General features: G+C 43.2%; 10 protein-coding genes, 4 long non-coding RNA genes and 1 pseudogene across 30 annotated transcripts in view; 7 read left to right on the top strand and 8 right to left on the bottom strand.

Annotated features, from left to right (window-relative positions):
• The first annotated feature begins 897 nt into the window (after positions 1-897).
• metrnla (meteorin like, glial cell differentiation regulator a) lies at positions 898-7,299 on the top strand. Its single transcript, XM_056407989.1, has 4 exons — positions 898-1,234; positions 2,948-3,336; positions 6,200-6,259; positions 6,400-7,299. The coding sequence occupies exons 1-4, from the start codon at positions 1,134-1,136 to the stop codon at positions 6,711-6,713; spliced, it is 864 nt and encodes a 287-aa protein (XP_056263964.1). The 5' UTR covers positions 898-1,133; the 3' UTR covers positions 6,714-7,299.
• Positions 7,300-15,486: 8,187 nt separating this feature from the next.
• Positions 15,487-22,976, bottom strand: LOC130188780 (medium-chain acyl-CoA ligase ACSF2, mitochondrial-like). Its single transcript, XM_056407263.1, has 16 exons — positions 22,858-22,976; positions 19,717-19,912; positions 19,214-19,342; positions 18,963-19,016; positions 18,462-18,580; positions 18,190-18,352; positions 17,988-18,083; positions 17,755-17,906; positions 17,580-17,671; positions 17,395-17,471; positions 17,175-17,282; positions 16,936-17,087; positions 16,698-16,839; positions 16,361-16,471; positions 16,209-16,277; positions 15,487-16,103 (listed from the first exon to the last, which is right to left on the bottom strand). Exons 1-16 carry the CDS (start codon positions 22,959-22,961, stop codon positions 16,053-16,055), a joined length of 1,815 nt encoding a protein of 604 aa, XP_056263238.1. The 5' UTR covers positions 22,962-22,976; the 3' UTR covers positions 15,487-16,052.
• Positions 22,977-25,575: 2,599 nt separating this feature from the next.
• Positions 25,576-35,885, top strand: LOC130188641 (medium-chain acyl-CoA ligase ACSF2, mitochondrial-like; annotated as a pseudogene).
• ndel1b (nudE neurodevelopment protein 1-like 1b) lies at positions 35,883-43,730 on the bottom strand. 3 transcript variants are annotated; one of them, XM_056407052.1, is made up of 10 exons: positions 43,598-43,730; positions 41,126-41,222; positions 39,270-39,423; positions 38,512-38,660; positions 38,236-38,372; positions 37,974-38,141; positions 37,791-37,882; positions 37,514-37,659; positions 37,306-37,392; positions 35,883-36,704 (listed from the first exon to the last, which is right to left on the bottom strand). In XM_056407052.1, exons 2-10 carry the CDS (start codon positions 41,209-41,211, stop codon positions 36,482-36,484), a joined length of 1,242 nt encoding a protein of 413 aa, XP_056263027.1. In that variant the 5' UTR covers positions 41,212-41,222; positions 43,598-43,730; the 3' UTR covers positions 35,883-36,481. The 3 variants fall into 3 exon arrangements, with proteins under 3 accessions (XP_056263027.1, XP_056263026.1, XP_056263028.1); XM_056407051.1 differs by lacking the exon at positions 43,598-43,730 and having other exon boundaries at positions 41,126-42,512; XM_056407053.1 differs by lacking the exon at positions 43,598-43,730 and having other exon boundaries at positions 36,538-37,392; positions 41,126-42,512.
• On the top strand, positions 42,652-46,069 carry LOC130188644 (RING finger protein 222). Its single transcript, XM_056407054.1, has 2 exons — positions 42,652-42,922; positions 45,089-46,069. The coding sequence occupies exon 2, from the start codon at positions 45,106-45,108 to the stop codon at positions 45,736-45,738; it is 633 nt and encodes a 210-aa protein (XP_056263029.1). The 5' UTR covers positions 42,652-42,922; positions 45,089-45,105; the 3' UTR covers positions 45,739-46,069.
• Positions 46,070-49,182: 3,113 nt separating this feature from the next.
• Positions 49,183-76,564, bottom strand: arhgap44a (Rho GTPase activating protein 44a). Its single transcript, XM_056407680.1, has 23 exons — positions 76,383-76,564; positions 66,122-66,161; positions 65,140-65,259; positions 64,925-65,001; positions 64,650-64,761; positions 64,237-64,313; positions 63,994-64,108; positions 63,168-63,236; positions 62,922-63,003; positions 62,322-62,449; positions 61,758-61,869; positions 61,165-61,246; positions 60,905-60,985; positions 60,509-60,622; positions 60,332-60,423; positions 59,023-59,206; positions 58,136-58,153; positions 57,848-58,036; positions 56,215-56,727; positions 54,624-54,769; positions 54,136-54,537; positions 53,288-53,290; positions 49,183-52,384 (listed from the first exon to the last, which is right to left on the bottom strand). Exons 1-23 carry the CDS (start codon positions 76,433-76,435, stop codon positions 52,230-52,232), a joined length of 2,964 nt encoding a protein of 987 aa, XP_056263655.1. The 5' UTR covers positions 76,436-76,564; the 3' UTR covers positions 49,183-52,229.
• On the top strand, positions 75,910-86,632 carry LOC130189049 (uncharacterized). Its single transcript, XR_008830699.1, has 3 exons — positions 75,910-75,973; positions 83,264-83,368; positions 86,352-86,632. It is a non-coding gene; the product is annotated as an uncharacterized LOC130189049 (long non-coding RNA).
• Positions 86,633-90,440: 3,808 nt separating this feature from the next.
• hs3st3b1a (heparan sulfate (glucosamine) 3-O-sulfotransferase 3B1a) lies at positions 90,441-101,391 on the top strand. The gene is made up of 2 exons (XM_056407671.1): positions 90,441-91,220; positions 99,517-101,391. Exons 1-2 carry the CDS (start codon positions 90,736-90,738, stop codon positions 100,133-100,135), a joined length of 1,104 nt encoding a protein of 367 aa, XP_056263646.1. The 5' UTR covers positions 90,441-90,735; the 3' UTR covers positions 100,136-101,391.
• Positions 101,392-122,381: 20,990 nt separating this feature from the next.
• On the bottom strand, positions 122,382-125,168 carry LOC130189045 (peripheral myelin protein 22-like). Of its 6 annotated transcripts, none has more exons than XM_056407676.1 (5): positions 125,065-125,168; positions 124,232-124,318; positions 123,944-124,037; positions 123,692-123,832; positions 122,382-123,574 (listed from the first exon to the last, which is right to left on the bottom strand). In XM_056407676.1, exons 2-5 carry the CDS (start codon positions 124,307-124,309, stop codon positions 123,417-123,419), a joined length of 471 nt encoding a protein of 156 aa, XP_056263651.1. In that variant the 5' UTR covers positions 124,310-124,318; positions 125,065-125,168; the 3' UTR covers positions 122,382-123,416. The 6 variants fall into 6 exon arrangements, with proteins under 6 accessions (XP_056263651.1, XP_056263654.1, XP_056263648.1 ...); XM_056407679.1 differs by lacking the exon at positions 125,065-125,168 and having other exon boundaries at positions 122,382-122,869; positions 123,382-123,574; positions 124,232-125,046; XM_056407673.1 differs by lacking the exon at positions 125,065-125,168 and adding an exon at positions 124,939-125,046.
• A 15,944-nt stretch (positions 125,169-141,112) lies between these two features.
• Positions 141,113-153,476, bottom strand: cdc42ep4a (CDC42 effector protein (Rho GTPase binding) 4a). The gene is made up of 2 exons (XM_056407672.1): positions 153,259-153,476; positions 141,113-144,116 (listed from the first exon to the last, which is right to left on the bottom strand). Exon 2 carries the CDS (start codon positions 144,008-144,010, stop codon positions 142,979-142,981), a length of 1,032 nt encoding a protein of 343 aa, XP_056263647.1. The 5' UTR covers positions 144,011-144,116; positions 153,259-153,476; the 3' UTR covers positions 141,113-142,978.
• A 6,752-nt stretch (positions 153,477-160,228) lies between these two features.
• sdk2a (sidekick cell adhesion molecule 2a) lies at positions 160,229-266,101 on the bottom strand. Of its 9 annotated transcripts, none has more exons than XM_056407660.1 (46): positions 265,880-266,101; positions 197,331-197,493; positions 195,577-195,683; positions 195,165-195,312; positions 193,158-193,291; positions 189,472-189,583; positions 188,864-189,054; positions 188,533-188,616; positions 188,224-188,418; positions 187,672-187,788; positions 187,242-187,409; positions 186,699-186,801; positions 185,664-185,840; positions 185,246-185,382; positions 184,437-184,584; positions 183,150-183,290; positions 182,611-182,792; positions 179,622-179,737; positions 179,196-179,391; positions 178,997-179,095; positions 178,693-178,884; positions 177,782-177,903; positions 177,509-177,618; positions 176,978-177,128; positions 175,591-175,828; positions 175,388-175,503; positions 175,074-175,263; positions 174,801-174,899; positions 174,449-174,643; positions 174,149-174,350; positions 173,912-174,015; positions 173,584-173,654; positions 173,362-173,497; positions 173,147-173,203; positions 172,634-172,735; positions 172,393-172,508; positions 172,110-172,296; positions 170,566-170,703; positions 169,775-169,936; positions 169,528-169,653; positions 168,940-169,104; positions 168,714-168,854; positions 167,077-167,245; positions 162,266-162,395; positions 161,250-161,290; positions 160,229-161,010 (listed from the first exon to the last, which is right to left on the bottom strand). In XM_056407660.1, exons 1-46 carry the CDS (start codon positions 266,034-266,036, stop codon positions 160,584-160,586), a joined length of 6,762 nt encoding a protein of 2,253 aa, XP_056263635.1. In that variant the 5' UTR covers positions 266,037-266,101; the 3' UTR covers positions 160,229-160,583. The 9 variants fall into 9 exon arrangements, with proteins under 9 accessions (XP_056263635.1, XP_056263637.1, XP_056263636.1 ...); XM_056407662.1 differs by having other exon boundaries at positions 167,077-167,221; XM_056407661.1 differs by having other exon boundaries at positions 197,331-197,490.
• LOC130189048 (uncharacterized) lies at positions 249,350-250,833 on the bottom strand. Its single transcript, XR_008830698.1, has 3 exons — positions 250,696-250,833; positions 250,534-250,623; positions 249,350-250,448 (listed from the first exon to the last, which is right to left on the bottom strand). It is a non-coding gene; the product is annotated as an uncharacterized LOC130189048 (long non-coding RNA).
• Positions 250,971-251,558, bottom strand: LOC130189047 (uncharacterized). Of its 2 annotated transcripts, none has more exons than XR_008830696.1 (3): positions 251,333-251,558; positions 251,145-251,177; positions 250,971-251,079 (listed from the first exon to the last, which is right to left on the bottom strand). It is a non-coding gene; the product is annotated as an uncharacterized LOC130189047 (long non-coding RNA). The 2 variants fall into 2 exon arrangements; XR_008830697.1 differs by having other exon boundaries at positions 251,000-251,063; positions 251,145-251,234.
• Positions 266,102-278,930: 12,829 nt separating the features above from the next.
• The window catches only part of LOC130189344 (uncharacterized), a 10,898-nt gene continuing 1,470 nt past the window's right edge, over positions 278,931-288,358 (top strand). Inside the window, exons 1-4 of the long non-coding RNA XR_008830765.1 lie at positions 278,931-279,963; positions 280,061-280,139; positions 287,398-287,483; positions 287,664-288,358. The exon at positions 287,664-288,358 is cut by the window's right edge and continues 1,470 nt beyond it. This is a non-coding gene — a long non-coding RNA (uncharacterized LOC130189344). The remainder of the gene's footprint in view (positions 279,964-280,060; positions 280,140-287,397; positions 287,484-287,663) is intronic.
• On the top strand, positions 285,397-286,961 carry LOC130189343 (zinc finger BED domain-containing protein 4-like). The gene is made up of 2 exons (XM_056408130.1): positions 285,397-285,533; positions 285,694-286,961. The coding sequence occupies exons 1-2, from the start codon at positions 285,424-285,426 to the stop codon at positions 286,355-286,357; spliced, it is 774 nt and encodes a 257-aa protein (XP_056264105.1). The 5' UTR covers positions 285,397-285,423; the 3' UTR covers positions 286,358-286,961.

Below are 288,358 nucleotides of genomic sequence, written 5' to 3'. Positions count from 1 at the left end.
ATCCATGCACCAATAATAAACAGGTTGAGTCAAGTTGTATTAAGTCACCTCTCTGGTGAAGGAATCTGTTCACAGATGCTTTCACTTTTCTTCCTCATCATCTTCCACCATTTAGCCTGAACTTCATGGAGCCATTAACAATGTTTCAATAATACAGATTTTCCTACTTAAAACCAAAAACTGCATGATTTAGTTTAGTCTAAATATAAAAAGGCAAACATGCAGTGCTGTTGTTATCCCCATGAAACTAAATACTTGACTTTTATGCTGGCTTCAGGTGCTGTCGGAACTTTTACCAGTTGTTTTCAGATACCTTATCTAGACACATCTCAATACAGAAGTAGAGTTATAATGAGGACGTAGGCAAATGTAACTCAGCGAATGTAAAAATGCAAATTGGCCTTTTTTTCATTGATATATTTTTCTTCTTCACAAAATAATTATAGGCTACACGCTCTATGTTCACAACAACAGAGTTATTCTTCTGGAATTACAAAGGAGTTAGTAAACAGTTAACAGTCATAACAAATCACAATCAAATAGGCAACACCCTAAAACGTTAAACTCAGTTGAAAATTAAGTTAATAATCTGTTTGGCATATTTTGTATACTATTGTCAACAGTTATGTTTCATGAATTAATTCATGAACAAAATATATAATAACAAATATATAAATATATTTTTCCACCAATGTATAGTAATTCAGTGGTGTTCGTAAAATGAAACAAACAAAAACATTAACCTATTTATTTATTGTAAGACTCTCAAGTTTAAACCCACTTCAATGCTAAAGCATCGTTTTATACGGTGAAGCTCGAAGATCCGAGCCTCAGTCTGGCCCCTGAAGGCAGCATAAACTCCTGTGGATGGGGTGTGACGTAGCGAGCAATCAGGGCTCGAGTCGAAAGTTGAGCTCGCTCCACACTTTGACTGTCAGCACCGGACGCATTGGACCGGGTCTGAACCAGCGCCGTTACTCACCAGAACCCCCGAGCTTTAAAGCACCCCCACCTCCCGGGGACCAACGGCCGACGGACCGGGGACACATGGAAACAACATGTCGCTGGAAATACGGCGGTGGACTTCTGCATAGTTTCGCTCGAGAAGAGGCGAAGTGAGCTGCGAGAGAAACATGCTCACCCCGATGCTGGCCTCCCTGCTGGTGCCTCTTCTCCTCCTCTGTCGGATTTCTTTCTGCCAATATTCAAGCGACCAGTGCAGCTGGAAGGGCAGGTGAGGTTTCACCGGCCTGTTTTGCGGAATGTAATGTTTAATATTGTAACTAAAAAGTCTGGAAGTAAAGTGAGCGGCGAGCTGAAAGGACTGCGACCGAAACTCAGAGCGCGATGACGCGCGAGCAGGCAGCGGAGAGAGCCGAGCATGAAGCACACGTTAGCACTGAATACCAACACATGCTGAACACCTACATCAATGATAGCATATGAAATGGAATACAAAGTGTTATGCTTGTTTTTTAGACTCAGAGATGCTGCTTTTATGAATGACTGGCAACGACAAGATATGACTGCTAGAAAGTTTCTTTCTATTATAAACTCGGGACGATACAAAATGGTGCTGTATTATAACATTAAATATGACTCTGATGATGGAGTTCATACTTTTGTTTAAGGGTTAATATCCTCCACGACCTGTACTGAATGAGTCACTGGATTACAGGCACAGATCTCCCAAGAGCTTTTAAGTATTTCTATTTATTTTTTTTGATTAAAAAAAAAATTATATATATTCCCAAACCTCAGGCAGCCAATACTGGAAAATGTAACCTCATCAAACATCTGCTGAAATCTGTTTAGCACTTGCGTGGCTGCGCCTCAAATAGTGTGGTTTTGCTTTGCATCCTCCAAATCAGGAGGGCCGGGCGATATGCATCACTTTGAGCCCGTAACCACGTAATCTGTTGTCCATTAGTGAAACTCTTGACTAATCTTCTTTAATCGCATGCAGAAGTGATGACGTTCGAACATACTTAATGAGAGGCGTGCTGAGGAGAGCCTGCTTACGGGGCTCCGGCTGCAGATGCTCCGCATGTGCCGTGGGTTACTTTGGATCTCGGGCAAATTAGAATTTTCAGCATCTCATTTTCAGGAAACTGGGCGTTTCTCCCCCCCCAGAGTCAAACCACGGGCTTGGCATGCGCATGCCGGTGGACTGCTGATGGCTTCCTGCCTCTGGCTTTGCCACAGCACCGACTGACTGGCTGATTGAAGTTTTCAAACCCTGACCAGGCATTACGCTCTAGAGGGAGTCATTCGGTCTCGCTGGCGCCAGAGTCCAACGTGCTGCCCGGACAAGTCTCTTCCAGTCTCTTTGGTGACTTGAAAGCGAGGGGAGGGCTCGGTGCGTGACCTGCATTTGCACTGGCATGCAGCGGGCCCGGCTACTGTTGCTGCCGCTGTCTGCCCAGAAGCCCCTGTGTCCTCCATTCATCCGTTTCTGCTTCCAAGCTCTTCCCAAAGGCAGCCTGCCAGTGGTGCGTTTTGCCAAAGCTCTGGGAAGAACAATGTGGTATGGTGGGAGCCGGGAGGGGGTGAGAGAGAGAGGGAGAGAGAGTGTATATGTGTGTGTGTGTGTGTTGGAGCTGAGGTCACGGCGGCTGCTCCGGCTCGTGACTGGTCACGCAGCCAGTCTTGCGCGCAGACGACCGTAATGCTCCAGGAGGAATGTGGTCTAATGTCCTCCCAGTCTGCCAGCGGAGGCCTTAACCTCGGTCAGATAACTCTGGCCGAAAATCATTTTCTGGCTACTCCCTTTACGCTGAATTGAAGCCGTTGAGTTTGATAAACTCCGCAAAGAAAGCGTTCCCGTTCACGGGGTTTCCGTGACGGTGCTCTTCTTTCAGAAACTCTTCACAATGCGTGGTGCCTTTGAGATCCGAGTCGTCGACGCTGGCTGACATCTTTCCCTTTTTTCCCCCTTTTCTCCCAGTGGTCTGACTCACGAGGGCCACGCCAGGGACGTGGAGCAGGTGTACTTGCGTTGCTCCCAAGGCGCTCTGGAGTGGCTCTATCCCACGGGGGCCATCATCGTCAACCTCCGACCCAACACGGCCTCGCCCGCCGCCGCGCGCCTCTCCGTCTGCATCAAACCGTCGGCCGAGTCCAGCGGCACCAATGTCTACCTGGACCGCAACGGCAAGCTGCGGTTGCTGCTGCGGGACCAGGACCAGGCGCAGGGCAAGGTGCAGTGCTTCAGCATCCAGGAGGGGGCGCTCTTCATCGAGGCCGTGCCGCACACGGACATCAGCCGCCGGATCACGGCGTTCCAGTACGAGCTGGTCAGCGACCGGCTGTGGCCAGAGGCACGCTCGCCGGGAGGTGAGATCCGCCTCCACGACGAGGCTTTTACAGGACACGTCGATATCGGTGGTAAACGTGTCGACGTTTGCATCATCGGGCCGTTAGAAAGGGCTGCAGACTTGTTTTTAATGAGTTCCCTCAAGGTCTGACTTCCTTTGTGCCGTGTCTCTGGCGTGCACTCGGCACTAAATGCAGCCATCTACTGGTGGAAACTTTTATTCAGTTGGACCCTAATAGTAGGAAACTCCACATTTGCTCCAGCAGACTGAAGCCGGGCTCCATTTCTCTGCTGTTGTCGCTTCCTTTTTTGTTTTTCCCGTGTCAAAGTGTGTGATTATCGAGACGTCAAAGTCTTTGTGGATCTTTTTTGGGATTAGATGTTCATATTTCAGCTGGTTTCATAATCGTTCACGCGTGATTAGATTTAGCTGTCATTGTTTTTTTTGTGTGTGAGGAGAGGCACGGCCAAACGGGGGACCTCCGTTGGAAAAATAGCCGTCTGTTTTCACGCAGAGTACCTGCGAAACCTGCACAGTTTCAAGCTGCGCACCAGGGCGCGCAACTGTGTTTTTCTTCCACCTAAAGCCAAATATGAGCAATATCAGGCCACCATCTGTTTTTAGGGCTCTCTGGGTTCACATATCCACATCCTGCGTCATTATCTGGCACAGCAGAGAGAGAGAGAGGGTTAGACGTAGAGCGCAGTGACCACATTGGGGTGCTCCGCTCTGCAGTCTGGGTGTGTGATGTGGCCTGAGATAGCACGGGGATGACTCACAGAGACAGCGGTCTCGTGTCATCTGAAGCCTGGACTGGTGGAGTGATGGCTGCTTTGCCCCTTCTCATCTTCTCCTCTTCTTCTTCTGTCTCTTCCATCTCTCCTCTTCTCTGTGACCTGCTGTGCTGGGATTGAGTTGCTCACCGTCAAGCTGGAATGTGTCTCCAACCAGATGTTGGGAGGACCTTCTTGGAGCATATAGGACCCCCCCCCTCATTTCTCTTGCTGTCACTCCCTCGGCCTCCCTTTCAGCTCGCCTAAAGTATTCGTTTTCTTCCTCTCTGTTCCACTTTTTTTTCTCCCTCCTTCATTTATTTCTTGTCCATGTTTCCATCCTAGTGTTTTGCTTTTCATTCCCCCCTTCGTCTCTCGCCCCTCTCCTCTTCCTGGCTGTTTGAAGTGTTCCTCGTCCGTGCTGAGGTGTGTTCGCCAGTTGTGCTCGATTACAGTGCAATGCACCGTCGCCCAGATGCTGCAGGGACACTCGACGGTACCCCTCTTTACCACCCGTCCCTCATCCCGCTCTGCTCCTGTGAAGTGGTTCTGATCCGAGCGGCGCTGCATGTGCACTGACCAGAGAGATGCTGACTCTGCTCTCAGTCCATTCCTGTGGTTCTGTTTCATGTCTGAAACGCGAGCCCCGCTCGGCTCTGCTTTGGAGGGAAGAAAAAACACGCCCGGTTTAGACCTCGGCTCCGGGCCGCTCCGCCTAATGCTATAGCAGCACATCGGCTCACTTCAAAGGGCCTCTGCACTCGGCTCGGGGCGAGGTCGGCCGCTCTCAAGTCTCCCGGCTCTCCAGCTGTTCTTAAGCCGTCCGAGCTTGTGGCTGTTTGACCTCTGATCTCTCCGGTGATGCAGCAGCACCTCGTGTTGCTTCCCAAGCGGACCTGAGACATGCTCGCCCCTAAACTCTCAGCTCCAGACAAACCAGCTAAAAGTATGCTCCAGCTGCTAAATATGATTTCTAGTTTGTTAATTCAAGGTAATGGTTCTCCATATTTTTTCCACCAGAATGCATAATATATAAACTCCATACGTTTTTCTGGATTCATACGACTATGTAATCAGGGTGGTCTCCATTGCCCCAAATCCACCTGAGGCAACCGTTTGTGATCACTATTTCTCTGGTTGAATTGATGGACTGCTGCCCAACCCTCGGCTCATTGCTGACTCGACACCCTTCCCTCGGCCCCCGCTCCTCCTCCTCTTCCTCCCTACCTGCCCCTGTGTGCCAATCTGCTACGAAGGGAAACCACAGCAGATCTCGGGCTAATCGAGGCGTTCTCGTAAGGCCAGCCGCAGGACCAGCTGAGTCAACTAATCATTGACTTGGCTGCTCTCATTTAGGGCCCTTTCTCCTGCTGTAAACCCGTCTGGAGGCGGGCAGTCCGTGTTGCTCCTCTACAGCCTCCAGGAAAAGGTCCAATGCAGCCTGGGGCAGGCTTTTAAAATACGGCCTATTTCACTCTTTTTTTTGTAGACCCAATTATGTGCCCTTCAATTATGAGAGCATGTCCTCTCTTGACTTGTCTTTTATTGTTCAAAACAAGATGTGTTGATGTGGGAGGTTTTTTGTTGCCCTTCTTATCTTCACTTTTAGGGCTGTTAAATACTCTGCTTGGATGTTATTGTTGAGCCGCTGCTCACTGGAGTGGAACAATGCTCAGGTCAGAGATGAAGCGTCTGTGCTCTCCTCACCGATTTCATCTGGTCCTTGTTTGTCGCGGGCTGTTGTGGTGGGGAAGCTGACCCACCAGCCCCACTGAGTATTAAACAATCACCATTTTTGTTGATAACATTTTTTGTTTTACCACCAGCAGCATCCTAAAACAAGAAGCTCTTGACAGCTGAATCCTTTTCTGCCATCTTTGTATATAAATAATCATTTGTGGGGAGAGGAAATGACTGTTACTGCGCCACATACATTGCTGGCCCACAGTTGTGTGTTTGTCTAAGTGGTACTTAACTGGAACCCTATGGATCTGATCAAGATTTTTATCATGCAGCAAGACTGAGTGCCCAAGACGTAGTGGACGTGTTGCATTCCTGTTTCTGGGGCTCTGCCAAACTCATCCGCCTTCCCTCTGTGTTTTCATTCAGCGCCCTGCCAGCCCTGCAGCGACACTGAGATGCTTCTAGCCGTCTGCACCAATGACTTTGGTAAGTCCAAACGCAGTCTGGGAGAACTAGAGGCGTCCTGCTGCTCTATGCTGTGCATAAATGTCCAATTAAAAACCCCACTCTGTGTCGCATAAACATGTCCGTTGTCTAAAGCCATTCTCCCTGCTTGGTGTTTTCAGTGGCTCGGGGCAGCATTAAGATGGTGGAGTTGGAGGAGGAGCACTCGTCTGTCACCGTGGAGCTCCGCCGCCTCTACAGACAGAAAACCCAGGTCTTTTTATCCGGGGGTGTGAGGGCACGGAGGTGGACCGGCCACATCAAGATGCCCCGGCAGTGTGGGGTGAAGTCTGGGGAGGGGGAGTTCCTCTTCACCGGGACGGTGCGGTTTGGCGAGGCCTGGATGGGCTGCGCCCCGCGCTACAAAGACTTCCTGCGGTTGTATGGCGAGGCGCAGCAGCAGGGGACCAACCCCTGTCACGTGGACACAGACTGAGTGTGTTGCCTGTCCTCGCTTTGAAAAAGTCCTCGCCGGGTGGGGAGGAGAGCTGAACCTCGAGTTCAAGCTGAGGAGAGAACGAGGCTGACAAACTGGCCCGGTGGCAGATTCTCTCTCTCTCCTCTTCTGCCGTCTCACGACTCTTTGGAGACAAAGACCGGAGCTCCTGAATGTTGCCAAGCAGCATGTTGGATGGACTCGGCTCTCAAAGTCGAATGTGATGCAACGCGGAATGTGTCCGGACTGCTTTTCTCGCAGACGAGGATCTCCCAGTGTTTAAATGTAGCAAACTACCATTTGGTTTTTATTTGTATAAAATGTGAATGAACATTGTATATTTTGAAGATTTTGCGTGCTTTGTAAAAAAAGAAAACGCTTGATGTACAGTTTTGAAGTTATTACTTGTGAAATAAATGTATAAAGTTAAAGCCTGTTATTTTTATTTTGTTAAAAAAATTATTTGCAATTTTAATGCCTGAATTCATGTTCGTTTTTTTTTTTTCAGGCTGTAAATTGTAGAAAAACACCCCCAAAAAAAGCAACAACTTTTTTTGCCATTGAGAATAAAAGCTTTTATTCCCTGTATGTGTGTCTTGTCTGTGGTGTTTACATGACAAAATCCATACTGGGTTTATCAATAAAACATAAATGAGCAACTTTTTATTTTATTCAATTAATTTAATATTTGAAGCCCTTTTGTGTGTGTTTACAGCAGTTGCTTGACAGAGGAAGCTCTGACACCAGCATATATATATATACATGTCACACACCCATACCCTAATAACTACATTTAAAAGCCTTCTCGAGGCTGTGGTAAACTGATGGTGCGTGTTACTACTTTAAACCTGTCAAAAAATTACAAATATAATTCTCAGATTACCCACACTGACATAGTTGTAGCCCTAATATTTATTTTGAATGCTGTAAACCAACACTTAGTATTTTACATTTGACCAGATGGACATGGTGTGGAATTTGAGATGAGAAAATATTATAAGTGGTGCTAACTGTTATTTTTCTCCCCTAGACTCTCCGTTAGAATAAAGATCCAGTCATATGATGTGCATTAGCCTCCTCGCCGAGATCCACCTCCAGCCTTGAGCTGGGACTGTCTGCCAGGGGTACAGAGATTGATATCAGAGAGTTGGAGTGGATTCCTCTGCGTTGGTTCCTGTGGTGATGGGGGTGGCCGTGTGTCGAGGTCAATGTGAAAGGCCTCTTTGTTCCAGCGCAGCAGCCTGGTATGAGAGAGGACTGAAGGCAGACGTGAATACAGCCCAGCGACTGGGCACGCAGCAGAAAGCAGCACTCTCCAACCACACTCCAAACTTTGATTGGCATGTGCAGTCCTGCTCAGGCTCCCTGTTTAAATGAAGGCTTTCCACCTTCATCACCTCAAATCAAACACGAGGAAGCCGAGGAGGTTATTGGAGCGCTCAGCTGTGCTGCGAAACCAGATGCAACCTGCGAGCCAGGCGTGTTGAGGAGACTTCCCGACCATGGCCAAGGCCCTTTTTGTCCTCCTTTGCTCTTAAACGGAAATGCACCTAGAATGTCTTTCAATAAGTTGCCCCACACAGACAATTACTTTTCCAGACAGCACTATGAATTGAATTGAAGTCTGAATTCCAGCTGAAAGCCAGCGGCCCCTGAATTGCTCACTGGGAAATGCAAACAAAGTTTCTATGGTAACGATGACTTACCGTGAACCTTCTTGCTCTGGCTTTAAGACCAGGAGCCGAGGAGGAGGAGGAGGGAGAAGAGGGAGAGGAGGGAGAGGAGGGTCGGTTGGCATAACTTGGCTGCTGTGTTCTTTGCTGGTGCTGTGCTGGTGTCAGATCTTCCTCTCTTTCAAGCAGCTGATGGAAACACACAAAGTCTTCAGGTGTTTTCACTGCAACATAATTCATTAATAATTAATAATTAATCTACTTTCCTGTCCAAAGTTAATGTGCTCTGTTATGATGTGTTGGTAATCAATCAGTCTATCAATAATATTTTAATAATCAATTGGAAAAAGAAGATGAAATGTCCTGTTTATAAACTGTTTTCTTATTTGTAGCTACTATCTTAGGCACTGAGACTGGACTCTCTTTCTGGGTTTCACTTACTTGATAAGCAGGTCTTGGGAAACAAATATATAAGTAATAAATACGATTCAAATACAATTTTAGAGCACGTTCTAAAGATATTTAAAAAAAATTGTCACTGGGTGAAGTTTTTTTATTTAATCTGACTAATCTGCTATAAATGAAGTTAGTAGCAACTTCATGGGCGTGTTTTCTTTGTCATACTTAAGAAGGACCAGTTCAAACCAGGATATGAGGAACCGTAGTGCCGTAGCTGTGATTCAGAAAGTCCCTGCTGGTTTGAATAAAAAAAGTTATGTTGGAAACTACAGCCAATGGCAAAGTGCACAGTGACTTAGCAGCAAGAAGAGCAGTCAGATGGAACGGCAGGAAGGCGCCGCAGTGAAAAGAAGCCTGCGAGCTCACTGTAGTGGCCAATATTTTATGCCTCTTTGGGAAGTGCTGGAATGTGGAGAATGTGTTGAATTCACACACTCGTGCACAGCTTCCCTCAGTGCCTTGATTAGCTCTAATCAATAGAGTCTCTGTGTTTTGTGTGTGTGTGTGTGTGTTGGTGTGTATGCCTGCACTGTGCGCGTGGCCCTAACCCCAGCACACATAAACACACCGCCCCAGCAGCGAGATGGCCGCCACCCACACTGAGCCACAACGGACTCTGCAGCTGCAGTCCCAACACCTCCGATCCGGCACAGCGCTGCCCTGACACTTGTGTGAAGCAGCCCTCACACGCTCACATTTCAGTTTTAAATACAGACTTTTTCATCACAAAAATCATGTGTAATATTACTCCTTTTCTCATGGTGTTATTTGTTTTAAAACATCTCTTCGATTCAGGATGGCAGGGTTCCCTCGACTGTATAGTTCAACCTTGTGTTAGTTCATCAGATGTTAAGGAGGCCATAGGACATTAAAATTGTTCAAATTGATTTATTTATGTCCTTAAAATAGGTTCAGTTGTCTACACAGAGAGAAAGACAGGCACTTTTATTGGGGTCACCCTATGTTCCCAGAGTTCTATGTTCCCAGGGTCCTGTTCTTGATATAAACTAACATTCATCAGAGACGAGCAAGGATTGTCCACACAGTTCAAATCGCAAACAAAGGACGGGAGATGAATGTTTCAATTGCAGTTTGAATGGTAAACATCCATTCCACAGCAGACGTATCTGTCACGGGGTGAGGCTCAGGTGCAGAGAAACAGAACTGGACTCAATATGAATAACATCAAACTCTCTTTAATAAGGCAAAAGGTTCCAAAAAAAGCAAACAAGTCTAAAAGGGGGAAGGCAGAGAATCGGAGGTCAGAACAGGCAGGTCAGGAATACACCCGAGAAACACTAGAGAGCTAGGGACAAACACCACAAGGAGAACAGAACTACAGACAACAATCCAGCAGGTGACAAGGGAAAGACTGGCACAATATAGAGGGGGGGAAACAGGTGTACGGCATGAGCCACTAACGAGACAAGAGTGGCTGAGGGCAGGTGCAGGGAATTAACCAATCAAGGAGACAGAGGAGACACAGAGGAGACAGGAGAAACGGAACAGGGCGTTACAGTATCAATACTTAAAGAAAGGTTTCAAGGAATAAAACATCAGTAAGCTATAAGCCGTATAGGTTACTTCAAGATTTGACCTGGAAAAACATTCATTGTTGAGAACATAATACCCTTAGAAAGAAAGTGGATAATGTTTCATATTAATCTGGGGAACACAGGACTATGGGAACAAAGATACAATCTCATTTTAATAACACAACAAAAAAACAATACCACGAGTCTACAGCATATGATGTAGGTTTAACACACTGGACAATGCTATCATGCAGCTGATTTGCAGGTAATATTTGCCATGTTCACATATCATTTAGCCTGTTAGCTGGCAAATATGTGATAATCAGCATGAACCAGTATGAGTCCAGCAGGGAGGCCTATCTGATAAATCACGGGGCACCAGAGCCATTAACATTCATGTTGAATATCTACCCTAGGAAAACATATTTTAGTCTGGTCCAAAGTAGTGGACTGGTTTATTTGAAAAACTGGAATTATTTAAATATGATTGTTAACAAAAATGCAAAAGTACAATTCTATATATGTCATTTCCAATTCAAGCCAGATAGAAGAAAACATAGCAGAAAGCGAGGGTCAGCAAGCCAATAAGGCCCCTCACAGAATGCTCATTAATCCCCAGTGGGTCACGAGTTTCCCAGTCATGAAAAGCCTTTGTGGTCGCCTCCTTCGCCCCGCCTCTTCCACCCCAAGCGCTACGGCAGGATTACGGACTGTGGTGTTGGGTGTCTCTACCAAAAAGTGATTGCGGGGTCACAGCAGGGGCCTGCATGTCTAAATATCAGGTATCAAAGGGGATCTGGGAGTTGTGGGCTACGACTGAGTAAATGAGTAGTGTGCATGAAGTAGACCAGGCGTTGTCTTCACTGGGTCGCTTCATTTTGGCAGAGACTCACGGGATCCCCTCCATTCACAAACATACAGTAGCAATAGTCTGTTAAAGAAACTCATGCGTGTGATAGAAAGCTCCAGACTGCGAAGCTTTATCATGTAAATTCCTCTTTCTTGGCTGATGTCTGTATTATGACTAATTATTTATTTTTGTGAATGGTGATTTGCTGCCGCAGTCTGCTACAAGTCTCCTTCTTCCTTTTGTCCCTCATCGTCCTCTTTTCTAAATGAGTGAATGTGCGCCACCGCTGTCAGCTCACATGGCTCCCAGGGGCCGCGTCGGGGTGCCCTGTTCGCTCAGCAAACACGCCAATGCCTTCCAGGGTGGGGGGTCCTGATGCACATAGCCACTGGGAGCCCCCCGATGCACAGCAGCCTAATAACAGAGCAGAATTTGGCTCCGAGGACGTCAAGCAAACACACTGAAAATGGCACTTTTATTTACTTGCCTTCGCGTCCCCGCCCCCAACAGCGTTCATTTACTGGGATCTGCAGTGCCATTTCCAGGGGCCCATGGCAACAGTCGGCCTTGTCAACGGGGGACAACTTTCTCATGATGTCACCAAGTCATGGTTATAAGCGGAATGTTTCAAAGAGATGAGATGTCAGCGTCGCGATAGAATAGATTTTTACTTTTACAAACACAATTTGGACTTTGGTATTGAACCTTGACCTATGAAGTCACGTATTTATTGAAGGATCGAGTTTTGTATGTTACAATCCAACTGCTCGTCAGACTGTGGAATAGCTTCAGATACCCCCTCCCTGCTTTATTACTTCCTTAACCTGACAATCAGTGATCCGATGGCCAGCTCTTCAACCCACCAGCAGCTTCCGATATGAAGGCAACACGTTCTACAAAGTTATTTTCTGGCATTAACAGTTTTAAGTGATACAATAGATTGAGAAAGGACCATTACAGGAAATGTCCCCGATCACAATAACAAAAGCTTGTCCTGTCACTAGAGTTCTCTTGACTTAATCTTGGCTGTGAATGAGTGTGTTGTTGTGCGCTCTATACAACCTTTCACTCATTAACCCTTGCTTCTGGTCTGATTGTGATAATGCAATGTGCCCGGGCTCCTCCGCTCTCAGGCCTGTCAGACTTAGAAGATCTGCTGTTTGCGCAGTCCAATGAGCACCAGTGGCTTTGCCCTGCCAGTGGACTCCTCCATGGCAACCAGGCCAACCCCCTCTGACCTCTGACCTCTGGCCTGGGTTGTAGCCTCTGGGTGAGGAAATAATAAAATGGTTCCTGCCTAAATTTAGCCATTAGAATCTGGAGGAGACGGCATGACCTCTAACCTTTGAAGGAAATATACATCTTTGGGCATTGGTGGGGGGTGGGGTGAAGATCATCAGCCAATGGCTGGGACAAGTGCAGAGCGTGATGGATTGTGTAATGGAACATGTGACGCTTGATGGATGTCTAAATGAGGAGCATAATAGCTGAGTGATGGATAGCTAGGAAGCCAACACTTAGATTCGAACACAGAAGCGGATGTGAGCTGTTTGTATTGGAACAGATGATTGTTGAGGGAGGAGGACGGGGCAAACGACAGAATAAATGCTTCGTCCTGTGATGATGCTGCTCGAGACAGCACTATCATGGTCTGAATCAAGTATTTTGAATTTACAAATTTTGCTTTGTTACTTTCAATGAGGCAGGTACAAATTAGACACGCAAGGCATACAGGATGGGTTATGCACTTCCTTTATGTCCAAAACTGACCCCAAATCAGTCAAAGGTACATTTATTCAGACTCCAACCACAGTTCATGGCACCCCTGAAGGATTGTGATAGTAGTGGTAGATAGTTGAACGTTCTTATATTCAGTACATTTCATTTTCATTCCAGAAAAATCCGACATACTGCGTTGAGAGAGATTGGTGTAAATTCTTAAAATCTTGAAATGAACAGAACTTTGTTAATTTTAGGGCGATTGCCAATAAAAAAAAGTCAATAATAGCTGTTCAATATTTTGAGTGTGCTTCTTCAACATTAAGAGCACATGTTAAACTTAACCCAACAGAAGCGCTGCCTAATTCCAGATAGCATCAGAGGAATGTTGGGCCTGTCGGACACAAACTCACGGATAGATCAGCTCAGCTCACATCCCAAGATGTTAAACTGGGATTTACAGAATGTGTCATCTTGCTTGGTCAGATAAATCTGTACAATCCTTGAAGTAAGATGTGCAATGTTCTATTACTGGGTTATCTGTCCCAAAGGGGTTTGCATTAAAATCATTACTGCATAAAGCAGCATGCTGAGTTTTGAGTTACGGCGACAGTAATCACGGACAAGTGTTGGCAACAGCTGAACGGTCAGCTGGGAAAAGAATGGCTGAGCATAGGGAAAGTAGAGCTGTAGGGGGTCACACACACACACACACACACACAGACACACACACGTGTGTACACATGCATGTAACTGTTTCACATAGGAGCTTGGCCCAGGTGACAGCCAGTGACCCTGAATCAGAGTTCAGGACCCTATTATGCTGCTCGGGACCTGCCGGCCCTCCAAAAGGTGAAAGGTCAACCTGCTTGACTGGCATTGAGGATGTTATCCTCAACTGCAAAGTGCAAAGTGCAAACCCAGGATTTCAATTGCAATTTTTCTGTTGAGCTTGTGATAATGAACACTTGGCAACCAAAGGACAGAAAGAGGCATTTAAAAAAATAAATTAGACCACAAACATGGCAAATCACTTAAAAATAATGAATATATTTGTCATCCCCTTTGACTGTTTCGGTTCTTTTCTCCACTTGCAGAGATGTCTTGAGAAACTCTTGTGGAGCTGTGTGCTCGTGTTGCACCACAGCCGATTCACGTCTACCCAGTTGCAGTCTGAAGAGACAAGCGCTGACATAATGTGGAGATTTCAGGAGGATTATCACCGCTCTGCTGTGGAATGCATAACACGTCTCAGAGGGGAAATCAGAGAGATAGAGAGTAGCCATGATGACTCAGGAGCCTCACAACATGCTGACGGTTTAATTCTGGATCTACAAAATATGCGAGGCTGCTGTAAGAAGTCTTAAATAATATTATATACGCCTCCACTCCTGCTGCTTTCCAGCAAGTTTGACATGTTCTAGAGAGTTTTAATTATAGTTTGAACCATTACTTATTCTGTATAGATGTTTCAAGGAAGTCAGCCAAGTTTTTGGAAGTGCAATTGTTGAGTTTTTCTCCTTCAGTATTTAAGATTGCGATATTTGTTTTGCAAGTATGAAAAATAGATTATTATTATTATTATTATTATTATTATTATTATTATTATTATAAAGGAAAATGTTACTTGTTACTCATACATATGAGTTGGCGATCAGGATCATGAACTTTGCCTGACTGGAAAAAATTCAACACATACAAAATCCCCCTTTACTTCTAAAGTGTGGACTTTATTTTTAATTTTGTAAATGCAGCTCTCTCTTAATAAGACAGATGGTGCCCCCTGCAGGAAGAATCTCTTGCAACTGCTCTTCATGATGAATCCTGAGACAATAACAATGTTGAGTCCGGAGTACATCCCTCCACTTATCAACATTATGTCTGCACCAATAGCCGAGTTATGTACAATATTGACCCACAAACCAAACCCAGAATAAGAGTGGGAGCACAGAAAATAGTGGAAAGAATCCCAGAGAGAACGCTCATATTTCCAGCTGTGGTGAATTTCAGATTCATGCTAAAATCATAACAAAGCCTGAATAAGTCTGACACGGCATGATAAAAGGGCCGACACTTTGATCATTTGTGCTGCAGACATGGCGTCCGCACACCGATGGATGGCTGTAATCTGTCGAATGGATCGGGGGATGGGATCACCCTATGAGGCCGTGCCTACCTGCAGTCCAGCTGCCTGTTGATGCAGAAAACGAGTCGCTGTCCTAAAGACAACAGTGACCCCACAAGAGAAGGAAACTTTACTCGGCTTTCTGCTGAGAGTGATTTGGCCGAGTGTGTACTTAAAAACTCATCAGTGTGTTCACAAGGGTTCGATTTTCCAGTGTTGGGGGATATTTCATACCAAATTTAGAAAGAAAACATGGTCCAACAGATCAAGTTCAGTTTATGACGCCTTGAGAAGAAATTCAATCATAAAATAACAGTTGTTTGCCTGTGAGGGGTCTCCGAGCTTGTTTTCAAGGGGCCTGTGAACACTGACAACCTTTGACTCATTTTACTTATCACAAAATGCAAGAAAGTTGGACCATATTTTCAAGATTTATTTTCTCTCATACACAGTCATACAGTTCTTACATCAAAGAACTTTTTGTTAATTTGTCATTTTTTATGTATTACCCCATTATACATACCTGTGTATTGAGTTGAACACGCTTTTGGATTATCTTCCATTAAAAAATAGATGCAAATATTCAGAATGTATGATGACAACAAATGCATGAACCATAGTCTGTTATTGGAACAAGAGAGACTTTATATGTTTTGTAAATGTCTTTCTTTTCTATCAAGATTGTTAAATGAACAAATGGACTAACTATTCAATCAAATTATTGTAGCAGTTGTTTAAGTAGTTGTAGTAATCGTTGTTGTAGTAGCATCAATAGTAATTGTTGTTGGAGCTGTTGTTGTAGTAATGTAAAAAGTAGAAGTTATTGTAAGTGTAGTATTGATTAAAAATAGTGAAAACAGTGTATAAATATGTCATAGTATAGTGTACCATACTTCATTGTTTTCCATCTTAAACTCAACACTCCTCAGTTGGGATTTTCACAGCTGATGTACTCAAAGTCGATGTGAGTCCACAACTTCAAAGGCCTAATTCCTTCTCCATTTGCTCCTTTAATAAGTTCTTCTTGATCTATAAAAGCAGACAGTAGCGTGTGAGTGTCATTACACTGATCAACAGTAAACCATCGCAGCCAATCAGGATAGTTCAGTTGGTGTTGGAGCAGAAGTGTCGTACCTTTCCAGAGACTGTCAGAGGGTAGCTGTCTACAAAGTGCACATAGTGTGGGATCTTGAAGTGAGAGATCTAGTGGAATAAAACACAACATGTACAGCCGTGCTGATTCTGAGTATGTTGAGCAGCTTCATTGATCGCATCCCGATACTCACCTGGCCTTTGCAGAAAGCTCGTATCTCCTCTGCGCTGGATGTCTGGTCCTTCCTCAGCCGGATGCAGGCACACACCTGCTCGCCCAACCTCTCATCTTTCACTCCGACAACCTGGGAAACGGACGGAGAAACGGAACAACCAGAGAGTAGCTTTACCATTCAGATCATTATTATAACATGAAATAGATTCTCATGAAATGCACAATGAAAATAATATCCATAACTGTCGACACATTCAGAGAGAAAATGGGGATGTCTTCAAGTTGCATTTTTCATTTGCCTGTTTTAGAAACATGGAATCTGACATCTGCTGCCCTCTAGTGGTGATGAGTCTTACCTGCACCTCCTGTACTTTGGGATGTGTAAAGAGAAATTGCTCGACCTCAGCGGGATAGATGTTCTCTCCCCCTCGGATGATCAAGTCTTTCATGCGGCCTTCAATGCGGCAGTATCCCAAACTGTTCAGACTGGCCGTGTCACTGTGCAGAAGAAAGATCAACACAACATTTGAGCATCAACTCGTTCTCTGCATTTTCTCTTTTCGACAAACATTCAGGATCCACGCAGTAACTTACCCAGTCCTGTACCAGCGGTCTTGAGAGATAACTTCTCTGGTTTTCTCAGGATCGTTCCAGTATCCATGCATCACACAGCTGCCTCTGATCATCAGCTCTCCTGATGCCCCCAGAGGGACAATCTCCCCAGTATCTGGGTCCACCACTTTAGCCTATAGTAACGCCACACAAGCATAAGTCAGGGTTGTTATGGCGATATGTAAATAAAGATTTTTTGCAACAACAAAATGAAGGCTTACCTCAGTGTGGCTCATGATGCATCCAACAGTATTTGACTTCAGCTCATCGTTGTCTTGTGGGAATCCAAGAAATGTAATGGGGCTGTTCTCAGTGGTTCCATAACCTAACTATTACGTATGATAGATAGGAGTACAAATGTCTGTATATGTTGGAGAAGCTATGCTCCAGTGAGTCTAATACAGCATTCTTTGAAAAGGTTTAGGACATGTAACCGCTCACCGTTATCTCCTTCATGTTCATGACTGTTTTCAGTTTTGTCACAATCTCAGCTGGGCAAGGAGAACCGCTCATGATGCCTTCAACACAGCAACACATCAACAAAGGATGCCTCAAATGCTTGCTCAACATCCCACCAAGTTCAATAACACACATTCATATTGTTTCTATCCATCAAAGTCTATTACCAGCTTCAATTGACGACACATCATACTTGTGTAAATCCTGTTGGATGAGCATGTCGGTGAACATAGTGGGAGTTCCATAAACAAAATTGCACCTTGAGTGGAAACACAAGAATCAATTGAAGTGTATCTTGTTGTATATTTGAAGGTGATTTGGGTGATGAGCTGCGGGCCGTACTTTTCACTCTGAATGGCCTCCAGGTTGGCTTGGCTGTTGTAGCCAGGGGAAGGGAAGACCAGCGTGATACCGTGCACAGCCATACTTATCCCTCCCAACACAGATCCAAAGCAGTGGTACAAGGGTACGGGCACACACACTCGCACTTTAGGCTGAGAAGAATATGGAAAATAAGATGACTTCAAATTCACTGTCTGTGTCTTCTGCAAATCGAGGGAACAGTAAGGACTTACTCTTTGTCTAAAACCCATTCGTAGACCCATGAAGTAGGCATTGTTTACAATATTGTGGTGGGAAAGAATTGCTGCCTTTGGACTTCCTGTTGTCCCCTGAAACAAATAGCAATACATTGATCTGAATCAGAGTTACATCATAATGTCAGTCCAAGTTATATCATAAATGAGCCAGTGTGAAAGATGCAATATTGAAGGTTACTGATGTGAACTGGATGTTGATGGGCTCATCGAAGGACAGCTTTCTCTGCAGGTCCATCAGCTGTTTGTGGTGCCGACTCTCCCCTGCTTGCATCACATCCTCCACATGGAGCATCCCTGGCTGCCTGCTGTCCGTCACAATCACCATGCGCAAGTCTGGCAACCTAAACGAGATATTAATATCACATACGCAAAACTATTATTATAGTACGTGCAGCCTCTTTCGCCCATAATGACAATAGAGTGTGTCTGACATTTGACATTTGATCCAACCTGGAGCTTTTGATCATGCCTTCTGGCGTGGTGTCGATCTCTGGGCAGAGCTCCCTCAGCATGTCACAGAAGTGTTGGGTTTTAAAGCGGGTCGGGCAGACCACGGCTTTGCACTGGACCTGCACATGACAAACCAGTTCTGTTCAATGTTACAGTCGTGGGGAATGATTACTATTTCTTGGGAAATGGTCAATTGGCAGATTCATGCTTTTGTACAGTCCTGTAATCATTTGGTTTTCAAAGGTACATTTACTCAGATCTTGTAAATGCAGCAGTACCACAGTGTATACTTTGTTACAAGTAAAAGCTCTGTATTTGAAATAATACTAGAGTAACAACTTTAAAAAAATGTGCGAAACACTTAAGTGTGAGGATGGCAGAGATACCTCCATTTCTCTTTTTTTCTTGTATCCCCCTCATGCCCCTCACGCCCCTTATGCCCCAGGGTCTGACGCCCCCACTGGTGGTTATATAAGTAGGCTGTAACACAACTCGTCATACCTGCTTGAGAGTAAACTCCACTTCCTTCACCTGATAGGCCGGGTTCAATGACACCTGCACGTATAAAAACAGTAAAAAGTCAAGCGTATGTATACAGACCCCAACACACATTATCTAAAGGCCTTTCCAGTACATATATCATACACATGTTTTACCGTATGCTTGACAGAAGGGCAACACAGAGCAGCCGTCTGACCACAAAGCTAGCCAGCAAATGTCATTTTAAGATTATAAACTCCTCACAAACTGACCTGTATGATTCCAGCTTTGGATGAAGCAAACTGGAAGAGGATCCACTCGTATGTGTTGGGTCCCCAAACTCCCAGTCTGTCGCCTCGCTTCAGGCCCAAAGCCAGCAGACCTGCAGCCGTCCTGTCAACCTGCAGCCGTGAAGGTCACACAAATATTTAGGAGCATCACTTGTGGCACCTTACACTAGTGCTCGATGGAAAGTGTTTCTTGTGGTTGAGGGAAGCTTCGTGAGGACTCACAGAAGAGAAGCAATTCATCTCGTAAAACAAAATGTTATTATTTAGATTCATTGACAAAGTAGGATTAGTTTTAAGGAGGCCCATTGTGTGTTTTGTGTGATTTCAGTAGGTGTGAAAAGTTCAAACATCAATTCTATTAATCTAAAAAGTGAACACAGAAAGCAAAGGTACCAGCTATTTAGTAATGATTTGACATGTTTCATTATTGAAACAGGAAACTTCCTTGTATTAACATGCACGAGGTGACAAAGTAGGGGACGCACATCTTGCTGAAACTGTGCAAATGTTTTACGAATGCCGTCCTGCATGAAGACCACAGCTTCACGGTCCGGCCAGCGCTGGACTGTGGAGTCCAGGCTCTGGCCGACAGTCAGGGGGAGCAGAGAGATGGAGGAGGTGCCATGCACGTAGCTGCTGGTCAGAGAGGGGGTGTGAGGCTGGCTGTCCACATGGAGGGACCTGGCATACAAAGATTTAGGAAAAAGCACAGGGGTCAAATATAGAGATAGATCAAATACATGGTCGAAGATTTCTACGTCAAAATAGATTGCAGATAAGAAGTGCAACAGTTCTATCAAGTAATACAAGAGATACAATATTTCAAGATTTAACTAGGACAATTTAAATCAAGTACAAATACAAATAAAAAAACAAAGCAAATACTGGGAGATGATATTATGTCATCTCGGTCTTATCTCTATTTAGTTGGAGAAGTTTTTTTATCCACTTCTTTACCTAAAAAGGGGAAGTTTGATATAAAGATGCAAACGTGTGTGTTCTGCTACTATGAATTTGAGGGATATTGGAACTGGAGGGTTGGGACGTGAGTCGTTCCTCTTCTTATTAAGTAATTTCTCTTCATAGGATTCAAAGTGAGGATGATTTATGCCACTTGAGCTGAGCCTTTCGGCCCGAGCCTTTTCAGCACTATTAAAGCATAAACAAGTTTCTCCATTTGGCACAACGACATGGATTGTATTTAAAGAAAGGTGATTTAACATATTCAGTAGATCCACATCATCTTGATTTGAAGCTGGGACAGTTTCAGATTTGATGGCTTTCATATAGAGTCTCTTGGCTTTCTCTTTCATATCTAATCCATATATATATCCAAAAATCAGTTATTGAATATATATATATATATATATAATTTGAATTGGGTTTATTTAATAAGGGACAGTGCACATTAATCAAAATATTTCAGTAAATGTGCCAGAGTTAGCCAAGAGGCTATTTTTCATCTGTAGTCCCAATTTTATTCCAGACTCATTAGTCCATAAAGCAACAAACCCAAATACAACAACAATATCTAAAATACAATACAATACGAGGACACAGGTACAATCACTGCACATCAATAACCGATATTTGGCATTAGAGATATCAATGCCTTTTCTAAAAACGAATCCAGATTCTCGATACTGTATGGGTCAGCTTTCTCACATGCAGAATCAAATCAAATGAGTAAAGCATGGCTGAGAGGTCCATGCATTTAGTCACACATCCAAAGGCCTATATATGTAATATGTATGTAAAGTTACTTTTGTTTTATTTAAACAACACATATCCAAAGGACGAGACGTTTTCCAGTGGAACAAAGTCACAAACACTTGTTTATTCTGTCTTACGTCAAAATATCATTGAGGATAAGGATATCATTAATTAATGATCAGAGTTCCAACATGGCCTCAAAACAGGAAAATAAAGTAATTGATTAAAAATGATTTAATCAAAAATAACCTTGAATACGGCTATAGCTTTAGGTATAATGGAGCAGGGCGATACGTGGCGTATTGATTCATTTATGTAGTTGATAAGAGTGTTGTTCCCTCCCAGTGAAAGACAACTCGGGCAACGGGTTCGCGAGGGAGGTTTTTGCGCGAAATAAATGGTCAGAGCGCGCAAGGCCAGGGGGATGCCATCACGACAGAAGAACATCACGAATAGTAGTAGTAACAGAAACAAGAGTGTCGTGGCGGGAAGCTCATTGAACTGCGGACAGTCGTGGAAGGTAAAGGTAAATATTAGGGCTGTCAATCGATTAAACAAAATTAACGAATTAATCGCACATTTTGAAATTCATTAATCGCGATTAAAAGTTTTTTTTTCTTCAAAATCTTCTAAATGAACGACTAATCACTTCAGACAGCGTGTATTTTAGACACTTGTTTAATTGTATTCTTTTTTAAAGACAAAACTTCACACAGAGCTGTGTTTTCAAAGAGGCTTCTACCTATAAAGTGCCAGCGAGGTATTTAATATCGTGGATGATAAATTGTTTCTTCAGTGAAACATCCAGATTAGAAAACAAAGGTGTATTAGAGACCCCATTAGTCCTGTCATTTTTAACATTGAACAACAGCAGAACCAGTGGCCTTGGTAAACTGACACATATGTCATGTTAACCCTCTGGAGTCTGGGCTCATTTTCTGGATTTTACAAAAAAAATTAAATTCACCTTTTAAAGGCTTTTGCATGTGACACATCCCAGTGTTTCCCCCACCATTCTATCAGGGTGAGGCCCCGCCCCCCTGTCATTTTCTCTATCGCGCCAGATTACAGCAGAAGTAATGTAAGGTTCTTTCCTTCAAGACGTCTTTGTTCTTTTATTAAACTAAACGTCTGTTGTTGGTCGTCTCTACAGCAGCATGTCATTCTGTCTCGACGTGTCGGTCACTCTTCTCGGCTCTCTGTCTCGCGCGCCGCAGAGCTCCATGCCGGCGTGTCTGCGCGCGCATCGGGCGGAGCAACAACAACAAAAGTCACCTGCACCTTCCGCCCCGCGGCACCGACACGTCGCCCTCTGTTTCTCTGTGAATATCGAGGAGCAGACGGGAGGAAGGAGGCGGACTGCCGCGGTTTGACACTCAGAGGAGTGCAACAACTTCAACGACACCGGAAGTAAACCAAGTTGCGTTAAAATATTTTAGTGCTTAATCGCGGCCAAATTAATCGCATAGATTAACGCGTTAACGCTGACAGCACTAGTAAATATACGTTTCTGGGTGGGGGAGGGGACCAGAGGCTAAAAACCGGTCTTGGACCCTGCAATAGTCGAGGAGCATGGTGACGTCATCGTTCAAATCAGACCAAGAAAATTAGACGCAGTGGCTCTGGAAAAACAAAGTCCGCATATTGCTGACGTGGTCAGTCCTTGAATGCATGTGTGCAAAATGTAAAAAACAACAACAACAACAACAACTTTATATTGTTGGCTCAGGAATTCCTTATTTTCTTCTTTTTCTGAATCAGAAAAGTATGTATCCTGCTTTCTTCATCATATCTCTCAATATTCAGATTAATTCATAATTCAATGAAGCATTGATGGAGCACTAACATCAATACATTGTATATGTCGTGACGCCATGTTGCATGGATCACAGATCATGAGTATATAAACTTACCGACAACACTGGAGCAAACTTGTGCCGCATATCTTCCAAGCCCTGCTGTGTCTGAGTCCTTCCACAGACCTGAGACTGTGAACACAGCGGAGCAGTGCTGACATTGGTCGATATTATAATCACGCTAACAGGACTAGATGTGAATACTGTGCAGTTAGAAGAGACCAGAAACAAATGAGCTGCTTCTACCTGCCTGTCTGTCAACAGGTTGTGTGTCCTCGTTAACTTCCGCTCACCTCTGTTGGCTGAGAGCCAGTTGGCTCTAAGAAAATGTAAAAATAATAACCAATGTAAATAATTTACCGAGAAGGCATGAGGTGTGCAACCATTTATGCTTTATAAAGTATGACTTTTAATGTCTGCACTCAAAAAGCAAGAGAAGGAACTGCTATTATGCTATATAGAAGCATATTGATCAATGTATTCATTTATCAAACGTCTAAGAAGGGGACATACACATGTTTTAATGTATAGTTTATTAAACTACTGCTTAAAAGAGTTTGATATGAAATTTGCGTTTTACTAAAACTGCGTTTTAATGTTTTAAAATAAATACAATCATGATATGTTTTGCACATATTAACATACTCAACAAAATGTTTAACTGAACTATTACAGCGTCATATGACAATAATACTATGTGTTTTGTATAGCGCTTTAAAAAGGTACTCAAGGTCGTTCACATGGTAATAAAAAAAATAGAAGCATAACAATGTACAATGTAATTGGAGCTTGCAGTGCCACCTTCAGGTCATAGGTTTTTTTTTCTAGTACATTAACAGGGAAAAGAGCAGCCCTTAACATAATTAATTGATGATAATTCATCCGATAATTCATTTTCATGAAATGCTCAGTAAGATTCTACAATTATCAACGCAATCTGAGAGAAATCAGGTATGGCTTTAAGGTGCATCTTTAGACGCTTGCTTAGAGGAATCTGACCTGTGCTGCCCTCCAGTGGCGATAAGTCTTACCTGCACCCCTTGCACCTTTGTGTTACTTTGGGATTTTTGCACGTCCCAAAGTACAAGAGGTGCAAGTAAGTCTCCTCGCCACTGGAATGCAGCAGAGGTCAGATTCCTTGTCTCTAAGCAAGCGACTAAAGAAGCAACTTAAAGCCATACTTGTTTTCTCTCAGATTGTGTTTACAGTTGTAGATTTTTTTTACTGTGTATTTCATGATAATTAATTATCAATAATTCGTTATGATAAGAGATGCTATTTTCCCTGTTAATATACGGGAAAAAGTAGACTGGACTGCAAGAGGGATTGATTATTTTAACCACCTCGAAGGGGCCAACTGAGCAGGGAGCCAGATTTGAAGACTCGACCTGAAGGGGTAAGTCCCATGAAGAGAGCCCCACCTTCTGACCAGGGCGATAGGTGGGTGCAGGAATCCGATGCCGGTCAGCCCGGAGCTTTGTGCGAGCGACCGAATGGAGGAGCGCAGACCGAACCTAGCTCCGTCCAAATCTGCCGGCACCTAAAAAGGCTAGCTTGAACGGAGGGCACTGCCACTTCCTCATCCTGGACTGGAAACAGGGTAGGTTTGTATCCCAAGGAGGCCATGAAGGGGGACATGCCTGTTGCGGAGCTGGTCGGGTGGCGAGCAGTGATGCAACGTAATGCTGTCTCCAAATCCTGGTTCGCCCGCTCCGTCCGGCCGTTAGTCTGGGGGTTGTATCCCGAGGACAGACTAGCGGTAATACGTAGGGCTTTGCAGAAGGTTTTCCAGACCTGAGAAGAAAACAGAGACGGCGGGGAATAGGCAAAGGGCGCAACTGATCCACCGTGAGTTGGTTAGAAGCCTTGCTGCGTGCACAGACTGAGCAGGCCGACACAAAGTTACTGGGTGTCTTGGGACATGGATGGCCACCAGAACCGATCTTTTATGAAAGCGAGAGTGTGGTGGAACCCAGGGTGGCAGGCCAACATTGGTGAGACTGAAGGGCATGACGATGTACTCAAAATGGCCCAAAGTGGGCATCTTATTGCATATTGTCCTACTGCAAAGTGGTGTTGATTTCCATTACTCTCCCTCCCAGATCTGAATGAAGTGGTAGGCATTGCGGAGATCCAGTTTGGAGAACACCGTGGCCTTGAGGAGGGGCTCGAAGGCAGGGTCAATGAGAGGGAGGAGGTATTTGTTCTCAATGGTGATTTCATTAAGGCCACGGTAATCGATGCAGGGGCGTAACGTGCGGTGCGGAAGAACCCAGCACCAAGGGAGGAGGAGGGACGGAAGAAACAGTTTGCTAGGGAGTCGTGGATGTAGTTCTCTATTGCCTCTCTTTCTGGGAGAGACAGATTAAAGAGATGGCTAGAGGGTAATGCCGCGTTTACACCAAAAGCGTTGCGAAACTTTGTTATGTGGCTGAGCAGGTGTGCAGGCACGGGAATCCTGGGCACAGGGAACAGAGGTTAGTAGAAAGTTCAAAACAACCCTGCACACACACGTAACGGGGAACGAACATGGGACACAAGAGATACAACAACAACAACAAAAAAGGTAATGAGTCACGACTGATTTATAGAGACTATTTTCTTAGAGTTGAAATGGGGTTGAAAAGCCCAACTGGCTCTCAGCCAACAGAGGTGAGCGGAAGTTAACGATTACACACACAGTCATATAATCCAACCTGTTGACAGACAGGCAGGTAGAAGCAGCTCATTTGTTTCTGGTCTCTTCTAACTGCACAGTGTTCACATCTAGTCCTGTTAGCGTGATTATAATCTCGACCAATGTCAGCACTGCTCCGCTGTGTTCACAGTCTCAGGTCTGTGGAAGGACTCAGACACAGCAGGGCTTGGAAGATATGCGGCACAAGTTTGCTCCAGTGTTGTCGGTAAGTTTATATACTCATGATCAGTGATCCATGCAAAATGGCGTCACTTCATGTAAAATGTATTGATGTTAGTGCTCCATCAATGCTTCATTGTATTATGAATTAATCTGAATATTGGGAGTTTATAATGACCCGGCAGGATAAATCATTTTCGGATTCAGAAAAAAGAAAAAAAGGAACTCCTGATATTCCAGCCGACAATATAAAGAATACTATTTAAAAAATGTTGCACACATGCATTTAAGGACTGACCACACTGTGATAAAGGTATTTATAATGCAGGAAAAGAGACAATTTCATCTTTCCCCTGTTTCTCATAACTAAGAATCGAGCCAGAAATCTTGTTGGAAACTAGGAAATACAACTGATTTACACCAGTTCTGAAATACTTACGCTTGCTTCCAGATCATTTATATCAAGAATATTTTCCAATTCAATTGTGGATCAGGTGTAATAGCAGCTCATTCTCTTGCTTTTTGAGTGCAGACATTCAACGTCATACCTTATAAAACATAAATGGTTGCACACCTCATGATCTCTAGATAAATGATTTACATTGGTCATTATCTCTACTATTTTCTTAGAGCCCAACTGGCTCTCAGCCAACAGAGGTGAGCGGAAGTTAACGAGTACACAGTGATATTGTCATGTTGTTTGTGGAGCTCAGAACATAGACAGCAGAAATTGTTTTTATATCCTTTATTATGAAAGAACCAGGGGCTGGAATATGGTCAGCAGGCTGGAGGAATGGAGGAGATATAGCCTGGAGCTTGATCGGGGAATGAGTTCCAGCTGCACCGGTCAATTAGTTGAAAGAGCACCCCCCCCCCCCCCCCATCTCTTTAATCTGTCTCTCCCAGAAAGAGAGGCAATAGAGAACTACATCCACGACTCCCTAGCAAACTGTTTCATCCGTCCCTCCTCCTGCCTTGGTGCTGGGTTCTTCCGCACCGCATGTGACGCCCCTGCATCGATTACCGTGGCCTTAATGAAATCACCATTAACCCTTGTGTTGCCTTCGGGTCATTTTGACCCGATTCAATATTTAACCCTTGTGTCGCCTTCGGGTCAATTTGACCCGATTCAATGTTTAATGTCGGTGTTCTTTCGGGAGTCAAAAACAAACATAAAGTACCTCACACTTAAACTTGGAAAACAATATTAATTCTAATAATTTTCTGGAGATTTTAATAGCTGGGGTCATATTGACCTCAAGGGTAAAATATGTTAGTAAATATAAAGGTAACAGGAGGGTTAAACATTGAATCGGGTCATATTGACCCGAAGGCAACAGGAGGGTGTAATATTTAATCAGGTCAAATTGACCCGAAGGCAACACAAGGGTTAAGAACAAATACCTCCTCCCTCTCATTGACCCTGCCTTCGAGCCCCTCCTCAAGGCCACGGTGTTCTCCAAACTGGATCTCCGCAATGCCTACCACTTCATTCAGATCTGGGAGGGAGAGTAATGGAAATCAACACCACTTTGGGCCATTTTGAGTACATCGTCATGCCCTTCAGTCTGGCCTTTCGTCATCTTTTATAATATAATTGATGTATCTTAACATTCTAAATAAACATAACTTAAGTTTACTTTCAATACAAATCCTCATGACTTCAGCATTCATTTTTTATAACTTTTAAACTTTTTTATAACTCTAGTACTTTTTAATAATTTTTATAACTTTTAAACTTTTTTATAACTTTTTAGTACTTTTTAATAATTTTTAATAACTTTACATTTTTTTATGACTTTTTAGAACTTTTTACATTTTTTTAACTTTATAATTACTTTTTTGCTTTTTATTACATTTTCATTACTTTTTCATTACTTTTGTACTTTTTATTACTCTTTTACTTTTTCATTACTTTTGTACTTTTTATCACTTTTGTACTTTTTTTATTACTTTTGTACTTGTTATTACTTTTGTACTTTTCCATTACTTTTGTACTTTTTATTACTTTTGTACTTTTTTATTACTCTTGTACTCTTTATTACTTTTGTACTTTTTCATTACCTTTGTACTTTTTATTACTTTTGTACTTTTTAATTACTTTTGTACTTTTTTTTATTACTTTTGTACTTTTGATTACTTTATTACTTTTTATTACTTTTGTACTCTTTATTACTTTTGTACTTTTTCATTACTTTTATACTTTTTATTACTTTTGAACTTTTTAATTACTTTTGTACTTTTTATTACTTTTGTACTTTTTATTACTTTTGTACTTTTTAATTACTTTTGTACTTTTTAATTACTTTTGTACTCTTTATTACTTTTGTACTTTTTCATTACTTTTATACTTTTTTATTACTTTTGTACTTTTTATTACTTTATTACTTTTGCACTCTATTACTTTTGTAATTTTTCATTACTTTTATACTTTTTATTACTTTTGTACTTTTATATTACTTTTGTACTTTTAAATACGTTGTAATTTTTTTTCTTTCATTATTTTTATAACTTTATTAATTTGTATTACTTTACAGTGATATTGATCCAATAAGAGTTATATTTTTTCCAGTTACAGCACTCAAAAAACGATTCAAGCCCTGCTGAGAGGTGATTTAAATATGGTTTGATACATTTAATTAAATCAATTACACAAATGAACATATTTATATTTAATGTCTGAAACACAAAATGTAGGAATTCTTTCTATTATTTTTTTAATTTTTAGGTTAGATGTGTGGGGCTGCACGGTGGTGGAGTGGCGAGCACTGTCGCCTCACAGCAAGAGGGCTGTGGGTTCCTTCTGTGTGTGTGTAGTTTACATGTTCTCCCCTTGGCAGCATGGGTTCCCTCTCCAGCTTCCTCCCACAGTCCAAAGACATGCTCAGGTTAATTGATCTCTAAATTGGCCATAGGTGTGAATTAATACTTTATTATATTTGTATTTCTTTTTAACTTTGTAACTTTTTTTCTAACTTTACATTTTTGTAACTTTTTTAGAACTTTTCATTACTCTTTTACTACTTTTGATCTTTTTTATTACTATTTAACTTTTTTATATGGAGGTTAGTTTTTAAGGTTAGATGGGTGGGGCTGCACGGTGGTGTAGTGGCTAGTGCTGTCGCTTCACAGCAAGAGGGCTGACGGTTCAATTCCCGGTCAGGGCGGTCCCTCTGTGTGGAGTTTGCATGTTCTCCCCTTGGCAGCATGGTTTCCTTCTCCAGCTTCCTCCCAAAGACATGCTCATGTTAATTAGTTGGAATGCTTAAGCACAATGGAGAAAGTCTTCAAATTTAAAATCTTCTAAGATCTTCATACTTTAAGCTAATTCAATCTTTTTTTTAAATGTTCACATAGCCTTTACCTATTACTATATATTTTCAAATATTTTTTATCTTTTCAAATGATTAATTTTTTTATGGAATAAATAATGAATGGGATCCAATGGTGGAAATCTTCAAATCCGCTTAAACATGTTCAACTTTAAAAGCTTACAATATCGGCATACATTCAGCGAAAGAAACAATTCCACATTTAAAATGTTGACAGAAGTGTTAGCTATAACTTTATCATCCCGCTTCTTTTGCTAGCTCTTATAGTTATTTAACTGTCCCTGTTTTAGTTACCTTCGCATTGAAAATGCCGGAAGGTTATGTTTTGATCGCCGTGTATTTATTTATTTATTTATTTGTATGCGTGTTATTCGCAAAACTCAAAAAGTATTGAACCGAATCGCATGAAATTTGGTGGGATGATTGGTTATTATCCGGGGACCAGTTGATTAGATTTTGGGATCGATCGGGTCAAAGGTCAAGGTCAAGGTCATAAAAAAGGTCAAAATCTTCTTGAATCACATGAAATTTGGTGGGATGATTGGTTATTATCCGGGGACCATTTGATTAGATTTTGGGAATGATCGGGTCAAAGCTCATGGTCAAGGTCATGAAAAGGTCAACATCTTCTTTTTACCATCAATTTATATCCAATTGGCATGCAACTAATGCCAAAATGTTCATAATTCAATGCCCAATCTTGTGATATGCGAAGGTATGCACTCTACCGAGTGCCCATTCTAGTTTTATGTGTTTTTCCGCTCCTCCTGGAGTTTTCATGGGTATGTCTGGGGAAGTCTAGAGCTGTGACGTCATCGCTAGAGGGGACAGCTGCGTCAGGATCAAGCGGAAATTATTTTTGTATATCGTCACTACGGCCACAATTCTTACTCTTTAGGCATTATTTTATGATAAAGTAGTAGAGAATCGTGTGCTTTTCGAAGACATGTGACTATGGAATCCAACAGTTTCCCAGATTTTTCTAGAGATTCCTTAACGAGCGGAGAAGTCCACCTTTCTGCTCAGTCATCTCCATTGAAAACCTGACGACATTGTAACTTTTTTACAGCAAGCAGGAACACTTTCTAAACTGCGATTAAAACTCTCATTTCTAAACCTAAAAACATTTAAGGACATGTAAACGTTCACAAAATCCTTGAGCATCTCCTAATGTAGACACCTTTAGGATCAGAGTTATGGTTCCCTGTCAAATCCAAAGGTTTTGACACATTGCTTTCATCAGATTGAGAGCTGTTTGTCTCTCACTCACACAGGTGTTTCACGTTAGGCTAATCATATTGAACTGATTGAATTGTTAGTAATGACATTGGTGATGAGGTACAAACTATAGTCAGGATTTTCGGGTTTCTGACAACTTTTGGACGAATCAACATTAAACGGGCTGTATGTGAGAAATGAACATAACAGGAGGGTTAAATACAATCAATGCTGTTGCGCCTCATGGAGAAACTTTGTTATTCTTTAACAGTGCTGAAAAAGCTTGGGCCGGAAGGCTCAGCTCAAGTGGCATAAATCATCTTCACTTTGAATCCTATAAAGAGAAATTACTTAATAAGAAGAGTAACGACTCACGTCCCAACCCTCTAGTTCCAATATCCCTCAAATTCATAGGAGCAGAACACACACGTTTGCATCTTTATATCAAACTTCCCCTTTTTAGGTCAAGAAGTGGATACAAAAACTTTTCCAACTAAATAGAGATGAGACTGAGATGACAGAATATCATCTCTCAGTATTTGCTTTGTTTTTTTATTTGTATTTGTACTTGATTTAAATTGTCCTAATTAAATCTTGAAATATTGTATCTCTTGTATTACTTGATAGAACTGTTGCACTTCTTATCTGCAATCTATTTTGACGTAGAAATCTTCGACCATGTATTTGATCTATCTCTATATTTGACCCCTGTGCTTTTTCCTAAATCTTTGTATGCCAGGTCCCTCCATGTGGACAGCCAGCCTCACACCCCCTCTCTGACCAGCAGCTACGTGCATGGCACCTCCTCCATCTCTCTGCTCCCCCTGACTGTCGGCCAGAGCCTGGACTCCACAGTCCAGCGCTGGCCGGACCGTGAAGCTGTGGTCTTCATGCAGGACGGCATTCGTAAAACATTTGCACAGTTTCAGCAAGATGTGCGTCCCCTACTTTGTCACCTCGTGCATGTTAATACAAGGAAGTTTCCTGTTTCAATAATGAAACATGTCAAATCATGACTAAATCGCTGGTACCTTTGCTTTCTGTGTTCACTTTTTAGATTAATAGAATTGATGTTTGACCTTTTCACACCTACTGAAATCACACAAAACACACAATGGGCCTCCTTAAAACTAATCCTACTTTGTCAATGAATCTAAATAATAACATTTTGTTTTACGATATTAATTGGTTCTCTTCTGTGAGTCCTCACGAAGCTTCCCTCAACCACAAGAAACACTTTCCATCGAGCACTAGTGTAAGGTGCCACAAGTGATGCTCCTAAATATTTGTGTGACGTTCACGGCTGCAGGTTGACAGGACGGCTGCAGGTCTGCTGGCTTTGGGCCTGAATCGAGGCGACAGACTGGGAGTTTGGGGACCCAACACATACGAGTGGATCCTCTTCCAGTTTGCTTCAGCCAAAGCTGGAATCATACAGGTCAGTTTGTGAGGAGTTTATAATCTTAAAATAACATTTGCTCGGTAGCTTTGTGGTCAGACGGCTGCTCTGTGTTGCCCTTCTGTCAAGCATACGGTAAAACATGTGTATGATATATGTACTGGAAAGGCCTTTAGATAATGTGTGTTGAGGTCTGGATACATACGCTTGACTTTTCACTGTTTTTATACGTGCAGGTGTCATTGAACCCGGCCTATCAGGTGAAGGAAGTGGAGTTTACTCTCAAGCAGGTATGACGAGTTGTGTTACAGCCTACTTATATAACCACCAGTGGAGGCGTCAGACCCTGGGGCATGAGGGACATGAGGGACATGAGGGGCAGAAGGGGGATACAAGAAAAAAATAGAAACGGAGGTATCTCTGCCATCCTCACACTTAAGTGTTTCGCATATTTTTTAAAAGTTGTTACTCTTGTATTATTTCAAATACAGAGCTTTTACTTGTAACAAAGTATACACTGTGGTACTGCTGCATTTACAAGATCTGAGTAAATGTACCTTTGAAAACCAAATGATTACAGGACTGTACAAAAGCATGAATCTGCCAATTGACCATTTCCCAAGAAATAGTCATCATTCCCCACGACTGTAACATTGAACAGAACTGGTTTGTCATGTGCAGGTCCAGTGCAAAGCCGTGGTCTGCCCGACCCGCTTTAAAACCCAACACTTCTGTGACATGCTGAGGGAGCTCTGCCCAGAGATCGACACCACGCCAGAAGGCATGATCAAAAGCTCCAGGTTGGATGAAATGTCAAATGTCAGACACACTCTATTGTCATTATGGGCGTAAGAGGCTGCAAGTACTATAATAATAGTTTTGCGGATGTGATATTAATATCTCGTTTAGGTTGCCAGACTTGCGCATGGTGATTGTGACGGACAGCAGGCAGCCAGGGATGCTCCATGTGGAGGATGTGATGCAAGCAGGGGAGAGTCGGCACCACAAACAGCTGATGGACCTGCAGAGAAAGCTGTCCTTCGATGAGCCCATCAACATCCAGTTCACATCAGTAACCTTCAATATTGCATCTTTCACACTGGCTCATTTATGATATAACTTGGACTGACATTATGATGTAACTCTGATTCAGATCAATGTATTGCTATTTGTTTCAGGGGACAACAGGAAGTCCAAAGGCAGCCATTCTTTCCCACCACAATATTGTAAACAATGCCTACTTCATGGGTCTACGAATGGGTTTTAGACAAAGAGTAAGTCCTTACTTTTCTCTCGATTAGCAGAAGACACAGACAGTGAATTTGAAGTCATCTTATTTTCCATATTCTTCTCAGCCTAAAGTGCGAGTGTGTGTGCCCGTACCCTTGTACCACTGCTTTGGATCTGTGTTGGGAGGGATAAGTATGGCTGTGCACGGTATCACGCTGGTCTTCCCTTCCCCTGGCTACAACAGCCAAGCCAACCTGGAGGCCATTCAGAGTGAAAAGTACGGCCCGCAGCTCATCACCCAAATCACCTTCAAATATACAACAATATACACTTCAATTGATTCTTGTGTTTCCACTCAAGGTGCAATTTTGTTTATGGAACTCCCACTATGTTCACCGACATGCTCATCCAACAGGATTTACACAAGTATGATGTGTCGTCAATTGAAGCTGGTAATAGACTTTGATGGATAGAAACAATATGAATGTGTGTTATTGAACTTGGTGGGATGTTGAGCAAGCATTTGAGGCATCCTTTGTTTATGTGTTGCTGTGTTGAAGGCATGATGGGCGGTTCTCCTTGCCCAGCTGAGATTGTGACAAAACTGAAAACAGTCATGAACATGAAGGAGATAACGGTGAGCGGTTACATGTCCTAAACCTTTTCAAAGAATGCTGTCTTAGACTCACTGGAGCATAGCTTCTCCAACATATACAGACATTTGTACTCCTATCTATCATACGTAATAGTTAGGTTATGGAACCACTGAGAACAGCCCCATTACATTTCTTGGATTCCCACAAGACAACGATGAGCTGAAGTCAAATACTGTTGGATGCATCATGAGCCACACTGAGGTAAGCCTTCATTTTGTTGTTGCAAAAAATCTTTATTTACATATCGCCATAACAACCCTGACTTATGCTTGTGTGGCGTTACTATAGGCTAAAGTGGTGGACCCAGATACTGGGGAGATTGTCCCTCTGGGGGCATCAGGAGAGCTGATGATCAGAGGCAGCTGTGTGATGCATGGATACTGGAACGATCCCGAGAAAACCAGAGAGGTTATCTCTCAAGACCGCTGGTACAGGACTGGGTAAGTTACTGCGTGGATCCTGAATGTTTGTCGAAAAGAGAAAATGCAGAGAACGAGTTGATGCTCATATGTTGTGTTGATCTTTCTTCTGCACAGTGACACGGCCAGTCTGAACAGTTTGGGATACTGCCGCATTGAAGGCCGCATCAAAGACTTGATCATCCGAGGGGGAGAGAACATCTATCCCGCTGAGGTCGAGCAATTTCTCTTTACACATCCCAAAGTACAGGAGGTGCAGGTAAGACTCATCACCACTAGAGGGCAGCAGAGGTCAGATTCCTTGTTTCTAAAACAGGCAAATGAAAAATGCAACTTGAAGACATCCCCGTTTTCTCTCTGAATGTGTCGACAGTTATGGATATTATTTTCATTGTGCATTTCATGAGAATCTATTTCATGTTATAATAATGATCTGAATGGTAAAGCTATTCTCTGGTTGTTTCCGTTTCTCCGTCCGTTTCCCAGGTTGTCGGAGTGAAAGATGAGAGGTTGAGTATCGGGATGCGATCAATTAAGCTGCTCAACATACTCAGAATCAGCACGGCTGTACATGTTGTGTTTTATTCCACTAGATTTCTCACTTCAAGATCCCACACTATGTGCACTTTGTAGACAGCTACCCTCTGACAGTCTCTGGAAAGGTACGACACTTCTGCTCCAACACCAACTGAACTATCCTGATTGGCTGCGATGGTTTACTGTTGATCAGTGTAATGACACTCACACGCTACTGTCTGCTTTTATAGATCAAGAAGAACTTATTAAAGGAGCAAATGGAGAAGGAATTAGGCCTTTGAAGTTGTGGACCCACATCGACTTTGAGTACATCAGCTGTGAAAATCCCAACTGAGGAGTGTTGAGTTTATGTTTTTTTTACCGAGAGCTGAACTGATTCATTACTTGAAATTATTTTATTTTTACATCACAATGTGAAGATGGAACAAAATGAAGTATCATACACTATACTATGACATATTTATGAACTTTTTAAAATCAATACTACTTACAGTAACTTTCAATTGTATCATTCCTACAACAGCTCCAACAACAATTACTATTTATGCTACTACAACTACAACAACTTCAACACATTATGACAACTGCCACAATTGATTTGATATTTTAGTCCATTTAGCAAACTTTATAGAAGAGAGACATGTATGTGTGTATGTATACTTATATTTATGTATATATTTTAATCTGGTTATAATCTGACATTTTAGGCCTTTTAAGTCAGCCTACCAGTGAAGATGTTGTCTTATTGGTCGACGACTTTCCTCTTACCAGATGTCATATATCTTCAAGTGTGTGACAACAAAAATGTCTTAACACACAATGCACTTTTATCAAATGTATAGTACATACTAATGTAAACTAGATCCTGTTGGGATTGCAATCTGCCAAAAATCTGCTCACACTGAACAATTGAGAATTGCATAAGGTTCATGAATAAATGAAAAAGATCCGCAAGAATGTAAAATCTTCCAGTTCCAGCGGACCGCGTGAACACCAGTCCACCGCAACCATAGCAACCAGGTACCTTTACCCCGAGTTCACAGAGCCCCGACATGGGAGGGAAAGCTTTGGAAAATGTCCAAGAAGTGGACCTAACATCACTTTAATTACAAACAACACAACATACTGTATGAATACCAGAGTGTATGAATACCAACTATTCATACACCGTCATATTCATTGAATGTGTTGTTACTGTGTAATGATTCCTTCTGGTCACATGACATCTATTGCACCTGTCCATCCTGGAGAGAGATCCTCCTCTGTTGCTCTCCTGAAGGCTTCTTCTCTTTTTTGCCCCGTGAAGGTTTTTTTATTTCTTGGGGTTTTTCTCCTGATCCGATGTGAGGTCCGTATGTGTACAGATTGTAAAGCCCTCTGAGGCAAATTGGTGATAATGGGCTATACAAAATAAACTGAATTGATAAACATACAGGATATTTGACATCTCAATCTTTATTTGCTAAAACAATTTGACAATTTGATATAATACAATGGCTTTTACCATTCATTATCTGAACATGCCATACGGACTCTCAAATAAATAGGACTTTAATGTCAAAATGTCAGTATGTACAAATATGGTAGGCAAAATTACCATCCTTACAAGCTATGTACACCGACTGTAGAATACACTTTAGTAACAGGCGCCGAGTGCCCAAAATGACATCTCATATTATAAAACAAATAGTAGTAATGGGTTCAAATTATGCTTTGAGATGGTGACATAAAGATCCATGAACTATGTGAGCAAAATATTTATTATAATTTAGACTACATTTTGGCATGTAAAAAGTGAATGCATTGCCAATATCCAGCTAAAAATCAAAATATCAAGTCAAATTAACATGAAGTTCAGACAATAACAAACCAGCAGATATGCTGCATGACACAAATGCCACAATGGACCATAAAGTCACACTAGCTAAAGTTAACATACCGTGTCAAGAATAATTAATTTTGTTTTGAATATCTTTTTGCAAGAGTTTTATAAAGCCAAATGTATATTACAAATCCACTACAGATAATTGTCATTATATCAGAATGAGGTAAATGAGCATGTCACAATGGTTTAAAAAAAATCTATATATTAAACACTGTTTAAAAAAAAAAGGCAGAACTGTTCCCTTGAAATGTCCTTTGATGTCCAGAGGAAAACACAAAACTGCAGCAACACCTGCAACCGGTGGTTCGAGTGCAGGTCTGAACCCGGAGGACAGAAGCAGCTGGTGTTCCCAACCTTTAACACGGAGACGACTTCCGAATCCAGCAAGTAGCCGGGAACAAGAGGAAGGACGACACGGCTTTGAACGATCAACATTCACTTCAGTCATGAACGTGGGTGGGGTGCAACGACACCTCTCCAACCTCACATTGCAGACGCACACATGCAACCAAATAGCAAATGGGAAAACATTGCATTTTTAAAGCGTACTGTGAGATAAATTAATTCATATGAACACATCCCTTTTTTAAATATAATACATTCTGAATGGAAAATAGTTTAACTGTGCAATTTAAGTGAAAATGCAAGAGGGAACAAAGATGAAGCTGTGGTCTGTTGGGGACCTTTTGTCAGGGATACGAGCTTTCAGGTGAACAATGGAACCAAAAGCATAACGGGGCAACTTCAGAGTTGACATCTAAAGAGCAACGCATCTGCAACGGCCTTCGTACGAGCGCAGCACAGCGAGAGGCACATGCAGGTCTGTGGGAGGAACACATGCACACAGGACTGGGCACCGACTCACAGGTGCAACTGGACTCTCCATTGTATCGTCAAGTCTCCCATCTCTCGCACACACTCTCACGGACACACACACACACACACACACACACAGACTTTGGGAAGCCTCACAATCTCAGAGGCAGCATGCCTGGTGGAGACACGGCTCTGGACGTCGCCATGGAGGTCAGGGAGCTGGGGTCCAATCCATTTACAGTCCTGCAGTTTCCACATGGACATTTTCAATATTAGCAAACACAGACACACACAGGGCAGGACAAACATTCATAAAACAAGGTGTCATGCACTGAATTGCGTACGACTTGCTCAGAAGTCTCACGTTTTGTCAAAGTAAGTGGTGTGTAGAGAATGGGAGAACTTGATGGCGTTGCTGTTGATGAGTTTTCCGTTGTCTGTGGAGTAATTCTTTCTCGCCGCCTGGTCTTTGGCAAAGTTCCTACAGGCGGCGATTTTGGACTCCAAAGCCTAATCACAAAACAGGAAGTTGGATTAGTATTCAGCCTCATCGTCTCTTGTGGTCGAGGACACTCGGTTCCTCTGTGCTCTACATCCCATTCAGATCAATGATGTCTTCGATTAAAGGGACGAGAACCTACCCCAACTTTCCTCAGGAGATCACCAACAATATTAAGAGCTGAGATTCTAGCAGAAGGAGTGAGGGATGAGTTGCCACATCCATTGGTCAACGCTGCACAGGGACACAAGCTGATATCAGGATACACAACCACACATTTACAATTTCACATGAACAATAAAGAGTGAGTTTATTCAGCCCTGACCTTTTGGGCTGGTGAAGGAGTGCTCTACGCTCTTTCCTACGGGTGTGGCTGGGAGGGATAGAGACGACTGGACTGCAGAATCCAAATTGTCGATGTCTAAAGTCGGAGAGCTCGGTGCCGACATTCTGTCCGTCGTCCGCTCACGGACTGCCAGCTCCTGTCTCAGGTCTGCAGAAGAAAGAGTCAAACTCATTGAATACTTCTCCGCTAACCCGTCACACGTGACATATCCTGAAAGGGCGGATTGGATTTGTGTCTTCACCCCGCGCTTCGTCTTTCAGCCGCTGCACGGATACGAGAAGAGACTCCTTCTCGTCCAGCTCGCTTTCCAGGAAGGCGTTCCTCTCGATGGCCTGGTTCAAACGGCCCTCAAAGTCCTCAAGAGACACCATCGTTGCCCTGCACGGGAGGAAAGGTTGGAGGGCACCGTTGTTCAAACCTGAATGAACTTTGCGGGAGGTCCGATCGCTATCAAATCTAAATACGGCTAGAATTCTCATCTCCATATATTGACCGAGATCCACAGTGGCAGTCTGACCTTTTGGCTCTCTCCAGGTCATCGTTGGCCTGCTCGAGCTCTCGGACGTATTTGTGGAGCTGCTCCTTGATGCTGCGGGTCTGGCCCAAGTCATCCTCCAGCATAGAGATCTGTTTATAGCTCTGGGCATACTGATGCTCCAGCTTCTCCTGATGGAGTGAAGAGGAGACAAGAGCTCGGGTGTGAGTGTGTGTGGAGAAACAAGGACATCCAAATCAAACTTATTGCTTCAGAAAAGAAGAACAAAAAACACTTTAATTTTCTTTTGCTGAGGCATGCAGCTTGTAAGTACCATTTATATACTAAAAAATAAATAAAAGAATCAGAAGACAGTGAGTAAAGATGATCTTCCACACATTATATTAACTTTACAAGAGCCTCTTTGTTTACACTCCTCTTAGCATGTCTCTGTCGTTGGAGCCATAAAGAAAGGAGAGCGTGATTCACGATCTCTGGTTCATTCAGTGTTTTCAGCATCAGCTGCTGCAATCATGCTCACGTGTTAGTATTGTGAAGAATCACAAGACAGTGAACAGTAGACAGGGCCTGCAGTGATTAAGAACCAGGCTTGTCATTGGAGCTTTCTATTTCATTCCAATCCAATGAAACAGAACTGGAGGATTACCGAAGAGCACGCCTTATTACCACCGAACATAAAAACAAGACATCTGACTTTGTCCTCGGGATACAACAGAAACCTCGGAAGTAACCACGCGTTACTTTATCCGTGTCCTGACCCACATCCCAGGCACAGTCACCTTGAGGTTGGCCACATCGTTCTTCAGTCTCTCGTTCTCCGTTTGGAGATCTCGAAGGCGGTGTTCAGCCTGGCTGAGCTGGGCCTCCAGCTCAGCTTCCAGCTCCCGGCTCCCTTCCTGGAACTCCTGCAGCTCCTCCTGGGCATCGTAGTAGCTGGATGGCACAGACATAATCAATCATCGTCAACTAGCAGCTCCCCTGTCTGCGAAAAGCCGAGTCAGGCATTTGTAGATTTTTAACCTTCACCCCGCCAAACAGGAGACGCTGCCCGGCTCAGCCTCGTCACGTCGATCGTTCTAAATATACAGCTCTGACAAGCTGCCCTGTGGCAGTCGGTGGAGCAGGAGCAGCTCAGACAAACAGACCTGCGCTCATAAGTCCTCAGCTGGAGGAGAGGTCAAAGGGTCAGCAGTGACAAGAACATGGAAGGGCTCAACTACAGGATGAGGAAGTGTGCTATGAAACAGGATGTGTGTGCGCAGGCTGTGAAGGACTAATCCCATGTAGAGCTGAACAAGTAGAGTCATTCAAGTAAACATGGCAACAAAGAACTGGAGGGAAAAAATACACGTGGCGTTATTCTCCATGGACCCTCGTGCAAACAGATGATGACACACTGTTCTGAGATCAGCTGACCTGTGCTGGGATAGTGGCCTCTCAGTGGCTCTACAGACCACTGGGATCCATGAATCCGTAGACGTCGAGGTGGTTCCACACATACCGGCACCTCAGCTGCTGCTTCTTCAGCACGCTGGGCCGCAACACTTCCCTGTTGGCCACTCGGCCTCTCACTCGTCGTGGTTTAACCGACTAACAGCACTGTGTGGAACGGAGACCTTTCCGAAATAACATTTCCTGCTTGAATGCAGGATATATACATGTGTTTTTTACACTATTATATATTTAAGTGATAATCAAACTGTACGATATCCAAGTAGCTTTGTCACAACAAAAAGTATAAAAACATCACTTCACGGAGATAACTTCTCAATATGTAACTAATAAATACGACATTTTGCCACTGAGTGGTTTGCTGAAAAAGGAGCCGGAGAAAACATTTGCACAAAAACATGTGTGAGACCAGCCACTGTATACTTGGTTATTTTTTCCACGGGTTTAAAGTTTTTCCAGTGTATCAACATCAGGAATTTCTTAGAAAACCACCAGGACTCGAACCCCCACTGTTCAGGTTTACACTTCCTTTGAGGCTGGAATGTGGCCCAACTCCACAAATAGAAAAGACCGACTGAGTTCAACAACAATTACGCAACACAACACTGCTGCCTGTAGACATGGACTGTGAAGTAATAGGAGAAGTCAAAGATGTCGTAATTTCTTCCGAAGCAAGCCACAGATGTTTGTGGGCACACCCTGGTGGTCATCTGCCTTATAAGGCTAAACATGGATTTCTGTGTAACTTTAAACGAGAGACGCATCCACAAGGCCACATATTCATACTCGGCATATTCTCATCTGCCTTTTATGTAAAAGTCAGCGATGATAACTCTGTTTAAGAAGTTGTCATCGCCGAGTTTGGAGTTCGAGTGATTTCTAGGTGAGGTTATTTCATATTGCTGCCATCTGCTATTTGGTTCAACGTTTACGCAAGACAGAACCCAAAATGAAACGACCCATGTTAACATAACCAAGTTTGAAGAATGAGCTTCAAAAGGCATTAGGAAAGCAGTAATACCAATCCTGCACAAAAAGCTGAGAACATTGATATATATATATAACTATAGAGAAATAAATACATAAATATATATATATATAACTATGTATAAATAAATACATAAAAAGATATAAATAAATATTTATATATATATTTGTTGTTTGCTTGTTTCACACTACTTACCTTTTCTTATATTTGAGGGCTTGGGACTTCCAGTAATCAACTTCCTCATCCTTTGACGTGAATTTGGGAATCATCTCTTTTTCCATGTCAGGGCACCCTGAGGATGAAAGGTAAATATTGATTTCCATCCCATCAGTTTCATTTACCATACACGTACACATGAAGTTGCACTCATGAGGTTAACAGAAGAACGAGCATTGAGGAGTGAAAGCCTAAACTAGCAGGTGACTCAAACACGGTAAGACATTTTCACGAGAGGTTTCCTTTGGCATGCAGAATCATGCCCGGTGTCGTCCCCTCTTATCTCAGTGCTGAACAACTCAAATCAAGATGAAATCATTCCTCAACGTAGAAGATAAGATCTCTCTTTACGCAAAAGTGACAAAAAAAGCCAGGACGGCCAGGTCATGTGACCGTGCTGTTGCTAGGTCATCACATCCTCAGTTCCTCACGGGTCACTGACCCCGATTATTTATAAGTTGAGTTATGATGAACTGACTGAGTTGCCATCGGGAGAAGCTGAGTAGAAGTGTGCCCCCTTTATTAATTGTCATTAAATTATCAATCAACATTAATCTAACCTTGCTGCTCATGTGATGTCAACATTACTAATCATATCAATCCGTGTGAATTAAGTGTGGCTGAAGAGATCAAAGCTGTCTGTTGAAGCTCCGTTCGGATGTGTTTCTATCTTCCATCTTGTTTGCAGAAATAACACGTAACTGAACTGTTGTTCCTCTTTCCTGGAGCGGTAGTACACCCTGACTCTGAGATGCATGTGGACCAACAACGCAGGTTCCTGGAAATGATTTAACATCGTAAACACAGCTCTCAGTGCTGTAGCTTCAGGAATATTCATAATCCGAACCGAGATTATAAGGATTTCCTGCAGATAGGACGGACAGGAACAGGAAAGCCCTCTGCTGGACTGAAGGTCAAGCAAACTACTCTCAATAGTGAATGGCAGTTATTATTTTGACCAGACGAGCTTTGGTTTCGGAAGAGGGTGTGTTGTGGTTTTCCTTGCTAAGACGGTCTAGACTCAGAAGAATGGAGACACAGCGGCAGGACCCCCCGATCCTCTCCTGAAACATTCCTCTGAGATAGCATCTTACACTACTTTGGAAATCACGAAGGAAACTGGAGGCCACATCACCATGAGGGTGGAGAGGGGGAAAGAGGGGAAAGGCCCCAAGGAACAAACCAAAAAGAAAAACAGTGTTACCAGGTAATCGAGTACATTAAGCAGATCTCTATTTGTATTGATGGTGAATGGAATCTGGTGCTTTCTATCGATCACTGCAGATGGCCATTACGCTGTTTCCATGGTAATTCAGATGAAAAAACCCTATCATCAGGATAATCACCTCCTCCGCCCCCCCAAAAAAGGCATTGCAGGTCAATAGCCCACTGACAGGAGCGAGGACACCTTTATTTCACATATTTAGGACATATATGGACAGAGTGGTGCACTGCTGGTACCATAACAAAAAGGTTGAGTCACATCATGGAACGGGTCAAAAACCAGAGACTACCAGAACAAATGGCGGTTCCCGTTATCTCTTATTTCATCATTCTTTGGAGCGGTGTCAGATTGACCCCTGGATGCATTTGTTTGTTTTAACAATACCAGGTCAGGCAGCAGGACTCATGGCCAGCACAGATGGTGGAGATGGTGACCCTGTGGAGCCATCTGGAAACTACAGACAGTGTCAGGTCGTGAAGAGAAAGTGTCCTCTCCCACACTCGTGTCTCTCCATTCTCTTTAGTTGCAGATGACCAGGTGCTGACTAAGAGGTAAACCGCCAACACTGATGCAGTCACATTTGTATAATGGGGCCCATTAGAGGGGTGAGTCAAATACCTCTTTGTCGTCGTGTTGGTTTCCTCGACTGTGAAACATAATCATAATCAGACCACAGCTTTACGGGCCTGGTGGTGTCATGCCCCCTGACCTGGGCCCTTGTGCTCGGTTTTAAAGAGCATACATGTTGCCAGGAACATGTTAGAAGGTTCAAGATAGTCATACTAGTGATCAACAAAAGAAAGCTTTGCTATAATACACATAACAATAGACACCTATCACAAATGACTGTCATTTTCAGAAAATACACACGTTTTTGCTAAAAAAAAGTAGTCCCGAGTCCAACTGTATGCGAGCCGCGGAAGGTTCTGCTTTGGTTCTGTAATGTGAGCTAATAAACAAGAGGCTGTGGTGATAACCGTGACTGCGTGGTAAACACAACAGTACAACTACTGTGCTGTGAGAAGACAACGTTACAGTTCCACATACTAAAAAAAAAGTGACATTAATTGCCATATGAAGCGAACAACTCTGGGCATTTAAACCGAGCGGTCCTCTCGGCAACATTCATGACTCAAGAAGCCGGGGGCAGCTGAACGCGACAGCGCGAGACGCGCACCGGCATTAAACACGTTAAACGGGGGTGTCGTCGAGCGGAAGTTCGGTACCTGCTCATGTCAAACCGGCGTCCAGCTGTCTTCGGTTTCTGGGGGGTCGCCTTCCAGCCGGTGTCACGTCCAACACAGGCAGACACACACCTCTCTCCTGCCTCCGATGATGTTTAGGGAATTGCCAACGCGTCTCCCGGAACCGACGTGTGATCCCGATCGACGTACGTTATGACGTAGGCACGTTTACGTCAGAACTGGGCAGGGCAGCTATAGAAATACGTCGAATAGAACCAGCCGCAGCTTCTTTTGTGTCTTCGTTGTAGACATTGACCACGAGGTGGCGTGTGATTGTCAGAAACCACCACGCAGGGACAATAACACCACACACCAGCTACCGTCATATTATTTCCCCTTTCTGTTGTTTATGGACATTATTAGCAACAAAGCTGTGATCTCTGCCCTTAATTTCTCAATTATATTACACAGCTGCATTTTTAGTCTGACAGCATAACTGCTGTTATTATTATTAGTCACTAGCTATTGCACATGTTATCCTATTCATAAGTGTACAATAGCATACAATATAATTAGCCATAACACTAATTTTAAAAGCTCATAAAAACACTGGACAAAAGGATAATAAATAGCCTTACATGTACGCCTACATTATTCATCTGATGAAATGGTAAACGTTACTCAATTGTTTTGTTTTTAGTTTAGTGAACCTATTGATATTTTTAATTGTGCAAGAGTAACTTCATTAGATTTATTTAATTTGAGTTTGCCTACAGGACTCAATCAATGAAAAGGCACACATGAAAATGTAACCAACTTTATTTTATATGATAAAACATGAATACATTGAATCAACTTTGATATAATTTATGTTTAATAACTTACATGACGTCGTTATTGTGATGGTTTAAAAATATAAATGATTTATTTGAGCAAATTAGACATTCAATTCAATTCAGTTTATTTGTAGGCTATAGCCCAATTTCACAAATTACAAATCGGAGTGCTTTACAATCTGTACACATAGACATCCCTGCCCCAAAACCTCACATCGGATCAGGAAAAAATCCCAAATAACCCTTCAGGGGGGAAAAAGGGAAGAAACCTGCAGGAGAGCAACAGAGGAGGATCCCTCTCCAGGATGGACAGGTGCAATAGATGTAATGTGGAAAGAAGGAAAGATTTAGAGTTAAACATACATTGTTAGGTTGGCCAGTGATGGTTTCTTTGCAGTTCTTTTGAAAAATATCGCAAATTGCTCAGATGTGCTATAGTTTTGCTAATGTTTTATCAATGTCAGTATGGCATAAAGGGCTAGAACATAAAACATGAACCAGCTTGGCCACATGAAGTGACACTAATGCCGCAGGGGACCCAATCAGTGAAGTCAGTGGCAGTCAGAGGTGGCTGGTCCTGTTTTACAAGACGCAGCTCTCGCCTCCACCCTCAGCCAAAGATAGGAGTCATGCGCGGAGAGAATCCACGCTACATTTACCCAGGAATCAATGTTTAATCCCGACGCTCCTGCTGCAGGGGTGGATTTTCCTTCAATGGCATTTCAGGAGGAAGACAGCCAGGAGGACGCACGAGAGTGCCCAGTGTGCTACGAGTGTCTGTCGGGCACCGAGAGGACCCTGAGCTGCGGACATGTCTTCTGCCACGACTGTCTGGTCAAAACGCTGGTCAGCATCCACCGCAATGGGAACATCAAAGACACTATTGTTTGCCCCATCTGCCGACATCTCACATTCATCAAGAAACAAAAGGAAACGCTCGTGGCCGTGATGGCGGACAAGCATCCAGGTGAAGTGCAGACCCTCGAGGTACCTCTCCCTCCGCCACCGAGACCGGACCAGAGCGCAAGGCGTGCCTCCGGGGACCCTTTACCGGGACAAGTGAACTGGATTACTCGCTGCTTTAGAGGGATGTCGAATCGATTCCCCCCACAGAGGTGGATCAGCCCCAGCCATAACGCGTCTCAGATCTTCATCATAAGCGCTCAGGGGCGACCCATGGCTGAAAATGAATACAATGCCATGAGCGTTGTGATGACTGTGGTTCAACCCCGGCGCAGGAGAAGGCGCAAGATTTGCACAACTGCCCGATGCCTGCTTGTTTTACTGTCAGCGTTTACTATACTGGCACTAGTGGCTGCAACTTTACCCTGGATTTTGCTGGCATAGCTCAGGGATATACGTGTGTCTGGATTATGGAGTACCATGCACGAGGAAACGATGGACTGACATGTTCAGAACATACTGGAGGGACGTTTGTCTTCCAGGATGCAATGCAAACAAATAATCCGATGCGTTTATAGGAAATAAGAAATACACTGAGCACTTTAAATTGATTTAATTTGTTAATGGTTTGGTTTGCAAACAATATTGTAGGATGTTGTCATCTCATTTCCTGATTTTAAGGAAAAGTCAAGGAGTTTATAAGCATGCCCATGTCCTTTATGTGCATTTCCAAGCAACAGTCTGAGGTACAATAAAGGTTAAAGCCTTGACAGCTCAGTCTTTTGTCTCGCATTCCTGTCTGTGACATGCTCTACCTGTTTTATGAGCTGCTACCATGCAGGGAATCGTAACAAGTTCAAAGCACACCCACACGTTTGTAAATCCAAGAAGAGTGGACATTTTCCAATGATTATTTCAACAAAAATAGAGGTTGGCAGAAAGAAATGACAGATATGTATAACACAATACACCATTTCTATTTCAAGCATTCACTTTACACATGCTCAGAGGTTTTGTTAGACCCCAGTAACATCTTGGTTCTATAGTGTGTGACTGGCTCTCCTTGTGTATAAAGAGAGTGTAAACAGAGCCACCTTTAAACCTTTCAGAAAGAAATAATTGATGCACCCATGGCAGTCTGAAGGAGATATACAGCAGGCAGGGATGAGCTGCGCCTGGCTGTAAGGAGATACACCGCTGCACTGTGGCATTAGGTTACCGCATGTAAAACCTTCTAAACTTTATTTCTTGGAAACAGTCGAACGTTAATTGGTCTTGAAATAATAGTTCACAATCCAAAAAAGACAAGTTTCTGCATCGTCACCATCGTGACACTCCTCGTTTCCTCCAGTGTTCCCCCTCAGCCAGCCTGCTGGGCCAGTCTTACAGGTTACTCACCTGAAGAGGCCTCCGTTGTTCAGTCTCACCCAGTTTCTCAGTGGGCGAGAGGAGGACACTCATCATTTATTTAATTTGATTAATCAGACTCCCACTGGCATGCAAGGATAATGGCTTGCATACCAGTGGATTTAACCTAATTAACTGTAGCAGTTGTTAATGTGAAAAAGACACCCATCTCAAGGTAAAGAGACTCAAAGAACCATCTGTTATCAGGTTCTGCTCACACTGTTGAATACATTCTTAAGGCAGAATTAATCTTCAAGTAGTGGTTGAAAAAATTCTCAGATCCTTCACTCAATTAAGAGCCAAAGTTATGCATTTAAAAATCCTAGTGAACCATAATAATCCAAGTGTATTTAGCATCAAAGTATACTGCTCTGCAGTAAAATGTTGCCTGTGACTGATTGTTTACAATGGATGTAGATGGTTAATGTTTCGCTATAGTGTCTTTGCTACCACAATACATATATTACAGCTTATGAGATGACTGGTTTTTGAGTAAAGAAGAAAAACATAGTTTTGATCCACAAATCTTTTCTCACTTTTAGCAACTTTTCTATCTTCAAGAGCCACATGACAGGCAACAAATAGATTGTAAATCAATGGTTACATTTTTCATCTGTTTTTAGGTAAAATCTTATTTTGAAAGGTGCTTGGTAACTTTAGCAGTAGATGGTCGAATTATTATACTTCCTGGATCTGCCTGTAATTTCCCGCTTGCGGGATCAATAAAGTATACATCTATCTATCTAGATCCTTTACTTAAAATGTACGACCACTGTAAAAATACTCCATTACAAGTTAAAGTTTAGCATTCAAAAAAGTACAAGTATGCTCAGCAAAATGTACTGATATACTGAAAGTATTGAGAAGTAAAAGTACTCACTTTGCACTAAACGGATGTTTTTTGATTAAAACTCCTACTTTAATGTTGCATTGCACTGATTACAGTTTGTGCTAATTCTAACTCCCTTGTTGGGTGGTTGTTTCAGCAGTGCATCATATTCTATCACAGGCCTATTCAACTAGTGGCCCGAGGGCCGGATACGGCCCGTTTGAGTTTAACTACGGCCCGCAAGACTGCCTGCAAATCAGTATAGCTTGGTAAGAAAAAATAAAACTGACGGACACGCCTCTTTTATACATTGAGACATCTAACCCAGAGCCATTGAGTTTCACTGTTGCCTCAACCAAACCTGTATGGTTACATCTTTATGTTACGCACCCGTGTTGGTTGCCGGTGTTACACCCCTACTGGTTTTCAAACCTACTGGTTTCCCTGCGCGTGCGTGCGTTGTGTTCTCTTCACATCTGCAGCGGGGCTCTGTCTCGCTCACCAGATTCGTCACACATTCACAAACATATTGCTGGAGATCTTCAAGCCACCGTTCATATCCATTTTGGCGATTACGATTGTATAAGTGAGCAGTGCATCACAGCCACGTATGAAGAAATACATTTTCGGAAAAATAAAAATATCGCCCGATCTGGTTTCGATCTCTTTCACGCAAAAGGAGACTGCACTCAAAGACATACAGTCTGTGCGCTGCGCCACCAGATATTAGTCTCAGCTCAAGTAATTTATATATTGATCCATTTAGTCACATTTCTTATGTTTTCATGGGAACAGTTTGGTTGAAGGGATCTGAAACAACTGGTTACCTTGAGCGGATATTTACACTTTGAAACATGTTTATAGTGATGCTTGTTCGCAACACTTTTGCCACACAATACCGACGCATTTTCGTGTGTGACTATTTACCTGTGGAAATATACATGACTGTTTTTCATTTTTAGCCATTATTTGATCAATATTCTGTGCGGCCCTCACACCCCCCGTGATTTTCTTATTCGGCCCACTTGCTACTGAAGTTGAATAGCCCTGTTCTATAAGATCAGTATTCATGTTCATGTATAGCGTTTGTGACAACTCTAAAATCTCAACTTTTCATGAGCTCAGAGTGACAGCCCTGTTATCAGCTTTGTGATGATGCATTTTCTAAGTGATACAAGAGGAAGTTCATTGAGTTTAAGAACCCGTCATCCTTCTGTTTAGCAGAAACATTCAAAGTCATCAAGTTTGGAGAAACATGTTTTCACTGGAAAGTGGAACGGGAGGGAACATTGTAATGAGCTGAAATGCAGAAAGTAAAAAGTACAATATTTGCCTCTGAGATGTCGGGAAGTATGAAGTTGCATTAAATAGAAAAGAGTATTTTAAATATGTACATACATGAGTAAATGTACTTGAGTTCCACCACTGGATAAATGTAGTGGGTTTGAGTGGATTAAAAATACAAGATTTGTTCTCCAAAATGTAGTAGAGTAGAAGTAGCAGAAGACAGCAATACTCATACATAAACTATACATCAGAATATAAATGTACATATTGACTATAAGTTATTTCATCAGGCATCATCATCCATCTGATTAAAACAGATATGTGTACAAGAAGAAAACACTGAAATAAAACCCACATGAACCAGGTGAGATTATTACAAATGTAGAGTTTAATATATTTATATATATATATATATATATGTATATATATGTGTGTGTGTACATATATATATATATACATATATACATATTTATTTCTGACATTCTGATAAGGATTGCAGTAGGCTTCACAGTACACACTGTGTTCCATTTAATATGCTAAGCAGAGAAGGGAGGGGTGAACATGGCGGGCTTGACAAGCGGCAGGTTTTGTTTGTACACTCGTAGTGAAGCAGAAGGAGGCAGTACATCCACAGGCAACGTCCACTCCTCTACCGTATTGCTCAAAACCTCACAAAGGACCAAATATTGTGACCCACATCTCTACATTTCACCCCTCCTACAATCCCTAAAAAGACAGTGATTGACACAAAACGTGGATTATCAAAGGACTATCTAAGCGCATGCAGGACACTTTTTCAGATTTTCCTTTTTTTTCTCAGTTACCACCCCCCCCCCCACACACACACACAAAATGTAAACAAATCGAGCTTTACTTTAGACCAACTTGGTGGTGAGGTGAATTAGGAAATGGAGGTCTACAGTAATTACAATGCTTGATAAAACTATAGAAGAGTGTACCATTTGGTGAAAAAAGGGTGGCTTTTTTCATGCTCGCCGTAAAGTTACTGAAATAAATTAGATGTTAAATTATGACTTGTGTTTTGGGGGAGGGTACAGGTGTTTTATTCTTTTCAGAAGCATAACAATCAAACCTAGAATGAATATGAATGCATGCTTTTAGGTGTCTGTAATGTTCCAGTTATGATGCACAAAAGCATTACAGTAATACTGCACTGCACTTATAACAATACATGCCAACAGGCTCTAACTAACCTTCATTCAAATACAAGCTCTCATTTGAATATTAGTTATTACAAAATCAGATAGCCTATCGTTTGAAATAAGTGAGTCACATTCAGTCTGCACACAGAGAGAAATACCTCTGCCTCCTCGTATAAATGTATGGATCCAGCACAGAAAATAAAACCTCTTGTACACATTAGTTATGCTTATAGTTCCAAAAGAGTTAGGGCACTTGCAATTGTCATATAATCACCACGACTATCAATATAATTATCAACGTCACCAAAATCTTCATAGAGAACACACACTGAGGCATACCATTGATCCCTTTTGGAGAAAGGTAAATCTAGAATTAATTTTGTCAGAAAAAACTCACACATAAAACAAACAGAATAAATTAATTGCTTTGCAATAAAATGAATGGCTTTTTTTCTGTAGGCTTGGGAAGGGTGACTTTGACCACTTTTTGGATTGAGGTGGATCAGTTAACACTGTAATTGCACTTTAATTGACAAAATTATATTCCTAAAATATTCTTTTATGGAATTAAAAAAAGTAACACAGCAGCATCTGTTATTGGATGAACTTGAACTCGCTCTAATTCATTTTCTGTGGTGAGAAAAAAAAGAAAGGACACAATCATTTTACATTTTTGCAGCTGATACCGCAGGTGTGCCAAATCTAACGCATTTACCTTTCTAATTGAATGGGCATGTATTTTTAGTCAGTCCCACAGTATAGGTCTAGGATTACATTTATCCTCATTCTGAATTAATTAAATGGTCAGAGTGTGCTATAAGCAATCTATATATTTACACAGAAAGCTATTAATCTATTATGACTGATTACAAAGCAAAAGAAGAAAAGATAGGGCATTGGTGTGCAACTCATTAGTGCTTAAGCATGTTTAAAGTCAAAGCTCAGGAGTCACAATTAGAAAAAACACAATTGATTTCTAGCAGAAATAACATTCTGCATCTCTGCTGCAGCACCATTGTGAAACACTATGAATCTACAGTAAACCTCTTCATTGTGTGCAGGGACAAAAATAACGGCACATATTTAATCATTACATTTTCTACACATGATAAATATCAGCACATATATTATTATTATTCTATATATTGATAAGATATGCATTGTACATATACTTTTCCTCTCAGATTTATATACATCATTTTCTGTACAGTCTTTGTATTTACACTTGGGGTCAAAGGTCACTGAACCTGAAGCACTTGAAACAAAGTTAAGAGAGAGAATCATACGAACCTAAAGGCAGTGTAGTCATCCATCCATTCTCATCAAGCTGTAACAGCGAATGGGTGGTCTAAATGTACTCAAGGACAACAACAACAAAAAAACACTCACACAAATAAAACACTGTCATTCTGAGGCCCTTGATCCGAAGCAGTCCGCTCATATTGTCTTGTCATGCAAACACATAGGGGTGCTTTCGTCCCAAAAATTTAATTGACAGTAACATTCTTCTCATACTGTGCTGGTATAAAGTGAGTTAAAGTGAGCTTACCTGTATGAAGGTAAATGTCAGATAACGAACTAGAGTTGTAATATGTGATCGGAAGTAAAGCCTGGGAGTGACCATAAGAAGTAAACTGCACTAAATGTTTCATCCTGCATGCTAAACCTGTCTCTACGGCTCAGCATGCTCCTACTGTGCACAAAGCTTGAATACCCTGTGAGTAATATAACAAGACTACTCTCTGTCTCTCTGTTTCACCCTGAGGATGGACTTTGCTCCCAACTATGTCAGACTCTGAGTTTCCCTTAGCAAAAGTTGCACGTGTGAATATCATATTGCAAATTGATTGCATGTTCCTTAATAAGGCAACAAATAAATTGGAAAACTCACACAAATACAGACCACTCCATCAAACAACCAAGATGAAAAAAAAGCTAAGCAAAAAAAAACACAAAGAAAGAAAGAAAATCTTAATGTAATACTCATTTATATTCCAGTCTTTCCTCCTAAAGGCAACTGTTCCTCAACTATGGCATTTTGGTGTTTTTTTTTGTAGTCACATTTATGTTCTAGCGAGCAATTGTAAGAGATTAGTTTCTTTGCAGCCTGTAGCAGATGTGTTCGAGTTCTGGTTTCAGGTGGGCATTGGTGAGGCCAATTGGTGTTTCCATCAGGCCTTGGTGGCGACAGTTAAGAGTATGTACAGCCACAGGGGTGCTGGTAAGCTGTGATGCCTTAGGGTCATAGGTCATAGAGTGGTGCTCTGTGGCTCCTCCTCAGGCACAGCGTCCCCCTCTGGAGAGTCTGTCACAGCCACGGACCTCCTGCAAGGGGCACCGCTGAACTCATCGATGAGGCTGTCCAGATTGACATTGATGGAGGGGATTTCATAATTGAAGATATCTAATGGTGAGCATGGTGGGAGAGGTGAGTATGATGAGCAGAATGGTGGAAATGGTGACGATGAGCAAGAGGAGGAGGAGGAGTAGGAGGAGGAGGAGAAGGAGGAGGAGGAGAAGAGGGCATATGATGATGATAATGAGGTGTAAAAAACGGAAGAGAGCAGAAATAATATTAATCTTTTTGAGTCTGAACTCATGGGAAGTGGCATATGACGTCTGTCCTGGTTTAAATAATCAGTAGAATATCTGTGCTTCACATTCTACACAGGGATGTTTTGAGTGTACGAGAGACTAGTGTGGTATGTCACAGCTTCTTGTGTCTTTTGAGACAACAACAACAGATATTTTGTCAGATGAAATACAATAACAGGTCAAACTGACTGCACAATGACACCTTACAGTACACGTTTACAACAATGGCCAGGTAAACCAACACAGAGGCGACATGATGTGTGTGTGAACTCTGTGGCACCAAGACACCAAGTGGGCTTGAAGTAACGACAGCAAACTCACGAGGAACGGATACAGTATCTGCTCTGAATATATTCTCCTGTGCTGCTGCATTTACTGAAAGCAGAGACCCATGACTACTCCTGTGTCGGGATGAGATGGAGCGTGGCAGTGTAGTAAAAGGGAGAAGAGGTTATAAAAAGCGATGAACCTGCCATAGGGGGAGAGGGGGTTACCTGTGGCCCCCCCCACCCCCGATACCGGTGGCAGGCGCGTTAGAGGGGGATGTTTGCCGGCACAGGGCTGGGAACGAAAGGAAAAGGGGCCTTAAGATGGACCTTTGCAAGCGACGGCGTCTGCAATGTGAGCGCAGTGTGGTGCACTCTGGGAAGTCCTTAAGCCATGCATTATCGGTTGAACTACAACACCATAAAAAAGAGCCATTAATGCCAACCCGCTGAGAGGAAATAGGGAACATGTTCCGATTGAGCGCTGCAGGTCTATATGTTTGAGGCAGGCTACAGGAGACCCCAGAGGCAGCCACAGCACGAGGCCAGGCAGTGAGATGGAGCGTATGGGGCAGGGACGGTCTGGCTTACCCTAAAAGTCCCCCTCACACTTAGCCCACACTGAATCCCTGGCCTCACACAGCTGCAAGGTACACGATAGTAGCAGGGGGGGGGGACAAGAGAATGATAAATATTGCAAAGTGACAGAATGATTGGTATATAATGACAGCACACCTCATCATCAGACATCATACTGTGGCTATAAGGTGGGGTTTGTCTGGCTAGGTGTCCATGCCTGCTACGCAGAGAGAGAGACTGGACTGGTGTGTAAGCCTCTGACCTACCTCTGCCGAGTGGGGGTCTGGGTAACACAGATAAACAGAGAGCACATGATGAATCTAATGGCAACTTCCATACAAGCAGGACGAGCTATGCTTCTCCGATGTTTCCGAACATTACCCAGAAACATCATCACATAACACAAGCAATGAATACATAGGTTAAGGAGTCTTGCTCACTACGGTAGCACAAAAATGCTCATATTTACATAATTGTCAGGCATCTGTGTCTAAAAGGCAACTTTTAATAATTCAGACATTCGTTCGGGACATTTGTTTGGGAACAGTCAATAAAGGGGAACGGTATCTTTTTATATCTACAGTGACACGTCCTACAGAGTCCTACACTCGTCCACCGTCTCCATTGGACAGAGCCACAGCGAGTCTGAGAGACGGCCGCTGCAGCCCCACCTGTGGTGGCGGAGGGGGTGTTGTTGCCAAGGGCTGATGTTTACCTGTAGACATGCTCTCCCCGGGAGACAGTCCATCCAGGAGGCCCTGCTCCAGGGGCTGGGGAACTGGGGCCATGGCGGGGCCAGTGAACCCCAGGGGGGCTGTGGGCGGCTGAGGAGGGGGCAGGCTGGGTCTCTGCCTGGGCTTGGGGGCGGGCCGCGACTTGGTGAGCGTTCCGGTCAGGGAGGGCGGGGACGAAAGGGAGTGGGGCGCCCCCAATGGGGTCTGCCCAGGGGAGGATGGGGGCACTTGCCCCGGAGGGCAGGCCAGTCCATAAGGGGAGGGGGTGCTAGGAGGTGTGGGGGACAGGCTGACCGGTGACGGCTGACCTGTGGACTGGTCGGACATCCCGCAAGACTGGCTGTAAGGGACCTTCGGAGGTACAGGGGCCAACTTCTTGGAACCTGGAAACACACAAGGCAGTCACATGAGTGTTAATGATGAGGATGCATTCACTTCTGAAACTGAAGAGAGAGAGAGAGGTGCAGACCTTTGCGCAGGGTGTGTGGACTGTGCTCTGTAGACTGGAGGGAGTGGCTACTGCTCTGAGGACTACAGCTGGGGGGAACAGTTGGACCTGCAACCTGGATGCCTCTGTGTCCAGTTACAGGGGAGAGCTCTTTGCTCTTCAATGAACTGAAAAAGACAGCAAGACATTAGAGTGTGAACAGCAGCCGACTCCATCGGTGCGTGAACGGTATCTCACGTACATTAGCTCTGTGCCACAACAACCATCATCATCATCATCATCGTCATCATCATCATCATCATCATCGGCATCATCATTGTCATCGTGATCATCATCGTCATAATGTATGAGTGTTTCACTTTATGTACAGTGTTAACAATATTAATTTCTCAAATCCAAATGTCAAGCAAGCCTATGTCAATGTATATTTGTAAACACAAACGGTGCACATTGGCACATAAGTCGACACAAACTACAACAAAGATGAACAAATGAGTGTCGTTGCATTTGCAAAATATTTTGTCTCTTTCATTGATGGTATTGGCTTCAGACTGCCTGACTAACCAGATTAGTATTTCATCATTCCTGATATATTTTGATATATATATTATATATATAATAATGTTGCATTGATAAAACACGCATTTCAGTTTAAATAAAATAAAAAGTAAATAAAAGCCTCCAGGCCTGTTTTTCATAATACCAGTGAATTGGATCAAGCCGTTGTTCTATATCCTGACATATATATATATATAACAAATAAAAACTTGGATCTCAACTGGACTCAAAATATTTCACACTTAATTTCTTGACAGAAACGCCACTGAGCTAAATAAGTTGCATCAGCAACAAATAGAAATAAGTAGTATGACATTTCTTCTCTCTCTAAGATGTAAGTTTATCTGTATTATATTTGTACGATCCACCACCCGCAAAGAGCTCCTGATACTGCAGTATGACATCTTATTTACTGTCGTCTCTTTGAGCCGTCTTTCCCACAAAATAATCCATCTGAATGGGAAGTCTTAGAGCTACCAAGTCACAAGAGGGCGCAGTATCCAGAAAGCTTGTTCTCATTTGCTGAAATGATTCACACCGTCCAGCCTGGTTGTAACACCACGGACACGAGTCAGGAAACACACAGCACTCCATACAGACTCTGCCCTTTGGGTCAAGCTGGAAGATGACGAAGTTCAAGACTGTAGCTTAACAGGACATCATTGAAAAACACAGTTGTACATTAATAACCTTAAAATAAAATAAAATGTTTTCCTTCTGTTGGTTAGTGAAAAAAATTGCTGCTGTAGAATAAATACATTCATATGCTTTTTGATCGCCATATGCAGCATTGTCCATGTATTTATCGTCCACTCAACACCAGCATTGAACTGAGCGCTATATAAGCCAATAACATCCTTTGTTGCTAGGCAGCCCCCATGAGAGGCATCCATGGACAACCTGAATGTTACAGAATCTAAGATATGTCATTTGAAGGGGGAGGGAAGAAAAAAAAAAGCTAAAAGAAAATATGAGCCAGCGAGCTAGAGGAGAGGAGAGATACAGATGCCACTCTGTGATGCATCCATAGTGGCCATGGGTGTGTTGTATTTACCTAGTCAGCCTGGGGGGTCCTCTCTCTCGGGCACATGGACAGGCAGCCCACGGCGGGGGTGGGGGCGCGGATGAAGGGAGGCTAGGGGGGTTGCCAAGGGACTGGTCATGGCGGACTAGTACCAAGGAGGTTTTGATGTAGAGTGGAGAAGCATTAGCGTCGGGTGGAGGGGCGTGTGACATGTCACCAGGCGGGCTGTGCTTGGGGAAATGCAGACAGCTGGGCTTGGGGTTCGAATTGATATCAAGTGATGAGGAGGAGGAGGAAGAAGAGGAGGTAGGGGGTGGGGCTGGGGGAGTGAAGCCAGACCAGCGCAGTGGGGGCGGGGGAGAGGCGGGGGGCTGGGACTCTGGACCCGGGGCCACGGGGCGGGCGCAGGGCGGGGGTTTGGGATAGAAGAGGTGGGGGGCAGTGTGGCACGAGGAGATGGGGTAAGGGGGGGGTGGGCGGTCCTCCCCTGGGGGTGGATGGGCATGAGAGGTGTCCGGCCGATTGGGCGACATGTTGTCAGAGCTGTAGATATTAAGAGAATAGACAGCACAGAAAAAACAGCTCTAGTGACTGAACAGGGAGACGCATCGGAGCGATATAGGATAAGCTGTGTTGATGATTAAGGTGTTAGTTGGTCCGCAGCAACAGAAAAAGAAGAAAAAAATAGAAAAAATATTGCATTTTAGGGTGGGCGGTGGGCACCAAGCTTAGCACACAGTCAGCTTAGTGCAAATACAAAGACAAGCACAAAGAAACAGCAAAGGAAAATAAAGTTGTGTCGCCAAAGGGAAAGAATAGAGTGTGAGACTTCCTCTGTGATCACCTTGTGTCTGCACACTGCATGGAGCTGTGAGGATCTGTCTCTGGAGCCAAAGTCTTCAATATTATCAAGCTGAGCTGATGACTGCTATCTCCTCTCTGCTGCATATGGAAACCCTATCCGCCTGTATCCCTCAGTTTATGATTGGTTTGCATTGCAGCTCCTGCAGTCAGCCCAGGACAGTGTGAAACAGACACAAAACCCTTTCATCGGCTAAAAGAGCCACAGGAGAGGAGGGGAAAGCCAGCCAAGCCAGAAGCCATATTATCTATCGTCTGCCACACAGGCAGAGGCAGCGACCATGAGGCCGTTATTCATGTGTTTAACGATGATAATCATCCCAAAAAATGTCAGAGAGGGTCAAAAAGAAAAAGGAAATAATTCACGACCAAAGCTAAGAAAGCCAAGCCACAACAATGGGATATTGGATATATTAGCATGCTCGCAAAGGACTTGCAGATTGAAGCTTAGTGCCATGTAAAGAAACACAACTTTTTTGAACTACATCCCTTCAGAATTAGACTCTAAAAATGTAATTATCCTCTTGAAAATGTTACACACAATGACAGACATGAACATGACAAACAACGAGGGAGAACTGAAGAAATGTGAGAGTTTGAGAAATCATAATATCAACAACAACAACAACAACAGCAGAATGAGACATGAAGAGTTGCAAAATAATAGCATGATTAAAACAGCCAATGATCTTGATCACACAGAGCTGAGAAAGTTGACGATGATGATGATGGTGATGACAACAGAAATGAGCAGGAGAGGGTGCGTGAGGAAGAAGGGGACAGCGTCTCTACTGTGACCTACCAGACCCGCTCTCCAGGTGGCGGCGTCGTGGACGGGGAGGTGGAGAATTCTCCGGGTTGCTCCGGGATCAGAGTGTCTGCTGAAGAGCCGGGGCCTTGCAAGCCCGGAGGCGTGGAGGAGGTCTTGCGCGTCAGCGTGGTTGACCCCTTACGAGACACCCAGGAGGTATCCATAACCCGGACGCCCATACTGGAGACAAACACATATCCATCATCATTTATGTTGCTGAAGAAAGAGGTGAGTGGGGGTGGTAAGGAAAGAAGTGGGGGAAAGGGCCCGATACAGTACCTTTGTATCTTCCTAATGCTGCGTTAGTAGGGGAAGAGAGGCAGAGGGGATATGAGGTCAGAATACACACTTGGTTCACAACACCAGACTTAACCACTCAGTACTCTGTATATGATGGGGAGATGAGATCACAGTGGCAGGGGGGGGGGGACAGAAGAGACGTTTACCTCTACTGATCACCAATTAAAACCTTTTTCTCATTAAACCTGTTTGGTCCGAGAGACAAACACACCATCAGATGCTCTATCGTAAGCTGCTAATTACTCTAAACAGATAAAAGCTATTTTCTATCTCCGCCTTATAGATAGTTGCTGATTGTGCGATGCAGGAGATCTAGACCACTGTTTATAATAGCTCAGCCATTAGTTTGATTGGGGGTATGTTGGTGATGGCATCGGTTCTAATTCTGCCAGTGATTTTCCACCAGATGGGTGAATGACTCAGGCCAGGTGACGTGCTAGCCAGGCTGCCAAGGAGGAGCTCGATGTGGGAGGATGGGAAGATAATACTGGAGAAATATTTCCAGAGAAAGAAAAGAGGAAACCAGCAGCCATTCATCCGTTGCCATAGAGACAATGCCACTCAAGGCATATATTCAAATGAGAGGCTTATCTTCTCCTGATGAGAGTTGTATGTGCTGGACTGATTGAAAGGTGAGATATACGTTGCAAAGCTCGCCTCTCTGTTGCTTACAAAGGTTTTGGAGCAAAACTTTAGGTGACAGGATTTGTCCATACTTTAACGTATTATAATATATTTGCATGTGCATGCACTCAAATATAATGAATAAATATCAGATGCCAGAGAGGAGGCGTGGGTGGAACGAGGGAGAAAAGAGAGCGAGAAAGTGAGATGTGGGCAGCAGAAGGATGCACTTGGCATCATACCCATCCTTCTTGTAAAACTCCAGCATCATGTTGTCAGTGGCGACGCTCAGTGGGCGTCGGCTCTGCTCGTGGTGCAGCTTGCGATCAGATTGGTCCATGTCTGGTGAGGGCATGGAGCTGTAGTTGGAGTTGTGGTTGGTGTGGATCGGGCTGCCGTAGCTGCCGGTCAGGTTGAATTCAATCTCTGGGGGAGGAGCAGACACACCGTCATCATACAGTATAATGATGGTGTTCTGCATGCTGATGCCTTCAGTGGCGTTTGTATGTGTTGGTCTGTTTGGAATCTACCACTTTTAAGAATAGGAGGTACAGTATCAACCCAGATAAAATCCAGATATAAACTGTTTTACTTTGTATCAAATACAGTATTTTAATGGTTTTTAATAATGCTTATTTTTTTAAGTAACTAGCTTTCTTGCATTTTACACCCCTTTAATCTGGAAGAGGAACACTGATGCTGTATTTAAAAAGGCTCAGCCAAGTCGTTTCTTGAGGAAGCTGAGCTCCTGAGATATCAGCAGAAAGCTGCTTCATGTTTGCTCCATTAAACCGTGTTTTTAATGAAATCCGAAGTTCATTTAGTGAGCGACTTAGGATGCCTCAGTGTTCCACTGAGTGACTCAGGAGGTCTTACCTTCCAGCAGCAGTTTAGTTTTTTAATGAACAACTTTAGTTTTTTTTAGATTTAGCATCTTTCTGTTGGTCACGTTTTATGGGGCATCTTCTGGTTTTGTTTGTTCCTTGTGGTGTGTTTCTCGTCTGTTGTGTCTATTCATACAGTTTTCTAATCTATAGTAACAGTATATGAACAGTGATTTAACTTGGAAATGGCTGGTCTACATCTTATTGTAACTCCACTGTACTTGAGACGTGCAAAGAGCAAACACAGCATGACCTGCTGCCCCAAGTTACTTGATGCTGCAGCTTTGAACTGCAGCTCAGCAGCTAAACAGTTTAATATGCTTCATGTCTGTGTTTCTTGTGTTACAGCTGATGTGTTTATGGCTTCATGGTGAATGTTGGAGCTGGTGTGGTTGATGTGTTGTTTTTCTTTTAACTTTTATGGGAACTGACCATGAAGAAGAACGATTACAAGGTATTATCGTATTCATATAAGGCTGAGCAAAAGAAAATAATAGGTATTTAGTAGCTTTGATAGATTAATTTGGTCAAAACTGGCAGTATTATGGGACATACTCTTCCAGTTTCATATATATAAAATCCCATTATATAATTTATTGAAGATCAATAAAATGGAAATGGTCGCCCAGCCTGACTACAATATTACATACATAGTAGTGATCCCCACCTCCAGGGAAGAACCAGTCAGCATGCTGGATAATGGGCTCAATGATGCCAACAATCTGTAGGGACAGGGTGGTCATCATCTCTGTCATGTTCCTGGAAACAAAAGAAGGAATTGAAGTGCAGAATGATTCTTATGTGATAAGTGTAGGTATGTACTTGTGTTAAAAAGAATACATACGGTTCAGTGTGTGTCCAAAGCAAGTTAGGGCCGAGAACAATCGCCATGTTACCAGGTGTCATCTTGTTTGAGTCTTGGTAGTCGCTTAGCTTGGCTAAGAATTTGGTTAGATATCTGTGGAATTTACATAGAAGAAACATTTCATATCTTATGTATTCCTTTTAGTCAGACATGTTAAGACGTGTGCAGCCACACATGACTCTACAGAGCTAATGACGGTCTTGATGAATTTATAATACTTCTCATTATTTTACCACATTATCATTATAGCTGTGCACATCCCAACTTGTGCCACCTAGTGTAAAAGTAAAGTATTAGCAGCAGCAGTATATAAAAGCAATATTAGATGGTGGGATATACAAACGATAGGAAAGAAAATGGGGGTAAGCAACTAACCTGAGATTGTTCAAGTTGTCTGTGGGCAGCTTTTCACACACTGCCAGTAATGCTTGTAGTCTCTTGTCCATATCTTGAACACTGGAGAAATAAAACCAAAAACATTATGGCTTACTGCTCCATTTTCTCGATAAATGTCATCATTATTCAATGTGGCATTTAAGACCTCCTTCATAAAGTCTTTGGACTAGTTTCAGTTTTTCATCAAGGCCAATGGAATAATTGAAGAAAATGCATTCAAGAAGAAAGCAGCAACTCACTTTGAGGCCTGAATCCATTCATCATAAAGTTCTGTGGTCATCAGGGGCTCGGGGAGCTCACGGAGGTATGATTTTAGAGCCCCTTTGGGTGAGAAAAACAGGGAAAGTGTAAAACATGGTTTGCTTTTAGGACAGCAGACTTGTTTTACTGGCCATGTCCCATATGTCCACTCCCCTCCAGCAGGCCCTTGCAGCTAGCAGCAGCTGCCAGATTCATATCGCTCAACAGAGATTTTATGCTTATGTATGAAACGCACATCAATATCAGAACAGAAAGCCTTCAGGAAAAGAGCACTGAGGGCCGAGCTGAGGAAGACTGCTCTATGCTATACTGATAAAGAACCACATTTTCCTCCAACCAGGTCCAATCAGAAAACTTATTTGTACTTTAACAGTGCATATGACCTTTCGCCATCATAGATGAGTACAAATAATTAACTATATATAACATGAATAGAAATACTTTACAGTAGAGCCAGTTTTTTGTTGTTGTTGTTTTTTTCTCCACAGTTTTCCGGACTTACAATGACTGTGTAGGGGTTGTTGTTATGGAAATGGGCTTTGAACAAGGCATGTGTGTGGGTGTTGTTCACCTGCGATGGCGTGTGGGTCGGCGGAGTACTCCAACACATCCAACACACCACAGTCCAGGGACGCTTTCAGCTTCTTCAGCTTGGAAGCTGACGGAGCCACTCTGAAGAGGCCCTGCAGCCCCACACACAGTGAACACATAATCATGTGTAATTATCACATCTATGATGCTGTACACAAGAAATATGGTGGATTCACATGTTTTTGTGCATTAATGTATTTCTAGATTACTGTGAACAATTTTCCAAAACATGCCGTGACATTTCAATCTCAGAGACATGTTTTCTGGTGCAAAGATATTGCGGCATGACAAGGAAGGATACAGTCAAGTTTAAACAATTTACTGGGAAATAACAGCAGCTCTATGCTTTGAGATGGCCATCATTTATGTCAATTAGGGATATCAAATACATTTCATGGCATATTTGTGTGTGAAGTGGTTGCAATAATATCTTTAAAAAACAAGGATCGATAATGAATACATTTGAGCACCAGGACTATCTTTCATTGCATCGACTCTTAGTTCCCAAGTGCTGTCTGTGTGTGTGTGTGTGTGTGCCCTATACCTCCTCTTGCATGCCACACTCTAACAGCATTGTGACACATGCTTCGATGGGGAAGGCAATCTCTCTCCCACTAATATTCAGGTGTTCCTCCAGAGACTTGCCAAACGACGGCTTCTCCACCCACGCCTCTGCAACACAAGACAGCAGCTTGAATTACACTCAGACACAAACAAAGCGACGCACCTCCTTAGCATCTTCTCCTGAACGACTTTAGATCAATGACTGAATATAAAGTTAGGAGGCAACAGTCATCAATTCAATCCAAGCTGCAACTTCATGTAATGTTCAAGATTAGATGACAGTTTTCCTCTTGCCACTTCTTTAATTCTAGTATTTTACGAGGAACATGTGATGTTAAGCCCTCTGTTTGGTTCATCACCCGTTAACTAGTCGGTAGCACAAATATGAAGGTGGATAATTATAGCCTAATGAGATCGTTATGTGACATGTCAGGGCTATTCACTCCAGTCCTTCTCATCCTCATATTGCTTTAGGTGCAGAATTGGAGCAGATTTCCACACACATACGCACACACACACACACACACACACACACACACACACACACAAACATACACATGCGCACACGCACAAGACTCACCTTGGTGCGCTTTAATCTGGGGCAAGATATTTTGAAGAATCTCTAATGACTTCCTGTGATATTCTGCCTGCGTTTCTATCAGCTAAAGAAGGAGAACAGATTATAACATACAAAGTGTGTATTGTGTAATGCTGTTCTTGTTATTATTTCATTTACAATGTTTATTGTAACCTGTGCTAATGTGGAAATACATATTTGCTTTGCTTTTTGAAAAAAAGATCAACTTTGATGACAAAATATACTTACCGTCTGAAAGTAATTTGCATAGTCTATTTCTTTGGCCACAAAACTGTACATATCTGCTGACAATTGATCCTGAAACAGAAATTAGAGCAACCATCCCATAAATAACTAGAACGGGCACTCGGTAGAGCGCATACCTTCGCATATCACAAGATTGGGCATTGAATTATGAACATTTTGGCATTAGTTGCATGCCAATTGGACAAAAATGTATCGTGCTATGGTAAAAAAAAGATGTTGACCTTTCCATGACCGTGACCTTTGACCCGATTGATCCCAAAATCTAATCAAATGGTCCCCGGATAATAACCAATCATCCCACCAAATTCCATGTGATTCAAGAAGATTTGACCTGTTCATGACCTTTGACCTTGACCTTTGACCCGATCGATCCCAAAATCTAATCAACTGGTCCCCGGATAATAAACAATCATCCAACCAAATTTCATGCGATTCGGTTCAATACGTTTTGAGTTCTGCGAAAGATTTTGACCTGTTCATGACCTTGACCTTTGACCCGATCGATCCCAAAATCTAATCAACTGGTCCCCGGATAATAAACAATCATCCCACCAAATTTCATGCGATTCGGTTCAATACTTTTTGAGTTTTGCGAATAACACGCATACAAATAAATAAATAAATAAATAAATAAATACACAGCGATCAAAACATAACCTTCCGGCATTTTCAATGCGAAGGTAATTATCCAGACCTACTGTAATATCACCCTGGCAATTTGGTCAATTTGTATTTGATACATGCAGAAGGGCTTTAAATCAAATGGAAGGCAAAGGATCTGGAGGAGGGGCTCATATTGGCGACTCACCCGACAGATCTCCATCCGATTGGCTGCCTCCTCCATCTCCTCTCTGAGGGACTCGGACTTGGCGCCGGGCTGCAGCGTGCTCGGGTGGCTGGATGACTTGGACGCCTGCTGATATCTATGGGCATGAGGTCAAACACATGGAAATTGCATTGGATATGTCATACTTCCTGCACAAACATTTCAAACCTGAGCCTTTATTTAAAAAAGTGAAGGTTGCCGCCCGGCTTTTAAAGTGGACGTCACCTTGTTCTAGCGGAGTCCATGTCCAATACAAGTTTCGCTAAGTGCTTCCTCTGTTTTTGGATGTTAGGAATGTCCACCTACAAAAGAACATGTTGTGCATGATTGAATCAGCTCAGGGCATACAAGTGCAGCTCTTTTTAGGTAAATAAGGACCATATCGATGGCCAAAGTGCAAAACCTCTTATCTGCAAAATGATCCAGGAAAAGTGGGGAAAACCCTTCAATCTGCAAATAGCATTGTGCAAGAAAACAACAAGTTCTTTTTATTCACAATTTCTTTTTCAGATAGGAGGTTTTGCTCTTCGGCCATCGATATTCTGTTTTTAATCCTTTAATATTTTGAAATAAAAAAGTGAGAGTGGCTCTGTAAAGCAGTGATGTCAGGGAGGTGCTTTGTCCTGATCGGTGCTCACCTCAGCGAGCACATAGAGCGGCTCCACCACATCTCTCTCTATCTGGAACTCAAATTGGATGAGCTCCTGGCCCAACTTCTCTTCTGTCTCCCCACACAGCTGCAGCATCTTCCTGTTTGGTGACAGGCAAACACCCAAAGTCAGAAGCAATCGAATATAATTAAAATGCAGACAAGGGTAATGAGGACAGAGTATAATTCAATAGCCTAATCAATAATTAAAGATGACTCCGGGGGAGTTGTGTGAACAAAGGCCGGTGGACTTCTGTGACTTACCCGAGGAGAGAGTCATCCCCCAACACTGCCGCCCCTTCTACCATGCACTGTGCCAGGATTGTGAGCGGTAGTTTTTTCTGATAGTAGAGAGAAATAACATTAATAAAGCTTACGTGAGAATCACAGAAGCCGATGAATGATGTTGCATCATCACACATCCGATCAGTTTGCATCAGTATTCAGTGCCTGAGACGATGCTGGACGCAGGTACTCACAGAAGGTGACTTGACAGATCTCTTCTCGATATCAGTGCCCTGCTGACCCTGCAGGCAGGCCGTCAGCTTCTTGTGAGTGCTGTGTGTCACCTGCTTGACCAGATCCAGACGCTTCTCCACCTTAACACACACACACACACACACATCAGAAACCTCTTGGCATATCAACACATGGCCCCATGTAACAGCACAGACAGTGCGTTCACACTACGAGAGACATGGCAACATACTACAGTTACAAACTGACACCTGACACGTGTTGCTGCGTGAAGGGCGTGGGCGCGCTACAAATCAAAGTTTAGCTGGTTCCCACTTTTTGACACATGAAAAAAATGCCGTTAGCCAGTTTTCAGCGCTTTCTAACGATATGTATACTTTGTAGTCATGTAGCTGGTCACGCTTGGCCGTTTTGTTGCTTTTGTTACTCGTAGTGTGAAGATAGTATAACAACACATCTTTCATCTGCTGTGCAGCAGCAATAATCAGAACCTGCAACTGTATTTGTGATACAGATCGGTAGTGTACAAAGGTTAATCTCCTCAAGCCAATTGTACTTAAAAATTACAATTCATGTTGTGATAGGCATTTGTCACTATGTCAATAGATTGATAAAGTTGATTCATTTATCATGTTGAATAATGAGAATAATCATAAGTGGCAGGCCCCGCCTGAGTGTTCAGTGTCAGACGTTCTCAAATCTGCACAAATAAAATAACCTGAGAATCACTCTTTAGTTGAACTGCCTATGGACACATGCAACCTGAGATGTAAGGCCCACAAGATACAACCATTGCAGCCAATGATCTCCATCATGGTCAAACGCAGCCACCATAGACACATTATTACACCTGTTCATGTAACACAGCGTGAACTGCTAAGAGACCATCATCTCATCAAGCATCTGTTCGCTGCTGTGATCGCCCTCCCTCCCTGCTCAAACACACGCACGCACACACACACACACTTTTATACCAGGACTCACCTGTAGAAGGTCCTCGCTTAACACCTCTGTTTTCTCTGCCCTGTAAAGATACAAGTGTATAAGCGTTAGGGTATCTAGGGAAGACTACATGCTAGCTTGGTGTTGCTTGAGCTGGATGTATCAGCCGTGAAAGCATCTTTTAGTAGTACTGTAAGGTCAGGGAACTAAATATTGTTTTTAAGTCACAGTGGTTGAACTTGCATGTATTCTCTATCAGGTCACTCATTAAAACAGCCTGTGATAGCTTTTAATTGATATAGTTTAGATATAAGAATAATAGAACATCATTATCAAAATTATTATAAAACAACATTTGTCTGTAAATCTTGGGTTGTTGAACAAACAAAACACCAATGTCCCATTTTAATGTGAAGTCTTTAAAGATATTATTAATGACAGATCTGCAATGGTGTTGCCAGCATTTATTCGTGTGAAAGAAGGCCCGTCCTGTTGTGGCAAGTTAGAATTTGAAGATCAAATTGGGAAATCAGTGTTGGGCCATCGCAATGTCAACATTATATTACGGTTGTCGATTCTTAAAAAAGGAAAATAAATACATTAAATGGATATGAGAGGTCTCGTTCTAAGGAAGGACAACACAAGTCCATCCTCCTCTGCCTCTTATCACCACCTTCTTGCCTGCCCTGCATCTGTCACTGATGAAGCATTTTAATCAGTATTATGTCATATTTTTAATTGATCCTGAGATTTGGTAATGCTTTGTTAAAAAAACTTGAATTCCTTTTTTAATATTTTGCCTCTCAAAAAGAGGAGCAGCCTCCTCTGCTACTTTGGACCGGCCTCCACTGTGACACACAGGGGGAAACTGAAATACTATAACTGGATGACATGTGAAAATGTTACATAATAAGGATCTTTGTATAAGCACATTTGAGGCACTCTATCCAAATATTGATGTGTCTTTGCCAAAATGTTTCACAGATGTGAAATCAAGTCCCAGCTGTATTGCATTGGATGTTGACTCATTCACTGATTTTTTGCACAGAATTAATATGGCAGTGCTCCACCATGGGTGGGCCACATCGATGCACCTGTCCCTTTGGAGCATGTGGAAGTGTGCACGTGAGTCCCTGCATTAGAGTGGCTGACTCGTTAGAGCAACACATTAATTATCAGGCAAACTAGTCGTGCTGTAAACTTGCCGAAGCGTTCTAACACCAGTGTGAGCTAAACAAGCAGGAGAGCCACTGACAAGGCCACTGATTCAAATATGCCAGTTCCCACTGAGGAGCATCACATCCCACTGTGAATCCAGACGACTGGGGACTTAGCCAAAGACTGAAGGAAAGGCCAGAGCCGCACTACCGTTGGAGCAGATAAAACGACTCATCCGGAGTACTGAATGAGCCCCGAGCTCAGAAAAGAGCAGACCACTGGATATCATAAATACATGGTGTCAGCTCAGTTCAGATAGCTTATATTGTGAGGCGTTACCCCTTTTTGTGCAAGGATTCCCAACAGAGCTCAATGCCTTGTATAATCCTTTCGGAGAAGATTAAATCGGCATATTGTCAGTATACCTTTATACATTTGGGTTGTTTTCCAGAATTCCTTTAAACACACTTGCACACCAACAAAGCAACTATCAGACCTATCAGGGTGACCTTATCTGAGAGGAGGATAACATGTACTTCCTGGTCAAAAGGGCTATAGACTAACAAGGCAGCCGACCTCCTAAAAAGAGTCAAAACCAGACATGCCGACCCCCAGCAGCCACCCAGTGGTGCACACTTTCTCTCGGCGCTTCCCCTTCCTGTCTGCCCGACCTCTTCCTGCTATTGTGCCCCAACTACGCCAATGCCAATAGTGGATAATAGCTTTTTTTGGGTCTCATTTGTTAGAGAACGAAATCGGAAATCATCTCACTGTTGACCAAGAGAATGAAAAAGACCTTGGTATGTGCTCTATTATTCATAAGTCAGACAAATAGACGTCAGTTGCACGTAATTAAAGTGCTTTTTTTCATGTAGGAATCTATCACTGTCAAACCTAGTGAAATAGTGGCTACAAATGGCAATAAATAAATGGACTGATGCATGTCTGTTTAATGTTGTCATGTAATTGTGTGCGTAGTCAACAGAAAGCTGAGCTTTAATGATGTACGGAATTAAAATCATAGTTCTCGTGAGCATGGAACCATGGGAACTGGGTCAAACCACGTACCAATGGATCTTATCACAATCGGCCTGTTGGAAAACTGCCTTGTTCACTGATGTAGGAAGAAAAATACAGGAAATATGTGTGTGCATACCTAGAAATGACAGAGAGAATGTTGTGAAGGGAGAAGTTTCTGGCTTGATTTTTGAGGATAAGTGTGATCGCAGATTGCTGATTACATGAGAAACGGGACCAAAATAACCCGAGCATTGCACCAACATTTGGCTCTGTTTTGCTGCGACATTCCAACAGCCCCAGATCTCTGAAACTCCATGTTCCATGAAAGACCTTACGGGTAAGACCGCCACATGTTCAACACACTGAGTGTGTTCCCATATCTGCAATGCAGCTGTGAGCTCGCCAATGTCTATGTGCCCTCACACCGGCTGCCGGAGGTGTCCCTTGGGAGACTCTGGCGGCTGAGGGACCCTAATAAGGGCCAGCGGCACGGATAGGGCAGGAGCTTCCGCAGTGACAGGTATGCGGAGCAGATCCTCCGTTAGCGATGTTTGACAGAGATCTGTGGACAACCTGTGAAACTCTCTGGCTTGGCTATCTGGAGCTCTTTTGACAAAATAAATCATCAAACTTTCTGACAGCAGCAAATCAAAGTTTCAATAGTGGGGGTAGGGGGGGCTCTTTCTGTTTTTACTCTTGTGTGAGAGTGATTTTCTTTAAGGAGTGACTAGTGAATACAGTGGACATCGAAAGGTTGGGCAAACAACACAACTAGTCAATTGCATTTGCTCTTTATAACAAGGATAGAAAGTTTTAACATAGGCATCATATTCAGTTCTCACTGACCGCCATGTCACCACCGATGTCTTCAAAGAAAGCAGCCTTGTCTGGTTCTTTGAGCTGGTTTCTGAGGAAATCAGTGTCACACGTAACCGGCTGTGAAGGCACAGAGACTGAATCAGAATGTACTGCAGTGTACTAAGGTTGCTCTACAACCTGATGTAAAGCTAACTCACAGGAGATTTTAGAGGTGAGGAGTGAAATTCCTCTCAGCAAATAATGTGCAGAATGAGCCATGGGAGGAAAGTAAACACGTGGGAGAGCTGGCAGCCATGTGGGCGGTGTGCTCATGGAGAGAAAGACTAACCAGGGTTATGCCAACCATCTGCCACTTTGCAGACATTCCTTTACCTGGATGGAGCTGCTGATGACTCAATAGAAACATGCACACACACACACACATACACACACGCACACACACGCACAATCACATACATATACAGAATAATTAACTATCAAATGGAAGAAATTATTCTAATCTTTCAGACCAACACATACAATTAAAAGTTCAATGCTGACAACATTATGCTTTCTTTAGCAGAAAAAGAACTATGAATCTCTGAAATGCAAAACATGAACAATTTAAAGGAAGATTAATTAGTCGAGATATTATTCAAACAGACAGATTATGAACTAGAATTTGAATAACTCCTTCTTCACCTTTGGTGACATTAACACATGCTGATAAGAAGAAGGAGGGCCTGATATATCTGTGGTTTTGTATTCCCAGCTGGCCAAAGACAAATGTCATTTCACTCTGCATATTTTCCCAGGGACCTTCGACATTCCAAGTCACTTTAATTCCATAAAGTTGGAAGTAAAATGTGTGCCAAATACCCAGTTGTCCGTCCAAACATCAGCTGCACATTCCATACAAACACATGTTATATAATAAATATTTTTATCCAGAGATGTGTTCATGTTGAAACCCCTCGTGCTCAGACCTCCAGCACTGTGCATGGTTTATGAAAGTATGAATAATCCATGTTGACATTATCAACATGTGACTAAAATAACATCCAGAGTCTTGAGCGTGTGGCTTTGGCAGGGAGTCAACTGTTGGTCGTAACGCGTTCTGTCCGCAGGTCCATCTGATTGGTCCGAACAAAGAGAAAGTGGCGATGCTCTGTTCGGCTCACACTGCTCGCCTGGCTAACAGAAGTGCTAACACCGGGCCCTGCAGGATCTGTGCTAGAAGCTCGGTCCTGTGTTGCAAGGGGGGAGTAGTGGAGCAGAACGGTGGCCCCGGGCCTCAGAGGGCACCACACAGCCTGGAGCGATGGCATGAGATCCACAAACACACAAAAACACACTGCAGTGTTCACAATATCTGGTCTCTGATTACTTCTCCATTTATTTACCACTTTCCTCAGTCATTTGCCGGGCAAACGCATCTGGAGGCCACTCGGTTTCCTCCCAAATGACAAGGCGCAGGGCTGATGGGACACAAGGCTACTAAAACAGAAAAAAACACTTACTGTCGTTGTCCAGCAAGCTAGGTCACAGTTAAGTATGCAAGAATAACTGTGAGAGGACTGTGCACACACACGCACACACACACACACACAAAACACACACATGTCCAGAGAGGAAGTGAAGGAGAGAGAGAGAGAGCGCCTGCAGCATTCAGCAATGTTTCAGTGGAAACACAAGCAGTGAGTTATCTCTAATAACTTTATTCATGGTGAATAATCTCTCAAGAAGCGCATGATGACATAACTGTGTGTGTTTTTACACCTGACATCTGCCCACACACATGCACACACATGCACAAACACACTGCACCTATATTCTGATTTCAGATGTCCAGTCGAAGCTTCAAATACACAATATAACGAGAAAATAAAGATATGTGTTGAGCCAGAGATGAGATTCATGTCACAAGCCACCATTCTTCGTTAGTTCTAAAAATAAATATTCTCCGCCATTTTTGTATGAAACATGTGGGATGGCAAAGCCAAACAAATGTGATGAAACAGCTAATTCCAAATGAGCGTTTCTGGGCAACCAAAGCAAATGAATTGTACAGAAAAGAAAGATGAAGAAGCATCTCCTATAATTAAAGAGCAATATTTTGAATGAAAAATGATCAACTTTGAGAATGAAAGGTAAACAAAACAGGATGTTGTTATTAGTGGATTAGTGCTTCCTGTTTTGAGTCTATTGGCATTCCTGAATGGAAGGAAGTGGGCATGAACTTGGTTATTTCTAACAACAATACCATGAAATAGAGGATTGTGATATTATGTCAATTTAACAACAGCTTTTAAGAAGTCACTTGTCAAAGCAGGGCTTACAGTTTCTATGTGCAGCCTATTAAATGATCTTCAGACCTCGTCTCACTCCTGAATGCCCCGCAACTTGAATTGACTGATTCATTTGCTGCATGTCAGTCAGGCCCTGAGGTCCCTTCCTGTTGGAGATGAGATCATGAGCAACTCACTGCGTCGACCCGGACACCCGTAACACATCACAGTCGTGATTGAACCAACTTTTAATATGCAGCAGGTCAATAGGGACAAAAAGAAAATCAAAAGGAAAATGAGAATCTGTTGGCGACAAACAGCCGTCCCCAAAGATTTTAGTGTATTGTTTCTTACACATGTGCTCATGACATGCACTCATGCTGAATGTGTAGTGCACTGCCAGGACATGGGCTCTTTAAGAGGTTAGTATTTTGATTGAATCAGTGACACAGAGAGGTAGAAACAGCACTTCTGTCCAATATTACATCATCGCTCTTTTGATGGACAAAATAGTCCCCTGACAAAGGCTCTTTATCACTAACTATATTGTGTAGTAGGCTGTCTCTGAACGGCACTGATGGGGTTATTGGCGGGGTTCTCAACATGGACCTCTGACACTCCCTGAACGGCACGATACAAGTACAGCAATAGCTCTTGCTTCAAATAAAGATGTACAACCTAGAACACAAGTAATGACGCATTCCTTTTTGCTGATGACTAATGCCTCAAAACTACATTATTAAAACATATGCCATGAAAGGGCCTTGACTTGTTCAATATAATACTCACACTGGGATTTCCAGTCAAGATTTAGCAATGTAATCAGCAAGAAACTATCCAAAAGTAAACCCAGAAGAGCCGTGAATCACCTGCCCTGTGAAGGCCACATCAGCAAATCAAGGCTTCAAGGAGGAGGAGGAGGAGGAGGAGGAGGAGATGCTGCATTGGCATTCAACAGGGTTGCCTCTTACATCTCATGTTACCTGTCAGCTATTATGCTCGTTTGGAGTCCCACACACATTCTTGACAGATGTGCAAATGCTTTGCTGAATGTTAAAACAGCCACGGCTGTGATAATTTATGCTCTCTTTTTTTTCAAGATCAATAAGGGATACATTCAGTATTCATGCATAGTATTCAAAGTGCATGGACATCAACATTGATACTTCTTGCTGAAGTAGACACAAACATGCACAGTCACAATTCTTTATATATTTGCCGTGTGTGCCTTTTCCTCTTTATATGTGCCATTTATGTAAATCCTTTCTTTGGAAAAAAAACACATCTATGAGAGTGTCACGTTGTCAGACAGAAGGGGAAGAGAAAAGAAAGAGGGTAAGAGTGAGACAACGTGGGCGAGAGAAAGCATCTTCAGCTCATGTGCCAGCCCACAAACGGCTGCCATTTTCTGATAAGTGCGTAGTTGAGTGGTGAGTTAAAGCCCAAAGGCACGAGCAGGAAGAATGTGTTTACTATAAACTGGTGGTATTGGTGAACAATTACACAGGGGATTGTTGCAGGGTGGATGGGGTCGAGGGTTAGGGCTAGCGACAGTAGGGATGCACTCTTTCACTCCCGATATCTATATCTCTATCTGTGCTTGGGATATCAGCCGACACCGACTCCTGATCAGATACAAGTGTTTAATAAATAGCCTGGTAATAGGATCATCATAGCATCCGGCTTGACTTAAACGTTGCTTCGCTACCTTTGTAAAACACATTGTAACACATAAATACATAGAATTAATTTTGCACCAGCAACTTGGCAAACACTCTTCAAAATTAACATGCATTACAGAGCAAGTGTATATCTTTTAAATGCAGCAATAAATTGGTTTAAACTTAAACAGGAATGGAAGTCCCAGTATATAATATATACATATAGAATTAAAGTAAATAGATCAGCCCCATTGTCACCGATACCCGATCCAGCTATCTGAGTCAGTATCGGTGCGTCCCGAAGAGACAGTGGTGCCCTTCCAAGTATAAATAGGACAAAGAAAAGTTCAATTTAAAGATTGCGCTTCACTTACAGACTTGTATCATGGAATCGTTTTACCAGGCTGTCCTAGACCTAGATAGGACAGTGAGTTGGGAATAGAGAAATGGGTCAAGAGAAATGGCTGGTGGGAGCTGGCTGCAGCAAAGTTGTCTTTTCCTGGCTTATTCTGTGTGTGTGAGGGCATTAAAAAAATCACAATTCATATTGAAGAAAAGAAGAAAAAAATTCAAAAAATATGTTTACATCAAGACGAATGCTTAAGGTCTCCTTTAAAGCTCAAATATAAGGCTAAACTACCAAAGATAATGGATTTAGTAAAAAAACTAAAAACAAATCTATAACAAAATGCACACAAAGAATCTTCAGAGCTGTGACATCCCGTTGTCCCGCCCACTGTGCCATAATACATGTATGTCAGCTATAGAGTATGTATGGCTACACATCCTCCAGTGTGAAGTCTGGCTCCACAGAGGTGATTGGTCAAGTTGACGATCACATGACATGGATCTCACCCTGGCAAGCAACGGCAACAGCAGCAGCCTCCGAGAGCCAGAAAGATGCTGACACAGCACACCTGATCGCCAACCCCCGACTGAAGACACTCAATCCCCGTCAGATACAAGACATACATAAGAAAGACTCACGGTCATACTGTTTATGCACGGAGGTGAGTGTATTAAAAATCCACTGGTAAAAAAAGCTTATTTGTGACCTCTTAATGAAGACATGCTGCTGCTATTAAGACTCACACAGATCAGTGTTTTCAAAGGCAAACAATGTCCAACATGGACAGTTCTCTCATGTTTAGTTGTTGAGTTGCTTTGAAAGGACTGAGCACTGGTCAGCGGTACGAGTGGCTCCGCTGAGACCGCTGAGGTTCAGGAAGGTCAAATACTCAAACCTACAGAGTAACACCCTGTAGGTGGCAAGATGGGTGATGCTTGAGTCAGCAGAAGAGTCTGAAGCCTCAGTGAATACAGGACTATGAGCGGTGAAATTAGCATTTAAGTTTGATGCTTTTATACCTTAAATGCTAATTTAATTAATCTAATCTTTGCGCTGTAACATTTATACTGGAGCCGTGTAACTCAGCTCTAACGGCAAACCAGCGGTAAGAGAACGAGCTCAAGTGTTGCATGAAGTAAAGGCAGGAAGAGTAGAAGAACACGACACAAGATGTTGCTGAATGTTGACATTAGGACGCTTGATTAATCCACACATAGACACATTTGTCTGACCCCCACCTGCTGATCCTGCACTAACACAAGCAGGCATGTGTGTGCAAGGACACATGGATCACACTATACGTAATATATGCACACGCACACACATTCTCACACATCTTTCCAGTATAGGTGGTCCTATCAACGGACATGATCCCCCTTTAGAGCGCCCGTATAAGAAAGAAGCATTCAAAACACAACACAACACCCTTGTAATGTCCCTTAAATTATCATTACAGAAGACGGTGACCGTTTTTAAATACATGACAAGCAAGATAGTAACAAGAACAACATGCTGACCTTTAGGGGTCATCCAGATTGTTATTTCCAAAACAACATAAACCACTTTCGATGGACACATTCATCCAGAGCACCTTATGGTTCTCTGATTGTGTTTAATTTTAGCACGAGTGGCTAAAGTGCAGGACCAAGAAGTGTTAGAAAGCTTTTTGTGCTCTGGTTTCATTCACAGACATTGCACTTGCCGGCCTATGGCACAGCTTTGGCTATCCCTTTCTTTCCACCTCTCCCAGTAAGACAGGGCCAATGTTTGACACTGCTCAAGGTCACCAGAGGGTCAGACCTGTTACTTCTTACCCCGACCCATAGCTCAGCAGAGGGTTTGGGAGTAGGAGTACTGGCTGTGAACAGCACAGTGTGTGTACCATTAGCAGGGGAAAGCTGTTGCTCATCACAGTGCTGCGGTACACTAATGAGTCACACAGAAGTAATTATAAAGAGACTGGTGCAGCATAACCAACTGACAGTGATAGCACAAACACAGCCTGCAAGGTGTGTCCCCTCCCCTCTGAGTGCATGGCTCTCACATAGCCTTGTGATGATAATGACCCACACCTCCTGGTCCTAATCCGTATACGCAGGAGCAGGAAACACCCTCTGGTCCTGTGTTGCTTCACAAGCTGCTCTGCCTCAAGTAAGGTGAATGAACAGGGTGTGGGAGAGTGATACACCCCATAAGGCCCGTGTAAAAGGTCACAATACACCGATTTCTAAAAGTGGGAAGGGATTTCAGAACCACCCACATGCAGGGCAAGTGCAGAGCAGGAGGAAGAGGAGAGGGATGACAAATCCTCCCACATAAACCTCTCAGTTGGAGCTGTTAGGAAGTAAGTGGCATGATACAAAACCCCTTGTAAAGGCTAATAATATAATCCCATTATTCTAAACTAAAAGTGTGTTAGATACATGTCCGGTGGGGAATACGACCTTCAGGAATGCACAGACTTGATAACCCACGCCTAGGAGGTGCTTCCCTCCTCACAGCTGATATTATTACTGCGTAATGAAAACATTGCGCCTTTTTCCCATTTCCCCTCGCGTCGCAGCCCACTCCGCATCCGTCTGCATCACGTTCACCTATATGACAGGTTCGGAGACTGAAGGTAAATGAAATCACACCGTAACTTTACAAGTGCATGCTTTCCACACTCCAGGGGTGATACCCTGCCTGTAAGAGGGGGTGGTCTCTCGGTGTAGGTCTGTGGTGCTGCGATGGTCTATATTTAATGTGTTTCCGTGGGCAGGTTGCACTGGGGCAATGCGCCTGCACGCTGCCTATGCGGTAGCCTCTTCCAATGGACATTAAGCTCCCTCGTGAACATGGGGTATTATTTTGTTCCTTATACTTAGTACGACTGCACTAACTATTATATTCTACATATTCAGCCTATAACAGTTTAAATAAATCATATTTACATGTAGGGGCTTCACATGTAATTGGGGCCGTACAGGGGGGTTCTCCTCCCTTGGACTTGGCCCGGTGAGAATAGCGCACAGGAGGGGTTTGCTTACCTTCCCACCGTTTGGTTGGCGAGCTGTCGCATCCGATTGAATTGCTTCTTCATCTTGTATGTTCTGCGTTAACACCTACAGGGGGAAATATTCCGCATTATTTCTCTCAATATAACGGTCCGTGCTCCACAGAGGCGCAACGCAAAATCCAATGTGCCATAGTTTCCGTCCCTCATCGCAAACTGCCAACGCCGAAAAACCTACTGCACGATTACATATTTTTAAATGATATTTTAACATCTACTTTTCCCCCACTGCCTGCGCAGGGATGCTGGACCAATTCACCGCGGGCGCTCACAGGCAGAGAGCGACAGCAGTGACAAGTCGCGGTTGCGCAGCAATGCAGTGTGGGAAATGTAGTCAAATGATGGTTGATGCTCCAGAAGGAATCCAACCTAGCTGGTTCCCACAGGGCTATGCGGCGTGTTCACATAGGCCTTTATTACCTTCGCATTGAAAATGCGGAAGGTTATGTTTTGATAGCCGTGTATTTATTTGTATGCGTGTTACTCGCATAAGTCAAAAAGTATTAAACCGAATCGCATGAAATTTGGTGGTATGATTGCTTATTATCCGGGGACCATTTGATTAGATTTTGGGATCGATCGGGTTAAAGGTCAAGATCAAGGTCATGAAAAGGTGAAAATCTTATTTTTACCAAAGCACTGTCAATTTTTATCCAATTGGCATGCAACTAATGCCAACATGTTCATAATTCAATGCCCAATCTTGTGATAGGCGAAGGTATGCGCTCTACCGAGTGCCCGTTCTAGTTTTAATACGTATTTAGATTCAATTGATTTAAGATGTTGAGTACAGCAATCACACATGTGATCAGTATAGCCCTTTAATTTGCTGCAGTAAAAGGTGGATTCAATCTTGAACTGGCTATAAAGTGTGTGGGGAAACACAAACACGGCTGAATTTGTCTATTAACCCTTGTGTTGCCTTAGGGTCATTTTGACCCGAATCAATATTACACCCTCCCCCCGCCTTTGGGTCATTTTGACCCGATTCAATGTTTCACCCTCCTGTTACCTTTATATTTACTAACATATTTTACCCTTTGGGTTCAATTTGACGCCAGCAATTAAAACCTCCAGAAAATTATTAGAATTAATATTGTTTTCCAAGTTTAAGTGTGAGGCACTTTATGTTTGTTTGTTGACTACCGAAAGAACACCGACATTAAACATTGAATGGGGTCAAATTAATCCTAAAACGGGGGGAGGGTGTAATATTGATTCGGGTCAAAATGACCCTAAGGCAACACAAGGGTTAATCAACATAATCATAAAACATTTTTTTATAATAATAATAACAATACCAATAGTAGTAATAACTAAATAGTTGTCCAATAATTACAATAATTTCACAATTACATTTAGAAATCGAAAGCGAGACATTATCCTTATGACGATGATGTTGGGTGATTACATTAATGTGGGATTATTTGCTATTCTATCACAGATTACGGCCCCCTGAAGTAGAGGTGTCCAACAAAACCTTCACTGCTGTGAGTCCGACTGGCAAATATCGCCACCTGGTGTCTGTTGTGTGCCACTGCAACTAAAGGGTACACAGTGGCGTCAACTCATTCCTACATCCAACAAATACATTTGAGTTATTGGACTTTGGCTGACGTCGTTATACTTTACTCTTGATGATGTAATAATGATACCATTAAACATATTTTCAGACAAACTATATATTATTAAAGGTTCCTTTATTTGTCTTTCCTTCTGAAAGTTCAAAGTGATGGCAGTTCTGACTTTTGAATGATGTGTTTTCAGTACTCTGTTGTGCTTTTAACTGTCCAGAAGGGAGCAGTCTTGTCTTATAAGCCTCCACACAGCGTATACGCTTTACCACCATTACAGGGGACTTGGATATCAGGTAATGTGTAATATGTTCAAACACAGATGACATGCCACATTAAACACTTGACTTAATAATAATAATAATAATAATAATAATCATTTATTTTATATAGCGCTTCTCAAGACACTCGAAGTCGCTTTACAGTTCAGAGTCCAGTAGTCATACACACACAGTCATACCGGTGGTGGTAAGCTACATCAGTAGCCACAGCTGCCCTGGGGCAGACTGACGGAAGCGTGGCAGCCAATCTGCGCCTACGGCCCCTCCGACCACCACCAACATTCATTCACATCCATATGACCGGGGTGAGGCTGCGGTGCATGTCTTTATGATGGTGGGGGAAACCGGAGTACCCGGAGGAAACCCACGCAGGCACGAGGAGAACATGCAAACTCCACACAGAAAGGACCTGGAACGACCGGGACGACCGGGATTCGAACCCAGGGCCTTCTTGCTGTGAGGCGACAGTGCTAACCACTGAGCCACCATGCTGCACTTAGTGTCTGTTTATCTGCTGAGTTCAGCTAAATATATGTAAAGACTGTGAAATTAAAAAGTAAATTAATTAGTCACATGGAAAAAGCTCCTGTGAAGTTTTCAAAGCACACTTTGAGAAACATCACTGAGCAAAATGTCTCACATTTAGGTTTGCAATCAGAAAAAAATAATTCACAGAACAGCCATTTTGTCTCCCGGTTGTGTAAATGAGTAAAAATTGACCTGAGACAATTGAGAGGCTGTTGGAGGCTGAGAGCGAAGACTTTACAATCGGCTCCTGTCTGTGCTGTAACAGAACAGAGCAGTTACAAACCCAATTCAGGACTGATGCCCTCTGGCTCATTGTCATAAGGCCTTAATAGGCCAACAGGTGGGCTGCACACCGCCACCACAGGGTCCCGAGGCCTCAGGGAGTAAATTATATAGAGAAATGGCTGTTCAATGCCCTCATTAATCTCCGGGTTGGAAATTGAGAGGGGCGGAGGATCCTTCAGCCTTGATCTCAACCTTTTGACCTTGTCAGATCATTTGTTTTCATTAGTCCTCACTCAGACAAACTGGCCAGTCACAGTCCAGACACCCCCCCCCCCCCTCCCCCTAAAAACAGGGAGCATGCATTTCTGAAAGCCTCTCCGGGGGTCTTCTTGACTCTAACCCCAACCCCCAAAACATATACTACTCCGAGTGTCTCTGGACACTTCTAAATCAGCATGGTGGAATCTTCACATCCGCTAGTCTGTTTCAGAAACCCTCTCACTGGTAATCCCCCGACAATAAACAGAGAAAGAGTAGGAGGAGGAACATAAAGTCAAACTACAAGGGAATTCAGAGGTGGGTGTCAACCTCCTAATATCATGAAATAGTTCCCAGGTTTGTATCTCATGAGACCGAAACAAGAACAAAAATTGAACGACCATTCTTCATCCGGCCTCATGCTGTTCCTCTCGGTGAGCAGGATGACTGAGTGCTCTCCTCTCACCCTAATGCTCCTCTACCGGGCAGCTCGGGACTAATTGGCTCCCCGTTCACCAATTGAAGCCTCATCCCGGGTCATACCCTCTCCACCTGATGATCCATTCTTGCTAGTGATATGTGAGCTGCCCTTTGACAGTGACCTGTGGTTCCTGCACTGAGGCGTGGTATCAGAGCGGCACGTATGCAAGATCTTTGCATGCAGTCTAGATGGGTTAGGGCCTGCCTGAAACTAAATGTTGGATCATCGAATGTTAGCTTTGCTCAAAACAAACAAGGGTAGAGCATAGGAAGGACCTAATGGCACCTTACAAGCTCAGGTTAAAGGTTGCCTGGTCAGAGATTGGCCACATACATCATGCTTGTGTTTTATCTTCTGACAAATAGCATCGAATTACCCAGATCAATCAGCCTGGGTGTGAAGGGTGGGTCGCTACAAGCCTTTGGTCTGTCATTAAGAAAAGTGTGACATATTCATCAAGGTGGTGTGTGTTCGGCAGCAGGCAGGTACTATGAGTTGTATACCCTCTGGCTCTAACTCACAGCCCTTTTTTTTATCCAGATATATTCACTAATATGGTAATTACGCACCCAATATAATCAGGGATCAATCACTGATGACAATTTGAGTCAAACAACGTGCAAAAAGCATTTAGTTTGCTTCTATTCGTCGTACAGTTTGTCTCTTGCAGACTGGGTGTGGAGAGACAAAGCTCACCTAGGCATTAACGGCAGCCCTCTCAGGTAAGCCTGAGTGCCGAGGCCAGACTTTGTTGTGAGTCTTTAAAGGGATATCTAAGGCCATAATGAGCCCCAGTTAGCCCAGCGCCAGGCCTAATGAAAACGCTGTGACATCTGAGGGGGAAAGATATTACAGGTCTAAAGTACAGAGGCCGTTTTAACATGCATCAAATGACAGAAAATGATGGTTATCACAAACACCTTTCAGACACTAACTGCAGGTCTGCTGTAAGCCGAACTGCAGGTGGGAGACACAAGCTGAGCACTTATACGACTGAGGGCATGTTGGACACTCAGCGTCGAGAGAGAGATGTAAATAACAACGGAACATGCTTCTTCCTCCGGTCAAATCAAACAGTGGTGCAGACTCAATCACTCGAACAAGATAACTCATGGATTCTATTATTAAGATGTGGACATAAAATTGAGGAGACGGTGCTACCATATCAGCGATCAAGGTGTTACCTTTCACACCTCACCTTTCATCACATAGATATTCAAGGATGCAAAGAATATCAACTCTATAACTGCCAGTGGGGAGCTCCAGCTGCTGTGTGTTGTGAATGCGCTCAGAGACAGAGCATGTGTGTACATGCAAGCGCACTCATGTCATACATGGTAGGCTTTGCTTGAAAGCGAGCATGGGTAGAAAACAGATGTCTGTGAGAAGAGATGACTTTTTTTCTGTTTTGGGGATCAATACGTGGAACTCCTTATCCGCAGAGCTTAAAATGGATCATTTAAGCTTATCCAGTCATGTCGTCACGTAGTCTTGAACGATCAGTGAATGGCAACTTTATTGTCCCGTTGTTTGTGTTTTTGTGCGATTGTGTATGTGTTCAACCATCTGCTGTATTCTTACGGCCCATTCAGGAACGGGAATTGCCAACTTTGATTTATGCTTTAAGATGACACAATTCAAAACACAGGACAACAATAGCAAACACAATGCAAAGATTAAACTTCAGCAGCTCACACTGATCAGTGTTCAAACAATAAACACATTGATCTGTCTTTGTGAGTCATAGCTTTTTCTTTTAGAGGTTAATGCTATTCAATAGTAGTGTTACGGTATGTGACAGAGCATGAGAGTTGGGAGAGGTACTCAGCTCTTTTTAACGTTTTTTAAAGTTTTACTCAATTTAATACTGGTGACTTTCATAAGTAAACGAAACCATCAGCGAGAACATCGTCTATTTCTATGTAGATATTATTAATACTTGTCATCGGTCCCACTGGGTCGGATTCCTTAGCCGTATTGCTGGGCCCGGTGGATGAAGGGGAGGCACAGGAAAACCAGAACCGGGACTGATAATCCTAAAATGAGAGTTTATGTGAAGGGAATCTGTTACTCAAAAACAGTACCGCTTTTGTCCACAGGGACTGGCAAAATCAACACAAAAATATCCCCCTTAGGAACTTTAAGTAAAAGTACAAAAGCTTTGGAAACAAAATGTACAAGGACCAAAAGTTAAAGCACTCATTATGCATAATGTCCCAGTTCAGAATAATCTATATCCTATTAGAGGATGGTAATTGCTGACGCATCATATTTATACCGAAGCTGACAAAGATAGGGCTAATTTGAACTACATATACAATATTTCCTCTAGGTAGTTTGCTCATTTCCTCCTGGAGATCTATAAAAGTTGCTCTTAATCTGTAATATAACATCATCATTTATAGTGGCATAAAAATGACAATAATAACTTGAGTAAATGCACTGTTACTTGGCACCTCTGCAGACTGAAGCTGTTAATTCCACATCTTGATATTGTCGATGTACGGGTGTACATAGAGCATTGAGCACACACACAGGTATTTGAATGTAGGCCTGGACTTTTGGAAAGTGAAGCCTTGAGGTAGCCTTGACATTTTATGGATCTGAAAGACAGATTGAGCTCAGATGGTCCAGGATTTACGATGTGAAGCCCTGAGGGACAAGCCAACCCCTCTCTGGGCTTACCACAACTGGTGATAGAGAGATTTACAGGCAGGATATTACAGCTGATTGCTCATAGACCATGGGCAACGTCAAATGGAGACGGAGCCAACAAAACTGAATGAGAGCGCTGCATGGAACCAACAGCACTTACCTGAAAGCAAAGCTAGAGAGAGGTCAAGACTGGCCGTGTCAAACTGAACACTTAAGGGTCCATCAATCAAATGTTCAGAGGGCTCTGAATCTCTGAGTTAAGACCTGTGTAATGTACAGTCGGCAACAAATCTTGATCATGACCTAAAGAAAGTATGTAAACCAAAGGTTGTTTAAGTGGTTTGTGGTATTTGCCTACCCTTAGTGCTGTAGTGCTGTAAATCTGAAAGAGATGAATTTTCAATGGACTGTCACAACCCTGATGAAATATGCATACGGTAAAGATGTTTCAAGCGCAGCAGTGTGTTTATCCAATGCTAATGAGCACGGTTAGCCCTGCAGGGAGACTTCATAATCATCAAGGCACTGTTTTTATTGGCTTCATGCAGCTTTTTCATGCTTTGTTAATGTGGGTTCAGTATATTAGCATTCAAATGAACGTTTTGTGGATGTAAAGTACAATACAATTTGCAAGTTTGCCCTTGTTTAAAAGGCTGAGCTTGATGTAATAATCGGCCTCTTTTCCTGTTGACATTGGGGTTGAGGAATGTAGGAAGCGTCATGTCAGTGGAGGAGCTTCGATGACTGACTGACCTTACTTCCTTCAACCCTGCGCTGAACTCCATTAAGGGCTGGCTGCAGCCTGTAATTTTACTAACAGCCTCTTGTCATGTTTGTCTCGTCTCTTCTTCAGGGAGTTGACGACTTGCCCACAGACCAGCTTTACTTCATTTCAGCCAGCTTTCCGCAGAGAATAAAAGTCAACGTGAATGGACAACTGGAAGACTGAAAAATGACGGTATGTGTCTAGTGACTGCAGCTCAGAGACAAACAGCATGTGTGTTTGAGCTCTTTCTGATTTATTTCATGTCAGCTAGGAGATTTATTGAGTTACTTACTTTTCAATCAAAGTGGTTCTTACAAAAGTTTTGCAACACTGAGGCTCCATAGATCATTTGCTGGTCACAATTGATTACAAACTATATCCATTACTTGAATTTTAGTGCCACTATAGTTAGCTATGTTATGTTATTTATTGTGTCATGCAGAGACTTACTCAGCCTTCATAGACTTTTACGAGACCAAAAAGAAAGCTGCAGTGGTGAAACGTTTGTCAGACATGAACATACTATAAATACAACCTGCTACATAAAAAGTCCCCCCCCCCCACACTTTTTTAAATAACCATCAATTCAGAAGAACTAATCAGAAACGTAATTTACTAAATAATGGAGGCCCTAAATCATCGCACAATAAAACATGAAATTTAATTCATCGTCAATATTGACTTTATGATGGAACGAGGGGAGACTATGAACCTGTCGGTTCCTGGAGCGTATGCTAATGTCCTGTCCAGACCGTAACTGTGCACATTGACATCTCTAACTTTTATCTGATACTTAATTTAGCTAACGTGAGTTTAAAGCGCCTCAGCTCCGGGCCCTTGGTAGTCCTTCGCTGTGCGCCTATGCAGGTAGACGGGAGAGCGTCCGTGTGACCCCCTGAGTGACCTTGTTATATTCCGCCTGTGGTGACAGAGGAGGCCTGGGGGCGCCGGGACCACACAACCATGTCATCCCAGCCCAGAACAAAGGGCCGGCTCTTGTCTGACAGCAGCCATGGCCCTGGATGAAGGCGAGACAGTGAGCACGGAGCCGGAGAGCACGGCTTGATCAACGACATGGGTGGCGACAGGCAGAGTATCTGTGTAGGTTATAGCCTGCGCGAGTTTGCTCTAGAGCCAACGGCTCGACTCACTTTGCTCGAGAGACGCTCGAGATGTCTGAGTGGGGAAGCCAGATTGGTAAGTACTTGTTGAGTAAAATGAGAGGGAGGTGAGAGAAGAGGCACGCCAGGAATTTTGAAACAAAAGCACAGGGAAGGAGAGGTGGTGGAAATGTGGAGCACAACGCGTCTCGTGAGGACCTCCACCCAGACGGAGCTGCAGCGAGAACTTTTTCTTGGCCTGGGATCTGCTTTCTTGTGACCTCAGAGTATCTTCTGACATGCAGTCTCCCCACTGAACAATAAATACTGTCTGAGAGCAAAGATCAAATAATTAAGTCACAAACCAAGTAAATGGTTCTTTGTTTTGTGCTTCCTAAGAAAAAGAAAAGAAGAAGAGCAAAGAAATGAACATTTTGAGAACTAGCAGAGAACTCCATTATTATCTCAAGTGTTATTATACATATAGATGGGTTAGAGACTACAATATTTAATAGTTGCACTGTGTTTAATGTGTTATTGTGTCATCCAGTAATACATGATAATTGGCAAACCCCAAATAACTTTTTGACCAACTCATAATCTTCACGTGTGTTCAATTACCTCGCTGGTTAAGAAAGCTCTCCTGCATTCCGGTTTAATGTCGAAGAAGCTTTCCTTGTTTTTCCATCTTTATTCTATAAATAGTGTCTCTAGTTTGACTCACATGAACTCCGGCATCTGATCTGCTTAGCTTTTTCAAAAGGCCACATCGTAAATTCCTGGTCCTTGATTTTCCCTCATTTCCCAAAGGACTATAATGATGCAGTGTTCTTTGTTGAAAGCACCTGTTCTCAGCTCAAATAATGGGCTACATTTTCATCCAGGATATACTCCCTAAGGGACCTAATAGCTTCCAAGACTTTGACTTGAGGGTTTCTGGTTGCCACCGATGCCAGTGAATATTGGCTTGCACCTTTTGAACATAGTCAACATGTGTTCTTTGACTGGTAAGATCTGTTTTTTGGAAAAAATGGTCGAATGTCAAGGCCGCATTATGCTTTGAAGTTATTATCTGGATGATAATAAGCTGTATAGGGTTGAAAAAACCCACTGACTGTGTGTGAAAGATTGTGTGTGTGTATAAGCTATGTATAAAGACGAAGAAGGGATACAAGCTGTATCTTCTAAAATAATAAAACCTATAGTTATCCACCAATAATTAGACATAATGATCCACCCTGATGTGAACACGTGAACCGCCTCTCAGGAGAAGTAACACCTGAAGCACGCGCAGCTGTAAAATAGGATTTGCTTTTGACGGCACTTGACATGTTCTGATGTTTCTGACATCTGTACAGTTATACTGTAGGACCTCAATCCAATTATGATTACACACCCATAATACATCAGACAGAACAGCTAACAGATTGGAATGGTTAATAATAATACAAATAATAAAAAAAGAATACAATTTATTGAAATGTTCCATGCTCTGATGTGGTCCACCTTTTACTGATGGTTAAATAATTTGCCTTAATTTTTTAAATTGTTACCAGCAAGTGTGCTGCACATTTGTTCTTTTGTACATGAATTCAATTTAAATGTATCTGAAAATAAAGTGTTGTATCTCACCTGATGGCATGATGATGTTGTGAACCATCTGAATATTTTGAGAAGACAACTCATATGATTACAGGAATTAAAAACCTGTTTTTTATACTGAAAACTAACTTCAACTTCATTGCTATAAAGATATATGGTCTGTAAGTGCGATACCAAAGAAATGTCCTTATACGGTAATAAAAGGGAAAATCAAATCGGGCACGTCAGAATGAGGTAATTGTCTTAATCCAATCATTTGTATGATTTGTTTGCTTTCAAAGTTATTGTCATCTGGAGGTTCAGGAGAGATCTGGATTCATGTTTTGACGCATTGCATCCAGACTCACAAATACTCATTCCCAAAAGTATAATAGACAACACATTCTTATGTTAGTTAGATACAACTCACACACTCACCCATAATAAACATGCTTACAGCATGACAGGATTTTCTTTTATGTTTGTTTGTGCAGGACTTTGCAGGACCAGATCATCTGAACGAGGCCAACCTGCCACGGGGCTGCTTCCAGGTCCAGGAGGACAGCAGTGAGGAATAAGACCTTTTCTGCAGGATCACAGTCAAGGAATCCGCTCAGGCTACGGAGACTCCTTAACAGGAGATAAGATAGTCTCTCGCACAGATTCAGAGAGTTTATAGACATTTTAAATGGCTTTAGCCAGAGTTGAAGACCTTGAAGGAGGACTTAAGGAACCAGAGCAGTGTCTTGATCCGCCTCTAGGCTCATCTAATAACCCTGTCATTAGATTGAGGGCTTTGCGTGTGGAAGGTCTCGTCAGTCCTTCTGTTGTTTCCATTTGTTTGTTCTTTCTGGGATGGAGCAGCGGATGAGCTCATCCATCAGCCCACTTTATCCTCTAATAGGCTCAGATCTCTGACATCTGGAGGTTGCTCCAACAGTGACGTGAGTGCAACGTGATGTGTCTATGTTTATGTTTGTGTTAGACTCGATGTGCACATTAGAACAGATTGTGATTATACGCTTAGCATGTACAAATGTGCACACAACGACACACCTGATTCCCACTCAATCAACACAACTGCACTCAAGCTAAAGTAAAATGTTGACTGAACAATGTGATAAGCAGGCGAAAGGTTGTTAGCAGAATCTCCTGTCGGTGACAATTCAGAACTTTTTGCTTTCACGAAATTAGAAAATGGCTCCGAACCAAATACACAAAGGTTAGATCAGGTTGCATTTGTTTATCCTGTGGCTCTGCGATACGACAGACGATACAGTGTGTCCTGATGCAGGACTTTATTAAAATGTCTGGTTTTCATGTATGAGCTGCTGTGTATGTCATCTGTTTAGAGGAGTGTGAGTGCTGAGGATGTGTGTAACAAGTCAAGCACTCTCTGCAGTGTGTCCGGTTTACTTCTCCTGAGTCCTTTTAAGATGACACAGAGTCAGAGTATGTGTGTGTGTGTGTGTGTATGTGAGATGTGTTGTCTCCGTGCATCATGAAGCACAACAGATGGAAGTATTCAGCTCAACAATTTTACTGGAAAAACTGGGTCTGCTTGTGCACCCCGTGTGTGTGTGTGTGTGTGTGTGTATGTGTGTCCTTCCTAAGATGTCCTTTGTTCCTATTCTAAGTTTCATGCTTTCATGACTGTGCTCCGCTTTGAAGTCTGTCAATTCTCTCCATGTAGACACAAATGTAAATGAAGAAATAAAGCCTCTTTCCACTTCTTATGTCTAGTGTAGTGAACATAAATCATTATAAATCCATATAAATATCATTATATCATATGTTATATATCTAATTAGCTAAATAGAGAGATATGAATAATTAAATGAATACATATGTGAATGGCACTATAAAGATAGTTCATGAAACTTAGGGCCTAAGATTGTTTTCTCAATTGAAACCATCAATAATCTACAGAGACCAAAAGTATTAACATACATATATAAAGGTATATACATAATCACATACTCACATACTGTATCTCGATACACATATTTGAATACAGACAGACATATATGTGTATACAATTTTTTAGAAAGCACAAAGACAGGGTCACTGACAATGTCACATATATTATATTAATCTGAGTTAAAGCATCACCCAATACTTTGAATATAAAGTGTAGTTAATTGAGAAGGAACAGATTGAGTAGGAGTGAAATGTATAATTATTTGTACAATAAGGTGCTGTATAAATATAAATACATATTTGTAGACACTCATTAGGAGGTAATATGTCATAGTTTGATACATTTGAATGATATTGGACTGAATAATGCTGTTTTCTGCAATGAAGTTCTAATTAATCCAATGTATCCGAGATGCTCAACATCAAACACAGACACATAAAACCGTTTGCTCAGTGAATATTGGGCTTTCATTAGTCAGGTGGGACGTTAACATTACTCTGTAGACACCCACAATTATTCCTGTGTAAATACTGGGTACTTTTGCACCCTTGTTTTGGTTTAATTCACATAGATTTAATGTTCTTGTGTCAGTCGCAACATTTCCAAGGATAATATTGTTGATCTATTAAGGAGACATTCATCGTTCATACTATATTACCCTGTCCGGCTTTGCTCCAGTGAGCTTTTGTTTGGCAAGAGCCGACATAAATTGTCAGGAAAACGTACGTATATTGATTTACTCACAGTTATATTTCTACTGATAGTGTTGTCATACAGGGAGCTCTGGGTGGAAGAATACAAGGCTGGGGAAGAATATTTTAAAGACATGGAAACCTTTAAATTGCCTCTTCCATTCGCTAAACACATAAAAAAGTGTTTTGGAGTTCAGAGTAACCATAAAGTTAATACTCCCACAACACTTGAACTAAACCCCTCAACTTCCACCCAGAGAGTTACAAGTACACAGAGCAAAGACAAACATGGTCTGTACACAAAGTGGAAAGGGCAAACCAAGACTGTTCCAAACAAACCCCTTGACGCACACATTTTCACAAACAGGTTATCTTGTGCTCATGCACAGTGGAAATTCACCTATTTGGATTAGAAGACACACACACAAACACACACACACACACACACACACACACACACACACCATATATATCATACATAGCAGTGTCTGGGAGATGAGATAAGGGGATGAAGGGGGCAGGGTTGTCTCTGGTGAAACTCTGACTGACATGGCAGCTCTGGGGTAATCCTGCTAATCCTCTGCTAGCTGAGGGGTGCCGTGGGGCTGAAGGCCTTTGACCCTGCATTAAGAGGAGGCGCTAAGACACACACACACACACACACACACACACACACACACACACACACCAAAGTGTTTGTGGCATTTCAGATGTCATGGTCACACATCTTCTTCACCACAACACCCCTATGGAATAAATTATTAAATTGTGTTTCGACGACATGCTCATGTTGTGTGGAATGATTACAAGGACAATTATGAAGGATTACGAGGCCAATTAACTTTGAGCCACTGGACCATATGTTCCACAATACCAGAATTAGCATGAAGCTGTGAAAGAAACAGGTGATCCGCAACACTTTAAATGTGGTTTGTGTGCTGGTATCAAAAGCTGACGTTTGTATACAGTACAAATGACAGAAGTGCAGATGTACACATGTAAATATGCGAGTAAACAATTCCAAGTTGTCGTGATACTTTTTGTCATGAGATTTAGTTAGATGTTTTAGAGCATGAGGAAAACAGAGCACTATTGTTTGTTTCTGTGTATTTTCACAATGTGAAAAAAATGGGAATAAACTAAAATTACAAAAGATAATATTGTATATTACCGGAGCAAAACACAAGAGAACTGGATAGGCATAGGGACTAACAAGAAACGATATCCTCATGTGCTCCTGATCTAAATGCTAAATGTTTATTCCATTATAATTGTAAAACCAGATAAAACCAGCCACAATGTACCTCTGAAACTGACTATGTGTTTTATGTCATCCAGTGTTTGGAATTAAAAAGGCTGTAAATATGCTCAGATTGGAGGGATCGCTAAACTCCTGCGGTCGTCATCCGCACTCTGGTGTTTCTGAGACACAAGAACTGTGTATATAACCATGAAAAAGAGAGAAAAGAACCGGAACATTTACAGATTTCAAAATAAAGGTAAGCCTATTGCTACGAGTATTTTGCACAGCACATGCAATTGCTGGAAGAGTGGCCTACAAGTAGTCCAACATAGAAAGAAGAAAAAAACACACAAGATAAGTAGACCTACCTGATTGAAGATATACAACAACAAAATAGATACTAGTGGGGCGAATGTGCTCAATTAATTAACCCAAATTGTCAAGTTTATTTTCAGAATTGTTATTATCATGATCGAGCTTTCAAACATTCTTGGGACTTCCATTGATTTGAATACAGTAAAATAATGTAATACATGTGTATTTTATTATTATAATAACATTTTAAATCCGCCGTTTATTGCAAGTGCTAGATATATTTGCTAACCAGGTTTTATTGTGAAAGGCAGTACCGGAAATAGGATTGTGATATGCTGGCATGCTTGATGCTGTTGCCTAGATAACCCGGTGCTGCTGTGTGAGCGCTCACACACAGAAAGCAAGTGATAGACCAACTCGTGCGTAACGTATCGCTCACCTGGCGATATTATTGTCATTTATAGAAATTATTTTCTAATTTTTTGTTTCAATCAAGAATAGAGACATCCATCATTTTTTCCAAGCAGAACTGGGGTCGAAGCAGAAGGTGAACCACCGCATTGTAGGCTAATCAGTTTCCATGTTGGCTATAGGCGACTTTGCGTTTTGGGCAATTACGCACGGGTTTCCCAGGATCTCAGCAGAGGAGTGAGGCACATTTGCCAACATGCCTGTTAACTGGAATATAACTTTTCCACGGCGGTCCTATGGAATATAGTCCGATTTTACACAATCTACATGTTGTGCCATCATCCCACGTGAAAAACAAACTATTTGTGTTCTGCATAATGTTGTCCCTTTGGGTGTATATGATTTATTGTTGTGTTGGCTTCTGCTCAACTATGCCAAATCTGACCGCGAAGAGACACGACAACGATTCAGAAGTTGACATCCATGAGTCGTTTCTCGGGGCGTCCAGGGACTTACTGAATAACGAGAACGATTTGGACAGCAGAGGCGACGACTGGGACGAAATGAGAGGCGAGGCGAAGGTGTTGGATGATAATGCCATGTCAGGTTTCCTTAATGAGTCGGAGACTAAAAAGTTGCCCCAAGCAATCATCATCGGGGTGAAGAAAGGAGGAACCCGGGCGCTGCTGGAGTTCCTGCGCCTGCATCCAGACATCCGAGCGGTGGGCGCAGAGCCGCACTTCTTCGACCGCAACTACGACAAGGGACTGGAGTGGTACAGGTACCTCACTGATCCGCTGCTTCTAAACAGAAACCCAGAGACAGATCGTTTACTGAGCTTTGCTTCATTTACACATAAAGTGGGCTTCTGCGCCTCGAGCCTCGCGCAGGGGCATATCTCATTAATGATGCTGTCTGGAAGCGTAAATCTTTTTCCAGAATAAAACACACCATTGTGACTCTGAACATTATATTTCCACCTCGAGCCACCTGCACTTTTACCGACTTAATATGATAGCCATGTAAAAAGCGTAAGACAGTGTAGGCTGTATTCTCAGCTGCATTTATATTACATCGGTGACCACCAACATCAATTTAAATACATATGTTGCTTCTTTAAAAGTGTATCATCATGTAACTTTTAACTTTATTATATTCTGCTATATTACATGTCAAGTCCCATTAAATCCAAATAAAAACATGTGATAAGTAGTAAGTAGGCCTAGGTGTGCAAGTAGAAATAACAAGATAGAAAGAACCAACAAAGTGAGATATTAAAATAATGATACTGTGCAATGCAATTAAAGAAAACAATAATTGTATTGACTAAGACAAATAACAAGAAACTAGTAGACTAAAATAATAGTCGACGGCAAACCAAAAGTGACTTTATACACCACTATACTACTGTTTTTATTAAATATGTTTACTGTTATGTTTATTACTTCATAATAAATCTTTTTACAAGATAGTTTAGTCCAGAACAACAAATTAGAAGCATATAATGAAATACCACAAACAGTTGATCTACTCTAATATCAGTATACCACAGGCCATGGGGAACAACACTATATAATAACAACTCTTCTCAGTTAAGTTCAGTTACAAAACACAACTGATGTTCTGCTTGTTTGCATGACCTTCATCACCTCAGAGCTCCGGGAACGTCCGCCCTTGGATTTAGTCATGAGGTGGTTTTCTGACGAGACGGAGGCAACAGGTAGAAATAGACGTATAGCAGCACTTCCACCTCAGTTTGACAAGCATTCTGGATGCCGATCAAAGGAAGAAACAACTCTTGGTTTATGTTAGATGTCAGAAAGTTACATCAGCCAGGAGCGTGATTCAAGATTATGAGAGCCAGGGATCGATTCAGTAGTATTAATTAGTTTCGATTTTCAAGGCAGAGATCCAAAACCTGAGGCCTCTTACACCTTCAACATTGTGTAACGTTACATTTTCATTGGATTCTTTTTCATGGCAACTGTACCTCACAATCTCCATTTGCATGTACTTTACTGTTGACTCAGCTGCACGGTCACCCAACTGGCTGGAAATAAATCACAAACACACTTTATTCCTGGAAATTATTGATCTTTTATGTCCCCCAACATGTTCCCAGAAATGGTTTGACATTAAATGGCTCGCATCAAAGCACCAAATGTGTTAATAAGAGATAATAAGAGATGCTGTTGTTTCAAGTGACTGAGACGAGGGATTAACAGGCGATGTCAAAGGATCTAGAGGAGACAGTGTTTCCTGCTTCATAAAGCTACAAAAGGCCAAGTGAAGCATTGTTCAAAGGACTTCTCGCCTAAGCTCCTTCAAGAATTTCCAAACAGGTTTAGGACATTTTTGGATGATCAGTGTGTGGAGCGAGGTCTTTTGTCCACCTCTGCAGACTGAGCAACAAGAACAAATTGAATTTGTGCCATGATTGAAGATTTCTTTTACTATTATGCTGTTTTTACAATCCACGTGATTCGTGAGGCAGTGGATGTTATCAATGAAGCTATCATTTGAGATGGATACCATGAAATGTTATGGAAGTAATAGTTAAAGAAGCAGTTGCATATAATTGAGACATGCCAGCAAAGTTTGGACAGCGGTAGCTTGTGGAGAACTGATTCATCTTGGGAGCTTTTGAGGTGATCTGGCTAATTAAAACTACTTGGCATGAGTTGTCACAGTGAGAGCCTGAATACAGGTCGACCCCTCATGCAGCAAAGCACCGTGACAACGAGTCAACTCTTACTGATCATTTAGTGGCGCAGAGAAAAATATCCCTCGCCTGGCGCATCGAAGTTGGACAAATAATTTTTTATCAATTTGATGAAAAAGCATTTTCATATGGCATTTCAGGAGTTTGGCACACTTTTTTCCAGCCTCTTGGAACTTTTCTCCGTGCAGTCCTATATGCACAGAAGTTGGTCTTAAGCTCTGAGGGAAAAAGCAAGGTGGGGGTGTGTGTGGATTTGTTTCCCCATATGCTTCACATCATTGCCCCCAGACTAATGGCGTGCAGTAACTTGTGCAGAGGAACAGTCCCCTCTGTGGACTGATCAGTTCCTGTGGTGACATTGAGTTGTGCTCACGCCTTTTATCTGCCGTGATTGGTGTGTCCATCCTGCTGGAGATCTCCTCTGTCCATCCTGCTGGAGGCCCCACATAGTGGAGAGGCCCCCGCACAGCAGGACACCAACCACAATGCAGCACGTTGTCACCCAGCGGCAGAAACAGAGAGGCAGGCGGACAATTGTGCATTCTCACACAGAAGGCAATTCCTTGGCCCCTTATTTATTTAATAACGGCACCAACTTCCTCCAGAGTATCTTATCCATCTGCTGAATGCATGCTCATATCAAGATTCTGACTGCTATACTGTAGATGTGACTTAACTGCTGAGATTGTGTTGTTCCTCTTGAGCTATATAGAACATTGAGTGGCCTTCTTACCAACTCACTGAGGGTGACAGTGAAGACGGCCTAATCCTCCTCAGAGCCCTTGGGAGGCTTACTGCAGGCCAGTGGCAGATAGAGGGCAGTAAATTTAAAGTGAGTCTTTAGAAAGCGCAACAGTATTATTGAGCTCAATGAAAGGGGACGCCGGAGGACCCCTGAGGTCTGCATTAACCCTGACAATAAAAGAGCACACAATTAGTGTGAAACATGTTTTCTCTGCCTTCACTTTGTATGCAAATGTGCTCAGAAGAGTGAAAGTGCCCTTTGACGAAGCCCAGCAGGAGTTCATCAGAAAGAGCATTCATTGGAACTTGTCCAAAAAAAGACCCAAAGACTATGCCTTTCGTCTGAAAGTTGACTTTCAGAGATTTCTGTCTGGAAAAGAGATGCTATTCCCAAGGGACGGTTCATTTAAGTCTACTGGTGGAATTTTGCTTACTCATCACTTTAAGCTTTCTGGAAGGACTCAGGGGTATCGGCGAAAACGAGAGAGCTCTTGATATCGGAACATCCACAAGCTTAAACTAATGTGTCAGCACACTGACGGTAAAAGAAGGGAACACTGCATCGACAATAAGACGCTTCAAAGAAAAGATTCACACGCTGTTGTTTCAAACATTCCTCAAATATTTCAACAAACCACATAGAACCATGCCCTCTCAAACATATCAATATGTTTCTTTCAATATGCTAAAATGATGCTGGTGTTCCTAGAATAAGTCCACTAGATTGTCAGTACTGGTAATGTGCACCTCACCTCCCTATTCTAAAGATTGAAGGTTTAATTTGCAGTAACAACTTCATGGGCTTATGCCTGAGGCAATTTGTCAAACCACAGCACTTATTACGGCACTTTGGGAACACAGAAACAAAACATGTTCACTCTATTATATCCCCATCTCTCTCTTTAATATTATCTTTCGAGAGAATGTGTTGTTTCCTGCTTCTATCTTTCTCTCCGCTGCAGAGCCTCCCTGACAGCGAGTCAGAGCAACTTGAGAGAGCAGCAATCTGCCCCAGCCATCTTTGGTTGGCTTCTCTGGCGTGTTCTTTGCTTTTGCTGATCCTCTCAGGCCACCATGTGTCTGTGAGAAATTACCACTATATACGTTACTTTATATGCAAAGAATTTCTTATTTTCCCTCATTTAATGGAAACTAACGTCATAAGTGTGGATGTTTTGAACAACGCCCATATTTATTCAAGTGAACAAGCTTCATTCTTAACTCCCAGCTGCACTTGACCAATGTTTTCAATTTGTACTGCTTTGCTCTTTTGTTAAATATTAGCATGACATTATTGCCTGTATTAATATAAGAATATAGTCATGGGACATATCGTTTTGCTCTTGGCTATAGCACTCCTATAACGCTGTTGCACTCATAATGGGCAGTTGTTTAAAAATAAAATTAAAATGGATGCACCAGAGCTAAAAGATATTTAATTGTTTCATTCTTCCTTCTTATAAAAAAATTGCCACCTACGATGCTCACAATTCAACTCAACTCACAGGGTTTTTGTTTCAATCCACAAGCTAGCAGCGGCTTATGTTGCCTTAAACCTCCAGCCTCAAGCAGAGAGGAGGACTGAGAAGTCTGGAAAGCTCACTTCTTTGTAACTCCTTCCTCCGCTTTCTTTAAAAAAAAATGATTTACTTTTCAGCCCCAACTGATGCCGACTCAAGTGACACACTCAGGACAATGTGTCAGATTCCGTCCATCTGGAGTAACAGAGGGATGGTAAAGTTTTAATCAAATGTTTTGCACATGCCGTCGTACTCCAAGACCTGTAAACAGACTTTGATGGAGGATCTCCCCTTTAAGTTCGATGCTGCATCACTGTTAGCTTGTGTTTTTGTACCGCTCCCTGTACGCTCCTGCTCGGGATAACATATTCTGGCTCATGTAAATAAGGTATATTTATATACAGTATGTTGTGTCTTTTATTTCATCACTCATTCTCTATTTGGCTTAGTAAGTTTATCTAAATATACTTATTTGTCTTCCCACTGGTTGAATCAAAAGCTACGAAACACCGATGTATATTTAGTGTGTAATGGATTTGTTAAGCATTGCTGGTGTATGCCTTTTCCAGCACCACCACCCTGAGAAAAAGTGCTCATTGGTTGTAGAAAACAACTGACTGTCCAAATTGTTATGTGTTAATGTATGTCTCATGCACTGTTTCTCCTCCTCCTCCTCCTCCTCTTCTCATCAGACTGGGCCTGTCTCCCTCTGACAACCAGGTGGCCCTGAGTTCTGCATACTGAGACTAAAAATGGAGGATGGGAAAAGGCTTGCTCTGCACTATCACTGCTGTTCAGGAATGCTGTTGAGATACCGAATACTGGAGGTCCTGAGCGCAATGACAATGACTTTCACACGCATGATAAAATGAGCTGCGATGACCACACGACACCTCCCCTTAAGAAGTTTTCCTCTTTGATTTCTGTCTGGTAATCATCTCCCAGGGTACTGGTCTGATTAGTCTAAGTGTCTGCATACCACCACCTCTCATCCTGTCTTCGAGAGCCATTCTTACAGTAGCTCAACCCCTGCATTGCAAGATTAGGACTTGTCATTGACATTAGAAAATGCACCATTCTCTTGTCACGGCGGTCTGAACTGCTGAGATATCAAATTCCAATTAGAGTCAGTCAAGCAAGAATCCTGCAGGATACAAGAAGTGTGAGTCTCGTCTGAGTTTTCTGCACCGTCAGAGTTTTTGGTGAACTCATCAGTGAGGGCATCACACAGCAACTTTGTCGATCTCTACCGTTGAACCTGCTTCCAGATAGCAGTGAATGTAAACAAGGCACCAGTTCAAACGCTGTGTACACACAAGCCAGTTTAATGGACACACCTCACTGCCCAGCAGACATAACACCCGCAAATTACGTAACACAGCACTCCTGGATTAATATCTATCTGTAGGTGGCTGTAGGGGTGATTTATGTTGGGCTCCAGCTGCAGGAATAGGCCGACGCAGCATTTAAAGTTGCCGGTGACTTAAAACTTAGACTTAGGCTTCTGGGTCAGGTGGGTCGACGCTAGCCTCCAACAGCGCACCTGATTTAGATCTTATCCTCTCGTTGCACCTTCCACTCCTTCCTCTCTTGCTTTATCACAGTCTTCCTCTCTGCCGCCCTGCGTTATCTCCTCACCACTGCCGTTCTCCTGCGAGTTTAACTGGACGGGTTAGAGGGCAGAGGATGTTTATGTGCAGCATTAATATAGACGTATGTTCAGTGCACCTATTATAGGTAGACTCCTGGCTTTATGACTTTACAGCCTACTTAGACCGTACAATTTGAGAGTAAAGCAGCGTTTTTACTTTTATGAAGTCAAATGGTAACTTGAAAAATTCAGGAAGGGGCAAAAGTCCATCCGCTGTGATTTAGTTCGAGAGAGGACTGGTTTTTTTTACTGCCTTGAAGCTAAATGATTATGCCCTTGCGTAGCTGATTGATACATGAGGATGCACTGAAAGCTATTGGTTCCAGGCAACATTGTTTATTAAGCAGAACAAATTGTGAAAGCTTGCTACATCTGACCCCCTTAGGCAACTCTCTCCCTCCTCGCTCAGTCAGAGATGTTCTTCCCTTCTCTCTCTCAGCTCAGATGAATAATGCATGTTCTTCTCACACAGATTGTTTTGCTCGGGGACTAAGTAGAACGTTTGATTGGTACAGTAGTAAGTCCTTGTGTCCCTTGAGACCCCAAGGAGGACCTGCAGCCCTCTGCTTGTGTAAAGCCAAGAGATGCAGACCCTACTTGTGGGGTTTCTGATAGATTTGTTTGTTTCCCCCCCACCGACAATGGTGACTATGCCACTCAGGGAGTGGAAAGTGTAATAAATGTCTGAGACTCAGGGCTTTTATAGAAAAGAAAGAGCCGGTGACATTAGATGATGACAATGCTTAAGAAAGAGAAAGCCATGTGTGAGACATGGCGGCAACACGGAATATGTGATGCATACTTTCCCCACGATCACTAAAGCTAAGCTCTTATCCACCACATACATGTATACAAGGATTGGGTGGGTTTTGGAGAGAGCGTATTGAAGCTCCTTGTGCGTGTACCAACAGATGTTTGGAAATTATTGTAATCACTTTAATGACATGGCTGCTCTGCTTTCCGTTTGTTTGATTTAGATCAACCACTCACAATCACGACATAAGAATATTACCAAATACTTTAAGGCTGCTTTAAGAATGGCAGGGACCAACATGTTTTTTTTTAACCTTGTTTAAGAGCTCACTACTAACTCACAACTTTGGTGTCTATAATAATTACATCTCTTAAATTTCTAATTTTTTGCTTCTATATGATCGTAGCAAACATATATGGGAGTGAAGATGTGTTCACAAGCATCGCCCCCCGAGGAGATATTATAATATATTGGAATTACCTTTTTAAGAAATGCTCTGTGTATTTTTACGCATATAACAAGCGGGGAAGTGTTAATTGTTTATAATGTGAGGTTACTGTAATTAATGCACAAACACCTTGCAAATGGAGCACCCCTTAAATAAATGCTGCCAGATGTGGAGTTGAAATGCTACATTTTGGTTAATGCAAGATAATAGTTGATTCAACTCTTGAGATTCTCGGGTCTGTTGTCCGTGGTGGCATTGAAGTGACTTACTATGCATTCTACATTGTTACATCGTTGTGTGGATGAGGAACAATTTCAACATAACCGTATACACACCCATAACATGTTGCTCTGACATAGCCTCAGCTATGTTTGGCTTATTGTGTCCATCACTAATATTTGTCCTTTGATTAAGTGCTTGAATCTCATCGTCAGTGTCCACATATCTCTCTCCCTCTCTCTTCAGAGACAAGTCAGCCACACAGCCAGCCAACAAGCAGTCAACCAGCCTCTAATGCTCCAGCATGTTTGGCTTAGTCCTAATCCCCCATGGCTCACTTTAGCCATTATCCAGTCATATTATGATCAACCAAAGCCATCCAGGGTCAAAATAATACAGAGTTATGGGAATAGACAGCTCTCAAGCTTTGCATTTTCTTCTGAGGAATGCAAGGTTCTTCTAGATCTTCCCATTTTACACAACATTAAAACCAAATATGAGAATAAAGGTGTAGTCACAGTCGTCTGTCTTGGCATGAAGCATAATGCTGTCTTTCCACGGTTAAACCGTTCTTTGTATAATGTAATGAAGGTGTGGAATATTTCAAAGTGAGGATTGGGGGGTTTGAAAGAGGATTGGGGTATTAAGGTTGATTAAATGCAGCAGCGGGGGAGACGAATGTATTCCTTTAGGGTTTGTATTGAGCATGAGCTGAGCATTGTGTTCACACACCATCACATGTGATTGATCTCCAGCTTTTCCTCCCAGCTCCTGTCACCTTAGGTACACTCAGACTCAGTTAATGTTGAGCATAATGTCTTCGATTGTCTTCTTGATGGCGATTGACGTACTGACAGTACTATAAACCTGCCGAGGAGCTACTGTCAGTGTTTATGTTGCCTTTCTGTATGGTGGCTCTTATAACTTGTTTTAAAAGAGGAACATATATATTGGTACAGAGTTTTTTGTGTAGAGTCTGTAGCGCAAATGTAAATCAGTGTGTTTGTGTTCTTTTTTAGGGAATTGATGCCCAAGTCATCCGATGGCCAGTTGACCATGGAGAAGACCCCCAGCTACTACGTCACCAAGGAGGTCCCCGCAAGAATCTACACCATGTCGAAAGACACCAAGCTAATTGTCGTGGTCCGGGATCCGGTCACCCGGGCCATCTCAGACTACACCCAGACTCGCTCCAAGAAGCCGGACATCCCGTCCTTCGAGAGCCTGACGTTTAAGAACATGTCAGCGGGTCTGATTGACACCACATGGAGTGCTGTTCAAATTGGCATGTATGCAAAGCACCTTGAGCGCTGGCTGCAGCACTTCCCTACAGAGCAGCTGCTGTTTGTCAGCGGGGAGCGTCTGATTAGCGACCCCGCAGGTGAGATGGCTCGCGTCCAGGACTTTCTCGGGCTCAGGAAGGTGGTCACGGAGAAGCATTTTCACTTTAACCCAGCAAAGGGCTTCCCCTGCCTAAAGAGACCTGAGTGGAACAGCAAGCCACACTGCCTGGGCAAAACCAAAGGCAGGACCCATCCCAATATTGACCCAGAGGTGGTGCAGAAGTTACGGGACTTTTATAAACCCTTTAATCGCAAGTTTTACCAGATGACTGGTCATGACTTTGGCTGGGATTGAGAGGATAACGACAGACTCACGCTGGTCCCTTGTCTGTGTTTTCACTCTGGAGATATTGTTATACAGTGTATGTACAGTATTTGGTGTATGTGTAAAAAGTTCAGAAGTCTATTTTATGATAATTTATTGTTATGATATTAACTCACTAAGCTGCCTAACCAGGTTAAGTCATGATCCACACTTTATGTTCCAGTTTTAGTTCTCATAGAGTACATGGACATTTTTATAAAAGCACAATGTTTCTACGGGTATTATGAGCAGGGTCGGCATCCTTTCTATCCATCAGGATGTTTTGTTTTGGCTTTCTGTGGATAACCACTTCTTAGTCTTTTACTTTTCCGGATGCTTCTTTTGCTTCATCTTAAAGCTGAATGAGATCCAACTTTACAAACAACTGGTAATGTCCCCTTAACATTTGCCTGACCCTCAAAGGTCTGTCGACCCACTTAGTCAGGTCGATACAGGCCTCAGCTGATCCAGCGCCACTTGCCAGGTGGATCAATACAGTAATAGCTCCTCATCATGTCAATTAGACCTGAGTGATGGCACTGCCTTGATCTCTCGAGCACCGCAATAAAACACGGATCCTTTAATGGTAATAAGTTTATGGTTGACCTTTGGGCCAACGTCAAATTAATATAAAAAGATACGCTGTGATGTGTTGTTACAATGTTTTGACTTAACCACTATTTATACTATTTCTACGAAGGAATGTTGATTAGGAACCAGTAGAGGGTCAGGCCGCGATCCAAAAACATGCTGCACAGGCTTCACAATTCCGATCATGTGTTGCTCTTTCCAAAAAGAAAATGATTAATATGTCTTAATCACACTCATTGATCTGCTTTGAAATGGCTCTTATGGATGATCCTGAACAGCTTTTCTTTTTTTCCTTCTTTTTTTAACCACAGGTGATACTACATGTGTTACTGCTGCCCTTAGCCACGATACACAAACTCAAATAAGCATCTTTGTAGAGGAGAAATAGAATAAACCTACGTTGGGCTTACATTTCTCCATTTAATTTAATGTACGGTTGAGTTTTATTCGACCGTTATGGACAAACATTTGTCAGCATTTGAACAGACGCCATTCCATAATGATTTACTACAACCCTGTTGTTGTAGCGGCACTATTTTACTTCATGCATTGTTTTAAAAACATCGAAATTAAGCAGGTTTGGCTGAGAAGTTGATTAAATGGTGCGGGCATGTCATTTTTATGAAGTAAGAAATAAATATGTTTTACCAAACTCATCAGCACTCCCTTATCCTATACTGTATTTGAATATTGTACTAAAATAGCACTAAATTATATAAAGAATATTGGTTTATGTCAATGTTTTACTTTCTTAAAATGCAGAACCTGTGTTACTCATTCATGCACTGCACCCACCTTACCTGTCTAGATTTCCAGATCCCTGCAGGCGAAGGAGTACCGCTGTGTCTAATTCACCGCCAACTGGCTAATTAGCACAGCAGCGTTATTCTTTACGCGGTCTCTGCCTGCACGCTACCACCAATGAGTGGGTTTTGTTGCTATGACCCCCAGAAACACACAACAAAGTGTCGGGTTTCTCATCTGGAGAGACGTCACATATGGAAAACACTGGCATTCCTTTTTATGTCCCTGGGTGACACTTAACACTCCACACTCGACAAAGTGAAGTTAGGTCAGGTTTCAAGCCGCTGTTTAAATGTGTTTGTGTGGGTGTAAAGAGGAGGTTCTTCTTCCTGTTTGTGTGTTCGAGCCGTGACCTGAAGTAGAAAAAAAAAAAAACATTATGTTGCCGATGATACAATATTCAGTCTGTCGTACATATTTGTTTTAACCAGAAGCATTTGCTCATCCGTCAATTTTCCCCGACACCTCAGGTTGTCTGTGGGACATGAATCAAGCAATTTGTCGAATCCATCACGCAGCATAACTAACCGCAGAGCAAAAAGGTTACGGTTCAAGCCAGATACGAATCGCTACGCCCTATTCACGAACAACCTTTATTTAACTCTGGAGCAAAACACCCTCATTTAACTGGGTCCGCCAGAGGTGATGAAGCCAGTCTCCCTGGTGGCAGGCTAGTAGTCTGTTCACTCAGGAAGCAGCTCCCTTTGCAATTACAGGGAAAGAGGAGGGGTGCTGTAATTGCTAGGCTCCCAACTGGGGAATGGCTGTTAGCGTGCAGCCCTCCAGGCTGTTCTAAGGGAGGCTGCTGTTGTCCGAAGGTTGGGAAGACAAGCAAAATAAGACACCTGGCAGCTCTGAGCATGAAGCAAATTCACTCGGCTTCTTGGCAGCTACCAAATGGGAATTTGGAATCAAAGATGCCGAGAACAAGTGAAGGAAAATAAAACATCAAACATCAGCGGACGGTTCGGTTGAGAGAACAGATGTACAGACGTTTGGAGATTGGATTGGGTGATGGCAGCGGGATGAATGATCACCTCATTATGATGTCAATGAAAGTCTTTATATTGTAAGATGTCACTCATGCAAGATAGGAGTTAAACATGCTTGATCTGAGCTTGGGGAAATTATTGAGAGTCATATGTCCACTCTTCATTTAATTTGATTGAGAAAATTACAAAATCACCCTATGAGGTTAAAATTGTTGCCTTTAAGTGACCTTATCCATAAAAGCGACAACTGAGAGCGAGAACAGTTGAAGAGGAGATGACATGAGATATTGGAACAAGAATATCTCAGTTACACGGTGCATACAGTAGTGCAGATATATATGAAGGCCTATACCCCAAAATCTAGCCAATGAAACAAGAAATTGAATATATTCAATTCAATTCAGTTTATTTTGAGTAGCCCCAAATCACAAATTACAAATTTGCCTCAGAGGGCTTTACAACCTGTATACGACATTCCAGGACTTCACATCGGATCAGGAAAAACTCGCCCCAAGAATAAAAAAAAAACGTTTCGCAGGGAAAAAAGGGAATGAACCTTCGGGAGAGCAACAGAGGATGATCTCTCTCCAGATTGACAGAAGCAATAGATGTCACGTGTACAGATGAACAGTGTTACAGAGTTACAACACATTTAATGGTTATGACAGAAATGTATGAATAAATAGTAGGCATGGACCATGATCCAGACCTCCACAATCCATGAAACAAAAGGTAGAGAGGAGGGAGGCACATCAGCAGGGCCACAGAGGCAGGAGGCCGGCCCACCAGGCATGAGGCATCAAGAAAAAGGCCAGACCAATGAGGTCAGGTCTAGGTCAGGGGCTCGATGCAGGAAGCAGGGGCAGGGACCCACAACCCAGGACCAGATTCAAACACAGCCAGGTCCAATGGACCCTATGGATGGTGCAGCCACAAAGATTCTCGGGAGGAAGCAAAGTTGGTAATGTGCAATGGAGATATGTACATTCATCCATAAGGAGAGAACGAAGAGGAGAGAGGTGCTCAATGTATCCTAAAACGTTCCCCAGCAATTTATAAGCCTATATAGCAGCATCTCTAGGGGCTGGACCAGGTGAACCTGTCACGGCGGGATTAGGGTGGACCCAAATGCACGACTCAGGAGACAGATAATTCAAATAAAGATTCTTGAATGAAAGCGTCGTCAAGATCGGAACAGACAGAATAATCAAACTATGGAACGCTCGAGGGCTTGGTCGAAAAAACACAAGACAATCTGGCAGAGGACAAGTGGAAGTGAGGGAGCTAAATAGTGAGGGACTAATGAGGGGATGGGCTGCAGGTGAGAAGGGCGTGAGGACCAGGTGAAGGGAATGAGGGACTAACGAGAGAGTGATCAGAGGCAGGTGAGGGGAGTTGGATTGACGAGATGGGAAGCAGGATCTGGAATGACATGATAGTTAGCGACAGCATGAAAACAACTACTACAAAAAGGAAGGCGTGGAGCTAAACTGTAACAGAACCTGATTCAGCCCTAACTATAAGCTCAATCAAAGAGGAAAGTCTTAAGTCTACCCTTAAATATAAATTTACAAATAATAAAAATGATCACTGACATTTTTTGAGTCCTGCCTCAATGTTGACCTTCACATTCTCAGAAAAATAGAGTGAGCTCTCAAACAAAGTCAGACAGCATATGGCAGCCAAACGGGACGTTAAATCTATTTTTCTCTGGTCATTTTTCATCCTTAACAACCTGTTCTTTGAGAATCTATAAAAGATCATGAGATTTGAAAAAGGTTAATCGAGTGGAAGTTTGCTTCCGATGCAGCTGAAGGTTTTTTATCTACAAACAGTAATAATATCGGAGCTAACATCTCTGAAATACAGAGCTCCGAAACAACAAGAAAACAGGGAAATAATCATTCGTACAGTAGTTAAATTGGTTTCAAGACAATGGCCTTCCTCTATGGCCTCCTTTATTCTGCATTGTCCAAACCTTTAAACCTAATCCAGTAGGAAGGGCAAGCAATAATCTGAGACAGAAGGCTTGGAGTGGACAGCTATGTGCTGACACAGGTAATCCAGATATAATCCGTCCAACATGATTTCCTTGCCTGGAGTGGGTCCAACTTGATTTATTTGTAACTCCAGAATTGTTTTAAGATGAGCAAGATATTTTTATGAATTATTTCAGCACAACGCATCCACACTGTGGGCTTGTCTCGATGTGCCGCTACATCAGCTCCTCACAGGCCGGATCCCGTTCTGTGAATGTTGGATAGCATCTGAAACTCGTCATAGCCCACAGCGCAACTAAACATTTCTCAACATGTTGTCCCTCCAATAATGAGGCTGGTTCCTCCTCAGGCACCTGTGGTTTAGTACAAATCATTTTGTCTGGTATGATCATTCCCACAAGGATCAATATATATCAAAATGACAATTCAGTTGAACTGAATATTCAAAATGTGTTGTGAAAGCTTCAACAGTTTATTCAACATATTTCAACAAGCTAAGAGGGAGGAGTAATTCTTGTGAGCCATCAAAGAGCTTACATTGTAAAAGTGAAGGTTACAGTGAGCCTGTTGCATTAACAGCACTTTGTAGACGCTCATTTCCTTGAACATACATGCTAGTAAAAATACACTCAAATCACACAGCAGTTGATTAGCATATATTTTCACTTTCACATTAACGCTGTTAGAGTTAAGCATTTGCCATATAGCATACTTCACATCTCAGATGTTATCAAGTCTGGAACATGTTTCCATGCTGCTCATAATACCTATTTTCAGCTCCTCATGGGCTGAGACAGATGGTTGAAGAGTCGCCAGACCTCTCTTTAATCACATTTTTTATTTAGTAATTGCTTTCACTTTAAGCCTCCAAGCATGAGCATAGCTTTACTTTGTACTGTTGCCACTTTGTTTACTCTGGATTCTGTTGCAGTACAAGCGTCCGGAAGACAAAACCTGTTTGTTGTCTTCAAACCAGTAACCTTGTGCAAAACAAGTTATCTCCCCAGTGCTCTCTCAGGGTTGGGCCTTAAGGATTTTGTCCAATGAGATTAGACTTCACATATGGCACTCAAAACGGCTTTTAATTTCACCTTTGAAGCTGCTTGGAATTATCGAGGCAATCAACACATTTTCATATATGCTTCATTTTGATCAGCTGCTGTTAGTAATAAAAAGTGTGTCAGTCTATATTGGTCAGAGAACAAACACATACTGTGATGATGTGAGTGCTGGATGTTTCATCAGCACCGTTGAAAACCTTGTGTTGTAACCAGAGATTCCCTCGAGGAAACTGGTGAAGGGAGAAGTGCCTCTGACCAATACTCATGGCAGTTCTGTCATTAATGTTCATTCTGTGGTCTCCCAGCACTATTTGTTGCAGTCGCCCGCCTGCCTGGTACCACTTTGGACTCTCCATTAGACCAGACCAGTCCTCAAATCCCAGTGGCATGCTATTGTAATGACTTTATCACTCAACCTCATTCACTGAGTCCCAGATCACAAGACCATTCTAGCTGTGGGATTGTGATCCAAAACTCAATTTCTGAACAATTCGCCTCAAAGCACAATAAAAGGTAGTTTGCTTGTCTTATCTGACATTATACATTGTCTTTAAAGTTTTGTGTTCCTTTAATTTAAAGCAATCGCAGCATTAGTTGCTCAGACTCTTCCACCTGTGTCCCCACCCAGCTCAGACATCTCAGAGCTTTTCCAGTCTTATCCTGCTTTCTCTATAATGAGGTGTGTACAGCCCCCTGTTCTCCCTGGACCAATGTCACCTTCATAAACCAAGATTTAGACCTTGGGGGGAGGGGGGAGGGCTGTCTGCAACCTGCAGAGAGGCCGAGCAGGAGGATCCTCACCCTTGGTTGCTGCTAATCTGGAGTTGAAGGCATGGCACTGTCTGAGCTGGCCTCAGGGCCAGACAGCTACATTTATCTGTACATATGTGCATCATAGATAAGGATATCTTGAAACAATACTGCTTCTGACAACTAGACATGACAGAGACAAGTCCAAATGGTGTTATATTGAATCAAGTTATGTTGCAGAACATATTTCATTACAGCTGTTGACGAGGATAAAAAAGGGCAGAGTGGGAAATCATGACTCAAGGACTTGTTGGCTTCGAAAAAGAGATCTTTAAATTTAAATTAACTAGGGACAGTAATACGTATGCCTTGAGCATCAGAGAGACACTTCACACAGAAATAATTTCAAGGCTTTTGGGGATTTAATCTGATTTTGCAATTAATTGGTTCGTTAAACTCCTGCTCCTGGGATTAAACGGAAATGAAAGCAATGCCAGGATGGAACAGAGACTTTCCCAAGACAGTCTTTGCACCAGATTCTGTTTATTTTGCATCAATACAAAATTATCACTTGTATCTTCATTGAGTATTTTCAATAGGCCTCAAATTTGCAAAAACCAAGATTTCATGAATTTTAACATATATCCCTCGATTGTGGGCAACACAGTACGAGATCAAAATCTCCGAATCAACAATTGGTTGTGTCATTCTCAGCTGTCTGATGCGTTGAGGAGGCTTGAGTCTGTTGTAATTTCATCTAGCGGCACGCGATATTAGTGGCCAGTCAATCGTGTGCATATTTCAGAGTTCCTAGAATGATGCACTATGAAGCATTACCACGATTCTACAATTTATCTCACACTTATTGAAATTAAGAATATTCGCACCGCTTTTGGTATGAAGACAGTATTGGATTGATATGTGGTATATTTACTCATGCCTTTTGTAAAGCCACTTGTCTTTGGCTCGCTGCACTTTTTCACACTACCGACTACTAAATTGTGCAATTGATTCACAATAGAAAGCTTCAAATTGATTCTTTATAAGGATTGCATTCAATCTCAGTATGACATTGTGTATGTTATATCAAGCTTGGAAACTACTGCTGATCTGAATAAGTCCTGTCCTTGATCTCCCTCCCCTGCTGCTCTATTGGAAGCAAAACTTCAAGGTCCTGATTTTTCATGGGCTCTATTGAGTAGAATTACATGTGTTGCCATGGTATCAGGGGAATGCTGTCACTCATTGTCCCTGAGAGGACGCACTTTCATTTCTTTCTCCGCTACTAAATTTGCTCTTCTGAGATTGCTATTGTTGCTCTAACTCAAAAACTAGCAGAAACATGTCAGATGATATGAGAGAAACACAGCTGCTGATGCTTTGTCTGGATTCTACCAAATAAACTCTAATCATTAATTTACCCAGACAGAAGTCCTCCCACACTTCTGCCTCTTCCCCTCAAGCCATGTCTGCTGTATCACACCACATCTAAAAGCCTCAGCAATTAATGTAATTCAATCCAAAACATTGCTGCTTTTCCTTTTGATGACTTACATTGAGTCACATTGTGAGACAACATGTTGAACCCCTATTTTCCGGGTGACCACCAGCAGTGTGAAGCTATTTGGAGGATCTATTATAGAAATCTTCTTGTTTTCCTTCCATGCGGCAGAATAAACCTGCTTTAATATAGCTGCACAACACAGCTTCTAGGGCACGACTAGTAGAAACTCTGTGTGAAGGCTGGTCCCAGTATCATTAACATCTCCAGAAAGTCTTCGTACCAAGGTGCACGGTCAAGATACTCTCATTCGCTCTGCCAAAGCCTGACGATTGGGACGATTGGGACAGGAAGATTGTCACAGTATGGAATTAATTTGAGTCTTTACCACAAGAGAGAACTTTATCTAGGTCATCCGTCCCATCTATAGGGCAGAAACCCGTCTTTGGGCTGTTGTTTTCCTTCATGTGTCACCTTCCATTTAGCTGTTGGCCCAGTGAGTGTTAGATTTACGTCAGCAGCGGTGCTGAGCGCCGCTGTGCTAGTTTGAGACGGTGAGCTTTCAGACCCATCAAGGTTTGTTTCAATCAAACACCTCCAATCTTTTATACACATACTTAAAATCTCTTCTCACCTGTCAGAGCCTGTTTGAGGAGTATAAACACGGTGTTCAAAAGAAAGTACACCATCAAAGAGAGGAATTTAGGGCTGGCCTTGGCACTCATTTTGTTATCGTTTTGAGTCAAATAACACTAATTTCATGTCTTCTCAAGCAGACCTTACATTACATTACGTAACAGACGTTTCCCAGTTCAACCCTATAGACACAAACTGCATATAATCTAAACAAATCTCAATATGACATGTTGGTAAAAATAGAAATAAAGAATTTTGGCTCAAGAGATTATCATCCGCAAAAACCTTGGATTCAATGACAACCTTTTTTACAATATTTTTCTCATTCTTACTTTGTTTAATATCTGTGCATGGAAACTATGGCACTAGTTGGTGCACTATTCTATGGTATCTGTATGGTTAGGGGTAGACACATATTACACATAGATTCTACTGTATCTGCATTGTTACTGAACATTTTCATCATGAGGATTCTTCCAACACTAACTTAATTCCCAGAACATCTAGTCGGACACTGACATGGCTTGTATTTCATATCACTCAATGGGATTTCATTATCATTTCTTCCCATTTCTGAAATGTCTCTCCACTTGCTTAGTGATTGAGACAGGGAAAAAGTTCACCTTGTAACGCCCTGTTCTCTGTCTTCTCTGTCACCTTGATTGGTTAATTCCCTTCACCTGCCCTCAGCCACTCTCGTCTCGTTAGTGTCTCATGCCGTACATCTGTTTCTCCCCCGATATATTGTGCCAGTCTCTGCCTCTTCTCCTGCTGGATTGTTGTCTTTTATTATGTCTTGTGCCCTGTGTATTCCTGACCTGCCTGCCTGTCCTGACCTCTGATTCCCTGCCTGCCCCTTTTTTGAACTTTGCTGCTGTGTGGATCCTGTTGCCTCAGTAAAGAGCGTTTTTTGTTCTTCAAACAGTCCTGTCCAGTTCCTCTGCGAATGAGCTCTTGCCCCTCGCTCCCCCCGTGACACACCTAAATAAAGTATCTATTAAACATACAAATAAATAGGCAAATAAAACTAATTTTATTATCAGTAGGAAAAAAAAGAAGTATTAGATAGAATAGTAGAGCTGTAGCACAAGGCAGAGGATATTTTGTAACTTCGTATCCAGAGATGTTTTATTGACATGAGCTTCCAGACGACCAGCTGTCGATCGTGCTCTCTGCCCAACTCCGTCTCTCCTGACTTGGTGCAACCTTCAACAGTGCAAAGAGAGGGAAGGGAAGGAGGGAGGGATCATCATGTGGGTTGCTCAGCTTTGTAACTCATGTCCTCATTGCTTAAGCATAAACAAACACAGACACACACACACACACACACACACACTCACACACACACACACTTTCTACTTTCTACTTGTCATCCAGAATTTATCATCCAGTGACATTATCGCTGCTACATCCAGTTATTAATTTCACCGTTAAACAGTTTGCGTTTCTCTCTGGTCACTTGAAGCATTTCCACCAACCAGTGACCCATGACTCAGAGCACTGGGATTTGCTCTTTATTAGGAGAGACAAGGCAGACTAATGCAATTACTCCTCCAGTAATACAGTAACTATTATCATTGTAACGACTATATTTTGTTCATAGAATTGCCTCATTTCTCATAATTCTTATAATGGTTTTTGTTTCAGAGTCATAAGCTAACTTTGACATCTATTTTCTCCACTCATTATACAGGTTTCTGTAAGAGAACGTTATTGAACTTCTGCTGCGTTCTTTGAAACCCATTCTGTTTTGATGTTTTTAAACGCATCGTGACCTGTGATGTGCACTGCAGCAGTTTGCAGAGTTCGATGTGGTCTTCATGAGCATCGGCAGGTCCAAGCTGGTGGACTTCAAGGTAGTTAGGTATGTATGGGTGTCGCTCATGAGTGATGGACTCAATCGTTAATGACCTTGATGCAATTCCCTCCCTTTAACTTGAATCTGTATTCCATCGCTCGCTTACATTCACACAATGAAGTATCTGAGATGAGGTTTCTCTGCAGCTCAGAATTTCTGGAAAAAGAAACTACACGATTACACGTTGGGACAACTGAGGTACCACATGGACAAATGGTAAGAACTTGATTGGTCAGTTTGGGCTGCTTGTACATTTTCCTCCAAATTGTTCATTGTGAAGACAACTTTAAGTTAAAGAAAGACTCAATAATCATCTTGCTCGTGTGAACAACACAATGTACACGGGGAAAGTACAATACAGTACAAAAGGATCATGTACGATACAAGCTGTTGCTCTTTGACCCGGACGGGCCGTTTGTAAAAGGATATAATGATGGATGCCACTTCTAGGTCATAATCAGGAATGCTTTGTTCCAAAAAAGTTTCCACTTCCTGACAACCGAGACAGAGAGGAGCATGAAGTTAAAACAGTCTGCTGAGGTTAAAAAGACACGAAGAGTGATGGCATTTTAATTTTATTTTGGCCTCAAAAGCATGTATTTTATGTCGAAAGGCGAATATAATGAAAGGTAATGTTCTCTTGCTTCAGCCTGGAACATCCTCTGTTTATCGTGGCTTGGTTTCAACTGCAATGTGTAATACGCCGTGTAGTACATTCTCAGTGACACCTCTTCCATGTAGTATGATACTGACTAATCGGTTTCTTTTTGCTTTTTATTTCATTACATTTTGCCTTCAGGGTGATTTTTGTTCTTGTTCTCCAACAAGATATAAAACAACAGGCATGTGTTCTCACATGTTTTTGCTGCAGTGCCGGTATGCAATTATTTTGGAGTCGGCTGTGTTTTGGCATCTATCTCATTTGGTCTGTCAGCGCTGTGTTGAAGCAGAGTGAGGGCTAAGGCATGAGTGTGTGTGCATGTGTGTGTGTATGTGTGTGCATGTGTGTTGTGTATGTTAACATGATGGGTCGGCTCCACATGAATAAAAAAAACAAAATTCACATTAATCAAAAACAAATCATGGCAAATCGCAGGATCAAAGCCCCGTGAGCTTTAAGATGGCTTCCTGCCCTACGAACTTTCGAAAACTCGCATTTAGCTCAAGAACTCCACTTCCACCCAGAGACAGCACAAGTACAGCAACCAAGAAAGTTCAGCGTTTTCCTTTCTTTCTCTCTTCTCTTCTTCCCTGCTCCCTCTTTCCTTCTGCAAATAATGAACTGACTAAAATAAAGCTCAATATCTGACCTACATTGTAAGAGCCTGGTCTGAAGCAATTACTCTTTTGAAAAGCTTCTTAACCCTTGTGTTGCCTTAGGGTCATTTTGACCCGAATCAATATTACACCCTCCCCCCGCTTTAGGATTAATTTGACCCCATTCAATGTTTAATGTCGGTGTTCTTTCGGTAGTCAACAAACAAACATAAAGTGCCTCACACTTAAACTTGGAAAACAATATTAATTCTAATAATTTTCTGGAGGTTTTAATTGCTGGCGTCAAATTGAACCCAAAGGGTAAAATATGTTAGTAAATATAAAGGTAACAGGAGGGTGAAACATTGAATCGGGTCAAAATGACCCAAAGGCGGGGGGAGGGTGTAATATTGATTCGGGTCAAAATGACCCTAAGGCAACACAAGGGTTAAGACAGAAAGCAAGTGCATAACACCAATTTCTTAATTTAAATTGAAGGCAGTGTAATAGCTGACATGGCTGCACTGCCCTTGTCCTCATCTCTGCTACTCATTAGTTAGTCCAGCGCCTTATACAAATCCATGTCAGAGTTCAGCACCAGCCTGAGGGTCACACAGTATATTGTGTCTTAATGTATGAGGAGGAAATGAGGAATTACAAATTTAAGAGTTGTCTGATTTTGTATGGTTGATATTCTTTTAGATGATTCCATATGAGACTGAATGGACGTTTTATTTTAACAATACGTTGCTCTGTTAATTTCCTCTTCTGAGATATGAGTAATTGTAAACTTGATTTGAGATCCTCACTGAACATGCTTTATAACATATACAATACAATATAAATGAAAATACTCTCCTTGGAATAATATCAAATGTCAAATATATGTTATATATATTTTGTTTCTACATAAAGAAGTCCAATTATCTTTTATATTTACTTAATCAATTATCAAATTATTAAGTAAATATGGTCTAAATATTTAAAAAGTTGAACAACTGGACACAAAATGTCTTCTACACCTTCATCATTTTCTTCTTCATCATCATCATCATCATCATAATTCCACATCACACTTGTGTTGCATATTAGACCCTGATTGGCTTCAAGGACTAGTTGTGAAAATTACCAGATTTACGGTGAGAAATTAATGTGAAAACAACCTTCGAGTGTCCAACTGCACATGGATCATTATGTAACTTCCTGTAATATCCTGTAACATCCTGTAACATCCTTGTGACAGGATTCCTGCTGTCACCCGTGGGTTTCCCCCCAAAGCACGGGTCCGGGGGATCGGGGGATCGGGGGTCGGCTGCGGCGACGGGTCTCGGGGGTCGGGGGTCAGCTGCGGCGACGGGTCCCGGGGATCGGGGATCGGCAAAATTGATTACCAAACAGCCAGCAGCCGAGGCCAAATTGAAGACTCCACCCCCACAGCTGCCACAATCTTGTAATATCCTGTAACATCCGGTAACTTCCTGTCACATCCAGCCTCACAGACCAAACCGAGTTGGGTGAGCCACAGCAGCCGGAGCTGGTCAGCTCCACTCACCGCTCATCTTTAGCGGCGGTTGAGCGTGAGGCCGCTGTCGTCCCGACATCTGGCTGCCATACACAACTGGCCTTGGCGAATTTTATTTGACTTTTAAGGTCACGGTTCAGCTAACACATGCGGCAAACGTGGTTTGGTAGTTCTTTTTTTGTAGTCCATATTCAGCTCGTTTTAATAACAATCACAAAAAAGATAAAGGTTTAAAGAGTCTGTGTGCAAAGGAATGTGTAAGTGACTGTGTTTACCTCCGAGTGTTTATCTCAGTGGAGGGTAGAGTTTTATGGCCAGATCAGATTTATGAGGCCTGTTGTGCCCGTGGGAAATAGGGGGCAGAGGCAGGAACGAGTGACATACAGTCCTGTCGTCAAATAGTCCCATCGCGCATCGAGAATCAATGGACCTTTCTAATTGAGGTGGCGCCGGGAAAAGAAATGAATGCCTTCGTCAATATGTTTTGCACTGTGCTGTTAAAAAGTGTAACATATGCGTATACTATTTTCCCATTTTTATTTCAAGTGTATACTTTATGTTAATTTCTTTGCTTGACAAATCTGTGCATGACATGACCCATGAAGACGTATTAACTGCTTGCCAGTTGTTGTGCTTCACTGGGATGATGTACAGCCTTGAGGCCAGAGCAAGTTAGTACTTGACCACTGTGCTCCAACATGGGCTTTGCAGAGATGAAATCTTCCTCTTACCCCTGGCTAACCCGGAGCTACCTCCCATGAATCCTGCTTTTTACGACACGGATGTTTAGTGTCGACAAAACGAACACGGTGTGAACTTTGGAGCTTTCGAAAGGCGTCTTGACACCTTGACAGTTGCAGATGGAAGAGTCTTATCGCAGTGCACACACTGTAATTTTGTTTTTGCTCTTTTTTTCTATTCAGAGAATATATTAATGGATGAAGGTTATAAATAACAATGGTTAAAACAGGACATTATTACCGTATATATTGTGGTTACTGCACAGAGAGGCAGACGTATTCTTCTTGAATGAATGTATGGATGGTTTGCGGGTTATGTTCTTTCCAATGCAGGGTGCCAAAGGGTCAAGACTCTGGTAGCCCTCACTTTCTGCAATCAGCTGATGATTAAGCTATTATAAAATATATGTTTAACTTCTTTTTTTTAAACCATGTTGAAAGTTTAAGGAGCACAATAGGATGAAAGTAAGGGATTTCAAAAGGTTGGTGTACGTCCATGATTTAACTACCTCTTCTTTTCATCATGGAGAGATATGTAACTATTGCAATGTTATGTTTTCATTTGGAACTAAATACGTGTGCTTCATGCAACATCAAAGCATTTGTATGCTCATCCCAGATGCAGCCGCTGTAACAAAAACAGAGAGCAGGAGCCAGGTGACTGTGAACAAAGCTTTGATGGAGGTGACACAACGCTTCATGCTTGATTTCACCGGCCAATCAGAAGCCCAGTGTCTGCAGGTTGAAAGGTTAATAGCTCATTAGCCGATGCTTTTTTTGATGGGACTGATGACCACCATTGTTTCCCATTGCCACCTGAAGCTTTCTGAGATATATGAAGAATATAAGTTATTTTTGAAGAATGAGCAATCAAGCTTGGCGTTGGTTTTCTTTAGGTTAAGAGTTTTTGATAATCTGCAATTTTTTCTATCTCTGTATTTTGGTTTATACATGTAGAGAATGTATTTATAAGCCACATTCCAGGAGCCAGAGATGTACTTGACGAGTATTGATTTACATGCCAGCTGTGCAGAGGGTGAGCCAAGGGTTTAAATGTTTTCTTGCTTAACAATTCATGTCTTCACTTCAGACTTTTCCAAAACAAGTTCGTAGGGTTTACAGCTTGGGGCAATTTCTCTGTCTGACACCATCAATGAGGAATGGAATACGAGGCTTTTAGAGATGTTCAAAAATAACCTGGCAGCTCTCAGTTACCTTTCATTTTGACGCAAGTAATTAAAAAAAAGGTGTTGTTGCAGAAAGACACTTCCCCGGGTGTTAAGAGAGGTTTTCAACGATTGGTGGATCTTAAACTGTGTTATCTTTTAATCACTTCAAGAGCAGATGCTAATTGATATGAGGAATGTGAAACTGATGGAATCGCAGTCCAGCCCCACACCGTTGTCTTGTTCTTATATTTCATGTTAAGTTGCTCAAATGTTTGAAATGTGGCTTCTCGCACATAGTGATTAAATTGAGATTGCATTATTCAGATAATCAAATAATGTCCTTCCCTAGACATAATGATATAATTATATATCGACAAGTTTTGATATGAGAAGATAATGTTCCACACAAATTAAAGTCAGATTGTTCTCAAGTGATTCACGATAAGTTAATATCATGTGCATCTATCTCTCCGTAGCTTTAGCTTTGCCAATTGCATATATACCTCTAAATGTCCCATCTCTGCTGTGGTGCAGTCTGGGTAATCATTAGAAATGTGTGTCTTAGTACATCCAGACTGGTTTGGATTTGCCCGGGACAGAAGTGAAACTATCGCAGAGCAGCTGTGTGGGCTCTTGAGTCTGTAGGCAACCAGACCGCAGGAGAGATCAGACTCGGGGCAGGTCATTAAAAGAGACGATGGAGTCACTGTCAATATTTGCACAACGCGGGCGTTTAGATGAACCTATTAACCCCATCTGAGCACTGCAGTCAGGACGCTGAGCTCTCTTTTCTCTTTCTCTCCCTCTGTCTTAATATTTAGGTGTCTGACCATTCTCGCTGACAGGGTTAACTGTGGGGTAACACGATTTAGACTGCTTACAGCTGGGGTTCCTTAGTGTTTACAGGTTTATGCCAGCAGCTTTAAAAAGGTTTTCTGGCCTCCCTGATGCTTACATTGTCCAGTCTCTCTCAACAACACGCTTTAAAGCCATAATTGGGAATTCTTACTCTTACTTGCTTTACACTTGAATTTCTAGATAAAAGGTCATGCTACTTTAAATATTAAAGTAAAGGCACATTGTGGTCCATTTGAAAATATAGTGTTTATGCCATTTCAACAGAATTAAAATGCCTTTATAGCTGTTCCGCTTAGTCAGTCAACATATTTAAATCTCTATCAGTCACTTGACGAGCAGATAAAAACACGTGGAAGCAGTTTAAACTGAAAATTAGCACAGCAACAGCTGACCTGCGTCTCCAGAGCCGTCTCCCTCGCATCGAGATAGTTTGGCCTTGTTACATTTCCAATTGATGAAAAATGAGAATGACTTGAGGTAAACTTAACTTGTCTTGTAGTGATCTGGAGATGAAGAGGAAGTGGGAGGAAATAGGCTGTTACATCCAAACAGAGGATGCAGGCGATACATGGGACTTTACTACTGAGGAATCAGATAGACTAGAATGTATATCCTGGCATCTGTTTGAGCGGATAGAGTCTGGGGACTGGAAACGTCTGGACCCAGCTGTGTATTGGTATGTATCTGTATTCTTGTTGTTCTTAGTTTGTACTCTAGGTTGAAATGCACTTATTGTAAGTCGCTTTGGATAAAAGCGTCTGCTAAATGACATGTAATGTAATGTAATGTATGTGAAGCCTTTAGTTGGTGTAAGCAACAATCTCATCCAGCTTTTTTCTGAATTCCGGTCAGTGGAGTGTTTGCTGAAGGTGTGACTCCAGCGTTCCTTATTACAGACTAGAGCAGCCAACAGGACTCCTCCGCTCATCAGTCACCAGAGACGGGTTTCGAGGTTGGGAAGACAAACAAAGACACCCACTACAAACATCTACTTCTCGGCCGGCCTCAGCTCCCCATCTACTCTGAAATCCACCGGGGAGACTGGGGCCACCGGCCGGGGTCAGTGAGGTTGAAATAACACAGCTACTTCAGTTTGACCCCTCAATTAGGGCACAACCGCCATCCTTCATTTGATCTGCCAGCAGATATCACGTCTGCCTCTCTGGCCGATTAGCCCAGTGACAGATGAATGCCTGTAATTGGATCTCACGCATTAATGCATGTAACATGTATCTCTGTATCAATCTATTTCAGGGGTGCTTTGTCCCACCGACAAATCCAGATTAAAGAAAATAACTGCTATAAACTAAATGGTAATATTCACAAAATACTTGGCATGATTACTGTGTAGTACAGAGGGATTTCTCCGGCACCCGCTGACTCCTGACACTTAATAAGATACTTATGTTTTTAGCAAAGACACAATTTCAAAGAAGAAATGATCAAATACATGTAATGTCTTCATTTCGGGTTGATTGCCTCTTCGTGTATGTACGAAGAGAGGATAATCTCATTTGCTCACAACACTCTAATATTTTCAAATCATTTTTGTGCCACTTTGTGTGTAATTATCCTCACGTGCCTGCTCAATGTGCAAGCTCTCACAAACGCTCTTAAATTATCTGCAAATTTTGATCTCCGACTCACATGTGGGAAATGTATTTGAAGCCCATAAATGGACCAGCCGCCCTGTCAGCACCGCTCCGTGTTCCCCCACGGTGATGCGTCTCCACACTGTCACACAACTCTCTCATCTGGAGCAGCTCTGCTCAGGCCTGAAACACTAGAGAGCGGCAAAACACTCTCCGACTCACTGTTGTATAATTAAAGGAGAAATGTTTGCCTTTGGTAGACTCCTCATACCAGTAGAGAAGCCCTTGTTAGATTAGAAGGTCTTTGTTGCTGGCTAGTGGCCACACAGCTTTTAAATCAGTCCTGTTGACCACACCAATGTCGTATATATAACATTAAAGTACTCTAATTACTATTTATAGAATATCTCTGCAATGCTAAGCGATGGAAACTCACTTTCAATTGCCTTCGTTTGGATATCGCTGTAGCTTTCCAATGAGAGCTCATAAAGTATCGATTATCCTGCACTTTGATATAGTAGTATAAGGCCCACACCCAGGGCGTACTGAAAAATGCCTGCATATAAATGTATGTATATATATATATAGTTGCTACTCCATTTTAGCATGTTGTATTTGGCTCCTTGGACATAAATGAGCAGGAAGTGACCGTTGCATAGTCACCTGGATGCGTTTATTTGTGCAATCCTCATTGACTTTTTATTGAAATTTCTTTCATGTTTCATGTCACCACCACGTAATGCTCCGCTAAGCGGTTGTGGCCATTTCACTTATTTCTGTGAGACCATGTTGAAAAGGAGCAGGAAGTCCAGAGTGATGAAGTCTGTGTCGTTGGTGAGAGGAGCTGCTTCCAGGAATGCCAGAACTAACCTTTTAGACAGAAATAAAATGGGGACCATATTAAAGTACCAAATGCTAGAGCTGCTTCCCAAAGCCCTCCATAATATTTATCGTACCAGATTTATTGTGCTTAAAAATAGCAGATTTGTTCTTTTTTTTCTCCCTATGTAACAACCTCCCTTCTTACTCGACACCTATTGGTAGAGTCTCGCTGTTGGCACTAAATCATTTACAAGACACTGTTTTAATTCATTCTGAAGTTACAGAAGCAATGTTTTTAATGAAATATTATCCAGGGTCACTTGGAATGACTAAATATTCACTGTGGCGCGATTAAAAAAAAAGATCATTCTTAAACTTGACTGAGAATAGGCTATATTCTCTCATTGTGAAGTGCATACATGCAGTGAGGATTGTTTTGCATTTGAAACTCCTGGCTCTGTCGCTCCTGCCGGCTGACTGCTGGAGGAAGCTGCTTCACATCGGTGCTCTGCTCTACGGAGCGGGAGGGATTTATTTTCACATTCATCATTTAGATATAATGCATTCATTTGATGCACGAGTGTGTTTGGAAATGAGTTGTATGTGGATGCATATGTGACATACAAATTAGGAAAAACAACTTTTTTTGTTTCTCATCCCCCTGTCATCTTCATCCTATATGTCTTCAGGTCTCCCTGTTAGTTTCAGGCAGTTAGAGGCAGGAAATGGAGCTGGGAGATTCCTTCGCACGGCGGGGGTCTAAGGCGGATGCAAGTGGCAAGATTTAACGGCGGGGGTCATGGGTCAAAGGTGCCTCTAGGTTCCAAATTTGCAACTTTGCCCAGATCCTGTCCGGGCTGCCGTCAAAGTGGGCAGCCAGCCGCTCGCTAATGTGTATTAGCAAGACAAAGGGTGAGGAGAGGGGCGGGCATAAGATGGGCTTTGATTTCTCAAAGATTTATGGGCGTGATGAAACCAGCTTTGAATAAACTGGGCTTGCCCATTTTCTTTATCGTTGAGCTACATCTGAAGGCTTCGGGGTTTGTTTCGGGAGACAGACACCCTGGATAAAAAGGCAACAAATCTAAAGAGAAAGAAGAGAGGAGGGCCGCAGCATCCTCTGAAGTCCTCACATGTCCTATTCAAGGACCCATCAGCTGGCCGCACCCCCATTGTATGTGGTGCCTCGCGACCATTACTTCCCAACCGTAGACTTATGGAAATGATCCTGACGCGTTCCTGGGATACCAAGAAAACACTTGACGGGCTACATGTAAATGTTCACGGCTGTTGTTCAAAAAGTGAAATATCCTGGTTTAACGCTGTTGATGTATGTGTACAGGCAGCAAAGGAAGCACCCAGTGGATGGTGAAGAGGGTGGCTTCCCCTCAATCCCCTCTCCCCCATCCTGCATGCCCTGCAGTAAATACTAAGTGCCCCCCGGTGACCCTCCCAGTGATAAATAACCCTTAAGGTTAACCACGTTTGAAATGGAGCTGTGAGGCCATTATAGGCCTCCGGAGTTTTCCTGACATCTTCAATATGTTATCTGTATGCCCAGGGACTTTAGCCGGAGCAACATTAACTGGCCCCTCTTTTGTGTCAGGACTAATGGATATAGGAAAAGCTCTTTTGACCAGAAGTCCTGAGAGGGTGAGTTTAATCCTCTATCTGCATGTTCCGCAGCTATGAATTTATGATATTCACAGCGGTTACATTTGTGTATTCAAACCAGATTGATTATGCGTGGGTGTGGTTCATTCTGTTTCCGTGCACATGAGCATACACGTGTGTGCACAGATGGCGTCGGGTAGGATGGTACCTCGGAGTCTGGTAGAGGAGGCTAAAAGAAGATTGGTGTGTATCTTTCCCGGCTGCTGGTGAACATGTCGGGAGTCTTAAGATGCGCTGATTCATGTCAAGTTGGAAGTGAGATTAAACTAACATGAAACTTTAAAAGCATAATTTCAGCAACACCGTACATTTACATAAAGATAGTCATCGGATCAGCATGTGGTCAGGGGCAGAAAGACACTATCAAAGAAAGGAGAATATGTGTTATCACAGCTCAATGAAATGAGTTGCTTTGTTCACATGGCAGAGACTAAGACCTTCTCACTATCTTACTATTTCATTTATCCCAACAGGAGGTTCAGCATTTGTTCTGTTAATTGCAATGTGTAGTTTGGTACCATACACTTTATGTCTGATGGAAAGTACAAGACATCTATAAACTGCTTTTGATCAAAGAGCAGAATCCTATTTAATAATTCACTGCGGTGCCAACTTCTGAGAGGCAGCACAATAGAAGATTAATGTCACGTTACCAAAGTATCGTATATCCTCTCAACTGAAAAAAGAGAGGGGAAATATATCTTCTTCCATTTGGGAGACACAGTTATATGTTTCATAGAATAATATTTAAACAACCACTCACATAGTTGTTATAGTTTTTTTAAAATTAAAACAATTTAAACTAGAACGGGCACTCGGTAGAGCGCATACCTTCGCATATCACAAGATTGGGCATTGAATTATGAAAATGTTGGCATTAGTTGCATGCCAATTGGATAAAAATTGACCGCGCTATATGGTAAAAAGAAGATGTTTACCTTTTCTTGACCTTGACCTTTGACCCGATCAGTCCCAAAATCTAATCAAATGGTCCCCGGATAATAACAAATCATCCCACCAAATTTCATGCGATTCGGTTTAATACTTTTTGAGTTATGCGAGTAACACGCATACAAATAAATAAATAAATAAATACACGGCGATCAAAACATAACCTTCCCCATTTTCAATGCGAAGGTAATAACAAGAAAAGTGTGTTGCAGTCTCCACCTAGTGGAATCATAATGAATGTGCGTGTTCTCTCGCTGACCACTCAGCTGCTTGATGTGGTCTCAACACAAGGTCATATAAAAGATGAGGGCCGCTGCCCTTTGGTTGTTCCCACACGACAGTGGAATATATGCTTCTACCCGACGACATGTGGGAGGTACATATCCCACCATTAAATTATACATTTACAACTTTAGTCAGTAGTTTTGAACTTTGAACTTTTACTTTGATTCAGATAATTGATAAATATAAAATTAATATACTATTATAGGCTCAGCTGCAGCAGTATAAATAAGTGCTCCACCTTTACCAGCCGCAACATGATGATGCTCACACAGATCCATACATCTTTATTCTGAAATGGTTCTGCATACCACTTTAACTTGTGGTAATATATAAGTGTATAGATGCCTTTGAGTAAATGGTTTAAGTACTATTATTGTGACGCTTGTGTATTTTTTGGAATGCAGTTTCCCAAAGGTATTACTACTTTACGAAAAGGTCTGAATATCACGGAGTGTACATAAACAGTAATACACACCTGATGGTCATTATTGCCCCATTCAGTCTGTTTCACAGCAGCATCCCTGTGCAGCTGATGAGTAACGAACTGATATACTGCAGCTGTGTATGTCCTGTGTGATAAATATTGTATCGGGAAGATATAGAGGGGGGAATAGTCAGGGAAACATATCAGGCACAATTCCAGATTGGTGTCTTTTATGAGAAGCTTGATATAAATGTGCTGCCAATGATCGAAATATGTCTGGTTTGAAAAAAACATTCCTCACAAAGATGCTTCTGAACCATTTAACACTGATTTAATTTGTTTTGCTGATACAGATAATAGGCATGCCCTCAAACATAGCCATGGTGATATTTGTAATCTCAAAGTGTTGACGGTATACAGTGTTAAATGTACAGTGATTTTTAACCTTTCAAAAGCGTTGATGTCCCACACTAAGACCTGCTTCTGTATTCAAACTCAACTTTAAAAATGGTATTATCTAAATATGACCAAGTACTATGTGCATATATTGAATCAGCATCCATGGTTCCCTGAGGTGAATGTCCTGGTGGTGTTTTGTGTAGCAGCTCTACCATGTGGTACAATTCAGCCATTACATGTAGCTGCTGAGAACAAGGTCATGAACACGGTACATATTGTACTGTAATAAATATATCAGCTAGTATAAGATCAGAGTAAAACCACTGGACAATAAAAATCAGGTAGAAAGTGTCACTGTGTGGTGTGACACTAAACGTGTAGTCACACTCGGTTTATTTAACAGACCTCTGTAAATTGTGCTTATGGCTGGACCGTACAACAGTAAAATAGTTATTAATTTCAAAGGTTTTATTTAAAAGAATACTGACAAAAATGCAAACTGGGGTTTGTACAAAGCAAATTAATCACAGGGCACGACACACTTGCAACACAAAGTAGGCTATACATTTCAAGAATAGTAGATTAAAGCACCATTTTTCAAAACTAGATTACAAAATGCAAAAAAAAATTATTGGCATATTAAGTACAATGATAATAAAAACGTCATGAGTTTATTAAGACTTCTTATTGTTACTTTTTAAAATGTCTGCGGAGTTTCTCATTTCCACAGATATTCAGAGTAAGGCACGTGATTCAAAGCATAGGACACTCAGAAAAAAGAGAGAATACAATAAAAAGCTTGATACTCTGGTAGATTGAGGGACATCTCTTTGGCACAGCTGCATGGTTTGTGAGAGACAAAAACAGTCTTTCACGTAAATGAGCATGACAATGTTATCTTGACAACAATATGTACAAAATGTATGTAAAAATGTTATAAATATGTCTAAAAACCACAGACACTATGTACATCTTTGTACTGAAGCAAGGCAGAGATTACTCGTCTTTGTTATCACACATGATGGATTTGTGGAAGTCGGGTGCCAGCATGCAACAAGAAATCAATCTGTCGCCAACACATTTAGAAACACATTTTGAAGACAATCTGTCACTGCAGGTTGACGCGTATTAACACTGTTAAAATCGACAAAGCAAACAGGTGTGATATATTTCAGAATGTGATGGGGACTTAGTGGAAACTGAAATGCATCTTAATGTTCCCCTGCAGTGATGAATGTCTCCATTAAGTGTTGAAAATTATTGGTGACACTTGTATTGTATTGTTGGGATGTCAGTCTATGGTCTGTGGGCAGGAGGCACAGTGCGATGTTGTTGTAAGGGGTCAACTTACTCCCCCTCCTCTTTTCTCCTCTCCTCTTCTCTCTCTCATTCTTTCTTCCTCAGGACGATATAAATGAGCCCGCTGATGAGACACAGAGGGAAAGCCACCCAGGCCAGCACATAAGCGTAGCCGAATTGAACGCCGGTTCCATCGTCCGGACTCATCACGGTGTAGATGATGGCCGCGCACATCACAAACACACCTAGGAGAGACGAGAAGAGAGGTGAGGGGGATCTGAGAGCAAACGCAGACGACCTCACTGCTCCACCCACATCTGCTCAGGGTGTGACCCGTCGGCGTGCGATGAAGTCATACTCACTTGCCAAGATCTGGAAGATGGCGGTGAAGAAGAAGCGTCCGCCCTTGACCAGTTTGAACAGCTGAAACACGAATGCAATGAGGGAGAAGAAGCAGAAGAGCAGGGACAGGATCATGAGGGCCTGCACTGCCTGGATCCAGTCTAGAAGACAGATGGAGAGCATTCATTTAAACACAATCAGGACTTTTCTATATCAACGGCAATACAGGCATAACTTAGGCAGCTTTTTTCCTTCCAAGAATGCTGACAAACCTTCATTGCTGGCTGGCTTGCAGTGGTAGCCTCCATTAGTTGTCATGCAACTGTACCATAGATCTGTGGTACCACCCCCACCTACAGACCAGGCCTGGTAAACACAACAACACAGTGACATTCAAACACACTGCAGCATCCACAGCGCAGCCGAGGGCTGTAGAATACAACCCCAATAACAGTTGATGAGCATTACAATCAAGCAGCTGTAGTCTTGCTTATTCACATCATGTTCTATTCTGCTTTTGTTGAAAAGGGAATTAAATAAAGCGAAAGAGGACAACTTACACTGGCTGCCGTCGACACGATGAGAAGAACGAGAATGATTAAGTGCAAAACAAGCACTCCGAGCAGGAAGAGCAGCATTTTGTAGATCTAGAGTGATACATGAGACAAAAATAAGTCAATCCACATGAGTTCACCATCTCTTCAACACCAAAGAAAACCGTTAGGCGTACATTCTAATAGTAATACTCATCAGGCCGCCAGAGGGCGCTATTTCATCACTTCTGCACCAACCGCAGTGTTTACCTCAATGTGAAAGTCTCCTCTTACACCCAAACGCAGAAGGAAGGAAGGAACTCTAATTCTTTCCCGATGGGGTCTAAAATGGTCAATGTTGAGTTTTGAAGTCAAACTGCAGTCGTGAAACTAAATCGATTCTCGAGCTGATTTCACGATGTTGAACTTGAGATCAATCCCTACAAGATGATCAAAAAAGTGATGTAATTACAACTCATTGATTCGGGCGACGGGTGTTTGCGTAATGAGTGAAGGAGCTCGAGAGAAGGAGGTCGATGGGAGTGAGAGAGGCTGTTTCTCCACTAATCGATGCACGCTGCTGTGAAAACAAACGAGAGCCATCTGCAAGACACATTCCAGCGTAGTGCCGCCATGCGCGCGCCTCGAGCGTAAAGTTAACTCTCCAGTACACAGATCTGCATCTAAGATAGCGGTACGCACGCGGGTCACGCGGGTAAAGTAGAAATACACACGTGAGAAAAAGTTATAGAAGGAAAATTCCAAAAGTCGATTTAAAGTCCAGTGGTGACGTCCTGTTGCGTGATTCGAAAAAATAGGGGGGGAAATGTAAATAGAAAACGAAAGTTACTCCAACTTACAAATATGCGAAGCAAAGAGGGGACGTATCCGTAAAAAAGGGAGTGCTGAGAGTTGGTACAAGTATCAGCGAGGTTCTGCTTCTCTCGACTCCTTCTCTGCAGCTACTATTCCAGATGTGGCGCACACACCCCAGTCAGACTCTCTCTCCCCCCTGCAGGCCCTGCACGTCACCAGAGGCCCGTCATAGAACCTTTTTTTCTTTTTTCTTCTTCCCGTGGAAGCCTATCATCTGGATTGTTCTTAAATCCACAGGATTGAATGGAGATTACTATGTCCAAACTGCAAAGCCGTAACACACATCTAAGTGTGACTCTCTTTTCATTCATGCCCGAAAAACATCCATTATTTCACTCCGAGTAATAACACATCAGTATGACATAATCAGTCAAAAATACAACTGTATTTATAGTGATTCCTTATAAAAAGGCCTGATCCTGCCTCCAGAGGTGTTAACTGTGCTGCAACATATATGTTTCAGTGTTTTCATCTATGGGCCACACCTTAAATCCTAACAATCGGACTCGCTGTCGGGACATTGAGGATGGCTTGATGGTCTTTTTCCAGATGGTTGGAGGTGACTGGACTGCCCTGTGACCTCCATTGTCATGGCAGAACTCAAATGTGCAAACTGAGATTCATAAACCACACATGTCCAGAAGTGTTCGGTCCAGATGGTGTGTGTGTGAGTGTGTGAACAGACCAGCCCTCCTGAGGCCCCGCGGTATGCCCAGAATGCCTGTGTGTGTGACCAGTCCTCCTGTTTACTCCCGCGTCTGCAGAGAGACGGGAGAGTTTGTCCAGCGCCAGAAGGAGTGAACACACTGCAATGTTTCGGTCACGCTAAATGGATGGAACGGCTTGGGTCTCATATGCACACATGATTCATGGATGAGTGCCAAAGATCGCCTGCCACAGCCGTCCGCGGCTCTGCACCCCCCATTACACTGTGGTCTCAGTCCATTGCCTCGCAATGACAACGTTGTAAACCAAACCAGTATCCCAACGGCAGCAGTGACAAGAGCACACACTCGCTGTTTTGAAACCACCCGAGTACAAAACTGATAGTGATCAGCAATCTGCTGATAGAGACCCCAGCCCCTGGCCTCCCCTCTTTCTCTCTCTCTCTCTGTCTCTCTCTCAGTTTGTTGGCGCATCAGGTGGATTCCTGTGGTCTGTATTAGTAAACATTTGAGGGGAGGAACTGTAAGCTGCTGCCCAGGCTCACTGTGGGATGAGCTCTGGCAGAGCTGGAGGGGGCAGAGAGAGAGAGAGAGAGAGGACCACTCAGCTGGACGTGATGCTGTTTATGAAGATGTAATTGGTGCAGTGGTCGGCCGGAAGGCAGCGCCAGCACCAGCAGCAGGGTGAGAAGTCAAACCTGGCTGCCCAGCTGGAGCAGGTGTGTGAGGGGAGACTATAAATGCCACAGCGGTCTCACACTCCTCTTAATCAGCGGAGAAGTCACACACAATGCTGCACTGTGACTCACAAAGTGGATCTATACAAAGCAGAATAGTAAAAGGACGGATCTGTTCCTTCCTTTTGAACTGCACAAGTACATGGGAAGACTGACATCAAAGAAATAGCTGACAATTTCAATTCAGTTGCTGTGGGTGTGGAGCTCAGATGATATGGCGGTGCGGTATGTTCACCAGTAAATGAAGTTTCACTGCCGTGAACAATGTGCCCCACCTTCTTTTTTGCTGCAGCTTTATTTGTTTGCTCTAATTATATCATGACATAGTGGTTGGGTTCTTAATAACATTCCTAAAACATGCACATATGGACTTTTTAGTTAATCCCATTTTTGAGAAGAGACTCTAAAAGATGTGTGTGTGTGTGTGTGTGTGTGTGTGTAGATTTTCATACCTTACCCTGCGTGCGTATTGGTGCACTCAACCAAACCTTTGAATAGTTATGATCTGTCTTACGTGGCGGAAAGCACTGGAAACCATCAAAAAGCATTGACCCTCAAACCCATTAAATGCAAACACACAGCTCCTCTTCTTTTCTTCTTTTGAAAGTGTGCGATTACAACGCAAACAGGCCGGACTAGTTCACCCCGGTAACTTTAGTCACAGCCATTGTGGCGAAGCTGCAGTTGAAATTTAAAACCGACACACCCTGCTTCATTGAGAGATTCACCCGGTGAGCTATTTCAGAAAGCTGCTTATTTAGAAAGTTAAAGGTTTATTGATGTTAACTGGAGTATTTTCTCTTTCCCTAAATAGACCTCGTAGGTTTGTGCAAAAGAGTTACTGTACTGTTTAAACAGCACCTCAAGCAAAACAGCTGACCCAAATCAAAGCCACAGTGTCATGGTGATGTAAGTGCTGTCTAATGAAAATGCAAGTTATCATGCTTTAAAAAATGTGCTGTGACGCTATCATCAAAAAAGAAATCTCTTTAATAGGTAAACCGTACATTTAAGATTATACATGTAGGCTACTGTGTGGATAATGAACATGTCGCCTATATTCTTACAATCAATGATTGTGTTTCTTGGATATGTCTCGGAGTCATATGATGTGCTAGCTTTCAGTTTCTTTTTTGGCACCAATGCAAATTATGTCAGGTTTATGTTTGCGTATTCAAACCCACAGTTGGTCAGCGCTTAAATCTAAAGTCCAGTCAGGACTTGTGTTGCAGTGCAGGTGTATAATCGTAGTGGCTGGCTGTTTGGTGACACAATGAGTCAGCCTCAGTTTAAGCCCGGCTCTGGTGTGCAGCGCCAGACTGCAGGAGGGGCCAAATGACTCACTGCTGCAAATCCAATAGAAAGCGCAGGACTGAGAGAAGAGTGAGATCATTAAGAATTAGGTTTTGGTTTTGGACATGACCCCGGCTTGGCTGCTTGGAAAACGTCTTAGTGGGACAGATGGACAGTCAATTTGACATGTGGGAATATGAAGGAATGGTGAACGCCTCGTTGCTCCTTCACGTATGGAAGCCCCTGCCAGAACAAGAGGAAACACTAAAGCTCTGAAGTCAGTCAGGTCAAATGTCATCTGGAGTAGCTGACAACGCCTTGACATAAAAACAAAGTCCATAAGATATCTCACTGCACATCTCTGACTCATCACGCATTGGGATCTACTCTGCACACAGCTGCTCACAGAGCTTCAAACTTTTTGATTTTGCTCCATGGTTATAGTTACTTTGGCCTGGTTTGATTGAAACGCATCACCAGAGTCTCTTTGACCCCTTCGACATTCATGTGACATTCCTCTCACGGATGCATTCTCTGCTTTCCAGGATGTGTATGTCTCTTTCCTTCTGCTACCCGATCCTCAGGGCTGAAGTGGCCTCTCTGTTGCTGCTCTTGGTGTTTTAGTTTCACCACATCGTGATTATCAGATAACATCCCACAGACTACGCAGGAGCAGCTGGAGAGGAGCCAGACCTAGGTTAGAGGATGGCACACGTAGCCGAGCCGCGTGAAGCTGTTCACACACAGTGACACTGGTGCTAGACTGCATGCTTACACGGACCCTATACATGCACTCACAAAAAGGCAAGCTCACAACTGACCAGGCCTCAAGCTGTATTATGCAATGTCTGCTTTACTATCAAAAGCATCTCTGCTGTGTGTGTGTGTGTGTGTGTGTGTGTGTGTTTGTGTGTGCAAGTGGGAAGCAGGATCACATTAGAGCATCCATGCCGTGCATGCCCCGTCTCACCGGTCCCATTTTAAACTCTTCAGCTCCAAAATGGACCGTGTCCGAGATGAAGATCTCCATTGGTTGGGTGCGAAATCCGATAAAGCAGGCCAAGATATCACAGAGGGGAGAAAGCTTTGTTTCTATCCCTTCAAAAACAGGTCTGTCCCTTCTTGTGAAGGACCAACCACCAAATAAATCAGAGACATACGGCATGAGAACTCCAGATTGTGGCACCCTAGTGATCCCAAACATGTGCTAATCATTAGCCCCTGGCTTCCTGTTGGAGCCGATGTCATCAGCGCACACATCCCAACAGCAACAGGCACGACTAGCATCCAAACTGTTGCTTCAAATCAGAGTGGAACTGGCCTCAGGGGTTTGGAATGGAGCAATAAAAGCTCTAAAAAGAATTTGAATCGCCTTCATTTCTAAACAATTGTTGCAGTTCTGCTATCTACGGATACGTATCTAAATATATATTATCCTCCATGTTAGTTCATTTGAATTCCAATTGAATATGTCAACACTCGTGGTCAAATGTTTCAGTTGCTGATTTGCAGCTAAAATCCTTTTCAACTCCCAATAATTCTTGTCCTCTTGTGGTTTTCTCCTTCCTGCTGGGCTGCTGTCTTCTCCAAGCAGTGCATCTGTGCTCCTCTAACATCTAACAGTGCAGCACTTCCTTTACAGGCTGCCAATTCTGATTATGTATGAAGGAAGATATGAGCGAGTGAATATTTTGTTTCCTTAGGTGTTGCCAGCACTTTGTCGTTTTTGTAAATGTGGTCTAACTGGAGAATGAGGATCTGACTAAATGCCTATTCAGGCATTTACTTGTTCTAGCTTCATAGAAGTTACACACAGAGTTGCTTCGGGGGTCAAAGGTCATGATAAGCCAATGTTAACAGCTGGCATTGAGCTCATTTACTTGTGTTCATATTGATAGCAATGGTGAGCTCTGGTGCACTCACGTCATCATGAGGTATTTACATTACATATAAGACAATGACTGTTTATTATTAAGTATTTTAAAAACATTTGGGCGGTGAGTCAACAGATCACTATCATAGGGGCAGCTAGTAAACAGCTAGTTATTGTCTTGTGTGAAAGAAAGAAGGCAAAAGAGATGGCACAAAAGGCCATCACTAAGCATGCTCCTGAGTGGGTTGTATCTCTGTCTGCCATCTTAGGTTATGAGTCATCTGACTGCCGAGAGAAACAAATATATAATTTAATCCAGTACTATTTTGATTTCCTGTCTATATTTGTAAGAGATGGCTGGTTAAACGTGGTGGCCATTGGGCAATGTGATTATACACATTTAACAGCAATGGCTGTCCATTGACTGTCTTGTGGCCTGGCCAGATCATCTGTGCTGTACGTGCACATCTGTCGGCATCGGTCTGGACTGCAGCCCGAGTGGCCACTCACACACCATGTGCACAGAACCCACTGATTGTGGAAGAGTGAAGGAGGTGAGAAGGCATTGAGACATTCTGGCGGACACAGAGATGCACCAGCATGTGGTACGAATCCTCACATGGACCCGCAATGGTATCACGGTGCTGACAACACACTTGTTTTAACACTAAATCAATCCAAATATTGAACTGCTAGCAGGACGACTGTCCAGATGGCACACTGTCCGTCAGTTGCTCCTCCATTTTGGTCCAGACAGAATTTTCTGATTGATGAATTGCAATTAGATGTTTTAAATACATTCATTGGTCCCAGATGATGAATTCTAATTTCATTGATGACCCCATGACCGTTCCTCTATTATCCATTGCCGTAAAACTTAGTAGCCTACACACATTCATGTCTTCATTTGGATGAATCGTCAACACTTTGCAGGTTCCTTCACTTTTCATCACGTGCTATCAGTTCAAAATCCTCATTTGTATAAATGTTGTTCATGATTACATACGTGGAAACTAATGCCACTCTCACAAGCTTTATCTTTGTTTGGTGCCAGAATGTTAGCATGCTATCATGCCAATAAGACAGTTAGCCTCACAGAGCTGCATGGCTGTGGACTCGTCTGACCTTCTCATGCTTTGTTTTGGAAGGAGTCAACTAGATTGGTAGCAAACAGCGATAACATCCACAACTGAACACAGACAGAAAAGTTTGTTGCCACAGAAACCCAGACTTCATCAAAGACAAATCTCAGAAAAAATAAATCATAGTGCTGGCTATGTTATTGGATTCTGAGACCATATCTTTAAAATGTAGGGCATAAACAAACCCACAGACACTGCTTATAACAAAGGATGTGTCCAAAACCAAAAACACAGATTCTACAGATTCGCATAAAGTAACTGCAAGACAATTGAAAGAGTTCTTCACATCTATGAAGGAGGGCACAGGAAGAACATCGTGATCTGCAGACTGCAGCCCGTACTACTCCAGCAGGATTCAGATCCCACCCACTCCTCTCCCAGCCTAACCTCGAGAGACGTTGGGATGTATTGTTATGCTTTATGCATTCCAGATGAGACCTTCGCCGGTTCCCCCACCCATATGAGAGTTTCGAAACATGTGTTCTGCTCAGTTCCTTTATTTTATGAATTTCTCCATTTAATGACAAAAAGAAAAGTCGGGTGTGGTCGGAAACAACAAGCAGTGCTACAAACAGATGTACACGATCTATATGATATATACAAGCTATACAATCTCAACATTTCACTTTTATTAAAGCACATTCCTTTCTAGAAACTAAGAGGTTTGGAGATAGATGACTAAAAACCAAAGCATGACCTTTAGATAGTGCAAGCGGAAAAATGACATTGAATCCCATTCTCCGCCATATGGTGTAGGCAAGGGGTGAACTCCGAGAAGAAAATATAGCATGGCAGCGAGGGGGGATGGGATGGAAATACTTAATTGAAAACAGAGGTTGTTTTTATATTCTTCCATAATAAAGTTACCCTTCAAAACAATTACCTAGGCTCTCGTTAGAGTGGGCCTACAGTACAGTTTCATCCTTGTTAACAACTGGGTTACTGCAAGAACTCTTTTGGGCTTAAAAATAAATGCATATCATAAATACTACACTTACTAACACGTGTGAAATACACACAAAAACAAGCGCGAGCTGGAGCTGCATTCTCATGGAAAACAGTGACAGCACAAACTAAATCTCTGTCTGTGTTGTGTTCTCTGGCGCACACACAAACTACACAGTCACAGTGCAGCTGAAGACCTAAAATGCCACTTTGGGGATGTGGGGGTTTTCCCAGGAGAATATTTAATTCTCTGAGGTCATGGGTTGGGTTTGTAGATCTCCAGTCTGTAAAAGCTACACACATGGCTGTGGGGGGAGCAGGGCGCCGGCCAGTTCCCGAGAATCACCAGACTTAACTACAGTTCAATTGTTGCACAATAAATGACTGGAAAATGTAGCAAAAAATGTCACGTTAAAAGTTGTTTTCCCTTCACACCAATGTATTCCAATACCTCTGTGTCGAATAACAAGCACTCTTTGGGTTTTTATTATTGATTTTCTGTTGTTCATCCATTTTCACTTCCACAGTGTGAGATACAGTAAAGGCCTGAAAATGACCAGCACTTAGTTATACATGGAACTTGCTGGTGACCAGGAAATACCAAATTATATCAGCAGTTCTTTCCACTGAGTAGCCTTTTCTCTTAGTGTGTGTGTGTGTGTGTGTGTGTGTGTGTGTGTGTGTGTGTCTGCTTGAGTCGCTGTCTGTCTGGCTCTCTTCCTTTAGCGAGAACCGATTTCAGGCAACAGATGACAGGCGGCTTGAGCAACTATAAAACACACATACACACTTCTGGCCACCCTGGTCACACCCAAGGCATCCCAAGCACGCATGTTCCAGGCGCTCTCACAGTGGTCTCTAAACATGCCCACAGCTCTTTGGGTGAGTCACTCTCACTTTGCTCCTCTGTCAGCAAAATAGGGGGTCAGTGTTTGATAGTGTTCAAAATGGCAGCACTGTGAGATGTTCCAGATGTAGTGCTGGAATATGTATACCATGTGGTGCTGATGAAGGGTTCAGTTAACAATATGATTAGAATGAATATATTGAGCTGTGACAGTGGGCTGAGTGTCTCTCCTTCCTCCTCCCATCCCAGGGGTCAACAGCTCGGTGACCTCACCCCAGACACTCCCCTTCCTGACTTACCCAGAGCAGCAGAACAGCTGGAGCAAGCAGCAGGAGAATAAAGAAAGAACAAAAAAAACTGATTTGGATGATTACTTAATCATTCCCTCTCTTTTTGTTCCATCCTGGTCTGATTCACATGTTGTCCGACCTCCGTGTTGCTCACCGGGTCGGTCAAACACCCACGTAAGCACTCTCGCATTCTTAAACACACACACATACGCACTCCCATAGAGGCTGAGGTTTGTTGCAGTCAACATGACGTTTTTTCTGGAGATTATGGTGTGAAAGAGGCAGTGCTCCACCTGAAAAGAATCCGGTACAACTTGCATTGCCTCTATGAGGATCCGAGCGAGCTGTCAATCAAAGTAAACAGCTACAGATAGAAAGGGTGGAGAGGGCTTTAACCGGGCGTTACCACGCCGCCGAAAGGCAATCGTCTGATACAGAAAAGCCAGAAGATGGCTTCATGCTCAGCAGCGTCTTCCGAGCTCAGAGACAGACACGCCTTGACATCACATGAGAAGCATCACCTCGAGTGTTTATGTTTAAAATAAACACCGCACATAGATTGCAAATTCAAGCCTACATCTACCCAGAGAGAAACATGTCTTGTGGCAGATGTGAGAACGTTGAGGTTGTTTAAGAGATTATGTAATTGTGCGTTGCTATTTTTGACATTGGTGTTCATCCAACATATAAATGAACATTGACTCTTATAGCACACACGGCTCCGGGGCAGGGACTGTGTCAGTGATCACTACTGCTGTACAAGTCTTCTTCTCTGACTTCGGTTATCCAACAGAGAGCAGAAAAGAATACGAGGGTGAACTAAATCACTCTTTTGCATTTCCTCTTCTGCGGTCAGCCTGCTCATCAGTTCATGAACTCAAAGAACTTCTTAGTTGTTCTATTCAAGCAAATTATAAATCCAACCGAAATCAATCTTTGAATAATCACATCAAATAAAATAAACACAATTCAACCCAACCCAACCCCAAAGACAAACAAGCAAACAATACATCTGTTTGTGGTATGCTGGCTCTGATTGGTAAATTTAGGAGGAGGAGGAGGAGGAGGAGGAGAATCAGAGCCTGGCCGACAGGACGACGAAGAGAGCCAGCATCGGCCGGACTTTTCCCCCTCTCCTCTCCAGCTCGGCACTGAGGGAACCATGGCCAGAGGGAGGGGAGAATAAGCTGGATGACGGAGTTGTTGAATGGAGGACCAACACCCAGTAGAGCTCTGGGATTCTTCACCCTGGTGTTGTTTTCTATCTGCAGACACACCCTGATTTATGATGCTTTTGAGATTTGATAGAAGTGAATGAGCCTTAAAGCTGCTGCAGTGTTTCCACTCGTGGAGGTTGCATGAAAACAGGAAGGTGATGGAGTGTAATGGAAAGTCCGTCTGATTGGCTCTGCTAGAGCTGATATTAACTGGTGCGCTATGAAACACTGAGGTTTAGTCCCAGTAAACAGTGGACACTGTGTTTTATAAAGCTAACAGGGGAATGCACAGAGTCTCATCCCACCTGACCAAGTATGAAGTGAGAAGGGAATGAAGTTTAACAACTCCTGAATATATCTGTGATGTGATAGCTATTCAGTTGCATTTCTTGGTTTCTGCTCACATAGACTTTACTTGAAGTACTTTTAACTCAAATTTTACTTTGTACAGTATATGAAAGGCATATATATATATATAAAATATATATATATATATAAAATATATATATATATGATTGAAAAAAAATAATATATATACAGGACTGTCTCAGAAAATTAGAATATTGTGATGAAGTTCTTTATTTTCTGTAATGCAATTAAAAAAACAAAAATGTCATGCATTCTGGATTCATTACAAATCAACTGAAATATTGCAAGCCTTTTATTCTTTAATATTGCTGATTATGGCTTACAGCTTAAGAAAACTCAAATATCCTATCTCTAAATATTAGAATATCATGAAAAAGTATACTAGTAGGGTATTAAACAAATCACTTGAATTGTCTAATTAACTCGAAACACCTGCAAGGGTTTCCTGAGCCTTGACAAACACTCAGCTGTTATAAATCTTTTTTTACTTGGTCTGAGGAAATATTAAAATTTTATGAGATAGGATTTTAGAGTTTTCTTAAACTGTAAGCCATAATCAGCAATATTAAAAGAATAAAAGGCTTGCAATATTTCAGTTGATTTGTAATGAATCCAGAATGCATGACATTTTTGTTTTTTAAATTGCATTACAGAAAATAAAGAACTTTATCACAATATTCTAATTTTCTGAGACAGTCCTGTATATATACAGTATATGTATACACTTGAAGAAAAAATGTACTGAATGAATGAAATGCGGTGGACAAAAGGAGCCCCTTGGTTCCAGATTCTCATCAATCTGTGAGACTGTCCTTCAGCTCCTTCTGCCCCTGCAGTGAATGTGTGGCGCTGGTATGACTCATTATGTCGAGAGAGTGGGGATATTAAGTTGAAGAAGGACTGGAAGGTCAAAGTTGAAAGCTGGCCTTATGGGATGTGACCCTTTGTGATCCCTCCCTTCCTGATCATTTGAGTATTTTGCTCCACAGTGGGCACGCAGTGTCTCCTACACAAGGAGGGATTGTGTGGACTTACTGCCACTTGTTGGGATGGCGCCAAGTCGATGTTGGCAAGGATGTCCTCTCGCTGTGTGAGAAACATATAAAGATGTTGGGTTCGCTGATAAATCGACGGTTCTCCCAAATAAGCTACTTTCAGAGATGCACAGAAAACCAATGTTTTCTTTGTGAGTGGAACTCTATTAACTCTAAATGGAGAAATTCTAATGTTTCAACTTTAAATGAACAATAACCGCGTACAACGTTGTGTGAGGAAGTTTACATTTCACCGCAGCGTAAAGGCATGGGTGGTGTGTGCGGGGGTATATAAGTGCTCTCCTTCCTTAAGTGTCAGGCAGCTATGGACAAGCCTTGGAAGGGAAGTGGCGTCTGGCAGATTTGAGGGGGTGTAGAGCAGCAGAGCCCCCAGCCCCATCCCATGTGGTCATGGATGAATGCAGGCCAGACCTCCTGGGGTCGCACATGGCTGCAGGATCCGCTCTTCTTCTCCGCGGAGTGAGACAGGGTTAGCGGAGCGACGCACAGACAGAAGGAAGGAATGCCAAATGAAGGGATGAATCATTGTTTCTGTGGCAAGAATGTGTCCGGCGTGTTTAACAAGCTCAGTGCAGAATCTTGAAGTTGACTTCACGATGAGTTAATTTTGAAATCAATACATTGAAAGATAAACTAGAATTATTATCCTGGCTTGTTTGTTCATAAATAGTAGAAAGAGTTTTAATCCATGGTTTCAGTCTGGTGAGCCGAGAAGAGTCTTTAGCCATTATAAATCTGCGGAGGGGAAAACTATATTTTAACACTGGATTATTTTCGACTAGCCCCAAGAATCTATGACACAATCTCCAGATTCATAAAGGAAACTGCTGGTTGCTCAACAACTGGGGGAGATTGAGGGAGACAGGAGCTGTGCTTCTCTTGGAATAACTTTTCCATCTGAGAAAGCCATACCCACATTCTGACATACACGCAAACCTGATGTTAAGAGGAAGGGCTAATTGTCTGCAGCAGAGGCATCTGAAGCTCTTTAAAGCAAGGACATCTTCCTCCCCGCTCCTCCTCCCACCACGTGTGTGTGTGGTCTACTGCTGCCGGGCCTGCAGTTCCAGGGTTTAGAGGTCAAGAGGTCAGCACTGGGTACTGGAATGTTTATGTTCGCTGCTCCTGCTAACACCAATATCTGTGGTGCTGCATCTCGCACTCCCAGGAATAACTCCGCCTTACTTTGAGGAGACGACGGGGAAACAAAAATGAAAAAAATGTGCTGGTTTGACCGTCTTAAAACGTGTTTTGTTACTAGGCAGACTGAAGTAAAGGCAGATGTTGAGCATTTGAAAAGGAAGGATGAATTACTCTGGCAATACGTGTTGATATGTAATCAATAAAACAACAGCCATGGAGAAATGTCTTTACTGTATCACTAACACGTATACATGATGGACATCAGTGATAATAACTTTATGAAATACAGGCAACAAAAGACAACTTGAACATCCTCCTCCTGAAGAAAAGGTTTATTTTAATAAAAACATAAATGAATGCACCGACATTAAGACACATCTTCCTGCATGAAAGATCAGTTTTGTTCTTGCCTGCTGAAGAATGTTACAGATTCTGTACATTTCCTTATGGGTGGGCCTTCTCCCTGGAGTTACAGTGTGCCCTCCCAAATACTGCGCATACATTTGGTCAAAGATATGTGCATCAAAGCATCCTGGGAAACGATGTCTGGACGCCATCCAGTTTTTTCATTCTCGCCTCCAACCACAAACACACAGTTGGGGCTTTTGACCACGGTACTCGCTTTTCAGTTTAGCGCCAGGAAAACTACACACATACATATACACACACACACACACACACACACTACTCCCCCACCTCTTTTCCTCGGTGCAGAACTACACAGCAGAAATGGGTGTTTGTTTATGACCCATTATAAAAAAAAGAGGAGGAAAGCAAAATACTGAAAACATAAGAAGAAAAATACTCTAGCTGCTTGGGGAGTGGTCTGGATTTTTTTGAGGGGGGGAGCTCACACGCTAATGTGTGGGAGGGAAAAGGGAGCAGAGCCCAGCAAAGGGCGGTATATGAACAATTTGTTATTCTGTTTCTCTTCTCCCCCATCCCCCACTTTTCTTTACTTCCCCTCTCTCCCTCCTTCATCAGCCCCCCAGTCCCCTCCACCAGCAGGTTGCTTAATACTTTCCAGATTTCAGCATGCCGTCGGCCTCCTGGAAGAACTTCAAGTCTGCTGATGGAATTTGGCGGAAAGGGTTGTGGGTCTAGGCTGGGGCTTCTGACATAATAAACCTAAAGGAAATGAGCGCCTCCCATTGGTGGCTTGAGTTAAAAAAATATGATTTTCAAAGTGAGAAAGCAAAGGGAAATGACATTCGACAGCCTCTGAAGCGGATGAGAAACTGCATCAGGGCGTTTGAGCGGGAGAAACAGCTGCAAGGCAGACTTACATTACAATGACTTGGGGGAGGGAGGCGAGTTTAGCCTCCTGAACAAATCCTCCGTCTCCGGTGTCAAGTTCAAATGTCCGGGAACATTTCAACAGTTGTGTTCACATCCTGCCCATTCGTGCAAATCATTCAAATAATATCTTTTGACAGTCTTTTTTTTTTTTTACTATTTTTTCTGTAGACATTTTAAAATGTGGGTGGAGGACTGACAAGGCAAAAAAAAAAAAACTCAAGGAACTAAATGGTTTGTTGGTGTTCAAGATGATACAAAGATATAAAGTAGATTCATTTACAACCCCGAAGTCAAACCAGTCATTTCACGGACACACCCATCACCAGATGTGAGCTCCGTATGACCACTAGATGGCAGTACATAACAAGCTTTAGGACAGAGCGCTGCACAAGATAAATGATCCAATTGAAAGCGGTGATTAAAAAAATTAAATGAAAGATTTTTTTAAACCAATGCGAAAGTGGTGACTGGTAAAGATTTTATCTTTAAAAAAAAAAGACTAACAATCTCTAAAGAGAATAATGACTTTATACAGACAGAGAAAAGTAGGATCAATAGAGTCACTGGTTTGTATTGACCACCCCAATCAATATAAATGCCCGGGTTTTACCACAGTGTAAGAATAATGACTTGTTCTAGCCCTCTGGCAGATTGGATGCTGGTATAATGTGACTGTGAAAAACTGAAAGTGGAAGGAGATTAAAGATCCCCCAGAGTGGAGATGAAAGATTGAATTGGGGAAAAAAGTCACCACGGATCCGAGGGGAGAATGCAGAGTGGGCCTTCTGCATGAAGGGTGCACGAAGCAGAGTGCACTGAACTTTGACCAAGCCGTGAGAGGTTCAGGGACATGTCAAAAGAAAAAGCCAAAGTGTGGTCAGTAAAAATCAACAGTGACAGAAGAGTTGGGAGTGTGTGATGATGAGTCGTTGTCTTACACGCCTGCCAGACGCATCTGTCTCCCATCAGCAGGGCCAGAGGATTACCTGTCAGCGCTGTTTACACGCGCAGCTCTCCAGCCTCACGCACTTCCTCCGTCCAGGGCTGGACTTCGGGCTTCAGCCACTAATCTTCAAATGGGCTTTAGTTTTTTCTCTCTCAAATAGCTACAAAACATTAACCAACATATGTTTTATTATAAAAGTAGAGCCTCAATACTTTGAAATACAAAAAGGCACCTTTTTTAAATGAAAGTTACATTTACTTAAGGTAATATAAGACGGTACGTTTGAGGCCAAATAAATGTTGCATAAAAAAACAATAAAGGCGGTGCGGTAAAGAAAAATGTGTAAAGTGAGGAGTAAAAAACATTTGATCATGTTAATATCTACCAGGCAAGACTGACTCAGCACTTGAGACGCTTGTGTTTGTTCTTAAACTATTTGAGGTCCAAGACTGTGTACGTGTTGTTGGTCTCCTTACTGACAATATTCAGCAAAATACTACTCACGTCTTCACTTTCCAATGTTACATGTGTGGAAAGTTGAAAATGTTCAAATCCCGCTAAATGGGACAACTCCGCCTCCTGCTGTGGTCAAATGAGAACATTGAGAAGTAACAGCAAAGGCTTCTGGGTAATACTCAAAGCAACGATGGATTTGCCACGAGGTTCCATTGAGTTACATTGTGATGCGTTCAAGCTCCGTTCAGTTAGATTAAATATTAAGTGATAGTAAACTACAAAGTTAATATGTTGTGTTCAAATCTATACTTTTAAAAATGTAGTGTTTTTGTGTAGAAACTGAATGAATATTGAATGTAATACAAAATGTATATGGGATAGACGGAATTGTGACTAACATTTTGGTTCAACGCAGTGGAACCAAATCGGTAGCTACTCGACATCGGCCGGTATGCAAGTGTAAGAATTGTAATGGGGAAGTTACATAATAGTTATTGTAAAATTACAAATAGAAATAAAACAAAAAAGGAAAAGCCCTGTGTGAAAAAGATGTCATATCTAATCATACTATGTAATCATAGGAAAGTATCCCATAAAAAATGTAATTAAAGAAGTCATAGAAAATAGCACAGTAAAATATGCCATAAAAGTCATAACAAAATATAAAGTATATTCATAAAATAACTGAATAGGTCTTATGATATATGAAGTTGTATTAACAAGTCTTATGTTAAAATAAATAGTCATTTATGGACAATGTTATGCTATTATGTTATGCTAATGTGATTTATACTGCCATATAAATGTAAAATTATGTGAAAGTATAGTGTACCCTAAAAATACAGTATGCAGTAAAAAGTTACATTTAATAAATTGTATGCCTTAAAATGTCAGAAATAATAGCACGCATTTAAATGCTGTATGACCTTTTTATTAATCACATATGCGCCGGCTAAGTCATTTTTAAAAATGCTTTAACCTTCTATACTGTTATACTAGTATTTTGTATAACATGTCGCAGTGCAGCTCTTATACAGTGACAGAAATGGGAGATCAGACGAGTTTCAAAGTAAAAAGTAAAAGTAGACATAAAATGAAAAATCAAAATGCTAGACAGTAATCAGCCATCTAAGAGACACAGGACACATTGATTGAGTCCATGACTTTCTTTGAAATATTAGACTATTACTTTTTTATTCTTTCATAATACTATGACCCATTACTTTTTTTCGACAAACTATATGATTGAACATTTAAGGTTTTCTTTGACTATTCTATGACTTTTTCCAAACATATATATACTATGATATTTATAAAAATGTGCTATTCTGACTTTCTTCATGATTCAGACATAGCGACCATGTGTTTGTGTTTGTTTGTGGCCAATTAGCCCCGACTGACCTTTCACTAAAGAAACTTAATTTCTTTCTGGGGTTTTTCTCTCCAGGCTTTTACATTTAGTCATTTCTACATATATGGGTCAGATTCATAAAGGACAGGGGCAGCTGTTCCTGTGGAGTTGCAATATATTCCTCCCCACCCCCAAAAAGAAGATGTAAGATGCAGTCGTAGTTTGACCGTACTAGTTTAAAATAACATGCACAACTAAATGTGTAACATTACATGAGCTAACTTAATATAGATTGCATCCACAGATCACAATATCTCTCTTGGAATTCCTTTGTTAATGTAGCTGGTTTAGTAGCACGTATATTGCATTCTCCGAGCTGTATTAATTAAATATGAAGCAGTAAATATGTTCAAGATTCCTTTTATTGAAAAATATAGGTTATTTTGGATAATACAGAAAAAGATAACAGTAAAGAAGTAAGACGTAACATACAACATTATACAGAAAGAGCAACTATGATTACATCCCAGTCGCACACACGTTTAACCCTAAAAATTACCTGAATACATTATGTAGTGTTTGAGTGATTGGAAATATAAATATCCAGTTATGCAAATTAATATTTATCGAACACATCTTTATTTAATTGTTTTAAACCTAGAAGCCTTCAACTTAAAACTCACAAGTGATACCCATACAGAGAAGGAAATGCCGAGCAGATTTGAAAGGTCTCCCAAAAGTGAGCTTCACAAGTAGACATTTTTTTTGGCTAGAAAATGATGATTTGGCACATGTCAGTTTCAGTTAAGGCAGTAAAATCAATCGGAGCAACTGAGCCTCGATACGTCTGGCCGCAGCTTTTAATGATGCAAGAGATGCAGGAGAGCTGCAACGACAATGCAACGTAAACACGTTGTAAAGCTCTTGCATCTCTTGCCGGCCCTGTCTTTCCTTTTCTTCTAATCTAGAAACAGACGTAACATAAATGTAGCAAAGACTTTTTTTTTTTCAAAGATAAAACTCAACAATAACGGGTATTAACCACCAAATGCTAGTAGTGCCTGGTTTAATTGTGCTTGCTGATTTCCCACAATAAATACCCTAAAGCCCTTCTCACAAAGTAGTGGAAACTTCTTTATACATATAGGCAGCCCCTGGACGACATCTTTCACACTGTTCAGTTGCTCCACTGCAGCTGCTCAGAGGTACACCAACAAGGAAGGAAGTGGTTATCAAACTCTTTTCAGTTTCACCTGGAAATGACAGACTATATGTGGAAGATAGCCAATCCACGTCAGTTATCCGAAATCTGTAACATCAGTATTATGATTTTGGGGGTAAAAAACAAGAAAAGTTCATTGGAAAAAGAGATAATAAACACCGTGTACGATCTCTCCCCAGTGGGTCACACACCACTCTTCACACCTCTAGCTTCCTGTAGTAACACCATACGTTTTAGTTAATGCAGCTCCTTTAGCTTTATAGTTTCTTTAATTTACACCGAGGCTAGGCCCGTGTGACGCTCACAGTGAATAGAAAACAGGAGAATTTTGGTTTGGGGCTTCGTGGTCCAGCTTTACAGCAAGGAAAGGCAGCCGTCGAGCAGCGTCACAAGGACCCCGAGTTACATAAGGGACAAAACCGACAGATCTATGGCACTGTACTAGATTATTTTCAGATGAAAGGGGCTCACGGCAGGGCTTCACACTCCAGTGACGAACACATCCCCCCTTATTGTTACAAGATACCCACCAGTAATCCTGTGGTGATAAGAGGCCTTCTGTTCCGCTCAGGCCTCATGATGTCCCTCGGCCAGTGAGCGAGCGCAAAACCAGAAGGGAGGCGAACCGAATTGAAGAAGCCGTGTGACGCGTCGAGTGAGAGGACAGCGAGACAAAGCGAGAACTGAGCTTTAGTTATGGAAAGTGTTTTTCCTAAAAGTTTCTTTCCAACGAGTGGCTGCTCTTCCATGTCAGTTCCTTCAGTGTTCGAAAGGGAGCGACAGATTGACAGGCAGTGGAGACGGATGGAGTTTGGGCTCTTCCAAAAGGAGCAGTCGTTCTCTCCTTGCAGACCTACAAAAAGAAGCACCCTCCGTCTTCAGTCCCGTTCCCACAGTACCCGACAGCAGCGTCTCATTTCTGTTCAATTGCAAATCCACACTGTCAAACAAACAAAGGACACGCTCGTTCCACATGAACCCCTTCCAGAGCTCCGTCTTATCGCTTTTATTATTTTATTTTTGTGTGTGTGTGAAGACTTCAGAGATCTCATACGCGGATCTCGTCGTCTTCATCTTCCAAGAAAGAGGAGAAGTTGCTCTCCTCCTCTGGCGGGGCACTGAACGTGGCGCTGTCTGTATCTCCTGCATAGGCCTGGCCGTTGGGCTTCTCGTCCAGGGCGACGGAGCCAGAGCTGGACATGGAGCAGCTGTCGAGATGCTTCAAATGTTTGGGCCGAGTCTCGGGGGTGTACTCGGGGGTGTAGGGACTTCCATTCTCAGGCCCCAGATCCACAGAGCTGGCTGCATGCATAGAGGCCCGCTGCTGCACTTCTGCGGAGTCTTCCTCTTCCTCCGCTTCCTCCTCCTCTTTTTCTCTCTCCACACTATTCTCTTCCTCCCCGTGGGTGCTGAGAGGCGGGGAGGCGTGGCCCTCGCTGCTCTTGCCCTCCTCGTAGCCGAGGTCGTCGTCCTCCTTCTCCATGACGCCCAGGATGTCCCCCAGCATGGAGGGGCCCAGGTCCAGATGGAACGACATGACGGACTCGGCGTGCTTCATTCCACCGCCGTAGTGGTTGGAGCTCTCCGGAAGCTCGGTGAGCTCGCCGAAGCTCCGCTCTTGCAGCTCCAGGTAATGAGCAGCTGCAGCCGCGCCTCTCCCGTCCACCTCCGCGAGCTGATTTACCGGACTCGAGGACAAACTCTTCGCCACCCTGTGCCCTCTGTCCTCGTCGTTGAGGAAGGGCAGCGACATGGCGTTCTTCACGGAGGTGGGCGACCCAGCAGGGGTGTCTCTCTGCTGGTCGACTCTGGTCACCGACTGGGAGCGCTTGCTGCTCCTGAAGGTGCGAGACAGGAGGCCGGGCCGAGGAGAGCGGGAGGAGAAACTGGCATCAGGGGGCGGTTCCCCCGAGCGCGTGCTGAGAAAGGAGGTGTCGCCGAAGGCGTCGCCGCTGCGGCCGACATGCATGGTGTGGCGAAAGTCGCCCAGCGGAGCGCTGATCATCTCCCTGGTCAGGTCGAGGCGCGAGCGGCGCTTGGTGTGGGAGGAGCCGGACACCAGCTGTTTTAGGATTGGCATGGTGGCGGTTTGGTTTCGCACAAAAGAACTTCCAAAGCGTGAATATAATCCTTCTTAAAGGCCGTGGAATGATTGGAGGCGCCTCAATCACAGTCAGCCAGAGAACCTGAGGAATGAAAATAGAATCGAATAAGTTACACAGAATTTGAATAAAAATGGAATGACATTATTTTTGATAAATACATTTTTAAATGAAAGAATGTGACGTACAATCAATAAACACATTTACTGATGTCAAAATGAAAACAAACCTATACATATCTATTTACTGCACAACACCCACATTACATGCACAATATTCACTCATCGAGAAAATCAGAACACTTCAAAAAGACTCCAATGATCCACCAATTACAAAAGTTGAAGCTACTCATCATGCAGCTCCATAATGACAAGCAGCACTCCAACATCTGTGAGGTGACCTCTGAAATGGACTGGGTACAACCACAGGATTCTGCTTTATAACGGAGAGCAAAACACCAAACACAGACCAACATGAACCGGAGAAGGATAGTTGAGAGTTTTCTTGGATTTTCTGACGCTAAACTCAACATTGAACTGAACGGCACGGGACCAATAGCGTTTCTTCCGTCGCAAACTAAGTCAATTACAGAAGAGCAATAATACCCCTCTCGCCTCAGACTTTTTTCACAAACATATAATATGAGAAAGAAACAATTCCCTAGCCATATACGACTCCTTTGACAATTCGGTGTCCGCTGAGGTTTGTGACTGGCAGTTGAGAGAGAATGTGTTTCTGCATTATTGAGACATGCAGCCCAAACAGCGGGAAGAAACCTCACCGCATGCCGACGGCTCGTCACCGCTGCTTCCGGGGGCGCTGCACTGCAGGAGCACGGTGTCTCATTAGCGATACATGCCAGCATATAAAGTAGACATAAAAAGAGCACCGTCATGGTGGTCTGCAAAAATGAAACACAGGCCGTTTCTGCAGCCAGACATCGGAAGCACACGCACCTCTCGTGGGTGGAAAGTCTTTAGGGTTGCACAGAAGCCGGCCGGCTGAAAGCGCGACGCTTGCCGTCTGCATTGCGCGCCTCTCTGGCGTGCACTCAGTTCCTCTCCTTAGTTTGTCCATGCCAAAACAGAACGATCAGTAAAAGTCAGCGACTTTACCTTTTGTATTTCTTACAGACATGGCTTGAAAATACATTTGAATTCAAAGTCGCTTCTTGTTAAAAAAGTGCCGTTGGGAGATTGAGGCTGTCTCGTGCTTCTCTTTTTGTTGTCGTTTCACGTTGACCTCGTTCTTCCGTCTCCTCCGCCCCACAAGCCGAGCCTTTTCTCTTGTTCCTGTTAATGCCCTCACCTGCTTTTGTCTCCATAGAAACGCCCTCCTGCAAGCAAGCAAAAGCGTTTCCTGTCGAGGGGCTGCTGAAGGCTTCAGGTTCAAGCACGCATCGGACACATGGCCTCCTCCTGGGGGTCAATCGAGAACTGACACAAAGCACCCTTTAACGTGACGTCTGCGTTCAATCGTTCCCTCCATCCGTGCAGTGTATATTTTTAATGGTGAAAATCGGGATGTATAAAAATATACAACTGTTCTGTTGCTGTAGGCAAGGAAACAGCGGTATCTATATTGAGAGAAACAAGTATGCAGCATTTTTGACTGAGGCTTGAAAACTTGCCATGAACTCCAAACTCTTTCATGCCAAAACACACAAACATAAGGACACTCTTTTTTCCTTTTTTTTCCTCTTCCCCTCGCAGAAAAATGTTTATTATTAAAGCTGCATGTTCCGATTTGTTTTTTTTTGCTGAAATAATGAGAGAAATAATTCAAACCGAGCTGAGAAACAACGTTTTTTTCTGACTAGTTGCTTCTGGGTGGCATAATCATGCAAAGACAAACAACCAGCGGATGAAGGGGAGACTAAGAAAGTCCGCCTCCCGCCTCCTGCATTCCCCCCCCCCCTCCCCCACCCCGGGGCCAGGATAACGCTGAAAAGCTCGACAGTGCCCATTGCAGCAACACGGGTACAGAAAAGTGTGAGAGACGACCGCCAGGCACATTGTTTATCAGCTGCATCTCAACCCGACGCAGCACAGGCCCCCAAATCAAACCATCACAGCCCTGCTATGTTTACAGGGCTGTGTATGTTTGAGTGAGTGTGCGTGCATGCACATGTGGGTGTGCCCGTGAATAAAAAAATAAAAATAAGGGCCATGAGAAGGCAGCCGTTAGCGTGGGAACGACAGGGTCACGGCGGAGGGATTGACTTTATAAACAGACTTTCACAACACTCGAGGTCTGCAGCAGGAAACCGACTGGGAACGCACAATGTGGGACGGAAACGGACAGGACGAGCAAACGGGGCACATCTGCATCTTTTCATTTTGACAGCGAAATCGGAAACCGTCTTAAGCGCGCACACACACCACACACACACACACACACACACACACACAGAGTCCACACTGACCTTGAGACCTTGAACACGTTGAATGACATATGCTTTTGAAGATGACTGACCAGTCTTGATGTGGTATTTCTCAACTGCTGAGTAAAACACAGCAGTTGATGCATGCACACACCAAATGTGATCAACTTGAGCAAACCGGCGCCGTTGCTGCTTCACTCCTCTCATCCAGTGGGTAAATGGTATTCTAACCCATTTCCCCCCCAAAAGGATTTATGTCATGGAAAATGTAATGTTAGCTCCGTTTATGGATCACATAACTCAATCATCAATATAAATACCTGGCCTGGGTCTAAGGAGGGTTCTGAAGCTGCTTATATGTCATATGGTTAAAGCCACTACTTTGTGGGAAGAGAATACACACCCACCTCTTGTGAGGGAAAAGCAGAAACAACTTTACTGAAAAGGGGTGATAAAGGAGAGGACTAAAACAGTCTATAACCGGAGTGTATTCACCCAGGAGACATTTGCATCCGAACGGGAATGCGACTTCTCAGCACAGTAAAGAGACGCTACATCACAGGAAGGGAAGCGCTTAAGCCATGATTCAGAAAGCACCCATATCATCAACATGCAGCAATTTAGCTTTTAAAGCTCAGCAAGCACCAAAATAAAGAGAAATCTGAATCTCGAAGCACGACACGAGACCGGGCCCGAATAATTAGTCAATTCTCTCATAAAAGGCCAGTCAACACTTAAAACACAAGAGATCACTCAGACACACACTCAAATGTGACTAATGGACCATTTCCCTAATTGAGTATTGCTGAATGGTATGTGTGCTTCAATCAGGCCAGTGTGTACTCTACTGTCTGGGGGGGGATGGAGGCTTTCTGTCTGGCTCTTTTGAAGTCACTGACCTGGATGGACAACCACATGAATGACCTCGGGGTGAAATGGCATTGGGGGCTGGGAGGCCACATGCACGCAAATATGTGTGAAAAGGTTGCCGGTTTTCTCCGTCCTACTGATATCTCAAAATGCTTTGCCTGTAAAAACCCTCAAAAAAACATTTGCAAACGCCCCATTTGTTGGTGAAAACTCTCACTCATGGCCATATGCTTAAAAGGGCAACATTAATAGGGCTAACACACACACACACACACACAGAGAGATAATTAAGCAGACAAATGGCCTCTCGAAGATAGGTATCTGCCACGCAGCTCTGTTAGTGCGGCTGGATGTCTCATTTAGGAAGGAGCAGCCCAAGGACAAGCAGTGGAAATCACATTATCTCTCCATCACACAGACAGGGAGACAGACGACCGATACAAGCTGAGGCTGCCCTCTGACCAATGAGCGGAAACACACTGCTCCAATGAAAAATTACAAATGAAGCCCTCCCACTTGCATAAGAGCCAGATTAAGCTGTAAAAAGTCCATTTTGTTGCACTTAGTCTCGTGGTGTTTTGATTCAGATCAAGTTGTTGACCTACAGGGTATCTCCAGTGGTCCCGCCCATTCTCCATGCCACTCACCAGCCTGCACTTGCAAGAGCACAAGAAAGCCACAAGCTCATTTAGATCAACTTGTAAATCCTCTGTGGTCTACAGAGCAAGACAAACCCCAAAGCCGGTCCTGTGAAATGCTGTAAAGGGATGGGGAATGCTGGGCCTCAGTATCCAACGTGTTCACACTCACGCTGGATTCTTGTGGCCAACCTTTTTATAGCACTGAAGTTGAAACAACGTTTTGACATTTTTGGGGATAAGTATTTAAATCAGAAAACATTCATAATCATATGTTGGCCTTCCTGATTTAAATACATTTCTATGTAGAGCTGCAACTTAGTTATATTGATATTGATTATCTGCCATTGAGTTGTCAAGTAATAAAAAAACATCCAACCCATTTCCCAAACCTAAAAGACAAGGAACTCCTTAAATATTCCATTTAAAAACTTGCGTTTGGCTTTTCTGTTTGACAAACAAGGATTAATCTATAATCCCCTAAAAAGTAGTTTCAGCTTCAGTGCTATTTTTTCTTCTTTCACCTCAATGCAGTTCCTCTGAGGACAGGAAGGAGAAGATGATCAAAACAAACTAAAAAGCCTGCCTGTGTGCTTTTTCTCAAGCACAGACAGCAAAAAAACTCGCACATCAGTGTGTTTGCGTCCCCACTCATACCTGGCAAGCTGGTGTGAGGCGGTCTGTTATGCTAATGTAACACCTCTCCCAGCAGGACATTCTGCTCGGTAAGGATCAAGGCACAACAGATTTTAAGAGCTTCCTTGCTCAAAAAAAAAGAGTGCCTGCAGAGTTTTTGAATTGGCATTCATATCAATGAGTATTAAATCTGTAGCTATCCTATGATCAGCGGGTGGAATATTTGAGGTGAAGAGATTCGGCCGGAAGAAGAAACTCAAACACAGTTTCCTGGTACATAATTATACAGGTAAACAGACTGTTCATCTATACAAACAGTGCATAGCTGTAGCAGCACTACCAATACGCCAACTATAAAAAGGTATTTATTATACCCTTTCCCCATCAAATAGAGAGCGTATATTTGGGTTCTATGAATAAGCGATGGTCTAATTTCCAGCTGTATTTAGTTTGTCAGATTGAAATGTGTTTGGATGGTCAGCGAGGTAAAATGACTCGTCTGACTGGAGTCTGGTGGCTTTGAGGAGAGCATATTCATGGGATGTTTTGTATGACAATTTATTAGAATAACGGTCCCATTCCCTGTTGATGTGAACAGATTTACTTCAACGACTGTCACATAGCCACATACCGGAAAGGTGGCACAAATTATCACGTCCACGCCAGTGTCTGGTTTCCATCACTGCCGAGCTGGAGCCGATAAATACCTGTGACTACTGCAGAGTCATTTAGCCCAGGAATGAATGGCAATTGTAACCATTCCCACTGAAGGCAAAAGCCAGATGTGCGTGGATGTTTGAAGGTTTTTGTCTGGTGGAAATAGTGAGGAGGAGGATTGCAGTGATGCACAGACGATGACCAGGACAGAGCAGAGACACTTTCAAATGAACCCCGAACCCTGACAACCAATCACATGGTTCCTGGTGGAGGCCTGCAGCGAATCACCTCGGCGTGTAGCAGTTGACCTCCGATTGGCGAAAGGAGATGACTCGTCTCTTTTACCTTTACAGCCGACACAACCTCCAGACAAGACGCCCCACTTCCATCCCCCCGTCCTCCGCTATGGTGAAGCTGACAGATTTTATTCCACACACAAGCAGCGGAGGGCAGACAAGAATGTCGTACTCCACTTCAACGCTTTCCAGAATGAAAAGTGTTCCGTGGGTTGAACAAGACTGCTGCTAATCATTTCCACAGATCTACAATGCCTTTGTATACACAAACAATCTTGTCTATTCTAGCTCCGTGCCAGTGCCTCTGAATGGAAGTCACAAACATGCCACTGAACTGGCAGCCGGCATTCCTCAACAGCAACGTCATCTGTGGGCATGGCATCAAATGGGCAACTGGCATTTTGAGCATCTCCCCATAATGAGAGAATGAGCAGAAAAAGAGGTTGACATTAGTGTTATCAACAGAGCACACCAGAAATGACCACCTAACTGTTGGGAATGATTCAAATGACCACCTAACTTAACTTTGAATGTATTTGGGAATGATTCATGCCTAAAGAACTTTCTGGCTTTTTCATTCTCGTCCAGCTGGACCGGCAAGGTCAACGACCAGCTCCAGGTCATTCAACCGCCTCCCGCCTCCACAAAAGATGTCTGTGCGCTCTTGAACTGCGCGTGAATATTACAAATTACCACCGAGCTAAGTGACCGACCCAAGTAACCTCAACACGGCAATTAAGCCCGCTGCTTCCCAGGAGCACAGATCAAACGGGCACAGCGACACGTGACGGAAAGGTTTCACGGAGAGTCTCGTTTGCATGTTATGGGGTACGTCCACAGGAAGGGCAGGGAGAGAGAGAGGCAGTAAAGCCTCCCATCTCTCCGGAAATCTACCCAGTCTGCCCTTCCTGAGGCCGCGTAATATAAACAAGGCCTCCATGTCTTTCATCATACCGTATTAGCGATGGGCTAACCAAACAAACGCAGCTCATATCTCCGTCGACCAATAGGCTTGATAACTCACAGAGCTGTGGGGCCCCTGCTAGGACCGTGTGTTCAACAACAACATGGAGCACCGCAGGTTCAACGACATTCATTCTAGAGGCTGGACACAACCAGATCTTCTTCACAGCCGACAGCCGAGTCACAGCCGATGACCGCTCTAGCCTCGGGACCACGTGTCCCAATCGTCACCCGGGGCCGACGGTCACCGACCGCGCAGGTGTCTTTGTTCAGCGCTGTGGAGGAGTGAGCTTGCTTTTTCAAAACATTTGAGCGGAAACCAGCGCTACTCAATTGAAAGAATGCATGGAGGGAAATTATGGGATTCAAAGAATCTCGCTATAAAGTGGGAAAGTGCTATAATTAAGAGGTGTCAGAACCGCAGGAAATTGCTCAAGACGAGGGAAGCCAAAGAAGTAGCTATTTAACAATCAAAGATTGTATTCTTTAGAAAATACAAAACACTACTCTACTTGTGCATAACAACAGTCTAATTGAAAATAATAAGTGTATTGTACAATTCAAGTCCCCAATAGGGCTTCAGGCAGAGAGAACATTTGTATTTTGTTGTTAACAAATACCAGTCTTATTGTAGCCATCAGAACATTTGTGCAGTGGTATTTTCTACTGCTGATATCAACAACACTCAATAGTACAACAAGGAAACAGAAAAAAGGAAACAAAAACATTTCCTCCTGCTCATAGAACCAAACCCAGCGTACCAGTCCACAGTGCAAAGCAAGCGGGATCAGACCAGAAAACAATGCCACCAAACAAAAGACACAGGAACAAACACAGCATTCACACACTGAAAAAACACAGCATTCACACACTGAAATATGAGACGCTCTTAGAATTTGATGTTGGGTCAACAAGGTTTTATAAAGAAAACAAAGGGTAGGTGGCAGCGTACTAAAGAACTGCTGCTTTCGGTTAAAAGTCTAACTAGCAAACCATAAAATGTGTAGTGAGAGAATAAACACTTTCAAATACTTGTTAATTCCCCATTGAACTGGGATGTGTAACATTGTGAGGCCTGTGGTGGTAAGAGAAGTGACAACAGCCCAACATGCTACTTATGCTACGCAGCCTTCAGAAGTACCATCACGTCCTCGATAATAATGCAGCAGCTTACGGTCAGCATCCGAAGAGGCCTCCCAGGGAAAGAAATAACAGTTTATATTGGTATTTCCTGGAATGTGAAGGGGCTGAACAGGACACACACACACACACTGCCACAAACGAGCACACAAACTGCAGACACGTTGAAACATGGGCGCAGGACCATACCCTCACTGGCCACAAATAACACTCTAAAGTTGCACTTCAGCGCCACCGCAGAAGGATCTTTGAGGTGCTGCAAACTAAATTCTGAGCAGGTTGTGTTTCCTGGGCGGTGCGCCAGCGAATGCTGTCTCCACTTTGTCCAATAACAGAGTGGTTGGCACAGTGTCCAACACCACACGGAGGAAGGATAACTTTCACCTTCAGGCGCTAATCACATGTCCCCTGCAGGCAATTAGATGCTTTGTAATTTCTGAAACAAGAGGAAAGTAGAGGGAGCAGGACCTGTCCAGTCTGGTCGAGAGTGTCGCTGGTCTTGAAGAGCATTTCAGAGGCCCTTCTGGGGTGGAAAGTAAACAGGCGTAAGCCCGTGACACATACATCTTGGCGATGAGGCTTGCTTGTTTGCCGTGTCAGCAACCTAAATCCATCACAGCGTCTGGGCAGAACAATTTGACGCCTCAGAAAGCCCTCTGCGTGTTGTGCACGAGACAGGTCACATGTGCCATTTAAACAAAAGAAAGCCTCCCACTTTGCCTCACACGCAGAGGCATCTGATAACATTATCTCCTCAAACAGTTGCAGAGGAGTTGTTACAGCGTGGCGATGATGTAGCGAAGGCCCACCGACCGGAGTTCAATGAGCTCATCAGATGTCAGAGACACCCCTGCCAAGCCCACTGAACAGCTCGACCGACAGGCTCAAGGATACGAACTTGAGCCAGTAACGAACTGGACAAACAGGACAGGCGTGCGCTTTACGACGGGGCACAAAGTTTGCAATGTGTGATCTATTCGTTTCGTAGTCATCAGGTCTTGTAAACCAAGAGCCAAAATCCAGTCAGCGTGTCCCAATTTCACTCACTCTGGACGAAGTTTACACAGATGAGTCAAAATGCAATGGTATTGTGAAAAAACATGCATATTCACACACGCGTTACATTCACTCAATGTCCTCAAACAATATTTGGCCAAATTTGAATTATTTTGAGGCTTAAAACATAAGAGGCCAGGAAAAGGTTTTCCTTTGGTGAAAGGTGTACGAATGAGACATCTCTTGTTTGTGTTGCTACAAACTACCCAAATGAGCTTAGCCTATGACGATATTATTGTTTTAGAAGCAGAGTAGCTGCTCAATTCTCGCGACATTACACGTGCACATGCACGTTTCAGCGACTAAACCACGTCCTCCAATAAGTGTCCATTTGACAGCGACCTGCACTGGTCAGTCCAGTCATCCACCCACTGGGAGCCGGCTGGGATTCTGGGTGGGTCTGTGGCAGGAGCACAATACGTCGCTGCCGTGTGCACCGTGCGCTCTGCTGAACCGCGACATAAATAAAGCATCACACACACACCTTTCAATACACATTTGAGCTGCATAAACAGACACACGAGGTGCATTTTATGTGGGGACGTTTTTCTAAGTGCAAGTGCAAACACTGAGGCGCAAGCACTTACCGAGCATCCCCATTCATAAAGCCGGGTGCCGCTTCACGTGTAGGCCTCCAGCAGGTTGACGATGCATTCATCAAAGCGACGCCGACGTGAAGCGGTGAGATCAAACTGTCAGGGAATCCGAACGACCGGGCAGACCGAGGGCGCGCTCTCTCTCTTTTTTATTGATAGAAATGTTACCTTCGCTGTCATCGCATCCACAGAGGAGGTGCTGCCGCTCGTGAGTGCAATAACTCACCACGGTGCCTCCTGCCGGGGTAGTGTGTTTGGACACGCCCTCTTTACATGGCTCCTTAAAGACACAGGCTGCCAGCATGGGGCCCCTGAGGCAGACGCAGCCTCATTTCCCTCAACCTTAAAGGCGGGGCCTGCGTCATTAACACTGATGACACATTACAAAATACATTAAGAAAAGTAATTTAAAAAAATGTAATCTTGATCACCACGTCTCCATAATATTTCAGTGGGCTAATAGATAGTTAAATAAATCAAGAATGAAAATAAACCACCAGTCAAGAAAACATAGCAATGTTATGCTTTCAACCAAAGTGTTGACACTCCTTCACTTTTCTCTTTGTGATATTTGTAAATGAAACTGTGTCACTGAGAGGGGGGAAACGCCAAGTCATCCTCTGTGAGAGCAGCGGACACAAAGGAAGTATAGGAGGTGCATACTAAATTTAGTCAAGATTATTTACACATTAAAGCGGTTGAAAAGCTTTCATGGATTTCTCATGTTCTTCAATCACTGAAGACCTTTTTGGATGACCATTTCTTTCACCATGCGTATTCCAGGCTGATCAACTACCCTCATGTCTGACCATTCATTAGTGCCTTTTGCAATGGAAATGAGTGGGAAGCAGCTAAAATACACCCCAAGGCTGTGCACGGTCACCATGAGCTCAAGAGAAAGGAATGTGTGAATGGTTGACCATTATCATAAGTCACACCCCTCCACTACCTGGATAGAAAGGCTTTCCTCTTTTGTTTTTTACAGTCGTTTAGTATCGTGCTAGCCTATCTGCTGCTGTTGAAACTCACTGTAATGTAATGAGATGCATGCAGAGTTTCCATCACACACATTCAAAACTCATTTCCTGCCTTTGGCTGTGTTCCCAGTGTGGTCTGTCCCACCAGCTGAAGGGAGAGCAGGATTCTTTATGATGGACATTTGACTGTAGTGACGTCCAGGAACAAGCTGCATTCAAATTGCAAAAACTTTGCTTTTTTTTCAAACGTATAACCACGCCCCAAAAGTATACATTTGACCACTCTCCTCGATAATGACCGACACAAATCTGCAATATATATTCACTTAAGATTAATATTAAATGAGTGTGTTAACAGGATGTTTCCCCACAATATGACCATCTCTCTCTCTCTCTCTCTCTTCTCCAAACTGATTGAAATCTGGTTTAGACAGGAAATCTGAGAATGCACTCTTCCAATTTTAAAGATTCAACCCAATTAATGTGAAACCTGCAGTTACATTCAGCTGGCCTGCAATCACATTTCTTTTCCTGGCCATGATCCTGCTGAGCAGAGTGAATACTCCTATGTCATGCAGCCAGTGCTCATTTAGTTATTTAATGCAATAAAGTTGAACATAAACAGCAGGAAGCTAAACTTCTCAGCGACTTATGAAGAGCAATAGTCCAGGCTTCTTCGTTCTGTGCGCTGCTGCCGGAGCAGTACAGCCTCCTGTTGTTGCAGCTTTGTGTATTGCACCGACAGCTTGGACAGCTCTGCTCAGTGGTCCAGCAGAATTCAATTCAGTTTATTTATATAGCCCAATTTCACAAATTACAAATTTGTCTCAGAGTGTTTGTGCAATGGTGTCTCATCCTTTGCTTCACCAAGTGCAAACTATGCGTTTGATGTTTTTCAATTGAAAAGAAAATCCATTCTCAGTTGAGGCATTCTTGGACATTCAGGAACATCTTTAGTTGTCTGGCTTTTTGGTGTAAATCTTATCCCAGTTTGTACATGCGCCCCTTAAACCTTTGGCAAAGGTTTACAGCACCAGCAGTCTGGTGTTGCGTGTCTCTTAAGAATGGCAGAGGATCAGATGAGGAAGCTGTGTGATGTAATGATTTATATCTTTAGTGCAGAGGGAGCCGTAGTCAATTTTGTGAGTTTTGTTATTTCACACCAGAGGGAGCAAAATAAGGCTTCACCGCTGAGCCTAAAAAACATATAAGGGTGAGAAATCTGCGCCCCTTTAACCTTTTAGCAAATGACAAGTTGAGGTGGCACGCATAGAAAGATCCTCTCATTCCAAAACACAAGTATTTTCACAACGAAATCACCATCTGGTATTTATCTAGGTGAATAAGAGTGGTGTGAAAATAGTAGGCAAACGCTTACGGTTTCCCTTTCCTAATGAGTATCACATGACGACCGCTAACTGCAGAAATGGAGAGTTATTTCCTCTCCTGCATGCATGTGCAGGATGTGAGGGCCAGTCGGCCATTGGCGGTTGTCTTTGCGATGTGTTCATATGCAACTTTTTGACCAAGTCACAGGCGGCGTGAGGCCACGCAGCTGTTCTGCAGATAGTTCTTCGATATTGGTTTGGTGTGTCTGGGCTTTATGAACAAATACTATGGCGAAGTTCTACACAGGCCGGATAGGTTGAACCAGTATGCGCACATTTCAGAGTGCGGCCGAAGGCTGTGGTGAAACCTATTAGCGAGCTAAGCTCATAAAATGGATTATGATGCATAATCTTAACTTTATCAACCGCCCTGACTGTCAAGACGAAGCCTGCATTGACTGCATACGGATGGATAGTTGACTTGTGAGTGAAATAACACAACACCAGAGGACTTTTGGTAACGTCTAATTTCCTTCTGTATCATACATCATGGTTTTGTCCTCATTTTGGAGTCACCAGTCGTGCTGAGTTAGCTGCATTTAAATGTGCACTGATGCACTCCACAAGCGCAGTCAGAATTAGGACATGTTACATTAGTCGGTCCCATGAGGAGATACTGAAATGAAATGGAAGAATGTAACAGATTTGTTGATGTGGAGACACATCTGTGTGTGTGTGTGTGTGTGTGTGTGTGTGTGTGTGTGTGTGTGAACAGAGGATTACTCTGTGTGCCTCCCCACACTGAATATATATATAAAGTATACATGAGATGTGATATGATTTATCTTCTGCAATTCCAGACTTCCTGTTGGGGAATAATTTAAAGGAACGGTGTGTGTGATTTATTGGCATCTCAAGTTGAGGTTGCAGACAGCATGTAAAACCAGGACCCTTCGCTCGTCCCTTCCTTTCCAAACACAGAACCAGAAGACAGCAGCGGATTGAATGAGGTTTCAATTGTGTTTACATGTTCATGCTTGTTGAACATATATATTGTCGGATTTGTACTTCATGTTTTATTGCAGAAACACAAACAAGCGTAGTTGCCGTCATCTCAAGTATTCTGTACTTCACCTGTTCAGTCCCCGTCGCCGCCTCTCTGCTCGCTGAGTTATTGTGTGTCTGTGCTTGTGTCTTAGCTTTTTGTGTAGTTGGAGGAGCTCAGTAGGACAGAGAAAGCAGTGGATATGCTCTCTTCATGATATTAAACTACACCAAAAAGTACTAATTAAAAGCACCAGTAACGTCGAAGCTCATTAATACTTTGAACTTTAATAATCCAGGGCTTGTTTAATAACAGATTTAGGTACATTTAGGTTATGCAAAAATGCAAATGGCTCTCATCGCCCCTTCTGAGCTTGGCGGCGCAAGATGGCGGACTCCGTGGAAGTCATATAATACATAGGCCTACTGAATCTCAGTTTAATGTCAATATATATTAATGAAAACATATTATTTAATTCCATTTCTGCCTATTAATTACCCTCAATGTTACACACAGAACCTTTAAAGATGTACTTTTCGTGTCATGGTAATGCCATTCAATAGATGTGTGCCTAAGCAGAGAATGAAGGAGCTCTCCCTCTGTTGGCTGCAAGTGTTTTAGTGCATGTTCTGCACTGCTGTTATACAGTGGTTACAGCTGATAACGACATCCGATGTAGTTTGAACCGTTAATGCCGTTAGCATCGTTAATTGCGAGCCGCCGGCTCGCTGCGGAAATGTTGAGAGCCGTTGAGAGGCAATTGAAATGCACATGAAATGTACCTTTAAATAACGCAACTTCCGTTATAATTAATTATCCATTCACTTTTGCAAAGTTATAAAACCTGTCATTCATTTACACTGCCCTGTGTTTCTTTTTTGTCAAAGTGAAAGGTAAATAAAAATGTCCTATTGCAAACAAACTGTACCCTTGACTTGTCTTTCACTTTTTTCCCTTAAAAGCTTCCAGCCTGATCCCTTTGGTCCTCCCCCCTTTGCCTCGCTTCAGATCAATGTTTTCCGCCTTGAAATAAGGAGATTACCCAAACACACTCTCCCCCACCCTCCCCAGCTTTACAGACGGCTTGCTCAGATCAGGTTATTCTTCAAATTCTTCCCTGTAACTCATGCTCTTTACATCCCAATTACGTCTGTGTTGTGCTTGAGCAAATCCGGTAAATTTGCCACCGTCTAGTGTCACGTATAATCACATTGTCTTTCAGACCATGCAAATAGGTCTACTTAGGACGGTCTGTGTGAAAAAGTTGTCTGCAGGGTCAGATATGGCTTCTATTTCCTAGATTAATTGGTTCGTACCACTGTTTCAAAGCTTTACCACTCTCGGTCAAATGTCAGATTTATAAGTCACCTGTCTTATTTGCCAATTTATAATATTCTGTATTATATTCTAAAATGCGCATATGAGGCATGAAGAAAAAAGCCATTACAAAATAGAATAATTTATTGTAGAGAGCTACCGTGAATAGGTCCATAATGTATCCTTCATGATGTATACAGTGATGTTCACATTGGAAATTTGACAGATGATAATTTGGAGTGACTGTCTAATTTTATACACTATGGGTCCAACTCCAGCACAGTAATGTCCCATTCAACTTTTGTAAAGAACCAGCATATTCAAAAAGACTCGTAGAAAACATCTTGTCATAACATATGCATACGTGTGTACGGTGAGTATGAAACACATTGTCATCATATCAATGCTATGTGACGCCGTAACATGTTCAACACTTAACTCACATGACGGTTCTTGGTGATGTATTTCATGTACAATACTTGTGTCTTGTTGCTGTCAATCATTACATAAAGTTTATTAAATAAACATAGATACACCGCCAGGCTGACCTCTTCTCCAGCCTCATGAACAAATACATAATATCACCTTTGTTATTTTGAATTTTATTCTCCGTAAGATTCACGTTGTCTTATTTTTTGTCTCGTCAAGAAAACACATTCCTTAAAAAAAGCGATGACAATGATATATTCCAGTTCACTGTTCTTTATGTTGCAGTCCTCTTGTTCTTCTTTGACAGCTATTAATAGCAAATTGTTATGTGGTTGTGATGGGATATAATAATTTGAACCAAGAAGAGTTGTGCTTTTGGTCCTTAGTATTCTGTCATAACAAAAAAGAAAATGGATGCACATCACAAAAGGCTGTACATCTACTGACATGAGTACCAGCACACGATAAACACATTACGATAAATGTGCCATAATGCTTTAATGTGATTCATAACATTGTCACTAGTGATGCTCTGAAAATGTTTATCTTGAAGCTGACTGATATACATATCTGTTAAACAATATGAGTACACATAGCAAACACATAATGCAGTTCCAACAATGTTCAGGCAGAGTGAGAAGGTCAAATGCAGCCGAGGGCCACAGTGACCGCAAGCGCCGAAGTCAGAGTCCGTTTCTCATTATCAGTTCGTCCTTTTCCAAAAATCACATTATTCCATAAGAGTTGGTTTTTCCATTGTCCGTTCTCAGCAAGCCAAGTGGTCCATACTCTACATGGTTCTCAGGTGGGGTTTTTTTCTTCATAAAGCTCTCATATTACATTTAGCAAGCAAGCAAGACGCTTTCAACAAAGCGACACAAGTACATAAATTACACAAAACAAAGAACAACAAGACAAACAACAAATAACATAGTACAACATTTCAAACAGTAAGAAGTGCTAAGTAAGTGCCAAAGAAGTGCTGAGTTAAGTTTAAGTGTGTGTAGTATAATGTTGTGTTTTTTTCAGTGTGTTAGCGGAAAATCTAGAGACTTCTGCTCTGTGCTTCTGTCCTGAGGGAGCCAGGGCCCCAGGGGAGCGGACAGCCAGCAAACAGGATTAGTGAGTGATTAGAGAGAGGTGCAGGAGAGCACGATTGTGGAGGGTGTTGCACTGTCTGCGCCACGGTGACGTGCCGGGTGTGAATGTGTACGGATGCCGGATCCCCCCCGGCCCGACGCGTCGACCAGGACCAGTGTTTTTTTGCGTTTTTCCAGCAGCCACCAGCACCAGTGGACAGCGGAGGAAGGCGGAGTGTGTGGGTGTGGTGGTGAACTGGAGGCTAGTCGAGCTGCTGGCTGCTGGATGAGCTGCTGGGATGGGCTGCCTTAGCAGGTAGACCAGCCACCAGGAGGAGGAGTTAGGAGAGTTGAAATGACCAATGACCAGAGCCTGGATCCGCCGCCCTCTTCTGAGTAAGAAGAAGTATTTTCTCCTGATGTTGTGCAGCATGCAGCTAGGGGCAGGCGTCGTCAGGTTGATGTTGGTTTTCAGGGAGAGAGTTGTGTCAGTGAGTCACCGAGGGTTCCTGGCAGTCGGGTAGGGGCCAAACAGAGCTGTTGTGATAGTCAGGTGGTGTGTGTGGGGGCCTTTCCCTGGAAGGAATAGTAGCTCAGTCTAGATGAGGGGGAGAGAGAGGAGTGAGAGAGAGAAGGAAAGAAGTAAGAGTATCATGACTTCTCTGTCTGGATGTTAAAAAGTCCCAGAAGGATGAGCGGGGGGCGTGTTCCTTTCGTCGATAGGAGAGGTCTAAGCTAGCTCAAGAAATCTCCCAAAGAACCAGGGGGACGGTAGAGAACAACAATATTACAGTGTTTTTAAACCAGCTTTTTCGTTTTTTCAGAACCTTGGATTCTGTATTCCCTTATATGGTTGTACCTTCAAATAAATGTACTTAAGCAATGCATAAAATCTTTCAAATGATTGTCTTTTCATAAAATACAATGCACATCGACGAACCATTCATACGGGCAACACACAGCCATTCACACACACTCTTCACAGAGGAGAAAACGCTATTCAAGATGCTTGCAATGCTTAATATTGAGCAACAACTCTGTCAAATAGACAGAAAAGAAACCAAAAAAAGAGAGAAAAAGAGCTAAATACAAACAAACAAACCAACAACAACATAATCAAATACTCGTCCTCAGGGTCTTGTTATTGGTAGGAGAGCTGTGTGTCAAACGAAAGAGGAGAAGCCCGCGGTAGGTGTCGGAGCGGCACAGCCCAGGCTGCTGGGGGGGCGGTACAGGGTGCTGTGCTGGCTGGGGGGTTCAGAGGACAGCAGGGAGGGGGTGGGAGTCCGGCTTCCCTGAGACCTGAACAGAGTGCCCTGGCACTGGGGCTGTGGGGACGGGGCGCTCTGGGGCACGAGGGGGGGCAGAGGGGGCACCGGTGGTGGCTGCTGCCGTGGCTCCTGCTCCACCACGGGCTCCGGCTGGGAGTAGCCGTATGCCGGCGGACGAGAGACGCCTTTCTGCTGCCGCCGCCACGAGTTGTAGTAGGTGGGGTCGCTGATGTAGTGGTTGACGAAAGAGTGCGTCTTCTGCCGGCTCTGGTCCATCTCGTATTCGCTGTCGCTGCCCTGCGAGTCAATCAGGGGAGAGAGCTTTGAGAATGTGAGACGTACGTTTCTGTTTACTACAGAGGCAGCGGAAATTGCCATGCTATCAATTCAAGGCCAATTCCACTACTGCACAAAACGGGGTCATAACACAGCCGGATATATCTACTGAAAGACAACTGGAAATCTATGAATCTGTGTGTAACTCTACAGGGCAGATAATCACTACTATTGAGCATCTTTCACACAGCAGCTCATACCTCTGTGGAGCACAGAAGTGATAAGTGTACACAAGAGAGACCTAGAATTGGACAAAGACAATGTTTACAGGATTGATTTGTTTTTGCTGTAATAATAAACCTTCAGTCTGGTACGTGACTAATGTTTGTCTGGGTGAATCCTGTCGCCCTTCCAGCACACAGTGGCTGAGAAACACAAACAGTTTAGAAGGAGAAAAAGAAAGCAAATTCCAGACTCGGCACATTTGCATGGCTGACAAGTGCCGGCCCATCTCTTGCTCTATTGAGACACGACAGCTTAACAGATGTTGAAGTACCATTTATTTGCCCAAGTGACAGGTAAACAGCGGAAGGAAAAGAATAACACCAGTTTGTGTCTCCCATGAGAGCAGAGTTTGTTCAAACTGGGTTGAACAATGTTTTGACTGCAAGTACCACGGAGAACAGATGTTCACAAACTGCTACACTCAGCTTCTCTGCCTTATCAATTCATCCAATTCCCTGTCCCCTCACTGGACCTCCCCATTCCTACACATACATACACACTGAGCGGCGACCCAGCAGCCAAGATTAATACAACATTTCCTGTTTGAGGAAAATTAATGAGTTGTGAAGACATTTCAAGACAAACGAGATCTGAGAATTGGCCCCGTACTTCCTTCCCATGCAAGAGAGATCAGTATTAAGTCAGATCCAGAGATGTCAGCCATGACTTAACAGAGGATGTTAAATGTTGAAGTTATTTACTTGAGGCAAATGTCTAGCTGACAGTCATATTTAAATATTATGCTTCATAATGAAACATTGATCAAGTTTTAGCGTCTAGAAACGCAGCAATTATGACCCCAACATGAATAGGAGGTTATCAAGAAGACAGACGGGGAATGTGACAACAGTAAAAGTCATGCAAGAAAAGTATTTTAAATTTGTTTTGGAAAGGTTACGACTCAAACTATCTAATTTGACTTTCTAATTAAGTTTATTTCCTATTCCAGAGCTGGAGTGGACATGGACTGTGAGCCAGGGTCAGTGCTTACCTGAGAGTCAGATATCTCAGAGGGCTTCTCGGTCAAACTGCTGCTCTCTGCCGGGATCAGGTCATTGTACTTAGTGCTGACGTCCTCATCTGAGTAGTTCAGGCTTCCAGGACTGGGTCTGGGTGGAGACCTGGACAGATGTAGTAAATGAGAAAGAGAAAGAGTGTCTGTGAGAGATAGAAAGCAAAGCTGAGAGAGAGAGCTAATAGTTGTAAGAGAAAACATTTTCATTTGATAATCGATATTAGTTTTTCTAAAGCTCTCTCCAGAACACATTTGAGAAGACATAAAACGCCTCGTCATTCTTGTGAGTGACACCGATCTGATGAGTGAAATGTCCAGGAGAAGTTTACATCCACGTCAGAATGTCATTAGCGATTTAAGTGACGTTAGCATATGAGTTCTTGACTCATGGCCAAACACGTGTTTTGTGAAGTCACAGTGACCTTCTAATCAGTCCAACCTTCAGTGCAAGTGGACATTTTCATACAATTTGAAGAGATTTGCTCAAGGTCTTCCTGAGACATGGCGTTAGGGAGAATGGACCAGACACACAACCCCAAATCATGTCTGCCACCGACACAGAGGCATAAAAAACTAGAACGGGCACTTGGTAGAGCGCATACCTTCGCATATCACAAGATTGGGCATTGAATTATGAACATTTTGGCATTAGTTGCATGCCAATTGGACAAAAATGTATCGTGCTATGGTAAAAAAAAGATTTTGACCTTTCCATGACCTTTGACCCGATTGATCCCAAAATCTAATCAAATGGTCCCCGGATAATAACCAATCATCCCACCAAATTCCATGTGATTCAAGAAGATTTGACCTGTTCATGACCTTTGACCTTGACCTTTGACCCGATCGATCCCAAAATCTAATCAACTGGTCCCCGGATAATAAATAATCATCCCACCAAATTTCATGCGATTCGGTTCAATACTTTTTGAGTTCTGCGAAAGATTTTGACCTGTTCATGACCTTTGACCTTTGACCCGATCGATCCCAAAATCTAATCAACTGGTCCCCGGATAATAAACAATCATCCCACCAAATTTCATTCGATTCGGTTCAATACTTTGAGTTTTGCGAATAACACGCATACAAATAAATAAATAAATAAATACACGGCGATCAAAACATAACCTTCCGGCATTTTCAATGCGAAGGTAATGAAGACTCTCCACATCGCACGGGGCTTCAGTGGGATCAATATGCACAGATTCAGCATACAGTCTTTGATCATGAAAATTAAAACAATAGCTTTGATGATGATGTTCAGACAAGCAAAGAAAGTATTTTTGTATGCATTCCTGGAGGCATTTTGGTCGCCGGTCTTGTTCTTTTGCCATTTGAACGTTCTGCCTGAGTTCAGTTCACGTCAACCATCATGCAAAAAACAAACATGCCCTATGAAAACATATAAGCATCTTCAAGAAAGGATTCTTTGCGGCGATGAGAACTGAATGGCTGCACAGATCGAGTCAGTCAGAGACTTAGACCTCCTGCAGAAAGGCTGTGTAACTAAGCGTGGCCCAGAGTTCTTTCATGAGCGTAGGTCAAGTAAAAGACTGCGTGCTGCTTTTATCTCCAGTCATTAAGTCCATAAAGTGAAGCAGAGAGAAACATCTGTGCAGACAATTATTTTCTTCTTCAGCAGTAATGACTTTGCTGTGTTCAAGGTCTGCTGGGATTGAATTGGATGGTCAGAGGGCAAACAGTGGACCACTACTCCTCACATCAATTCAATTCAATTCAATTCAGTTTATTTGTATAGCCCAATTTCACAAATTACAAATTTGTCTCAGAGTGCTTTACAATCTGTACACATAGACATCCCTGCCCCAAAACCTCACATCGGACCAGGAAAAACTCCCAAATAACCCTTCAGGGGGAAAAAAAGGGAAGAAACCTGCAGGAGAGCAACAGAGGAGGATCCCTCTCCAGGATGGACAGATGCAATAGATGTAATGTGTACAGAAGGACAGATTTAGAGTTAAATACATTCAATGAATGTGACAGAGTGTATGAATAGTTCATAGTAGGCATATTCCACGATGGAGACCTCCACGATCCATCAGGCAGATGGCGGTGGGGAGGAGGAGTGAGCGGAGTCTCAACAGTGGGCGGAGTCTCAACAGGACAGTGGCGTAGTCAGGAGCAGGAATTCCACGACCCAGACCTCGATGATCCATCAGGCAGATAGGATCTATGCCGTCTCATAGGGTCCGATGACCCCATGAGACGTGAAGTCAAGGACTCCGGGAGAAAGCAGAGTTAGTAACGTGTGATTGAGTGATGAAAATTCATCCTTAAGGAGAGAAAAAGTGGAGATAGGTACTCAGTGCATCCTATACGTCCCCGGCAGCTATAAGCCTATAGCAGCATATCAAGGGGCTGGACCAGGTGAACCTGATTCAGCCCTAACTATAAGCTCTGTCAAAGAGGAAGGTCTTAAGTCTACTCTTAAACGAGGTGACTGTGTCTGCCTCCCGGACTGAAGGTGGAAGCTGGTTCCATAAAGAGGAGCTTGATAACTAAAGGCTCTGGCTCCCATTCTACTTTTAAGACTCTAGGAACTACAAGTAGTCCCGCATTTAGTGAGCGTAGCTCTCTAGTGGGCAATATGGTACGACAAGCTCCTTAAGATATGATGGTGCATCACCAATCAAGGCTTTGTAGGTTAAGAGAAGAATTTTAAAAGTGATTCTTGATTTTACTGGGAGCCAGTGCAGAGCAGCTAGTGCAGGAGTGATGTGATCTCTTTTCTTAGTTTTAGTGAGAACACGAGCTGCAGCATTCTGGATCAACTGGAGGGACCTAAGAGACTTATTAGAGCAGCCTGATAATAAGGAGTTGCAGTAATCCAGTCTCAAGTAACGAACGTGAACCAATTTTTCTGCATCTTTTGAGACAAGATGTGCCTGATTTTGAAATATTACGTAGATGAAAGAATGCAGTCCTTGAGATTTGCTTTACGTGGGAGTTAAAGGACAAGTCCCGATCAAAGATCTCGCCAAGATTCTTTACAGTGGTGTTGGATGCCAGGGCAATGCCGTCTACAGTATCCACATCACCAGATAATTGATCTCTGAGGTGCTCGCGAGATTAATATTTGTTTTGTTTTTTTTGGTTTATCAAAGTCAAGAAGTTTCCATGTTTTATGTTTTTAAGACTTGCTTGAATTTTTAAGTTAGTTGGTCTCTCTCTCTTTTTTCGATAGATGATATAGAGTAGTATCATCTATACAAAACAATGAAAGTTTATTTCCTGATAATATTGCCCAAAGGAAGCATGTATAAGGTAAATAAAATTGGTCCAAGCACAGAACCTTGTGGAACTCCGTGATTAACGTTGGTGGTTATCAGTGGGCTCAGCAGGCTAACACAGCATTAAGAGAAGAGTTTGCTCGGTTGGTTTTGGAAAGACTTGAGAATTTGTATAAACTAGGCATGACGTGAAATTAAATTTTTAACTTATCTGTGATGGAAAACGTTGTATGTGGGGGCATAAAACACTGTGATGACAAGTGTAATATGAAGGCATAAAGCGGACAACCTTGATGGCTTCTCATAAATACAAATTAATATCTTCTAAGATATATGCGGGAGCTAAATCACTGGGAATGATAAGGAACAGGAAGCTTCGAAGACAGAACATGACAACGACCATGAAAGGGTTGACACGACAACGAGACATCTCCTCTGGGTTAAAGAGGATGACGTGAGGAGGCGGACTGTGAAAAAGCAACAACAACCATCTACCGTACTTAGAATTCAGACATGGTTGAGTCAGACACTAAAAGGATGGGGCCATGTGAGCGTAGGGGAGGGGCCATGGATCCCACTATACCGATCACACTCCAACATGCTGCCAGTGAGCTATGAATTATTTAGGAGCACTGGGTTTTTTCTCCCATTGCATTATCCGTCTTTTTCATCCCGCTTTCCCTCAGCCCTTCAAATATCCCGTAGGGAGCCCTCCCACTCCTCTTCCTCAGTCCACAGATCATTAGCAGGGAGTACAGTACCAGATTGGATCTCTTCAAAAGAGACGGAGCAACTCAAGACCCTTTGATCCCCTTCTCGGCCTCTTTGGTCAAGGAGAAAACAGCACAGATTCCACTGCCCTTAACGCACCCCTTCTAGCACATTCCGCCGTAATGTGCAAAAGACAACAACTTTTTGTGGTTGTGACAAGCAGCAGACTCTGGTCTCCCATCCCCCAACACTACCGCATGACAAGCCACCCTATCACCAATCATTTGTGACCCATGTCTTTACGCAGGACATTCCCTTTGTTGTTTGTGCTGCAGAGATTGTGTAAATCCCTTTTATCTAATGTTTACCTAAACATTACCAACGAGCCGGCCTGTCAAAGTCCCGCTGACTGGGGGAAGGACATGGTCACATACCAACGGCGGTGTACTTTATGTTGAGACGGCTCTCACAGCACTGCACTCGAGAGAAACTCTGGGCTGGAAACCAAGAGAAAATGGACGGCTCTGACCCATAAGCACCCTTTGTCCAGAGCGGTGATGGACAGACAAAGAGCAATGCAGAAGCTCATGAATGCTAATTCGCTGGTATTGTGCTGCCCCCTTATATAAATTGTTGCTCCACACAAACACTGAATATCAACGAGGGGAGCGGAGGGAGGCTCAAATCGGCAGCTGGGCTCCCCGAGGCTGGATTCGCTCTCTCAAGGCCGACATTGAGGGAAGAGGGGGGGGGGACACAGGCAACCACGTTATTTATTATTCCCGTCTGTAACACAAGCACCGTTGCTGAGAGCTCGCGACTGACCGTGTGTAGATGCCGTTCTTGCGGCAAAAGGAGTTCTTCACAGAGAGGCGTCGGTTGTTGAGCTCCAGAGTTGGGAAGCGCCCCTCGTCCAGGCGCACCATCTCCCCGTGGGTCAGAGGCAGAGCCGTGCAGTTGGAGTGGTTGCCTGGACAGGGGTATGAGGACGACACTGTGTGGGTTGTGGAGTGAAATGAGTGATTTGTGATCTTCAGTCAAATCTAGATCTAGTCAAACACCACACAATAACGCTCAAGTGAAAGGCTTCAACTTGCATAGATATATAACTCGATTTTCTTTTTCGGAACAGGAAAAACACAAAATATGTGAGAAACAGAACTTTAATTGATCACATCTTTAATTGCATGTACAAAATGAAGAAGTACAGATTGTTTGTGACATGGCCTCGAGCAACAATTCAACAAATCAGCTTCATGGCTGAGAACATTGGGGAGGGGCCAAAAGGGGCCAAGAAGCCCTCTGTGGCCCCTCACAAACACAGTCCTTGTCTCAACTGGTCTCACAAGCCCTATTTACTGACCCTGGTAACCCTGGCACCTTGCTAAATGCTGACTAAGCTAAAAAGTCAATGACAAGTTGCTTCCGGAAGGCTTGAGCTGACTGCAGGGTGACTAGTCCACTTTTCAAAGATAATAATAATAACAATCATATATTTTATATAGCGCTTCTCAAGTCGCCCGAAGTCGCTTTACAGAGTCCAGAAGTCATACACACACACAGTCATACCGGTGGTGGTAAGCTACATCAGAAGCCACAGCTGCCCTGGGGCAGACTGACGGAAGCGTGGCAGCCAATCAGCACCTACGGCCCCTCCGACCAGCACCAACATTCATTCACATCCATACGAACCGGGGTGAGGCTGCGGTGCATGTCTTTATGATGGTGGGGGAAACCGGAGTACCCGGAGTAAACCCACGCAGACACGAGGAGAACATGCAAACTCCACACAGAAAGGACCTGGAACGACCGGGATTCGAACCCAGGGCCTTCTTGCTGTGAGGCGACAGTGCTAACCACTGAGCCACCGTGCTGCCCTTGAGATTAGCCCCAGATGCCCTCACTGTGATAACGTGCCAACTATTATGTGAAGTATTAGGTCCACTAACATTGATTCACTTGTGTTTTTGGGTTGGAACTCTGATTAAGAGTTTCCAGGAGCAGAAATGTCACCTCGGATAATTCACAATCATGAAAATCGGCTTCTTGATACAGTGGTGGGAGAGCCGCTGCTGCTGTCGTTATATAATTACTCTCTGTCTGACTAATAATCATGAGCATTAAACCACTGCCAAGACATTCATCCCAGTATTGATCCTCACTGCAGTTAAACATGAACAATAATGTTTATTCACCTGCCTATGTCAGCTGTATCACCGGTAGACTGTACGTTCATCTTTCCCCTGTCAGCCAAACATTGTAAAGAAAGCCACGGTAATTTGTCTAATTGTGTGAGCCTTCACAATCCCATTTTCTAAACGAAACTTTAAAAGCTCAATCGTTAAAACGCAATTCTCAGCAGAGCTGTCGAAAAGGAAGACAAATTCCACTCAATAACCTAAGTTGCAGAATTACAAAGAGAAACATTAGCAGCGGGTTTAGCAGACAAACGTGTTTCCTACCTGAATCTGTTTTTTTGGTGTATTTTTTACTCTGGCCTCGGATGATGAGGATGAAAACAAGGAGGAGGATGAAGATGAGGCCCACGAGGGCGATCACCACCAGGAACCACCACTCCTCATAAAACGGAGACACTTTCTGGGCTGAAGACAACGAATAACAGACATTACCAAACACACAATATTATTTTGTTGACATATAATGGCTTTATTTGTCAGATTAAAGTACCTGATATAGAGGGGGAGGGGGCGCTGGGTGATCCATAGCCATAGTCGTTGACTGCAATTACTCGAAAGTCATAGGTGACCCCTTCTCGCAGCATGTCCAGGTTAAGTGTGTAGGATGTCACTTCTTTGGGAATGTCTTTGATAAGGATATCCCACAATCCTTCATCTGCAGGCAAGATGAGAACATATATAACTAGAACGGGCACTCGGTAGAACGCATACCTTCGCATATCACAAGATTGGGCATTGAATTATGAACATTTTGGCATTAGTTGCATGCCAATTGGATAAAAATCGACCGCACTATTGTAAAAATAAGATTTTGACATTTTCATGACCTTGACCTTGACCTTTGACCCGATTGATCCCAAAATCTAATCAAATGGTCCCCGGATAATAACCAATCATCCCGCCAAATTTCATGCGATTTGGTTTAATACTTTTTGTGTTATGCGAGTAACACGCATACAAATCAATAAATAAATAAATGGCGATCAAAACATAACCTTTCGCATTTTCAATGCGAAGGTAAAAAGGAAATACCAGTGGAGATAAAGGAAGCCAAAGACTGTTTATGGATGTAGCCTACCTGAGGGTCTGGCCTCGATGACGTATCGCGTGATGGGTGCACGGCCTTGATCACCGCTGGTCCAATGCAACGTGAGGGCCGTGCCATACCGAGAAATAAAGGGTTCTCCGGGAGGGCCTGGGGATCCTTGGGAGGACAAAAATGGTGGACAGTTATAACAGTGGCCTCCCTGATTCTAAAAGATGTTATTATTGGCATGGATATCAGAAGAAAAGCAGCAATGTGTCACAGAGTGAGAGATGCCCACCTTCCCCAGGCCCAGTAGTAATGTTGGCCTCCACCTCGGGGCCATACGTGAGGGTTTTGGCCCGGATGCGATAGTTATAGGTGACGCCATCAGCCAGGTCTTTGATCTTCATCCACAGGGGAGCGCTGCCCTTCACATCTACTGTCACTATCTTACTGACACCTGGAGTGTGAGGAGAGGAGTCTGTACAGGAAACACTAAGACTCTAGATGCTGCTTTTCTACAGGCGACAAACAGCAAAGCTTTTTACATATGAAGAGACACACAGTCACACAGAGATCAGACACATGCATATCTTTGCATGTATAACAGTAAAAAGTCTATTATCCAGCAGCTCTCTAGATATCCAGATGGAGACACCAGGATCTTTTTGTAATACACCAATTGATATTCCCTGTCTTAGCTGCTCTGTCCGGCTTTGCTCTGGGTCCATTAGCGGATAGCCCAGGGACCAGAGCCGCCTCGGCTCAGCATTCCACCTCTGCTCCCAATTACTTGACAATCTGTCCAGGCAGCCAAATTTAGCCAGCTATTAGTCATGTTTCTCTCGGTGATAGAAGAAGCTGTGCAAAGTCTCACCAGAGAAATCCAACGTATATTATCAGCTATTCCATATACGTTCCTGCAGGGCCTACACTCACCTGGAACAGATTAAAGCATGAGCTTAAGCAGCACGAGTTGAAAAAAGAATATGGGAACTCGGCAAGAGGCTGTAAACCCCAGTCTGAGAAAGCCAGCTGAGGAATGTCAAGGCACGGCAGAGTTATTGGGCTCCAGACACCGTTTCTCACCATCGACTGGAGTGCAGGGCTCGTAGACCAGGCGGTAGCCCTCAATGATGCCGTTGGCCTGCTTGGGCTCTCCCCAGGACACATTGACCGAGGTGGTGGTCAACTCACCGAAGTGGATGAATCTGGGAGCACTCGGTGCTTTTGGTGGTAAAGAGGATAGAGAATAAGTGATGAATGTTGGATCTCTTCACAGTACGCAGACAACACAACAGCTTCCTGGATATGACACTTTGAAATGCATATTCATAAAAACACTGTTTAATTATGTAGTTAGTGCACAAATGTGGACATAAATACATTCGAAAAAAATGCCTGTAATGCTTTACACAGCAACTAATGTGAAGTTAAGCAATCTTTATGTCATTCATTATTGACGTTCCTCGAGTAAGTTTTCATACATTGCAATTTAGCACATTTTAAACCGCAGTTACTTTCCCCATTGGCTCCAAACGCAATACTTTGTTGAGCCAATATGACAGGAAGGCAGTAGCACTAGTCTGCAGCATGCAATCTGATATATTCATAAAAGATAAAACAAAGTCCTCTATGCTAGATGACCGCAAACCGAAATAGAGATTACAAATGAGATGTTTCATTGTTCATTGTTCTTTCCCAGAGCATGAATAATAAAATGTGTTGCGCGTGTCACAGGTGTCGTGTTGTGCAGCTCACATCAATACTAAAAAGAAAAACTATTCTATCGCTGTTTCAGCAAATGAGTCAAGCTAACTGGAAGTCGACATTCAAGTGCACAATCCTTTTGTGCCCTTGAACGAGAGCTGTGAGAATTTTGCCTGCTGACCCGACCCAGTGTCAGGATTTCACAACAATTCTGCATAAAATTCACAAACGCTTGTGCTGGCTCTCTTCCCAGTGGTGCAGAGAGCCAAAATTCCTGCCTGTTTTTTTTTAGGTTCTCAGCACTTTGTACCCCTCGCCAATGTCACAGCCTTCAAGGGGGCGGAAGAGACACAAGTCATTTATACTGTAAACCATTTTTGTGCTGAAACCGCAGAGGAGGGACTCGCTCGCTAGTAAACACAGACATCTTTGTGCAGTTGTAGCCAAAAAAACTAATCTACATGTGTCCCCCGCATTCTGTATTCATTGCTCCTCCGCCACCCTCGAGGTTTGTCCTGGATGAAGGGGCCAAGAAGACTCGGATCCCTTTCTGCTGTATCTCACAGGACCAAACTAAACTCTTGAGTGAAAATGTTCTATTTCTTGGTGAATAGGAGCGGTGACTCTTATAATATTTGTCTTAAAGCGGCCATACTGCAGTTCCAGTTTGCAGTGACTCAAAACGAAAGTCATCTACCCTGAAGAGAAGGCCAACTTTGAGATACTACTCCACACTTGAGTGCCATAGAACTTTTTGAATTAGTGTCATAGTGCAGATGACAGAGGGAGACACACATAGGAAAGACACAACTGTGAATTGCTACATGCTGTTGGCAGAATATCTGAAGAGCAAGATAAATGCCCAGCTCTTCTGTACAACCACTTTAATCTCCTCAAACACATCTGGATTTACCACCACTCACCTGCTTGCTGAGTGCGCCCTCTGGTGGGCTGGGAGCGGGGCCCATCCCCAGCAGCGTTGAAGGCTGCCACACTAATCATGTAGGTGGTGTAGCCTGTCAGGTTTTTAAGCTTCACCCCGAGCTCCGGCAAGAACAAAGTACGCAGGCGCTCCGTCTCATTCTGGAGCTGAAACTCCCAGAAATAGATCTGCACAGAATAAATGAAAATATAGAAGTAAGAAGGGCGTGATGCAAGTTTGGCTGATTTGCAGGAAAACATTTTTAAAACAAGGCATTTTAATACCTTGTAACCCTGTATATCCCCATTCTGAGCCTCCAGAGGAGGAGGCTCCCATGTGACATCCAGCTGTGTGGCTGTGGACGACTGGACCACCACGTTTTGGGGAGGGGATGTCGGTACTAGAATGGAGCCGAGAGTAATCATTTTTGTATATATATATATTCCACATGACTGACTTAACATTCAAGAAGTAAAGTTAAAAGGGAAGTAGCCCACATGCTGTCCAGGGAGAGATGCAACATACCCGCCTCTCCAACAAACACTTCCTGTGGTGCACTGCTGGGACCCTCCCCCACAGCGTTATACACACTGAGACGGATCTCGTAGCGTTTGTGTTTACTCAAATCTACAAGGAGAGAACCCATAGCAGCATTATAATTGAACGGTTAAGATAAAAGAGCAAAAAATAAGTTGCTCCAGAAAGACACACAGTCACAGTGATGCCCGCTGGCAAGGATTGTAAGGCGATGAACAGATGGCGATGTTGAGGGGACACAGGGACCATTTGTCAGCGATTAATAAGAAAGAAAACACAGTGAAATAAAGACAGGGCAGCTCAGAGAGAATTAAGTCACATACAGATCTTAAGAATCGGCGGCGGCCCCTCAGCGGATTTGGCTGAGTGTGAGGGTTGGCGCTAAGCGCAGATGCTGTAAATTATTATACAGATTGGCATAGGACTACTTTCATGGAACAGATGACATGCAAACAGATGGAGAGTGACAGAAAAGAGCAATAAGGGGGATATGAGACTTACTATCCAGTTCATATTGGGTGAGTGAGGATTCACTCAAGTTCCTGACGCTGTAAGGAGCTGGAGTTTGAGTAGAGGATGGGCAGGGTTGGGAAAACAAGGGTAGATCACAGGGTTGGGGAAAGAGTGGCTTTAGTAGCTGTAGACATCTAAGACTCTCGGTAGCACCGCTATAACCAGACGTAGTTGATGGGTAAGCAGTGAAAAGGAAAACTCACCAGTGAGATCGGCCCAGTTGGCAGAGGGGCTGTTAACTTTGCGGACAGTGAAGCTGCGTAGCCGGTCGTAGTGTAACTCCCGGTACCGGACCCTGAACCCCAACAGGACTCCGTTGATGTGATCCTCAGAGGGGGGCTACAAAGAGACACCATTTGCTCAATGCCCGATACTTTACAAACATGAATCCATCCGAACGTTCACAAAGTAACACAACAGCGTACCTGCCAACGGACCAGTACAGATGTGGTGGTGTGAGGTGTAACAGACAGGATTGTTGGGGCTTTGTCTGGGGCTAGAGAATATAAGGAGAAACAATGTAATGTTGGCGTTAGCAAACCAACACACATGAGCAGAGTGATATATATATATATATATATATTTAATGCAAACAGTCTGCTGGAGAGCAGCTTGAGAGTAAACACACGCACTGTTAACATAAAGCATTCGCTGTAAAGTCAAAACATTGATGTAAAGGCATGTTAATGCCAATTACAAAAGCTGAATAGAAAATCCTGGCACAGTGACTGTGGTGCTGCCAGTGGTTCTTACCGTCCTGTAGTGTCGTAATGGCCTCACTCTCCTGGCTGTATTCACTGTCTCCAATGTCATTCGTGGCTTTTATGCGGAACTGGTATGAAGTGAAAGGCTTTAACCTTCAGAGAGATAAAGAGACATAAGTCATGTCCTGCATGTTCTGCCCTCCTCAATTCCTGTTTTCTGACTGGAAATAGCAACATTTTAACGGCGGACGCTTCGGGGGAATAGAAGTGGACACTTCACATTTACCTATCAACGATGTAGGATTGTGTCTCGTGGCTGACGGATGCAGAGTGGACAGTCCAGTTGCTGTCTGGCAGCTCTCTGTACTGGACTGTGTAGTAGCGAACAGGGGACAGGCCGTCGCTGCCTGGTTCCCATGACAACAGCACTCTGCGAGCCTGAACTTCCTCTTGAGGCACTACGGGACGGCTCGTTGGTTGGGGTCGGGCTGAAGGGCACACACACACACACACACACACACAATTCATAGTCCGTCTCAAACTAAATATTTAGAGGTGAATAATTTAAATAGCTGCGGTATTTTACCTCTCTTTTCTGTGGTCACCACCAAAGCCTCGGCGGCCTCACCCCAACCCTTTCGGGTCTGAGCGGTGAGGCGGTAGACATAAACCATTTCTGGTTTCAGCCCAGACGCGGTGTACTGCCGCGCGCTGGGACTCAGCACGTCCACGGTGGCGCCGTTGCTGTTTGAAGAGTTTCTTCTGTACGTGATCTGATAGGCTAAAAGGAAAAACTCATATCAATAAGAAGTCACAAGAGAACAATTTGGCTGCAGTACAAAATCAAACAATATTTGAGTTTCTTTTTTAGGACCAGCACAAAAGCAAAATACTAATATCTAAGGTTACAGATGGAAAACAGTAAATGGCAAACTCACCAAGGATAATGCCATTGGGCTGTGCAGGAGGTTGCCAGATGAGCCTGACTGAGGAGGTTCTGACTTCTGGGAAGAGGATGCCGACAGGAGGGCCTGGGACTACCATGAATAACATGTAAAAAAAGGCAAATTAAGCAAGTAAAAATGTACTTTCGATAGCTTGTTTATTTATACAAGGAGCAATAAGACAGAACATTCAACCAATTGCTGGAAAAATATGTTTGAAACAATTGCAAAGATACAAGATGATGACATAAGATAAGATATCTTTACCATCATCCAGGGTCCTCTCCAAAATGGACGGCGAGCTGCTCCTTCCGTCTCCTATACGTGTGAAGGCGAGGACCTGGATCTCATACAGGACGTACTTGCCCAGACCACTCAGCTGGACAGTGTGGGTGGTGTTGCCTTCCACTTCCCAGAAGTTGGGCGCTGTGTCTGAGTCCTTCTCCTTATACACAACCTGACGTACACAGGGAATGTTATATAGTTGGAGGACGAGGAGTTTTTTGAGGCTTTTGTTCTAATATTGCAAAAAAAGATGATATTAGTTCTTTTGAAATAGAGATCATTGAGAGATTGCTGACCTTGTACCCGAGGATGAGTCCATTGCGGTCAGTCTCCGGGACCTCCCCCCATCGCACCAGGATGCTGCTGGAGGTGGTGGCGAATGCCGACACGTTGGTGGGGCCGCTGGAGGGTACTGCAGTGAGACATAAAGGATGGAGCTCAGCACACTTCATCTGCATGTATGTGTTTTGCATCTGCATGCACATATTTCTTTCCTCACCAGACTCCCTGGTCCTGCCGTGGACCGGCTGGCTCCAAGGCCCGGAGCCGATACCATTGATGGCCTGAACTCTGACCACATATTCCCTCCACTCCTCCAGGTCCTCGATAGTGAACTCCCTCTCCAGTCGGTCCATTATGACATGGGAGAGAACGCCCCCTTTAGATCCAGCTTTAGAGTATTGGACCCGGTAGCCAACGAGATCTGGATTCCCATTGTACTCCCACTCTGGAAGAGGCTGAGAGGATTTGTTTTTATTTTATATTCTCCCAGTTCAAGCTAAATCAATATGTCATCATAACTGAGTGCATAATGAAGCAATAAGCCAGTGGAAGCTGCACTTCACAGTGACTTTACAACAGCTACGAGGCATTAATATGGGAAGAGAAGATAAGTCCTCTCAGCACTTAATACTAAGTGGTTTTAATAAAATGTGGCGATACTCTATTGTCTTAAAAGAATTACACATTTATCGCTTCAATCAATAATAATATAATCCTAATATGTAGCAGGCTATTTAGCTCTTGAAAGGCATAAGTACAGGTTTGAGTGATTTATGTAATATTGAAATGAACGATTGTGCTAAAGTGTGTTTTTTGGGTGTTTGCAAACACTCTTAATGTCACTCAGCCACTCGACTATCTGCTTTAATGTGAAGTATATCATGATGATTAAGCAAAAGTGAATGCACCTGCCTAAATATAAGATGCACAAAGTATTTATGTCAAAGTGCTCGTGTTACTGAAATACATGTGGCCATGATGAAGTTGTACTTCCATTCATCACACACTTTGAAACGTCTAGCAACCATCAAGCTTTGTCAAACATATCAGACAGCTGACTATGTTGTTAAAAGCAGATGACATGCACTCTTTATAATCCTGCAGGAGCGGCAGCAGACTCTCGCCTTTGTCTCTCACTGCCTGGCAGAGCTCAAGGACTGGCACAGTGATGATAATGGACAGATGTAGCAAACAATATATTGTTCAAGTGTTGACGCAGGAAGCAGCAATGTTCAAGGACTCTCATACTCTGTGTGCGCAGAGTACGAGAATTCAAATTCAAAGAAGAAGGAAGAGGCCATTAAAGAACAAACAAGTACACAAAACCCAATGTGCCAAATACTAAATTTAAATTTTGTAAAAAGAGAGATGCTTGTGAATAAGTTGAGTTGAAGCCAACTGTCATAGAAAAATACATAATATTACGTAAAATGTTTTCGTACGTGGAAAAATTAATAATAGATTTTGTGTGAAAATTGCCTAAATCAGATTTGACAAAGCTTATCTTTTCAACGTTGTATTCAATTAATATTCTAAGGGCATTTTGACAATTTACTACTAACATGATTTACTACCGATGAGGAGGAGAAAAAAAACAAACGTACCACCCAGCGAAGCCACAGGCTGGTCTCACTGGCTGTGCGCAGGGTGACATTGGCGGGGGAGATGTCTGGAGGGGCCTGCAGGGTCTCGATCTTCCTCGAGGGCTGACTTGGAGGACTGGTGCCCACAATGTTTACCTGACGCATTCTGAACCTGGGAACAAAATAAACCAGCTGATGATATATAAATCATCTAGAGATGGGTGTCTAGTCAAGATATGCTGGTAATATTGAACAGGATTACATTAGATTATACAACATTGGATTGGATAGAATTTTAATGATAGGAAACTAGGTCATTGTAGGAGCAGAGAAGATCTACTTATGAGTAGAGAAATAATGAAAATAATCCCAACGTTATTCTGGATGACAGTAAATGTATTCATCATGATTCAGGATAACCAGTGACAAATGTATTACTTTAGCCCATTTTTCACATTGCAACATTTTCAAAATGTTTAAACGGGAGTGCAAGATGGAGTTTATTTTACATGCGGCGCCGGTTTAAATTCCCAGGTTTGTGTGTGTGCTCACCTGTAGAAGGTATAGGGGTTCAAGTCCAGGACCTCCAGTGATCTAGCATCGGGTTCATTAGACAGCTGATGAACCATCAGCCACTCTTCATTTTCTCCTATTATGCCAATCTGAAATGCACAGGGAGAAAGGGCTGATTACAGCAGCGGAACAAATTAATCAAATTAACTGGTGTTGTAAAACCTGTGGGCTAATATTAAGACATCAATCAACTTGTAAAAAGAAAAGCCCAGACTGCTGTCATTATGTTGAAATAGATATGAAGCATCTTACCTGGGCTTCAACGTGCCAACGGGAAATGGAGGTCTTGCCATCATAACCAGGTTTGAACTGCAGGGTGACGGAGCGTGGGCCGATGTTGGAAATGGCTAAATTGGTTGGAGGACCGGGCAACTCTGTCGAAGGGAATGGAGGAAAGACGGAATAAAATACATTTCACAAATATAACTACTTTTTGAGATAGCTGTGTTGAGTCATAATACGTAGTTGTAGCCCTTTCATTGGAGACTTGCAGTACTTATGCATTCTCCTCAAAGATAGGGTTGGTAATCTTGAGAAACTTGAGTCAAAACTTTTAAAAATGTCCAACTGAAAAACTTAGGCCAGTCGTGCAAACTATTTTCCAATGATAGTAGCTAGCAGCAATAGCTTTTCAAAAGTTGCTAAATCTAGTGAGGAAGCCACCAAGTTGGCTACTACAGACTGTATTTTGCTCTTTGGGCCCATGGATGCAGAAGATCACATCCAAACTTTTTTATTTTTCATACGTTACTTTCATAGGACTGAATGGGGCGCCACCGTAAACACTGTATCCAGTTCTAATTATACATCCATGGGCTCAGGCTTAGCAGTGATAACACAGGCTAATCCTAAATAGGCCAAGACGTGTATTATTGGTCGAACCCCCATACAGTTGTAATGAATAAGGGTATTACCTTAATAAGACCTAAATATTTTTTAGCACCTGGCTTTAAACACATTTATTTGTGCCTTAAAGTTGGGCATTTTAACACGAGGGTCAAAAAGGATGGACTCAATTTCGATGCCAGCATCAAGTGGCCATTTGAGGAACTGCACTTTTTTGGCACTTCCGCATTGAGTTTATTGTCTGCAAATAATGATTTTTAATATTACCAACCATAGCTTTTATGTCAACTAGTTCATCTGTCCATCTGAACACTCACCCGGTGGGACACCCGAAGAAATGGTGGAGGCAGAGAGCAGGCCCTGGCCCTTGGCAGTCATGGCTGCTACCTGGATGGTGTAAGTGGTGAGGGCAGTAAGCCCTGTCACCTTGTACTCCTGAGTTAGGTTGGGTAAATAATGTGTGACTCGAGTATTGGTCCTGTTGAACTCCTCCCAGGAGATGCGATAGCCTGGAGGAAGAGGTACATTCCACATAGTAGTTCACAGTAGCCTCTGAATGGCGCCTCAGAGACCGAAGCAGAGAAGATATGTTACCGTTACATAATTATCTTTACTGGTTACCTGTGAGGACACCGTTTTTCTCTTGTGGCTCCTTCCAGCTGACTTTTAGTGAGGTGTCCAAGATATCAGTAAAGCTCAGGTGTCCCACAGCACCAGGGGCTGTAAACAAATAATAAAACAAGCAGTAAACAGACTGAACCACAGCCTGACATGTAATTATCCACAAATACATTCTAATATCCTGAATGGGAAAACTTACTGTCCTCGTGGGTGCGTAAGCGCTGAGGCGGGCTGCGCGGGCCATCTCCAGGAGTAGTGAAGCACAATACAGATGAGTAGTATTCGGTGTACCTTTTCAGGCCAGAGATGTAACCGACATGAACACTGTCCTGGAAGTTGGGACGCACCGCTATCACAGCGACCTCGTTAGCGCGACTGAGTTCCCACGCCAACAGCTGGAAATGATGCGAGGAGGGACTTTGTGTTAATGTGCACTTTTTAGGCGTACTGAGATTGTTTTGCATTACAAAAGGTAAAGAGTCTAATCAAAACTGTTCTCATCTGGTATATTTATGAATCCTTCAGAAAAGGAGGCTTTCCGACTACGTGATGAGAGTTTGCCTCCAGAGTTCTGCTCTAGCTCCGGCCACTAGAGTGCACCAGTTGTCAGAAAGGGGCGGCTCACCTTATATCCCTGGTTGATTCCATTGATAAATTGAGGGCTTGGGGCACTCCAGGTAAAACGCAAGGTGGTGGAGTTGACAGCCTCGGCTTGTACATTTCCTGGTGGCACAGTGGGCACTGATCCAGAGCAGGGAGAACAACCAGGGAGAGAGAAGAAAATGGAGAGAGAAGAAAAAAAATTAAAATATACAAGAGGCACTTTCAGTCGAGACTTGTTTAGAGTGTGAGAATCCGGCTGGAGCATTTATCTTTATTTTTATTTGGGCTCATTTTGGGAGGAAAAAACATGCCAATCAAACCGGGTGTGAGAGCGGTTGCCTCAGGCGGCTTCCAGGTGAACCCTGCAGCAGTTTGTTTGAAATGAGCATTCTGATGTAACACCGGAAATCAGCTGAGGAGTCACACGTTAATGAAGCTGATTGGCCAGTACGGTCCTCATATGCCAATCCAATGCTATACTCAATTCCCTTTGAACATATTTAAATGCACATCATGATCTGCTCTTGATTTTTTATAGGAGTGAAGGAAACATCCCATTAATGAGCTGAGCTACACAACACGAGTGCCTTGTTCACTGTCGTTATTCACGGACTTACATGGATGATGAAATTATTATTAATTTCTTTAGCAGGGAGAGAAACATGGTAATAAAAGACAAACCTGCCAGGTTTTCAAAGATTTGCTCATTAAACACATCAATCTTGTGTTTCTTTACAAATGCAGTAAATTTGTTTATTTGCTGGTGAATCAGACCAGCTCATTAATTTGTTGATTGATCAAGCATCACTTAAAGTATGCAGAAGTTTCCAAGATTTTAACGTAAATGCTTGCCAGCTAGATGCCATCATTTCTGAAGCATCTGAAGTATGTTTTAATCATCATGCAAAAATAAACTGACATAAATATACATTTTTTTTGTACATCTTCAAACAAGCACGCATACCTGCCCAACCTTCAACAATTATAGATGCACGGGAGATAATTGATTTTTACAAAGCCCAATTAATAGAAATGTAAATAAAGATCAAACAGAAAGAAAAGACCAGAGAAAGCAAAACAAAGTAATGACTGTTAAAAGAGACACACAATAATAAGACAACTGGGACGGATATAATACGTTTGTGTGTGTTTTAAAGAATGGTTTGGGGTAAAGACCTGCTGCGTTTACGTAAGTATGATTAAGTAATGACAAAAAATCTATTAAAAAAATCTGCTTACATTTGAAACCAGTGTAACAGATGGAGATAAAACATCACATGCCAAATGAAATCAAAATATCTGCTGAATCACGCTCTTTATTAAATGAAAATAAACAGCCAGTGCAACAGAATATAGGAAATGGAAATACTCCCAATTTTTGAGTGCTCTCGAGAATATTTAGTGAGCCTGGTGTAGAGGATATCTGTTCATGGAGTGGATTTAACATGACAGGGATTTAGAGATATGTGATTGTATTAAGCCTTTCAAAGCTTTATATACAAGTTAAAGGAATTTAAAATCAAAGTCGCAGCCGGCGCCGCATATCAAAACCAAGAGCGGTATCCTCTTTCTAGTGTTGGTTAAAGTCAAGCAGCGGCAACAATTTTGTAATCTATGCATTGATTTTTTCGGAAACCCAGTCAAGAATCCTCATAGGACAATAAGGTGCATAAATATGTAGCTGCATGAGACGGGGGGAAGTTCACAATATATGTTCTAATTATACTTCTCAGCATGTCGAATGAGAAAAGAAGTCAACCGGGGAAGCTTCCTTTGGCAACATCGAAAGGTACGTCGGCGATTCTGACACACATCGTCACCTGGTAATCTATGTGCAGAATCAATTCCTTTTTTTTAAAGCCGATACCAAAATAATTGATACGATAAAAAACACTTCGGGATGAAAGTGATCTGAACCAAAGTAAAAGCTTGGCTTGCATTTGATATAAATGCTCTGATGGAGCAATCGGCTCATTTCTGCACACAATTTGTTCGACAATACTGCGGCACTTAGTGAGAAATTACCAACATAAAAAAGACAGAAATAGTAGTGCCGAGAGGGAAATAGCACTTACACGTTCATGTCTTACATTCCTCTAAAAATCTCGCTGCAGTCAGTCCTAAATGCTGACTGATGATTAAGACAGCAGTAGGACAAATGGAGCTATAGCGCAAGTTCAGACAGAAAGAACATACCCTCATGTCAGCCATCTATCCCTCATATGTCTGCTCATCATTTCCCACACATGCTCACTTATTGTTTACTCGCCGTCATCGCTCGGCTGGCGCCGTCAATCATGACACCAGTTGCTCAGGTCAGCTGGTCCACTCTATCCAATAAGCACGGGGGAAACAATGACATGGCGAGCCAATCATCTCGCTGCTTTCTCATTCAAATATGACCGTCTCTCTACCTTCAGATCATTTAGGTTGCTGCTATGCACCCCTCCACCGACACCATCTCCACCCAGTCTTCACAGATCCATCAGCTTCAACTCATCATCCCATCAGCTCATCAGCACCACCAGGTCTGGACTCCACGAGGGGAGGGGAGGTCTATCTCGTTGCTGTCGGGGCAGTCGGCCCTCAACTACAAATCTCCAGTCCGAGTGCCAAAGACTCTGAGACTACATCATTGCATATCATCTGTTAACAAAAAACATGATCCTTTCTTCATCGAACTGGTCTTTCCCTGATTGAACTGCTGTAGTCTTCTTACCAACGTGTGTGAATCACCTTTTCAAGGTTCGCTAAGGATCTTTTTAAAAGCCTGCTGTGCATAAAACAGATGTTACTGCTCTTAATTTGATTGTTCAAAAGAGATCATTAGAAAAAAAGATCAGTCACCAGTTGTAGGCCACAGGCTACACTAGCCATGGGACTAACATGATGAGGCTAGTTTGTAGAGCTAAATAAAGCCGTTGGCGCTCAGGGCAACTTGCAGACTTGGCTTCTTGGGTGACTTTGTCATATACAGTCCGTGACACAAAGCCAGTGTGTGTTTTCCTCACCGCCTTGCAGTGTCCATTCAGTGACTTTATGGCTGTAGGTGCCCCGGCCCGCTCCATTATAGGCTGCCACCTCGATCTCATAGTTGGTCCAGATGATGAGGTCCTCCAGGAGTAAACTGGTCTGGTCTGTTTTGCTGATGTTTTTCATCTGACAATCCACTGGAAGCCCTGACAGACAGTACCTGGCAGCAGAGGGAGTAATCGATAGACGGGGGCAGGAGGGAGAGATGGACATAGAGACAAGCCATAAATATATCAAAACGCAGGTTCTCCGAAGAGATAGTGGTAATGGAGTAGAAGACTTGCAGAACAGTGAGGAAACGGGTAAAAAAAAAGAAGTGAGGTGACAACAGATGAGTGGTGAGGAAGGTATTTAATTGGCGTCAATTATTCCATTGGAAGCAGTGAGCGAGAATGAAGCGAAATGGAGAGGAAGAAAAGGAGCTGACATCACAGTTATTATCACGACTGAATAGAATTGGCCCTGACAGGGACCTATCCTTGGAAAGGAATAATGCAGGCCGTCATGGTCTTTTTACCTGATGATGTAGCCCTGGAGTGGCCCATTCTGATGGCTCTCTGGGGGGGGCTGCCATTGGATCATGATGGACTGATTGGTGCGGCCACTTGCGATGACTGTCTGAGGGGGGGCGCTCGGAGGCTCTTCGGGAAGCGTTAGTCTGCAGCAGCAAGGAAAAGAGAGGTGAAAGAAGAGCCAGAAGAGTGAAACCATGCATTAATTATCACACGAGTTTCTCCATATTTCTATCCCATTTCATCATTGACATCAAATCATAATAAAGACGCTTTACGTATTTATTTTAGAGCAAGATAAAGCGAAGTTGGAAAAAGTGTGGCTGCGTCTTTGTCCAACACATATTCTCTATAATCCTGTCCGCAGAGGGACATCTTGCTATGGCATGACAGGGATCAAAGAGGCCTGGGTGAAAATGGAGCAGCACAATAGAGAGCGAGAAAGATATAAAAGAACAAGAAAGAGAGATCCAGACAGACTTTTCTCTTAAGCCAATTTAAGATGACATCTTGATTTCTTCCCAGTGCACTGGAGCTTTGCGCTGGAGGAGATGAAGCAGAGTGTTTAGGATCAAAGAGGTGGGCCCGAGAGATGCCTCAGAAAAGCCCTGCACTATCACTGGCACTCAGTCACCCTCCTGTGGTGCACTCTTGTCAGGGTACCTCCACACAGGAAGTCAGCTCTGTGCATGAGTGTGTGGTGCTCAAAGTGTGTGATGGGTCGAGATGGCTTTTCAGGGAGTTCCTTGCAGCAGGTGTAAAATCAGCAGATGTGTTGTGCTGATGCGGACGAGGTCAGAAATCATTGTGTGTAGGTGAATCGTGATGAGCTATGAATGTGTGTCGCTGTGCTTGTTTGATGATGAGCGTTTCGTCTTGCTCGTCAAGATAATTCACTTGAGATTTGAGTCTGTGTGAAGCTCTGCTTCTTTCAAGCCTCTCTGTAATTTACTATGCAGAACGGCAAAGAGCGTTAATAGGAGGAAGAGGAATGAAGCTGGGTCAGCGCACCCATCAAGTCTTCACAAAGCGCAATTTCAGCTCATTCACAGTTTCTATCTCTAAAAAGGCCCATCATCTCGGAGCCGGCACTCCCAAACGAGTGAAGACCAAACAGTGGAGTTACAGGAAATAATCATTTTATTGAACTGCAAAAGAACGAGGGAGAAGAACAGGTCGTTCCCGACCTGTGGCGCAGCGCTGTTCTCACCAGAGTACACATTACGTTACACAGAATGTCAGCAGCATCTTTAATATTCAGGAGCTGGAGAGCAGCTGAGCTCAGTACCCACCGGTCGGTCTCTTTGCTGAACTGCCCCCTGCCCACGTCGTTGACGGCACACTGGCGGAACTGGTATGAGCGCGCTGGGATGAGGCCACCAACAGTCACCCCAGTGGACTCTGGTTCTATATTAGCCAGAAGCACCGTCCAAGGGGCATCTGAGGCGGAGAAGACACAAACATAGACAGAGCTGTGAGCAACAGCCATGGGATGAACCTTTTTGAGAGCAATCTCTTCGGCACTTTCAAATTCACATTCAGTGTTATTCCTGACTATAATGGCACACTGTTTTTTCATTAGTAGTAATATTGCAGCTAAAGATACAAAGCTATTCATCAATTTTGTATATACTTCCTCTAAAAATCAGATTGAAATGAAATTATCCAAAACACAGATCCCATCTGCATCCTCGGATTCATTTTCCCCTTAATGGGTTGTTATCTTCTCAGTGAGCCTGAGCTTGGATGAGAAATGGCTGAACAATTTATTCTGTGGGTGAGAGCATTCCCACTTCTTTGATTTTGGCAAGCGAGAAAATGACAAGAGCATTGGGCATCAACAAAATGTGATTTCCCTGATCAATTACCCAAAAGCGTACAGGTGAGGCAATTGAGTTATGCTGATTGTCAGGGGTAAGAGAGAATGCAGCTGGCAATTTTAGTCAATGGAAATGTAATAAAATAAGATGGGTCGCAAAGGAGTGGATAAAGTAAAAAATATAGCTTTAAAATAATAAGAATGACTTTTTTTTTTCTTCTTGCAACATGTTATTGGGGACACTGTTGCCTTAGCGATGGAAAAGCACAATGAACCACTCACTGTTTTCTGAGACCTCCAGGATGTAGCGGATCAGGGGGCTGTTGCCGTCAAAGGGCTGGGCCCATGTGAGGTTGATAGCCCTCTTCTCTGTGGTGCTCAGAACCGCTATTGGGTTTTCTGGAGCATGGGGCAGTTGCCTGTTTGTACATGTTTGTGTGTGTGTGAGAGAGAGACAAATTGATGAAGAGAAATAGAATCAGACAAGAGAGGCAGCAAATAACAGCATGAAACAGCCAAGGCGAGAGTCTTGCATTGTAAATATTAAAGGATTTGATGGATTAGAGAGAAGAGTGGCGATAAAACACAACAGTGGAGAAAACATCCATCCATCATGACCCCTTTCAGACATAAATATGAGAAGAAGAAAAAATACACACATCAAGATAAGACAAGGGAGACAATAGGCAAATGTGCAGACCTGACTCTGAGGTGGGCATTGCGGGAGTCATTGCCGCCCACTGAGGTCACCCTGCAGGTGTATGTTCCGATGTCACCCGACCATGTTTGGGAAATGTGTAAGGTCCCGTTGGGATCCAGCCGCAGGCGTGGGGACGTGCTGACGTCAATCACAGAGCCGCTCTTCTCCCACACGTGCCTGGAGGTTTGTACATAGGTATATAAGAGTAGTTCTCTCACACACACACACACACACACTCATACTTCAACACTCTGTTTCTGAGTGTTGTGACAATAAATCTGCTTGCTTTGCGTCAGTTCATACAGCAAAACACAGAAGACGCTGACACCGATGAAAAAGCCTTGTGAGGCTGATGGGAAAGGGATTTGAATCTTACACCCATCTCTCTCTGTCAGACATACGGTACAGAACTTCTCCTTCATGCACTTCTCTACTTATCATAGACCCAACCGCACATATGGCCGCCCGCCCCCCCTTACACTCACATACACTCCAGGAGCTCCTGTGATTAATTGCGACTGTTCTGGCTTTCCAGCTAATCTCCTCTGTGTTGCGTTTAATTAAAGGCGCTGTCTGAAGTTATTACTCTGTTTACATATTCATCTGTTTACCCCGCGATCTGATCAATGCCGTGGGCCCACAGGTGACAGGCACTCTAATCACTGGGCTCCACAGACATCACTTCACCCCCTCTGAGACAGATGCATGTGCGCACACTCTATCATGATCAAGACTGTCTGAAGAATGAGGAGAAGCGATGGACTAATTCCACAATCACACTCTGAGACTTTCAAAATCTTCCCATAGGAGGTCTTATGGATAGATAAACACTGCAAGAGCTCTTGCAGATTTCATAAACTAATTAAGTACAACATTAATATACAAGCTTGTTTTCTAAACGCGGGTGGCATCAATAAACAGCTGCAAAAAAATGCACGGGATGTCTGACATTTACAACAATCGTATGCGATTTAAGGAAATGACAAGAAATGAGACACAATTCCAAGAGATTTTGCAAATGAATGATGTCACTACCTCACAGTGACACTTGGGTCATGGGTCACTCCGCAGGTCATAACAGCTTTGGTCCCTTTGATGACACTCTGGTCTTGTGGCGGCTTATTGATGCGGGTACGCGCTGTGAACACACACAGAGCTTCTTATTCAGAGAGCGTGTTTGAACAGCGGATTGAACGGAGCTCACCGGACGTCTTTCACTCAACGTCTGACTGAAACTGGGCGAAACACACCGTGTTTCCAATGGGTGGAGTTGTGAGGCTTTCAAAGACCGATATGTGGATTTATGCACATAAATGGAGTGCACGCATGAGTCATGAGAGAATATATTTAGAGAATATCCTGACAATGACCTCCAGCAACCAAGTGTTTACTGCATCTACAAGTAAATAAGTCACGGATTAAAAGAAGAAGGATGCTACTTTTTATTTAGTTATATTTTGCAGAGGTTTATCTTAAGACTTATAGTTTGCAGTATTTTCCACAAGTACAAGGTGGAAAATGAGGACACAGGGGTATACGAGCTATATCCAGAGACTATTCAGTTTCTGTCACGCTTACCCCAGACCACAAGGTCGGATGAAGCTTCATCGATGCCCCTGGAGTTACTGGCCATGCAGGTGTAGGTACCAGCGTCGGAAAGGTGAGAGGGACTAATTAGCAGGCTGCCCGACTCCAGTAGTGTGAACCTGGGCAGCTGGACCGAGCCACTGGCCAAGACACGCTCACCTGCAGGCGAGGGTGAAAGTGATTGATTGTACGGGGAGGAGGACGGACAAAAAGGGGTAACGGGGAGAAAGAGCCATTAGGGTATTGGAGAAATGTCCGGGAAAACCAACAGGAGGGAAAAGTAGTGCAGCGGAAAGTAAACCAGTAAAGCTCGTTTAGAGAAAATGCATATTTCCATAGCTCTCGTCTACTTTGACAAGTCCAAATGCGGCATAATGAACACCCCACATCAAGAACCTCATGCTGTTATTAGCACACCCACCTTTCTGCCAGGTGATGGCTGGCCGTGGGGCTCCCGAGGTCTCACAATGCAGAATGATAGACATGCTGTCAATCACGGCGCTGTCAGAGGGGCCCGCGGTGATGTTGGGAGCAATACCTGACAGGGGAGGGAGGGGTCAGCCACACACACACAAAAGCACACAGACAAACACAATCGGGTGAGACAGAGGTGATAATGAGCGACATAAACAGAGCGCTTAATAGACTTGACAAAAGGGGCGGCTGTCAGGTCTCATTCTCGGGGAACGGCTCTGAGGATCTGACAGGCCGCTTCCATCGCTCAGCTTCTCCGGCATGTTCTCCCACTCAAAAAATAGCCAATGGTTGCCCGAGCATCCAAGTAGACAATTCAGTCAATGTGAAGAGATATATAGATAGATGGGTGGAGGAAGCAAGACAGCGAAAGAGGATTAGAGACGAGAACAGAGGAGGGGATTTAAGAATAAGAAAGGGAGGGAACAGAGAGGGAAGGATGAGCAGAATTAAGCAGCACCGGTGCAGATAGCTTTGAAATGTGTTCAAGGGGACATACTCGTAACAGCTAGGTAGGTGTTTGTCTGGATCTCTCCTGCGAGATTGCGAGCAAAGCACTGAAACATCCCCGTGTCATCTGGCAGGAGCCCGTTGATCTGTAGACTGCCTCCTACCAACACCCGGTACCTGGGGATCTTTACCGGGCTGATGGGCACTGCATCTTTATACCACACTATGTCAGTCTGCGGCGTGCCTGCAGAGATAGGAGAGGATTATTTAGTTTGACTCGTCACCGTGACCCTTTTCTTATTTTTAATTTTTAATATTCTTTCGTTTTCTTTCCCACAAACAAGCACCACGGTCTGACCTCGTGCCTGACAGGGGATGTCCACCACCTTCTCCATCTCTGCACTAATGTGGGTTGGCGGCTCTTTTACAAACAGAGGATATTCTGTTTCAAAGAAGAAAAAGAAGAAAACGTTGCGGCATTAAAGCTTTTAAGAACAACTCACATTTGTTATATTGACACTTCTCTGGTGAGCTAGCTTTTGCAACCCTGTAGATAACAGCATCAGCTATGAAGTATAAAATGGCAACAAAATGTTCTCTCAACATGAGGGTTATCATGCTGGTGCAATATTTGTATATTTAGACTCAGCTGATCTGTGCAAGTTTAAAACGTAAGCTGGGTTATTTACCTAGAACGTGCAGGAAGGCCCCAGCTGTGACTGAGGGGACGCTGCTGCTGCGCAGTGACGCCTCACACTCATAGTAGCCGCTATCACTGATTGCAGGCAGACTGATGACCAATCGACGGCCGAAACCTCGGATCCCCGTGTTGATCACTGCCCCGTTTTTCCTCCAAGTAATACTCATTTTGACGAGGGGCCTGGAGGAGAAAAAGATGAAAGGGAACACAAGAAAGAGAGCAAAAGAAAAGGAGCGCAGTTTGGGTTTTTAATGCAGATTTATATTCTGTTTCAAGGTTACAGAGCATTGATGGAGGAGCAATGGGATGCATCCGTCATTCTGATTAAGTCTTTGAATTGGAGATAATACTCCGAATTCAGGACTGAGATTACGCAAGATAGTGAACAGTGAAGCTTTGAATCAAAGAGAAGAATGGAGAGGTACAAAACGAGAGACGTGCATAATACTTTTCTGTCATGTCCAAACAAAAGGTTTCAAGTTTCATTTGAATCCCAAAATATCAGATGTAGAGCTGAGAGAAGAAGTTTTGATAATGCGTAATCTGTGTGTACGAGTATTTGGATCCTCCTCCGTATCCGCGTGTGAGGAAATGTACCTTGCATTAGCTACACACTCCATGATGGCTTCGTTCCTCCCCATGGTTACACTGGTGTTCTTGGGGGGGATGATGATGGAGGGGGCGATGGGGTCTGCCGGTCCTCCCACATCTGTCACACACACGAAGAGAAACACAAAAGAAGTAGATAGGAAAAAAAAGGTGAAACAAATCATATGCAGAGCTCAGATTAAACCTGTGCACCCATCTGTCTGATAGAGCCACCTGAGCGCGGCCAGATCCTCACAGAGAGGCCGACTGTCTGTCACCATCACCAGCAGGTAGCCAGCAAGCCGTCGCCGACTATTAACACCCCTGTCTTTGCTTTAGATCCTTTTTCTAGTGCACACAGCATTTCCTGAGCATGGTGTTAGCCCAGGTGTTAGAAGCCATTATGTAGCATAATTGAGACAAACACAAAAGGCGATTAAATGCAGCACCATCACTCACGGGTTTCATTGAGCCTCCAGCCAACCATCGATTCACTGCCCTCAATCAGTGATCTCTCTCTGAATCTGATCTCATTTTCCCCCTAACCTCCCTGGAGTACGGCTTCGGGCCTTTGCGTTTGGATGTGTTTGAGCGATTGCGCGTTTACAGCATATTTATGGTGTGTGTGTGTGCACTGTGTCCACACGTGTTGGGGTTTGCCCATGTGTGTCGGCGCGGCAAGTGTTTTTCAGGGCTATCCCAGGTTAATAAATCCCCTAATCAACTTTTTATTATCATTATTGTTATTTTGGGCCACCTCATTATATATTACACCCGTACCAAGACCCATTTAGATGGAATCTCCGCAGCGTAATGACAAAGCTTCCTCTACAAACACAGCCGGACGGGTTATTACTGTTTGGTTCTGCTCCCCAGTTCAACTCTCCAGCTGTACAGTTTTAAATAAATTCCAGTTGCATTAGCATTTAAAAAACCCAGTTCAGTAAAATGTACCATGTGAATTGACATTGTTTTGGGGGACTTCCGGAGCATACATTCTTGTTCATATACTGTGAAGCTGAGATTTACATTTCAGAATTAATGAAAAGCCCAGTAAAGTGTTTACAATCAGATGCACAGTGTTTAAAAGTGAAGTTTTTAGCTGATACAGATACTGTCAACTATGATTGTACAACTTTACGCAGCTGGAATGAAAAGAAGAACTAACTCAAACTAGCTGCAGTCGATTTTTGCTTTCACGTTCAAAGAAAGCACATACAACATTTCAAAATGAAGACATATGAAATGACCTCAGAGCATACTTAAGCACACATTGAAAGGATAATCCTGAGGCAGCATGAAGTGTATAAAACAAACTCATTATCAGTCTCTAGACTGCTAGCTTCAAAAACCAAAGAAAAGATACATCTGTCATATTCAAATGATAGAGCTATTGAACTAGTAAATAGATCAATTTTGCAATACTGTACCTGACAGAAATATGTTTTAATTAATTTGATTGTGATGGTAGAAGCATCATCTTGAGGACGTTATTGACATTATCATTCATTTGCATAGGCCCATCAATCCATGAAGAATAGCCTGTTGTCAAGTCATCAGAAGAGTAAACAAAAGTAAAAGTAATTCCATAGGATTTATGAGGAAAAATATAAATTGCTTGATCAGAAGTTATTGACTAACATTTAAGATTTCAGGCTGGTTTTACGCAATTTTTGTTTCCTAAATTTTGTGAGATTATGTGGAACGTTTGATTGGTGTGGGTCTTATGGTCTCTGAGCTCCTGGTACATGGTATGAGGAGGAGGAGGAGGAGGAGAAGTGATTTATGGAGAGGGAATAAGAATAACTGTGTCAGCACTAATATTTAACTTCTACCAAGAAGAACAAGAAATGATGAACTCAGAAATTAGAAGTGGAATAAACAGTATATACTGTCAACAATCATAATAATAATACTATTAATAATATATCATATATAAACCATGCATGATTCATTAAATGTATTGTCGTGTTAAAGCTGAAATGTTCCCCTTCAAACTCAGTGCTTTACACTTTCATGTCCATCAAAGGTTTTTCAAATGGGCTACAGATGCGTCGACATATACAGAATAAACAAGTTTCTTAAATTAAATTAAATTCCTAATAGTTGGCTGAGAATGCTGTCTATTTGCCAACGACACAATGACAAGCGTGATTCCATTCGTCAAATAAGTTATTATATTTCCAGAAGACATGATTGGTTCCTTTGAAGAGACTAATTAATGTGTTGCTCTTCATAATCTCAAAGTGTTGAGAATAGCTCAAGTGTGTAATCTTCGAATTCAATGGCAAAAGTCAACAACACGCTGACCTGCATAGCAATTCTTGCTACTAATGTCACCATATTGTTTACATCTGTCTGTGTCTAAAGACAATTGCAGACCCAACTCAGCTGGAGTGAATTATTCACAAAGCGAAACATCTGCCCACTCTGAGCATGAACCAATGTCAGTTTGCTTTTGACTATTAGACTCAGCTCTGTCTCATTTGTATGCTCCCTCAGGAACAACACGCTCCCTCTCCTGCATATCTTTGTCTTTTCTCCAAAGAATTCCTGAATATTATGAACAAATGCAGCTGAAAGAAAACTACTATTGACTTTCAAATGCAAACTACGGTTCTGTGATCCGCAAACTCAGATTAAGTGATATTCAGTGATATCTGGTCCCCACAGATTTCGGTGCCATGCGTATTGAGCCCTGAATTGCAAACACTGTATTAATAATATGATGAGCAGATGCCAGAGCGAGAAGCTGCTCTGCAGCTCTGCACGGGAGAAGGTTAAAATCATGATAGTCAAAACCCCCGCTAGATAAATAATGTAGATCACAGCGCTGTGATATATTTTATCAAAGGCTGTATTATATGTGTTTCATACAATATTATCACAGATATCATCTTCAGAGCCATTACATTACAGTGTCTCCTTTAAATGGCTGGCGATAAGAAAGACTGATTTAAGATGGAAGTATGTATCAGTAAGTGGGAGGATTTCTGTGACTTGGTTCAGATGAAAGAAGGTGAACATAGGTGGGAGGACGAGGAAGCATCAGGGTCAGCACAACACTAATAATGATGACGAGTAACCATGCGTGCTTGAGCGGTGCCCAACTTGATTTGAAGTCCTGAGCGTTGCAGTGCGGTCGACCTTCTTTATCTGATGTGTGCTTGAGCATGTTGAATCATTCCTCGTTTGCCCAGTGTCATTTTCATAAATCTGCTATTTGTGAGGAGAGGTTAAAGTGAAGGTCCACTTTATGGGCGTGGGCATCCAGGCGGTCAGAGGAGTGACGCTGGAGCTCACACCTCATGCCCGTAACTCAATGCCAGAGCCGGAGGCTATGGGAGGACGACAAAACAAGAGACAACTATCGCAGGTACAGGGTGTGATGACGTCTGTTAGGGAGAGAGAAGAAGGGAGTGATATGACGAGGGGGCAAGACAGTAGAGGGCGCTTCGTCTGTTTCTATTTTTCTGGCTGAGCCACCTGTTATTAGGCTGCTGTGAATGAATATGTGTGTTGAGCTGAAAAATAAGTAAGTCGTCTTATTTCTATTTGTTTTACTCGCAACAACCTGTTGCAATGGAATCTGCAGATGACACAATCTGCTAGTAACGTGTTTTTTTCGCTGTGTGGACGAGGACGCCTGTTGCCTAAATGTGTGTGGATGCACGTGCACATGCATGTGAACTTACTCTCCACGGTGAGTGTGATTGGCTGACTGGTTTTGTTCTCCCCATTCTTGTCATTGACTGCCTGAGCGTAGTAACTGCCCGCATCAGGTGCCACGGTGGAGAGGATGACCAGCGTGTTATCCAGGGTGATGGCACTGAGGAAGTAATAATGAGAGAAGTTTAGCGATACCTGACACCATGGCACTCACTTACACTCAACATCAGCCTCTTAAAGACTCAAACGGCTTTGGGTAGAGTAGGATGCAGTTCAAGCACAGGCACACTCGTATCAGTAGCTGTGTCTTACAGTCAATAAATCCAAAGGATAAACACACACACTTAGTCATTTATTGTGTCTGAAAAGAAACACACAACACCAATTTCATGAGCACTTCCATCTCCAAGGAACTGCAGTGTCTTCAAAGGATAGCTCACAGTGTCTCCTGTTACTTTTTATACGTACTGTTCTGCAGTACTTGGGTATTTTCACAAAGTCTTTGTACTCGCTGTAATATCCCAGGGGGGGTAATGTAAGTGAGTCTGGTCTGGATACGTAATTACTGTATCCAGTCACATGAATTGGTCCTTCAACAGCTTTGAGCAACGGATACATTTAGTCGACATAGTTCTTTGTGAGATGTGAGCCACAGGAAAAGCCAATCTTCGTGCCACCTGGCCGACTGTGGCGACATTAAGGACAGCACCAGACAGAGACAAGCAGTAGATACACATTTCTTTAAATGCTGTGCATTTATTATCATGATGTTGGATTAGCATCATGTTGGCTTGGTTGATTTGCAAAGTGTCTTTTGGGATTAAGATGGATTTTTTGATTTGTCCCACAGTAATTGCTTTTACCGTAATTATGACAAGCGACACAGAATACAGGAAAACGGATGGATAATAGTACAAACTAGCAGCTGGCTTGAAAAGTCGCAAGCCTTTTCCTTTAAAATCCTTTTTGTGCCAGGCTGAACGTTGGTTAGGCTGACGGGCTCAAACGCTCGAGAGGGGCCCATTAAATGAGAGCTGATGCTAAGCACGCAGCCAGATTAGGCTCTTGGTATCTGCCAGCATCTGACTGATCGGTGCAGGATAAACAGACACACTCCTGGACAATTAGGAGCCGCGGCTCTCACCGAGTCAACAGACTCTTACACAAACACTAATATGTGAATATCAATGTGGCCTGACACAAAGCGAGCAAACAGGCGGTAAATGCAGAGTGTCCCGTCAGTGGCTCTCGTTGTCACGGTGCAAAGCTTCACTGCTTCACTTAAGATTCGCTCTGTAATTGGTCTGGAACATTCATGGAACGGGTTGAGATTTGTCTTACAATTTCCCTTTGTGCCTGTGCTGTGTTTTTTGGAGCCCTGAAGGCAGACGGTAAACGCACCAATCCGTTCTTAAAGGGAGAAGCATGCAACTCTGGATAAAAGTCTTCATGTCAGCTCCGACATGGTAGAGCTTGCTGCTGAATAAAACACGAGGAGGTGGTTTCTGAGGTGTGGACTGCCTGCCTGCCTCTGTTTGTCTGAATGGAAAAATTAATCTCAGTTGATTACCTTCACAGTACACACACACACACAAACACACACACACACACACACACACACAAATCCACCAAGGGGTGAGAGCTGTCAGTCAAACATATCATCAATTGAGGCCTTTTGTCCAATTTTGTCTAATTGGCTCCCCTGCTGCCTGCTCCATCTCCACCCTTCAATCATTCTGCCTGCAAAGTCAATAGGGCCGATATAATAACCCGCTTTATCATTGAGAGGTGAGTCAATTATGAACACGGCCTGCACCAACATTTGTTCATCAACTACTCAGATCAACTTCACTCGTGATGTGTGTATGTGTGTGGGAAAATAGTATTGAACTTTTGAAGGTGTCTGAAGTTAAAGATATTCTGCTTCAGCAGCTCAGTGTTCACCACCAGCTCCTCTCCGGGTGCTAAGACACAGGCAGAAAGACACAAAACGCGCATGCATACTTTTGCTACACAAACCAAATTAGACTTACATGCGGCTGCTGGAGGGAATCTTACGACCGTCTCTGAACCAGGTGATCTGTGGCCTGGGGAAGCTGTGTATCCGGGGTGCCCGCAACAGAGCACCCTCCCCCTGGGATACGGTTTGAGACCTTTCACCCTCCACAAAAGCACCCATATCTAGAGGCATAAAGAGAAGTGTCAAAAGAGGTGACAAAGAAAGTGAGCAAATGAGGAAAATTAATACTAGAGGAGAAAATGTCTCAAATGCATGCCAGCAAGATGAAAAAAAAGAACCGTCATAATTACCACAGTATGTGCCTTTTTTTAAAAAGCTTTGCTCCTTTACTTTGACTTAACTGCACACTGTGCCTGACAAACCTTTAACACAAACCGTGTCCTCCCCTTTCTCTGTCAGATGTGTGGTAAGAAATCTGCACTTACAGGCAACCTGCACTTCAGTACTGCACTGCATTATGGCTCCCACTCGATTTCTCACAATGCAGCGGTAGTGGCCAGCGTGCGATCGGTCCAGCGAGGGGATCAGATACCTAATGGGCACACACCACACAAAGTGCCATGAATCATCATCAGCATGGCAGACAGATTTGTAGCCCTCCCCACACACACACACACACACACACACACACGCAAGACGCTACATTTATCGAGAGGTTTAATTGGGCACCTGAAACACAGCTTAAATGGCATTCCACTTAGCTGTGAGACATGGATGCTTAAGTGTGATTCAGAGGTGATTTGCAGATGGACAGTAGATGGCAATCTAAAGAAAGAAGAATGTTATCTTAAGTCCAGCTGTGGGGCGAAGAGCTCAAAGAGTTTCTGGCTGACTGACGGGACTCACAAAACCCCATTGTTATCCTGTATCTCCAGTCAGTGGAATCAAATCATATGAACACCTCTCACCTGTCAGTCATAGGAGTCCATAACTCTGTCCCTCCCCTGATGTGCATTGATGTTAAATGGTGTGTGTTTGTGTGTGTATGTGTGTGTGTGTGTGTGTGTGAAATGCTCGGTGGATAACCCCAGAAGCTGAGTCCCCTTTAATTGGTTTGCGACAGACACTTAGGAGTGTGGAGTCTGCCCTTCCCATGTTCCCCCTGCACTGCAATTCATGGTAAGAGAGGGTGTGAGGGGTGTGTGTGTGTGAGGGTTCTGATTAAATGGATTCCAGTTCTCCCCTTTCATCAGGCCTGGTGAAGAATAACAAGCAGAGGGCTGGCCTGCAAAACAGACCCAGAGACTAAGCCACGTGAGAGCATCGCCAAATACTGAGGAAAGACGGGGAACGAAGAAGAAGACGAGGGGGAGAGGAGAGAGGAGAGAGGATACGAGAGGGAGGGAGGGAGGGAGACATACAGGGAAGGGAATGTGTGTGTGTGTGTGTGTGTGTGGGGGGCGTAGCCAGTGATAGCAATCAGACAATACAATGCCACCTGAGAGAGTCTGTCCATGTCAAGGGGACTGGACTGAGCAGACTGTGAGTAGAGAGTGAAGGAACCAGGGATAGAATTAGATAGAAACTGACTTTCGCTGTGCACTCCAACTGTGAACACACACGCCGGCACACAAGCTTAGTGTATATGGGCAAATGGTGCATGATGCATTGCACACACAGAGGCCTTGTTAGCACAGGCTGAAGCTTTCTCTTGCCACACTCGGTGTCGTTAGTAGAATTCCTCAGCATTGTGAGGCGAGGCTGAAGTATAAGTGTAATAAACCAAAAGTGCCCAGAAGAAATCCACGGTCAGTAAAACTGCATCAGTCTGCTGACAGGGCAAAGTGGCCCACCCACACGGCACAATCTGATGAGAAATATGCATTGTTAGATTTTGTTACCGCCATGATAGTGTCAACAAACAGTGACAGAGAAAGGAAGAGTTATCTGCTCACGCCATCTCTGCACCGTGAATACTTTGCCAGATACAAATCAGAAAAATCAGACAATCCTCTGAACACAAAATGTTATGTCTCAGGGGAGACATGCAGCTAAATCAGTCCTGAATAAATCCATAGAAATTAGACTAGAATATGAATAAAAATGAGCAATTGAGCTATTAGTTACAATTAAATGCTGCTTAAATGTCCTCATGTAGTAAGCTAATTATAAATGATGAATAATAAAAAAAGAGAAGGATAATAGAATCAGCTCAGGCAGGCAAGGCTGCATTTCTTACCTGTATTCCAAGGAGAAACGTGTGAGCTCGCTGCCATTGTAGATCCATTTGAATTCCAGGGGCCAGCTGCCCTCTGCCATGCAGGTCAGGACCAGACGGTTCCCCTCCAGGTGAACCTGGGTTTGAGGAGGCTCCATCTTAAAATAAGGCGCAACATCATCTACTGGAAAAAAAAGAGAAGACAAGAAAGTAAGGTTGAAAGTCAGAGTAGAAAAAGACATAAGATGGCCAAGGAAATAAATAAATAAAGTGACGCCGTCTGAGGGGGTAGTGGTTTGGTGATTCAGTCCCCTCTGTGAGCGGACACCACAACACAATTTCAGAATTTCACAGGAAACGAGGACTCGGAAAAAGCTATTTACATTTTTCTTCTGCACTGATTGGGAACTTGAAGGTCAACAGAAAAAAGCCTGCCAGAAAGCACATAAAATAAGTTGTTACTGCAAAAGCAGCTTACTCTTTTATTTCAAACTGAAATGTGCTGGCAAAGAGGTAGAGAAGCAATTTGTGCAGCAGAGAAGTGTAAGTGAACTCTTCCATACCTCCAGATCAGTGAAAGAGGATGGGGGGAGAGGCGGTGGAGGGAGAGAGGGAGATGGAGAGAGGAGGGAAAGGGGACAGAAAGCAGATGGAGAAAAATACAGCAGAGATTGTACACAAAAAAAGAAAAAATAGAACGCCAGCAAGTAGGAGGAAGAGAGAGTGGGAAACTAGGAAGCTATGGGGGGTGGGAATGGGAGGGGCTGCTTTAGAAAATACAAAGTTTCCCAGCCTTAAACCATATTTTCTGACAGGATGAGTTATGCTCTGTGCCTCCCTTCATTTATCTTTATAGTTCCTTAATGCAGCCAGATTATACAGGCCTCTGCCGCGACACTGCACACAGCCAGAGCAGCCACAGAAAGCTTTTGAGGTGATACAACATGTCCAGGGCTGAGCTGGGAGACAAAGTGCTTTTATTTGAGCTGATGAAAAAAGGCATGATCAGACCTATTGATCTGTCTGCCTCGCCAGCCACGGGCGACACTGAGCCGATTGTGCCAGTGTTTGTGGCGGGCTAATTATAGTCTGTATTAATAGTTGCAGTAAGCCGCCAAAGGCCCAGAGCACGCCTGGCTCTAGCACACTAGTTGACTCACTTTAATGGCTGATCGCTGGAGCCTCTTTCTCTCTCTCCAAAAGCCGGTTATCACCCAATATTTAAGGTGGCGTATGCAGAGGACGGTGTGGTGGAACTGGGTGAATGTGAGGGCAGCGTCGCCAAGCGGGAAGGGGATACAGATAATTGACTCTGATTGAAACTGTAAGTAAAAGTGTGAGTGTGCATCTCTGCGTTTCACAGAGCCGGCTATACATACACACATACACATACCAGGACACACACATACATACAGGCGCACACACACACACGTTACCTCTCTGAAAGCGGCAGCTTACTCTCTTCTATTACCCCTAAAAGAGACCACTTACAATGGCAAACAAACAGCCTCCTCAATGCTTTCTGCTTCGAAAACCAGTCTTTCAATTCTTTTTCCCATTTGGGAACAAAAAAATACACCACGAGCTGGTTAATCTTTCGACAACCTGCATGGACTTCTCCAAAAACAAACACTGTCAAACCCAACACACCGTAGGAACTGACTCCTGTCTTACCCCATTCCTATGTTTCTCCCTCGGAGCGGAGTGCTGTTTTTAAATGTAATTCCATCCACTAGTAAATGCATTATTTGTTCTTACATTTAAAATTATACATAAATTACAAACCACACCATATTGCAGGAGCAAATATGACAATGACTGTGCTGGCGTATGGGATGTAAGCAGCATATTGGCATTTAATTTGGCTCTGTCCAGAAATTCACAACTGTTAAATTGGGAACCAAATATCGTCCATAATACAACGTCCTATTGAGCTCAGTCCTCTCCAGTGTATCTGAGGCATACCCGCTGTTAACCTGTATTAAACAGATACAAGAGAATCCTTATAGTCTTCGACTGTGCTCGATTATCCATTGGCTAGACAGGGCCAAACCATCTGTTGCTAGTTGGCTTCATAATATTCAACAACTTCTCCCGTTGGAAAAACTCACACATGTTCTCCAAGGAGACATTAAGAGGTTTTTCTCCATTTGGAACCCTTTTATGGATTTTATTGGCGAGGACGAGGCCATATGTCGAAACCATACGAAGAGACTTTGCAACGTTGGGACCTAAGTGACTCGGTGAAGGGATGGGGCCACAATATTTATTCTGATTTAATTGTTGTGACTGATATAAAATGTTTTTTTTGTGATCTGCAATTCTGTTGAACCTATTTTTCTCTAGCATGGGTTGATGTGGCCTGTATAAAGTGAAAATAAAATGGTGGTAAGAATGAGTGGTTGCAACTTTGGGATTCAAGGGACCTCCGAGGGCATAAGTGCTTACCACTTATAAATATATAACTGTTATAGTAGCCTCAATATGGAGGATAATATTCAGATTCATGTTTTTTCTCCTATGTTTTCCGTCTTTGTCTGATTGTTCGTATCGTTGGTCGTCATGCTGTTATGTATTTTTGTATTTATTTTAATTTAATTTAGTCTACTTTGAAGTAATCTGTAATTTATATTAAATGAATATTAAATGATTGAAAGAAAAAAAGAATCTGATTCCTCTCTGACCCCAAACATAAGAGCCCTTCCTGTTGTTCTCCCCGGGAGCGGAGTGGTGGTTTTTTGATGTAATTCCATCCACTAAAAATGCATTATTTTTTCTTATATTTAACACATATACACACACACACACCAACACACCAACACACACACACACACACACACGTACATACGCATAACATTCACTCATGAATGAACAAACGCACCAAGGCAACACCCAACCACTTCCAGCTGGTTGCATGCACTTAGCAATGTGGATACATCAACACGCCACTATTGGAGACCTGCACATGCCAAAAGGCAATTGGAACTGTCTTAATACCAATTTGCCATTAATGGGGAATTGAGTGCACAGTAATCTCCATTGCGGTTTCCTGTTTTTTGTGTCATTCATGTGTTCACAATAGTTTCTGGCTCAAATTACCCATTCACTTGAGCCCTGATTATGAATCCCTGAACAATGGCTATCTGTGGCACTATTGACCAATTTCACATTCAGAGCAACGGGTACAGTATATCTTCTGGAACAAAGCCAGATGGGGAGAAAGAAAATGTACTATTAAAGATAACATGCAGCTCCGAATCCACATCCAGGAAAAGATTGCCCACCATGTAAGTGATCTTCCCTTCAAGACACTGCGAGAACTTAAATGGCCGCCGAGCACTAACAGTTCTTCTGAAGGAAGTTAATACCAATTCTTCTGCATCTAATGAGTTTCCAACAGAGAACCTCTTGTCTGACCCACATTCTCGCCTTTCTCTTCATCAGTGTGCTTTTGATCTTCGCTGTGAACCACAGAGGTCAAAAAGGGCTGATCCGTGTTTGTGCCTGTGTTGGACACTGCAGGTGTTCAAAGTGTGTGTTCTGTTCCTTCTGCTCTCTGTGGGTGTCAGCCGCTGTACATAAATACTGTACATATATGTACATATGAGTCTGTTTGCATGTCAAGGTGGGAACATCATCAAGACAAAGCTTTTTTAATAAGTGCAGTCCGACGGCTCGCTGTAGAAGAGTCCGCTGCTGTCTCTAATGTGTTGGCCTCCACTGTTGTATCATCATTACTAAGCTGATCCATAGTTTGTCTCAGGTGTCATCCTGTTTTAGTGCATTGTGACTTCATGGAACAGAAGCATGCTGTTCACAACAAATGCATAGTAGGTGTCTCATGTCTACAGACACACATGAATGGTGAAATAGGGGATTAAAGAATCAACTGTGTGATTGGAGGACATTGGTCCATGTGACTGCAGCTGTCTGGCTTCATTCACTGTGTCAAGGTACAAATGGCATCTTTTCTGGAAGAGAGAATGTGGGGTGATGGAGAAATGGAAGAGCAATGGCCAGGAATAACTGTGGCCTCCTCCCTTCCAGTGATGGATGTAGGGACAGTGATGGCGATGGCAGTGCCTGCTTCAGGCCTCCAGATGAAAGCTAAAGGGCAGTCCTTCTGGACCATGAATTCCTGCAGCACTATGAGCACAGATAAAAGCAAACTGAAACGGGTCGGCAGATCTAGGGAAGACGAAAAGCTGGCATGGGAGCACCGGGAGGGCTTTAATGTGGCTGCTGTGCAAAGCAGCTGCCCCAACAGTCAAGCTGCACCACCAGCCCATTCACCAAAGATATGAAAACACCTTATTCCAACCTGACAGCTGAGGTTGAATGGTGGCATGTCTCCAGCCAGGTCCCTTGCTGCATACACAGAATGTTAATGGCTGTGAGACAAAGAGCACAGGCACCAGGGCAGCTTTATAAACCAAGACCCATTGTGCTCTCCCTTGCGTCATGCTGGCATGCAATCACACAGACGGCGTTCACATTCTGCTTTTGTCTTGTAGTCTTTCTCTGGCTAATTCTGTGCCTGACCTCCTTACCCCCGCTCTATTCCAGCAGCAGCGGGGAGCTCTTTCTGCCCTCCGTTTAATCCTCAGGCACCTGTGTTTCAGGCTAGGTAACCACATCCTCGCTGGCCCTCGGCACAACTGTATCACTGAGATGCAGCGATAAGGTGGAGCCGCTGCCTGCTAAAACATTTGGAGGGCTACTGCCTTATTATCCGCATACTCTTTCAACATTTCCTACTCACGCCACCTCGCCGTCGCTTCCTCTCCACCTCCCTTTCTCTTCCTAGACACGCGGATACATATATGCACATAACTCCCCTGCTCCATCAACCACCTCCAGTCCACCTCAAGGCACATCATGTCATCAAGGAAAATTTAGAGCTGTCGTTTAGCCTCTCCAATTGGACTTTAAAATGTGAGATAGGTCATGGTTAGCCTCTCTGATGGGGGTTATGCAACAGTCATGGCAGTGACCTTGGCCTAGTAATTGGTTGGTGAGAGGGCGTGGGCTTTTGGGCTGGTGGACAGGGATTAAAGGCTGTTGAGCGACCTCCCTTATGGATACACACATGCACACGACACACACACACACACGTGTTTATTTGCTTGACAATGTATGGTCTAGGACAAACAGTTCTTTTATGAAACACATAGATACACAAAATATGTGTGCCTCCTTAACCCCCCCACGCAAAAACACGATCCATCCTGAAGGTCAGGCTGAACTGTCACTCTGTCACCAGCTCTTGTCACCGTGACAACAGGCACCCCACCGATTTACACTCCATCACGTAGGCGAGTCAGAAAACAGGCTGACGCGAAGGGAGAGCGAACAAGAAAAGACACTGAGGAGGAAGAGAGAGTGACGGTGAAACAGATGGTGGGAGAAATGCAGGGCTTGATGATAAAAGAGAGAGATCGAGAAGTGAAGTAGAGGCAGGGTGAGGTGAGGGATGAGAGGGGGAGCATGTGAAATGAGAGTAGAGAGAGGGAGGGGAGTGTCCTCCAACGCCAGGCAGCAAGGTGAAGCGACCCATTACAGCTGGAGCCAAACAAGCAGGCCTGAAGAAGACAGAGCTGGTGGATGGAGAGCCTCAATCTAACCCGGCAACTCATTTGAAGGAATGGCCCATGGATCAGCATTTGCATGCCGCATGTGTGTGCCAGTCCCTCGCAGCTCAATATCTCCCTTCCCTCTTTGTATTCACAGCCCCGAGAAGATGTTTGTGCATCTCCGTGGTATCTCTGCTGTGGCAACACGGGTTTCATGGCCCAAGCGACATGCTTTTAAGAACTCATACAACTCATCGTGCTCGCTGCTCAGAGGAAAGAGACGCAGTTAGGAGGATTGATTTCATGTCCAGAGGTGTAAAGTGATTTTCTTTCTGATGATGAGTTTGCTTTGATGTTGCAGAGAACGTCCTCAGGTCGCCGCAGACAAACTAGCGCCCGCGTCGCAGCTGTGTTTGGTGGATCGCCACGGGTTAATTGATGCATAATTGATGTGATTAATTGAGGTGTAATGTAGCGCGGGGGCGTGTCTGGGATCCCACTCGCTGCGGGGCCACTGTGTGTGTCTAGGTGTGCCGATCAGATGCTCCAGCATCACAATTAGAAGCACTAGCATCCAGCCGACAAATGGAGATTTAATTAGGAGAGAAGACAGTCAATGGGCAGCAGATTGCATTATCTGGACACACACAATCTAGCAGCGCAGACACATTCTCTCTCACACACACACACACACATACAGACACATGCACACACAGCCTTTCTGTTTGGACTTTTACCTTGCTTGCCTCGCTGCTCCTGTGAGTGCTTCTCCTCCTCTCCGCTATGCTCTGCCCATCTCAAACTGTCTTTTTCTTTTTGATTCCATCCTCTCTTTTTTCTCTCTCTTTTTCCTCTACAAAACATCAGCTTCCTCTCTGTGCGCTGTGACACTTTCTCCTTTGTGCTATGACATCTCCCAACACAGTGGTGTTCATCCTCTTTCTCGTTGCCCTCTCATCAGTTGTCTCCTCTTGTACCTTCTCTCCACTTCCCTCTGTCGAGACGCCCCGCCATCTTTTTCTCCTCTCACTGCATCGCTCCTTCCGCCTCCCTCCCTCTATCCCTTCGCCGTGCTCTTTCCTCTTTAGCACCTCCTGCATCACGATATTGCATGGTGTACCCAGGGACGTGTCTGTGATATCCTGGAGCCTAATTAGCAAGTCCAGCTCCTGGCAGAGAACACGGCACGCAGAGGAGCACAGGCACAAGGCCCAGCGTCAATTAATGAGACCTCACACACCCACAGCCACCATTACACGCCCTCTGCAGCATCGCGTCTCCAGTCAGCTCAGCCTCGTACGACGAACAGCCAGACCACAAATGAACACGTGTAGCGAGATGTAGGAAAGTTATGTCTTTGATCACCACGGGATAGTCCACGCTTTGCAAAAGACAAAGCATGGATTATTATCTGCCTTCGTGGCACTCAAACCACATGTATGTGTTTGTAGCAGCGAGCTGTGAACATATTCTTGAAACCAACAGATCAATGTATCAACTTAGAAATGTAACCCAGACACTTTCTTTCTTTCAAAGGACCAGATATATTAAATTGTTTTTTTTTTCCGAAGGAAGAGAGCTGCAGAGCTCTTCTGAGTATAGGAAATGGGAAATGATCCACACTTGCCGCCCGTTCTGGTGCGTGTGTGACTGGCATCACAGTATTATTTCCCAGGTGAGACAGCTGGCTTTGACTGTTTAAAAGAGGTAGTGAGGTTTTCGTGCGCCGCATCACATACGCATCTTTCTCCGACTCACCTCTTTTCACCAGGGAGAAGGGAGATAGTAGCGGGTGGCAAAAAGGTACAACGGTCCCCTGATCTTTGTGAGAGCTAATTGACGATGTTTGAAAAAACTAAACAATAACAACAACAAAAGAAAGCAACACAAAACAGATAAACGACAGTAAGTGGAAGAATTAGCATAAAATTAAAAAAAATACAGAAAAACAATGAGAGTTGCATCGGGAAAAGGAGACCGGCGGCTTTTCTCAAGGAATGAGAAGGTTGGAAATAGGCCTAAGTGAATTTAGAAAGTAGGGCAAAGACTAATGGGGGAAAATAAACAAACGCGCTGAAATGTGAATTCCACAGGGCCCTGGGTCATTAGAGTTAATACTGCACGCTATGCCATCTGCCGTGATTGTTTACACTAGCCTGGATAATTAGATCCTAATTAGTCGACGGTATGATGGGGAAACATTATTTCACATGCATTGAGGTGGAGACGATCAGATGCACCTGCAACGCCGTGCTTCCTGTCCAGCGTGGGACCTCTGCGGGTAGCTCCATCAAGATATCAGTCAAGTCTCGATCTAATTGCTTGATGCACCAGAAAAAATCTGGATATTTCCCCCCCACACCATTAACATATAGATAGACTAGTATCTTTTTTGGAGGAGAGTCATCTTTGCGCTTGACATTATGACAACCTGCCTGCTCCTTGTTCTCCTTTGTCCCTCAGTGTAGTGTGTGTGTGTGTGTGTGTGTGTGTGTGTGTGTGTGTGTGTGTGTGTGTGTGTGTGTGTGCAAGTGCATGAGAACGTAAGTGAAAACGCTCATCCTTGTGTGAAGTGACATATTATGAGGCAAAAGGCTTGGCCTCAAACTGCCATGTCCCATCAGTGCTTTTCTCCCCTTCTGATCCCTTTTGAATCTCTGAATTGCGGAGATACAACCGACATGCTAATAGTGTTTTGCTAGGTGCGAGGTTTTAGGGTGCTTGCCATTGTAATATATGCACGTGGAATGACTGGTGATTGGGATTGTTATCATTGTGGCAGTGAGTCCATAGGCGACAAGCAGTGGGTGGCAGGGGCTGGCAGTAAATGCTAATGGCAGAGAGCAGCTGACGGAGAACATTATTATTATCTCCCTTCATTACATTTATAAAACTTAGCCTGTCTCATTTTCTTCCTCCGAGCCCAGGCATGGGTGGTCATCAGTGTTGGCAATGCTTTATTTACATGTTTTTCAGGAGTCTTTTAAATGTACAATGCGTCACACTTTACACAGGAGCAACATTGGGTCTTCGGCGAGGTAGGAGTTGGAGAATGTATTGAATTTGATTTTCGTCGTTTCTAATTTCGGTGGAGGTCCGGGGTGATGTAGAGCCGGATTATCACCTTTGTGAGCAGGGCAGCCTGTGGGAGGACAGAGTCCCTGCTCCTAATTGAGACCTCTGGTGTGTAAGAGCTAACAGAATGGGGCTTGTCACATCACCGCCTCTCTCACCACCGTATTATAGTGGCCCTCTGACGACTACTTTCTCCCATCAACCATGCTGGAGCACCAAGTCTTTCTCTGTGATGTGTGAGAGTTACACCATCACCCTCTAAAATCACTTCCTTCAGATGGAACCTCAAAGCTGCCAGCCTCCTCACCGACACCGCAGCAGGCCACATCTCCGACCTCTGAGGCGTCACACATTGCCAGTTCCTGTCTCTAAAGTGCACATGCCCCCCCACACCCCTTACCCACGGCCACACCCAACCAAGCCGGAGGAAAGACAGAGGCTGAACACAACTCTGTGGCATTGTGTGAAGACAGGCAGCCAGCTCTATGCCAGCAGGCAGACAGCAGATCGGAGCGCCCTGCCATTATGCTAATGGCGGCGTTTGGCTGGCTCTTACATGACTTCACACCACATTGCTCATCTCAATTATCAGATACAGTAATGGAGGCTGAGTGAGAAGCATGCAACTTGAACAAAGCATGAAAAATGTCTCAGTCGGAGATACTAATTGTTGTATTCTCTCCACATGATCCTTTAGGGGGGTTTAATAACCTCCTATGTGAATACTTTAAAATGATGCATGCTTGAGAATGCATAATGATTGATTCTGACTAACCATAATAGAACAATAAAGATGTGTATATGTCTCTTGATTATCTAAATAAACCATTTTGGATATACAAAGTGGCAGATCTGTCCATTCAATTCAATTATAGTTGTTTTATGCATTCAATCAAACTCTCAGTGTACTTCACCCTTCTCCCTCAGAAATCATCTGTTCATCTAATGAAGAATGTAACAAGCCCACGATATTACATTTATAAAGACGGTGTCATGGCAATCCCAAAATTACAAGCTGTCTGACAAGAAAAACAAACCATACGGTAGTTATCACAACACTGGCATAAGTATACAGCTCGGAGCCCTGTGCCAACATTGCTATCTAATATATGAGGTTGATGATGTTTTTCTAATTATACTCGTGAGCTTGCACTCAAGCTAACATATTGCTGCAGTGTTATTGGCAAGGGTTGTTTTGTTCCACTTGGGTTGAGGGTTAGGCTTAAGAAACTTCCTCAAGGGGAAATACACCCTGCCCCATCCTGGATTCAAACCTTTAACTCACTAGAAACCATTATAACCATTTCATATGCAAGAGACATATATATATATATATATATATATATATATATATATATTAGTGCTGTGAAAAATAACGCGTTATAATTAAATTACAGGATTAATTAGTTAAATTTTTTTTACGCATTTAACGCATGCGCAGAATGAGCTTCCAATACGTCTGTTGTTGGTCGTCTCTACAGCAGCATGTCATTTCTGTCTATACGTGTCGCGTTAACTATTCCGATCTCCGTCTCGCTCGCAGCTCCGATGCCGGCGCAAGTTATGTGCACCCCTGTATATAAATGTATATATCCGTCTTTTGTCATAAATCTTTATGTTCTCACAAAAATATACCGAAGGCGGTCGCATTTTCTCTCCCTCTCCTCCCCATGACCTTCCCTTCCCTGCTTGGCTTCTCTCGTCATGTTTTGTCTTGTTTTATACTTGAGAGACTCTCTCCTCATCGCTCTTCGAACTAAAAACCATGGACCGATCAACTGATCATCTGATCAACTGGTCTCTCAACGCAATTGACACCGTCTTCTCGACGAGAAGCTTGGGTTCGGGGGAACCTGCCCGTCCTGCCGGGACGTTGCAGCTGGTTACACGATGGACGTGTCGTGTGCCTAGCAGCCTTTCCGTGGAGGACGTAGATGACATCTACCTATTCGGAACTATGATTACAGGATTTCTGCTGTTTGGATTTGGCGTTGCCCTGGTTTATCGGAAAATTAAGGAAACGGTGACAGCCGTTAAAAGCACCCTAAGGCTGCCCGACGAAATTGGATCGATTTGAAAATGGGAGGAAAGTGGTGGAATAGCAGGTGCGCAAATTGCATGTAACTGCTGGCAGACCAAACAAGCCCAATCTTATCTGCAATCGGCTCCCTCAACCAGAACGGTGCCTTGGCCAAGGCCGTTACTGGAACAACAACTCCCCTGAAGATCGCTGAAGTGAGAACCTCTCTCATTCCCTTCCCCCTATCCACAGACACCTGTGGTTGTTTTCTCCCAGGACCTTTCAAGGCTATCTCCATGGCAACGACCATCTTGCGGACTGAGAACTCTGTCTGTTGTGGCCTGGGGGAGGACGACATACCAGAACACGCACACACGAACTTTCAATAATACTGATTGCATTCACTACCCCCCTCCCCCCATCCCACGCCTTCGCCTGCTTTTTACCCCCAGTGGGACCGGACGGCTGTGGCTGGCGCTGCTGTGTTGGCGCCGGACCGGCTGGCTGCTTGTCGGTGCTGGTTGCCTTCTGCCGCCAATGGATGGGCTTAGATCACCCAGTTGTTGGATTACCTCCCTCCCCTTCCTACTCGTTGCAAGTCATGTCTAAAATGTATGTGCTTATGTGCTAAGGTGTTTTTTTCCTGCTCCCACACTGTACCCCTCTCGGGGCATAGTCGGGGCGTTGGTGTTTTTTCTCGCCTTCTTCCCTCATGTTATGCTGTAATCTTTCATCCACCCTTTCTTGTAATTTCGATGCTTTTGTACCTGTACTCTGGCAAACGACAAATAAATATATCAATCAATCAATCATCAATATGTTATTAATCATGATTAATCCACAGAAACCTGTGATTAATTTGATTACAATTTTTAATCGTTTCACAGCCCTAATATATATATATATATATATTTAGAAAAAAGGATTTCCAACCACATTAATTTTAGTCTTCACACAATGTCACATATATCCTGGAGGTTATCGTTAGAAATTACATAGCCTACATTTAAATAGGAACATCATCGTCCCTCAGGTTAATGTATTCAGAGAGCATTTCTTCCCCGCCATGTTCTTGAAATGTTTCCATCGCTGCTCTTAACACGCCAGTGCGGTGAGGAAAAAACGTTGGTAATTCTCTAAACTTTCTCCGCCTGTAACGACCTACAAAGCGGAGGCATCCACTGTTGGCTGCAATCACACATTGAAATATGTGAATGATCAAGCGGATAGGGATAATGTTGCTGGCGCCCAAGCAACGAGATGAGTGATTTGAAGGCTTAATGCGGTCCTTCCACACCACATAGAGTTATAGCCTGTAATTTACATTATAAATGTTCGCTAAATTTCCACTTTTGGAAATGAATATCATTAAATGACAACCTGACAGGGAGCCAAATGGGGGAGGTGGGAGTGACACTTTTTTTACATTTGTATTTTCCACCCAGACTGGGACCTAATTCCATATTACCACATCTATAAACTGTGCATAAATACACATCAAATAGCGTTTTTTCAAGTCTCATAATCCCTGGATAATCTTCATCTACAATGTGAGCAGCACTAAATTGGATGGAAGATTCACAAATGAACATATTCACATCAGTCCCATTAGAAAGACACTGAATAGATACTGCTCAGATATCTGCCACTGCTTTAAAATGCCTGTAGGCACTTAAGAATTTTATAAGAAGCACTTTGGCGCCCACCATGCAATGCAAAGTAATATGCTTTAATACACGTATAATGCAATGGATTACAAGTTGGGATATTAATAAATCATGTATTTTATTTATTACTTATCTTTGACCATGGTTTAATCTCTGTCATGGATTCAAGGGCTTTTTATGCTTTCCTGCATATATGTGTGTGTGTTTGTCTGCATACAGTTAAAGTCTGCATACACACCTGGCCTTCATATACAGTAAATGCAGAAGTGTGTGAGTGTGCACAGCGTGTTTACTCGCGTCTTCACATGGAAGTGGGCATGTATACATATTCATGGGGGCATTCTGTGTGCGTCTCTCCAGTTGATCTAGGAGTATTTGAATTCTTCATCAGATTCAAGAGCTGTGTATGTACTCCACAGTCCCTAAATGACAGACAGATCAAAGCCCATCATGTTCCTGGCTGAGTTGAGGGGGATCATTAGCGATGGGTCAACGGGGCATCATTAGCCAGCATGCTACTCCAAGCAGCATGTTTACTCCTCCTGAGCCACATTGTATGTGTGTGTGTGTGTGTGGGTGCACATGCCTGTATGCGATCATCAAATGCGTCTGTATTGCTCTCTGATCTCAGTGTGGGAGGAACCGAGGTCTCTCCTGTGGCCCATTTCCCCACAGACAAATGCTGCTCCAGCGGTGAGAGCTAGCCTCATCTATTGTACCTCCTGCCTCCATCAACTCACTTTCCATCTATTACGACCCAACAGGCTGATCTTCATGGCTGAAGCTCATTGTAAAACCCTAGCATTGCTGATTCAATAGGCTCTGGAGGGTTCTGACAATGACCAATTCACTCATGACTATTATTCATCACAAAACCTTTCCAGCTCTCCAATAAAATCCACCACCCACCTTTCCTACTCCGTTTGGTATGCTGTAACAATCCATCACTTCCAAATGTGTTGTGTGTGCATGGTAGGGGTACCATGCACACACAAAAGCACACACACACACACACACAAACACACACATATATACCCAGAACACTTTTCTCTTTACAACTTCACTGAACAAACGCTTTCCCACCTTATAAATTGATATTTTGGTGCAGGGCTATTCCCTCTCTCGGCAGTTTCACATAAATTATTTCTCCCTTTACAAACATTCCCTTCTGGCTGACTTCTACCATCAACCCTTCTCAACCGCAAACTGCTCTTTTCCTCTGCCAACTCTGTCTCTCTACTTCCCTCTCTCACCTTCAGATGCCATCCATCCCCTGCCTGCATGGCTGACTGCTTTGACAGGCCCCCGATTCAAGCGGGGAAGATTTGATCCCTCCGTGGAGTGGCGCTCTGGCGGCGGGGTCCACTCTCCAACCGCTGGACGCAGAGGCCTAAGCCACCGATTAAAAAGTCATGAAGGCTTTTAGGAGCATGCAGAGCTGCAGTTTCCCACTCCTCTGTGGATTGGCTGCCTGAAAATAGTCTTTGTGTTCCTGAGACAACAGTCGAATATGCAGGAGGTGGGGGGTATTAAAAAGATGCAGGTTAACAGAGCAGCAGTGCGTGGGCCACCTCGTTCTCCCCTGTACTCGTAAGCAGAACTCTCCCGGCATCTCGCTTCCTCAGATTAGATGAAACACCCACAGTCAGTACATCATTAGCCTCTATATGAGCCTTGTGTCCATACTTCAGGAGCATGGCAAGACAGCTCTTTTAAAGTAGTGGCCTCCCACATTCCTTTCCGTCAAGCCGAAATCAGCCAGGGTGAGTGGGGTGCACACCCAAGGCCAGCCTCGACACACCTCACGGTCCTGCTCAGTGTATGGCTCTATAAAAGGAAAGATCTGGCAGCATAGGAGTATTGATGTCTATTTTGAAGATAAATAAATGGACTAATGGCAATGGCTGTGAGCTATAATGTCATCAACCTGAATAGCTTGCTTTCAAAAGGTGTCACACAAATCAAGCAAGTGACCATTTGCTTCGTAATGGCTGCAAGGACAGGCCGTAAACACGAATACACGCGCAAAACAAGATCTTAATGTGCTGCAAAAAAAAGAAAGACTGGCCTCCCAGCATTCAGGTATAGTCTTACCAAAAGCAACCATCCATACCATTGTCACAAATAGCAGCCAGCCACTAATGGAATCAATAAAGCCGTGCAAATATTTACAGGACAAGAGAGCCTCAAGGCAATCAATTCCAATCTATAGGACGATGGAAGGTTCCACTGTGGCTGTGTTTCAGGTTAGAAAAATCCATAGCGTCAGCTTTGAAAAAAAAACTAATGCTGAGACACCTTTCAGTCTTTCACTTATACACTCTCTTCCCTTCCATCATTCTGACCCTTGTTTTAGTACCACCCCCCCAACTCCCCAACCCCCTAACCCCCCACCCCGCGCCCGCAGCCGTCCAAATTTGACATCCCCGGCTGCGCCTCTCAGCAGGTATCTGCAACCGCAAGGAGTGCATCCAGCAAGCTATAGTGAGAGACAGCTTTTGAAGAAGGCAGAAGCTAGTGGATGTGACAGGCCGTTGAAAGCCGGGAGATAACAGCATCTGCTTCTGGAAGTCTTCACAGGTAGAAAGGTAAAGTGTGTGTGCGGTGGGGTGGAGAGGTGAGAGGCTCGGTAAATTATCTAGATAATAGGATATAATAACAATGTTGCTCAGTACCATGCAAACACTGCCAGGCAACAAGGATGGCAGACTGAAGTGACTGAAAGCGAAGTGTGGAAGCAGTGCAAAGAATAAGAAGTGGAGTATATTAAAAACAGATTGCTTCCATGTCTCTCGGGGGGCTGACTTTTTTTGTAGGTTGTAATCCCTAGTTTATGTTCTGTAGTAACTGGCTCGATAAAATACATCAACCTAGCACATAAAAAGTGAATAAAACGGAGTATATAAAAGTGTGTCAGGGCGGCCGAAGGCTATTAGAAGTCAAGACCGCCCATGGTGATGTCTGATTTATTGATGCCATGCAGGGAGAGCATTGACGAGTTCAGCAACTTCTGATATATTGCCGATAATGTCAGTCCTTTCTCTGTTCGCCACGCAGTTACCAGGCGTCACACAGCTCCCCGGCCTCCAGCATAATGAACAGGTAGATGGAGGGAGAGGATGAACGGAGCAGAAAGAGGCGCTCTCTCTGTCTCTGATGCCACTCGCTGTGTTCTTGCTCTCTCCCGCACGGGGCTCCTAGAGAGAGCGATCAGATGCAGTTATAGCCTCCGCCAGCGGCGATCAGCGTGTCTCATAACTCCACCTTCCCCTCTGTGGGAACATACATGTGGGGGAAAGATGAAAAAACACTGTGTGTGAACAGCCATGCAAACACCCCGAGGTGGGCAGCTTTAAACTGACCATTCTAAACAGCTTGAAGGCTTTAACAGCGTGTAACAGTGGCTTCACAAGAGCATACAACAAGTGTTCGGTTTTGAGTTCATAACACACTGCATTCCGCTGCCCCAGGGCTCAAAAACCTCGTACCTGGTCCACTGCTTCATCACCTAAAGTGCCCGACTGAATGTGTGTGGGTAACAGCAGATAAATAAAGCCAGCTATGTGTATCAATCAGCTGTTCCATTATGGCTTATGTTTTGCACTCTATGCATCATAAAGATATGAATACTGCATGGTCCACACTCTGAAAAAACGACTGTATCCGGATCTGATAGATATTTCACAGCACGGCTCAATTAATTGAATTATTTTTCAACTGAGTTGTGAGAAAAATCCATGAAACAAATCAAACTGAAAATGCACCAGACAGAAAATGTGCATGTGTATGTGGGTTTTAATGTCTGTGTGTGTGTGTGTGTGTGTGTGTGTGTGTGTGTGTGTGTGTGTGTGTGTAAGAGGGAGAGAGAGAGAGACTGACCAGACAAACCCGAAGGCCCACTTGGCAAAGCGCTTGTGGTTCTGACTGCCAATTTATGAAAAATGTCAATTAATCTCTCTACATCTGAAACTTTTATGAAAGCTTCTGGGTTGTATGAAAGCCTTCAACCTCAACAGCTTCTTCGAACATATTTTCCCAGAGAAAATCAGCTTAAATTATTGAGAGCGTGGCTTCAAGTTTATTAGTGTTTTTCAGAACTTCCTTCAAATAGCTGTCCAAGGCGCTGTTGTGCATATCAAAATGATTTTATTGATGCTAACCCGCCTTCCTTATTGCAAGCGCACTGTCAAACACCTCAAACCAGTTGCCTTCAGTGTGATGCGTTACATAGACAACAACTGTCTGTGACTGTGGATCAGTGTTCGCAGATCCATCTTTCCATCAGGTGGTTGGTGGTTCAATCCCCGCCCTAGTCGATGTTTACTTGAAACTTAACCCTGAATTGCTCCCTGTAGCTGTGTCTCCAGTGTGTATGATTGTAAGCCGCTTTGGATAAAAGCGTCAGCTGATATATGTAATATCTGCAGACACAGAGGAAATGTGTAAAAAGCAGCAAACACGGATATCTTTCTGGAAGGAAATGAGAAACAAACAGAAACAAGTGATAGAGAAGATAAATCCGCAGAAGAAATAAACGGGGTTGAAAATAAATAAAGATGAGCGAGGGATGAGGCTGGTGATCAAAGAATGGTGGTGTCAGGTGGTCATAAGACCTCCTCGCTCCACCATGAACTGACCCAGGCTCAGACTCCACAGCTGTACGGCGTTCCCAGCAGCACATCAGACAGAGAGACAGGCAGCCTGATCTTTCTACCTCCATAAGCAACACTCTTTTAATCCCTTCTGGATCAAAGGAGGCAGCGAGCCTTGCCTCCCCTTCATTAGGGAGGGATAGAAAACAGCCTGGAAACCGCCCCTGTTCTCCAGGACTGAATGGCCATGTTTGATCAATCAATAGCAGTCCACTAGCTCTGGCCTAAGTGCTCCTGCCGAAATCACTCTCCTCTGAAAAATTGAGGATGATGGGGTGGGACAAAACACACATCCGAACAATCTTTCATCCAAACAGTCTTTGGTCTGGGAATGAGTCAAATTATACTGTGCTTTGTTATGTTCTGTTCCATCAGAAAATCTGCTGCCTGACAAGCACTTCCTCAGTACTTAAGTCCCATCGCTCAAAACATGAAAGTCTGAGCGCTGGTGAAAGGACAGAATAGGGATCAGCCCGGCTGACGGAGTGGCTAAGTACAACTGGGCTGCTGTCTGACTTCACCATTGTTGTTCACTGGTGGAACATAATCTTCTTAATCACAAGCTAAACCTGCAGAACAATTGACCCATTTTCATCTGCGGCTTCTTATCACCGAATGCGTGCCCATATCTCATTTAGAAGTGTTCGAAATCCCTTTTAAATCGAGGTGATCTGTTCTCACCAACCTGCCTCCACATTCCTCTAATCCTCTCTGATCTCATCCAATGCAGAGAACGCTTATGTATTGAGTAGGTTCTGCTGTGCTGTCTTACGTGTGTTTAACATTGTTGGGATTCCTTAATACTCATTACTAGCGACTCTTATGTATTTTTTAATGTAATTCCTTTCCAATATATCAATCCTTTACTTTCTCTAGTGCTTGGTTCTCTCTGTTCATCTTCAAAATGAGTCATGACTGCTTGTATGATTGCTTCTTCGGTTAAAGGGTTAACTGCATCCAAGTGGTGCGAGGCAGGCTGGACAGGATGTTTGGCAATCACAGGATAGGTTTTTCTTATTTTCTGTATTTACAGTGCTGACGTGCAATGCAAGCAAAATAAAGAGAATTTTGAAATACAATTGATTGTATTGAGAAAGTAATTATGGACATGGAGTCAATCACAGATGTAAGTAATCTCACATTTGAAATTGGATTAACAGGTCCAACCCCTAATAAGACAAGTCAACTTGAACTTATTTGAGCAGCGCTTGAATCACATTAGTCTCAAAGAGCCGCACACCCACATTTTAAAACAACTAAAGACTGATTGCTTTTTGTGAAATGAAATTACTCATGCTTTTGGCAGGTTTTCACCAGAGGGAGCTTGACATATTTTCTTGAAACATTGAGCAAGAAATGAAAGCAAGTTTTATTATTTCATAACGAGGGTGAAAACAAGTGTCTCGATGCTCAACACTGACCATTGTTAAGACTTTTGAAGACAGCTCCTGTTATGTTGCTTGACTGTGACATCATTACTGTGCATATACAAGTGCAAATGAGATACACGGTTAGAGCCAACATCTCTTTTCCGTATTTGCTGATGTAAATTGGTTCCGATAGTTGAAGATAATATTATAACAGAGAGTGGTGAGGAAACGTTTGCAGAAGGAATTCAACACATATTAATAGTGCTGTTGTGCAGTAATTATTGTTAACTTTTAGCTGCTTACTTAACATGGTTCTATAGTTATTTGCCTCTTTTTCCTCTCTTGTAAAGTGAGAGATTTTGGATTGAGTTTTTAGAGATGATACGTCACAATATTACCTATTACTGAGTTACCAGGCATCCAAGTTGCTTACGAATATACAGGCCAGGTTTATATAATCCATGGCATGTTTGTGTGTGTGTGTGTGCATGTGTTTATCAGTTTGACAGTCTACCTACAGAGCAGAAGAAGGGTGTCACTGAAGCATTACCATCGCAGTCGCAGACTGTCTGGAGCTCAAATATCAGTCTTTTTTTCCTTGACTAGATGCCAGTCAACTATCCTCTTTTTTCCAACCTCTCCACTCTCCCTTCCTCCATCTCCATCTCTCTCTCTTTCTTCCTCTCTCTCTCTGAAATGAGAAGGGATACGCTTTTGTCAGAATGAGCAGCGGTGGCATTATTGTCAGCGTGAGCTGTCTGTTGTTGCAGTGTGTCTGGCCGGACCCCTCCTGTCGGGCTGTCACCGCGGTGCGGGGATGAGATGAGAAAACTTTAGTGCATTTGTCGAGGGGGAAATAAAGCATGGCACCCGACTGATCTGACACCCTTATCTTCAGTCCCGTCACAGATAGACAAGTCAGCCAGCCGGATCAAATATAAGTAATAAACAAAACAATCAATATGCAGACCGTCAGACTCCGCATTTTATAGTTATATGAAATTAATAGGACATAAGCAGCAGATGCCAGTATTAGAGTAAGAGAACGCCTGCATCAAGAGCTCTGACCTCAGAAGAAACAGCTTCACTGCCATTAAACAGTAGACTGGATAGTGCCAGAATGTTTCTCTATCTTTCCCGCTCGCTTTCACACACTCTGCCAAGTTGAGAAATATGAAATCATCCCTTTCAGAGAAAAATTGATATATGGAAGCCATACTCTTAAAAAAAAATTTAAATAATGTAAAGTACACCATTTTATTCCCTCTGGGAATTTCTTGTTCAGGTCTCTGCTTACAATTGTTTATGTCTTCTCAGTAACATACATGTGTGGCCTCACCATGAAGCCAGCTGGTAAATACAAGGCATTTCATTTTTTCCTCCTCACTCCCAGGGTGTCCGAGCTCTGCTCAGGAAGTAAGTGTGGTGTAGATGGGAGCAAAGCCACCAGCTGCTGACCTTTGATAGCGTCACACAGCAGCAGGGAGTGCCCTGGTTTACCTGACTCGCATCTTGAAAACAGCTCATCAAAAGATCTCTAATGGCTTACCACCTGTGAGGAGCTATATGGGTGTTTGTCTGTTTCCTGATGTGTGTATATATGGGTCAATATGTGTGTGTGGGGTGCTCATATGCTCATATAATGTTTTTTACAAGTCAACAAAGAAGATAAAAATGACCTCTTTGACACACTACAAAGTGGATGTGGGCTGTGCTGCAAAGTCTACGTGAGTTTGAAGAATTTAATAAATGAAGGTGTCTTGCTCATCTTTTCATTATTAGTAGCCACGCGACCGTTCCAACCGCTGCTGCATTTCAACACTAAAATCACACCTGAAAAAGATGAGGTCATGCATGGTCTGGCCACCTCGGACTAGATTCCTCTGTTAGATTAAAGATGCAAAGTGATTGCTAATAATTATTCATGGTGAGCCAACTTAATATTTATGGACTTAACTATTGACATAATTTAAAAGGAGTTTGAATACTAAGTCATATTATCTGTAATCAAGTTAGCCAATATACATTTACAGATTCTACATTGACTGTTGCCTTTCTTAGTTGTTTTTATACTTTATACTGGGATGAATTCTTCTTCAAGGTGTATTCACGCTTGAGGCCAGGGCATTGCCAGAGAAGAGAGAGCAATTACAGTGAATAAATCCCCTTTCCCACAAGCGAACACACTTCTGAGAACTATCTCTGCCTTTTTCCAGCAGAGGAATTCAAGCCACCTTGTGACTCTTTGATCAAACCTCCTCAAAATCTCTCATAATCACCACTGCTCCTTGACAGTCTCCATCCGCAGGGCTACTATAAAGACATCTTGATAAAGAAATTCCTTGAAAGATATGGTAACACTTTAAAAGCAAGCCGCTCATCGATCAGATCAAATATTGGATGTCTCACGCTCTTTCCTCTGTATGATAGGGAACGTGCAGAGAGAGAGGACAGCCAGAGGAGGTGGAGGGTTAGTCAATAGCAGGCAAAAAGATCTCACTTGTGACAGAATGCTTTAGACCACAGGTGTCAAACACAAGGCCAGCGGGCCGAATCCAGCCCGCCACGTCATTTTATGTGGCCCCTTTTCTTAAAGAAATTTAAGAAAAATATCCTGTGCTTTTATTTTGAAGGTTTCAAATGAAATGGATTTATGTTATAGTATTAGCGAAAAGTTCTTATGTACAATATTTCTACACTCAAATAAACAATAATCAAATGCAAAGAGAGTTATTAAAAAATATGTTCGGGAGTAGTTTATACAATGTTTCAGTTACAACCCTTTGAGAACAGCCATGATGCTGATGTGGCCCACGGTGGAAATGAGTTTGACACACCTGCTTTAGACCAACCACGAGAAAAAGTTAGACGAGGGCTAGTGAAGGCGCAGGGGAGAAGCGTGGTAAAATGGGTGATGCTGGTGGGAGGGAGTGGCTTGGCTAGCTCACGGAGAGTCGGGACTCAATCAACGGCCAGGAGAGAGGCCCATTGTGCCAAGGTGTAATGGGAACTGTGAGATTTTATTAAGAGAGAGCAATTGCATGTGCTCCTCATCAGGGTTTCCATTGTTGCACTGGTGGTCACAATGACGTCTGGGGAAGATAGAAACAAGGTATTTACTGTCTCACATGCGGAAGAATAGACAGCTCCCAGAAATAGGGTTCCACTTTGACGTTAGGGGCTCTGTCGCCTGTAATTGTCATGGCATCCTCTTGTTCGATCAGTTTCCTTGCCCATTCCTCGCAGTCTATTATTCTTTCAGCTCTTTGGCTTCCTTACTCTCTCTCTCTCGCTCTCTCTACAGCCATTTATATTTCTTTGCAAATTCATTGTCCCATAACTTCCCAGACTTCTTCTGTCTGTGCATTTTGGTGGAACTACGCGAGTAGAAAGTCAAACTTTCAATATAGTTGTGTGTTTCAGTGATTGCATGCACAGCAAGCCTTCACTGTGGCTGTTAGAGGAGACATGTGTAGCTAAAGTGGGAGGACAGCCCTCTGAGAAGCTTGACTAGTGATGGGTCGAGCCTGGGGCGTTTGATGCTGTCAGATTTGGGTTCTCGAGAACAAAGACCTTGAATACGGCAGGCAGGCAACAGTGTATTTATTTCCCCCTCGGTCAGAACAGATAACTATAGCTAAAGGGCATGTTGTTGATTGCTCTGTGTTTGCGTACAGCTTCATGGCAGGAAAATAATAGATTTCTTTGTCTTTATAGATTAAATTACAATTCCCTCCCTGCTGAGATTCAACAGGGTCCCATTAACAATGACCAGCAGAAACATGCCCATCTTGTGTTCTCTCTTCTGTGCACCTTCAGTGAACTGAGCTTTTCAAAACTGGTGATTTTAAATGGCTTTCATCAACCAAGAGTTTTCTACAGAGGACATTTTCAATCAGACCATCCTTCTAAGAACGGAGACAATTGGTTGTCTGCAAGCAGCTTATTATGATCTATATTTATGTTTATTGTCATCATTTGTGACAGTCCATTCAAAAACAGCTGCTGGAATAGTAGATATGCTTCACTAACTGACACAATGAATTGTTAGGGTCAGGTAGAGATCATGGTTTGGGTTGCAACAAGTACTTACCGAAAAGTTTAGGAAAATAACATTTAGGTTTGGGTGAAGACAATAATAACTACTACAGCTAGGAAACAGAAGATAAACAGCGGCCTCCTTTGGCAAATCCCCTGTTTTTGTTTTCTTTAAACATAACACCTTGCTCCTCTGCTGCCATCCGGCTAGTCTCAATTACTATGGCCACAAAGGCCAGTCTCTCAGAACATCCTTTTTCTAGGTTGTTTTCTCTCGGTTCAACAAGGAACACGGCACTTGGTCTAAAATACAGTCATTGTGGCTTAATCAAAACAAGTGGAATTGTAGATTGCTGCAATTATCTGAACAAAATGGCAAAAATATTCTCCTGCTAAAGCAGATTCCAACACTACTTGTGAAAATGGACTTTGCGAGCAGCCACCTCATCTGACTGAGATGTTTTTCTAATGAATTATAAGCTGCTATCATCACTCTGTGTCCTGATCTGGCTTTGTCTCAATAAATCCAGACCTGCTCCTCACTGGTCCGAGCCACTGCCTCTCCATCACGGACAATCTGATAAAGGGATGACAGAGGATATCATGTGTTCCTCACACAAATCCTCCCTGTAATCCGTACATTGTTGTTCTTCTACTTCCCTCACTGTAATCTCCTTGCAAGTCCATTCTGTGCCCCCCAATCCACCAAATATAACATATTACACATCTTGGTCAGCCACAATTTGGGGAAGACAAAGGAAGAGAAACGAGACTTTGGGATGTACTCCGTCGTCTGGGGAAGATAGTGCCGGTATCAGGCATAATACAGCAACACAAGCTGGCCATCTGATAATGAGGCAGGGCAGAAGGGGGTTGGTGATAGGATTACATGCCCCAACAGGGATGGAGACCAGCACAGGCCATATGTGGTCCGGCTCCTCATAATCCCATTTGACCAGACATCTGAAGAGTGGAGGGCAGATTGAGGGATAGAAAGATGTGTTTGAAATAAACGGATGACATGGTGTTAAGGACAAATGTTACTTCGATCAAGAGATAAATCCCCTGCTTTAAGTCTATCAACGGAGTGGGCAAGCCTGAACAAAGCCCAGCCAAACGTTGTTTTCACCATGAGAAAACCAGTGTGTTTGTTTCACTGTATAACATGCTCCATCTGCTCAGTTATGGGAATGTAAAGTGATCGCTGTCGCACATCATTTCTCAGATGTGGCAGGATATTTGTTGTGAGTACGCCTCCCGATTGAACCACTCGAAGCGTAGGTAGTAACGTTGCATGCGCACACACACACGCACAGGTAACAAGTTGTCCCCAAATACACACACACGCAGAAATACACACTTGATAAAAAAACAAACATCTTCAACAGGCCTTTATTTTTATCCAGATGCTGACAGTTCCAATCATGAATGGTATCTAATACCGTGAGCATCAATGCTAGGTGTTGACAAATGGAACAAAAACATCCAAATAGATGTAGACACGGTGAGAGGCACAGTGAATTAGACTAACCCTGAAACAGGCTCAATGCAGCACAGCTGACATAAACTATAAACTCAGAGACATGAAACAAAAGCATTGTTCTTGAGGTCTAACAATACCGTTATGTATGAGCATGGTTCACGTCTGACATGGAATGGAATAGCTACACAGACACTTTTGTTTGCTGGATGCTTGCCTGTGATTAACAAGGGAAGAGCCAGGTGTTGTTGAGCCTCAGGGTCAGGTTGGGGCTCTGCTGGCTGGTGGAGAGTGGCAAAGCTCCACTGAACACTGTAAATTTGACTGTATGCCACAGGATTCAATTTACAAGCTGTTGGTTTAAGCTGGCGTGGTGCACCACCCCGTTGTTTGCACGGGGACACTCTGTCTGTTTGGGAGGCTTTTTGTCCTGCAGTTAACGAGCACTGTGATGAGACAGGAAACTGTGATGACCGATTACGGCTGTGATAATGGTGATAATGACTCTCTCGTGTACTCCTCACACTAGGAGAGAACCTGTCCTCACCGAGAGGAAGGTAAACAAATGAGGAACAAATAAACTCTCAGTTTGCAATCCAGCAAGACGGGTGCTTTTATGTGATGTGCTGACTGAGGGCTCAGTGCTCTTCGCCTGTGGATCTGGATCCCAGGCAGGGGATCACGGATGCCCAACATCACACCAACCCTCTTTCATCCACTTCCTCTACCCTCTAAACACACACACACACACACACACACACACACACGTCACTTACAAAGGTGTTCTTAGAGGTACACAAGGGCATTACTCTGTGTTTCTGCTGTATTCTATGATTTTAGGGGTTATTCAAATTTACAAACATTGCTGCAGGCATTTCTCTGTTTTCAGAAAATGCCGACTGAATATATTAAATAACTATCCCGACTTGTGTTTCTAATTTAGAAACATTGGATAAGAAACTATAGCTTTAAAACCAACGTAGGGGAACCTGAGAGAACAGGTTGCAGACTGAGAAATGATCAGGAATGATCACAAAGAACTTATTAGGGAATCTAGTGAAATCATGTTGGATCACTGCACATTGCTCATTTGTAATAGCACACATTTCAGTATCTATTTGATGCATCTGGCAGGGCTTTGGAGGGCTGCACTAAGAGCAACATCAACGAAGAAATTCATCTTGATCAATCAGAGGAAGCAAAAGAAACAATGCATTCACCTGCTCAACTCTGCACACACGACAAACGTAGACATTCAAAGTCAACCGAGCATCAAAACTCTCAGAGATAAAGGGTCTGGAGAGGACCAGAGAGATTTGTCTCAATCAAGCCGAGTCCCCAGGTGTCTGGGGTGAAGAACCAATGCTTTCGTCGACAGGACCGAGATGACAGCCTCAGTTAGAGGTGAACAGCAGTGAGGCGTTCACGACAATTAATCTCGGACTAGTGGCCCTTCAGCCACAGCTACAGTATCGGTCCGGTGATGAGGTCGTGCTGAGTGACCAGGCTTTGTCTTCAGCTGATTAGTCAAGAGAGTTTACAAAGCCGCTGCAACGGTGGGCAGCCGTTTGTCAGGAGCCGTGTAATTAATCCATTTCCATGGGAGCCTGTTGGGAGTCTGCAGGGATAACTGAGGAGGTCCTTGAAAGGCAATCATTAGAAACACAAATACTGAACTGTGTGACACACACAAGACACAAGAAAAAGGCCTATTTTGAGTGACACCAAGGTATCTGATGTGTCCCTCGCCCTTTACCTCTCAGTAAGAGGGGTTGATTTGAGAAAGGTTGTACATAAGAGCCCGAAGCAGCCGCCACTGTGGGAGAGACAAGTTGGAAGGAAGGAGAGAGGACACAAAGAAAAGATTGTTCACTAAGTGGACTCATTTTTCCATCCTCTCTAAGGTCAACACTCGTCTTTTTGCCATGACAGGCAATATTTGAGGGTGGTAAATGGTTGACATTTCCAGGAGGATGTCTTAAAGTTGCTTTGCATAGCTCAGTGATGTGAAAGGTAAATCACATACAGTATCTACGGGAGAAGGACGAGGCCAATTCACTGGAGAGACAGCTGAATATATCACCGTTATTTGACTCTTAGAATTGAGGTGAAGCAGCATCATGCTAATAGCGACACTCTGCCGTTGATATGATTCTGCATGTCACAAGAGGCGATTTGTGCTCAGTAATGGAGAAAATGGTTTGACACCATGGCTGAGCGCACAATGATATCTCCAGTGCAACCAGAAAAAAACAAATGTCCAGTCTCTCCCTCTAGTGCAGCATCCCGCTCCCACCCGGCATATACAAAGTCACCCAGTCACCCACACATTAAAGAGAGGCAGCTGCCAGAGCATTAGTGTCCACAAATTCAGTTGAGCGACAGACATAAACAAGCATGACAGTTGGTTTTGGGGACGCGAGGAATGCTGATTGACAGTGCTCTGTCGGCCGGATTAGAGACGTTCATTTCGTCCTGAACTCAATTATATTTTACAAAGGCTGACATCCCCAGTTAATTGCAGCCTTTCCACGTGAGGGAATTATTTGCAGTTCTCAATTCCCTGGCCATGTGTACTCTGTTCCGCATGTACAGGCTTCATCTAATGTGTGGAAATATTGCAAATTAGATCAGTAAAAAAAGAAAAAAAGAGAACAGGGGGAAAGAAAAATCTGTGAAAAGGAAGGGAAAAAAAAGAAGGAAAAAAAAGGGAAGTATCAAGAGGCAGAAAAGGAGTGAAATACTAGCACAACTTGAAGAGAGAGAAGGGTCTGGGTGAGTAGACTGCCTCCGTCTCTCAAGTGAGTCTGGATCTTAACTCAGAGGCGGCTTAGTTCAGAGACAGATCCAGAGTGACAGCATTGTGATGATTGACACAGGGATGAAGAAGAGGAGAGGAAGAAAGGAGAAAAAGGTTGTGCATCGCCACTGGCTCCTCTGCAATGGAAATGTGAATCTTGCCCATGGAAGGATGTGACAGGAGACCCAGGCTGGGCTTGTGCTGAGGAGGTAATGTCAGGGAGCTGTCAGGGAAGCCCACAGGCCCGTGGACAGGAATGTTTGCGTACGCGTGCAAGAAGTGCCGACACACTCGAGTGTGTGTGTGTGTGTGTGTACATGTATGTGACTGGGGGTTGGTGTGGGAATGAAGGAAAAGACTGGGGCCGTATAGCCTCCATTACTCAGCCGTTTCACCCCGACTCCTCTTTCTAGACGCGGGTGACATGTGTCACAGCACACAGCCAGATTACCGGGTCTCTAATCCACCTCTGAGGCTGACTCGGTGGGTGAGAGGGCTCCGGATGATCTGCCACACCAACAATAATCCAGCACCTAGCATTTCCACGTTGAGAGGGGGGGGGGGGGGTATGTTGCTCTCCTTACTGTCACTGTTGCTGTGAGTTGGAGGTGCCATGCTGCTCTGGATTAGGTTTGTTGCACTGGCTGACATGTGGACAGGCAGCTGTCAGCAAGATGTGCTAAACCAGAGCGCTGTACAGGCCTGTGTCTCTCCGCTACCCTTGGGCTGTCCCTGATCGGCGGCCAGCTAATCCCGTATCATTGTTTTGTGGTTTTGTTTGCTACAATGGGTATCCGTGACATCACCGGTGTTGACATCGGCTCACCAGCAAACACCAACAGTGTTTATCTTTGTCTGTGAGATACCGTGTGAAAAACACTCCCAGATGGGAGCAGGCTGCCGCCAATGAGATACCAGAGCAAATAGGTTGACTGGTAGAAAATATTGACTGATAATAATCTCATCAAACAGATGAATGGACGTTCTCTTTTCTCAATAATAAACCTCTGCTTTGTTTTTCTGGACCAAGAGGAATACTATGTGATGTAACATTCTGCATTCATCCTGGTAAACGTAGCTAGATAAATATATGCATGAAAAAATATGGATTCACATTGTGCTACAGATAAAACAATGATGCATTATATATTTGACGGCGATGCTGGTCTGTGTGCTATGACTCACTCGCTGAGTGCACTTGGGTGGTGTTGCTCCTTTCAGCTAACCTTGACACTGCTCGCTTATTTGGTCTTTGTGACCCTATACTGAGAAGAAAAGCCTGATTAGATAACGACTTTTCAGATTTCCAGAAGTCTTTTACGTTTTTTAAACTGATATTAGCAAGTATTACACATCTATTTTAGTGTTATGTTTTAGTAGATAACATTCTTGAAATTACAAGTATGTTGAAAAGACCTTGGTGATAACGATATCTTCTTTCTTTAACTTGATAGTATGAAGGACAGCCGGGCAGCAGGAAAGGTCAGGAGCAGGTCTGCAGTGACTCCCTGCTGCTTCAAGGCTCTCCACTTATTAAGACAGGCCACTCACTCCTTGTGTCAATATCAGGTCTGACTGAAAGACATACAGTTTAGCTTCTCTCTCACCTTAGAGGAGGAGAGTAGCTGGCCAGAGGGCCAGAGGGCCAACACTGGTTCAACCAACCGCCCATTAGCAGGAGTGAACCAGACCTCTGGCCAGGACGCTGACCTCTGACTCACTACAGGGCAAAACCAGCTGCTTGTTAAGCTCGAGCAGCTTCAGGTGAGTCGAGAGTGCTGTTGCCATAATGATGTAAACAATTCAGACTTGTAAAATTCTGCAAGACAGAATTATTTATCATGTTATTGTTTTGAGTGTGGGTGTTGCTCTCCATCTGGGATACAGGGGAGCCATTAACCGAGCACAGCCAGTTTCCAATCACTGTAAAAGTAATGGTGAAATTGCTGGAAATTACATAAAACTAGTGTCTATAAAATCCATGCAGCAACACGTATATCCTCTCGCCCCAGATGTTGGTTAAGGTCAGAGCTCATATGATTGCCAGATATTGCACAGTGACTATTCACGGCAGAGAGAAACGACTTGATAACTACTCAGGCAGCCACTTACACCATAGTGTGGCCTCAGTGGTTATCACAATATATGAATGGTGGAGAGACAATCATCATGATGGAGTGGCCCAGGGAATATGTAATGTGTTCTCTCTGTGTCCGGGCCGAGCTGTTCAAACACTATCTTTATGGTTGGACGTGTCCCGCGAGACAGCAATGCAGAGGTTAGACACAGAGACACAGATTGAAGACGAGCCACCTCTCTACAGGGCCTGGCCACCAACCTCACAGAATTTTTAATAGCACACTAAAATGCTGCGTAAAGACTAAATTGCTGCCCTCAATGGGCAACAGATGATGGAATTAAAGAGATTTAGAGCTGTGGGGGGAAATGGACTGTGCATGTTTGATGTGGGCATGGGAACGAGGGAAGAGAGGAAAGAGGGCAGCAGAGCAAACCAATGCAGCATCTGGCCCTTGTAGGGACAACACAGCTCTCTGGGAAGTCTCCACGGAGCAAGGAAGGGGCTGACTGATACTCTTTTCTAACACCCACTATGTGCACAGACTGGCACTCAGCTACTAGTAACACCTGCTGCATCCATATGTCAGTACAATATCACCCATCACCTGAACAAAACTACAACATGCAAGACATAAAAAAAGAAAGTGCTCACTGTGCAATTGCAAGGCCACCACACAAAATCATTTGTTCCAACCGTACCCCAACCCCAGGTAACCATAGCAACGCCTCACCTGTCGTCTCCCTCGACAATAATAGGCAGACAGCCAGGTCAGAGTGACATTTCCTCGAACTCGCCAACACACATGCGCTGCACAGTCCCCCATACTCTAGCATATTCCCACTAGTGTACATAAATCCTCCATATATTGAATACATGTCGTATTTATCATCCGCCTTGTCTCACACCCCTCCCTCTATTCCACTCTCATTCCGCTGTCACAGATGCACACACAGACACGTACGCACAATAACACATTTCAGCTCCACTACTCAGGGAGCTGGCAACATGCCTTCCATAGTCCACCAAAATGGCAACAGTTACCCTGACCTGGCACATTCTGAGCCCTAGTGTAAACGTGGCCCAGTATAAAGAGCTGTTGGGCTGCAGCAGCCTCTCTATTCACTGGAGACAAAACCTGGATCTGTGGCATGATCTCGCCGGCTGGACTTATGAATAGAGCCAGAAATCCAGCAACGGCCGAGCCAGCTGACTCTATCGTGAGGCTTTGCCTTGCTGTACGACATAGATGGAGAGGGAGGTGCTGGTGTGTAGTAGGCCATACTAGAGAGGGTGTAGAGGCATACGTGTCAAACTCATGGCCCGCGGGCCAAATGTGGCCCGCCACGTCATTTTATGTGGCCCGCGACGGCATGAAATATATATGATGAATCTCGAGTCTGGGTTAATAATATAAATATTACATATTATATTATCCGTAGCCGCACGCAGCTTCTCCAGGAGCTGCGGCTGGATGACGGCCGCTTCCAGACGATCAATATCCTCCGTAGGTTCTGATTCAACGGTATAACGTCAGTGACGTCACGCGGAGCATTTGAACAGTCTCACGTACTTTTACCGCCCGAGTTTAAAAAATCAGCCCAAATGAGGCGCATTTTTCGCGTCCTGTCATTCACGCGCCCGGCGGACATCCAGATGCGCGTGCGTGTGTGACCACATTGACTTTGTATTAACAAACATCCCCAGTTCCCCTATTATGAATTCCTCCATCAGGTCTACGTCAGTCGTCACTAAGGTTGAAGTGAGTGCTGCTTCATGTTGTTCAGTATTTATAATATAGTCAGAAGAAAAGTTAATGTTGAATATGTGAATCTTTTTTAATTACCCTTGTTTAATTTATTTATAGTTTGTGTATAAAAGCTGCTCCTCAAGACTCTGACTTGTAGAGCAGCTTCATGTGTCATAGGTTCAGTGAGTGAGACATGAATTACATCTTTTGAGGCTTTTTAAAACCAGACTTTTTTATTTCATGTTTATGCATGAAAGCACTGTTTAGACATGTTTTAAAGTCTGATGTTACTGAGTAGTAATATATGTTGTATTACCTTGTGTCCTTAAGATTCACTTGTTGGTTCATAATTGACTGTAAAATGGAATATTACAAAATAGTTTTGTTGTGCATACTGTGATATTCTAAACTCTCAGGTTCAAACTGCACCATCTTTTCATTAAATACATTTGAGAAGTTAAAAATGTCCCTCGATTTAGGTCTCAGCTTGTCATTCAGGGGTGATAGTGCGTCTCAAAGCCAGACCAGTAGAGAACCACAGCCCCAGACCAGTGGAGAACCACTGCCCAGACCAGTGGAGAACCACTACCCAGACCAGTGGAGAACCACTGCCTAGACCAGTGGAGAACCACTACCCAGACCAGTGGAGAACATGCCCAGACCAGTGGTTCTCCACTGCCCAGACCAGTGGAGAACCACTGCCCAGACCAGTAAAGAACCACTGCCTAGACCAGTGGAGAACCACCTGTCTCAACTGTGACAAAGCTTTTAACAAAGTTAATGTAATAATGTTTGTTTGATCTTTGATAAAGTAATGTGGGTTAAAATAAATATAATGAAATTAAATAGATTTATTTTATAATATTAAATACATTTGCATATATAGTGTTGAATTAGACAATTTACAAAAGCAATATGTAAATTAGGATTTACTAATATACCATAACTTCATATATGTTGTTATAGAATGTGTGTTATTGTTTAATAATTTACAATATTGTTTGGTGAATGTCTGTGGATTATTATTTAATGGATTACTGTAACTGGTAAAATGAATCTTTCTGTGTGACAGGAGCAGATCACTTGCAGCAAGGGATCCCCTTCCCCCGACATGGAGAGACCCCATTCATGCGAATTGGGGCCGGAAAAGAAGTTCACACCTGGCTCGGAGAGACTGAGTAGCAGACTGAGAGGCATCCTGAGGACCCCTGCGATGCCATTCAGAGCGGGGGACGGAATGACTCAGAGGAAGAGGGACAGATGACTTCAAGTGTCAAGGGGCGTGGACACGCTTTCAACACCGACGGACAGACAGCTCAGCCAATGAGTGGATTAGGACTAATGTTTTACCTAGACAGGTTAACCAATGAGAAGGAAATATCTCCCCTGGGGCCGGGACGCCCGGGAGGTATAAAAACAGATGTTGACCAGAGAGACAATGCTTTTGACCTTTTGGATGACGGCGGAGATGCACTGCATGCAGGTTAGCTGCATGTAGGCCGTGATCCTGTGAGAAGCCCTCAGTTGAGGATTAGATTTAGTGAGCTTGACTCACTGTTAGACAGTTAACTGCTTTGGCGGTCTGTGATTCATGCTCCCTCAGCTGAGTTATACTCTGTATCTGAACAGTTATTAGTTATTATCAACGATTGGTAATACTTTTTATTAAATACATTTTATTAGAACTTTTCGACTCCGGACATTTTCTTCGGTTCAGCACCAGGGGATTTCTGAATACTTAACAATAGTTATACATTTATATAAGTACACCTAAATAAACAAATGCAAAGACAGTTATTTAACAATATGTTCTGGAGTAGTTAGAATTATACCGTGTTGGTGAGGGCAGCCATGAGGCGGATGTGGCCCTCGGTGAAAATGAGTTTGACACCCCTGGTGTAGACATACAAACTGAAAAACTGGCACTGATGATGACAGTTCTGCGCTGCGTGTGCGCTCATGATAGAGCCATGCGCCACACAAAGAGTCTGGGGATTCCAGACACACAGCTGCAATATACATGGCGACAAGCAGTCATTGAAAACTCCAGTGAAAAAATTACTAACCGCAGCCTCGTCTCTTACAACTCTCCCACACAAACTTCTGCTTTTATCTCATCCCAAGTGTGGAGGGAAGTTAAAAATAATTCAGAGAAGAAAAAAAAGGAGGGGGGGGGGGCTAGCAGACTGACACATTCAAAAAAGCTCTGGTGTAAGGGATGAAGCTAAAGCACGGAGGCTGTTGATCAGTGGCGGCTGGTGAAATTTTTTTTTGGGGGGGCGCAGTTGGGCGACGCGGTTTAAATAGCACTCAACAATGAGAAGAAAAGAGGTTTTGAGTAGAATATTGTAAAAACCAAAGCTTTATTTCAAGAACACAGCGTGCTCATCAACACTGTCCAATAACAACTATCAACACACTGTAACTTTGGGCATGAGAGGTTCAGAGCAGAATTCTTTAAGAAACATTGGGTTGGGTTTTAGAGGTTTGCAAAATAAAAGAGTTTCACCCTCACATGAAAGAGGTTCAGAGCAGATGTTACAGATGTGGAACGGGCATGGAAGAAGTCGGCTCAGATGGTGGATTTTCCCAGCACTTATTTATTCTGCAGAAGACAACAGAACACACACATTTGCCTTCTGATCTGTCTCTGCACTTCCACTTCCCTCAGCAAAATAAAACCATTGTCCATGGAAGACAGGACCACATTAAATCTAAATAATAACAATTCTCATCAAAAACCATGACATGTAACATACAAGGGGAAAACAGAGACCCCTAATGGACAAAATAAATAACTACATGAGCTAGAGTCATTTCAGCAGAAACAGAGAAAATTCTAACTTTGAACAAAAGGAAACACATACCTGCAGAAGACAACAGAACACACACATTTGCCTTCTGATCTGTCTCTGCACTTCCACTTCCTAGACACGCAAAACACAATTTACACAAGGAAAATATACGTCGGGCGACCGGATGTAGCTAAACAAACGGTGCCAAAGTGGCTCAATGAGACCGCCACCAAACGTATATGTTGACGGTCTAAATGACACGACAGCTGGACGCCGTGATCGTATTTGCGACCATTACTGTATGTAACATAAACGGTTAATTTTTATAAAAGAATATAGCCAAAATAGTGCAACATCGTTTTTCACTCAACTCACCCTCAGCAATATAAAACCATTGTGAGCAGGGTTGCCAGGTCTGTGTGACAAAACCAGCCCAATGGCCAATCAAAACCAGCCCAAAACCAGCCCAATATCAGAACTCAAAATATGCCCGTGCCAAACCATATACACTGCTTTTAAAGTCCAACAGCATTGCTATCATTGCCAAATATATTGTAATATCTACAAAGTAACAACATATGTTTAGTTTGCCAGCATTAAAAGCAGTTTTCCCTAAACAGTTATTTTCCCTATGTCCTAAAATGGCCTTGTGTAATTAGATACAGTATATTATCATAAATAAAATGTGTACGTGCTGATCTGGAGTCAGTTTGGTAGGATTTGGGTATGAATACATTATTTCATTTAAAATATGGATTTTATTTAAAGATATTCATGTAATTTGCATGCAAAATAGGTCTACCCGAACCAAGGACAAAAATTCAACCCACAACACTTCAAAAGTGGCCCGATTCCGCAGGAAAACCGCGGACCTGGCAACACTGCTCTATGGGCTGAGGGAACATACGGTCTCTGATCTGCCGAATATCCAATCGCAGGCGCACATTTGTGCGCCTAAGATTCCGGGTTTCATCCGCCAATGTGAAGCCGGTCTTTGCCAAAACGACTGAAATGTTGTATCGATGCCAGACACACGTTAGACCAGCGCCCGAAAAGGGAGGGCTTTCTCCGTGATAATGGCGATATATTATATTTTTTCACATTAACTTAAGTGGTTGTTGACAGGGGCTTACGGTCTCCCACACACATTTAGCGCGTCAACACGGTATATTTACTATTTAAATGATTTGGCATATAATGTTTTTTGACAGATTTTTTTTTTTTTCTTCTTCTTCTTTTTTTTTCATCTCCAAATTTTAAGAGGGGCGGCGCCCTAGCGCCCCCTATGGACGAACCGCCACTGCTGTTGATAAGTTAGGACGGGACAAGCTTTTTCCCGGGTGATGAGCGGGGGATGGGCCTCACCACCTTGGCTCTCGTTTTCCCGCCGCTTTCATCTTGCTGTGCACCGCAGACCCAGTGAGTCACCCGGCGAGCTAAACACAACAAAAAACAATAGCCGGCAGATAGTATCTCTTGCGCTAACAAGCTTTTCACTTGGGGATACCATCAGCTCCATGGTTTTCTCATACAGCTAATTAGGGATGGACTGAGAAGCAGACCTGCAGCTATCTATCCACCCTCTTTTTATCCTCCTTCCTCTCACTCTTTTTTCTAAATGTGCTGCTTTTATCTGCCTCTGTCACTCTCTCAGTGGTTCTATTCACTCACTCTAACACACACACACACACACATACACGCACACACACACACAATCATGTCAATCTACCTCTCCATCTTCCAATCCACTACATTGGCGCCCTCATAGTCACTGTGTCCAGCTCAAGGCCACTACTGCCTCTTAATCCCATTAGACCAAACACAATCAATTATCCAGCCAGCCAAAAGGATCTGAGAGCATTAAGAGGTTAGCTCAGGAGATTTAAAGCCATTGATGTCTATGACAGGAATGCACCTCTCGGCTCCCTGCCTCCTCCCCACTGCTGACCAGAGTGTCCGTGTCTGTGTACGTGCGTCTGTGTGTCAGCGCGTGTTCATCAACATGACAGCAAGGCGCCAACTTGAGCCACCATGCAAGGCTTGCGGATCTTTAATCATGTCCCTGCCAGTGCCGGCAAATTACTGCCTTGTGATGGTAATCGATAAAGCGATAAACGCAGCGAGGGGTTGCAGCTGCTAGAGCGGAAAAATACCGCTGTGTGGCCACTGGTGGAGTTCTCATAATCATAATCTGTTCCCCTCTTGCCAAGAGTAAAGGGGGGAAACGTAGAAAGAATGATGCACACGCTGGTACAGTGTATTAGTAGTAGTATATAGGGGACATGTATGCGCGTATACGTACGTGCACGCGCGCAACCTCACATGCACTCTCACGCACGCATATATATGTCCCCTTATTATGCATATTTTTATGGGAAAAAAATAAAAAATTTAAATAAAAATTTAAATATATTATTTAAAATATAAAATATGATGACAAATTAAAAATCTACAAAAGAAAATAATTCCCTATAGATAGGAGCTATTGTTTGTACCATTTAAACATTTATAAAACCCTTCCCTGTGTCTTTAATAATACATAGTGTTTAGCAACGTGTTGAAATGACTAAGGGGGTGTGTCACACATGCACTAATCTAACTTTGACAGCATACAGGCACGAGCTGTAGGGGGGCGGGCAGCTAAGGTATGGAGGCGTGTTTGGTGGGGAAAAAAAAAGTGTGTCCTAGAGGAGTAGGGAACGATGTTATTGGGTGCATACTACTTATGAATAAGGGGGAGGGAGGGAGGGAGGGAGGGAGGGAGGGACTTATACCGGTATATATATAGAGAGGGGTTTTGGGGTAAGAGGGCAGTCTCCAACAGTCTGGTCACTTGTGTGTACTTAGTAGTTGGCTCCTATTACTATTGTTACAGCTATTGCTAACTGCTAACTCTCCTGCTGCTGCTGCTACTGTTTGTGGGAGTGTGTTGGATATCTGCCAGGATTATTTTTCGTCTTTTTTATTTTAATTTTTGATCTATCTCTTTTTTTGATTTTGATTTTATTGTTTGTTTTTATTTTGAGCTATCTACATACAGTCATTATGTCTGACATCGACAACGACAACACCATCAACAACGATACCATCAACAACGATAAAGACAACCCTGCTGGTTCTATAGGTACGTTGGGGTCCTGTAATCCTAATAATATAGATAAGCCAGCAGGTGTCGCTGCAGCCGTGTATACAGATGTGGATACAGTCATACAGGGGCGGCGTACCTCTGATGATGGTCCCCGCGTAGTTGCTGAGCACCTAGGGGTCTATGGGTATGTTTACAAGGTTACCTATGCTAACGGTACTGTAGGGCTAATGAGTACACATATGGGGCGTACAGATCCCAGGACTACGCTAAGGGCATGTTATTGTCTGTTAGTGACTGGAGACAGTGTCGTTCAGTAATCGGTGGGTCATTTGAGCCGGATAATCCGTCTGATAGTATGACCACAGCCCACTGGTATAGTGAAACAGGGGCTCAAATATACCATATAGATACAGGACACCTCCCCCGATCACCGCTAGGGTTTCTATTGGTTAGCAGTTGTCTGAACCGTGAATACATGTTGGTGTGTAGAGGATGACGGGTTATGGTCAGACAACCCACCAGTTCAATAGTAGCGAGTATGATAAGTGGTTTCAGACCACATTCTTTGTTCAATGGTGTGATTGGCAGGCCATGCAGGGTCTGTTCAGCCAGGTTGACAACGCTATCAGGGCAGACAGAGTCTATGAGACTTACGGTGCTCTTAGAAAACGTCTTGTCTACGATGATGCGCCAATTGGTATGCAAATTGGGGTGTCTGCTATCATGCGGACACGGAACTGATAAAGTCGACAAGCCCATGTCATCTAAACGGGGGAAATCAAGGTATGTTTCAACATGTGTATGTTTTTATATGTTAATGTGTTTAAAATTTGATGCATAATTGACACAAATGTTTTTTATTTTATTTTCAGGCGCTGAAAACACAGATGCCAACCACTCATGGGCCGATCAAGTGAAGAACCCCTCATACTGACAATACGGACACCGAGGTCACATGCACTGTTGACCCGGTTGCATATTTTATGGCCGGGCATGCTATGACCATACAGCATCATCAGGACACGTGGGAGACCGTGGCAACGAACACCGAGGGCTTGACATCATCGGACCTCCCGACTTAAAAAGAAGACCCGTGTTTCACAGAATGTGTTAAAACGGGAGTTCTACGCCTGCTGTCTGCTGCCGTACAATACTACAAGGAGAAAAAATGTTACGGATGTTATACTGCTCATCCCAGTCAGATCCACCATCCATGCCTGTGGCCTATACCAGAAGACTTCTACACTGAGCACTATGAGGAGTTGATGTATACCTTGTGGACCGACGATTTCATACCAACAGTGCAAATGTATGTGTCACTCTATGGTATTGAAACAACAGCTGATAGGATCAATGGAGCTGCAGCCATGATATGCCATAATCTGCTTACCGATGATAATGTGCCCTTAGCGCTTGTAAGCTACGATGACCCCATGCCATCTGAGTATGAGCCCCAGGGTACAATTGGGCCCTCAGGCTTGAGAAACTATGTGATAGGTGGCTAAAGTCTGTACATCGCCACCCTATAACCGCTGAGTATGCTATTGTTTCTTCTTATGGTATCAAACATGTGTTGTTTATGTGTGGATGCAATAAAACAGCTTGTTACAGTTACTGCCGTGATCATTTCTAACAAACCTTTATCATGGATAGGACACTACAGACGATTTATTACGATCCAGCTCATCCGGGGCTTAGGTAGTGTAGCAAAACTGTAATGCCGTCAGAGAGCAAACAGGTATTATGCCACAATTATCCAAGGTCAACAATTTTTATTAGAACAAGATGTTTATACCTCCATGCCAAAGCAGCTATAAACTTCCCTAGGAATAGAGTACTGGTTAGGGTATAGACCAACAGTTTCAGGCCGATCTTGTAGATATGATCGAATATTCAGAGGAAAACGATAATGTACGATACCTATTGATGTGTATAGATGTCTTTTCTAAATATGCCTGGGTGAGATGTCTATCTAACAAATCAGCTGCTTCTGTGACAAATGCATTTAAAGACGTTTTGAACGAGGGTCGCGTCCTGTGAAGTTGCAGACAGATGAGGGACAGAATTTTATAACCAAAAATTTCAACAGTTAATGGATCAGTATAAAATCAAGCATTTTTCAACATCAAACGAGACAAAGGCTAGCATCATAGAGCGTTTTAACAGAACCTTCAAGACACGCATGTGGAGGTATTTAACGTCTGTTAACTCACGCAGATATGTAGAGGTGGTTCAGGATCTTGTTAATGCCTATAATAACTCTCATCATAGGTCTATAAATATGACACCAAGCACTGTAGATAAAAACAATGAAAAAATAGTATTCATGCATCTGTATAAGTTGAAGCCTCAGAAACCCATGGGTTTTAACTTTAGCAAGGAGACAACGAAGAATCTCAAAACTCCGTGGGGTGTTTAGGAAAGGTTATAAGCAGACGTTCACAGATGAGCATTTCATCATATCAGAGTGTCTATCCAGGGATCCGCCTGTTTATAAACTAAGCGATAGTGCCAACGATCCTGTGAGGGGAACCTTTACGAGGAGAACTACACAAGGTCATTATAGGTAAAACAAGACGTTTAAAATAGAAAGCGTATTGACCAGAAAAACATCATGGTAAAAATATGGCGTTTGTAAAGTGGCTAGGGTGGCCCCAGAAGTTTAACACATGGATCCCTGAAAAAGACATGGTGCCTGTATAGAAAAGGGTAGGGCCCATCGTTCAAAAGGTCACACACTTGAGCACCATTCATCAGACAACATCGGTACAGTATAGCTATGGATAAGAATGGTTTCTATGTTACACTTCCTAGTAACGCTTCCTCCTGGTATATCCGAATAATAAGATATGGAATTACAGAACCAAATTAGCAAAAACTATAGTCTTGAGAGAGCCACACGAGGTCGGACTGATTGAGATTCAATATCCCAAAATGTGGAACAGCTTCAACGATAGCGACGCCAGTATTCAAATATCCTACGATATAACAACGGGGGACCGGGCTTCTATCGTCATGACGGTGGGCTATTATGGGTCTATAGAGGAGCTGGTTTACGAGTTTAACGTCCGAATCTGCTTAACCAAAAGCCTTACAAGGAATACATGTACTATGATAGCTTTAAAAATAGGGTCTACATCAGGCCTGGCAAATAGGGACATTGTCATAAATGGCGCTTATTGAGATTCTAGGCTTCCTAGCACGGTTTTCCCACAGCTATGGACCTCTACAAAATTACGCCCCACATGCTGCCGATATTCATGGGGGCTGTTATAACATATATGTATATAGCGATATTGTAGACTATCAACTGGTTGGCGATAGCCATGTACCACTCCTGAGATGTATAAATGTGTCTGACGAGGTGACGTATACCCACTCTAACTTTTGACAAGCCACACTACACGTCGCTCTCCAAAACGGTGTTTGATGACATTGAGTTAGCTTTAAAAGACGACCAGAACAGATATATACCTTTTTTATACGGTAAAGTGATTGTAAAGCTACATTTTAGACCCATAAAACAGTATTTCTAAAACTATTGAATGATGGGTCGAACCCCTACGTTCGAGACGATGGCGTTATATGACATACTACATGAATCAGGCTGGTGGCGACCTACAGGGTTTTATAGGTGCTAGTACCCAGTATGGAAACGGATTGGGAGGTATGTTTCGAAGTCTTTTCAGAATGGCCATACCTCTTTTAAAAAGAGGATTTAACATTGCTAAACCACACCTAAGGACAGCGGCTTCTAATATCATGGGTGATGTTGTCTCGAAAATTACTAAACATAACATGGATAAGCAGGAGGGGCATGGCATGTTAGTGCATATGAAGCGCCCACTGAAACGACCACCAGTGAATAGGGGGCGTTCCACACAAATAAAAGACGAAACAGGCGGTAGAACCAAGAAACCTGTCAAAAGAAAACAGCAGCCAAACGAAGCAGATCACAGGAAAACGTGCTCACTTCACTGCTAAAGACATCTTTTAAAAAGAAAAAAGAAAAGAAAAAGAAAAGAAAAAACAACAAGACCTAAATTAAGAAACTAAGAAGCTATGTCTCTTATACATAAACAATCTGCAGAATGTGTCAAGACAGAGCTGGATCTGTTTACTGTTCCTTACACTCAAACATCCTCGAGAAATCTACATTTTAGAAATTCCTCCAGTGTCTGCAATAACGGAGACCGGACCCTTGAGTTCTACATCTCGTCGAGCGGCGAAGATTATCTTGATTTGAATGATTCATATCTGTCTTTGAGGGTGAAGATTACGAATCCTGACGGGTCTGATTTACCCTGCCGCAGATGTAGGATTCATAAACTACCCAGGATGCACCTTATTTTCCCAAGTAGACATCATGCTGGGTGATAGACTCATATCACAATCATCAAATACTTACCCCTACAGAGGAATAATAGAATGTCTGCTCAACTACAGCAAAGACACTCTGGATACACAATTCAGCACCGGATTATTTTGCAAGGACACAGGCTCACATATGAATGTGACCACCATACAGGGTGCTAACACAGGGTTATTGGAGCGTGGAAGCTACACGGGCTAGCCGGACGGTTGAGCTAATAGCACCGATACATTCTGATCTGTTTTTCAAGAGAAGTTGTTGCTTAACGTCGATATTTCTCTGAAATTCATACGATCAAAAGATGCATTTGCCCTAATGACAACAGCGGATACGCTGTACAGAGTTAAGATTGTATCAGCCAGTATTTTTGTGAAAAAGGTTACTGTGGCACCTCCTGTCAGATTGGCTCATAGCCGCGCCCTACAGCACACAAATGCTAAATATGCTCTTGACAGAGTCGCTTTAAAAACTTTTTCCATACCAGCGGGACAAGAGTATGCAATCAGGAGAATTTATACATGGGTCAACTCCCTAAATTCATGGTATTATGCTTTGTGGACAATGAAGGATACACAGGTAGCTACGCAAGAAACCCTTTTAATTTTGAACACTATGATTTAGAGTATTTGAGCATCTCTGCAGACGGACAGTCACACCCATCAAGACCATTCCAGCCCTCATTCCAATACGGTCTCTACACTAGAGAATATTACCACATGATTCAAACTACAGGAGGCATTTAAAGGACAGACCGCTGGCGTCACACCCGCCGTGATTTTGGGAATGGTTACTCAATGTTCTGCATTAATCTGGAGCCTGATGAAGGATGTTCGGGGAATGTGTCTCTGATTAGAACAGGCAACGTTCGTCTGGAGGCTCGATTCGTGTACCTCTGCCTAGAACAGTGACGTTGATATGTTATTCAGTGTTTGACTCTGTACTTGAGATATCAAACCAGCGCCAGGTATTGATGGATGCATATTGAGGGTTACCTGTTGAAATACGATGAATACCATAGAGATGACTAGTATAGTCAGAAAATGCATGATTAATGGAACACGTTTTGTGGGGGTCCTGGCCTGTGATCAATTACCTCAGGCAGAATTATACACGTACCCTGCAATGATGATTGTAAACACCCACGCGTCTGACAAACCTGGAGAGCATTGGTTGGCAATTTATATCACAAAACACAAACACGGTTACTTTTTCGATAGCTTTGGGCATGCCCCGACTATGTGGGGTTCCCAGAGAAATAAAAGAGTTCCTCAATGAAACATGTGAGCACATATCTTATTCGAGAAAACAGGTGCAGAACCATCTAGCCACTACTTGTGGGCAGCATTGTGTGTTTTTTCTGTGTCATATACAAAAAGGCTGGTCTTATTCTAAAGTGTTGGCCCTTTACGGTAACAATTTGTTTATTAATGATGCGGGTGTTACTCGTTTCGTTAACAAAGACACTCTACAGATTGTTGTGGCGATTATTTTCCCTGTGTGCAGTGTTCGTAAACATCATGTAATGTATTATCAGATACATTATAAATAAAACATGTGACACCCTGTTATTGCTTAGCCTTTTATTCAGAGTATATGTAATGTATTATCAGATACTTTATAAATAAAACATGTGACACCCAGTTATTGCTTAGCCTTTTATTCAGAGTATATGATATGTACAATTAATACGGGTAATGATAAAACAATGAGGTAGAGTAGTTAAAACAAAAACAATTAATACATGTAATAAAACAACGAGGTAGATCGGTCAAAATAAAAATAGAGCAATACATTATCTGCTAAAGTTACTGTTGTATTTGTTGTCTAAAGCTGCTAGATTGTTAGTCTGTCCTGTTTTAAGGAGTTGTTTTGGTAGAGAGGTGTGTCCTGTGTTCCGACACCTGAATCTTCACTGATTGGACGAGCGATCGTCACCTGGTTTCTATTGAGTGTCATTTGAATACCAAAAGCCAAGGGGCGGTGTCAACGCGGCTGGAGGTAATTGGTACTAACTTGGGCTCATAACGGGTGGGGTTTTCGCTGTAAAGGCCAGCGTGACTCATCGGACAAGACTCGAGGACAAAGACATAGGAGTCTTCCGCTGGAGTCTTCGGGTGGCTGAGTATTTCCCATTTTTAAATATGTGTGTCTTTTCCATACCTGTGCGTATCTCTACTGTAGTTACTATAGGACTGCTCATTCATGTACCGGAACCCCTCTGTTATCCTTCCTACCCGTTCTACTCACACCCAGCACCTGGTCACAGGAGGCCTCTGAACTGTCAGTCAGCCAACCGCAAGGCCGACTTCATCTCTGGCTTTGCTGTGGAGCAGTCGCTTGACTTCCTGGCTCTCACTGAGACCTGGATCACAGCAGACAACACGCTACCCCGGCTGCTCTCTCCTCTGCCTTCTCCTTTAGCCACACACCCAGACCCTCTGGTCGGGTGGAGGTACAGGTTTACTCATCTCACCCACATGGTGTTTCTGTCCCTACCCGCTTCCACTCTTTATCCCACTGACTTTTGAGTTTCATGCGGTGACCGTTACTCATCCGGTTCAACTTCACATTGTTGTTCTCACCGTCCCCCTGGTTCTTTGGGAGATTTCTTGGACGAGCTAGACGTCCTCCTATCGAACTTCTCGGAACACGGCCCCCCGCTCATCCTTCTGGGTGACTTTAACATCCAGACAGAGAAGTCATGTGATCTCTTACTCTTACTGTCTTCCTTTAACCTCTCACTCAGTCCCTCCCCTCCTACTCACAAAGCCGGCAACCACCTTGACTACATTTTCACAAGAAACTGCTCTACCTCTAACCTCACTGTGACTCCTCTCCATGTCTCTGACCACTTCTTCATCTCTTACTCTCTCTCGCTCTCTGGTACTGACAACCCACCCATATCTACAGACTCTGCACCTGTACGCCGCAACATTCGCACCTCTGCCCCTCCTCTCTGGCCTCCTCTGTCCTATCTGCTCTCCCTCAACTGACTGCTTCTCACCATGCATCCTAACTCTGCCGCAGACACTCTCCTCTCTTCCCTGTCTTCATCTCTTGATTCTCTTTGTCCTTTTAAGACACGACCGGTTCGGAAATCCTCTCCGGCTCCGTGGTTGTCGGACTCGTGCGCCGAGAGAGCCACCCTCATGCGGCGGAAAGAAAATGGCGAAATCGAATCAAGCGGAAGACTTGCTCTTCTATCAATCTCTCCTCTCCTCCTTCTCTTCCTCTATCTCTGCAGCCAAAAGCTCGTTCTACCTGACCAAAATTCAGTCTTCCTTCTCTAACCCCAAAAAACTCTTCTCTATCTTTTCCAACCTCCTTGATCCCCCGTCCCCCTCCTCCTTCCACCCTTTTGCCGAGCCACTTTGTCGACTACTTTACAAACAAGATAGACGACATACGCTCCTCCTTTACAAATCCATCTTCTATCACCTCACCAACACTAACTTCTTCATCCTCCTCTTTCCTCTTTCACCCCTTGTCTCCCAATAAAGGTCTTAGCTTGGTGACCGCCGCCCGCCCGACCACCTGCGCCTTGACCCCGTCCGTCTCCCATTCTCCAGGCTATTGCTCCTGACCTTCTGACCTTCCTCACCCATCTTATTAACAGCTCCCTCTCAACTGGCTGTTTCCTAACTCTCTGAAGGAGGCGAGAGTCAACCCTCTCCTGAAGAAACCACGCCGACCCGTCTGAAGTCAGCAACTACAGACCGGTCTCTCTTCTTCCTTTTCTCTCCAAAACTCTGAGCGAGCTATCTTGAGCCAAGTGTACTCCTATCTCCACAGAAACAACATTCTTGTACCTCACCAGTCTGGATTCAAGGCCGGCCACTCGACAGAGACGGCCCTCCTTGCTGTCTCTGAGCAGCTTCACACTGCTAGAGCAGCCTCTCTCTCCTCTGTCCTTATCCTTCTCGACCTTTCTGCAGCATTTGACACCGTGAACCACCAGATCCTGATCTCTTCTCTTCAGGACCTGGGGATCTCAGGCACTGCACTCGCTCTTTCCTCTTCCTACCTTAAAGACCGCACCTACCGGGTAACTTGAGAGGATCTGTGTCTGATCCTTGTCCTCTCACTACTGGGGTTCCTCAAGGCTCCGTCCTGGGTCCCTCCTCTCTCTCTGTATACAAATTCTCTCGGCTCTGTCATTCGTTCGCATGGCTTCTCCTACCATAGCTATGCTGATGACACCCAACTGATCTTCTCGTTTCCACCGTCCGAAACACAGGTGGCGGCACGAATCTCTGCCTGTCTGACTGACATCTCTCAGTGGATGTCTGCTCACCACCTGAAGATCAACCCTGACAAGACTGAGCTACTATTCCTTCCAGGAAAGGCTCCCCACCCACGACCTGACTATCACCTTCAACAGCTCTGTGTTGGCCCCTACCCGACTGCCAGGAACCTCGGGTGACACTCGACAGTCAACTCTCCTGACGGCCAACATCGCTGACGACGCTGCCCTGTAGGTACATGCTGCACAACATCAGGAGAATACGTCCTCTTCTTACTCAGAAGGCGCGAGGTTCTGATCCAGGCTCTGGTCATTTCACGCCTCGACTACTGCAACTCCCTCCTGGCTGGTCTACCTGCTAAGGCCATCCGACCCCTGCAGCTCATCCAGAATGCAGCAGCTCGACTGGTCTTCAGCCTCCCGAAATTCACCCACACCACTCCGCTCCTCCGCCTCTCCACTGGTTACCGTGGCTGCTCGCATCCGCTTCAAAACACTGGTCCTGGCGCGTGCTCTAGACGGATCGGGCCCCGTCTACATCCGGGATATGGTCACACCGACCCCGCATCGCTCACTCCGCTCGCAACAGCCAATCGACTTGTGACTCCTGCACCTCGAGCTAATCACTGAAATCCAGACTGTTTGCTGTCCTGGCTCCTCAGTGGTGGAACGAGCTCCCCACTGACATCAGGACAGCAGAAAGTCTCTACATCTTCCGTCGGAGACTGAAAACACACCTTTTCCGACTATATCTGGATTAAAACACAGATTAGCACTTCAGTGGCACTTAGATAGCACTTACTTATGGTACTTTTGTAGTTCGACTATGTTGAGGAAATGTTACTTCCTGTATTCTTGTTGTTCTTAGTTTGTACTCTAGGTTGAAATGCACTTATTGTAAGTCGCTTTGGATAAAAGCGTCTGCTAAATGACATGTAATGTAATGTAATGTAACATACACTCATGGATATACACACACATACATACATACATGCATATATATATATTATAAAAAGACAGGTACAAGTTGTTATACACTGGTAAAAAGCTTAAAAAGTCACCCAAGGCTTAACAGGTCGGCGTGATCTACCCTTTGAGGTCTTGGGGGTCTTAAAAGGGGTGTCATATTCATCAACACTACGTTTATGGGATGTATGTGCTGTGTCCTCATCTGTACTAAAGTTATTTGGGTCATTCATCTTATTTTTGGCTACAATCTGGCGGACCACAGGATTGGGTATAGCCGACAATGGTACATTTAAATCGGCGAGTGTTTTTAAAAAAACAGCCCATCCCTTTGGTCTAGAGCTGTCTAAGACGTTATGGGTAGCTGTGACACCTCTCACCAAATCATGCAGGTGTGATCCATGAATAATTTGTTTATTAATGATAAGCTCCCCCCTCTCGTTCCACGACACATCGTTTGAGCTGTTTAACGTATCCAGAATACATTCAGCATGTTTTTTGCTTTTTTTAGGCAAATGTTTTATAACACTCCCCAGAACAAGATCCTTTTTAGGCACCATGTCGTAAGTACCCGATTCCTCTTTTGATGCTGTGGGGTTAGCACCAGCATGATTCTCTCCAGGCGGCAGCGACAGAGTCAAGACGCTCTTCTCGCGTTCACCTTGTCTCACAAAATTCAAGTATCTTTGTAAAATACCCGCATATTTTTTAGCTTCTTCATATCCGTCCGTGTCCGGTTTTTCTAACACCTCGCTCATGGTTCTATCAAGGTCGTTTTCCACAGACTGTCTTATAGATCCTTGTCGCTGGTCAGGCATAGTGTGCTTTAGAGCGTCCAATTGTTGCTGAGGCACCAGAAACATTTTCTGCGTATGATCCATCTACTTTGCACTCACTGACCACCTCTGATAAGATTAATTATAAAAGGAATAGCCGCCCCCAACAGAGAGAATAAAAAACCACCTGTCTGATTGAGTTTCTTCTTCTTACTAGTGAGTGAACCCTTCTTTGATGCCACCAGTCTAATAAGCTTCTTCTTCTTCTTTAAGAGTTTGTACTGCTTGTCAGTCAAGGGGATATTACCGCTCAAAACATTTAGTGCAATCTCACACAGAGACTTGACAAAATCAGCTCCGGCATTACACACAATGACTCTCCGCACCTTAGGAGACGATTTATATATCAACTCTAACAGAGCAATATTCCTTTGCATACGCAGAGACATTATCTCTTGTGCTTCTTAGCCATGTACACCACGGGGTGGTCTGACAACACAGATGTTCTGAGTCTTAAGTGTTCCGGTGTCATGGCTTTATAGTCTATGAGTAAATAACCAAAGGGTAGATGTGTCGCATCATTAAATGACTCTAAAAAATGTTGCGTGTTACCAGGAAACATTTGTCGTGCCAGTAACATAATCTGACATTTATCCCTAGGATTCTTAAACAAAATGAGGTAGTTTGTGTTTAAACTAATAGTACGACTAGCCTTTCCCTGAATGAATACATTTTGCACTAAATATATACAGCTTAGGTTTCTGTGATGTACATATTTAGTAAAAACATTTTGAACTTCTAGGCTGTTACAGGCATCATTCATTACATCGTCTATGATTAGTAGATTGTTTTGGGTTACGGGTAACAAGTCATCATCACACAGAGATTCGGGTAATCCGTTTACAAAAGTGATCTTGCGTATCTTCAGTAACTGGTCGTAGAGGCTGCCAACACGAATATATGTATACCACATTGTCAAAACGCTGCGAAATAACCCTATCTGCGTTGGCAATAATATCCTTGACAAAAAATGTCTTTCCACAGTTTGAAGGACCGCTGACTACCAGACTGAAGGGATGTTGAAAACGAGCGTCAAAACCCAGGGTTATATCAGTAGCCATAGGGGAGCGTGGTGTAAGCTGCGATTACTCTCCGCTTGTTGTATACAACTCGCACTTTCTTGAAAACTGTCTCATTTCGCAGATGAAAGTGCCTCTTATCCCGCTTGATGGTGTCAGTGGCAGTCATTAGGGGTGGAGCTGGAGCTTGCTGATTGGCTACAAAAGCGTGTACCATACCTATTAAAGAAGCCGGTGTGACAACCGCAGCGTCTTTTGCCGTCAAAGACACGCCTTTGCATTTCACAGTGGTCTTGCCCTGTTTCGTTGTGTATGCATAACACTTGGGACCCCCCGAGACAAACTCTGTGATGTAATCCTCCTCAGGGGAGCCACACACGTCACCACTGTTGAGTTCATCGGTTAGATCTCCGAGATAGGGCCCCAGCGGTGGTACAAGGTCGCCAGCCCCAGATGTGAACACAATGCTGTCTGTGTCACAGTACAACACTCTCTCCTGTAGGGTGTCTAACACATCGTACAGCATCAGTCTAGCATGGGCTGTTGTCATAGCACCTATAAAGACATTTACATCTTTAATGCGAGAACCCCGACTGTCGGCATGTCGCCACTGCACCAACGCCACATCGTCCGATATGAAACAGAACTGACGGACGTCAAACTGGTCGCTGAACATCAGTTGGGTGAATCGTGTCGGATCGGTGATCAGTTCACAGGACGGCATGTTGTTTCTCATGCTGAAACGTCCCCATAAAGAGTTGAGAAGAAGCTTGTTACAACTCCTCATGGCTTTATTGACACATATTTTGGCTGGATCGAGCTGAATGCCCTCTTTCTCAAAATAGTCCGCCACGTATTTTGCTTTTTCAACATCGGTCTTGACGTGACCAGGATACCCCGATGCCTCCTGCTTGCACTTGAGAAACGTGTTTACATATCCCCTAAACAGGGTGTCTGTCTTGGTGGGGAAGTGCCACACTTCATCAATGTGTACTATCAGGTATCCTTTTTCAAGGGCCTTCTGGAGCTCCAATGATACCCATACGCCAGAGAGTTGTCTCTCTACATCACTGTGTGTACATGCTGTAGACTGGTTCAAATCCTCGGCACATGTCCTGCACAAGGGAACATGAGTTTTCCATGACATCTGTGGGGGAGGACAGGGTGGAACAAGCCTCTTGGGGGGAGTACCACACATTTTACAAACCCAAAATAGTTATCTATAGAATCAAAGTTCTTGAAGATAATCATAGGGTGTCCTACAGGATAAGGCTTGGTACTCTGTACCATGGGATACAGACTTGTAAAGTCGTAGTATCTGATTTTCTCGTCATTTTCAGCACTGACCTTGTGGTACAGTTTCATGGCATTTGTTCGGCCTCCAAAGAGCGCCTCTCGGGGGTTTAGCCGCTCAGGCTTTTTATACGTGGCCATGAATGCCTTCACGGAGGCATTGTGACGTTTTAAGGATGCCCACTCGCACTCCCAAATCACCGTGACACGTACACCATGGTGTCTTTGCAGGCTCTGCACTTTGTCCTTAAAGGCATTGTACATTCTACCATAGGTGACCTTGGTAACAGGGTTCACGTCCCCCTGTACGTGACATTTGACACATCCATGATAGAAACACCCTGCAAACTCGTAGCACATCCGCTCCTCAGCATTATAACCATCAACGTAGAAGGGGTCAAATGCTTGCTCGCCATGATTGAGGGCGTGTTTGATGTCACAGTTGTTTGACAGCGACAGGTACTCGAGCCATTGAATGGAGGCGTCGGAGAATGTTTTGTTCTGAGTTGTGTATGCCCCATCATACGTCAAAGCTACAGTGTCGCGGGGCAGAAACAGTGTCTTGAACACACCCATACAGGCGGAGGCGAGGGTGGTGTAGCTGAAGGGGTCTAACTCTGTACATTGCATGAAACTACTACGATAGGTTGTGCATGCCCTTCTCAATAGTTCAACGTCATTGACGCAGTACCGGCGATCTCCACTTGGAAGTCAAACGTGCCTCCACAAACTGAGTTGTACCATATCATGAACGTGGCCTTGTCACTGTCGATCATTTCATTGTACCCATAGTCAGACGGTTCAGGATATTTTCCGACATAGTTTTCATGTTCGCAAGTGTTAAACCGATGGGGAAAATGTCCTTTGGCTAGGTCGACAAAGCCTAAGGCTTCAGGAGTCCGCGACAGACGCATGGGCAGAAAACTAAAGGAGTCAATCCACCGTTGTTGATAGGCCTGATCAAACATCAAAATGACACGGCTCCCTCTCATAGTTACACTAGGTGTGATACCTTGCTTGACAAAATACTCTAGGAGTATGTAGTTGTCAAAGCCCGACGCATTGTGTGCTATGAATGTGTAGCCTCTGTACTTTGGCATTCGATAACGCCGGACAAATGCCCCAACACACTTTAAAGTTGTGAAACAAAAGCGGTCCCCAGACATCTCCATAGCACACACAAAGTTTGCTTCATGTTTCCCTCCGTGAAACCGGGTCTCGAAATCGAACAGTATATAGTTTGTCTGTGCTACTTTCTTCTCAACAGGTTGAATAAAACAGTTGTGCTCTTTGACACTTTCCAGTCGGGGCTCCCCACAGTGTGTACACTTTTGTGCAGCACACGTGTGGGGTTTTTTGGCCAGTCTGTAGAGCGTCCCAGTCGTCACAGTGTTTCAAGGTCTTGCAGGATATACTTGTGAACCATTTCAGGTTTTTTGTGCTGTTCGAAGCAGAATTTTGAATTACAGAGGCGTTTACAATCACCACATTTCAGCTTTGCCTCGCCACGGGTCCGACACTCTATGTTGAAACACACATTGCATAGCTGTGAGCAATTGTGATACAATATGGTACTGTATGTTTGATAACAATAGTCGCAAATGTATCTCGCCACAGAAAAACCCTTCTTGTTTTCGATCAGGTAGTAATGATTATTGTGTAGATATAACCATACTGTTTGAGGGTGTGGAGTGTCTTGGGTCTGAAAACATTCGAGACGTTTACAGCCTACCCGGTTGTGAAAGACTATGATCTTTACACCCAAAAGTCTTTCAAATTTACCAACGTCTGTGAGTGTGATAGGATGGTTTATATCAAAACCGGCTGCCTGATGTATCCGTGTAGCGAGGGTCAGTCTATCAACAGCTGAGGTCTGGTGGTATTTATAACGTGCTATACACATGGCAAAGCACAGTTGATTGTCCAGGTTACCCGCATGGTAGAGAAATCGTCCTTTTTTAGACAGTATTTCGTCATAGGTCACCCCTCCCAATTTTAGTCGTTCCCCAACACCCCCACTCCTGTTACGGGCTACTGTAACAATCAGGTCCAACGAATCGTCAGATAACGAGTCATCATTGCTTTGCAATACCCTGGATATTAGCTCAAGAAACAAATCCGCATTGTATGCATCATCGGACCGTAATATGGCTTGCACATCGCTGGCCAGCGACGGCCCTCGCAATACGACATTCAAAACACTACCTCTAGGAGCTGTATTCACAGCTTGGTCGATAGCCCCACCCACAGCATCACGAATCATGGCGGGAATCATTTCAATATCCTGAAGCCGTATGTCACGAAAATCAACACGTTGGCGTAGCTCAAAAGCATTAAACAATGGTATATCACGGATAGGTAAACTGCCTGTAACACACCCCCCTGCTGACGCTGTTGTTGTTGCTGATGATGACGAAGGCTGCTCAAGCACACCCCCTCCCTCCTGTGTGCCGTTTGAGGCATTCTGTACGGGTGTAGACCCTCTTTGAACGCACATAGAGTTTGTAGCTTCATCAATCCCTGGGGAGTCGTGTGTCATATCAGGTGGGGTGTCGTGTGTCATATCAGGAGGTGGTTCGACAATGTTGAACTGCTCATCTATGGATACAGCACCGTCATCACACAAGGACCCGTCAATCACACAGGCATTAGGGACACCCCTATTCACTATGGTCGGTGTATTGGGTTCGTTTCGAGCTAACCATTCATTCCATTCATTCTCAAGAGATGACAAAGGCTTTATCAGAGTGTCAATCATTCCCTCGTCAGGGACACTCCTATTCACAATGGTCGGTGGATTGGGGTCGTTTCGAGCTAACCATTCATTCAAGACATCGCCAAGAGCTGTCAAAGGATTTATTAGCGTGTCAATCATTCCCTCGTCAGGGACACTCCTATTCACAATGGTCGGTGGATGGGGGTCGTGTCGTGCTAACCATTCATTCCATTCAATCTCAAGAGCTGACAAAGGATTTATTTGTGTGTGTATAGGGCACGCCAGCTCATCATCATCATCAGGTGTATCTGTTAACCTATCAACAGTAAGGTCCTGAGGGCTATAACGATAGACCTTACGTGGTGGCGACATTATGTGAACAAGCAACACAGTTGAAACAAAGAAAAAACTACATTAGATCGTAATAGCGTATTAAATTTTTTTTTTAAATGGAGGCAACAAAAACAAACAACAACTGTGGCTCCCCCCTGTGGAGGTGGCTGGTATAACACTGCCGCAGTCTACATCTGTTCAAACATGATTGTGTATTGTGGTTATTAGAGCACGAGTGATTGTGTTGTTGGCATTGCTTCTGAGGACTACCTGTTGCGCAATTCTGACGAGAGTTACACCGAGGGTATTTACCGCATCAATAATGGTTTTATTCTCGACACGGTAGTAGTCAGACAGACCAACCCCAAGGGCACTGATAGCCTCTAAAAGCGTAGTGCTCACGATGGCCGATGCTTGATCCTCAGCCCTGTAACGGGCAGATAGGGTGGAGCCTAAGGTATTGAGTGATGTGTTTAGCACACTAAACTCCCTGTGTATGTCGGCCGACAGACCAACACCGAGTGCATTGATGGCCTCTAAAAGTGTAGTGTTAAAGACGGCCGCCGTTTTATCCGCAGACATGTAACGGTCAGATAGGTCGGCTACCAAGTCAATGTGTGATGTGTCTAGCGTACTAATGCACACCTGTATGTCCCCAAGCAAACCTCTCAATTCTGTATGCTGATTATCGACAACACCCCTCCCATCAACCAGTGGCTCTGGACAGAAGCTGGCCAAAAGCTCTAACACTTCGGATGGTATATCACAGGCCTCTAAACATAGATCTGTTGATGTATGAACCATAGGTTGTATCACCCTCTGTGGGGACGTTGCGTCAAAACCTGAATTTATCTCAATGTCATCGGCGCAGTAGTCGTAGGGTGTATTGTTGACGTTACAGCTGCTGCTGCTGCTGCTGCTGCTGCTGCTGCTGCTGCTGCCTGTGTGGACTTGGGTAATGGAGGCTTTCACAGATCTGTGGAACAATAACAATAAGTTATTTCATTTTGAAAAAAAAAAAAAAAAAAAAAAAAGTCAACAAGTTAATTAAACACACACACCTTTTAATGGCCTTCTTGGGGACGGTTTGAATCAACTGCTTCGTCTGTGTAGCATATGATGTTGTTGGCTCCTGTGAGGCTTTCACGGTTCTGTGGAACAGCAATAATTTATATTATTACATTTTTCATTTTTGAAAAAATAATTTAAAAAAAAAAACACACCTTTTAATGGCCTTCTTGGGGACGGTTTGAATACACCGCTTCGTCTGTGTAGCAATTGTTCTTGTCGTTGGCTCCCGAGGTGTTTGTGTCTCAGAAGAGCATGTATTATCAATGGTCTGCGTCTCCCTTGATAATGGAATCGCCGCTCTATGGGGGGTGAAATAGCATATATATATATTATATACTGTTTATAAACAAATATGACATGTCATTATGTCTACCCATAACAGACCTGTTATGTATCAGCTTCTTCTGCTTCTTCTTCTTTGGCTGTGGTGATGAGGGTGTATACAACTGAGCACAGCTCAGGGGTTCATCATCTGATGAGGGGATGGCTGATGCTAGGACTGGTCTGCACTGAAAATCCTCTGAGAAAACACATATCTACATCATATATATATATATATATATATATACGGTGGTAATAATACAGGAGCAATATATATTACCTGATAGCTGTGCACCAATGTCCTGACGGTATGCTACAGGATGTGTCAATATTTTACCACCCACATGTCTCAAAGGGATCTTTACAGCCTCTGAGAAAACACATATCTATACATATATATCTACAGCTCTATATATATATATATATATATATATATACGGAGGTAATAATACAGGTTCAATATATTACCTGATAGCTGTGCACCGATGTCCTGACTGTATACAACAGGATGTGTCAATAGTTTAACACAGGCAGATCTCATAGGTGTCTTGAAAGCTGAAGAAATCAAACAAGATAATACCACTTTTTTATTTTTTATTTTATTTTTGCACCATACCACACTATATTAACGTATGGATAATTAGGCAGCCATCATGTAATTAAACCAAATACTCACTGACATCCCCGGTAATACCAGCTATGGCCGCATCTAGTTCTGATGCAGCGTCATTGACCGGTGGGGCGGAGTCAAACGGCGTTGGTGCGCATGTCTTTACGCCTGGAGGAGGACGCCTACGTTTCAGCCTGTCTACAAACACGATAAATCATACATATAGTCCGTGACAAAACACTATTAGCCCATATCATCATTACTATAATTATTTAATACTCACTACCGGAACATACAGCAGCTGATGGAGGCATATTTTCGGTGTTACCAATATTTATATTATCCATGATCTGCTAATTAATAAAAACACAGCGTCAGTGTATGTTTTATACTAAAAGAGTGATTGAATATATATATTTATATAAAGATGAATTACAATCGAAATATTATACAACAGTATAGTGACCACGTGTCTCCTTGTAGTCCATGGGACTATCTGTACGGTAGCTAGCGGGCACACACACACATCCCAGGCCGTGCGGTACCCTCACGAACAAGACCACTAGACTATTATACAGTAGCACCGGGGCTAACGACCATAGACTGTAGCGCCCCTCCAATGCGGAACACGCCACTATTACAATCGAAACATTATACAACGGCATCGGGACGGGCTGAGCTATGTCATATAGAGCCGGAGGGGCTAACGGACCGGTGTATAACGGTTCTAGACTGAGCCCCGGACATTCAACCGACGCCATGCGGCACCCTCGCTATCCTGTACACAACCCTATTATAATAGATATATTATACAACATTTTATCAAACATAACATCACTTACCTTTTTTTTTAAATTTTTTTTTTTTGGAGAAATTATTCTCAAGGAATGGTCTGCTCCAACGGGTATAGCGACGTGCTTAGCAGGCAGATAACTGTAGACTGTTAATGCTTGAGCTGTCCTTGAGGTACATTTTTAATGAACACACCTCCATCCCTCCCTCCATCCCTCCCCCTTATTCATAAGTAGTATGCACCCAATAACATCGTTCCCTACTCCTCTAGGACACACCTTTTTTTACCCCACCAAACACGCCCCCATACCTTAGCTGCCCGCCCCCCTACAGCTCGTGCCTGTATGCTGTCAAAGTTAGATTAGTGCATGTGTAACACACCCCCTTAGTCATTTCAACACGTTGCTAAACACTATGTATTATTAAAGACACAGGGAAGGGTTTTATAAATGTTTAAATGGTACAAACAATAGCTCCTATCTATAGGGAATTATTTTCTTTTGTAGATTTTTAATTTGTCATCATATTTTATATTTTAAATAATATATTTAAATTTTTATTTAAATTTTTTAATTTTTTTCCATAAAAATATGCATAATAAGGGGACATATATATGCGTGCGTGAGAGTGCATGTGAGGTTGCGCGCGTGCACGTACGTATACGCGCATACATGTCCCCTATATACTACTATTAGTATTGCGAGATGGAGGCGTTGTGGAGACACAGGTGCAGGCCCATCAATACTATCAGGCAGATATACTCATATAATAATCTGGACATCCACCCTCTCACCCCCGCTGGTCCATAAACTCCATGGCCCTCTGCTGCTCCATTCATCGCTTGATCTTATTCTCTCACTGCCTCCCCTTTATCTTCCCCACAGACTCCACTCCTCCATCCTCCAGTCTTCACGAACTTGTTCTTTCTAAGGTGAGAAAATTAAATATGATCATTCCTCTTCAAAGGCACTACTATTAGCCCCATAATGAATATTCAGTTAATGTAGCAGAGAGACGACATTGTGCAAGCTTCAGAAATATGTGACAGCAATAACTAAAAGGTGAAACTCTCAAAATGATTTGGAGCGGCCGGCCACAATTTATTTTTTATTTTTTAAATGAACCTGCAGTTATATCATTTTCCATGTACTTCATAGCCGAAATAACACAAAACATAAATTATTACAAGTTCCTTATGAACATGAATGAGCAGTCCTGTGACATTTAACGATATGATTGTAGATATATCTCATCAGAGTCCTATACATCATTCATGGCTCATTAACATTTCCACTGATGAATCATTGATTATAGGGCTATTATGCAATACTTCCTCAAATCTTATATCCCGGATGCGACCTCCGCTGGAAAATCATTTGGCTAAGGCTTGAAAGGCGCTGGAGCACTTGTGACTTTAACTTTAACTCCACTCCTAAGGACTTGTTAGTCTACGTTCCAGATGCAGCTGCCAAGCACCTTCTCCACTGGGATTCAAATGTGTTTCCTCATGCAGACACGATAGCCACTTTCCAATTTCAACTTCATCTTAAACCACCAATTTCTGCTGCCGTGGCGGTGATTGAAATATGAAACCCTGCATATATACAGGCCATTACAGCGAATACAAGGCCCCAGCTGCTGTCAGTCTGCTCAGGGATGTGAGGGGAGAAGAAACAACAAGGATCAGCTACAGTCGCAACACATTTCTATTTATTTATTATTCAATAATGCTGAATTGGCCCCTGACCCCCTGCAGCAGCTCAAACTGCCCTCCGAAGAAAATGGCAGCCCTGCTGAATCAGGAGGAAATCAAACAGAACCCCCGGGGCTCCGTGGAATGAGAGTTCAAATCTGACAGAATATGATGAGTCTCCCCTTTGACCAAATCTGTTTTTGATTCATGCGAAACATAAGTCAAAAGCACATTCACATTCTAGGGCAACACCACTAACAGGCATGCCAACATTGAAATAACAAGTAAATAAATGAGTCATTCCGTTAAGCAGAATCTTCATGAGCATCCTAAAAAGTGATGAACATATTTCTGATCTCTCTCGCTCTATCTCTCGCTTTCGCTCTCGCTTTATCTCTCTCTCTCGCTCTCTCTCTATGTTGGTTCTGGGGCAACATGTAGTGCTTTTATTGGTCTTTATATGCCTTCCCAAATTTCAGTAGAACTGTTTGATGGGTACATCTGACACGATTTCAGCTGAACAGAAAAGATTATGAAGTAACAGTTGTTCAAGTGCAAAATAAATGAATTTAGTAGCATAGCACAAACCCACAAACATAGTGGGGAAAGAAATGGGTGGTGGGGGGGATGCAGCGAACACAATGTTGTCCGAGGCTTTCAAGGTTGTTTCAGCTGTTAATTAGTTCAGTGTGATGGCTTGCCTCCATGGGTGCAGTCTAACCCAGTTAAGTCAGATGCTCAATGAGTTTTCTCTGGACCTTAAATACTGAGCCGCTGCTCTACGGGAACCTGGCTCAAGGTTAGCACCATGGTGTCAGTCATGCCCAATGTCTGGCGCTCACAGTCTGCCATCCTCCTCAAGTGGCTGCCAGAGAACACTCACCAAGGTTAAGTCTGTCAGAGCCAATGAGGATCCCACTTATCTCAATCAAAGTCCTTCACAAATCTTTGAGGGATTGGTCCTGCCTGTGCTTCAAATTCAAGGAAAAATAAGGGCATTTGCTTTTAGGGGGAAATGGAAAGGAAACAGCGGTAAAGCTATTTAACAGTTTATCAAGTAATATCTTGGGTTATTAAGCCACAACCAATCAAATACAAAAAAACATCATTGATTAAAATGATCGCCTACCCAGGGAACCAGATGAAGACATTTGCATATTATTGTTTGCCATATCTCTAATTTATGTGAAAGAAAGGACACACTCAGTGATACTAAATCTCTCTGATGGCCGTGGAGTGGGATGACTGTGTGTTTTTTTTAGGTCAGGGCTTTTGATGTTGATAAATACAAAAATGTTATCTTTAGAAAAACCAGCCTATGTGTTACGGACTCCACTTGTGATTGATTACTCACTGATATTATGTTCTTTCTTTCTAGTCAAGGAGAAGAAATGTTTTATACTGCATATCTCTGCTCCTGGTTTTTAACAGCAACAATAACTAGAAAATGTTTCTCCTTGTAAATTAGATACAATAAGAACAATTTTCCTTTCAGCTATCATTGGCACGTTGTTAATGGCCATGCAATGAAATGACAGTGTGTAAATGTCAAACAACAAACCCAAAGAGATAAGCCGACATATATTTGTGTCTCCTAAGTGATGCTGAAAGTCATGACTTGTGTGTTAATGACAATAAATTACTGCACTTTGTTTCCACAGGAAACAGTCTATGAATTGGTTGACATGCAATGTAAATGTCTTGTTTGTGCAGTATAAATCACCCACAAACAATATGACATCTGTGGATTTGCAAAAGTAGGAGAAATCCTCTTTCAAGCCACCCACCCACCGCTCGATATTTAACGCAAAACAATAAATGATCAATCGCTGTGACATGTACAAATGGTACAATTAGTTATGATGGATAACTATTATTTCAGGGACATACAGTGATGTAGACGCACGCTTTGGTATCTCAGATTGTTGGAGTCCAGTGAGTAAATAGGACCGAGAGACGACAAGATCATCGTTCTTAAACGCAGGAGCATTTTTAAATGTCATCATACGATGGCATTTGTTTGTCTGCATGTGGGTGGGTGGGGGATGTTTGTCTGATCCCTCCATCTCAGGGGCAGCGGTTTCTCCCTCTCATCAACCATGCTCAGCCAATGTGACTGTCACTCCCAATATGCACTGAGAGGGGTGCCCGTGCCTATTTTTATAAATGTATTCATATTCATTAGCCGTGAGTGTCATTCATAGCAGCAGTTCTTTAATGCGGTGCGTAACCAGAGCTGGAGGAGCCTGCCTCTCATCTCGCAAATTAAGAACACAGAAAATCACTGCAAAGCTGTCTACTGTCAAACAACAATAGCTCCTGATTTGCATCAAATGCGCGCACCTCCTTATTTCCACATGACGCACAAAAAACACTCATCAGTGGTCTCCCATTGGGGAATCTCGAGAAAAATGCCACTGTACAATCCATTGAAATAAGAAATCATTCATTTAAGTGAGACTGAATTACAACCTATTTGTGTTGCCCCCCTTGACCCACCGCAGTATTCTGCCTCATAACATCGTGGTGGCAGCTGGGTAATTGTGCAGAATAACTGGTGTGAACGTTGGCAGCTAATGAGAGCAATTAAGCAACAGGCTCACACAGGACTTCACTTCACCCGCTCACTCAAAGACGGCACGCTTTGCCTTGATTGGCTTGTATGTGTCACATAAAGCACACGATGAATTCAAGTCTGTCCACATTTTGATTTATACATATAGGCTTTACAGGATCGTTGGGACCAATCATGTGTGAACATTTCCCTCCGTACTGTACGGCCACTTTCTCATGCACCATTTTGGGCACGGTGCCTTCTAAAGTAATGGAAGTGGGCTGCTTTCCACAGCCCTCTTTGCAATGTTTTTTTCATGGCCATTGTTTCTGCTCCATCCCACTTTAAATCAAGAGCACAATGTACCCCCCCCCCCCCCCCCCACACCCCTGGCCCCACTACCCCACCGTACTTCACTCTGGACAACATTAATAAAACAAGCTTTCAATGATGCAGAGTGCAACGCCACATTGGGCTCTGAGCAGTGGCGTGATTAAAGCTTTTAAACACCGCCACCCTTTGAGTTTGCATACGTCTGCTCTGCAGCATAGTGGTGCACATGTTGTCTCTGTCGTTTACCTCGCCTCATTTGATCCTCTTTACTATTCCTGACTAATGTAGTGGGGGCAGGACAAGTTCTCGGCCCACTGTAACGTATAAAGCTGCAACAGTAAAAATCGGAGTGGGGTCCACGAAGGAAAAGCAGATGTGGAAAGGTGACTGCACTGTCTGGAGTGATTGCATCTATTGTCCAGGCCTCACAGCTGTGCTTTTTCCTATCCTTACGTACCACACAAACCCAGTAACCCAACGTATTCCACTCTGTTCCTTTATCGACAATTAAGTTGTCTGTTACAGCTTTCCTTTTCTTAGAGTGTTAATATTCACTGTGAAGCAAAGACACTGGCAGATCATCATAACATGCACTCTGAGAACACATCCTTGATTGGTAATTTCTCACAATTCCACCCTATAATCTAATGACGACGAACCCTCGAGTACAGAAATGGAAAAAAAGCTTTCTAATTGAGTTTCATGAAATTAAACATTGGCCAGAGCAACTTCATTAAACTGATATAATCACACTCACTCTACTATTTCTGCTTTCCCCACAGGCAGAGAACATGTCCTGCATTGCTCAAACATTCACTTTCACAGAACAAGGAAATTAAAAATTGAAAATAAATGTGAATGCTTTGAGGACAATGACACAGAAATGTAGCCCAAGGCCTCTGCAACAGCAACACAAGTCAGAGCAGCTGCTGCCATCATATAGAATCTGCTCACAAACAGCATGAGCCAACCCCGCCTTCGTATCTGCCGTAATGCTCTCACTTAAGTCAGGCATCACACATCAGTTTTGAGCCATCGTATGCCACATGTGATGCAGATCTGACTTGGCTTTACTCTCTTGGGTGAAGCTCGGCGTCGCCCTAGAGTGAGTTCGTATGGCCGCTGCATCTCTATTGTGGAGACAGACAGGTTGGCCAACATTGTCGGAAGTCTTCCTGCTGCGGTACAGTGCATATCACCAACAGGGGACGCTCTGGCCCGTTTGTTAAGGAACGACTCTGTTTCTCTGAGACAGGAGGAGACAGTGACCCAAGCATTTGGGACACGGCAGTCCCCTGCAGAATTAGGACGGCTGCGTCTCAAGCCCCAGCGACAGGAAATCTCACTCAGATCACAAAAGGCAGCACTGATTGTGTCTGACATGTGCATCGGCTTCCCTCAGAGACAATGTCTTTGTTTTGTGTGGATTACTTGTGTGTAGGCATTTGTACTTTAGTGCATCGTATGTTTGTGTGTGTTCGTGCGGGGGTGTTTTTCTCCACCCGGTTCTACTTCTCTTTTAAAAATTGAAACTGTGACCTTCTTCTACACATTGCCTGTCTGTGAGAGTCTGCAGGAGCTAAAGAGTGTGTAAAAAGGCTGATTCTGAATTTAAAAAAGAGACAATTAGAGATGTCTTGTGTCTCACAGGCTGAGCACATGAAATGGAGGGGTGAATGTCTAAAAAGGCTGGTGGTGGGAGAAGTGGTAGGGTTACTGTTCGGGCTCAAACTGGGCACACTAATCCCTTTGATCCCCCTATTTTACTGTCAGCTGTTTCCTAGCTGCCGTCGGATCTGCACAGAATGTAGGATTTGTGCTCCTGTACACCACAGCATTCTCTACCCCACGGATACAGCGCTTTCAGTTCTTTCCTCCATCAATACCCCCACTACCCCCATTGCCTCCTCAAAACGTCCAAAGCGATGTTTATTTCTCTTTCTGTTCGCTCTTTCTCCATCACTTCGCTGCAGCCGGCAGTGACGGCGACATGGCGTGGAGACAGGTTCAATTGGAAAGGATCTTGCACAGAGGGCCACCAGAGCTTCACGGTTAAAAAAAAAAAGCTGATTCTGATTTTGTCTATTCACACGAGACACCATGGCTCTGCCCCACTTTCATTAGTTGTGCCGAAAACAGCATTCAAACACTGCTTTGGTCTTTTGAGAAATCTCCATTTAGCGATAATGAAACAATCCGTGCAACGCGAGTGCAGATGCATGGGTTAGAGGGGAAATAGCTTACAGAGACACTATCGCTGTGTGCATGTTTGTGCATCTGCTAACAGGCATTAACACAATAAAGGCACTTTTATTGGATTCTGCTTTCAAGCTGTGTTTGAAATTAAAATAAATATGCAGCTGTATCTGCACAGGTTCTCTTTCTTCCTTGTCAGTAGTTCTTGCTTTCAGAAGCGCGATGCCCCACAGACTTTCAGCTTGACCTCTGAGGAGCGCTCCCAAACTGATCTTCCTAAATCATTCCGGGCAGATGCACATGGCAAACCCGTTTTGCGTCTTAGCAGATTCATGCTTCCTTGTCAGACACTGGCTCTCCATGGCCCTGCATCAATAATCATGGAGATGAAGAGTGAATACTACAAGTTTCCTAATTTGTTGATTTCAGAAAGAGCCGCTGCGCCATATTGATTTGCGTATGTACTGCACACCTGCATAATTTGTATCATTCAAGCAGACAAGCTCTCTGACCGTCCTTGTTTTTCTGGAGCATTTGTTCATTTTCTATGTTCGATCCAGGACTTTAAATCTTCAATCAGTCAATTCCTCCCTAAGCACAGAAATGAAAATGTAATGATCCAAGACATCAACCGTCGAGCAAATTGAAGTCAAATATGTCACAACTCATTGTGTTATCAAGAAGATGTCATTGTATAAATAGCTGACACCTTCGACAGCCTAAAAAAAGAAAAACATGTTATCCCAGAAACCATCAGGTTCAAGTCAGTTTTAGATCTGTAAATATCTCTCCACATGCACTGTGCCCTGGGGTGAAAAACACCGGCTTCCATCCCGTGTTGGACAAAGGCTGGGTTTGGGCTTTGTCTGTCTTGACTTGAATCCTGCCAGATGGTTTCAGTCTCGCACCTGAAGCGCTTTCATGGCTTGTGCTGAGAGGCCGAGTAAAGGGAATCCAGATGCGTCGTGAGCCGGAGAAGAAGAAGCCTGCAGAACCGCTGTCGGCTCCCATCACCATCACCATTCTGAACTGACACTCTCCTGATGTTAGAGGCAAGGACAGTGATCAAAGAGAGGTGTACATTAAAGTATCGCCACACTATAAGGACAACCAGCACTTCTCAATGCCATGCATACCAGATGGGATTCCCTTATCAGCAAACAAAAAAGTGCTGCTGCGTGCGAACGTAGTTAGGAATCTCTTAAGATTTATCTCCCCGTTTGCCTTTGAGTGAACCGCGCACTCCTCCTCCCCCCCCACCCCGGTGTATCGGTTGCCAGCCATTTGTTTACAGTGAAGCCGGAGTTCTGTCAAAATGTGACAGGAGTGGGGCGTGCCTGATGTTGAGCTCTGCTCCATCTTTGGGAAGAGGACGCAGGCAGGTGGTGAGACATAAAAGTGATATCAAACATGGTATGGGATCCCATGTGGCCAAGAAAAGGACAATGGGGAATGAGATTCAGCTATGGTCCTAATCAATAATAAGCAAACGGCATTGAGATGCAGTTTGAGGCATTTCGCCAGGTCCCCCTGGAGGGACTGGCAGGCCTGCTGCCAAGCACAGCCTCAGCAGCAGACTGCGCCCTGCAGATGGAGGGCATGGAGGCTCCTTCTCTCCAGATGAGACCATCGCCGTGCACAGGAAGTATGCCATAAACTGAAATACTTTATCAACAAGCCCTTCAAAACGCACTGAACCCTGACCCCACCTCCATGCACCTGAAATTGCACGAATACAATGTTTTCTTCAAACAAGCAAGGACAAGGTTTTTAGTATCAGCTGGAATAAATTTAGCTTTCACAGTCAAGCAAGCAGGAGCTAAGGAGAAACATGATTTTTCTTGTCCCATCTTCTCCAGTTCCAAATGTTGTGGGGCTTGTTGTTCATCTGAATCGCTTATACTTCCATGTCCAGGTGTCTCTCTTGAGTGAAACATCAGTATTGGCGTACCTTCCCCTGTCATTACTTACTGCGTGGAAACTTGCTGCTGGTGGTTGGGTGACGTAACAAAGAGTTGCCACTGGCTTGGTTTGAGGTCAATAGAAGAGTGGAGCAGAATATAAAGATGTGAAGAACTCATTCATGTGAACGTACAAAGAAAATGGATTTGTACCATCAGTTGTTATCACTAGGAGACAAAACATGCCCCCCCATCCCTCACTCATTTTCTCCTCGATTTCTCGATTTCTTTGCCTCTTTTGCCATTTTATTCACAACACAAGAATACACTCATCAGGCCCCAGGAGGGGCAGACTGTATGAGAGCAGAGATTCAGTGTGCACATTATGCTATAAAAAGCATTGTTTCTCATCACAGTTTTCTTTGAGTTGTCTTTCGTGTCATTCAAATGTTTACATGGAACATCTTGGGGGCCTCAAGACAGATGTATGATCCAAGAAAACGGCCTCAGAACAATCCCTCTTTTCCCAGGATGGAAGTAATGACACCATTTTGAGGGCTTTTTCCAATTGCTCCTTAGAATGGTGCTTTGATGAAGCAGCATGCACAACATCTTTGCTCCCTTGTCAACATGATATGAGACAAATTAAACGAATAGTGCAGCTTTAAATCCCCCTCTCTATCCAAGGTCATTTGTTTTCAATTTCTGTCCCAGCTCAGGGCCCTTTATGAGACAATTCTCGTTGTTCTTTATAGTTGAAGAGGGGCCTCCTGGACCTGTGTCAGATTGATTAGACATTTAGCCAAGAGAATTTATAAAGGGAAGAATTTGTCTCTTCCCCCTTCGTAGTGCTTCTCCACTGCATGTCTTCTTGTCTCACCAATAATCAAGAAGACATGGAAACAAAACCACTCTTAGCTATGTGATTAAAAATTGCCCCAATGCTGCTATTATTAGAACATCTTAAATTTGAGAAACCTAAACGGTATGTTTTACCCAGTAGGACAAAGAAGGGCTGTCTGAGGGTAAAGAAAAGCAGTCAATCATTGCAAGACCCAGGTTTACTTGTGTACCGCATTCAGCCAATAACATTTTAACCCAAACTCACAGCCTCATGATAAGTATACACACACTAGCGCAGCAAAACTCAACTAGTGCACATTTCAGCCAGCTAACCTAATGTGGCAGCATGACAGACTCGTGGTGGGAGATAGGAATCTTTGCCTCATGCAAATTACCATTACCATAACCTTTTTGGCAAAAGGCAATTACTGGGCAAGGGGCGAATGCCAAAACCCTGTGGTACAAGTTAATTTGATTACATTTCCATTATGAACTATAAACACAGTTTTGCTGCTCGACTGAGCCAATTAAAAGTCTCCTGAAGCTAGAAAACGTTGACAGCGCAGCAGCTCTATTGTTCTTTAACAATAAAGCCAATTGTGATCATTTGTCCCCTTTAAACAGTTAGAAGCATTTTCTTTCTTTCATGAAACATGAGTAAGATTATTATCTCTATAACAGGGATTCAGACTTTTTCATTCATTTTGAATGTTGCTGCCACGAAGCCGATATATATATATATTTGTTCTTATTCAGCTGCGATATGTTCCATCTCGGTGAGTAAAGCATCCTATGAAAACATGAATAAACATGTGTAGACAGCGTTTGGCAGCCAGGGAAAAGCAGCCAACCGGCCAGACGCGGGAGGAAGGCGCTGAAGACGCACAAGGAGCCCGAGTTAGAAGCCAAGCGGCCACAACGCTTCACCTGAGGCTGAGCGAGCCACGAGCCGGTCCTTCTGGGCATGATCCACTTTGCGAAGAAAAAAAAACATTTAGTGCAAATTCCACCAGACATCTGTTAGCTCTCTGGAGAAGTCAACATGTTTAATTAACTGCATTTCACCCAAACAGAGGGATGCATGCCATAAATATGAGCTGTGTGTAATTATAGTACAGTGGCTGAGAAGTTACAGCGCTCCTGCGTCACTGTGCCTCCTAAAGGACTTGTGACGGGTAAGAAAGTGCTTTAAGTTAAGGAAAACGCAATTATTTCATCACATATGGCTCAGGATTTAGTATCACGTCTACAATCAGATGCCTGAGGGCAATGTGGCATAAATGTGAGGATGTAGGTCTACTTTTGTGGAGCTATATGCAAAACAGATTAAGCTTTCCGTTATTTGTGAGGGAGTGTTTGACGTGTGGGCGCAGATGATCGGGTTTTGGATCAGCCGTTGTTGGATCTAGGAGATGCCTTTGATTCTATTAAAACTGTATTATATTTCTCTTGATGGAGTTGTGTAATCTTGTACACATTGATTTTTCTATCTTTCAGTGGATGTGTTTGCATGTTTGTGTGTGTGTGTGTGTGTAGGTATGTGTGTGTGTGTGTGTGTGTGTGTGTCATGGTGTTTCACTGATGTCGATGAATTATGATCTGGTGCCCGTATTAGCGCAGAGTTTTAATCACACGAGGATTCAGAGTGTTTTAAACAAATGCTTTTTTTGTAAACACTGTGGATTATCATAAGATTTAAAGATTTGGAAATGCCTGACAGCTGTCAAGCTGCATAATAACGTACGTCCAGAAAATTATAGCAGCTGCCGGTTGGCAGAATGTCAATGCTGCTATCTAGATTAAAGCTCAATAGACAGGAACATACAGTAAGCGCCAGGAACGACACACACACGCACGCGCACACACACACACACACACACACACAGGGGAGAAGATACAGAGACTGCTAAGAGGCAAAGAAAGTAAGTCAAAGCCTCACATCTAGTTACTAGCAATTTCGATGAGGGGGTCAAAATGGTTTTTAAAATGGCATGCTGAGAGTCGCCTGTGGCAGAAGAAAGGTACCCCCGTGGACTCTATCAGGTCATCCTTGTACACTGGAGCAGCCAGCAGTATTAAACACAGCAGGAGCCTCAGTAGGAACCTGTTGAAAAACAAGTACGTGCTACCTCCGGCTCCCAGGGGCCTTGTCTGCCAGTATATCGCCCAATTTATGACATCCTCAGAGGTCCTCCCTGCTCAGGGAATGACTACAGCCTCTCTATCTATATAATGAGGCACAGCCGCAATGCCACTCATTTGCAAACACAGGATGCCCCACGAGCATGAGATCGGCTTCCTACTTCAGAAGAAAGAGACCTCTGGCTTGTGAGAGGACCCCCTGCAAATAAAGCAACTGCGTCTTTACTGGAGAGCCTAAAGCAGCGATTGTGCGCCAAAGAGGAGGTCCTTCTCTATTGAAAGAGCAGGCAGACCGAAGAGCGAATCTCTCACCAATGCTAATGCACACCCGGGAACATTCAAGGGGCTGGAATGCCAACTGCATGAAGAGAAAGAGGTCTGTTTGGGGCGGAAAGGTACAAACCCTGTGACGTATAGCCTTGAAGCGCTCAACAGATTCTCACTGACGGCATGTTAGCTTGAGAAAAGGATGGTAATAACAGATAGAGGAACTGTGCCCTGCATAATAAGAGACGCCTGAGACTCTCTTAAGATAAGGCTGGGAGCACTTCAGAGCAATGCGACCTGTTCGAAGACAAACAAGCAAAGGATTATGCTGCTAAAGCACTTTGGTGCACTAAGGATTGTGATTATAAAAGGGGGAGTGCATAGAAAAGCCACCTCTCATATGAGTCAACTTCCACAACAAGACTTGTTCTTCCCCTCCTTTGGGGCCTATTAAAGTATATTCCAGAAGCATGTGTATGTCAAACATCCAACTTTCTTTTGTGGTTCTGCATGAGCCTCAGTCATAAAAAACCATGACCCTGTATTTGGAATGTAAAGCATTCGGTTACATTATATTTAATGGGATTATCCATCAAGACTGCTGATGACATTTCCAGTCCATAAGCCCACACAATATACTTTTCCTTCCATCAACTCACCTTTAGTTCTTGTGACAACTTGCCGTTTGGCTTTTTTCAATTCTGAAATATAGGAGGCAGGAAGGATTTGCTCTGGCTGCTTTTCCCCTCGATCTACCACCTAGTGTGGAGATATCTCATTACCTTCTCACTGGTCAAGAAGCACATGTCATCCACTGACAGGTGACAAGTGACAAGACATACCAATTTCACAGTAATTGTATGATTGGTGAAGATCGTGTTCACGCCTGTATCTTCATATCAGTGTGAATGAAACCTACATGTTGGGATTTATTCATTCTGCTCTATTACGTTCACATGGCCTGCAAGTGAGAGTGAAGAAAAATGGACAATAGGGAAATGTAACACAGCCTTTAAATAATTGGTCATATTAATTATAGTTAATGACTGACTTTAATACAATATTAAACTGACCTAGAGGTAAATCGGCCTGGAAGCTGTGAAATTATGTGTTTTGAGGTTCCTCAACCAGGCCCACTGGTGATTTTACAGATTACATGTTTTAAATATTGTAACAGCCATGTGAATAAGCAAATAATATACTTAAAATCGATACATTTTCGAGGAATAATCTGGATTAAATTGATTCACGGAATGCATTTTAAATTGCTCACAATCACAAGTTATTGGAGCTCATTTAAACCAACTGAAACGTGTAATATCAGTGTTCAGCCCTGCAGAGACAGGCTGTGTTTTTTGTGTGAGAGCTTTTGGAGCGTGCAAGTGGCCTTGTGCTCATGATGTTAATGGGGAATGTGGTGGAGGGGAAAACGTCAGTTTATTCACGTTGTTGTCTGAGGAAACGAATTTAGCAATTGACGAATTGATTATCATTTAGAGTGTATAAGGCATGGGTCTACAACTGGTCTGTCTATATGTGACCACATATGTAAAAGCAAGCCTTTCTTATTTTAACAACTGTTTTTGTTTGACTGACCTTATTTGACACTATACATTTCTAGCACGTACTTTCTTGTGCACTTCCAGCAAACACTGGACAGCTCCACAGGAGTTGAACATCTTACCTTGAGCCCGAGCGCCGAGGAAACAAGTCGCGGACAGCAGAATCCAACAGGAGACCCACACCTGTCCGACCTGCCCAGTCCGCCCGGCTGTCACCATGGTGCGCGGCGCCACCGTCGAGCCACCGGTGCGCCTTCCCCGTGTCCACGCCGGGGACATGTTGCTCGGTGGCCACACACTCTCGGGAAGAGTCCTCCTGGCTGCTGGCTGGTCCTGGGAGTCAAGACTGCTCCTCACTGGTGATGCGGGTGAGTGACTGGGGGGGGGCTTGTGGAGAGAGCGCGCGCTCCGCCAGAGAGCACCGGGCACGCAGACACACGCGCGGTAGTAAGGAAAGCCTGTGGACAAGTCCCGCATGAGCGAGGCGGAGTCAGTCCAATTGAATTTGCTCGGCTGTCAAGTGCGCGAGACGGAATAGTGACATCCTCTTCTCCCGGCTCCGAAACACCTCGAAATGTATCACAGTGAGATTGGTGAGATACAAAATAAAGACTATAAACGAGATGGTGTAAGTTCCCTGCTTTTGTGTAAGTGTCATATCAGTCTTCTAAAAAGAAAAGAAAAAAAGACCAGTTATGTGGGTATAGTTCTATAAATACCGTCCCATTACAGCTGTCCTTGAGCAAGGCACATCAGCAAAGACACCTGCTCCATGATCATTTCCCAGTGACTAGCACTACCTTGCACTGTGTGCAGCGTTGCTCCCAGATGTGTGCGCGCGCGCGCGCGTGGTTGTCCTGTTTACAAGTGTTAATAGACTCCACCTTCCTGAAGAGAGGTTCAAAAGGTTTTCTTGCGCTGAAAAACAAGTGCCATTGCGTCGCGTCCATACATGAGACTTTTTTTTGTATTCTTTTTTGTTTCATGTTTTGAAATGAATTGACCATCGCCAAGACCAGAGCAGTGCGCACAGGAGCCAATCAGTGCGAGGACAACGGCTCTGTACGCTATTGCCACCACGCGGTGGAAAGTGGAAGGAAATATATAGTTGGACATCTGTGATTGATTGTTGACACATTAAAACCAAATGCCTGGCTTTAAAAAACTACCTAATGACAACTAAATCTTTTTAGCTGTTTTAGGTTGTTTCTAGTGTCAAGGATAAAGTATTCATTGGGTCACAGACCGGCCCTGTTCTGTAAACGTGCTCTGCATTGGTCTCAGTTGGCACTTGCTCGGTGGGGTTAAAAGCAGCACAGCCAAACCACTGGAAAGGCAAAGAGCATGAAACAGGAGGGTACATATGGGCTGTGATATCAGCTTTGTTGTCCTTGCTCCTTTTGAGCACACTGAAGAATGAAAGAATGCGGTGCAGGCAAGGTATAGCAGCTCTCACAATATTTTAGCCTTAAATAAACACCGCCCTATGTGTGCTGTTAGTTTTTCAGGGAACATCCGCGCTACGGTGCCATGAGCTAAGCCTGCAGCTGCTTCTCAGAGAGCCTGGTTAAAGTGTTCAGACTCTTTCTGCGTATAGTCCCCCAGAGAATCTGTTCCAAGGTCCTTTGCTCTACAAATTACCAACTTCCCTTTGTCCCCACGTCTCATGAAGTCTCATTTCTGCCAGGAGCTCATTTGGTGTCATCCCATCTTTTATTTCCTCTCCCATCACCCCACCTGATAATGATGTGCAGATTATGAGGCTCTTAGGCCAGCAGATTGCTCTCCATTGTCATTCGCATGTAGTGGAAAATTGCTGCTGTCTTGTCGCCCCCACCCTGCTGTGCGTATCAGGCAGGTTGACATGAGCAAGCTGCTAGGAACAGAGCTCAGCCACCAGGGCAGGTGCTCTGTCACCGTCTCGCGACCTGCTCTGCAGCAGAGGAAACAGAGGATGGCTGATGCTACAAACCACGCCAGGGGCCCCCGACTGGTGTCAAACAATATGGCATTGTGTAGCTGACAGTTATAGCTACTTTCACTTGCCAAGTGAGACCCTGGTTTATTTCAGTGTTGCACAGAATATTAAAAAAAACTCATTTACTATTCTTCCAATATTGCTACTGCTCAATTAGTGGACATTAAGAACGTATTTCCAGAGAGATGTGTTATAATTTGTTTAATTAAAGTGATCTGTCTTCCTATTACAAGTAAACTAAATGACAAGTAAAAGTATTAAGAATAATGATGATATCAATCATGGAATTTTTCAAAAGGTACCACAAGAGTCCTTGATGGACAAAATGATTAGATGTTCACTGAACACAATTTTTCAGTGACATTGACAAACAAAAGGGATGTAATTCTTTCCAAATTAAATCTTCAAATTCATTTTGAAACTTTGGACAGCCTTGGACACGTCTTTTACACCACTCAAGTCTCCTTCCCTCCCCTTAACATCCTGTTCTCATTGTCTCATAAAGAGCACAAAAGAAGTCAACGTGTTTCAAAAAATTCCTCTTAAATCAAGTGTAATTTTCTTGATAGTCTTGAAGGTTGAATCTGAGATTAAAAATGAGTTGTTAAGACAGATGCTCTTTGCGATGTGACATTCACTTAAATGGCACTAATATAACGTGTCAGTTTTTTCTTCGAGGCATCAATCATATATAATAATTTGAGTCATCTGATTCTTCTTTTATCAATTTAACATCTGCATCTTTTGGGAATTCGAAGCTAGTTGTTTTTCACTGGCAGCCTGGCAGGTTCACCGTCAGAGGGAATGTGACGATGATGCACTCTCATATAGCATCGCAGATAAATAAATACTCATGTTGGTCTGGGAGATGGGGAACGCACCGTGGCCTTTCCAAAGCTGTTCTCGCTCCATCGGCTCTCCCGATTTGAAATGGCTTGATTGGAAATGAGCTTCATTTGAGAGTCGGCCCTGTGCTGCCTCACTTATGCATGCAGGGACAATAATGCCAACAGAGTGGCGAATATGCTAGTCTCTGCCTATCACATCTGTGGGTATACCAATAATAAAGTTACTGTGGTCTATTTGTTTTGAACAGGGGAAAAAGTCCAGCTCCTCGCTTCGGCTTCATTCTTCATTCTCTGTGTTCCTCTGCTGCTGCCATTTGTCACGCACGTTGCTCCTGCAGATTTTCCAATATGGATGTACTTTTCTCAGAAAAAAATGTGTTCCCTAACAAGAGCCACCGCACAAACACATGCACACATACAGACATATATATATATATATATGCACTGCACACAGAACATACAATGCAATATGTCGCTGCATCTGTCTTAACATCTCATCTTTAGTATCTCGTAGAGAAAATCTGATTTCTCAGCAGTAACAGATCGTCTCGTAGCTCTTTCCTTGAAAAACTGGTAAACTCCAAGTGCAAATTAAAACATGAAAAATACAACCAAACCGCTGCTTCGAGATGCATAGCTGAGTGTCAGCAAAGACATCAGAGGGTAATATCCCATTCTATGTCTCCCCACAACGTTGTGCATCTTCTTGACTATCAGAGTTCATGTGTTTAAAAAAACGAAACAACACTGGGTTGTTCTCTGAATATTAATAATATCAGAATGCTATACGGTTATTACCCAAGGGACAACTCACTTAGGAATATTGCCTTGAATCACTGGCATAATTGGTCTCCCTGAGTCTCACTTTGATGTAAATAACATTCGCAATTTTACAGTCATTTTGCATTGATCTTCCACTGCAAAATTCTGCCCCAAGAAGCAGCTGGAAAATGAACATCTTAAACTGGAGATGTGAAGCATCTCATTCACGTTGTCAGAGAAACTGCGCTGCATGAAAGACACAACATTATTGAAATTGATTTTGTTCCTTGCCAGAGGCAATTTTTGTCCACTACATATTGGCAAAAATGAGCATGTGAACTGGTATACATACACATGCACACTTATTACATTTGATGGTCAATGCTGACTCAAACTATTACATTATTACTTCCCATTATGCTTTAAACTGACACTTCAGGGTAAACTCTTTATCAAAACAATGTTCATCAGACTAGTTGACAATTGGACATCTGTTGAGTGATTGTTGTGTCGTAACTGTTCCTCCTTCCTGTGTCACTCTTTGTGACCTTCCACCCACTGATTTGGCAATTTATTATTTTAACTTCCTCTCCAAGTCCTTATTCAGAACGAATATCTTTCCAGGAAAATCCCCGCTGTTTAGAATCGTGTTTTTGTTTCTCTGTCCTTTCTCTCACTTAGTCGGCTCCATCTGAGCAGCTGATAGTGTGACAGCCGCAGCACTCTGCAGCATATAAAGAACTCACTTTCATTACATATGGTCGTTTTGAGATGTGGAAAGAGTGCAACAATGTAGTTTGTAACATCACATACATAGTGAAAGAATACTCTTTTTTTCTGACACAATAAATCTACGAATAAATAATTCCGACTGCTGGTTTTTCCTTGCATCGGAAAAGCACTTCATAGATTACGAGACAGTGCGGATGACAAAAGCGGGCAAGGCAAAATATCCCTGGTAATATTGAGATCACCGGCTGATAAAGGTCATCTTCATCTTTAGCTGTTGGAAAGTTAAAGCAGCTATTTACATGCAGAGCTAAATAGTTTCTCACACTAGTTCTCCACTCTGCCTTTGGCTGATCGCATCTTACTGCTAAATCCTTCAGCCCATAAACCTCGTCACGATATATCATGGCATTATAAAATACCCTGGGCACACTAGAGATTAGGTGAGATGAATAGACATATAGACGCTAGAGGTCTCTTACAATTTCACACTGGTTTTAGCTTGTGACATTCTTCCCTGTAGCCATCCCTCTACCAACAATCTTCTGTGTGTAAGATACTGTTGGAGCACACCTATTCAACCTAATATGTAAACAGTGAGGGATCCATATCTTGTCTTTAATAACATTATATTATGGGTCTATGTGAACTTGTTGCCTTTTTCCCGGTGTTCATTACAGCTATAGCTTCGCTGCAGTTTGTCTGTAAGCAATGCGGAAGGCAGGGTGACAACCGGCCCTGGAGTTTAACAGAGTGGGAAGATTTTTTTAATCTAATGTCTTCCAAAACCAACAGCGGTACATTCACAGAATTTTAAAACATAAACAGCATGTTTTACTGTTTACTATGTCGGTCCCACAGAGATGAAACTATTGTCTGCTTGCTCTGCATACATTAGGTGTGTTCCCAACACAATGAATTATGGGGCCGAATGCTTGTGATTAGATCAATGGGTTTGAATTATCTCCCTGTACGGATGACATAATATCATACTAGCTGGCTAAACTAAAGCCAATTGAATTGCCCATGTAGCTTTGCAGTGATTTATGTAGTTTCCAGGTGGGGCCTGTGGTGGAATGTAAATGAATGCGGTGAAGCAGGAGAGCTCCCATGTGGCTCGGGCATTGTTTGGGCTGTCTAGAAAGCTCAAGGGAAGGTGTATACAAGAATTAGCATTCCGTCCAAACTCCTCGCCCTCTCCTTCTTATTGTCAACACAATCATAGTGTAAATGAGATGCCGATAAAATAAGGAGTGATTCATCCTTTAGAAACTGCACGTCAAGCTGGAGCATATTTCATTATGTTGAATTGCATCAACTGTACAGTGTCAGTTCAAGGAACTTGTTCTCCACGTGACGGACATCAACCACTATTTAGACATCAACAATAAGATATCGCAGCATTCTTCTTTCAAGTACTAACAATTTGTTTGATAGCGATATTTCTCACAGATGTCTAACAAGAGCATTTGCTTCAATGAATTGGTCATTAAGAAATGATTCCCAAAAGAGAGAGATTGAGACATTAGCAGTATGATCGTGTCCTGTAAATGAGACTTGAGAGACTGCTCTTTTGCTCTTTCTTAATGTAATTGGCCGCATGAGATGAGATGACCCATTAATAGCTTATTACCATTTTTTAAAATTTGACCACAAAATGTCGTATTGATTTCCTTAAAGAAACAGTAACGTTTCTCCATAACTCCGATGTAACGACATCAAAGCTGACGAGATTTGATCGTGCTTTTCGGGCAAAGGGATGATATTATTGATGTAAATTTTTTCTATTTTCACTATGCAGCCCACATCCTCCGCAGTTTAACACCTGAGTGTGAAAGCCACGCAAGGTTAACAAAGCAAGACATCATTTTCATTAGAGAAGCCACTCGAGCTAATCATAGAGAGCACTTGTCAAGTGATTATACCAAAAACATAATAAGTGTCCTTGTGACGTCAAGACATTGTGCTTCTAAGTGGACAGCTGCAGCATACACTTATGATGGAGGTCATTTTTGCCATTAGTGGTATAGAGCCAAACATGGTACCCTGGCACTGAATATGGCTGCTCCATGAATTTGATACAGTGCCAACAGACAATCATGTCCTGTAAGTCCATTAAACATTAACCACTGAGCAGGCACGTGGTTGTCTTTTGACAACAGTCTTAGATTGAATAGACTGAGGGCATTTCGGGTTCACATATATTTCTCCCCGCAGGCAGTCAGCGAGGGAAGTCGGATATAATCTCCCGTTGATGCAACATGCCTCCATCAGGCCGCACAGTCAGCCTCCAAACCTCCAGGAAGAATGCCTGAAGGTTTCAGCAGCCTCAATAGCAGACAATTAAACCCTTATCTCTTCCAAATGCAAAGTATTTATGTTTCATCTTGGGGTTTACGACTGTCAAGGGATCATAGTCAAACACATAAGAAACAGTTTTACATTCATCATTTCATGTTTGCCTTTCCTGTATTTCATACTCACACTGTACTTGGCCACCCGTACTTAAAACATGTGCGCCTCAGCTGAAGTAATTATGCTCAGATCAAGTAATGATTAGAGTCTAGAGCAGTTATTAATGCAAGACTATAAAACTCACAATGATGAAGACTGTCGATAGACAAAGCAGAGTGATCCGTAGAATGTATGCAGCCTGACCTGCTGTCCTGCCCTCACTGGCCTTATTGACTTATTCAACTTCCTGACTCAATACTGGCTGCCTAATGACTTCAGAGTGCCCGAGCTTCCAAACATAAAATTAAATGTTCCACTCCTTCTTATTTAAGGTAAAGTATTTTAAAGTCATCTCGTAGATATAAATCTAAAAAATCTGAATGTATCACAAAAATAAAATAAAACATGTTGAGATTGATAAGACCAGGGAGCTCCTTGTCAATTTCACTTGGGAAATACGTGTAGTTCTGTGATCTCATGTCAGAGATCTGACTTAGAATCGGTAAGTCATAAGTTAATCTATCTGCCTTGTGACCAAACACTGTCCTTTGTGGTCATATCAAGTGAAATGGGCATTCGCACACACACTGTAGCATGGCCAAAAAGGATGCTCTTCGTTGCCTTTTGGTCTGAGCTTAAAGAGAGCATCAGACAGCAGGAGTTGAACTGCGACGATGAAGACTTCTTCTGTCAACCTGTTCAGCTCCAGCTCTGTCAGCCCCAACAACTCTCAGATGGTGAAGAACCGTGAACTGATGCCAGCTTGCCGGCTCCTGTGGCTCTTTCCATCCAACCAAGAAGAGTCTGACTAGCCTTGGCAGGGACTGTCCCAAACCGAGAGCAGCCTCCAATGTTTTGGTGCTCACAGATGGCTAACAGGATGTGGAGGAATCATGATGAAGTCGGAAGGTAGAGTGCAGGCCACCGGGAGACTAATGGAACCTGAACACGGACATCGAGTCAGATTTGGACGTAGTTTGGATGTGGAGATGTGCCGCGAGGCCAAGCACCCACTGTCCTCTGGGTTCTCTGTGTCACCTCACGCCAATTCACACCGAGTGGATGTGACTGCTAATACGCAATGGCCAAAAAGCCCTCTCTGTGCTTTTTGCCACCTCCGTCGGATCTTCCAGCTATGCCAGCATGACCTTCTAAAGCCCAGGTGAGAAGGACAGGCTCCCACTGGGGTACAGGGCCTTTGTGTTCTGTCTTCTATTCCCCCCTCGAAGGCAAAATGACTGGCTTCTTTAAAAGTCACACAAACAGAACAAGGTGGCCACCAGATTGACTCAAGTTGCATAATATTCTACTAGAAGGGTGCATTTGTCATCCACGTCCTCCGACTTTAGTCACCGCCTCTTATGTTTTCAACAATCGCTGTTCTCCACAGGAGCCGCCAAAAACAAAATTAAGGTTCTTCGTGATGGCTTTTATACGGAACTACCAAAAGTATGCATATGTTAGAAGTTATACGCAGAGTGAAAAGCTTTTGGCTTACTTACAAATCACAAAAATAACCAATGCGTCATTGTTTGATGATCATTTTGTGGCTTTCAGGTGTTTCAGTTGTTTCTAAAATACAAACTCAATCGCAATCTTTACAGAGCTTTATTTTGCTTTCTGCACAACATTTCTCGATTGACGTATTCTTGACATATCTCTTCCAGAACAATAGTGAGGGCTGACCACTGATATGTACTGGACTGCACTCTCTGGAAATCAACTTATCGACTGCAGCCTCTTACCTGCTTTAAGAATGGTACCATGTTATCAATAGTATTGCAACACTTGGTAAGATGCTGAACTTGGGCTTTGAAACTTAGATTCTGTTTCTGGCTCTACTCACTCAGATGGGTAAGATCATCCAGTTATTTCAGGTCTGCTGATTCTCAGGATATTAATAACCCTTTCTCATAATTATATGGCTTTATCAATGTCAAATTTAATGCTTAAAATTATTGTTTAATACAAAACCTGCTCATGTCTCATTCATTTCTCAGTCCTTCTCCACCTCTCTGTTGTTGCAAGTTCCTGTTTCTCCCACCTCCAATTTTCTTTCACATTCTCTTTTTCAAATGTCAAGTATCTGCCAGTGCCTTGTCATTGCGGCCTGTGCTCATAAATCTGGGCTAATTCTCCACCTCTCTTCCATGGTGTATAAATCTTCTCACTTACAAGAGCCGTGGTTCTTTTGATGAATGGGCTGCATAGTGCGCTGGATGCTAAGTGAGCTCCATAGTGCGATGCGTCTACACAAACGGGCCCAGAGTCTTGACAGGTCGCGAAATAGTCACAAAATGCAATCTATTGGTTCCATGTACGGGACACGAATTGTTCGATGGAAAGTAAATTAGGATCCTTGTTTTGTGGTGTACACACAAATTAAAAGCATCCACCTGACAATCCATTGGTGAGAGCTAATGAGATAGATTTAGGCTGTTGTCTAAACCCATATAAGCCTAAACCTTGTGTTTGTTCCATTACCTTAACCTCGCTGCACATACTTATCTAAACCTAACCATGACGTTTTTCCCCCTAAACCTAATTGATTTTTTTAATGTTGTTTAATGTTGTCCCAAAAAAGAGGGGACACTTCATGTACCTGAACTGCTGAATTGCACAAATATGGTAGACAAAGTTAAAGCTATCTGTGGCAAGTGTGTCTTTCAATGTGTTTGTTAGTGTAGAAAACAACACATCATACACTCTGCCTACACTTGAATTCTGCAGAAACATTTTATTTGTTTGCATTTTGGTTTGCTCTTTATGATGTTATTAGCGTCTCTGGAAAGGTTACTCTTTCAAATCTCCACATGACAACAACCTACAAAGGAAGCGTTTAGTGAGATGCTAACCCTCACCTGGTCTGATGTAGCCTCGCTGCTCAGTGGTTTAGGAAAAAGGTCAAACAAGGCTACAGCCCTGCTAGCAGCTCTGTGAAGCTGTGCGTAGTGGTGATTATAGCTAAAAGCTAACTTGATCATGCTACAGGGTGACAGTAACATACAGATTTTTGGCAAATCTAATATTCACCATAGGCTACTTAGCCTCTAGTTGTTACCACAAGAAAGGTCCTCTAACATTAAAGAAGTAGTCATTTTAATAGAAGAAGAAGCAGAAGTAGTCATAAACCTTATTTTCACGGTAACCGTGTCTCCCTAACCCAAACCAAGTCTTCAAAGTAGTCGTCCCTCTGATAGAGCTGTCAGACAAGTGGAGGTTACGCAATGTGTCTTTTCATTTATTGCAAATATTTGATATTGGAAAATTTTGACCTTATGATGGTGCAAGTGGAAACGTTTAGATATTAACAACGTTATCACAATTAATCTTTAAGGGGGAATTCATGTCTGTAGCAAATGAAAAGACGGCAATAGTTCTTGATCAATTCCAACAAAGAAGCAAAAGTGTCAACTTCAGCCGGTGCCAAAAGAAAAGTCAGACATCAGCAGGAAGCATGGAACCATAAATGTCCAAACAACATTTTGTGCTAATCCATCAAAAATGTATTAGTTTATAGAATGGCTGTAATAAATTCACACATGTTATTTTATGACACCTAGAACAAGGCTCCACCCAGCTAACATCTTTTTCTTTTCTCTGTCATCCCTAAATGTGACATGCTATACCTGCCAATTAGATCTTGTTCCCCATTTAGTTGATAGGAGTGATATAGATGGAGGTGCTGGAGCAGAGCCCTTGGGCGGTGACTGGGGTAAGATATGAGTGTCTTGCCAATCCTGATGAAATGCTCAAGTCCCCTGTTACGCAGCGTGCCCTGCCCACTGCCATATATCACCCAGCACTGGCATATATTTCCGGCAGGTTCAGTAAATCTCCCACTGTTTCCACTGTTTAAACAGTGAACAGTGAACTTAGCCTGAGTCATCCTCCAACGTTAGGTTGTGGAAGCACATTGTGGACAACATGCCTGGCGCTGTTGGGCCAAATGCAGACAGAAGTCATGGAACTTTAATGACAACTATCCAACGTGTGATCTCTCATAATACCTCTTATTTCTTAGAAATGACATATTTGGGAGATTAAACGAAGCAAACATTCATTCAGAATGATTACTTTCATTTGTATATTTCGTATGCTGTCGAATTACCTCAGGCATCTTGATTTTGCAACTAATTTGCACATCAATATACAAAAACAAAAATGTTACTTCGTTTAACCATGACAAAGGCAGCGCATACCAAATCTACACTACTTACCTTTCTCAATAACAAGCCCTAGACATATACAATGCATAACTGTTTACCAGAAGGAAATCAAATTCACTAAGAGCATTTCGCTTAAAGAAAGCCCAATAAAAAATCTAACAGTTGCTAGTCAATACAACGATTTACCTGAGGCGGGTTAGACGCTAGACCCGTATGAATATTTTATTTGTTCATGAATAGAGTGTTTTGTATTTTCATGTCGTTTATTTGTGACTCCTCCTTGCTTCACAGGACTCCCAGTGGTCACAAACTCCACCTTTAAGTCAATGAAGAAAACTATTGTATCATCGTTTCCTAGTTTTATAAAAGAAAAACGTAAATCCCCATTTCTCTTGTGTACTGCATACACTATATATGCATCCAAATGTGTTGACAAATTCATACAAGTCCAGAAAAGAAGACATCAGTCGCAGTATTTGAATTATCCTGCCACTAAGTGAAGGGCACAAGGGGATGATGGGGGTTAACTACTGCATTCCATTAGTGGTCTGACACTCATCACCCCTATCAATGAATTACCTATAATTATCCTAATATCAGTTGAAATGACAAACACATTCTGGTGGAGCTTAAGAACCCCATACTGTCCTGTACTTTCAGTGTGTTGAATATAAAACGCTCAAATCCCTGAAATAGCCTCATTTCCACACTCAACAATTCCCTAACAGGATGCACTGCAGCAGGGGAAGCTGGGGATTAAGCAGAATTGTCACCGGGGTTCATATCAGTGCACGATCCGGGTATGAGAGTCAGTGTGAGTGGGATGTGCAAAAAAATTGTAAGTCGCCCTCAGGTGCAGTGGAGTCTGCTTAGCACATGAATAATGTAATAAAATATCTGGTGATTTATTCTTCAGTAAACACAAGCTTTTGAGAGAACGTCTTTAGATGCAAGTGTTTGGAGGTGGTCGGCTGTCTTGACACCTCGGTACACTGCTTGCATGCTTGTGTGCACATCCGTGTCGGGATGTAGATGTCTGAGTACATGCCTGATGTATGTTAAAGTGTGAACCCTGTGTGAGGAGCTGGCTGAGCTCCTCACAGGTGAGGGCCGTGTGTGGGCTGCTGTCACCCGTCCTCCATCCGGCCTCCTCCCCTGATTGTCCAAGGGTCTCACGGCTGTTTCATGTCATTCATTAATCGATGCCCCAGGGTCATCACTAGAGCTCACCACCATCTTTTATTGCTGTCAATCCACTCTCAGTCTTCAAGGTCAAATCCGCTGGCCTGTCATTCACCTGTCACAGTCAGCATGCTGACATTTGTGTTCTGGGGAGCAAAAAGAAACGTGTGTGTCTAAAAAAGAGGAAGAGGGGGAAAGAGAGGAAGAGACAGAATGGCAGAGAAGAGAAGGAAGGTACATAGGAAAATGCAAAGAGGGCTGCCTTGTAAACAGATTTCTGTTCCATGTCCTTGATTAACCACAATGAGTATATATCCTGTGAGAATACAATATGTAAGTACAAATATAAAGTCAAGAGATTTTTTAATCACAGCGTCATTGTTTTTTGGAAAGAAGTGTTCCGTATTCAGTTCAAGACTGACTAGAATAAAATATCTGACAGAAAATGAATGACTTTAATTCAATTTATTGAATAATGTGAATAGATTTACTTAAAAAAGAGAAATATAAAGGATACAAATGTTTAACCCTTGTGTTGCCTTAGGGTCATTTTGACCCGAATCAATATTACACCCTCCCCCCGCCTTAGGATTATTTTGACCCCATTCAATGTTTAATGTCGGTGTTCTTTCGGTAGTCAACAAACAAACATAAAGTGCCTCACACTTAAACTTGGAAAACAATATTAATTCTAATAATTTTCTGGAGGTTTTAATTGCTGGCGTCAAATTGAACCCAAAGGGTAAAATATATTAGTAAATATAAAGGTAACAGGAGGGTGAAACATTGAATCGGGTCAAAATGACCCAAAGGCGGGGGGAGGGTGTAATATTGATTCGGGTCAAAATGACCCTAAGGCAACACAAGGGTTAATATGTGTAAAATAGTAAAATGTAAAGTACACAAGCGCAGTTTGTATATATGTGTTGCTGACTGAATACTTCCAAATTGCTTTTCTGATTGTTGTTTGTGTACTCGTGGAGCACTGGCATCGTTACATCTCGTCAGCTTTGTGTTCTGACGCAAATGTGATTGGCTTCAGACTGATTGTTGTAATGATGATCACAGGTGTGAGACATCTGTTTTACATGCTCCGGGACATTCAGGAGTTCTGACTAAACTTCAGTGTGCAAAGTAAGTAAGCTTTGTTTTCTCCTTAAATATGTTTTTGAGTGAAAAGAAAAGGCGATTTACTGCTCAGAACATCTGGTCTACTCTTGCTATCTTTATTTTGTTCAGTAACCCGGGTAGGTAGTGCTGCTGTCATAATTAAATCTGTGTTTACTCATCCATGCTGCATTGCTCATTATCCTTGCTTACCACCATCTCTATTTTAAAGGCCCCGTGACAAGAAGGCCTGAGAGAGTTTCTTTGCTGTGGAACAAAAAAAAAGAAGCTCTTTTGGTGTTAACAGAGAATAACTTTGTTACCACTGACATTTGAGGTTGAGCTTTTACTTGAATTGTTTTTAAGTCTGACTTCCTTGTTTGCCTCGTGAATGTGGGTGACGAGGAGGCCGGCCAGCTTGGAGGCCTCAGGGGGCAAAGTATGACATCAAGCATTTTATCTAAAAGTTGGTGAAACTGTTAGCAGAGATAATCAGCAAAGAACTTTGGACCGAACTTGAGCTCGGAGGAAGCTTCAGCAATGTCTAGAACAAGCTGACAGTCAATTATCAGCACATTTTTCTCCACAGAGTTCCTTTTTGTATATACATCCTCAATTCCAGTTCTGGACTTGAAAAAGGAGACCGTTTTTCCAGACACTGATTTTCTCCTATATCTCGTCTCCTGGTGTATCTTTTTTTTTTAACAGGCTGACTCATGGGTCTTGCAAGCCTCGCAATTCCTGCCCGCTGAGTATGGAGGAATGCCGACCGGCTGGTGGCTGCTCCTGTGTGTGTGACAACTGGCAATATTGCTCTGAACGCTGCTGTGACATCTGCTGCCAGATGTGCCTGGACGTGTGCTGTGGCTTGTGTTCGGGAGACTGCAGCTATACCTTCTGTAGCCTTTGCCTTGGCTTGGCACAGAACTGTGTCGCATATTTTACCACACAACAAACCGAAACGACAGAGGTACAACGTACGTCTTCTACTCATGATACAGCTGTTATACTATTTACCAGTGCATTTACTTCAGCTAACCCAGACCTAATATGAATGATTTTTACCTGGTTTAGAAGCTATGATGGGCCCAGTCCAGTATGCCTAAGGAAGAAGTGACCGAAGCCACAAGATCCATTGATTCAAGAACACCAGGTAAACTACATTTAGCTACACAGTATTTGTATTTTGTTCTTGTAATATGTTGTGGGATTTGAATGCAACTGGGTCCTTTGTGTCATCAAATGCAATATTTCAACCAGCTGTAACTACATGAGAAGCTTTTTCATTTCAGCTATTTAATCTGTATTGACCTCTACAATTTCTGCCAAGTTAACGGTGGAATAGATCCAGCCATTTGTATTGTTTGCCTCCATTTGTATTTCAGTGATAGTATAAGAGCATTTCGGTGGTAAATAGCTCTTTGATCCCAAGCCATGTTGACAATACCAGCAGTCTCAATGCATTTCACACAACCACAATAATCCTCCTCTATGTTACATGGGTGAGAGTATGTGTAAAAGTGTAGTATTGTGGAAGAAGATAATATTATATATAATAATATAACTTTATTTTAGGAAAAAGAGAGGCAGTAATTACTTAATGTCTGTCTAGATTTCTTTTTTGGGCGAGAGTTTACTCTAAGTTTTATTGATAACAATTTTCCAAGTGAAAAGGAATGTTGTGCTCTGAGATGTGGGCGGAGGGTGTGACCCTCTTTTGTAACATAGAAAATTAGACATGCCATGCGATAAGATTTGAAAGCCAGCTGTTTTAGAAGTGTGGAACAATGCTGAGATCAACAAGTAGTAAAATGTTTTCTATTTGTGTATTAACATTGATATATATCCATGTTTAATACACCAATAGATAAACATATTTATGCTACTGAATGCTGTCCCATCTATAGAGTATATATTATATACTTTATAGATGGGACAACATTCAGTAGCATAAGCAACCATAAAGCAAAGCAGAATATGTATAAATCAAGAAAGTCATACTATGAAAACCAAGACATATATTAAACAGAATTAATGTGAAAATAAAACCAAGTATTGTGGGCGACACGTGCAAGTAATGTAGTAATTGAAAGTAAAGTGAGAAATTGAGAAATTATTAGCATAGTTTAGAAAGATGGCAGATTAATTACATTGAGATTGCAGAGTGGATATTCAGTATGTGGGTCCTTTCTGTATATTTTCTTGATCAGTTGCAAAACATTACGCAAACAGCATTTCTTTAACCCTTGTGTTGCCTTCGGGTCATTTTGACCTGATTCAATATTTAACCCTCCTGTCGCCTTCGGGTCAATTTGACCCGATTCAATGTTTAATGTCGGTGTTCTTTCGGGAGTCAACAAACAAACATAAAGTACCTCACACTTAAACTTGGAAAACAATATTAATTCTAATAATTTTCTGGAGATTTTAATAGCTGGGGTCATATTGACCTCAAGGGTAAAATATGTTAGTAAATATAAAGGTAACAGGAGGGTGAAACATTGAATCGGGTCAAATTGACCCGAAGGAAACACAAGGGTTAAATGTGGTATTACGTTTACGGAAGTAACATTGTGATGAGTAAAATTACTTCAGAGGTGACAAGAGCGGTTAAATAATTCAATTCAGTTTAAATAATAAGTATTGTTCTCGTAGAGATAGGTTGCCGATAGAGCTTTAACGGTAGACGCTGTGAATATACTGTCGGGTATTTATGAATGGTTATTATGGAGGTACAACTAGAGATATTTAGTCACTAGTCACAACTACTTGTAGAATATCCCAATGCAATGCTAATTAGATATGCATTATGATTAGCTAAGTAACACAACGTGGGAGGTTCTATAATGCGTGTAATAGAGGGTGTATTTCCTGGACCGCTGTAAGAATGGCAACGGTGGTGCTACAGGGAAAATGGAAGCACTCCGTAAAATAATATAATTCTCAATCATCTATCAGTGGTAGGTCAGGGTCCAGACAATAGCGCCCGGGTCCAGACCGAGGTCTGCCTGCATGGTGCTTGAAGTATACATGGCTTCATACAGGCTTTGTAACACCCTGTTCTGTTTCTCCTGTGTTCCGTGTCTCCTGTGTCTCCTCTGTGTCTTCTCTGTCTTAATTGTTTAATTCCCTGCACCTGCCCTCAGCCACTCTTGTCTCGTTACTGTCTGATGTCGTACACCTGTTTCCCCCCCTATATATTGTGTCAGTCTTTCCCTTGTCTGCTGTCGGATTGTCGTCTCTAGTTCTGTGTCCTTTCCCCGTCGTCCTGTCCTGTTGACCCTGCCTGCCCCGAACCTGGATTCTCTGCCTGCCCTGTTTGGACCTTGTTTTTTTTTGTAAACTGTTTTGCCTCATTAAAGAGTGCTTTTTTGTTATTCATATTGCGTCCAGCCTGTCTCTCTGCGCCTGAGCCTCACCCCGTCACAAGAACCTGACAGGCTTAGAATCCGGCTTGTGCTATGGCGCAAGAACAAAGTAAAACAAACTCACTCTCTCCTGGCCATTCTCCTGTTCGCCAGGCTAAGTTCAATAGCCATGCTTCTCTGTTTTTAATTCTTCTGCAAACACTTTCTCTTGGATTTGTTTGCTTACCTGTTGTAGCCTACCTGCTCTCCATTGCTAGCGTCTACTCCCTGGACAACTAGCTGGCAGTATGTCGCTAGCCTGCGGTAAATGATTTTCCTGGCAAATGGAATCTTCCAGTTTCCTGTAAATATTAAAGATTTCTCGATCCTGAAGAGCAACCAGTCAATGATGAACATTTTTCATTTCCCGGAAGAACTTTACCCGGTCTCGAGTGATGCAGTTGTTACAAGTCCTAACAGGATTGGTACCAAGTAGTCAGATGATGTGATTCTGCAAACAGGAAACACAAATGACACCAAGCACATTCACGTCTGGTCATTGCGCCTCACATCGTAGAATCCCATTTATTTTCACCCTGCTGGCTGCAAGGTAGAATGTACAGTCAATACCAAACTAAAGCATTTCAGTACTTTATAAACTTAGAATCTTCATAACTAATATACTGTTCACTTTGAAATATATTGTTTATCAATGGAAACAAAACACATTAACACATCTGCAAACACTTTGCTGGGTGTCACACTACGGTGGTAGTTCTGATCCACACTCTTTTTCTGCTATCTACACTGGACCCCAATCTGTCCTTGTCAGCGGTCCATAATGACCCCAAGCCTATCTTTGTGCGGTCAGTCCGGACCCTGCTATCATTTTCGGGTTCTGTCCGGATCCTGCTATCCCTGGTGCTGTATATCTAGATCGGCACTATTGGCTTCTGCGGTTGATAGAGACCCCTGTAACATTGTCTGCAGTCCATCAAGACCTTCCTCTCTCTTTTGCCTTGTTAACTAGAACCGCTGAACTCTGGGTAAAATACTTGTGCGTGCTCGCCATAACCCATTTTAACCCGAACAATTCCTCTGTTTAAATGTTTCTATGGGTGCCTAGAAGACCTCTGCTACTGTGGGTATGGCAGGCATTTATTTTATCCATATAACATAATTCCTTTTGGGGGATTCTGCCTTCGCAGAAGGGAGACACTCCTTACACTCTTGTGCATTCATAAGCAGTCTCTTAGTCCTGCAGCAATTGTGCGACGAATGAACCAATCGGAGGTGAAGCAGTTCTGTAAACAATCACTGCGTTTTTGGCAAACTTTTAAAAACATGTTCTCCTCTCTGCTGCTGTCAGTTGTCATTTCAGCTCAAACCGATGCGACCCCCCCCCCTCCTCCTCCTTTTTTATTCGTTTGCTGATCCTTTCATAAAACGGTATTGTATGTGGAGTGAAAAGACAAAGCCTGTGGGAAACTGCTCATGTTATACAGTAGATTGTTTTTACTGACTTATACCTGGAAGATCTGTATTTAGCAGTTCAGTGCAACAACCACACCAACTTCAACCTTACCTATAGAGTCATACTGTTACACCCAGACCTTCTGGGTAGTTCTGTGTTCACTGTCTGTTTCTGTTGTGTTGTCTGTCACTCACCTTGTCTCTCCTTTCAGACTCCTCCCTCCTTGTAGTGATGTGTCGGTCGCGAACGAAACGGCTCTAAGAGCCGGCTCTTTGACGTGAACGACGGGAGTCGGCTCCTGATTGGGAGCCGCTTTTTTTTTTTTTTTCTCTCTCTCTCTCTCTCTCTCTCTCTCTCTCTCAAGCCGCATTTGATTGGTCAATATGTGTTGTGTCGTCTCTGTGCCTGCGCTGAGCAGAGGGGGGAGGGCGGAGTTACACACAGCACACACAACAAGCAGCACACGAACAGGAGGGAGACGAGTCACGAGAGAGAAAGAAAGCAACGGACTGGAAAGGTAAAACAAAAAAAAGTTGAGAAAATGAGCATCAACAGAAAACGCAGCAAAATATGGACACATTTCAATTACATTGACCAAACAAAGGCAGAATGTAGAGTCTGCAAGACTAAAATCTCATATCGAGCTGGCTCCACAAACAACCTGCACAGGCACATGAGAACTGTTCATCCGTTAGTGCAATTGGAAGAAAAAAGACAAGCAAGTGAGCCTGATATTCATGAAGGTGCCAGTATGTCTACTGCAACTGTTGCTGCAACTGCAGTGTCTACAGCATCGTCCAGTACACCACCACAACCACCTAAAAGTACACCCCAGAGCTCTATGAGCCAATTTTTTCAAAAGTCTATGACCACAGCAAGACAGAAGACAATTGATGAAGAACTGGCCAAAATGATTGCATGTGATTTCCAACCATTTTCAGTTGTGGATGACAAAGGATTCAGAAGGTTTATTCATGCACTCAATCCAATGTATGCAATTCCAAGTAGGAAAACAGTCTCCCAAGGAATCATCCCAGGCCTGTATGACAGAGAACGTGCTACACTGCAAGAGAGGGTTAAAAAAGCCACAGCAGTTTGTCTAACAACTGACAGCTGGACATCCCGTACCACCACATCCTACTTGTCAGTTACATGTCACTTTGTTGAAAGTTACAAAATGGTGTCCTGTCTTCTGGATTGTTTTGAGTTCAGTGACAGACACACTTCTGACAACTTAGCAGAGGAGCTGCTCAAAGTGGCAAAAGAGTGGGCGTGGAAAACAAAGTGGTTTGCTGTGTTAGTGACAATGCAGCTAACATAACCAAAGCAATTAAAACCCTGAAATGGACCCACCACCCATGTCTTGCACACACAATCAACCTGTTTGTAAGAGATGCTCTGAAGGTGATGAAGCCCACTGTGAACAAAGTGAAGATGATAGTGGAGTTTTTCCACAGGAGCACAACAGCCACACACAAGCTCAAATCTACCCAACTACAGATGGGCATGCCTGAGCTGAAGCTCAAACAAGACTGTGTCACAAGGTGGAACTCCACCTTTCATATGATAAAACGGATTCTGAGTCCAAGGATGCAGTCATCTCTACCCTGGCTGTTATGAATGCATCAGTTGATCCTCTGAGCCAAGAGGAATGGGAGGTACTGCAGGAGGCATGCACTGTTCTGGAGCCATTCGAGCAGGTCACTGTGGAGATCAGTGCAGACAGGTGTAGTGTACAAATGTTATCACATGATTATTATTGTTATTATTATTTGTTGTTGTTGCATTATTGATATGAAAAGCGAATTAGACATGACCAGAAGTAAAATATATACTGCTAAATAAAACAAAGCATAATTTTAACACTTATTGTTTACTCTTTTCAGCTATGTCACAGCCTCCAAAATGTTAATCCTCTGCAAAGGTGTGCAGAGAGTGACAGCTGAGCACCAGACCAGAGTAACGACAGGGAAAGTGACAGAGTTAGTGGCTGCTCTCTGTGCATCCATGGACAGAAAGTTCCACAGAATTGAGTATAACCCTATTCTCTCAGAATCCACCGTTCTTGACCCAAGATTCAAGAAGCTGGCCTTTCATGATAACAGAGCGGTTGATGAAGCTCTCCAGAGAGTAACTGCAGCAGCAGCAAGGTCCGGGCAGCCAACTTCACTGCCAGAGGGCCAAGAGGGAGAAGAAGCAGCAGAGCACGAGGAGCCACAAGCATCTGCTGTTTGGAGGTTCTTTGAAGAACGTGCAAGTGGCGACACTACAAGAAGGAATCCTTCAGCAGATTCGATTCTGGAAGTGAGATCCTACCTTGAGGAGCCCCTTTTCCAGAGAAGTGCAGACCCACTGAGCTGGTGGGAGACCAAGGCTTCAGTGTACCCACGCCTTACTTGTGTGATGGCACGGAGACTATGCATTGTAGCAACGTCAGTCCCCTCAGAGAGAATCTTCTCCAAAACAGGGCAGATCATTACAGAGAGAAGAAACAGGATCAGCCCCTCAAAGCTGAGGCACTTGATCTTTCTCAATGCAAACCTTCACTGAAGGACAAAACTGCTGATTTTTTTTCTTTTTGTTTTACACATTTTAATTTATATTTTGTTGTGTGACTCTGTAAGCTTCTGTATGTTTCACTTTAAATTTGTTCAGTATTAAAAAGCTAAAAGTTTTAAATAGTTAAAAGTTAGTTAAGTTCATTTGGAAATAGTTAAACGTTTGTTTTTGCACTTTCTAATTATCATTTGTTATCACTCTGTAGAGTGTACATAAAAGTGTATTTATATAATAAACATTTGATATAGTGCATTAGTAATTCATATTGTGCATCATTTTACATTATTGTTGGTAATAAATTAATTTAAGCACCCAAAAATCTGAAGAGCCATTTGGGAGCCGAAAGAGCCGGCTCTTTTTAGTGAGCCGAGCCAAAAGAGCCGGTTCACTAAAAAGAGCCGGAATTCCCATCACTACCTCCTTGTGTGCCGCCCTCCTGTGTGATTGCAGACCCCGCCCTCATTGTTTCCACCTGTGCCTCATTACCTTCGCATTGAAAATGCGGAAGGTTATGTTTTGATCGCCGTGTATTTATTTATTTGTATGCGTGTTATTCGCATAACTAAAAAAGTATTGAACCGAATCGCATGAAATTTGGTGGGATGATTGGTTATTATCCAGGGACCATTTGATTAGATTTTGGGATCGATCGGGTCAAAGTCATGAAAAGGTCAAAATCTTCTTTTTGTCAATTTATATCCAATTGGCATGCAACTAATGCCAACATGTTTATAATTCAATGCCCAATCTTGTGATATGCGAAGGTATGCGCTCTACCGAGTGCCCATTCCAGTTTTGTATGTGTTACATAGAAAGTATGGATATTCATTATCCAAGCACTATACACTACTTTACCACATTCATGTTGTCTTAACAAATGTATATCTCTACAGGAAAAATCACTGTAAGGATAGTAGATCTCAACTTGCAAGCAATGACAGCGACTTCATGAAATTCCACAGAACTTGTATGACCCATAACCTTCTTTCAAAAGTGAGTATTGAGGAGAGTGTGCCTGCTTTCTTCCACAGTGGCTGTGGAGCCAAGCTATCTGCTGCTGTATAATGAGGACGGTGACGGGAAGCACAATGAGGGGGAAAGAGCGGTCGACAGAGTGGTGCGTGCACATGTAGATTGGTAAATTCAAAGTTCATGAAATCTTATGTGTGAAGAGAACTTGTGTATAATTGCTCATGGAAGAAAGGTGAATATATAAAGTTTCGAACTGAGTCATAGATAATGTAAAACATATGCTACTGCAAGGGTTATTACAAAAGTGCATGTTTTCTATTTTCAGAACAATGGCCATCGCAATAAACTCAAGCTTATCGCTGCTGTCATGGCTGAACAAAAGCTCCGTCAACAAAACCAGCGTTCCAGGGTCCCATCCGTGTGAAGGCAGAGACTATACCCGAACAATCGTGTTGCCATCTTTCCAGCCCCATGCTGCACCTTATTTCATGTGGATGGATTTATTTCTTGTATATCTCGATGTTTGGTTCCAAAAGGTCAACTACTTTACTTTACCTGTGTTTTTCAGTACAGGAGACAAACCATCAACCGAGTGAGAGTGTTGCCGTTTTCCCATCTTGTCGATGAAACTGAATTGTAGAAATGGCCTCATCCTGCCATACAAACAGTACTTCAAAGCACACATTAGATGTCGGCAAGATTGTTTTGCACTTTGAGGCAAACAAAAACCCAATTTGGTTGCACATGGTGTACATTCTCAAATCTCTTTTGTGAGATGATGGCGCCTGAGGACACACGGTGCTATTTGCATCCACTGAATTAGACCTTTTTATTATCCTCTCTGAAATTGCAAGTTTATGGAAATGTTAATGATTGAGGGAGTCATGTTGCTGCATCAAAAGAAACTTAGAGTGAGGTTTTACGGAGAAAATCGAACAACGCAAGAGAGTATGAAGGACTGCGTTGTGTCCCCGACTGTCTCTGCTCCTGTTTGCTCTCCTCCTCGTCCCTCTGGACTCT

Source organism: Pseudoliparis swirei, chromosome 23 (genome assembly GCF_029220125.1).
Source record: "Pseudoliparis swirei isolate HS2019 ecotype Mariana Trench chromosome 23, NWPU_hadal_v1, whole genome shotgun sequence".
Classification (NCBI taxonomy): domain Eukaryota; kingdom Metazoa; phylum Chordata; class Actinopteri; order Perciformes; family Liparidae; genus Pseudoliparis; species Pseudoliparis swirei.
The sequence above is the reverse complement of the archived record's forward strand: the minus strand, read 5'-3'. Positions and strand labels throughout refer to the sequence as shown.

Bases quoted from the DNA above. Each gene is read 5' to 3' on its own strand.
- cdc42ep4a (XM_056407672.1), bottom strand. From the start codon at position 144,010: ATGCCAATCCTAAAACAGCTGGTGTCCGGCTCCTCCCACACCAAGCGC.
- LOC130189045 (XM_056407676.1), bottom strand. From the start codon at position 124,309: ATGCTGCTCTTCCTGCTCGGAGTGCTTGTTTTGCACTTAATCATTCTC. The intron at 124,038-124,231 runs GTAAGTTGTCCT...TGTGTTTACCAG, and splicing joins TCGTGTCGACGGCAGCCAGT to GCCTGGTCTGTAGGTGGGGG. The intron at 123,833-123,943 runs GTTTGTCAGCAT...TCTGTCTTCTAG, and splicing joins CAAGCCAGCCAGCAATGAAG to ACTGGATCCAGGCAGTGCAG.
- LOC130189343 (XM_056408130.1), top strand. From the start codon at position 285,424: ATGAATGCATCAGTTGATCCTCTGAGCCAAGAGGAATGGGAGGTACTG. The intron at 285,534-285,693 runs GTGTAGTGTACA...TACTCTTTTCAG, and splicing joins GTGGAGATCAGTGCAGACAG to CTATGTCACAGCCTCCAAAA.
- LOC130188780 (XM_056407263.1), bottom strand. From the start codon at position 22,961: ATGTCAGCACTGCTCCGCTGTGTTCACAGTCTCAGGTCTGTGGAAGGA. The intron at 19,017-19,213 runs GTCAGTTTGTGA...TTATACGTGCAG, and splicing joins CCAAAGCTGGAATCATACAG to GTGTCATTGAACCCGGCCTA. The intron at 16,278-16,360 runs GTGAGTATCGGG...TTATTCCACTAG, and splicing joins GAGCTTTCTGCAAAGGCCAG to ATCTCTCACTTCAAGATCCC.
- hs3st3b1a (XM_056407671.1), top strand. From the start codon at position 90,736: ATGGAATATAGTCCGATTTTACACAATCTACATGTTGTGCCATCATCC. The intron at 91,221-99,516 runs GTACCTCACTGA...GTTCTTTTTTAG, and splicing joins AAGGGACTGGAGTGGTACAG to GGAATTGATGCCCAAGTCAT.
- arhgap44a (XM_056407680.1), bottom strand. From the start codon at position 76,435: ATGAAGAAGCAATTCAATCGGATGCGACAGCTCGCCAACCAAACGGTG. The intron at 65,002-65,139 runs GTGAGTACCTGC...CTCTACTATCAG, and splicing joins GATCTGTCAAGTCACCTTCT to AAAAAACTACCGCTCACAAT. The intron at 60,623-60,904 runs GTTAGTTGCTTA...TAAATTCCACAG, and splicing joins GACAACTTGAACAATCTCAG to ATATCTAACCAAATTCTTAG.
- LOC130188644 (XM_056407054.1), top strand. From the start codon at position 45,106: ATGGCATTTCAGGAGGAAGACAGCCAGGAGGACGCACGAGAGTGCCCA.
- metrnla (XM_056407989.1), top strand. From the start codon at position 1,134: ATGCTCACCCCGATGCTGGCCTCCCTGCTGGTGCCTCTTCTCCTCCTC. The intron at 3,337-6,199 runs GTGAGATCCGCC...GTTTTCATTCAG, and splicing joins AGAGGCACGCTCGCCGGGAG to CGCCCTGCCAGCCCTGCAGC. The intron at 6,260-6,399 runs GTAAGTCCAAAC...TGGTGTTTTCAG, and splicing joins CGTCTGCACCAATGACTTTG to TGGCTCGGGGCAGCATTAAG.
- sdk2a (XM_056407660.1), bottom strand. From the start codon at position 266,036: ATGTCCCCGGCGTGGACACGGGGAAGGCGCACCGGTGGCTCGACGGTG. The intron at 195,313-195,576 runs GTAAGTGCAGAT...TTATGCCTCTAG, and splicing joins TACTGAAGTGCAGGTTGCCT to ATATGGGTGCTTTTGTGGAG. The intron at 168,855-168,939 runs GTACTTTAATCT...CGTTGTCTTCAG, and splicing joins CCCCTCCCCCTCTATATCAG to CCCAGAAAGTGTCTCCGTTT.
- ndel1b (XM_056407051.1), bottom strand. From the start codon at position 41,286: ATGTGTACGTGTATGGTAAATGAAACTGATGGGATGGAAATCAATATT. The intron at 39,424-41,125 runs GTAAGTAGTGTG...TGTGCCATCCAG, and splicing joins GCCCTCAAATATAAGAAAAG to CTACTACGATGCCCAGGAGG. The intron at 37,883-37,973 runs GTCAGGGCTGAA...GTCCCTGTGCAG, and splicing joins CTCCTTCACCAGCCCAAAAG to CGTTGACCAATGGATGTGGC.